General features: G+C 38.6%; 6 protein-coding genes across 9 annotated transcripts; 3 read left to right on the forward strand and 3 right to left on the reverse strand.

The window, feature by feature from the left end:
- Positions 1-51,676: 51,676 nt before the first annotated feature.
- LOC113538933 ((E2-independent) E3 ubiquitin-conjugating enzyme FATS) lies at positions 51,677-71,640 on the forward strand. The gene is made up of 7 exons (XM_026934406.3): positions 51,677-51,874; positions 54,026-54,968; positions 57,383-57,546; positions 58,722-58,890; positions 62,845-62,908; positions 63,712-63,811; positions 70,696-71,640. Exons 1-7 carry the CDS (start codon positions 51,821-51,823, stop codon positions 70,732-70,734), a joined length of 1,533 nt encoding a protein of 510 aa, XP_026790207.3. The 5' UTR covers positions 51,677-51,820; the 3' UTR covers positions 70,735-71,640.
- Positions 71,641-74,584: 2,944 nt separating this feature from the next.
- adam12b (ADAM metallopeptidase domain 12b) lies at positions 74,585-201,877 on the forward strand. Of its 2 annotated transcripts, none has more exons than XM_026934167.3 (23): positions 74,585-74,899; positions 100,311-100,417; positions 104,560-104,633; positions 135,815-135,887; positions 140,686-140,762; positions 143,666-143,852; positions 147,662-147,727; positions 148,675-148,746; positions 150,503-150,672; positions 150,867-150,951; positions 153,464-153,612; positions 178,722-178,899; positions 181,734-181,823; positions 182,721-182,916; positions 183,891-183,999; positions 185,745-185,943; positions 186,074-186,151; positions 191,120-191,228; positions 192,838-193,024; positions 194,299-194,407; positions 195,667-195,933; positions 200,267-200,433; positions 200,518-201,877. In XM_026934167.3, exons 1-23 carry the CDS (start codon positions 74,800-74,802, stop codon positions 200,555-200,557), a joined length of 2,889 nt encoding a protein of 962 aa, XP_026789968.3. In that variant the 5' UTR covers positions 74,585-74,799; the 3' UTR covers positions 200,558-201,877. The 2 variants fall into 2 exon arrangements, with proteins under 2 accessions (XP_026789968.3, XP_026789970.3); XM_026934169.3 differs by having other exon boundaries at positions 74,587-74,899; positions 192,886-193,024.
- Positions 201,878-201,973: 96 nt separating this feature from the next.
- On the reverse strand, positions 201,974-213,811 carry fank1 (fibronectin type III and ankyrin repeat domains 1). Its single transcript, XM_026933819.3, has 11 exons — positions 213,166-213,811; positions 210,558-210,738; positions 207,624-207,748; positions 207,226-207,307; positions 205,994-206,068; positions 205,761-205,826; positions 205,459-205,624; positions 204,130-204,273; positions 203,955-204,032; positions 203,755-203,799; positions 201,974-203,668 (listed from the first exon to the last, which is right to left on the reverse strand). The coding sequence occupies exons 1-11, from the start codon at positions 213,173-213,175 to the stop codon at positions 203,630-203,632; spliced, it is 1,011 nt and encodes a 336-aa protein (XP_026789620.2). The 5' UTR covers positions 213,176-213,811; the 3' UTR covers positions 201,974-203,629.
- Positions 213,812-218,706: 4,895 nt separating this feature from the next.
- On the forward strand, positions 218,707-228,469 carry dhx32b (DEAH (Asp-Glu-Ala-His) box polypeptide 32b). The gene is made up of 12 exons (XM_026934178.3): positions 218,707-218,927; positions 219,087-219,331; positions 219,866-220,059; positions 220,732-221,110; positions 221,338-221,571; positions 221,688-221,781; positions 221,857-222,006; positions 223,575-223,766; positions 224,636-224,776; positions 225,482-225,672; positions 226,544-226,734; positions 227,546-228,469. Exons 2-12 carry the CDS (start codon positions 219,104-219,106, stop codon positions 227,724-227,726), a joined length of 2,175 nt encoding a protein of 724 aa, XP_026789979.2. The 5' UTR covers positions 218,707-218,927; positions 219,087-219,103; the 3' UTR covers positions 227,727-228,469.
- Positions 228,470-238,575: 10,106 nt separating this feature from the next.
- Positions 238,576-241,788, reverse strand: klf11b (Kruppel-like factor 11b). Its single transcript, XM_026934442.3, has 4 exons — positions 241,599-241,788; positions 240,597-240,854; positions 239,334-240,183; positions 238,576-239,227 (listed from the first exon to the last, which is right to left on the reverse strand). Exons 1-4 carry the CDS (start codon positions 241,638-241,640, stop codon positions 238,950-238,952), a joined length of 1,428 nt encoding a protein of 475 aa, XP_026790243.1. The 5' UTR covers positions 241,641-241,788; the 3' UTR covers positions 238,576-238,949.
- Positions 241,789-255,710: 13,922 nt separating this feature from the next.
- grhl1 (grainyhead-like transcription factor 1) lies at positions 255,711-271,506 on the reverse strand. 3 transcript variants are annotated; one of them, XM_026934434.3, is made up of 15 exons: positions 271,337-271,506; positions 268,541-268,724; positions 267,825-267,898; positions 267,371-267,740; positions 266,779-266,861; positions 266,332-266,488; positions 266,121-266,232; positions 264,912-265,006; positions 262,453-262,699; positions 262,118-262,245; positions 260,348-260,376; positions 259,830-259,915; positions 258,863-258,948; positions 257,593-257,657; positions 255,711-257,484 (listed from the first exon to the last, which is right to left on the reverse strand). In XM_026934434.3, the coding sequence occupies exons 1-15, from the start codon at positions 271,354-271,356 to the stop codon at positions 257,370-257,372; spliced, it is 1,851 nt and encodes a 616-aa protein (XP_026790235.2). In that variant the 5' UTR covers positions 271,357-271,506; the 3' UTR covers positions 255,711-257,369. The 3 variants fall into 3 exon arrangements, with proteins under 3 accessions (XP_026790235.2, XP_026790236.2, XP_034164152.1); XM_026934435.3 differs by having other exon boundaries at positions 267,371-267,737; positions 271,337-271,505; XM_034308261.2 differs by lacking the exon at positions 271,337-271,506 and adding an exon at positions 271,232-271,316.
- Positions 271,507-288,358: the final 16,852 nt, after the last annotated feature.

Consider the following 288,358-nt stretch of genomic DNA (forward strand, 5'->3'; position numbering starts at 1 on the left):
GCAGGTTCTTGGAGTGAGGGGGGAAAAAAGCACTGCGTAGAGCACTGTTTAGAAAGAACACAGTTTTAACTGATGCCCCACACACACACACACACAAACCCCAAAACAAATATACCACTTATTCTGGAATTTAGATTGAATAATCGATCATATTAATTTGCTATTAAGGTATCCCACTATGTGATACAGAGATACAAGGAAAGCTAAAGAGTAAGACACTCTCTCCGGGTCAAGTTCATCAGCAGGAGACTCATCCATCAGAAGAAAGCCATCCACCCATTACAAACCCATTATCCATTATGAATGCTTTTCAAAAGATTATTAATAGTATGAACAGCTCAACAGACATAAATCTTCCACATTCCGCAGCCCCTGCAGCTAAACGACTACACTCCGCCTCATTTACATCCTTAGCCAAATCAAATACTCGCCCTGCAGGAGGACAGAGGGCCGCCCGGCGTCCCCTACCCAGATCGTAGGTGCGTCCCAAATCGCATACTTTTGCACTATTCTACCATTTTGTAGTATAAATAGTGTTACTAGTGTGTTCACACTGAAAATTCCAACAAGAGGAAGTGTACCTCAGGTACCCAGATGATGTGTGATATATTGAATATAAGTTATGTTCTTGGTTGTACAATTTTCCTTTAAATTCATTATAAAATTGTTTAATGTTATTTTTCTAATATTGTTAAGAACGTTTAAATGCTTATTTGGAGCATGTGAACTGTGTGCTGGGTGTTCTTTATGTGACCCGTTGATTGTATTTTCTTGTGTGATGGAAAGTGTTTAAAGTCTCTAGTGTTCATAGCCAGTCATTACTGTGAAAAAGAAATGATACACGCATTGATGATGTAGTATGCTGAACTTTTGTTATATGCATATTGCTTTTATTATTCATTAATGTTAAATACAGAGTTAAGGAAGCCATCACTGCAGCGCTCGTCTTTAATTCGTCATTAATCTTCGCTATTATACTTCTTTTCAGTACTACAGATGCACTTATTCAACCGAAAAAATGAAGTGTGGAATGTTAGACAGTTCATGCACTCATCGGTCGCAGCTTTGCTTAAGTAGCAGAAGAGGCCAGGGTCTGTTGTTTAGCTCAAATTTGCTCAGATTTTGCTCACATTACGCCTCTGATTATGTCTGATGTGACTGAGGTCATTTTGGGCGTAAAAGGTAACATTGACATAAACAATATAATGAAGAAATTCATTTTCACTGACTCTGGGTATTCTGCTAAAGTGAGCGGCGTCACATTACATGGGTCTGACGTCATTTGCCATCGATTGAGAAACGGTACTACCCATATAAAATTCATGCACTGGACGGTAGAATACATAATGCATAGGGGAAGTGCATAGTGAATAGTACATCATTTGGGACACAGCTCATGTCTAGATATCTGTGACTGACAGCAATTCATCAGTTTGGATGTGTGGATGAATGTTATATAAATATGGATTCTGACATGAGTCTTATTTTATGGTTCATGATAGAATGAGAGAATTTGTAGGGATTTGGTGATGCAGATGAGATGAGTGACTAACTAGTTCAGATCTCAGAGGTCGAGTTCTCCCAGGCACTGAGTAAAACAAATAAGAAAGAACTTTAAAAATAAGTAATCAAGTATGCAGCCTCTTTCATCCTGGTCCCTGGCCACATACTGTATACACAATGGTGGAAAATATGTAAACCGTCTCTCTCTCTCTCTCTCTCTCTCTCACACACACACACACACACACACACACTATATGGCCAAAAGTATACAGACACCTGAACACCAATCACACTCATGTATTGCTAATTTCAGATTCTTTTGCCTTCTTTTGCTGTTATAATAACCTCCACTTTTCTGGGAAGGCTTTCCACTAGATTTTGGAGCGAGGCTGTGGAGATTTGTGTTCATTCAGCAATACGAGCATTAGTGAGGTCAGGCACTGATGTTAAGTGAGGAGGCCTGGGGTGCAGTCAGCGTTCCAATTCATCCCAAAAGTGTTCAGTGGGGTTGAGGTCAGGGCTTGGGCCACTCGTGTTCTTCCACATCATCCGTAGCAAACCATGTCTTTATATCCCCCACTTAAAGGAACGCAGTGGGAGCTTGGACCATTTAGTTCCAGTGAAGGGTAATATTAAAAGATATTGTAGACAATTGTCTGCTTACAACTTTGTGGCAACAGTTTGGGGAAGATACATTTGGGTGTAATGGTTAGGTATCCATATACCTTTGGTGTATAGCATAATTTCAATTATCTGAAATGGATAGGGGCTTCTTCTGATGGGACCGAAAAAAAAAAACCCTTCATCATTTGATAACACTGCAATGGGCAGAGATGTGCAGTTAGTATCCACTTTCTTCTGTGTACAGTTGGGGTCATAAGTTTACAGTACATACGCCTTGCAGAATCAGCAAAATGTTAATAATTAAAAAAAAAATAAGAGGGATCATAAAAATTGCATTTTGTTTTGTAAGCTATTTCACATAGCAGATGTTTAGATATAGTCCACAAGACCAATAATAACTGAATTTACACGAATGAACCAAATGAAGTTCACACACGCTTGAAAAAGGTCGTTGATCATCCAGATTTCCTCCAGTATTAAGAATCAAGTGTATGTAAACTTTTGAACCAGTTCATTTGTGTAAATTCAGTTATTATTTTGTCTTGTGGACTATATGTAAACATATGTTATGTGAAATAGCTTATTCAGGGCAGTACTAAATAAAAAACAAAATGCAATTTTTATGAGCCCTCTTATTTTTTTTAATTATTAACATTTTGCAGATTCTGCAAGGCATGTGTAAACCTACGACCCCAACTGTAGCAAGCAGTGATCACATCCATCCATTTTCTGTACCACTTATCCTACACAGGGACTCGGGTCACAAGGCAGGGGACACCCTGGACAGGGTGCAGTGATCACATATAAATTCTAAAAAGAAAAAATATGTGATTACTTTGATGCTTAAAAGATAACAACTGTGCAAGAGAAACAGCTTTTCTGGTCTGTACTGCTGTATAGGCTTTGCGTTACACTGCGGTAATCTTTATATCTGTAGCTTTGCAATAAAAAAAACTCAAACACAGCTAAACTTACCTCTGTATAGCTTCAATTATTGAACAAGAAAACGGTCATAAAATGGTCTCAATCTTTTGTAAGGCCATATAACATTTCTTCTTTTGACAGAATCGTGACTTACTGTAAGGTTAAGTCCTGTCAAAAAACACAAGTAAAAAAGAAGGAATAAAAGAGGAGAGTTTATTTTAGCTGCACATTCAGTAAGTTTTAATTGGCCCCTCAAGCAGCCTAACAAACATTTATACAGATATATCACTTGATTTGGCTAGTTAGCTGTTGCATGGCAGTTTTTACCTTGAAATCACTGATTACAGGGGACACAATACTTTCATCTGAAATGTGTCTAGTGAAGGATGAAAGAGATGAGCCTTTTGTTGATCAGCTAACAGTCATGATTTTTGTCCCTTTCTTCCCATAACAACATGAGAAGAAAGAGACAAAAATCATGGCGGTTAGCTGATCAAAATAGATAGAAGCTAAAAATATAAATGTGTATTGCTATTAGATTTCCATACTACCTTGTATGAATTCTTCCCATAACAACATGGAGGAAAGAATTCATACAGGGTAGTAGGGGAATCTAATAGCAATACACATTTATATTTTTATCTTTCTTCTTTGACAACTTTTATATTTCTTTATCTGCCCGTGCATGCAGGCTAACAAACACACACTCATACACTCACACACTCACACACTCGGCCATGCAGCTCATGAATTTCTTAAGATACTGTGTTTTTTCTGAGGAGGTGGAGAAGATTGCTTGGTTGCTAGGAAACATTTTAGTGAGGAAAACCCTTGCAGACCTGACGCTTGAATCCCACGCGTCTCCAAAAGAACTCTGGGTAGACTGTAGTTATACAACTACATAAGGTACTTCACTTACTATGTCAGACTATCTCACCATCTGTGAAATGTTCATTATCTCTTACTATACATGCAGTTGTATGTTACTATAACTGAAAAGCAAATTCATGTAATTTATTAATGACTTGTAATAATAGACAACATGGTGATACAGGGCAAGGACAAAAGACACAGAGGCAGTAGAAATGGCCCTGTCTTATTAACGGTTGAGAGAGCAGGTTGTTCTTTGCATGGAATGGACTGATTTCCCAGAGGTCCTTGCGATTGACAGTATACTTCTCAGTAGCGCTTCTTGTGGATAGAGATACACGGAGCCATGTCACTGTGAAATTCCCTCTTCTACTACCTTATATACATGCACAACCTGGAGAAAATACCACTCATATTCTTCTCATGTTGTACAGATACTGGGGAGCATTAATAATCTGTTTAAATTAGCTACAGTATAGCTTTATTAAAGTATATTTTAAGCATACTTTATGCCTAGGGTAGGAACTGCCTTATCACTGAAACTGGAAAGTTTCTTTCCCATTAAACATTCAGTCACTGATTCCAATCTGCTTACATTACTTACATTATATTGTTTGGCATGTTATGTATATTAAACAACTAAATAGCTTACTGTTCAGTTGTGTTGAGTTATTCTTATTGAAGCATTTTATTTCGCAACTACTAGGAGTTCTTCAGGATATACAGTGGAACTAACTGTAGAGGAGTGAAGAATGAGGAATGTAAGTCTGGACTAAGAGTGTAACGCAATGCCACTGTAATGTTTGGGTGAGTAAAGGAGGATGCAAGAGGGAAGCTCTTCTGTGAACAGTGGGAACACTCTTTTCATAAGGATGGAAATTTCCTATGTGTTATCCAGTCCCGAGTGTCCTTGGGTGACCCATTTCCACGTTTTTCCTTTAAGGCATGATGACGTGAACCTCACCCTCTCTCTTTCGTCTGGCTTGGGCTCCAACAGATACGGACATTCCATGCTATCATAGGGCTCTGGTGCAGCAAAGGGACACGAAAGGGGAAGCCGTATGGAGTCATATTCTGGCATAGAAAGAGAGAGGGGGCTCGGCTTACTGGACTTTTGTTCTTCAGAGCTCCATGGGCTCGGAGATAACTTTTGGAGTGGCAGCTGTGGGGGTGGTGACTTTGGGAGGGGCGAGTAGTACCAGTTCATTGAACTCTACATCATGCTGCTCTCTCCCTCGCACACTGAATCGCTATGTCCTTCATTGACAAAGTCTTCTGTAATGTGCTGCTGAGTGAAACAGAAAGCAAGTGTGCAAAATCAACATGGCAGGCAGAAACAAACTAGAATAATCCATATTCATGAGTCAGAAAATTGGCACATGTCAAAACACAGACGTAGCTAGAATGACATAACCAAGAAAATATGTGGAACACAGAGAACAAGGCTTGGAAATAAAAGACATAAATGCACAATAAGATTTCACACTGAGCCAATGAAACAGCAAGGGCTAAACAGACTAACCAATCAGTAAGTAAACAGGAAAGAAGTGTACAATAAAGATCAACCCCAATGACAAGACAGGGCGGAGACAAGACACAAATCAAAACAAATGCACATGACAACGTAAACACAGAAGCACATGGAAAGCAAAGCATTAACAATGTGTAATGTGTTGAGGAGTGTGCCACGAGCAGTGAGGAGAATACCTGACAGCGACTACTGCACACAATATGGCCAAAAGTATGTGGACACCTGACTATCACACCCATATGTGCTTTTTGAACATCCCATTCTGGATTTAGTCTCACCTTTGCCATTATAATAACCTCCACTTATCTGGGAAGGCTTTCCAATATACATTTTGGAGCGTTGCTGCAGGAATTTGTGTTCATTCGGTTATATGAGCATTAGTGAGGTCAGACACTGATGTTGGGTCAACATTCCTGTTCATCCCAAAGGTGTTCATTGGGGTTGAGGTCAGGGCTCTGTGCAGACCACTCCACTCCACTCCAGTTCCAGTTCTTTCACTCCAACCCTAGCAAACCATGTCTTCAAGGACATCACTTTGTGCACAAAGGCATTATGCTGCTGGAAGAGGTTTGGAACCCTTAGTTCCAGTGAAGGGAAATTGTAATACTACAGCATACAAGACATTCTACACAACTATGTGCTTCCAACATGGTAGTAACAGTCTGAGGAAGAACCACATATGGGTGTAATAGTCAGTTGTCCACAAAATTCGGACATATAATCTATCTGTTAAATGCTCCAAATATCGGTATCTGTATCTGGGTTTGGATTTAAACTTAAAGTGGGCATGACCTAAACCAGAAGTTTTTTTTTTTCTTAAATAAGAACCCTACCACTATGCGTCCGGAAAGACTGGACAACAATTGAGAAAACTTAGAGGTAGAAATACCAGCACTGTCAGTGTGGTCTGTATTAAATTCTTAAATTCATAATTGAGCTCATAATTTTTTTTATCCTGCTCTCACAATTATTATTTTTATTTGTACCCACCTGCAGTATGTCTCACAGATTTAGTTGGTTCAATTTCCCAAAATATAAACAATTTAGTAGTTTAATTTAAACTACAATGACCCTCACCAGGCAGTAACTAAGGCTGAATGAATGCACGCTGTAAATGCATTGCACAATGTGGTCTTTGTCCTGCAGACTTCAAATCGGACTGCTTGAACACATATGCATAATAGTAAAAACCTCCCTTCATGTGGCTTTTTTGTTGCATTTTCGTGTGATCCTAGTCCCAGTGCACACCTCCATTCTCAGCCAGATGCCCCTGTGAACAAGCTTTCTAAAAAAAGAAAGGAAAAAGAATAGTGTGCCTCCTATTCATATCTGTATTTGTATCTGTTTAGAATGATCTGTTTAATCAGAATAATCCATTCGCATTTGGTTACATCCCTATTTTTGACCTGCTGATGGTTTAAGGACTTACCTGCTAAAAAAAAATACACGACAATACATTTCCATAACAAGCATATGTCACGTATTCCCCTTCTCAGTGTGCAGAGCAGCTCTCAGCATTGTTTGGCTATATGGCCATGTGCATTTTGTTTTGGTTTATATCTTGTCTCTACCCCCTGTCTTGTCATTGGTTGTCTTTCTAATGTGTCATGATTACTCTCACCTGTTTACCGTCCTTCCCTCGATTAGTCTGTGGTATTAAGCCCTTGTGTGTGTTTGTTCTGGCGTGAAGTGTCCGCTCATTATCAAGCTTTATATCCTGTGTGTTGTTATTCTGGTTTTTGGTCTAGTTGCTGGTTTTCTGTTTTTCTTTAATTCTCATGCCTTGCCTGATTTAGTCTGCTTTTACATTGCCTGACCCTTGCCTGTTTTGTGACTATGATCTTGCCTAACATTTTGGATTTGTTCACCAGCTTTTCAATAAAGCGTTTTAACCTGCGACTGCCTCCATCTCTGCCGCCTGACAGCATAATGCATTCTGATGGAATGAAAATATCCATTGCAAGTCTAGAATCATAACAGATGAGGAACACATTCCAAATCAGGAGAGCAGTTTTGCCTAATTGTAGTAATTATGCCACAACCCACGTTCTGTATACGCTAATCAGCAGACTAGGCTTTGTGAGCTGTGGTGCCGTGTGGAGTCACAAATATTTTTTTTTTTTAACATTGCCAGAGAGATAAGGACCGAGAAGGTAATGTGTGGTAAAACTTAGATTGGGTAACAGAGTTCTATTGTTTCAATGTTCCAGAGCATCTAAATAGTTTACAGCTAAATGGATCTACTATTGTTCCTATGTCACACAATAGCTCAGACAATAGACAGAATAGTTTGTTTGGACATGATGAGCATATGTATATGATGTTTATACAACCACGTATGCATCGTGTATTTATGGATATACCCTTTTTAATTGTTGTATTCAGCTTCAAAGTACAGTATTGTACAGTATTGTTACCTAGGGTTACTCCTCCTCCTCCTCTTACTACTCCTATTAACAACAACAACAACGAAAACACAATAATAATAATAATAATAATAATAATAATAATAATAATAATAATAATAAATAAAAATAGTGTGTATTCTATTACTAGAAATCTGTTGAAAGGCCAGTTCCCTTTTCAGTTATCAGTTCTTCTGTTTGTTTGTAGAAGTTACTCTACGCTTGTATTTTTGTTCAGAATATGTGCAAGGGAAAAAATTTAAAGCAATAAGATGTATTTTATGGGTGACACAGTGTTACAGTGGGTACTGTTGCCACTTCACAGCTCCAAGTTCCCCAGTTGTAGAGTTTTTGTGTATGATCTCCTGTGTCAATGTGGATTTCCTCTGGGTTGTCCCCCTCCCAAAAACATGCTACTAGGTGGACTGACTACACTAAAATTGCCCATAGGTGTGAATGAGCATGTGAATGTGTATGCATAGTGCCCTGTCATGGACTGGCATCCCATCATGACTGCAACTCTGACCAGGATAAAAAGGTTACTGAAGACGTTATGAAAAAAATAAATAAAAATAAAATAAAAACATTTTTAGCTAACTAGCTGCACCACTGCATGACCAAGTGATACCCTAGAACGAATAGGGCATAGCTCAGGCTGCCACAGCACCTTGTGGATTAGCTAATCCTGGAATAAATAGATAAAAGTAAAAAATAGATCATTCTAAACTTATATAACTTATACATGACATTATATAAATTTGCTGACTGTCTATTGTACTGCTGCAGGTTTTAGCAGAGTGGGAGTGGGTGATGTAGCGTATAATAGAGATGTAGTAATCTCTCCCCACTGACAGACTCTGCACACTTTCCTGGAGGTCCCACGAGTTCAGCCGAAGTATCTACCTATCTATATAGTACTTTTTCCTTCTCTGTCTCTTGATCTGTATCAAACACTGCTCATTTTCCTAGTGCATGTTAAAGATTTATGCACAGACAGGAAGCATCTATATAGTGTTCAGCATTCAAACAGGTCTAATGACCATTTTAAAGAGCCTACATTATGAATGACAAAACATTCCTTTGTTGTTTACATGAACAGCCATAACATATAAATAAACTGAAACACAGAACACTGGGACAGCTCAGAGCACTTTCAGCTAACGGTTCATTAGTCTAAAGTGCAATATTATGTTTTCCTGAGGAAACAGGGAGGAAATACACAGAAACTCCACTTAGACAGTACCCCCAGCTCAGGAGCGAATTGGGGACCCTGGTGCTGTGAAGTGGCAACATTATCTGCCCTACCACCTAGCTGTCTCTCATTAGATGCTTTAAACTGAGATGATTTGTAAGGATATGTGACTAAACTCAATTATAGCAACAAAGTACAATTATTCATGTATTTTCCACCCTTGTGAATGAATATTATTAAACAGTACTGTCATAATGCCATAATTTCATATTTATTTTTTTACCTTTTTACTTTATACCTGGGCGGCACATTGGCCTACATGATTGCTTTCAATGACATCATTGTAGCATTTTTACATGTTAACATGAATGTACTCATCATATTTAAAAAACTGAACATACATGTGTGATTTTTTTTATAAAATAGCATAGAAAGAGAAGAATACAATCAAAGCTTAGTCCTTGTAAAGGATGCAACAATGATACAAGTGTTGAATGAAGTTTCCAGACTAAGTCACACGATAAGAACAAGAAAACTGCAAGCCTTTAGGTTGAAAAGCCATGTGTGAACTTTTGGGTCTACACAATAGTTAAGAAGTTATACCAACACAATAATACATATTCAAGGGTGCCTAAGTTAAAAAAAATCTTATAGGTAGTTTTTATAGAACAAAATATTGCCTCCTACTCCAATGAAATTCACTGATTCATCTTCTGTTAGAACTGATAACAACAGTAAGCTATAGCTATCTCCAGAGTTATAGCATCTCTAGTGGAATAATTAGATTTGTGCATATGTCTGTAACACTGGGCACTCACACACACTGTATATGGATCCATGTGCAAGAAGTTTATTAAACACAACAAGAAAGTTCAGGGTCAAAATACATTCTGGGTCAAACACAGAAAATCTCAGAGCACGAACAATCCAAAACACCGTCCAGAAAACATGGTCAAAAGGCAAAGCAGGGTGAATACACAAAAGATCAGACGGGCTAACACATCCGGAGGTCAAGGCTAAAGCAAAGACAAGGCTAGACAAGGAATGATAAATCTATCCACAATAATATGGCTCAGATTGATGGGGTTCAGATTGAACATTAATGGGACTTTGCGTAGTGGCTAGAGCACATGTTTGAACAGGAAATGACAATGACAACAAAAAAAGACATTTAAAATTTGGGGGAGGGTGCCCTCTGTCAGCTTGGTGATGAAATGTCCATGACAGATGTTATAGAATCAGCCATGTTTGATCTGGAGGCGGAGCTTTGAAAGATTCTGGACCAGGCATGTGCTTTACCATTCTTAGGCCCAGGTCTATATGTTAATGTGAAAATAAATCTGGTAAAGAAAAGTTCCCACCTGGTTCAGCCATTTTGCTGACTTTACACACTCTGGGTTCTTGTGATCAGTGAGCATGAGGAAGGGAAAATTTGCTCCCTCCAGCCAAATTTGCCATTCCTCCAAGGCAGGATTGATGGCTAGCAGTTCCTGGTTTTCTGTGTTGTAATTTCTCTCTGCAGGGGTCAGCTTCTTAGAAAAGAAAGCACAGGGATATACATTTGCTGAGTTACCTTGCCACTAGGACAATATGGCTCCTACCCACTCTCAGAGGCATCCACCTCCAAAGTGAACTAGAGTTTTGGGTTGTGAAAAATGGACGTTTTGAGTGCATCATTGAGGCCTTGTGAGAAAACCGTTTTCAATGCTGGTTTGTTCCATCTCCTTTCTGCTGCAAGCATGCAAAATGCGAGTGCATAATCAACAGCTGATTGTCTACCTTGCTTGAGAGAAAGTAGTCTTTCCCTAATGTCCTTTCCAGAATTGGGATGATCGAAAACATTGTGAAACTCTCTTTTCAAGTCAGTGTAGGTTTGGTTTAGTGTCATGAGGTCAAAGATACCGGTGGCCCAGGGAAGCGGCCTACTGGTTAGCAGGGTGAGCACTTGGCAAATTTGATCCACATCCCTAGAAATGTGTGGTGGTGCACTAGCAAACACGGTGGGACAATGCATGAGAAAACCTTTGTATTTTCCAGGCAAGCCATCAATCTCAGGTAAAGTGAGAGGTACGCAGTATTGTGGTACTTCCCGGTTAGTAGACGTTGCCACATTACTCATGTGGGTTCCCAGGTATGGAGTTGGTGGAGCTCTCTGTTCCTCACTACAGACTCGGATGATCTTCTATCAGTCTTCCATGACCATAGACCCAGGGTGATCTTCCATCAGTTGTTGCATGGCTGTGGAGATCTGCTCCAGGTGTTGGGCATGGCTGACCTTGAGATGCTATGGCAGAGGGAACATCGCTGCTTGATCCATGGTAGCAGCGAGGCCTTCTGGAACACTGGGCACTCAGACACTTTGTCTGGATTCATGTGCAACAGGTTTATTAAACACAACAACAAGAAAGCTCAAGGTCAGAATACATTCCGGGGCAAACACAGAAAACCTCAGAATACAAATAGTCGAAAACACAGGCCAGAAAACGTGGTCAAAGGGCAAGGCAGGGTCAGTACACAACAGATCTGAATTCAGAGGGCAAGGCAAAGACAAAGACAAGACAAGGCTAGGCAAGGTCATACACGGTAAATCTATCCACAATAACACGGCTCAGAACTCACAAGACAGAAAACTCACAGAGCGAACTATAAGGCCTTGCATTGTGGCTAGAATCCATATTGCTTTCTATCTGGTTTGAACAGGAAATGAAGATGACAACATAAGAAGACATTTAAAATTCACCCTTACAGTGTGGAACATCTCGAATGTTCGAAACATGCTATGTGTGTGTGTGTGTGTGTGTGTGTGTGTGTCACAATTACTCAATATGAGGAGAAAGATTTAGGCTACATTTGCATGAGGAGAAAGAGGTTGCACCAGAAATTGTCCAAAATAATAGCTAGGTAGCTGTGTAAACAATAATTAATCTTAAGTTGTACATGTGTGTTTGTGCGAATGTTTGCCTAGGTGTGTTCTTTTTTGCTGTGCCGTGCCTGTTAATTAAGTAATGAGCAAACAATAATAACAAATATAATATCATACAAACTTCACATGTGATTAATCACATGATTCATATGTGAAAATTATAATTTTTTTTAAATTTAACAATGTTTTGTAACTCAAATGTTTTCAGATATAGTGCATGTTTTCACATTTTCTCCACCTTTTATTTTGATGTGACTTTTTTCACAACTCATTTATCTTGACGTGTGATTTTTACAAATGATTAATCTATTTTCAGGTTAGTTTCTCACATGGGTCGTGTGTTTATATTCATCACATATTGTTCATACAATATGACTGAAAATTTGTTTGAAAATAGGGGTGAATTCCCCCCTTAAAGGGTTCACATGGAGGGAGGGAGGTGTCTTGGGACCAAGGTGTCATAATTCCTGAACAATTTAGTTTGAATTTTGATGTTGACCTTAACTTCCTTAACTTCACATACTGTATATAAGGAATTGTTTGCTCTTGCTCTTGTGTCTGTTTATGATTTCTGAAAGAAGGGCACTCTATTTGTTTCATACATTTCAGCAGCTGGCTAAAGGTTGAATTAGCCAATTCGTTTTCTGCTAGGATGTAGGCTGTTTTAAGTAGAAATCATCTCCTCCTCACCCTGTAATTGTGCAATTTCAATAACATTAGCCATAGCGTTCTTTGCTGTTTCAACCTCTTGTTTTCTTTTAAGTTGTTATTCTAGCTGTGTGTGAAATGCCACTTGAGTGGCAAATTAACGTTGGCGTTTTTTAACATTGGCTGATAAATTGCAAAGTACTGTACATATTGCAAATTGAACCCATTACTCTGTTGTTTGCTGCTAGTCATGGATATATTTTTAGCCAACTAGCCTGAATCTTGTCTTTGCTCAACTTGAGAATTGGCTTGAGAATCCAAGACTCTTGTGTTTGGTCTTTCATCTTCAGGTGCTATTTTCTCTGAGTGAGAGATGCAGACTGCACGGATACTTGTTGCCAGTGAGCTTTTTCCCTTGCCATATTGATAACGATGATGTACGCAGAAAATTCAAGTAGAGATGTGAGGGGGAGGACTACACATCCTGACTGTGTAACTAGGGCATGTGGACCTATGGACCATGGAACCATTTTTTTTTTAATTTAATTATTTATTAACATTATATCTAGGCTGTAGCATATAAATCAGTGCCGGAATCTCCCACATTACACATGTTGGACTAGCAGGAATGATTAAAACTGTGTGCTGAAATTCAGGCCATGTTCATGTGAAGTGTTTACTTGCATTCTTTGGGAACTTTGCCAGCAGTATAGGCCTTTAAATACGCCTTTCGTAATCTAGCCATAAACCATATCACGTAAGCTCGACACCGGGTTAGAAGGACCCTGGTATTAGAGCACTAAAGCACACTTCTTGTTTATCTAAACTCCACTTTCTGCCTGCCTGGGATGGTCATAAACTGCCCTGAAATATACACCCTCACCATTGAAGCTTATTTGATGTTATCTGCAAGATAATTAACAACCAGTTATCCAGACCACCCTATCCTCAAGACTCCCAAGAAACTCACACAATGGGGTAGAAAGTTATCCAACATCTGGTATTATATCACCAAAGACACTTTCATTTCAAACACATCATATCAGAAAGTTGCTTACATCACTCATAACCTCCTTCTTCATGCACTGAGGTGCTGGTGTGATATTTGCATGCTTAATGGATTTGTAATCCTTGAAATGCATAGGGACCTCGCCAACCATGTCAGGCTTGGTCTTAAATGCATTGCAAAATTATGACTGGAATTTTGGAGAAATTTTCTTGGATGTACAAAATACCAGGTCACTGATGTAGACATCTTGTGAACATAAAAAAGGTTGTCTCAAGTCCTTAAGGGGGGGGGGGGGGGGGGGGGGGGGGGGGTGTGTGAATTGAATCTTCTTGGATAACCAATAAGTAAGCAGCATCAGATGAGGGGAAATAGGAAATCTGACCCACCTTAACACTCATCAGTATAAATTTCAGAAGTACACATTCGTCTATAGGTTGAGTATTAAATTTCTATCCACCTGGATCTCTGATCAGCTGATAAGTACACAGTGAGTCATAAGGCTTTCTCATGATCTTTGCTGTTTTACACTGTAAGCTGACTCAACTGAGGCTATGACTGGACCTTCCCACTGAAATCTGTCCACACAGAGTCGTAAGCCTTAATCTTTGATTCCTGGACAAGTATAGCTCTCCACTGAGGCCACGGCCAACTAAACTGATGTCACTTCACGAATTAGGACCAACCAAGGAGATGCCATTGGACCGTAACTATAACTCTTCTCTACATACCTTCTTCAGTGTTGGCATGGCAGTCTAGCTTTAATTAGTTCATTAAGAAGATCCACGCTATTGCCCACTTTACATAATAAGATCCAAACAGTTGTCCACACTCTCTGTGTGTATCTTGCATCCAGCTTCCTTCATCTAGTCATCCAGTTGTCTTATCTATCTGTTATATCCACTACATATATATGCCATATATTTTGTATTATATTGATCTACACCTTTCTTATTATTATTCATCTTTGTGTGTTTTACATGTGTGTGTTTCTCTCTCATCACAAGTAAGTTCTGCAAGCCATCAGCAGATTCACTTATTTTGATCTAAATCAAATTTTCTTCAGATACTAGGCCAGGGGTTCCTAAACATTTTGGGCAACAACCCCAAATGGACATTATGTTTTTTTTTTCAAGACTGCAAGCCTACATTTTCTACATTTTTTAATTTTTATTTTCATTCCATATTTAGAATATAGGACCTCTGTAATATTTGAACATTTTATTATGTTGGTAACACATATGTATAACGTGAAAAAAAACAAAAACAAACGAATATTCCTTGCACTGACTTACCAGTCTAGTGGTGTGGTGTGATATGGACCAACACGAAACAGCCTGGTTTATACTTCATAACTCTGTATCTTATGTACATGTGGAATATTTAAAAGTAACATCCAATAGATGGCAAATCAGAGCCAAAATTCCCAGCCTGTCGGGTTTCCAAGTCGAACTGTAAAGTCTTTTAGCAATTTTATGCACAATGATGTTAAACTCACATACAAGCTCTGTCTCTCTTTAAAACGTTCTGCTGCACATCCCACAGATGCTCGATCGGATTGAGATCTGGGGAATTTAGAGGCCAAGTAACACCTTGAACCCTTTGTCATGTTCCTCAAACCATTCCCAAACAATTTCTGCAGTGTGGCAGGGTTCTTTATCCTGCAGAAAGAGGCCACTGCTATTAGGGAATACCATTACCATGAAGGGGTGTACTTGGTCTGCAACAATATTTAGGTAGGTCGTACATGTCAAAGTGACATCCACATGAATGCCAGGACCCAAGCCCCACCTTGCAACTTACAGGAATTAAAGGATCTTCTGCTAACATCTTGGTGCCAGATATCACAGCACACCTTCAGAGGTCTTGTGGAGTCCATGCCTCATCAGGTCAGAGCTGTTTTGGTGGCACAAGAGGAACCTACACAATATTAGGTGGCTTTAATGTTATGGCTGATCAGTGTACGTAAGTAAGTCTAATATGCTTGGAATGCTTTTTATCTTGCTTATAAGATGCTTTGGATAAAAGTGCCTTCCAAAGGAGTAAAAGTAAATCTTGTGTTTTTTTTTCTACACACCAAAGTAAGACACAAATCTAAGGAGTTGGAGTGATTGTCAGTGCAATGCTATAAACTATTGCTTGCCTTATGGCTGTTTCAAAATTACAGTGCAGTGTAAATGTGAAACCATTTAAAGTTGCCTGTATTGGAAAACAAAAGTCATTTATTCTTGCTTTTATTCACCCAGCAGTTGAAAATAACCCGTTATATGAAGACTAAGTGACTGTTAACTCTTAATAAGGTCATATTAAGTGCAACTGCTATAATATATGCAACCTTTTTTGCTTTGATGATGTTTTGAACCACAGCTAGAACTCAACTCTATAAAATTCATTCAGCCCTTTCAGCCATTTGAATGTACAGAAAATATTATTACAGTAAATCACAAGCAAATAACCTTGGCAGTAAGGGGGTTGCAAATGTGTAAACAAAAGAGCAGTCTTGTTCTGGGGTAATTGAAGATTGAAAGAAAAAAAAAAAACAACAGAGGAAGGCTTCCATCTGTCATAACAAAAAGCTTCTATAACCCCTGCAAAGCTAGCCCACGTACCCATCTCTCATTTCAATGCTGAGTATAAGCTGAGATTGGTACAAAATGTTTCAGGTGGAGCAGAGAATGAAAATAGTGGGACACAGGGAACTAGACCAATTAAATAGACTAGAGTCCAGATGTGAACATGCAAATGTGGCACACAGATAATGTCTTGGCAGAGCTCACTGGATTTGCTTACCTTTGTTAGGAGTGTCAGTCAAATTCCCCCCTTCCCATTATGTCTGTGGATTTGGCAGAAAGGATGTCACTTAAGACTCACACATAAATAGATGGGAGGAGAGAGCTTTTTCATACTGTAAATAGTAAAGTGCACCACCTCACATATACGCACATGCTAGAAATTTGAATAAGCAGCAGGAGGTTTGTATTCCATGCAGCTCCTGCTTCCAAATAATATCTTCACCATATACATATTTGTGTCTGAGTCAGAGGTGAACATGTATATCTCAGATCAAGAACCTGGGAATTATGGAGACAAAACGGCACACAGTGAAGCATGCATACATTCAAGCCACAGTCTTTCCCCAGCAAATAATTAAAAATAATTAACTCGTGTACAGAGTAGTGGTTGCTCAACTACTCATTTTTTACTAGTCAACCAGTAATTCATAAAAGTAGTCAACTAGTTATATTTCCATAGTTAAAGCAAATGTTTCAGGACATCATTATTTTTAGTTTGTTTTATTTGTGCAGCAAAGAGTGCGTCAAAACACGCAGCCATACATCCAGCTGATGGAGGCTACAAATTACATTTCCCATTTTAATGCTTATTTAGGCATTCCTGTTAACAACTGAAAAATAAATAAATTGATGCAAATAATAATAAATGTGCAAAGTAATAAAACTGTGTCATATTGCACTACTTAAGGACATACCAGTTCTTAAAATGTGGATGTGCTGGCAGCTCAGCTGAAACTGTTGATTATGAAACTGTTGCTGTATTCGACTAAAGGCTGTACCTCATAATTTTTGACCTCCGATTAGGAAAACTTGGAATTCCTGCTCAGGAACTTGGGATAGTCTCCTCAACCCTGAGTTCAGCAAGTGACGTCAAATCAATATGGCTGTTCACAGCATCAGCAGTAAGCAAAGCAGTGCGTCTTACCTTTAAATGAATTCTGCTGTGTATACAAGTATTTACTTTAGATTAATCACAATATAGATGTATTAGCTGGTAAATCTATAACACTGACTATACAGTTTGCTGTTTTGAGAAGGTAAATATGCTAAAGAGAAGAACATGGATGCGCCCGTCCACTTTTTAGCTCGACCGCACAGAGGTAAAAAATGATATAATTCCGACTCCAGAGGTAAGGCAAATGCAGCATTTGAGCATGCATGCTGAAGCTCCTTATAGCTTAATGATGGATGGAGGATACGATGTCTACAGCAGTATCTCAGAGGTTTTTCCACCATGTTCTACTCCAACCTCTAGATTGGCCTCCTTGAGCTGGCATGCACCACTGATCAAAGTGTGTATTAAAGAATTAAAGCAAAAGAAAATTAAAAAAAGAACTGTTCCCCCCTGTACTCTTGTGCAGTTCACTGTAGAACTGACTTCATGTAGTCTGATATATTTTCAGGCTAACAAACTACATTTTTCTGCTTTCTTTGCTATCTGCTTCAGTGTTTTTCCACCTCCCTGACTCATTGACATCCTCACAGCAGCAACTAGTGAAGCATTATTCAACTAGTTTATGCATGGACAGAACTAAGTGAGAGATAAAGAGAGATCACCAATGCTGTTGTTCAATGAGGACTATCCATAATGCAAAATGCAATCCAGGGTCATGTATACGAGTGTGTGTATGCCCATTGTCAGCTCACATTTTTTATTTACTGCTGAAGCGATGCTCACTCTTCACGCACAGTGGCCTGAGAGTGTGTTTGAAAAATGCTGGTTGCAAAATTGCACCGTGAATCTCCCAGAGCCCACGAGTCGCCTTGAACAAGACATCAGTCCATGTGTGCACATCAGTAAAGGAATCCACACACGATTTATGATCCACTTTATAGCTTTGTCCAAACACATACCTTCCACCGCAGGCTTGTCTCACAAAGATCCCCAAATGGACAGTAAGTAAGTACATACAGATACACTCTGACCTTGGGGGAATAATTCATGAGTGAGTAACATGGATGTCATAAACAACTTGTATCATTAAGATGTGTCCGGGATGCACTGAATTTGAGTCTTAGTCATCCATCTTTCATTTACCATTAACATGTGCCTCTTGCAATCATTTGATAAGACTGATAGAACTTTGAATCACGCATGAGAGGCACCCAACAAGCCAGAGAAATTATGTAAATTGCCTAAAATCCCCATATCAAATCTTGGTGAACTGTTCCTTACATGAATTTGACACGCTATCCTGATTTCTTTATATATGTGAAGCGCCTCACAGACCAGGCTTGTAACTCACTCACTCACTCACTCACTCAATCATGTTTATCAGGCTGAAGATTCTCCAGGGGGAGCTCTTACTCAAGCTGCTTTTGTGCACAATGGGATGTAACTGAATACTTATGAATGCATTATGCAGAGTGAAGAGATAATATACAGATACAAATACTAATAAGTAAATTTGTAAGACAATATCACTAGCAGGTACAAACAAAATAATAACTGTGAGCACGCACATCTGTGTTCGAGACCAATCAATTATAAACTTGAGTGATGTAGCTGAGGTTGAGGAACTGTCAGAGCCAGAAGTCACACACCCTGCTGACAGTGCCGGCATTTCGACCTGTGTTATTCCGTCAGTGTTTTGCAGTGTTTCAGGGGCATTGTGGTGGGGTTCATAGTTAATTAAAGGGAGCAAAACCAGTTGTGCTCTCTGGGTGGGTAGGATGGTGTACTCACTCTATCCCCTTTAACTAGCCAATCCTGGGAGTTTGTGAGCTCATGTATGTGGAAGAGAGTACATAGCGCGTAGCGAAAGGGTTGGCTGGCTTTACATGTTATGGAGGAAGCATGTGTTAGCCTCCACCCTCCACAGTTGGTAGCCATTGAATGATAGGTGAGAGCTGGCTGGTGGGTCGGAACTGGCAAGTGACCAAACTGCCTTCCGATTAAGGCAACACCTACTTCAGGTTTAAATCTGACTACAGATACAGATATGGATATTTGGAGCATTAAACACATCCATATCACTGCGTTATGCTCCTAGTGTGCATCGTTCTAGAAAGGGAGGAAACTGGCATGAATCTGCAGCAGAATCTGACTAATGTTTCCTGTCACATGTAGGGATCTGTAGAGAATGCAGCGTTTGTTCAGTGCTGCTGCTGTCACAGAGCTTCCAATCACCAGAATTTTCTCTCAAGGTTACTAAGTTGGATTGTATTCTGCTTTGCTTGTGAGATGCTTTGGGTAAGTGTCAAAGGAGTAGATGTCTTAGGAGCAAAATCTTAGGAGCATTGTCAGGGCAATTCTATGAAATATCACTTGCCTTATGGCTATTTCAAAATTACAGTGAGGCTTAAATGGGAAACCACTTGAAGTCGCCTGGATTTGAAAACAACCATTTATTCTTGCTTGTATTCATTGTGCAGTTGAAAATATCCCCTCATAGGAAGACTAAGTGACTGCAAACTTCCAATACAGGAAGTGCAAATGCTATTTATTTTGCTATGATGATGTTTTGAACCACAGCATGTGATGGAACTCGGGGATGTCCTATAAAATTCATTCAGCCCTTTCAGCCATTTGAATGTACAGAAAATATTGTGGTAGTAAATCACAAGCGAGTAACCTTGGCAGAAAGGGAGTTGCAAATGAGTAAACAGAAGAGCAGGGTTCACCCTCAAGTTTTTCTGTTTTCTAAGTGCTTACCTAGGCAGCACAAAGTGGCAAACCTATAGGCATGCCTCGTGCCAACCAAGCATGTTATGCAATAATCCAAGTGTGTCGAGCAGAAAGGCAAGTTGGTGGCAGTGTGGCACAGCGGGGAGTGTTGCCGCTTCACAGCGCCAGACTCCACAGTTTGATCCTGAGCTTAGGTTACTGTCTATGTGGGTTTTCTGTGCATGTTCTCTGTGTGGGTTCCTCTGGGTTTTCTGGTTTACTGCCAAAAACATGCCAGCAGTTGGATTAGCCATATTAAATTGCCCCTAGGTATGAATGTGTGTGTGTGTGTGTGTGTGTGTGTGTGTGTACATGGTCCCCTGCAATAGACTGGTGTCCTATTCAGGGTGTATTCCCATCTCGCGGAATCAGCTCCAGATCCACATCGACCCTGATCAGGATAAAGCCATTACTTAAGAGGTATTCTGTTAATTCCATTTCAATATAAACAATGATATCATTTAGCATATTTGCAAAAATATTGCTATATTTAGTGAATGAGTTTGGCATATGCTATATTATTTTTACCTTGGACTGTTTACTCTTTTTAGTCTCCTGAATTACTCCTGTTTGCTATTTAGTGCAAGATGACTCACTTTCATTTGTTGAACAATGCTGAAATGATCTTTTTAATATGACACTTCATGTGCTTAGGTCAATTCAATAATCATGAAAAATTGTGATCAAAGCCACACCTAGTGTAGAGCTATAGAGAAAAGGGACTTAAAAAAAAAAAGTCAGTTTGTCATATGCTGTATTGTTTTTACCTTGGACTGTTTACTCCTTTTACTCTCTTGAATTACTCGTGTTGCCAGAGTTACTTAATCAAGGGCACTGGAAAGATTATTAAGCTTACGATTTTGTGAGTTTTAGCTTGGACTCTGTAATTTTCAAATAAGCTGAAATGCACATGAATCCAAACAGCCACTGAGTCTTGTTTAACATGCCTTATTTAGGCTTCTGCTGAATGGCCATTAGAAGCAGTTGTTCTATAAACGGTGTAATCTCGCCTTAACAGAATCTGTTACAGAGGTTATTGGGGCAGCAAAATCAGCCTAAAATAAGCAAGGTGACCTGCTGTCATGAACAGCGTGAGAAACCACTTGACCTCCAGGGGAACAGGCACTGCTCTCACATCCATCATGCTCCATCTGTCTTTCTCTCTTTGTCTGTCTATCTTTCCTTTGCTTCATCATCTAATGCTGTTTGCACTGTGACACACCTCATCACACCTCAACCTGTAACCCCATATTAAATGAATAATTAAGGGAAACACTTGGGTGCACCTTGAAAATTATTCGGTAAAAATAGCCTTCTAATTAATATACATCTTCACACCTAAAATGAACTCCAGTGTTCAACTCCGGTTTGCTGTTTAGTGCAAGGTGACTTTTATTTGCTTAAATTTGTTGAGCAATGATCTTTTCAGGATGAAACTTCATGTGCTTAGGTCAGTTTAATGATCATGAAAAACTGTGATCAAAGTCACACATAGTGTAGAGCTATAGGGAAAAGGAACTTTTTAAAATAAGAATAAAAGGTTTGTGTCACATTCCCTCTAACTCTTATTTGAGAATATTCTCCTGCTATCAGGAGCACCTTTGAGCGTGTGAAGGAATATTGGTAATACCTGAGAAGAAGATACAGTTAAAAATCCACAACTCTGTTGAGAATTAATATCTTCAAAGGATTTGTCACTTCAAAATAAATAAATAAATAAAACAGAGGGACAAAGGTCAGGAGGAATTGCTCATAGAAAGTATTTATTGAAACATTTATCGATTCTGATCAATTTTCGAATAAATATATGTACACAATCAATTTTTAGATATTGATATCACAGAACACACAACACATCAGTCCTCGAGGTGGATGGGCTACAATAGCAGAAGACCACATCAGGTTCCACTCCTATCAGCCAATAACAAGAATCTGAGGCTGTCATGGGCACAGTCTCACCCAAACTGGACAGCTGAAGACTCAAAAAAGAACGGGTAATTTTTTTTTCCTAAACTTCAGCTGTCCAGTTTGGATGAGTCTGTGCCCATGATAGCCTCAGTTTCCTGTTCTTGGCTGTTGTAGCCTGTCCACTTCAAGGTTCGATGTTTTGTGCATGCTGAGATGCTTTTCTGCTCACCATGATTATTTGAGTTAGTATATTCTTACTGGCAGCTCGAACCAATCTGGCCATTTTCCTCTGACCTCTCTTATCAACAAGGCATTTCCACCCACAGAACTGTCGCTCACTCAATGTTTTTTGTTTTTTGCGCCATTCTGTGTAAACTCTAGAGAATGTTGTGTGTGAAATTCCCAGGAGATCAGCAGTTTCTGAACTACTCAAACCAGCCCATCTGGTACAACCATGCCATGATCAAAGTCACAGAGATCACACTTTTTCCCCATTCTGATGTTTGATGTGAACATTAACTGAAGTGCTGTATCTGCATGATTTTTTTACATTGCGCTGCTGCTACGTGATTAGATTGGCTGATTAGATAACTGCATGAATGTGCAGGTGTACAGGTGCACCAAAAGTGGATGGTGAGTGTATATTTCATCTAATTTAAGTTTTAGTACTAAAATTATACTGTTGAAAATGCAAGTATGCTCTATGCTGTGTAATGCAAAGGAGACCCCAATGCAAAAAAAATCCCAAACGTTATAGAGAAATATACAGTAATCATGCTACTTTCTAGAAGCCCGCACAGCTATAAGTATGCAATCCCTTACCTCATGCTGTGTATTGGGCTTGGGCACTTCACCGGCTGCTAGCTAGCTTGATTTAATAACAGTGCTATAAAAACTGAAGTGGAAGAGGTTTATAATCATGAAGGGGGGAGGGCAAAGCACAATAAGGTGCTCATCTGGAATGGACGAAAGGGTGATTGGACAATTCAGAGGTAAATCAATCCTCATCATTGGGCAGTGCCGGGTTCCTGGTAGTGCCAGTGCTAGTTCATTAGTGCCTGACAAAAGCAAATGAATATAAATGGTGTTAGCCTAGCAGGGCTTCACCTCGCTATGTACGCATTCATGCCACAAGCATTGACCTTCAGCCAGCAACACTACACAAAAGAAACAGAAACCAATGAACTGTGGATGAATGATCAGGTAAACTAGTAGTTCTTAAATGTACATTATGATATCCGAATCTTGTTTTCGTTTAGTATACTGTACGTAGGTGTTATATAGTTACGTAATACATCATAATTTACCTTATTATCATTAAATTCTTTTCTAGCCCATTGTGGTGTGTTTGGTTCTTGACGATATTCTGTGAAAGATAAATGGATTTCTAATGTGCTGACTGCAGCTGGCCATAAAAACATGAAATGTAGTAGAGAACCATCTTGGATAAAAACGATAAAAAATGACTACAGGAGAAAAAACAACACATAAGTACAGGAATGAGAGGCTCCCCACTGTCTCACAGAAGTAAATCCAGCTGTGCAGCTCAGGGCTTTGATTGGCTTCACCCTCAGTGGTCACGCATATCAATATACAATTGTGCATACATAGAGATTATGTAACCTTGGGTTCATGTAGAGCTGTACAGCCAGTCATTCAGCTGTTTCCAAACATCCATTAGTCAGTCTACATTTTGGTATATTTTTTTTATATAGACACTTATGCTGGCCACTTTATTAGGAACACCTGTACACCTGCTGATTCATGCAGTTATTCAATCAGTCAGTCGTATGGCTGCAGTGTGACACATAAAATCATGTACAGATCAAGAGCTTCAGTTAATGTTCTCATCGAAAAGAATGGGGGGAAAATGTGATCTTAGTGACTAGTGGTGCCATACAGGCTAATGTGAGTATTTCAGAAACTATTCTTGGGGTTTTAACCTGCAAAAGTCTATAAACTTTACAGAAATGTTCAGGAAAAACAAAAAAGCGTCCAGTGAGTGACAGTTCTGTAGGTAGAAACTCCTTGTTGATGAGCGAGGACAGAGGAGAATGGCCAGACTGGTTCAAGTGAAGTGAAGTGACTTGTGGCCAAGTATGGTGACCCATACTCGGAATTTGTGCTCTGCATTTACCCCATCCAAGTGCACACACACAGTAGTGAACACACACCCGGAGCAGTGGGCAGCCTTTTTTGATGCGGCACCCGGGGAGCAGTTGGGGGTTCAGTGCCTTGCTCAAGGGTCTCACCTCAGTTGTGGTATTTAGGGTGGAGGAGAGTGCTGGTCATTCACTCCCCCCAGCTACAAGCCCTGCCGGACCCGAGACTCGAACCCACGACCTTCAGGTTCACCTTCGGGTTGCAAGTCAGACTCTCTATCCATTAGTCAAATAACAACTCTTTACAACTGTGGTAAGCAGAAAAGCATCTCACAATGCACGACACATTGCATCTTGAGGGGGATGGCTTACAGCAGCAGAAGACTACATCAGATTCCATTCCTGTCAGAACAGGAGAACAGGGGTCTGAGCCTACAGTGAACAGTTGAAGATGCATTGCCTGGGCTGATTAATCTCTTGTGTCAACAGTTCAGGTTGATGGTGGTAGTGTAATGCTGTGGGGAATGTTTTCTTGGCACATACTGTGCCCCTTAATAGCAATCAGGCATTTTTTTGGAATGCCAGATCTTATCAGTATAGCCAAAAATTACTCATTTTATAATGACTACTTCCAGAATGATAAAGCACCATGTCCAAAAGCACAAGTCATCTCTAACTGGCTCTGTGAATGTGACAGTGATTTCAGTGTACTGTAGTGGTCTCCCCAGTCATCAAATCTGAATCCAATAGAGCATCTTTGGGATGTGATGTGGTAGAATGAGAGTCTTTTTTTTTTCTTTTTTAATTCATCACACATGTGGTTAGAGAATTATTTCACACACTTTTGTGGCCAAACATGCATCAGAGATAGAGTCTACATGTCTGTTAACAGCCATCAATAGAACCTGTTTTTTACTGACTGGTTTGAATCACCTGATAGAGAACAAGAAAGATCAAAAAGATGCCAGACCTGTGAATTTTACCTAACTTCATTTTTGCTCTAAGATCAATCAATCTTTCAAAGCCTACTTTAATGAGATAATACTTTGATACAAAGTTAGAAAAGATGTTAAGTTGCCATGAGTGGCCATAGCAGTATCAGTTAAGACAACAGAACAATAGATCTGTATGAATTAAGAGTCAGAATAATGGTTTTATGTAAATCCAAATGATCCGTGGGAGTTCCGTGATATTGAAACCACGTCTGCACACTTCACATTGACAAAAGATCTTCCATACAAAAAAAAATCTCTAACTGGTAAACACATTTATCATGCGACAAAAGCATTCTGATTTCCTCTAACACTTGTCATGGATGAAAATCTCTCAGCTCTCACTATTTCTCCATTTTTCTTCTCTCTCTCTCTCTCTCTCTCTCTCTCTCTCTCAGTTGTTCTGTCGAGGAACCTGGCAACCCACAGAAAAAAAGTATAACTGTGCTTTTGCAGAATAAAGTGGACATTTTTAGATTAAGGTCATGAGTCATAAAGCATAAATCATACAACTTCTGGCTGAAATAGTCTAAATTCCCAAGTTAATTACAGCACTCAAGGCAGGTGTGTGTGTGCATGCATGTGGGTGCGTGTGTGCCTGTGTGTCACAAGTCTTGTGTCTGTTGAGGTAATTACCCATGGACTTTTAATGAAGTCATATGGGAATTGCCTAACGTAACCTTCCTAAACTCAGGCTAATCAGCTCGCAGGGTTTACTGCACAATTCGGCGACTGCCACCGCACAGCCTGAACCAAAAAGGTGCATATGCAAATGGACGTATTGAATGCATGCAAATGACAGTACACTTACTGTGCAGACTGCACTGATTATGTCACTGTGCTGATATCCGGAATGATAATGCATCCAAATGAACTTGAAGAAAATGACTCGTACTTGCTCTAGGGGAAATAATGTATTTTAGAATAAGACAGATGCTAATCTGGAGTCGCAGGTCCAAAAAAAAAAAGCTGCAAAGGTGGATATCCTTTGCTCTACTTTTTCTAAATTCAAATATCAGGAAATAGTGTTCTGCTTCAGTGCACCTTGATACCCATTCTACAAGTTTCTGAAACTGTACCAAGAGCATCATTCTTCTAAGATATTCCCTCAGTTGGTGTTTTGATGATGTGGTGGAAAGCGCTATCTAACATGTTGGTCCAAAATTTCCCTTAGACGATCAGTTGGGTTGAGATCTGTTGACTGTGAAGGCCACGGCATATAATTTACATTATTTTCATCTTCATTCGAACATTCAGGGATCCCTCATGCCCAGTGAATGGGGACGATGAGACCACTCCCATCAGTATAAAAATGTTTCATCATAGGATAAAGCTGATCAGTAAAAATAAATAAATAAATAAATAAAACTTTGTGTTGATTTGCAGTGACTTTTGTCTCTAAGAGGACCAGTGAATGCATACTATGCCATACCTCATATCACCAGTATTTCCTTTGTTTTTTCACCTTTTTGTGTATTATAATTTAAATACTTATTTCTGTTTTTAAAAAAAATCAATGCAAACAAAGACACCAATTATTAAAACAGAAAGGAATAAATACACACGTGGAACATAGTCCACATATGTGGAAACCCCTAGCAGTGAGAGGAAACATTGGACTAGAAACTATAAAAAGCAAACTGCCTGCTCACTGCACACAAAGCATGTCTGTGTTGCTATGTTCTAAATCAGCACTATTATTTAACAACAAGCACAACTAAAACTATAAAGAAAGTTCTTAACTGAAATAAAACGAAACACTAAAATTCAAACGTGGCCAAATAGAAACTTGAAATAGTGGTCAAGAAACTAACTGAATTAAAATAAAAAGCAGATATGAGCTAATTACTCTTCTGTGCAACATTCCCACGATTTGAGTAGTAATGTAGCCTGGTATCTATTATCTATTCATTTCCTTCTACAGATAATGAATAGATTGTTTAAAAAGGTATGTTTATATTGTATGTACATTATGTCCCACACTACATGCTATGTTACACACAATAATAATACAGTATATTCCAATCCACATACTTCTACTTTACAATATTTTCCCTTTTCACACTTTTCAGGTGCCCTGACTGTTATAATTGTTATAATTTAGTTTTTAAGGTAGGCATGCCACTTCAGCAGTTACTTCAGTTTTAAAGTGTCCAGTATTTACGGTACCATTGTGGTGACATGCATTAGTTTGCCACTATCATGAGACTGAAAATCTCATTCCTAACAGTAATTAGCATTAATGTAGCAACAGTGACCAGACAAACAAAAGCTACTTATAATAGAATTTCGAGCTTTTAGCATTAAACATGGCTATGTACTGGCTTTTTGGAAAGAATGTACTTTAAGGTACAGTACTATGCAAAAGTCTTAGGCACCCTATTTTTTTTTGTACAAACTTTGTTATGCATTTTTACTTTATGACTTCTACATTATTGATTCAGTACAAAAACTTTTTAGATTTCCAAACATTAGTTTTCCAGCAAAAAAATTAAATGTTACAGAAAAATGTTTGTATGTCAGTAAAGAAAGCAGCATATTACATAAGAGACACTTTTCAGACAAAAAAAAAAAAACATAATGAAGGCTGCTGGGTTTTGCTGCAGAAATAAGAAGCAAGTGTGACGGTCAAAGTCTCCAGAAGAACTGTGGCTGCTTCTGCAAGATGCTCAGTAAAACTTACAGCTCATTTCCTTATAAAACTGCACAAACTGTACCTGAGACTAGTATTTTTTTTTTAAGGCGAAGGATCGTCACACCAAATATTGACTTTTTGTTGTGACTGTGACTGTTTACTGCTCTTTACAGTATTTTTTTAATGTAGAAACATTTAATTTCATTATTTTTGAAGGCATCTTTACTCTACAGCATTTCTTTGCATGTGCCTAAGACTTTTACACAGTACTGTATGGACTAAGAATGGATCGACTAAGATTAGGAAGATAATAAAAAGAAAAGCTTCAGCTTAGGGAACACTACAACACAGAACCACGCTAAGTGAAAAAAAAACTAGACTGTAAAAACAGAGGTTACAGTGCCATTTTAGGAGAAACGCAAATATTATGTAAAATGAACATGTCTGCTGTATTAATGTGAATTAATTTCTATTTGGAAGGGAGAAGATTTGCAGATATACACTATATTGCCAAAAGTTTTGGGACACCCCTCCAAATCATTGAATTCAGGTGTTTCAATCACTTCCATGGCCACAGGTGTATAAAATCAAGCACCTAGGAATGCAAACTGCTTCTACAAACATTTGTGAAAGAATCGGTTGCTCTCAGGAGCTCAGTGAATTCAAGCATGGTACCGTAATAGGTTGCTACCTGTGCAATAAGTCCATTCGTGAAATTTCCTCACTACAAAGTGGAAGCAATTGGGAACAACAGCAACTCAGCTACGAAGTGGTAGGCCATGTAAAATCACAGAGCAGGGTCAGCGCATGCTGAGGCGCACAGTGCGCAGAAGTCGCCATCTTTCTGCAGAGTCAATAGCTACACACCTCCAAACTTCGTGTGGCCTTCAGATTAGCTCAAGAACAGTGTGTAGAGAGCTTCATGGAATGGGTTTCCATGGCCGAGCAGGTGCATCCAAGCCTTACATCACCAAGTGCAATGCAAAGCGCCGGCTGCAGTGGTGTAAAGCACGCCGCCACTGGACTCTAGAGCAGTGGAGACGTGTTCTCTGGAGTGACGAATCACGCTTCTCTGTCTGGCAATCCGATGGACGAGTCTGGGTTTGGCGGTTGCCAGGAGAACGGTACTGGCCTGACTGCATTGTGCCAAGTGTAAAGTTTGGTGGAGGGGGGATTATGGTGTGGGGTTGTTTTTCAGGGGTTGGACTTGGCCCCTTAGTTCCAGTGAAAGGAACTCTTAATGCTTCAGCATACCAAGACATTTTGGACAATTTTCCAAACTTTGTGGGAACAGTTTGGGGATGGCCCCTTCCTGTTCCAACATGACTGCGCACCAGTGCACAAAGCAAGGTCCATAAAGACATGGAGCAAGTTTGGTGTGGAGGAACTTGACTGGCCTGCACAGAGTCCTGACCTGAACCCGATAGAACACCTTTGGGATGAATTAGAGCGGCGACTGAGAGCCAGGCCTTCTCGTCCAACATCAGTGCCTGACCTCACAAATGCGCTTCTAGAAGAATGGTCAAAAATTCCCATAAACACACTCCTAAACCTTGTGGAAAGCCTTCCCAGAAGAGTTGAAGCTGTTATAGCTGCAAAGGGTGGGACAACTCCATATTAAACCCTACGGATTAAGAATGGGATGTCATTAAAATTCATGTGCATGTAAAGGCAGACGTCCCAAAACTTTTGGCAATATAGTGTATGTCTTTTAAGTAATGTTGCTGCAGGACATCTGTAGTAATTATAATTTGCACGGGATATGCGATCTCCGTATAAATCACAGAGATGGGAGTGTCATTGCAATGTGCATTTGGTTATCACACTACATTCCATGCATCCCACATACACTGCATTTTTGTACAAACTGTTTTGACCTCTATTATAAGTGCTTGCTGTAGGGCTTGTGGCCGTGCAAGATGGATTTGTTTAGTTGGTCACATGACCATAACATGTACAGTGGGGTCCAAAAGATTGAGACCACACTGAGAATCTGGGATTTTTTTTAATTTAAAATTGGAAATAAACTGAAGGTTTTAGAATTTTTGAAATATTTAAAACAAAGGAAGTAAATGTTCATTATGTTGAATATTTAATTTAATTTAGATCTGCACTATTTCTAGGTCCCTAGTTAAATGTAAGCAAATTTGTGATAATGACCATGTTAACTGCTTTGTACAAAAGGTCAACTTTTCTTCATGCATAATCTCTTCTACTGAACCATGTATTCAGACGACACTCTGATGGATATGATCTAAAATGAATCATAAGGTTTTACACAAACTTGTGGAGTCCGATGCCAGCTCGAGTGCACACCATTATTAAAAAGGGGACGTACCAAATACTAAGATACTTTGAAATTCATGTAAATATTTTAAAGTTTCTACTTTTCCCTCAAGTTGTGGTCAATAATATAATTTGAAATAAAAATTGTTGTATTAAATTAGAAAAAAAATGCAAAATAGAAGCATATTTATTAGTGGGCTCAGGCTTTTGGACCCCACTCTATGTAGGCTATACCTATGCTGTGCAAAGTACACACTGTATTCTACAGTACTATATTTTATTTCAAATTCCATATGCCTTCTACTTCTGCTGAGTTCAGTGGTAAGGGCTGTATCCCAAATAGCCACAAGGTATTATTTATGGTTTGAGGAGTACTATTTGGTGTGATGGAATGCCATTTTGAAATTGCTTTTGAATCTGGCTGGAGTGAGGGCAGAATGAGAGAATTAGCAGTGAAAGAAGTGTAAGATTCTTGTGCTTTGATTCCGCAGTGTCACCTTTGTTGAGTTGGAGGTGTACTGAGAGGTGACAAGCATAAGAAACTGTTTCAGTGCCACACTTCAAACAGACTTTGATGTTGAACCATGGTCGCAAAACCAGACCCTCCTATCGTCACTGACACGTCCTGCCTTCTCTGAGGAGTCAAACACACCAAGTGCTCCAGGCCATGTTTCATAGCAGAAGATTGAAATGTGAAAATGAAGAAAATGAAATGGAAAAATAAGGACCAGAGCTGGCTAAATGATCTCTAGGTTTCAATTAATTATATCATTCCAGCTAGTTGCTGTAAGTAATAGGTTTGTCATTGAAAAGTGATTCATATTCATAGCTTAATTAATGATTCATAATGATGAATTCAGTGTGTCAGAATGGAATATCCTTCTAATATTACTTGAAGCACCACCCAAATAATTGTAAAATCTTTTGGCCCGATTGATGATAATGAGACAATCTCCGCAATTTAACCTGTTACATTCCTGTGCTGTTCATCCTGTTCTGTCTGTGCTATGTAGCCTAATCATGTTTGTAATTTTGGCTTCAGTTCTGGAGACTGGAGTCAACAGGCCCTGGCATTGGCAACATTTTTTCTTGTTGATAAACTGAAGGCAGGGAGCCAATCTAATTAGTTTTGTGCAGACCAGGCATGCAGCCAGCAAGAGAGACTGGAGAAACCAATCTTCAAGCAAGCCCACGATAAATATGCCATTTTCCTTTCCAGTAGTATTAAAGGAAGGTAGGCGAATGCATTTAAACATTTTATTTGCAATCTACACCACAGAGAGATACAGAGAATCGTCACGAAACATGCTAATGCCAACCCAGTCATGAGGCTGTTACAGTTTTAGGCTGTATATGAAATGTCTGAGAATCTTGAAATCACGATTATGCAAAATGAATCATCTGCAAAGCCGTGGAGAAGCGTGCCAGTTTCGTCGACGTCTCGATCTGATTGATGTCTGAACACAGAGCATTTCAAAAAGCACTTTTTTAGATTTATTTATTTATTTACAGAACTGCTTTCTGTTACAGCTTCCTGGCTGCCTGATTGCATAGTTAATGTGCAAAGAAATTAGCAACTAGTTTAAATTTTTATTAACTTATTTTTTATTTTATGGTGATGCTGTGCTGAATCACTGGAAAGAGAGGCTCTCAATAATTTATTTATACATTCATTTGCTTATTTATTTACTTTTTTTTGGTTAGTTTGATCATAGCCTTGTCCATTTGCACTAAATTTGTTCTTCTACCACATGAAGAAGATTACTCAGGCCCAAACATGATTACTGTAAGGCCTGGTTGCAGACCTTTGCATGCACATGGAGAAGCAGTGGCAACGTGAGCAGCATTGTTCACACACTCACCTGCATACTTTATGTACATCTGGGGTATGTTGCTCCCTCTCCACCAGGTTTAAAAGTTGAACTGTAAAATGTTTAGTGATCTCAAACTTTCGGCTGTCATCATTATTGTTGTCATGATCTGTGTCTCAAATTGAAAACTCTGATCTTACATTAAAAAGTATTTACAAATCTAGAAAAAAAACAACAGAATACTGGCACACAAAACAGACCTTTCAGTAGGTTTGAAGGCTAAGTTAGAGGTTTTTAAAATTCAAACACTAAATCTAATAGGAAAAGTGTTTAGCATTAGTAATAACAATCTAGAATTGTACATAAGGATGCGATTTGGGACACAGTGCTAGTTTGTTTAGTCAGTTGTTGGATACAGAGTCACATGGTACTACAGTGCCCCCACTATTTACATTGGTGTTTACATTTACATTTACATTTACATTTATGGCATTTGGCAGACGCCCTTATCCAGAGCGACTTACAATTATCTCATTTATACAACTGAGCAGTTGAGGGTTAAGGGCCTTGCTCAAGGGCCCAGCAGTGGCTGCTTAGCAGTGCTGGGATTTGAACTCTCAACCTTCCGATCAGAAGTCCAACGTCTTAACCACTGAGCTACCACTTCCCACTTGGTGTTGTACTATGTGGACGTGTGACTGTAATTTCTGAGGATGTGCGCAAGCAACGCTCTGCAAATATGTGCAGGATATGTGTGGCAGCCATCTTGCGTATGCAAACACATAGTTAAAATCTAGCATAGTCCAGACTTTACAGCTGCCAATAGATGAACAGCATTAAACCTGGTGGTATTACTCATACAGTATCTACATTGCCAACCATAACTTGGAGTATAGTATAGAGGTGTAACGCAACGCCACTATCCGTGTCTGTATCTGTTTAGTGCCCCAGATATCTGTATCTGAACCTGTACTTCTCGCTTGCATGACTTTTTTGTTGCGTCCCATGGGATCGAGTCCTGGGATCGAGTTGATGCACCTGTCAGTGGAAAAAAAAGAAATACTGTGAATAGTGGATCTGTATTTGTATCTGAACACATTATCTCTTCATTCTGAATAATGTATTCATATTGAGTTATTTCCATAGTGTACTGATAAATTATGAAAGATACATATATATTCAAAGGTGATGTGCAAAACTGTTATTGTCTCACCAGTAAGCCATGATATCCAAGTCTTAACATTTTCATTCATTCATTCATTCATTCATTCACTCATTCATTCATTCATTCATTCATTTTTATTAAAGGGAGATTAATGGCCCCAACAAAACCCTCATCCTCGAAGGAGCAGAAGTGAATCCTACATAAGGACAATACACACATAACTTTCTATCTCTTTCTCACTGCCTTTGTCTACATCTCTTCCAAGCACCATTTGGGTTGACACTAAAGAATATCAATATCAAACACAGAGAGAACACAAAATGACATTTTGTATTTTTCATTGTGTTTTTGTTCTGCTGGTTTTGTGTAAATGTATCGCTCACTTTGATGAGAGTTGATTCAAGCAATACATATGGTGTGGGTTCAGAAGGTAAAACGGTTTATTGCACAGATAGAAACTGAGAGAGCAACAACATGTTGGGCCAGCACACCGTCAAAGTTCATTACTGTGAAGCAAATTGATTTGTCCTGTCAGAGCTATATATACTTTTGCCCTTAGCTTCACCAAACCTAATTCTGCCCTGCTATTTCCATCATCAAGCCCTTATGCGCCTGTCTGCCTTCCTTGTGGTTGATAATAGAATATATAGAATGTATGGCAGCATGGCTAATCCCTCCATCAATCAACCTGTCATCATTTCGCACATTCAGGCACAGGAGAAAAAATGCTCTCTGGATGAAATTTGGGGAATCCATGATTCAGGTAAAAATGCAGCCTTTTCACACACATATGTTCACACATACAGTGACTCACAGCGACAAAGCAACCGGAGACCATTCGTTTTCAATGAAAACTGGTGACTTCCGGCGACGCGGACGACGCAGACCATTGATGACTAGATGTGGGCGTGTCCAGCGCTGCGACAAAGTTGAAAAAAGTTTAACTTTATGCAAATTTGGAGTCACTTGGTGCAGCGACTACCAATGGGAGTGAATACAGTAGAGTGCACAGTAGACCATGTTCGTGAGCCATTCTGCCTTCGAGTCAGAATTGTTTTGTGGACCCAGACAGTCCGGAGTTTGCACTTTCACTGCAGATAGATGGCCGCAATGGCACAGAGCACACACTGCTTCTCCTTCATCTCATATGATATGATGCATATATACACTGTATACACTGGTGAATTTTATATGCAAACACTCTCCCTCCAGAATGTTTAATTTTAGTGGGCAAGAAAACTGGTTTGTTGTCAAAAGTGGAATGCCAGTTGCGCCACCCACTGACTATGGCAACCAGCAGTAGGCACACCTACTGACAACTTCATAGTACAGCAACTGTCGACTTACAGCAATAAAATTGCTGCATGTGTAAACGTAGCTTGAGGAATGTGTATCTATGAGTCTTGGTATGTTATCTCTGTTGACAAATGGGACACCTCAGATACCCAACCTCACACTTGGGGGAAATAGCAGAAACTGTTATTGTTTCACCATTGACTTCTTCTATTTTATATTATTTTATGTAATTATTTAGTATTATTTAGATCAGTGTAGGTTTTGAATGAAAGTCCAAGTAATTTAAATGTAAGGTTTTGTATACAGTACTAATAATAAGGTGTAATGTCAGAGTACATTTGGTACCTTTCTGTAATTTTATTTTTATGTGTATGTTGCTCCCCATTATAGAAAACTAAAAGAAATATTTAAACCCATGCCTGATCAGAATCTGCTGAGGAGTTTATTGGGTTTGTAAAACATCTAAGAATGAGATCTGAGACCTTTTTTTTTTTCCCCCACATTTTCTCCCACTTTGGTCATTTGCCAATTCCCACCTACAGGTTAGCTCTCCCATATCACATATCACTACCAACTGGGGCTGTGAAATGCTAACCCCTGCTTTCTCTGAGACACATGAAGCCAGCTGACCTCAGCATCTTTTCAAACTGCTGCTCATGCTAAGTCACAGGGCAGCATAACACACTAGGACGAAAGTACTATCTGCCCTCTTCCACATATACCAGCTCACAGATGCCTGTGACTGCCTAGTGCCACTATGATTGACAGGGGAGAAAGAATATACCAACCCTCCCACACAGAGAACATAGCCAGATTTGCTGTCTCGGATTCCCAGCTATGGGATTCGTATTTGCCATCTCCTGATGATAAAGTCAGAGTAGACAATGCACTAGTGTCCAGAAATAACAAGAGATTGGAGCAAAAATACCCCATAAATTTGAAATGAAATGGCAACTATTAAGGGTTCCCCTAGAGGGGCACCCTCTATATTTTCTAAGACTGTAGCATCAGACACTATGACTGTAATCATTGTCACTGGGCTTTCTATTTACTCCTCCGCCCTCAGTCAGGATGTTGCTCTTTCTGGGCAATGCCCACCTCGGGACTTCGGGCAGCTCGTTGATGTTTTGCCCAGAGGTCCAGGACCGCTTTATGACTCTTTTGTGCATGCCAGGAGCCACGCTATAAGGGGGATTGCTGTCAAAAAATTACCCCTGTCTTTGCTTGGCGGATTCCCCAGCACAACACTTGCAGCTCATGCTTTGTTTTGTTTCCCCCTCTATTTGTTTTCTTTTTTACATTGTCTTGTGTTTTTGTATATTGTTTCTTGTCTTCACCCCTGCCTTGTGATTGGTGTAGATCCCAATTTTACTTACTTATTCTCTGTATTGCTCTTGATTAGTTTATCTGTCTATACCCTCCTGCATCTCATACCGAAGTCTCTACATTATAAATAGGCTTTTCGTAGCCATGGTTTTTCATGTTTCTTGGTTCCTTTGTTCCTTATTTCCTTTGTTCTTTGGTTTCTCTTCCTGGTTCTGACCCACACCCATATTTACATTGATGATTATGGATTATTCTCATGTGATGCTGCCCCCGCTATGAACTATGACAATTGTTGGATTATGCTTAATAAACACCATGCTGATTTCACACATTACAATTGCCTTTCATTCTGCTGTGTGTGTGACCTTCCCAGAGATCACTCACACATACACACATACACACACACATAGGCACACACAAGCTCTCTCTCTCTCTCTCTCACACACACACACACACACACACAAAATAGAGCAGGGTCATTTGGTCTGCCCAAAAGCGCTACTCCCTGTTCACATTGAAATTGTTATCCTGGGTGATTTTCCCCAGAAGGGGAATGTGCAACCAGGTATTGTTTTATCTCATCCTGTTATACATGATGAGATAAAACAAGCTATACAGGTGTGGTCCTTATTCAGCTATTCTGGTCGCATAGGAACTTCAAAGTATGCTCATGGGTACAATACAAACGTTAGCAGAGACTTTCATCTACTCCCACACCATTGCATGGTGGATATATTATTTCCATCTGTCTCCGAAGCCATTCCACCTGCATCCTATGCTTGCTTCCTCTCCATTCACTCCACTGGTCTTGTAATTTTCTCTACCTTCGACTTATTTTTGTTTAACAGATTTCTTTTCTGTCTACAAAGTCATTCTTTCTAGGAAACAGTAAAGTGAATTGAATGCCCAGAGAGAGTATAATGTTCTGTTAGACATTTGGTTTAAATGAACCTCTGACCAACAAACATAAAGGCTATTCCTTGCATGTTTAAAATAAACCACTATGCTAGTAAAGTAACTTTTCCATACAATACCTAGAAGCTTCTAAGACTGGTCACAATTTTGTGAATAGCTGCATATAACAGATCGAGATAGCTATATAAAGCTCGGCTTGTATTAATGAACGAATGCTGAGAGGGAGAATACCTTTCTAACAATTTAAGTTCACCTTTACATTAGTCTTATAAATTGGATTCATTCATTCATTCATATTCAGTATCCGCTTTGTCCTGGTCAGGGTCATGGTGGATCCAGGCTCCAGGCTCACTTGGCATGAGGTTGAAGAATTCACCCTGGATGGGACACTAGTCTATCAGGGGCACCATGCATGCACACACATTCACACACATTTACACACTCATTCATAGCTAAGGGAAATTCAGCATTTCCAGTTCACCTATTGCCATGTTTTTGGGAGGTGAGAAGAAATTGGAGAACTCGTAGGAAACCTACTTGGACACAGGGATAACATGCAAAACTGCACACACAGTACCCCAAGCTCAGGATCAAAACAAGGACCCTGAAAATAAACAAAAAACTCACATCCATCACAAGCAGTTCTCCATCACAGCATCAGAGGGCAACCTACCATGTGTTCTAGAGACTTTTCTTTGTTCAATCCATTTCCGGTTTAGAGAGTATTTAAACCACAGGGACACCTAGATATAATGCAAAGCCTTGGCAAAAGTTTACTCTTGTGTAAAACCTGACCTTTTTGTTCCTGACAGCCATTGTCCATGTATGACCTTACATCTTTTTTTTTTTTTTTCGAAATTCTCTCATTTTGGCTTACCCTTGCATTGTTCGGATTATTGATATTCTATGCACTAATCTTTGCCTATTACCTTGACCTGGTTACCTTTATACCCTTTGGATATTGTGATTTACTGCCTACAGTGGCTTAGTGGTGAGCATGTTGCCTTGCATCTCCAGGGTTGGGGGTTTGAATCCTGTCTCCACCCTGCATGCACGGAGTTTGTATGTTCTCCCCATGCTTTGGGGTTTTCTCCAGGTACTCTGGTTTCCTTCCCCATTCCAAAGACATGCATTGTAGGCTGACTGGCATTTCCAAATTGTCTGTAGTGTGTGAATGGGTGTGTGATTGTGCCCTGCAATGGGTTGGCAGCACATCCAGGGTGTCCCCCACCTTGTGCCCTGAGTTCCCTGGGATAGGCTCCAGGCTCCCCGCAACCATGTATAGGATAAGCTGCACAGAAAATTGATGGATGGATTTGCTGCCTTACTCATGCATGACCTGGAACTGCTCTATGATTAAGTGTATTGAAATCTGTGTGTCTGCAATAATTCTATGCATGGATCCTCACTATTGCCCTGAGTCCCCTCATTACACAATTTTTTTTTTCTTGACACTATTGAGCTTGTTTATAATTGTTGTGTTGTTAGTCAAGAAGTGTCACCATAATTTCATTTACCCTGGCTTGATTGTGCAGTGATAGCCTGTATCATTGTAATGAGAACAATCTACTCTACTTCCTATAATCTACTCTACTACTCTACAATCTACTAACTTACTTCCAATGTAATAAGGACCTGAATCGGACACTGAGACTTTGGTTACAGGTCACTCATGTACTATCACTACACATTGTTTATTATTATTAGGAATTAGCTGTTATCAAAAATTGACTGCATCTATTGACATTGTAGCATGAATTGTTTTGTGCCCTTGATAGGTTACTTCATGCTACATTGTAAAAATACCCTAATTCAATTATTCAGTAATTTAATAATTTAAATATTCAATAGAATATTCAATATTCATTCATCTAATGTGACATTTTTTGTAGCTAGAGCTTATAGAGAAGGCTACTACTTATATAATAAAAATGCCAACAAAACTGAAATACAGCTTTAATGATACTTTTTCTATTTACCTAAGAAAAGACCACAGTTACCTAACACACAGAAAGGTGTTGGTGTTTCTCGGTAATGGACAAATTTTGTAAGGGAATTATTGTCTCAAACAAGCTACAAAGCTGTCCAATTATTTTCTAAATTAATTAAAAAAAGAAGAGGTTCAGCTTTCAGTTATAGCATTCAGTCCCATCCTGTTAGGTTAGGTAAAGTTAGCAGCTAAGCTAGGCAGTTAGAAGGACATGCTAGTCATGGTATCAGAAATTTACAGTTTAAGTAATGCAGAATTTTGTTTTTGGTGTGTTTCTGTGGGACACTTTGAACTGTGTTCATTATCTTTGGCATCACAAGACAAAATTAATTAAAAGAAGCTTTGCCTACGAGCTGAGAGTATTGTGAAACAGAATCTTAATGTAAAGCAGGAGGCTAAGAGTGAATTAATGGCAAAATGTTTTTGGTCAGGAGTCACACATAAAAACTGCTTTGTCAAGCAGGAATGAAACTATTAGAGAAGTTTATCTATGTAATTTGTCTAATGGCCAGATGGAGGACCGGATGTTTGGGGGGCTGCCTGATCATAAATCTGGGGAACATCTGTTACGACCTCTGGGTGATGGGGAAAGGAAAGGAGGGAAAATACAAAAAGAGACAGGTGGAAAGAGTTTTTCCATTAGAAGTTCTGCCATGCAGATGCCAATAATTATAGGCAAGGGAACATTTAGGAGCTGTCAAAAACTCTGACAAAGACAGATAAAACAGAAAGCATAGGAAATGAACAGAAATAGGTCAGAACCAAGGCTGCAAGGTTGGATTAACTGTTTACAGACCATTTGTGATATAAAACAACTCCAATTCACTACAAACAAATCTGACCTGAAATGTTCGAAATGAATTATAAACCACTGAAAAAAATTGTGAAATTATCAGTAACCAGAAAAGAGAAGCCCCTACAAACTGCATGACCAACTTTTTTGACAACTAGACAATTGTGTCATTGTGGACACTTCAGCTGTATGTACCCGGCCTTCTGGCAGGGCACGAACATCATCACCAAGTGAACTGGCCAAATTGACTACAAAGTTGGACAGCGAGAGCATTACAGAGGTAAGACATATCACATTACCCCCTGTAGCATTAACATCCATGCCACCACCAGTCTCCACACCAGTTTCTTCCCTGAGGGAGTCAGGGAGTGGGTACCGCAGTGGGCAGGTGAGGTGCAACTGGTCATTTACATCAGTGAGAATGATCAACAGAGCAAAAATATGCAGTTGTCTAGAAGGAGGACCTGGCGAGTAATGGCTTACCTGTTTGACTGAGCTGCAGAGGCTTCTCTAGAGATACCAACAGATCACCAACAAATCAGGGCCATGGACAGCAGCAACAACACATTTACACATTACATGTTAAGATTTGAGATGCAACAATAAAAAAAAGCTATCTTTTGCTCTATTTCCACTCTATTGCTTGGTGATGAGAAAGCAGGTCCACTGAGCACAGGCAGAATAACAGCACACTTTACTAAAACCTGCAGGCAAGATTCTACTGGAGCTATACCAAAGGAGCAATTCAATCCTCACTCCTTTTTCTGAAAATATGCAATACACTTATCCCTCCTTCCTCAGCCATCATTACCTGAGTGTGTTTATGCTTGCCTTGTACCACATCACAGTACCATAGCTTATGCTTTTGGTTAATGATCATGGATTTGCCTGCACAAACCTTCTCTGCCATTTTTCTGATCCCTGCTATGGGCACGATTTAAAAATTAAAAAAAAAAAAGCTCTGCACAATGTAGACATACTATGTGATTATAGTTAGATAATGATTGCAGACTGCTGATAATGATTGCTGATGTTAATGGAAGTATTACTTCAATAACAAATAGCATTGAGTCCACTAATTATCCAAAAATTACAGCAGTGTACACACACACACACACACACACACAAAGAGACAATTATTCCTCCGAGTGATTTAATTTGATTAAATTTACCGCATGGCTTATTTCTGACTTTTTTCTACCTTTACAATGAGATTTTAGAAGTCCTCTAGTGACCCCTGGTTTCATGAAATTTATTAGAAGTATATATTTGTACTTCATCAAAGCTGTGTTTAGTAATGAAAAAAGTCACTGGGTATATAAAGCTCTGCAGGAGAATATGTAACTCTTCATGGATTAGGACACAAAACAGTCATACTGGTGTTGAATTTCATGTAATGTATTAAGTTTCAATATGAACAAAGTTTCGCTCTGTGCAATCCCTGTGTTTTTAATGAGGCACTATTCATGTAACTAAAACCACCGATAATGCTTCAGATTAAGATTAGTCATGGCTGGTCGTGATCGTAGGCAGGAGGGCTAAAATCAAATATGAAGGAAACTATTAAGGCTGAGCAAAGCATAACAACAAGAGGTTTCATTGATGTCATGATAAGAATGATATGGGGCAAAGTATTACATACATACAACCTTAAAATCAGAAAGGCCTTTGTGAGCTGTAATTTTTTTTCAAGTGTTTTAAGTCTGTAGTGCTGGGTACTGGTTTCTTGCTGAATTTCCTCAGAAAAAAACTAAACATGGTAAACGAAAAGCTGTAACCTTTTCCTTTGACCCCCAGTGTCTTATTTAATTGTGGTACTGTTGCTCTTGGTTTTACAAAATCCAAAAGAATTCACTGTAGAATGTTTATTAACAGCAAATAATCTTAAATGGATGCCATAAGTGAAACCTTATACTGATGTCTTAGCGCTGCTAGCCCATTTATACGAGCTACCTCTGAGTAAGATGCACTAAACTAATGTTATTTACTATATTACTTCATGTGAACAAACCATAAACTATTCAATTCAATTTTATTTGTATAGCACTTTTAACAACAGAGGTTGTCACAAAGCAGCTTTACAGAAATAAATACATTCACATAAGTTGTAAATGTATGAATTTATCCCTAATGAGCAAGCCAGAGGTGATGGTGGCAAGGAAAAACTCTTTTGAGATGATATGAGGAAGAAACCTTGAAAGGAACCAGACTCAAAAGGGAACCCATCCTCATCTGGGTGACAATGGATAGTGCAATTATAAATAAATCCCTTCTATAACTGTGTACTACATGGTCAAATAGTGCAATTGCGTAACCAGGAAATTCATTACAGTTTTCACATGAAGTCTGTTTTGTTGAGCTTATCCATTGTTCATTGATGGAGACTTGAGTGCAAACCTGTTCATGGCAATTGCAGTCCTAAAGCTATCATAGCAATTGTAGTCCTAAGCCATAATAGCATAACTGTTCAAATGAATTGTGGACCAAAGCCATCTTCATGGTTTTTAAGTGGTACCATCCTCAGTAATCTCATGATCTATCCTCAGCAGCAGCAAGTGATTTCCAATTGATGAGAACTCCAACCAGAAGTAGGGCATCAGGATTGATCACGCAGGTCCTGAGAGCAGAAGGGGTCAGGATCATTGGTATCTTAGGAGTAGCATGTGTAGCTTGACAGAGAGAAAGAGGGAGAGAGAGGGAGAGATTATTAGGTATGCTTATTGACCTGTCATGGTTAAAGACAATGTACTTTGCATGCAGAGTGCAATCAGGGACTCCGGCAATACTAGCTATGACAGCATAACTAAAAGGGAAAGCCAGAAGGTAAAACAGCATGAGGGTGCCCTAGGACATAAAGTCGCCAGTCACTCCACCGTCAACAAATCTGAGTGAACGCATGAGAGTAGGGGGCGACAGCATCCAAACATCCCAGTTCATCACAACAATCTATGCCCGTGAACCCTCCAGATCTGCTCCTTTATCTAAGAAAAAACTATTTACAAAAGGCTTGACTAAACAAATATATTTTCAGCCTAGACTTAAACATTGAGACTGTGTCTGAGTCCCAAACACTAATTGGAAGGTTGTTCCGTAACTGTGGAGCTTTGTAAGAGAAAGCTCTGCCCCCTGCTGTAGCTTTCACTATTTGAGGTACCAACAAATAGCCTGCACCTTTTGATTGAAGTAGGTGTGGCAGATCATAAAAGTTCAAAAGTTCACTCAGGTACTGCAGCGCAAGACCATTCAGTACTATATAATTCAAAAGTAGTGTTTTATAATAGATGTGAAATTTGATTGTGAGCCAATGCAGTGTGGATAAGATAGGGGTGCTGTGGTCATATCTTCTGGTTCTAGTAAGGACGCTTACAGCTGCAGCTGGCTATCCTAGTAATATTATCTACATGAGCTTCAAATGAAAGACTGGAGTCAATAATCACACCAAGGTCTTTTATTGCTGCATGTGATGAAACAGAAAGACCATCCAGGGTTACTACGTAATCAGAAAGCTTATTTCTAGCTTCATGTGGTCCTAGTACAAATACTTCTGTCTTGTCAGAATTAAGTAAAAGGAAGTTAATAAGCATCCAGTGTCTAATGTCCTTTACACATTCCTCAACTTTATTAAGCTGGTGTCCGTCATCTGGCTTTGCTGAAACATACAATTGTGTGTCATCAGCATAACAGTGGAAGCTAACCCCATGTTTATGAATAATTTTGCATAGAGGTAGCATATATAAAGAAAAGAGCAGTGGGCCTAAAACAGAATCTTGCGGAACACCAAACTTTACCTTAGTATGCGTAGAGAAGTCAACAAACTGATCACTCAAATAAGAAACTGAGCCAGGATAGACCCTAAGATTACCTGCTATGTCTGCTGCCCTGAGTCCCGTATACCCTGGTATACACCTAACTAGTGCTGCTGGTGCCCCTAAAGGCCTAGCTAATTTCATGTGCCTTAAGATAGAGTCTCCAATAACCAGAGCTCTTTCAGGTTTCTCAGTGGGTGCTTCACTGAGGAGAGCAAACCTGTTAGACAGGCGAAGCGGAGAAGAGTGGTGCTCCCGTGGGCGAGCCTTAGCATTAGCTTTGGCTTTGTGATTATGCCCTCAAGTCGTCCCCCATTTGCCCCGCTGTGAGGGCTTTAATGCCAGAGTTGTGGGATTGCTATCTCCAACTAAAGCATCCAGATTTTCCCCTACAGAAACTACGCCGCTCTTGCTCTCACTAACCCTCTCTAGAGTCTGGATGCACACCTCTAATGCTGCAATCTTCTTCATCAGAGATCTAACTAATATACTTATACCACAAATAAAGCTATTACTAACAATGGAAGAAGAATGGCTAAAGATCCTGCACTTGTAACACAGAACAAGCTGAATGTTTGCCATGTTGAGTGTTTAACGTACCTTAGTCAAGGATTAGTTGAGATTATGGCCTCTGCTCACTGTCTTTAGACAAAAAAACAAAAGTGTGCTTTGAAAAAATAAAAATATGGCAGAAGGGAAAGTGAAAAATACAACAGATGAAAATGATAGCACAAAATTATTGATGAAAAAGAAGGAAACGGTATAATTTAAACACCGACACAGGCAAGAAACCCCGGCAGAAACTCCCTACTACTTAGGGAAAGCAACAGTCCCTAAGTAAAACACAAACTTGCTTATTACCAATTATTAAGTCAATTAACTCAGAAACTAGACCTTTAAATCATAGATTCCCTCATTTCTTTCATTCATCTATCATTATTGTAACTGGTTATCCTGGTTGTGGTTGTGGTGGATCCAGAGCCTATGCCCGGAAACACTTAGCATGAGCCTACATATGAAAGGCTAAATCATATCAATAATTAGATTAGATTAGATTAGATGAGATTAGATTAGATTCAACTTTATTGTCATTGTTCAAAGTACATATACAAAGCCAATGAAATGCAGTACACTTATAAGTAACATAACACGTTTGTTTATGCATTTATTTTTAGCCTTAGATTAAGTTTCTATATTGCAAAAATAACATCCTAGCAAGTGAAAATATCCTAAATATTGATATATTTATCTAGTACTTCCTATTATAAGATTACAGTAAATCAAAAAACCTATTTCTAGAATTTTTTTTAAAATGATGTACTAATTTCAAGCTATTAATTGGCAGATAATTTTTCTAATTTTAAGCATTTATTTCTAGAAAGAAGCACAATTATCTGCCAATAAAATAAGATAATTGAAACCTTGAAATGACTAAAAGCCTCTAAAAACAAGCTAATCTTATAGTTCATATATAGTAATCTCATAATACGAAAGATAAATCTGCTCATATTTGAGATATTTTCACTTATATCTTATATCATTTTTTGCAGTGTATGACCAGTTAAGATAGAAAAGATAACCTGTTAGAATGAGCACATTAATATAAACTTGAAATTTGAATTATGGCAGGATATCTATATGCTCTATACGCAGTTAACGAAAATTAATCAACACCTTCTGGCGAATCAGATGATTGTGGTGTGGTATAAATATGATTAACACAACAGACAAACTCCCTGATAGCTTTGAAGATCAGTGATTACTTGAAAATGTTCAGTAACTGTCAGCCAGTGAACATAATAATAATCTAATTACTTCTTCTTAATATTATTTTTATTATTAGTATATGCTTTTTACAGAACACACATAGAATGCTCAGATCAGCACCCAACCCAACATTAGTGCCTGAGGCCACATCTCAAAACCTGTTATAATAGTTTAATATATTTTACAAGTTACTTTGATTTACTTATAAGAAAAAAAAAAGTCATGAACAAAAGGAGAGAGTATGAGGATATGAGGAGGAGAAGTTGTTCCTTTTGGCTCCCTTTATCTAAAAATGCTTTATCCTTTATTCTTTTTTGTACGTGTGTGCATTTACATAATATAAAGCTACAGTATAATACTCCACACTAATGCTTTGTGTCAGAGCAGTAGCTTTCTGATGAGAATCCGCTTCTCCTGTATTTTTTCATCTTCACATTAAATTTTCACCTATAAAGAAGATGTCATGCTATATTCAGCTCCTGAGCCAACAGCAGAATGACATAAGGAGGTGCAGCACATAAAACAAGCTGTGTATTTGGTTTTAGGTTTAGGCTGTTTTATAGAGAGATTTCCGCTTTAGGAAAAATTGATTCCAGGATACATTGGTACAGTGAATCTGGGAAGTTTTACAGTTCTGTGAACAAAAGGATGGAGGGAATCAAAGATTAACTCAATATCTGGACAAACAGTTTACTAGCAAACGCTCCTAACCCTATAGACATGAGTTATGCATGCAAGTTTATCTCAAATAAATATATGCCCAAAAAGATATGATGTGGTGCGTGAGTGAGTGCACAGAGACCTTTTGCTTCTGTGGAAGGAAAGGAGATTAAAATTATATTACTACCGCTTGATTGAGCATGAATGATTTAAAGAAATGCATTACAGGATCTGGTTTGGAGACAGAATGAGATACTGATTTATAGTCTAGTAAGAACTGGAACAGTCTACCAATATGAAGTCAATCTGCACTATAACTGTACACTAGGAGCAGGTCGTTTTGTCTTTTGTTTCTCTTTTTCCATTTATTTTACTCAATTACATTAAATGAGTCTTCATTAAATTGCATTTGGACGCAAGTAGTTTTAGCACAGGAATTGAGTTTGGAAATCATCATTACCTGAGTCAGCGTTTATCTCAGGGCAACCATCTTTTACAAGGGCAAAGCACAGGAAAACTTTATGGACTAAAATAACTGTAGCATTTCTCACCAACATTGCATAATAATGCATAAAGTCTAAGCTATTTTTACACATCTCATGCAAATCTGGAACTTGTCCAACATGACATCAGAGACTTGAGAAAACAAACTGAAATAAATCTATGGGCCTATGGGCCAGGGTGTATGGTATAGCCTACACTCATGAATAAATTGAAGCCGTTGTTTGTCAGGAGCACTGAAACCTGACCCGTGTTCACCTGAGCCTTTACCTGAGGCTGATCTGTTATGTGGAAGAGGAGTAGTGAGTGCTGCTTCAACTTCCACAGACACAAAAACTTTACAGGAGGAGAATGATGGCAAAGAAACACCTTGGGATACTCAAGACCAGCTGGTGGATATTTTAGCCTAGAAACCAAAGAAGAAGGACATGAGGACCAGAGGAATCAAACTTGAAGGGCTAGAAGCAGGTTTCTTGGGGTGCTGCATTGCTCATTTATGAGAATTCTTTTATACTCCAACAGAATTAAAAATGAAAGGAATCAACAGAGCAGAGGTTCTGACTTAATAACTCCTTAGTGTAAGGGTCCATGTGGGAGTCCGTTCTCCTGCTTCGAATTTATAAGCCAAGATCCAACTTTCAGCCTGACCCAAGTCACCCTGACTTGAACCTGAACTGAGGCTCTGAGACAAAGCTGAAGGATTTAGATAGGACCTGAAAGGGAGGTGAGAACACCAGCACTGAGTAGACAGATAAATCCCAAGACTGCGTCCAAATTAAGGGCAGTTCCATCAGGGAGAGTGACACACTGTTCAAACTGCACACATTGGGGAACTGCCATTTACAAACAGTACTGTAGAGCTGTATCTGCCCGGGAATGAGCAAACATTTACTCAGACAGGTAAGATGTTTTTAATAGACAGGCTAAAATATACATGAAGACATCTCACGCAGATTTGATCACCGTATTATTTGAAAGTCTGTATGTATAAAGTGTAAATATGTATGTATAGTGTGTGACATCTGCGAAACAAGTTTGTCACAGATTGCAATTTTTTTATTCGTTAACGGATATCACGTCATGTGTTTTATCCCTTTATAGTTATATTTAATGTTGTGTTATGTCTGTGAGACAAGTTAGTTCCTCTTAGCACTCTACGTTATAGCAGCTATAAGCAGTCGTTCCCCTTACCAAGTTGTTAATTACCAAATTAATGAGACACATTGTCATGTCATGTTACTGAGAAACCAGAAAATTGAACTCCTGCTTGGTTCTATCCAGCAGACTGCGCCAGGTACAAAGCATATTATGTACAGTATGTGTGCTTGGAGAAGCTTTTAATCCAATATTCACGACTTTTTCAGAAGCATTACATAAACAGTATTCCCCTCAGCTTCTGAGGGATTATGAGGCTGTGAGATGTAGTGCATTGCCGCTGGCACAATGCTGCTCTGTATGTTATTTTTTGACCCCCTACGGCAGTGTGTGTTTGTCACACTCCCTCTGGGAAGATACCCCTTTTGGTTACATCTCCATTACATACAGTCAGCTTGATTAGAACATATAATAAGATTCATTCTAATTTTGTTCATGAGGCAATTAGTGTATAGTGTATACACTAATATATATATACATATATATATATATATATATATATATATATATATATATATATATATTTTTTTTTTTTTTTTAACAGTTTGTCACAAGAGTACTGACAGTCTGACAAGAGTACTGACATAAAACTAACTTGTACCACACAGTGTGTAAGGTTTAAACGTCTTTAAATATTTTATCGTAAACCTCACATGGACTATGTCATTCTTTTCCACAACAAAGACACAGCAGGTTCATTGTAGGTCTGAGACAAATTACAGCAATAACATACATACATATATACACTCACTACCACTTTATTATTAGAAACAGTGGTACAGCTGCACATTCATGCAGTTATCAGGTCATTCAATGATGGCCAGATGGGCTGGTTTGAGTATTTCAGCAAGCTGATCTCCTGGGATTTGATTGTTCGGTGTAAACTCTAGAGACAGCTGTGTGTGAAATTCCCAGGAGATCAGTAGTTTATAAATTACTCAAACCAGTCCATCTGATACCAACATGACTGGCAGCAGGTGAAGACTGGATAAAGACCAGGCAAAGATTTTCCAACATTTTGTCTATTGTCTATTTTCAGTGAGGCCGTGCACACTGTAGCGTCAGATTCCTGTTCTTGGACGACAGGAGTAGAACCTGATGTGCTCTTCAGCTGCTGTAACTCACCCACCTCAAGGCATGTTGCACATTCTGAGATGCTTTTCTACTCACCACGGTTATAAAGAGTGCTTATTTGAGTTTCTGTAGACTTCTAGTCAGCTCAAATCAATCTGGCCCTTCTTCTCTGACCTCTTTCATCAACAACGTGTTTCCTCCCTCTGAACTATGGCTCACTACAAGCTTTTCACACTATTCTGAGTAAAGTCCATAGACTGAAAATCCCAGGAGATCTCCAGTTTCTGAAATACTCAAACTCACCATGCCAAGTCACAAAGGTCACATTTTTCCCATTCTCATGTTTAATGTAAACATAAATTGAAGCTCTTGACCTGTAGCTGCATGATTTTTTTTATTACTGCATGATTGGCTGGCTGGATAATTGCATAAATGAGCAGAGGTACAGCTGATCATATTAAAGTCACTTTAATTTAATAATACCATCAGCAGCATTAATTCTGTTATACTTCAGAATATTTTGCCAAAGATTCTTTAGAGTATCTGATTGTCCGTTTTCACAGAGTGAACGTTCTGTTTATGTGGGAAGTGTTGGTTTAGTGGTTAAGGCACTCTACTGACCAGAAGGTTGTAAGTTCAGAGCACTACCGAGATGCTGCTGTTGGTTCCTTGATCAAGGCCTTTAACGTTACACTGGCCTGTTGCATCCTGTCTTAATTCTGAGTTGCTATGGATGAAAAAAGATTGAGCAAATGAAATATACAAGTGTTTTTACACATGTGTTTTTATTCCACACTCCCTTCTGTGTGTCCTGCTGATGTGTATATTTATAAAAGGGTTGATCTCCTCACTAGCTGCTCTGGCCATGTGGCATGATCTTTTCCCAAGCATTACAAACACTGGAACATAGGCAGCTATCCAGAGACTGTATGCTGCTTTACACTGAAATGGCTAGAAGTGAAATATTGGAAGAGAAATAGTTAAATCTTACTAAGCTTATACTGCAGCTCCATTTTTATGGCTTTATTTCACTTAATTGATCCCACATGGCTAATGCAGCATAGGATAGATATAAAGCTGATAATGGGTAATAAAGACGTAAAGGCATGCATATTAATTTTCAAGGTAATTCTTCTTATGAAACTAATGACAATTCAAAGTTAAAAGTATCCTTGATAGGTGACAGTTTCATCCAGTTACTGCTCTTTTGTGAGGCACGAACTCTTGACAGTGGATCATAAACGGCGCTATATTTCTTTGACCGTTTCTCTGATAGTGGCTGGACTTCAGAACCTTAGCAGTCACATTACGTAGTGCTGTAGGCCTACATCTTTACCATATGAATCAGAAGGTCAGGGCAATAATGCGGACTGTTCAATCTCTTCTGATCAGCAATCTGGCATCGCAGAGGCACAGACCATATATTATCACTTTACACTTATGAGAAAGAGACAGGCACAGAGAAATACGCAGAAAGAGAGAGATCTGCTATTTGACCAATTCCCTTCACTGGTTAAACACAGATAAAGCAGAACCAGTAAAAAAAAAAACAAAAAACAAAAAAAACAATGGCACAGAATCCCTAATTTTCTCTTTCAGTGGAATTGTTTACGGTTGCCTGCTCCACTCTCCCACAGGGTATTTTGGTGCTCCAGTGAAAGCTAAAGTGAAAATGATGAGTTGTTTCACTGGGGATTTTGGGTGGGGGGAATTAATGCGTTTGGAGCGTGTACAAAGCTTGCCTTGGCATGGGTATTTGTTTAAAGTGCATGGGTGGTTGCAGTGCAAATAATTTGTCATTAAACGGATGTCCATTTAAGAGCCAGCCTCTCAGGATATGGATTTAATGCCTGTTTAAGCCATTTGTTGGGCATGACAGAAGAGGACCAGTCTGATGAAATTATAGTGTGAGGGCATTCAGTGAGATTTATTTTTTTGGTCCATTAGCAGTTAATATTAAATGTTGCTCCATCTCTAAGTTCAGATTGATTTATGGCAGCCAAAGGTTACTAACAATATGATATTGTGTGTTAATGAATATATTTAGACAGATGTATAATAATTCCTATACCCTGATATATGAGACATAAGGAAAAGAAGAAACCACATAGTAGATTTCTAATGGTTATGGTACCAACTGGACATCTTCATTTAAACTGGTGAGTGGTGATAATAGCAGCCCTATTATCATCACTTGCCAGTTTAAATTAAAATGTCCAGTTGGTACCATAACCATGCTGATTCAGCAGCTAATGGTGCTGCCTCACAGCTCTAGTATCCACGGTTCCATCCTGAGCTGTCTGTGAGTTTCTGAGCATGTTCTTCCTATGTCCAAATGGGTTTCTTCCTGATTATTCCGGGTTCCTCCACAGATCCAAGATTTAAATGTAAATTATGTTTTTTTATTATTATTATTATTTAAGATAGCACACAACAGGTGAATATGGTATTTTTTGAAACAATAGATATCACAATCAAATCTCACCAGTTAATAATATTATGAAAAGGATGTTGTTGTTGTTGCTGTTGCTTTGTTCTGTCACTTTTTCAAATATATACATTTATTAATGTAAATTAGGCTTAGAGGTCTAGATAAATATGTGTAAATTAGCATACATAATAAAACCAAAAGTCTAGTCTTTGGATGGTGTTAGAATTTTTTAAAATATTTATTTCACTGTGAAGATGATCAGAAATCAGAAAGATTTTTACAGAAGTGGTTGTTGGAATATCAGTTCTTTATTTTAACCAAGAAAGCACCATGGGCTGTAATAAAAATACAAATTTTCAGTATAAAATCTAATGTAAATGCAACAATTCAACATCCCACAACAGTCACAATATTTTGGGAAATTCCTCTGTAATATCTAAATAGGGATATGAATCTCATGAATGCAGGCCATCTCAAAATGTAGATTTTTAGTTCTGAATATAGAACTGATTTTGAGGAAAACAATTTTAAAAATAAAGTGTTTCAAAAGTTGCTAAGTTGATGATAATGGACCAAAACAGTGAAATTTTCTGTTGTGTTTTGATAGTCTTAAAGAAGCCGTGCTATAGACACAATTTATTGTTTTGGTTGATGTGGTCCACTTTTAGTGTCTTTTCCTAAGTTAGCCTTTAATAATGAGTATTTAAACAATACTCTGTCTAAATCAGTACCAGCTGAGGCTGTAAAGAGTGCTATTAACTTGTCAGTAAATTGAAACATTTACCATCTGGCAAATGTACTTGTTAATAATTGATATGAGACAGATGAAAGCTGCTCCTGTTACAATACACGCCTCTTCAGGTGGAGACAGCAGAGGTGGAGTCCTGTTCTGACACACTGTGTAGTACAGAATTATTTATTTATTTATTTTATTTTTTTTTTTTTTTTTGGAAGGAGCTGTAGGAAGTCAAATAAAGCCTGCATACTCCATCTAAGCCCACACAAAATAAGCGGTGATATGGTGAATGTCATTTGATTTATCCGGGTGGATGTTGAAACGGTGCTTTTTTTCTTGTTTATTTATCAACAGATGGAAAAGTGATAGAGGTTTATTGAAACTTAATGGGACTCCGGAATTGGAGATTAACAAGCCAGTCCTCACCAGACATAAATGAGGTACGTTTCTGACATCCTGTCAAGTAGAGTGGTTTCACAGTAGGCCTTTTTTGGTCTTTGGTTTGTGAGAATTGTCACAATCATATAGTGTGTAAAGATTTGTAAGTGTGTAAATGGTGCTCGCAAACAGTGTATTTTCTGACATTTTAAAATGGACATCTTGGGTCAGTTGTCTGAAATAAAATAGTATTCATCCCTTGACAATGTGTTTGTGTTAATAAAAGGAATTTTCAAATACAAACTTGAGATTATTCATTTTCTAATTCCCCGAGTGCTGAAAAATCCAACTGGGTCTGAACAGCTACCATCTGACAAAACACAGGCCGGGCCGGTTGACCGTCTTTCCCAGCCAGTAATTTGTTTTCCAGTGTCTATATATTCCTTGAACAAATTGACCAATAATGTTTGAGATTTTCTAATTGATTTACTGTTGTGCTATTTTCTTAAAATAGCTTGTATGTGTTGTAGGGTTAGTAGTAGAAACTCAGAAACTGTTTCCTTTCTACCAGTACTTACCAGCTGGTAGAGATGGTAGAAGCAACTACATGTGACCATGGATTTTATGGGGCAGGGCAACATTAAAACCAATATTAATAACAACATAGTTTCAAACAAGATCAAATCAAGAGGCTATCCCACTTGATTTATGCTATTGGCTACTATCGTCTGAATTACTATTGTCTGAATTTTCAGACCCGGTAATAGGGTAATAGTCGATGACATAAAGTCTTCCAGCGTACAGTCAAGAGATCGTTTTGAGCAGTGTTAGATGTATATTTTTTCACCTATATTTAATGCAGATGAACAGCAGCCGTGTTCCCCACGTGCAAGACGAAAACAGAAGTGTGAATATCATTAAACAGGCTTCAGCAGATTTTCCAGTGCAACTATGTACATCTCAAAATCAACATATATGTAAAAGTAGCCTAAAAAATTCAGGATTGGAAAAGAGATACACATTTTTCATCTGTTTGTCCCAAAGTGTAGGAATCAAGGTCACCATGGTGACCATCAGACATTATCACCACCCACTTCAGACATTATCTGCTAGATTATCCGCTGTTCCTTCTCCATATGCTATATATCTTATGGTAGAAGTGGTTCTGTACATCATAGATGCACTGTCTGCCCATTATTAGAGTTCATTCTGATTACTTGCTATAAAACAAGATCTTGGCAACCGCAGAGCATTTTTAAACTAGCCTGAACTGTGCCCCACCTACGGAGGGGTGCCACTGTCTACCAGTTTGACAGTGTCTTTGCATGTGTTTTAGCAGCTGGTAGCTGTTTTTCAGCAGGACCACCGTCTCAGTTAAGTCAAGAGCCAAAACACTGTCACCTTCACAGCGAAAAAACAAAAAAAAAATTTGCTCATTAAAATGGTGAAAGATCTTGTGATCTTGGCAGCATCTTATGCCAGACTGGAAATATAAATTCTGTCTGTCATTGTTTTAGACTTTGACAAAGTGAGCCTGTCTGTGAGAATGCCACAAGTTTGTTCCCACAGTGAACAGCCCATATGCAGGCTGTTGTTTTCTGCAAATCAGCAACTCTGTTAAGACAATAAAAGCCAGATGCAGGCTGGGTAGATTAATAATGCTCAGCAGATAACAGTGAAATGTCCTTGTGACAGCATAGCTGACTTTCTGATGTTCTTTGAGAACATGCATTTTGAATATTTAGGATTCACTATATTTTTGTTGCCAGCTTCAGTTATATGTCTAACAGTTATATCTTTGTAGTCTGATTTAGTTTTATGTTTGAGTTAATGTTTCTCCTACAACTGAAGAGATGGTTAGTTAACAGACCAAGAAAGGAGGTCAGTTTTTTTTTTTTTTTTTCTCGCACTTGTCCCTTTTAAGAATTTTCCAAAGGTTTTATAATAACCCTCTGTAGGTGATTCCACTGCTGTTGACTGTTCCTAGCCCTAGATTTTTTATTCTTCAAATTTTAAACGTTAGTAAAACATTCAGAGCACCTTCAGAGATGGCCCATGTCCTCTCCAAAGAAAGAACATTATTTGGTTTAAGACTTCCATTTAGATGTGTTATTTGTAGTTGGTCATGGTGTATTTTGATAGTATGGATGAAGTACTGTTACTGTTTATTTGATGCATTGAGACACTAACATTGAAACTCCAACACTTTACAGGCAGAGAATAAGGAGTCCTGCCCACTCCTTCAAACAAATGCGCTCACAACATTGAGGAGTTTCAGGAGCGAAAAGAAGGAGAGAGAGCAGGACATCAAGCAGTGGAGGAGGACCACAGCCTCTCTCTGTAGTGCAACTGGTGGCAACAAACCTCAGAAAACTGAAAGCAAGCCTATCTCATCTCCCGATGGTCCCTCTGTGAGCTGGACTCTAATTGACCCTCAGACTCACTGTTGCAGCCCCACATCTGGATTTATATCCATCACCATCTCCACTCGGAAAATTTCAAGCCCCCTGAAACAGCCAGGCCAGATCCCATCATCCTCTAGAGTTAGCTCAACGGTGAAAAATGATAAAGCATGCAGTAATTCCCCAGTGCCATTCAGCTGCAAAGCAACCATGGTGAAGGTGACTGAGCACAGAGAAAGATATGAGGCAGACCAGAAGAACACTTATTCTCTCTCCGTCTCAAAACGACCCACCTTTTCCTCCTCTGTCCACCTGGAAATTCTCTCCTGCCAGTCCCCCAGTTCTATATTTTACCTATACAAATTGCTGTCTGTTCCTCTGTTTGGTCCACAAGACAACAGGCCTTCTGTACACAGGTCAGCTCTTTTTTTATCCATTAGAAAACTACATTTGTTCTCCAGCTTGGAGAGACCACAAGAAGCAACAAGACATCTGCTCAAGCCCTGTGAACAAAATATTATAGACTGTAATGGAACAGTAGAAAAGACCCATTGCTTTGGCATGGCCATTGTCAAATCCAGGACTTCCAGGGGTGACACCAGCTCTGATACAATGGTGCAGCTAGCCAATTTATCACCATTGCCATTCAAAGCAAGGTACCACTCATCCTCAGAGGCGGTCAGAGTGAATGAAAAGGCTAATGATGTCTCAGGGACTGTGCGGAGCAATCAAAGGGAGTACGTTGAAGGCCCAGGTAGGAATCTCAGCTGCCTTTCTTGTAGCAGTCACTGCAAATGGGGTCAAGCAGAGCCTCTCTCTCACTCATGCACTTCCTTTCCCTCCATTTCCATACCATCAGTGATGATAATGAGGCATTGGTCAGTCCGAACACGCCACACAATATCTTAGCCAGTGTAGTTCCACTTTAAACCCTGCCTGCCTGGTCACCTTGTGATTTGTGCCTCATGCATATTTAATGGGACGGCCTAAGCAACCTAAGCACTCTCTTCAGATAGCTGTATGTGTGTATGCGTGTGTATATGATGAAAGTGTAGTTGCCTGTATAGGTCTCAAGAGGAATACACTTATTTCTTATTTATTTTCTTTATTTCCCAGCTATCATTCTGCATTTGAAGAAGGTTTAGATTTTGTCCTGTGCTTTGGTAGAGGATTGGAATCAATCCAATCAGCATTGCAGAGGAACAGATAGTTATCCAGTTTAAAGAGAAACCCAAGGGGACTAGGACAGACAATAAAAGTAGAAGAGAGTTAAGCTGGCTTTGATGGTTTTAAAGGTTTTTAAGGTTGGTTAGGGTGAGGCTGTACACGAGGGATGATCCTGAGTTGGATGACAAAAGGATTATAGGGAATGAGATAAAGGTTTAAGAATTTTAACATGCTGAATTAGTACCTGTGCAAATTGGAATTTCTGAATTGCGTTTTATAGTAGAGGAGACCTGGTGCAATTGTAACATTTTTGATTTGTGTTAAATTACTCATCAGTGATTTATATTAACATACTTCTCACATAATATCATGCACACATTTGCTTCTTTGCTTATCAAGTGTAAGTTTTCCCATAAATTCCGTGAATTCTGTAAGTTTTCACTGAAACCAAAATGAGTTCCTTGTTACAACTATAATGGAAAAGTTGCACAATTATAACATCACGTGGGTCAGTTATGACATAATTATAAACCATCAAACATTTAATACTCCTTTGAGTATAAAAAGTAAGTAAAAAAAATCATTGGATGTCCATTACACACATGCAGAGAAGTTTACACAGAACAAGTGACCATTTAAAGATGTATTGCAACTGACTGATCGTGCAGAGTTGATAAAGACATTATTCATTTTTATTTTGTTTTTATTCCATTTATTTATTTAGCAGAACCATAATTCTATGATTAGATAATTTTATGAAAAAAAGGCTAATATCTTTATGAGCTCTACATGAAGTGCTGTTTATCCTATGCAGAAATTGGCGTGTGCATCTTTTCTGTCTCAGCGCTGCCACCTTTTGTTCCTCCTAACAGTCTGAGCCTGCTGAAGCCAGATTCTGTGCAATTATAACAGTTGTTACAACAGTACCACAGGACACCTATGCTTTTATACTTTCTAGCAAAGAAAAGCAGCATTCACAAACTCAGCATGAAAATAATGGTAAGTTAGTGTAGATTTACACTAAGTGTACACAACTAAATAGATTTCAGTTTCTGAACAACGAGGGGAAAATAATATAGGAGAAATGCTACCTGTTTTTAGTGAGAAATCAGTCTCACTTTTAAATAGGGGAGTGGTCAATTAAGAGATTAAAAAGTGACAGAGAGAGAGAGAGAGAGAGAGAGAGAGAGAGGGAGAAAAAAATATATATATCAAAAGAAACAGAGGAGGAGAAATGGTAATTGAGAGGGAAAGAATAAAAAATATGAGGGTTTGTTGATGATATTCAACCATAATGCATGATCTTCTCATTTTCTAAACCTTCAGCTTCTCCCAGCAGCAGGTTTTGGTCTCTTATCCTGGCTCCCATCCACATTCTCTGGCTAAATAAATGCTCCCATCTTGAGTAGAGAATAATTGGCCTCTCTGCAGCGCATTGATCTTTTGCATGCAGTCTGCAGGGCATGTGACAATCTGAGTGCATGACTGCGCTCTGGAGGGCAAACACCAGCAATCACTGCAGGCAGGGCACAGCAAAGGACACATCTCCTCACGTTCTCTTTTATCGATGAACTTTGAATGTATATCTCTCTCTCTCTCTTACCCTCCTCTCTCATTCAATCATTGTCTTCCTCTGTCTCTGACATCGTCTGCTTCATATAGTGACTCATTCAGCAGAATATCTTAACCCTAGCTTTATCAGCTTCACTTCTGAACCTGCTATAAATAAAAGACTGAGCAGTTATCAGAAATACCTGTACTGGAGTCAGCGTGAAATGCCTTAGCCGGGAGAAAAAGATGCAAAATGGCTTAGAAAGCTGCTCTCTTTCCAACTGTTCATTGTTACTGCTGCAAACATGCTATCAACTCAAAATAGCAAATAATAGCCTATAAAATCTACTGGTAAAGGTTTCATACAAGGCTGTATTATTGTAACAATAGTAGAATCATAACGTTATATTTCTGTGTGTGTGTGTGTGTGTGTGTGTGTGTTCTCATTAGTGACGTCTGGAGTGAGGGTGAGAGCCTCTTCCCTTGGCAGAATTCCATGTTCCCACACTGAAATGGTTCCTAGTCCACAGGAGTGTGTTGTCTTTTCCCACCTGCTTAACAGCTGTTCTTGTGGATCCAACAGCACCAACCAGCTCCACCTCTTGAGCCTTAAAGTATACAGTAATATTTACTTTCGCATGCTATGATTATGGAGTGCAGTGTTATTGCTGTAGCATTATTATTGTTGTTGAGATTGCTACTTCTATTGGTATTTAGATGCATGCTGCCAATGATATAAGCTATCTAATACAAAGAAGGTTAAGTGAAATCTTTCCATTTCACAATATGCATATACTATAAAACATTTTAATATTAAATGTCTCATATTTATATATTTTATGATATAATTAATGAATAATTTGTTAATAATTACATCTATTATTATCTAATTGTAATGTAATGATTGCAGCACATTTTGTTATTGTTTTTATGACTGTCTTGCAATCCTCTGCTGTTGACACAAAATGAAATTGTGTAGCTAACCGCAGATTACTTAAGCACATCAAAATTGCAACTTTAAAAATGCAGTGACATGTTTTTGTTTTTTTCTCTCTCTATAAGCAGACAGGGTTAAATTTAGGGGGTAAGACTTATGATCAACTCTAACGATGAGCGATGCTGTGTTCTAAGGCGATCTAAATACGATTTTTTTAGGCATTTTGACAGTAATCTGGTTGAGAGTAGAGGTGTGCAGCATCTAAGTAATTCTAATAATGTCTCAAATTAAGAGCACATTCATCAACGTGAATGTGAGGTGCTGCAAGATGCATTTACACTGTACGTTCTTTCATTCTTAGTAACTTCCTATCAGGGTCCTGATAGTTTAAATTAAACTAAAGTACTAGTTTTTTTTATATATATTTTGGGAAATAGAACAACTAAATTGATTAGAAAATGTTGCAGGCATGTACAAACAATATACCTGCACTCTAGTTGAGACAAGTTATGACCTCCAGTGATGTAGCTGAGGTCGAGGAACTGTCAGAGCCAGAATTCACACACCATGCTGACAGTGTTGGCAGTTCTACCTCTGAGATGTTTTCTAGTGTAAAGTGATAGGAATCATGTTTAATTCACAAAAAATAACCCTTCCAGTTTAGGCCACGCTTACCTCTTGTTGAAGCTGAATACAGATACAGATATTTGGAGCACTAGACTAGCATCCCTACTGACATATTGTTGAGATAATATGATCAATATTTTATTGTACTTGTGTATGTGAATACTGAAAACTAAAACAATACATGTCATTTTTAATATGCATGTATGCTTTTATTTTTCTTTACAGGAGGCTTTACAACTCTTTCGGCCAGATTTTATCATCCGCTCTCAGAGACGTGTACATCAATTGGAGCAGAGGGCCAGAAAGAGGCGGAGCTTACAACCCGCAGATTCCATGATGTTGTTGCAGGCCACCAATAGGAGGCAGATCTGCACCAAGCCACACCCACTCAGTGGTATGACACTGGCTGGAAAGCTTACTGTAGCGGCTGTTAAATGGTGGATGTGTGTACTGCATACTGCACCAGTGTATACTGTTTATGCAGCATTCCTCATAGTAGTCTGCAGAATCGTATGCACTTTGTGATAACCACACTGCCAGCCAAAACTCTCTTTATTTCAGCATTTTTCTTACATGACCTAATTTTAAATACATTTTTAAACTCCAACCAAAGTATAAGTGAACCAAGAGATATTTAGCTGTTTCATGAACTGAGAAATTACTTTACTTTATTGGCACAATTTTATTCCAATTTAATCTACTTGGAAAAGGCCCAAATATTTATCACTATAATTAGGCACTTGCAGCACTCCACATATTTGTTTTAAAATTTTCCCTGGCTATGAGTCTTTTATCTATAGGCTTAACAGTTTTAGTCTCAGTGTGTGTCTGCATTTAATAAAACACTCACTTAGGGTCTCATTAAGATCTGCGAGTGAACAGTCATTAACTTCCACAAAGATTTCATTTATAAAATTAATGTACTTCTAATTGTTTATATATGAGTACACTACGCTGTATTTTTCTTCTTAGGCACATGTAACACTCTTAGCTTTCTAGTTTATGGTTTGTTAAGTAAGGAATAAAACATGACAGGTATGCTGTTATAGAAAAAAATGATTAAAGACATGTAGGTTTAATGCGAATCAGAGGTATCGCTACCACCTAAAAGTTGATTATTTTCATATAACAGCATGTTCTGAATAGTTTAATTTCTTTTATATCACAGCAAATTGCCAAGTATTATATATTTTTTGTTAAGCAACGAATGACACACCATACTTTTTTATCAGTTTATAGTTACATTTAATGTTATGGAATGTCCACAAAATAAGGGAGTTCCTGTTATCACTTATTTTACAGCAGTTATAAACAGTAGTTCCCTCACCATCCTTTTTTTCTCTCGCTTGAGTTAATAAGTCCAAAAACACAGCTTGTCATGTCACTGAGTAACCGGAAAGAGCAAACTCTTCTGTACTGAAGACCTTCCAGTGGTGGAAAATTTACTGACCTTTACAAAGCGCTGACACCTAAGACTCCTTCCATAAATGTTAAATGAACATGTCCTTACATAAACCTACTTAAAGAAAGTTCCTACCATTCCACTTTTTCCTTTGTTAAATAACAACACGTTTAAAATTTGAACTTTATTATTATTATTATTATTATTATTATTATAAGTCCGTGTGAATTATTATTATACAATAACATATTAGAATGAGCGCATATTAATTTTATTAATAAACCTGTGATTTGCCTTGCACTACTGTTGGCACTACTGTCAGAGCTACTGCTATAAAAAAAATTAATCAATACCTTCTGACCAATTAGAATTGAGAATTCAACAGCATATTATAGTGGTACAAACTATAATAAAACAAAAGAAATTCCAGAGGTCTCATTTATCAAAGTGCGCATAAAACAAGTACCAAATTTGTGTATAAGAGCCGCCGGTACACACAGGAAAATTATATGAGTATACACACAGCTGTAAGCAATGGATATTTTGATAAACTATCCGTCTGTTGCTACACAGCCCCATACGCAGTAAGCTGCGATGCGTTGTGTGTTCTGACACCTTTCTATCATAGCCAGCATTAACTTTTTTAGCGATTTGTGCTACAGTAGCTCTTCTGTGGGATCAGACCAGACAGGCTAGCCTTCGCTCCCCACGTGCATCAGTGAGCCTTGGGCGCCCATGACCCTGTCACTGGTTCACAGGTTCCTTGGGCCACTAAACACTGCATATCGGGAACACCCCACAAGACCTGCCAATTTTGGAGATGCTCTGACCCAGTCGTCTAGCGATCACAATTTGGCGCTTGTCAAAGTCGATCAGATCCTTACACGTGCCCATTTTTCCTGCTTCCAACACATCAACTTTGAGAACTGACTGTTCACTTGCTGCCTAATACATCCCACCCCTTGACAGGTGCCAATGTAATGAGATAATCAATGTTATTCACTTCACCTCTCAGTGGTTATGTTATGGTGGATCAATGTCTTTGTGCATAGTCAGACTTTTCTACCCTTAGGGGTTCTTGCATACGCATGGCCAGGAGTGAGTGGAAATATACGCACATCCTCACGCATAAGTGAAACTTGATCAATCCCACTGAATGCATAGAAACATGTGTACACACAGTTTACACTCAAAACTACGCGTACGCTTGGTTGATAAATGAGGTGCCAGGTGTTCAGAAATCTTTGAGTGACAGTGTACTATATTGTATGTGTATTACAGATAATACTATAGATTTCATATAAAGTCATTGCGTCCTGTACTTTTTGGGATGACTGCTATTAGTGTGAGACGACACTGTCTGTTGCATTATTTAGTTGCTGGTATGGAATTGAAGTAGCCTATTTGTTACTAAGGCTTTCACTGAATCACTGGTTGCAGTAGTAGTTATACGTAAGCAAATTCATCAGACTAGACAGTGCAGTGCTTGCAGTGTAGAAACACATTATTACCAGATAATTCATTACATTGCAGATATAATCATTCAGGATTAAAACTAGACAGCATGTTACCATAGTGATAGAAACATGTTAATCATGGTACATTTGTTTTAAGCATGCTTGGTTGCTATAGCAGCCATATTGCAGTAAGGCACTAGCAGCAATGCAGCTGAGGACATTAAATCAGTTCTGCAGTCACACAAATGCTGCAGTGGATCTCAGATCTCACAACAGAACAACCAGATACAGTTAATGAATGAATACTTATAACATGATCTAGTCCAGTGCATATACAGTATGTGGTATTTTATATGCTTTCTCAAACCTATTGCAATAATCTTTCCAATCACAGTGTGTGCATTTTTTAAACAGATTAATTCTATACAATTTCACAGGAAAACTTTAGGAACAAATATTCTGTGCTGCTACAGGATAAATCACCATACATTACTACTCATGCTGACTGATTTGATCACTTGATTACTTGAGGCTTTCACAAAGATTATATGTCTTCTCTAGCAAAATTAACCTGCTTTTGGGTTAAAGTGAGATGTTTTGATGTGAGCTCTTTTTCCCAGTGACTGAAAAATACTGAAATGCATGTTCAGAGCCTGTCACCAAATCAGCTAACTCATGCCCCCTGCTGGTCATCAGATGAAGCTACAGTCATTTAAAAAACCTTTTAAAAGTGGTCTTTTATACACTATGTGGCCAAAAGTTTGTGAACACCTGACAATCATACTCATATGTGGTTATTCCCCAAAATGTTGCCATAGAGTTTGACGCACACTATTGTATAGAATGTCTTTGTATGCTGTAGCGTTACAATTTCCCTTCACTGGAGCTAAGGAGGCCAAACCTGTTCCAGCATGACAATGCTCCTGTGCACAAAGTGAGCTCCAGGAAGACAAAGTTTGACAAGGTTGGAGTGGAAGACCTTGAGTGTCCTGCACAGAGCCCTGACCTCAACCCCACTGAACACCTTTTGGATGAACTGGAGCACTGGGATGAACTGGAGCCCAGGTCTCCTTGCCTGACATCAATGCCTGACCTCACTAATGCTCTTGTTGCTGAATGACCACAAATCCCCACATCCACGCTCCAAACTCTAGTGGAAAGCCTTCCCAGAAGAGTGGAGGTTATTACTACAGCAAAGGGGGAATAAATCTGGGATGGGATGTTCAAAAAGCACATATGGGTGGGATTAGTCAGGTGTCCACATACTTTTGGCCATATAGTGTAAGTGTCTTTTGCACTACATGATTATCTCCTTGATACATGCAGTGTTTTGTGAGCATTGTTAGAATTAATAATCATAAGAAAGCGCTGCGCTTTATAAAAATATGGCAGCATGGCAAATTGCTTGCAAATTATGTTATCTTAGAATATTGTGCCAAATATCATTCAAAATGACTCCCTTCTCTTTTTTTCTCATTCTGTCCTCTAGATAATCTTTTTAAACCCAAGGACAGAGTGATCTCAGGCAAGGAGATGCAGCTCCGATCTAGACGGTTAGTCCATACATACGCAAAGCTGAACATATTGTATGGCATCCATATAAGTACAGTACTGTGAAAAAGTATTTGCCCCTTCCTGATTTCTTCAATTTTTTGCATATTTGTCACACTTAATTGTTTCAGACCCTCAAACAAAATTTAATATCAGACAAAAAGTTTTTAAATGATCATTTCACTGAAAGACCAACGACCCTTTTTCCTTCAATAATTTTTGTTGTTTCCTTTTTTTGGGGGGCTATTAAAATAGAGCACATGATATTATTAGTAATTACTAGTATAAAAAACTACAGAATGGCTTTTCTCATTTTTCTCATTTTTCTCATTTTCCCGTTTTTCCTTGCCTATGGCAAATCCAGCAAAGTAGGTTCTGTATATATAATTAGTTTATAGTCTACTTTGTGATACAAAAGCAAACCATTCATATCTACCAGTTGACAGCATTTATATTGTTGTATGTTGAGTACATCTTTTATCTTGCTGTGCCTGATGTCAACATAACATACATTCTGTAACTATAGTTTAAACACAGATGCACAAAAAACATTTTGAAAAACTACTCGAAACTTCTTTTAGCATTTATATGTCTTATATGTCTGCAATTAACTGATTTCACTTTGACTGCTGTGTTTGTGAGGGAGCTAATTCAACTGAAAAAGGATGTTTTCTAGAGGAAAAGCACACGAGCATCATGTCACATGAAAGTACCATGGAGTATTACCACAGGCTCAATATCAGGAGGGAAGCAATTATTAAAAAGCTATGATCTTGTTCTCTATATTCTCTTTCTCTATTAGCAGGATTTACAACAAACTGCCTGAGGTGACCAAAAAGAAAGAAGAAGAGAGAAGAAGACTGGTGTTGCAAACCAACAGACTGAAAGCTGAAGTCTTTAAGAAGGTAGAGCAGAGTTTCCCATGAACTCCCTCAAGCATTCTGATGTATTATCATACATCGGTAATAACTTATTACACAGTGTAACAGCTTCAGGGTTAATCCTGAGCTCAGGTTACTGTCTGTGTAGAGTTTCACTTTCTCCATGTGTCCACATGGGCTTTCTTTTAGGCTTCCTCCCATGCCCCTCCAAAATACGTGCCTGCAGGATTGGCTATGCTAAATTACCCCTAAATGTGAATGAGTGTGTGTATGTGTGTGTGTGTGTGTGTGTGTGTGTGTGTGTATATGGTGCCCTGCAATAGACTGGCATCCCATACAGGCTGCATTTGCTCCTCACACCCAGTTTCCTACTCCACAACCATTGAAATCCTGACCGCTTACTAAACATGAATGAATGAATGAATGAATGAATGAATGGTGTCATGTGTATGTATATATATATATATATATATATATATATATGTTGGGATCTGAGGAACAAGCCTGTAAATATTTGTATGTACTAAATTTATTGTTCCTGTTTATTAACAGCTGGCAATATACTAGTTATATTCCTTGCTTACCAAAAAGATTAAGATGTGGTTACTTGCTGAAATCAGAGGAAAATTCAAGATTCAAGATTCAAAGAACTTTACTAATCCCAGGAGGAAATTGCTTTGCCATGTTTCAGTTGCTCTCAAGAAAGAAAGAAAGAAAGAAAGAAGAAAATAAAACAAAATAAATATATACCTATACAGTATATATATATATATATACAAAAATGAAAAAGTGAATCAATAAATTAAAAATGAATAAGTAAACATACAAATAATGGTGTAGAACTGTACCAGTGAAGATGATAGTTTAGATCAGGTGTGAAGTTAATTGAAGTGCAATGGAATGACAAATGTTCAGTATGATAAGTCCAGTGTGGTAACGGTAATTAAGTACAGAAAAGAAATCAGGCATGATATTTGTTTGTTTTTACATTTGCAATGATTCATTTAATACACACTTATCCAAAGCAACTTGGGAGGAATATGGAAGAATGTGATCCAAAATTACAGCCAACTCCAGAGGCAGCCACAAAGACGTTAACAGCAGATCCTTTAAGTCCTGTAAGTTGCGAGGTGGGGCCTCCATGGATCGGACTTGATGGCCAGCACACCCCACAGATGTCATGTTCCTCAAACCGTTCCTGAACAATTTTTACAGTGTGGCAGGGAGCATTATCCTGCTGAAAGAGACCACTGCCATTAGGGAATACCATTGCCATGAAGAGATGTACTTGGTCTGCAACAATGTTTAGGTAGGTGGTATGTGTCAAAATAGCATCCACATGAATGCCAGGACCCAAAGTTTCCCAGCAGAACATTGCCCAGAGCATCACACTGCCTCCGCCAGCTTGCGTTCTTCCCATAGTGCATGCTGGTGCCATCTCTTCCCCAGGTAAACGATCCACACGCACACAGCCTTCCACATGATGTCAAAGAAAATGTGATTCATCAGACCAGGCCACCTTCTTCCATTGCTCCGTGGTCCAGTTCTGATGCTCACCTGTCCATTGTAGGCACTTTTGGCAGTGGACAGGGGTCAGCATGGGCACTCTGACAGGTCTGTGGCTACACAGCCCCAAACGCAGCAAGCCGCGATGCACTGTGTGTTCTGACACCTTTCTGTCATAGCCAGCATTAACTTTTTCAGCAATTTGTGCTACAATAGCTCTACTGTGGGATCAGACCAGATGGACTAGCCTTCACTCCCCATGCGCATCAGTGAGCCTTGAGTGCCCATGACCCTGTCACTAGTTCGCTTTTGGGCCGCTTTTGGTAGGTACTAACCACTGCTTACCGGGAACACCCCACAAGACCAGCCGTTTTAAAGATGCTCTAACCCAGTCATCTAGCCATCACAATTTGGCCATTGTCAAAGTCTCTCTAATCCTTACGCTTGCCCATTTTTCCTGCTTCCAACACATCAACTTTGAGAACCGACTGGTCACTTGCTGCCTAATATATCTCAACCATTGATCAGTATATAATTGCATTAAATAAACATTACATACAGTGATCCACTCAAACAGTATCCACTCAAACAACTGTAGGACTTTCTACTAACAAAACCTTTTTATATAGTTGTTATATATTTTCCCAAAAACATATATGGCAATATTATCTATCTATCTATCTATCTATCTATCTAAGATATTAAGATATTAGGGATTGGCCGTAAGCAACAAGGTTAGGTTTAACAACAAGACAGGGTTTAACAAGATGATTTCAAATACACATTCAAAAAAAAAAAAAAACAGTCAAGTTTTTGAGATGGTTGTCTCAGTGTCTAAATTCCAACCCTAGTGAAAATCTGTTGACTAAAAATTGAAGTGCAAATGTAAGAATTTAAAAGAGTTTGAAATGTTCTGCATGGAGGAATGTGCAAGGTCCCTCTACAAGTGTCTCCCACCTGGTTAGACATTACAGGAAATGATTCATTGCTGAGCTCTGTTGGCAGGATTTACTCATTTTAATTGTGGGGGTGCAGATAATTTTCAAACCAGTGTTACTCAGAAAACCTTTTATGTTTGAAAAAAAAAAAGCAACAACATTGTGTTGGAATACATCATAGCTATAAATGAAAACCTTACAGCAATACCATGTGTTTAAGCTCAAAATATCACTCAATGCATAATTTTATTTTGCTCATTTTTATTAACAGTGCCAATAATTCTGGAATTGGTGGTACTATATTTGTTTAGGGAAAAAAAACAGTTACAAAAAAAAAAGTCTCAGCTAATCAGAAGCAAGCTCAGAATGGTTGTAAGAGGAAAGAGAACCATAGGTAAACACAAAAATATTCCAGGAAAAAGTTAAGGATATTTAGTGAAAATATTTCAGATTTCTAATATTCCAGTATAATGTGATAAAAAGCAATATTGCAACCTTGCCTACAGCGCCCTACTTTATTCCAAATGGGGCACAGATTGCAGTAAACTCAACTCGGCCAGGTTTTTATGTAGCCTAGAGTGTAGGAGCTGTTATTAGAGCTATAAAAATTTTCTATTGTGTAAGCTTGAGTGAACTTGGAAAAGGGCACAGCTGCTGAAACGGCTTCAAAATGTGATAAGAACAAAGGCAGGGGTAAATCACAGGGCAAAATAAAAACGTAACTGTCCAGAGAAAAGGGCATTAGAAAGTCAGTTGAAACAAGGAGATCAACTTTGAATCAACTTATATGAAATGTTGTAGAGCTGCTAATTATGATAATAGCTTAGAATCTCTCAGAGCTTAAACATTATTGAGCAAATAGCTCAGTAATTATTTATTTGATGAACCTTGAGTAGGGCAGTCTGCTTGTGATTTCAGATACTCAGAGACGTATTATGATGACACATGACTTATGTACTTATGTAGGCTGCATTTGTAACAAATCTTTGCTTTAAGAGCAAACCTGCTTGGTTGTTGTGTTGAGTGCCACCATCAACATCACTCTTAAGTGGATCTGAAGGGTGTATACACCAATCGGCCATAACATTAAAACCACTGACAGGTGAAGTGAATAACATTGATTATCTTGTTACAAAGGCACCTGTCAAGGGGTGGGATATATTAGGCAGCAAGTGAACAGTCAGTTCTTGTTGTTGATGTGTTGGAAGCAGGAAAAAATGGGCAAGCGTAAGGATCTGAGCGACTTTGACAAGGGCCAAACTGTGATGCTAGATGACTAGGTCAGAGCATCTCCAAAACGGCAGGTCTTGTGGGGTGTTCTCGGTATGCAGTTTTTAGTACCTACAAAAAGTCCAAGGTCCAAGGAAGGACAACCTGTGAACCAGTGACAGGGTCAGTTTCTTTGATGCACGTGGGGAACAAAGGCTAGCCCGTCTGGTCCGAGCCCGCAAAAGTGCTACTGTGGCACAAAAATGCTGAAAAAGTTAATGCTGGCTATGTGTCAGAACACACTGTACATCGCAACTTGCTGCGTATGGGGCTGGTTAGCCAGAGACCTGTCAGAGTGCCCATGCTGACCCCTGTCCACCACCAAAACCGCCAACAATGGGCACGTGAGCATCAGAACTTGACCATGGAGCAATGGAAGAAGGTGGACTGGTCTGATGAATCATGTTTTCTTTTATGACATGTGGACAGCTGGGTTCATTTGCATCACTTACCTGGGGAAGAGAAGGCACCAGGATGCACTATGGGAAGAAGGCGAGCCGGCAGAGGCAGTGTGATGCTCTGGGCAATGTTCTGCTGGGAACCCTTGGGTCCTGGCATTCATGTGGATGTTACTTTGAACACGTGCCACCTACATAAACACTGTTGCAGACCAAGGGCACCCCTTCATGGCTACGGTATTCCCTAATGCCAGTGGCTTCTTTCAGCAGGATAAAGCGCCCTGCCACACTGCAAAAAATTGTTCAGGAATGGTTTGAGGAACATGACAAAGTGTTCAAGGTGTTGACTTGGCCTCCTAATTCCCCAGATCTTAATCCGATCGAGCATCTGTGGGATCCGATCCATGGAGGCCCCACCTCACAACTTACAGGACTTAAAGGATCTGCTGCTAACGTCTTGGTTCCAGATACAACAGCACACCTTCACAGGTCTTGAGGAGTCCATGCCTCGATGGGTCAGAGCTGTTTTTCTGGCACAAGGGGAACCTACACAATATTAGGCAGGTAGTTTTAATTTAATGGCTGATCGGTGTATTTGTGAAAAGCTTCCCCGCAGATACAAACAGCAGGTGTTGAGCGGCGTCATGGTGTCTGATCTCAACTCTAAGCTCCTTAAGGTGTTTGATAATGTCACCAGTTTGAAGAAGGTCTGTCTTGATATCTTAAGCACATCCTTGCAACAGCACATTTTAAATTAGAATTAGATCATTCATATCACATTCGAATCATTTATGTGGGCTGTTAAACTTCTCTGACTAATGCCCTTCTCGCCTTTTAGTGGCTCTTCTAGCCTCTTCTAGGCAGAGTGGTGGTTGTGCCGTATTCTTTGCATTTGTTAATAATGGATTTAATGGTGCTCCACCTGATGTTCAAAGTTTGGGATATTTAAATTTAAAGTTATGCAAGGTGCTTTTTATACCTAAATAATACTAATAAACTTCATTTTCCTTCACCACCAGCAGAGGTCAATATTGTCCTCTATATGAATCCCTCCCATCTCAGACTTTACTGTTTAGATTAATTTGACTCCACACTATGATTTATTCATCCATTCTTTTTGTACTTCCTAATGATTGACACTTCTCTCATATTTGAGGTGGAGTGTGTGTTCCCACCGCTCTCTGTGTTGATGCTGAGTGTCAGAACAGTACCAGTGTCCCTGACACAGTCTGATGTACTTATTGACGGGCTGCTCTGTGGATATCTAAAGTGCATGGACTTTCTGATGGGAGCTCCTCTTGCGTCGTGGTGCTTTAATAGGTATCAGATCCTCAGAGAGCCGAGCTCTATCATACACAGTCAGCCTCACTGTCTTCCCTGCAACTTGCTATGAGAGCTACAACTCTTCATGACAGTGACGGCTGTGTGATCACTCAAGCAAGAGACAGGCTGAGAGTCTTCATGTCAACACCAGCCAGGAGTGTCACAAATGCCAGATCTAGCTGCGTATCAGACTTTTTAAAGTGAGAGAGCTGATCTGTGATCACTATTTAATCTTTCATATCTAAATATAGTTATAGAACTGCAGGAGGGGACCCTGGGTTCTCTATAATGAACAGCTATATTGTGATCTCGGTACTCTGATTGTTGGCTCTGATTGTGATTGTAGGGTTTTTACTTAGAATTTAATCAGTATTTCAGTAAATTCAAACACAAAACATACATCCTACATATAAAACATGACTTCCCAACTTGCAGGAGTACTAATGCTGAGACATGATGCACAGTAGAGCCCCTTTTGTACGACTGATATGTGATACATCTTGATTTTCTGCTGGTAGTACTCCCTGTATCGCATGATGTAGTGGGAGAATTAGGATTTGAAAAATCTAATTAATTTCATTGGGGACCTGAATGCATATGACAGTCTTTTTAGTCATTAAATGAGAAAAAATATCTTTTGCACAAAACATCTAGTATAAAAGATGTTTTGTGCAAAATGAGTGAGCCATAGGAAGCTAGTGGTCAAATCTAATTGGGTGATTTGCATATTAAAATGCAATTTGCATATTACAGCAAGTAGTTTAAAAATCGTATCAGGATATAGTTCAGATACATGAAATGACAGGAAATGAACATGTTCTAAAGGATCTATAGGGAGAGTTTAAAGCTTAAGTAAGATTGTACTGCAGTCAGTCAAGCATTTTTTTTATGTTGGTACATGATATTGATATTTAAAACTAGTATTCTGCTCCACCCAACAGCACATTTGTCTTCAGAGAAATCAGATAGCTGTAATCAACAGTGCAGCAGTAAATGAGACAAATGCTTTGTGCTGCAGTACATCTAAAACTCAATCACGAGTACATCCATGAACATTTCCCGAAAGCTAAGATAAAGTTTAACTGAGGAAAAAAAAAAACAATGTTTTAGTGCTCGAATCAATGAAATGAAAAAATTTTAATTCTTTTTTGGGATGTGCGATGTTCAGTTTACTGTATTATTAAACAGCAGTGCTTTGGCTGGAAGCAGAATGGGAGATAAGTGAGAACAGGATGTCCGGCCAGGAGTAAAAACGAACTCCACACTGGGGGAAAAGACGTGATAGTGCAGTGCGGTGGGTGGACTGATAGCAGGTTATCACTGCCTTTCAGGAGATAACCATTCAAGGAAAGAACCAGAGAGAATTCTGGGTAAACAGTATTTTATATTGCCAGCCAAAAGAGTAGATATCAGCTGTGAACAGGAGATTAGCTGTTGTAGATCAATAGAAATGTTTTTTTTGCTTCCTTCACAGAAACTTCTAGACCAGATCCTACAACGAAACGGTGACTGAGGAGCATCTGTGCACAAGACTTATGTCCTTCATGTCCTTCTCCTTGCCTGTGGCAAAAAACTTGAGACTCAGAAGACCTCTGGAGCCCCCAACTGAGATCAGTACAGTGGTTTTGCAACCATGACTCAAAATACAAAACACGTCTCGCCGTACTTGAGTTGAAAGCACATGTTCATGCCCTGATGCTGATGAAATGGCGATTATAAGTCACTTTGTCAGAGTAGAAGACATAGCTTCATCATAGCAGACCTTATGAAAACAGCATGACTGGCTCTCATTTGAATGGACATTATAAAGTTTTATAGAGCTGATTATACTCTTCTCCTAGAGCACTAATGAAGAGTCTGCCCAATCAAATGAAAGAAATTACATTCCTTTTTATCATTTGATGTGCTCAGAAGTATACGAGCGTATAATTTTGGATAAATGTCTAGTTAATAGAGTCTCCGGAAAAAGACATATGCACATACATAGTCTAATACATTATTCATTTAGTGATTAATCACTCCATTGTTTTAGCTGAAAGTAATACATCACTCAAATGCTTTGGGATTAGATGAGAGTTTTTAATCATTGTTCTACAGCATATCCAGTTACACTGTCATATATTGAGACTGATTTTAATGAGAAACTGATTCCTTTGATTAATACTATAGAAATTACATATGCGCATGTTTATGTATAGCAGATAGAAAATGGGTTGTCTTCCTTCTCTGCTTTTCTTTACCTAACACATTAACCACTGTAGAAATGTTCGCTTTCAGCAGGCTACCTCAGAATGTACTACCTTGACGTCTTCATACCTGCCTGTCTGTTTTCAGTGCTACTTAATCAGATTGTGGCCTCCTTTATAATTCAGATATTATTCCCCTCTTTCTCACGTGGCCTCTTCCAATCAATTGAGCTGCTAGAACTACAATAAAAATGCAATCCGATGTGTGGTAGAGCATGGAATGGAATATCTTCTGTTCTGCAACCCTGTTCTGAAAGTGTCCTTTTTTGATCCGGAACATGGAGTTTTGTGTGATAGACTATGAAAGAAGATGACTTGAGAAAACTCTTGTCACGATTGAGGGGGTGGGGTGGAGGATGGGGGTCACTAAGCAGGGAATGACAGGATAAAATCATGATAGGGAAAAATGTATGACCCTTATCTAGAACAGACAAGATCTGAGGTGAGAACATAATATTTTGTTGTTACTTAAAGCAAAGTGCTTGGAGGATAAAAAGAATTGATTATAATTTTTGGAGTATGGTATATACAAATTTTACAAATATACCTACTTGCATGTCTTGGACAGTAGAAAGAAACCAGAGAACCAAGAGGAAACCCATGTGAACACAGGGAGAAGATGCTAAACTCAGCACAGATAGAAACCTGAGCACAAGAGGCTAGCACAACTGTGCTGCTGGTTTTGTAATAATTCTCATATATAGTGTCTGTGGCATATTCAAAAGCTTAAACACTGAGGGAAAAAATAGCAATATGATTTGAAGATGACTATAAATTACTTTTCAGTTTTCAGCATGATAGTTGTATAACACTGTTGTATAATGCTGTTCCTGGAAATCTATGTTCCCAGAGAATTCAGTTCCAAGGCAAACACACCTGCTTAATACTCAGTTTAATTATAGATATGACTTGAACTGAATTCCAGGTGATCCCTGGTGAGAAAGAGTCTATATTATTCATAAAATTGCTGTCTAAACCATACTCACATTAGTAATATTATGACACACTGTGTAGAATATACTTTGTAGCTTTAGATGCAGAGTAGCACTACTCACTGATGACTTGTCCACACTAATAAGGATACATTTGAAAGTGCTTTTTCATACCAAATAAAAACATACACTATATGGCCAAAAGTATGTGGACACCTGACAATCACACCCATATGTAGGTCTTCCCCAAACTGTTGCCACAAAGTTGGCTGCATACAATTGTGTAGGATGCCTTTGTTTGCTGTAGCATTACAATTTCCTTCACTGGAACTAAGGGGCTCAAACCTGTTCCAGCATGACAATGCCCCTGTGCATAGAGCGAGCTCCATGATAACAAGGTTGAAGTGGAGGAACTTGAGTGGCCTGCACAGAGCCCTGACCTCAACCCCACTGAACACCTTTGAGATGAACTGGAATGCCGACGGCACCCCAGGCCTCCTTGTTAGTGTCTGACCTCACTAATGATCTTGTGGCTGAAAGAGCGCAAATCCCCACGGCCACGCTCCAAAATCTAGTGGAAAGCCTTCCCAGAAGAGTGGAGTTTATTATGACTGCAAAACAGGACTAAATCTATAAAGGGATGTTCAAAAAGCACATATGGGTGAGATGGTCAGTTGTCCACAAACCATTGCCCATAGAATGGAGAACTGATAAGAAACTATTTATTAATGGATGTCAGGTCACCATTATGTGTTTAGCATGTTTAAAAGACAGCAAGTGACTGACTGGTGCTGCCCAATAAAATGAAATAGTAAGTCAAACAGAAATAAAAACAAAATAAAATAAAATGAAGTAAATTGATAAATGAATGAAGCAATAATTAACAGAATTAATGAACGATTTTCCTAGCTATAATATAACGTGAAAACATTGTTTAAAAATCAAAAAACAATGCATTTACATTGGCTGAAACCCCCAAAAAGATTATGACCAAAAGTTTGTGGACACCAGACCATCAGTCAGACAAGACTATATGTGCTTTTTGAACTTTCCATTCCATATTTCCTGTTATAAGAAGCTCCATTCTTCTGGGAAGGCTTTCCATTCGATTTTGGAATTTTGATTTGGCTTTACCCATTCACCCAAAAGAGCATTACTGAGGTCAGGCTCTTATGTTGGGCGAGGAGGCATAGGGCACAGTTGGTGATCCAGTTCATCTGTGCAGGTCACTGAAGTAAGTTCTTCCACTCCAAGCTTGGTAAATGATGTCTTTATAGATCTTGCTTTGTGCACAGGTGCATTGTCAGTCTGGAACAGGTTTCAGCTCCTTAATTCCAGTGAATGGCTCTCTACAGCATACAAAGACATTCTTGACAATTGTGTGCTTCCAACTTTGTGGCAACAGTTTGGGGAAGAACCACATATGTGTGTGATGGTCAGATGGTCAGTCAGTCAGTCAAAGATTTACGGTATGTAACTGGACTGTAATTACCTTTTAGAGTTAAAAACATTAGAAGTACACTATATGTACCTTTCTAGGTAAAAGGTACATACTAAACACACAAAAGGTGTCAAGGAAAGGTACGGTTAGTACCCTTTTTTCTGAGAGTGTATCCTAAATACTGCGGACAAGGCCTGAAGTTGCAAGACTAAATTCTGGTATTAAGGCCAATGTTTTAAAGCGTTATTGTTTTTAACAGGGTGGTGCAGTGGGTAGCATTGCTGCCTCACACCTCCAGGGTTCCTGGTTCAATCCTGAGCTTGGGTTACTTTCTGCATGGAGTTTTGCATGTTCTCCCTGTAGGTTTCCTCTGGGTTCTCCGGTTTCCTCCAACCATCCAAAAACATTCCAGGAAGTGGATTGTCTGTGTGTGCATGGTGCACTGCAAAGATCTCATCCCGGGTGATTTCTGCCGCTTTGCATCCAGAACCCTGTGCAGCCCAGACTAGGATAATGTGCTTACTAAAGATGAATGAATAAATGATTTTTAAAAAACATATTAAATATAAAAACCAGCCCAGATTTTATCCACAGGTCCCAGTAGAAAAGTGGGAGGGTATTCGTTAAACCTGGCAACATGCTGTAGCTGGGAGCACAGTAAGAGTGCACGTGGGGATCCAGCTGTTTAAGCAGCGCGGGGTTTCAGCCCGTTAACCGAAGCTGCAGTCTGTCTCAGCGCTACTGTTTCTCTGTTCAGCACGCGCCAGTGGTTCACTGAGGATTTCCATACTGCAGGAGGAGGAAACTTTTTTTGGACTCAACCCGCCCCTCTGCATTTTGGGATTTGATCGTGGGCTGTTGCAGGAAGTCCCTTCACATCCTGTATCCTGCATCTGAGGGCTGGGGGTTTATTAGAGCTGCTCTCGCGCTCTCTCTCTCCATCCATCTCTCCGGTAAACATGATGCACCGGCGGCGCGCGGACAACTGCCCTGTGACAGCGGCGCTTCTGCACGCGCTCGTGCTGCTGCCCGTCACCCTGGCCGCTCACTTACCTGATGGTAAGCCTTCACATTTCTCCAGCTGTCATTGTTGTATTACTTTCTCTCTCTTTTTTTTTTTTTGGTCAAATTTTTGGCGACATTCTTTTGACAAATCTTTTTTTTTTTTGCTTTTGCACTACAGTCTGGAGAACTGAAATAAATGAAAAAAGTTGGAGAGACTTGCTCAGACTGTTTGCTGGGGGTCTGTCAGTGTGAGAGCTGCCTGTTAATGTGCTATGAGATAGATTTCTACAGATGCACGAACTATATATTTACAGATATAAGACTTATTTGCAGAAGTTTTTGTATGCATTCAGTAAAGAAAACAGTGCAACTGCAAGAGATAATAATGCAGTGTTGCAGTGTTGCTGTCAGTATAATGTGCATGTGTGTGTGTGTGTGTGTGTGTGTGTGAGAGTGAATGGGGGCATGTTTTTATATCTTGATGAAAGACAACACAAGGGTAGGAATAACTGACAGTTTTGACCTTGTGGGGACATTTGGTTGATCCCCATGAGTAAAAATAGTCATTAAAAACCCTAGATGGATAGATAGATGGATAGATAGCTAGCTAGATAGATAGATAGATAGATAGATAGATAAAGAGTCAAAGTGTTTCCTTCTACTGATTAAGGTTAGGTGTAGGTGCAGACATAGCATTCATTAGGTGCATTAATAATTGTCAGTAGAAGTTCCTTACAAGGATAGTTAGGCAAATTTTGTGTGTGTGTGTCTGTGTGTGTGTGTGTGTGTGTGTGTGTGTGTGTGGTAATCTACTAAATGTATGGATCATTGATCTGAATAATAACTTCCATCATGTATATATCTGCTTGAATGGGAATGAACAAAGCACAATGGCAGGAATGAGAGTGCAGAGACACTGTTTACACGGGTCAGCTGCACGGCTCCTCACTTATCATGAGGAAAGATAGGGTTGTGTGTGTGTGAGTGTGTTTGTGTGTGTGTGTGTGTGTTTGTCACGTATATATGTGTAGTCCCCTGAATGGCTTGCATGCCAAGACCTTTCAAGAAAATGAACAGTTAGACAGTATTTGCAATAGATCCATCTGTCATTAATCCATCTTTGACTCAGTGTGAATGTCAGTGGAAAAAAAGAGAGACCGGAGACCTGCACTCTCAGCACTAGAAGAGGTGAAGTTAATCATGTAGAACTTAGAGAAGATACACGGTGACACTCCAGATAACTTCCTGGAATGCCACACCTCTCAGGAATGTCCGTGAGGAAGGAGAGACACTCCTTGAAGTGTGGCATGTTACAGTAGGAGTCGTGCGTCTGACCTGCCTGTAGGTCACGGTGATGACGTCCTCACCCAGTGGGCCAGTTTCTGTTTAGCCAGGAGACTCCCCTGTGTCTTTCCTCCATGAAAAAATGAACAGTTGGTCTGAGGATCTGATGACTACTGTTCTGTCTAAATAGTACCACAGGGTGCATACTGGGCATAGCACCATGCTGAGTAGGTTCACCTTCAAGGAACACTCACATTTTAAGTTTCATTTTACTCTCCTATATCACTGCATATGAGTGATTCCATGTAGTTTATGTGAATCAGTGCACTGGATATTGATTCTCATACATATGACAACTTATCAGTGTTAAAAAAAAAAACAGGTCTGTGTGTGCGTGTGTGTGTTTTTTTCCCCAGAGCTTTTATTAATGATAAAGTATGCAGTAACTTTTGACAGATTTTCTAGGTCCACTATTTGAACATTATGTCCAAAGCACACTGGATTGGTAGGATTGATATGGACCACAGTACTTTATACCCGGATCATTGTTCCTGTTTGTTACTACAAAAATTGACCAATAAACATTTATTTGGTGTGCCTTTATTAAGATAGATAGATAGATAGATAGATAGATAAAATGAATATAAGGTTATATTCACCAAGTCTAAATCTCCCTTAATCTCTATCTAATGAAACAGAGGCGATGGAGAAACACCTTTGATTTATTTTTTTTTTTAATACGACAGGTACAGGTCAAAATGGAATCAGAAATGATAAAAATAATTACCCACAAGTTGTGTGGGCCGAAACGAGCAAAAAATGATGAATCAAATATTAGAGAAAACATTGGATATTGGATCCTGTAATAGGATAGATAATTTTTCCTTGGAAATTTTAAGTCAGAAGCAAATGAATTCTGAAAGAAAAAAAAAAATCACTAAAATTCTTAAACAGAATTTGCAGAATGAAAGTGACTATTGAGGGAGAATTATTTATTTGTTTGTTTGCTTGTTTGTTTGTTTCTTTGTTTGTTTGTTCAATTTTTACAGCACCATTCTAACATCCAGGATCATTTTACAACAAATTAACATTGCAGAAAATTTGATTTATTTCAAATTTTTTTGTATTCAAAACAACTATATTTAGATTGTGCAGATCCTTGGTTTAATTATCAGCACAAAATTAACTCAATATTTTAAAGAGCATTAAAGCCACAGCCTGGATCTTACAAAGCTGTCTAAAGGTTATGAGTTCTTGTGTGAGTCTTTGGTAATGGATATGAATAAATACCTGAAATACCAGGTAACATTGGTGAATGCCAGCTACTTGTATTAAATCAGAGCTGGGTGATACGATCTCTGATTATACCTCAGATTTGTATGATGATTGTATCTATAATTATATGTAGTGCATGAAAGCTTAATTTAACCCTGGCAAAATATTGGCACTGCGTTATGTTGTGGTTGTGAGAGGACTCTGTATTTTGACAAGTCAAGACTCTGCACTGCTCTGTCAGATCCCAGAGAGAGAGAGAGAGAGAGAGAGAGAGAGAGAGAGAGAGAGACTCATTATGAGTGCTAATATACTCCAGACATAGTAGGGCTGTCAGACGTTTCTCATGTAACTCATGAGTTTATCATCAATGTGTGTGTGTGTGTATTATTTAAAACTAAACAAATCAGAGACTCTCTGTTCTTCAGAAATATTAAAAACTGTAAAAGGTCTTCTTTGTTAAGAACATGAGTCAGTTGGAGGAACGTGAATGCTTATTGAAATCCAAAAGCCAAAATACAGAAATGAGTCATGTAGAAGGGTCAAACTGCCAGCAAAGAGAACAATACCAAAAAAGAGAAACAAGCAGCATTTAATTAGTGAGCAAGGCTCGCTAATACACAGCGAAATGAAGCCAAGATTAGGTCATAGGTGTATGTAATACTTATACTGATGTCTGAACAAAAGTAAAGAAAAAGGGCTAAATCCTTAAAGATAGCACAGAACATGACTCAATCAGAGCAGGAGCCACGATATGGCCAGCATGGCGATCTGCGCTGTTACCTCTGGGGCGCTGTCTATAAGGAGTATGCTGATGCTATCTGTGAAATGGAAATGGACAAGCAGATTGGTTACCTGCCTCCTTTAGAATGTTGGGAGGATGTTACTTATGTATATAAGTGTTTAGTTGAATTGTGTGTGTGTGTGTGTGTGTGTGTTCTGTCTGTATTTAACCACTTGTCATTGACACCTGATTCCCAGCAGGGAATGTTGTATAGCAACTGTCTTTTGGTCTTCATAGTCATTTATCACCCTCTGTCACCCTGAAAGCACTGCAGTGTGTGTGTGTGTGTGTGTGTGTGTGTGTGTGTGTCTTTTAATAGAAAAATGATCTTGTACTGAACTAATATATTTTGGCATGACATTAGCAACATCAGTCATTTTCTGAATTAATAGTGTATCCTGTCAGGGCTGTAAACATTTGGACACTGATATAATTATTTTATTGTTGTTGTTATTTTAGCTGTCTAACACAGTATATTTGAGTTGAATTAAATAATGAATAATGAATATGAGTTCAACATGCTTTACATCCAAATTGGGTGGTATTCCTCCTTTTTAAGGGAACAAAAGTAATTGGACAAACTGACAACCATAAATTAAATTGTCATTTTTAATACTTGGTTGGAAATCCTCTGCAGAAAATGACTGCCTGAAGTCTGGAAACCATAGACATCACCAGACGCTAGGTTTTACTCCCTGGTAATGCTCTGTCAGGCCTTTACTGCAGCTGTCTTCACTTCCTGCTTGTTCTTGAGGTGTTTTGCCTTCAGCAATGAAATGCATGCTCAGTTGGATTCAGGTCAGGTGAGTGACTTGGCCAGTGCAGAATATTCCACTTCTTTGCCCTAAAAAAGTCTTGTGTTGCTTTCAAAGTATGCTTTGGTCATTGTCCATCTGCACTCTAAAGCACCATCCAAAGGGTTTTGAAGCATTTGGCTGAATCTGAGCAGATAACATAGAATTCATCCTGCTGCTTTGGTCAGCAGTAACATCATCAATACATGCACAGGAACCAGTTCCACTGGCAGCCATACATGCCCACGCCATAAGATGAGATGGTATGCTTCAGCTCATGAGCAGTTCCTTCCCTTCTCCATAATCCTCTCTTCCCATCATTATAGTACAAGTTGATCATTGTTTCATCTGTCCATACATACAAGCTTGTTTTAGTTGTTTTTTTTAGCAAAGTCTTATCTGGGCCTGTTTTAGCTGGCCATGGAACAGCTAAGCAGCCAATTGTCCAATTACTTTTTTTTTTTTTTTTTTTAAAGTGCTGTAATTCCTGCACCATTCACCCAGTCTGGATGTAAACATCCTCAACTTAAAGCTGAAGGTCTGCATTTTGAGCTTATATTCATTATTTAATTTCACCTCTAATATATACTGTGGAAGACTGCTAAAATAACAAGAGCTTTGTCAATGTTTAAATATTTATGGACTTGACTGTATGTACATGCTGCCATGTAAAAGCTCGGACTCATGACATATTTTATTCAGCAGGGTTTGTCACGGTTTCATGGTTAGTATCAGGGAATAATCAGATGGGCTTTGCACCACTGTTTTATTTAAAAATACTGATTAAACTGTATTTCCATCTTCATGGTAATTTTTCTAATTGAAAGTTGCTTAATTAGATTTCTTTACTGGGTGATCCTCAGGTTATTCAAATTACCCCATGTGCAGTTCACACCTCTGAGGTTGCCAGATAAATAGTGCAAGCAAGGCAGGAATTTTTTTCAACTGTGTCTTGGCTGTCCTTTTAAACCAATCAATCAATCAATCAATCAATCAATCAACTGACAAATAAAAAAAGGACAATAAAAATATTTCAATATTATGAGAATTAATATCAGATTACTAGGATATCATACAAAGAAGACAAATATTAAAATAAATATATTAGTAGACTAATTTTATTTGATAATAAATGAAAGCTTTACGTGAATTTACATGAATTATATTAATTTATTATTTTATATATTTGGCAATATTATTTATTTCCTGTTTTGTTAAAGAAATATTAGATGATAAATAATATACTCTAACAGTCATTTCTCTGTCACCTTTAAATTTGATCACTGCTTTTTTTCTGGATGTAAATGAAATAACATTGTACGTCATTATGGACATCCTTCATTCTCATAGGAACACATCAAGAGACACATGAAAACACGAACACACAACATGAAAGAGTCCAGCCAGGCTATTGCGTGGTGTGTGTGTATGTGTATGTGTGTGTATGCGTCTGATGAGGAGGTGCAAATTTTGATCTTTTATACTGGAATTTTGTTCATGCTTTCCCAAGTGTGTGGAGCCTGCAGGCATCCAAATCCAGACTGTTTTAACACCTACGTTCTGTGGCAAAACAGGTGGAAATTAGTCTTTAGTCCATATTTCCTGTGCTGAATGAGTTTGTACAGGTGTGTGTGTGTGTGTGTTTGTGTGTGTGTGTGTGTGTGTGTTATGCTTCAGGGGTTTCAGGAATGATATTTTGGAAGGGTGTGGTAACATGACCCAGAGTAGAGCATTACTCCACTTGCGACCGACCTCCCTGTGCATGACTGTGTGTGTGTGTGTGTGTGTGTTAAATGGTTGCAGGAGTACTCTGCAGTTGTGTGCATTACCTCACAGTGGCTTTGCCATTCATGTCTGTCACACACTCACACACACATACACAAAAACATTTGTTTCACTTAAATATTTCACCTGTTTTATTTTAATGTGCAGTCTCATCTGTGTGCACAATCCTTTAATATGTTACGGTCAGAGCTTGTTGTGTTGATAATGTCCATGTTGGGCTGAAATAAAATGATTATGCAAGTTTAAATCACTGCTAACCAAGAGTAAACCAATGACGGCAAACTTGCTGACGGCGCATTAGCTTCCTGCTCTATTTTTCTTTTAACCATTTGGGGTCGTACAGTTTAGGATAATAACTATAACTGCTGTAATTAACATTTTTGTCCATGTCTTTGGGGAGAACCTCTGCCATTGATGCTCAGACAAGAACAACTTGCCTTCCAAGTCTTGACTGGTCAGTGTTATTCAGCTTAGAACATATTATTATTATTATTATTATTATTATTATTATTATTATTGCATTATTATTAGTGTGCTGCAGTGGGTAGTGTTACCACGTGGGTTTCCTCCGGGTTCTCTGGATTCCTCCCACTACCCAAGAACATGGGTGGATTGGCAACTGTTCACTTGCTGCCTAATATATCCCACCCCTTGACCGGTGCCTTTGTAATGAGATAATCAATGTTATTCACTTCACCTGTCAGTGGTTTTAATGTTATGACTGATCGGTGGATATACACACATACATATATATACACACACACACAGTGGGGCCCAAACGCCTGAGGCCACATTGAAAATCTGGAATTTTTTTTTTAATTTAAAATTGTACATAAACAGAACATTTTAGAATTTTGAAGTATTTAAAACAAAAAAAGAGTGAATGTTCAATATCTTTAATTTTTAATATTCAAGATTCTGCACTATTTCTAGGTCCCTATTTAAATGTAAGCAATTTGTGATATTGACCATGGTAACTGCTTTGTACAAAAGGTCAGATATTTCTCATGTCTAATCTCTTCTATTAATGGATTTGATCTAAAATGGATCATAAGGTTTTGCACAAACTTGTGGAGTCCATGCCAGCTCGAGTGCACACTGTCATTAAAGCAAAAAAAGGGGACATAATACATACTAAGATACTCTGAAATTCATATAAATATTCCAATGATTCTACTTTTCACTCAAGTTGTTGTCAATAATGTCATTTGCAATTCACAACTACTTCAAGCTATAAAATAATTTATTATTCCTAGCTACTTGATTGAAAACAGTAGCACCACCACAACCATGCTAGTGAACAATTTACCTAGTTAACTTGGGTTTTGAGGCAGTAAACTTTACAATGTCAGCAGTACGATGTCACCATTCCTTTCAATGTTTACACTTTTACATGTTGAGAAACTGATCTGGCGAGAATCTCGTATCCGTTTTCACAGCGTTAATTATTTTTTGTCCCACTGTTGTGATTGGGTTTATAGTAAAATCTACTATAAACTATATATGGTAAATTATAGTTATTATTATAGAATCTATTATAAAATCTATGTATAAACTATAGCATACGTGCTTGGTTGGATCAAGTGTCGTTGTTGTTATTGGTGCTTTATTAAGCTATATCCAAACAAATGTCTGGTGTTGGTTTTTGTCTAGCTAACTTTTTTGTGTACATTATAAGTTTATAGTTTGAGAGGATAATAAGTATACCAGAGCCTCGAAATCAAAATAACTACCTGTCAAGGAGAAAAGCAAGCAAGGCATTGGTTTTCAATCAAAGCTCTCCAGGCTCTTCATTCTCTTAATCTGTTGTGGTGTAAGACATTGTCAGGAAGTAGGACTTTAAAAACAAAGGAGAGATGCATTTAGTTCCAAAGAATAGGGCTGTCAGGATTTTGGATTTTCTTTTTAATTTCAGTAACTGCTTAGAAAATGATGCACTATGACTGTATTATTATTTTTTAGAGGGGTGTAGAATGGGTCGTCACTATAATTTCATTGCATAATGATTGAAGTGACCAGTCAAGGTGCCAACTGTTTCGTTTTTATTTTTCTATTGTATTCCATCTTATTTTATGTTCTGCCTTGTGTTACCTTGCAGGCAGTAATGGTATGACGGTGTGTGTGCCTGTGCTTTTGATTGCATGCATCAAATGTGACATGTAGTGACGTGACATTCATGTGTGTATGTAACAAGAGCGGCAGCAAAACTGTTATTCTTCATTCCAGGCATATGGTATTTTAATGCACAATAAGTTATTATTATACTGGTCAAAACTTGGTGAAAGAAGGAAAACAACACCATGTCAAAATTATTAGACTAATCCTTATGGAAGCATTACCAAGTAATTTGTTATAACTGATGGTTTCATGGCATTGCTGTCTATAATTTTCAACAGTTGATGTCTTTTATTGTATAAGCAACATTTTGCCTGTAAATTTTAGACAGTCTGACACTGTAGGTCTTTTTGTTGTGGCCAACCTGTCAGCAAGTCATGCTCTTCACTCTTGTAACAACATAATTTTTTCTGCTAATTTCAATATAATGCTGAATTTATAGTACTTACAGAATAATATTCTGTAATATGAATAACTGAATAAGAAGATGAGACCTTAAAAGGGTTAATACATATTAACACATCATAAATTACCTATAGAATGTCAATATGATGTCAATTCAGCTATCTGAATTAAGCTTACTATTTGTTTACATAATACTATATATGTAATTTGGAATTTAAAAAATATCTAGTTGTGCACATGTTATGGAAGAATATGAGTACATGTCGTTGGAGTTACGCAACTCCAAGTTATTGTTCTGGAGGTTAACATACACCTAAAACACATCTAATTAAATGAACAGAATGATGAGGATCACCTCTTTTGCTAGCTCTGTGTGATGTTGAACTTGCTACCTTTAAACCTTGTTAAATGAGTACATTAATTTGCCAAACACTAGAAAACCTGACATCAGAGTAAATATTCATTCATTCATTCATTCATTCATTCAGCTTCAGTAACTGCTTTATTCTGATCTGGTCTCTATAGATTCCAATCCCAGTAACACTGGGTGGAAGGTGGAAGAATTCATCCTGAATGTCACGTCAAACCATCTCAGGGCACCATTCACACACACACACACACACACACACACACACATTCACACACTACCAAAGTAGGGGCATTTTAGCATGGCCACTCTGCATCCATGCATGTTTTTGGACAGTAGGAGGAAACTGGAGAACCCAGTGGAAACCCACTTGGACACTGGGAGAACATGTGAAACTCACCACAGACAGTAACCCGAGCTCTGGATTGAACCAGTGATCCTGGAGCTGTGAGGTGACAGAACAAATCTGAAAAATATGTAGCGTATGTGTGCAGTGAAAAAAATGCACAAGTCTATCTAGAAGAAACTGTATGTAGTCGTGATCTCCTGGATTCCACTAATGACCTAACAACAACATAATGACTTACCGTTAAACACACTAGCACTGAGGGAATCATGAGCATTGATTTACAGGCTAAAATTTCAAGCGCTACATCACTCAGAAGGTTAGTGCATACACCGACGACAACTCAAGCAACATGATCCCTGTCTTCAACTTGCATTTATTAAGCAAGTAGCTAGTGTGAGTTGTGTTGTGGGAGCGTGTGTAAAGTTTGTCTCCCAGTTCCATCACTGTACTTTTGCAGCAAGAGCAAACAAAGATAACATACGCTTGTTCTGTACTGTCAGACAAGATAAAACTGCGAGCAGAGTAGAGTAAAACCTGCATCTCTAACTGAACTGACACCTAGCTCCGTGTGTTTATTTTTGTCATAGTATTGATTGTAATTCCAATTTATTCCAGTCATGTCTGCTATCAAAGCTCTAGTGGAGCTGCCTGTGTAGTCCTCTTGTGTTTTTTTGTTGGCGTTGTTGGTTTTTTTAATCCATAATGGAGAAGAGTGTTCATTCTTACTGTACATTTTCTGTCTAAAACCCCAAACTGGCCAATCTTTGAAGCTTGCTGGTTAACAAGCCACCCAAAATTGTTATCATCAAGCAAGTTTAAGTAAAAATTGCTAAAGGTCCCTTTTTAAAAATCTAGTGAATCACCATCAAACTCATTCAAACATACAAGTGACTTGCTAAATCCTATTCTTTGTATTCTATCTATTCTTTGTACCGCTTATCCTACACAGCGTCATGGAGAGCCTGGAGCCTATTCCAGGGGACTCTGGGTACAAGGCAGGGGACACCCTGGATGGGGGGCAACCCATCGCAGGGCGCAGTCACACACCACACACACTATGGACAATTTGAAAATGCCAGTCAGCCTACAACGTATGTCTTTGGACTGGGGAGGAAACCGGGGTACCCAGAGGAAACCCCTGAAACATGGGGAGAACATGCAAACTCTGTGCACACAAGGCAGAGGTGGGATTAGAACCCCCAACCCCTAGTAACTAAATTATTGAAGTAAATCATTAACTATTTTGAAGCCAGCACTAGCATTATTTTCTCTGTGCTTGCTTTGCAGATATGTAGTTGATTTGCTGATGTGCTTTGCTCTGGGATTAGAAATTGATACACCAGGGTACCTGGATTAGAGCATGGGGACACAGCTTGAAGAGGGCTTTTACTCACAGAGTCTCTGTTCTAAACCTTTATATAGAGTGGTCTATTTTAACTACTTAAGTGTTCAATTATTATTTATTTTTTGTAAGAGCACCCATTTAAATCGTAACAGCAGTCTTTACTACTTGTACCAATATTATAAATGCACAGACAAACAGATAAAAAAACACCACAAAAAGAGTTTCAACAAAATCCTAGCTACACATCAGTTGTTTGTGTTTGAATCAATGAGCATATGAAAGCTTCTATCTGTTATGTTATGTGTGGAAAGCAGGATCGATTAACACCAGGAGTCCATTCAGAATGATAGAGAGATATTACACAGAAAATCGAAAGCCATAAGCAACAGCTTAAACACAGGCACTGATGTCACCATCCCAGACCAATATCACAAATGCCACAAAATGAAATTGATTGTGTTTTTGATCCAGAAAAAAAAATCTCAAAGAGTAACGCGATCCCAATAAAATTTATACCACAGTGCTGTTGAAACCTCAAACCTGATGATTAAATAATATACTTATACTTAATATCGGCACAGCTGTGATTCGGCGTAGACACGAAGGCGAAGGCTGAGTGCTGTAGCTATTCACAGCCGTTCCGATATTCAGTACGACAGCACAATTGGGAGTGTGATACTGTTTTTATACAGCCGTTCTATAAACAAGAAATTAATATCAAGTAAGTGACATTTTGGACACAATATGGCCAAATGTTTGGTTTATTTTTGCTCTGCTAGCGGAAATAGATCCCAAAGAAGCCACACTCACTTTATAGCACGTCGGCTAACTCGCTAGCTAGCTCACATGGATTTGTTGAAGGAGCTTCCGGTAAAATTAGCTTCCCTTCTTCCTTTTCATCTTCATCTGATGAGCTTTCATATTTTAAGTCAAAACTTATATTCATGAAAAATGTATCATTTGCCATGTCCGCTGATGATGTCACTAACTCTATTGTAGCAACTGTTTCGAACTAGGAAGTGGAATTTTATGTGCTGAACACAGACGACTGGAGTGATACACACCGTGAAACATCCCAGTGCGGTTATACTAAATATAGGCACTCATGGAATGCCACCTGACCAATCAAATTAGTAGACTGGAACTAACTGTTGTATAATTTTTTTATAACAACCGTTCTGGCAATAATGGCGGTTGTAATTCAAATCACAGGTTTATATCGATGCGCTGTTTTAATACGTTATCATTTCTATAGCAACAGCTAATTCAGAGACTTGCATGGCGGACTCTACATAATCTAAGGCTAATAATAAATGGATTAACAAAATGTGTTGTTTAATATATTGTTAAAGAAAAACGTATAATTGTTGATATGGTGAAGCTTTCTGTAAGCAGACATTGATTTAACAGTTGTGGACGGCATCTCCAGTGTCAGTGCTTTGTAACAGAGAGTACACTTTCCACCATAGAAAAAAAACCTTAGGACAGAGGAGTTTGGGCTTTCATATAATGAAAAGCTGTATTTTTTTCTTATTAACTTCAAGAGAGAGAGAAAAAAGTCTTTTGCTGTTTATACCTTCACATATGTGATAACAGGAACTATCTTGTCTTGTTCGTTCCACAACATTAAATGTAACCATAAATGGCTAAAAGGCATTACATGGTGTTCATAACAGCATATTTGGAAGTGTTTTATTCCTTACATAAAAAGGGGTTACAAGCCTTTTGCAAGGAAAGAAACTACCCAAAGGATGCGTTAAATTTTCATTCACTTCATTAATTTAAATATGTGACAATAAACTTCTGGTCTTTTCGTTTGCCTGAATGCAGTGGCCAAAGTTCAGTTATAATACAAATGCAGAAGATAGATAGATAGATAGATAGATAGATATATTATTTACCTTGAGTAAACAGAACACAAAAATTGTACTTTATGATTTTGTCAGTTACACAACTTAAACTGTCACAGCTGTTACAGCTACTACATATTTTGAAACCCAGAGACGGAGAAATGGTGTCAGAGCAGAACCACAGGCTGAACCAGAACAGGATCTTTAAATTAAAAAGCAAAATCATTACAAATCAGTTGGATTCCTCAACCAATTTGTTCCTCAATATCTATTCATTTTTCCAAAACAGCGTCGTAAAACTTCCACACTCATGCAGTGGGAGAGATCAAGCACTAGAGAAGAAAAACAGGTTTGGTTTTCCACATCTGTCTCTCGGGTTCACCACATCTGTCTAGTCCATGGAAAGCATGACACTCTGAAAATCACATGCGTACAGACTTACAGACGTTAATCATCAGATGCATACTACATTGTCATAAACAGTACGCAACAGCACATAACGGTTCTTTAGAGAAACAAACACGAGAGATGTATAATGCATAAAACATAGACAACCAAACACAAAGCCCATGTATGATGACACTTGCCTGGGTCCTTATTTTCTTTTCTTTGTTGTCTACTTGAAAGAACCATCTTTAATATTTAAAATAAAAGAAGCAATGGTGCTATGCCCTAAACAAAGAAGATAACTGAGAATAAAATAAAATACAGTCGCTCTATAGCAGAGACAGTTTTTGGGGTTTCAACCCAATCTAAATATTTATTGAGAGTTCCACCACAGGTGGTTAACATAACACACATAAAACACAGTTGATTATATACGTGTCAGAAAACACTGTAACTGAGCTATAATGACATTCATAAAAAGTCATCACTAGGATTAACGAATGTCAAATGAACAGTCCCTTCATTGTTCAATCACATTGTATGGGCTGCCAGCTGCTACAATGAGATTAACATGATTAACTATCAGGATCTTGCAGTTTTCATTTCCCTCTGAAAGCTACTATCCAACTAGCTTCACTCTGAGCTCAGGGACACCAAAATGACCAGTAATGAAATACTGGAAATTTAATGCAGGAGAAGAAAATGAGAGACAGATCTGCTTTTACAAAACAAACTATCATAACTAGCATAGTAATATAATCATTTTCAGTAGAACTGTCAATAAGGTAAGTTATGGCGATGTGTTAATATGGCAAGATCATGTTGATGGCAGATCAAGCCTTAAATGATTATACAGCAAACCGGTGTTATCATGGCTCCTACTACTGTCTGGCTTCCAGCCTAAACACATGAGCATGTTGCATTTAACGATATAACTGAATAGATAGTGCAGTGATTTTATTTAGTGTATTTATTCATTCCCCATGTTGGGGGTTCGATTCCCACCTCCACTCTGTGTGCATGGAGATTGCATGATCTCCCCATGCTTCAGGGGTTTCCTCCCCCAGTCCAAAGACATGCGTTGTAGGTTGATTAGCATCTCTAAATTGTCTGTAGTGTGTGAATGGGTGTGTGAGTGTGAGAGTGTGTGTGATCGTGCCCTGCGATGGGTTGGCACGCCGTCCAGGGTGTCCCCAGCATTGTGCCTCGAGTTCTCTGGGATAGGCTTCAGGATCCCTGTGACCCTGTGCAGGATAAGTGGTACAGAGAATAGATGGATGGATGGATGTTTTCCCCATTATATTTACTCCTTCCCCCACTCTGGCTACACCACTGCTCTATAGGTTAAAGTATTTAGTATGTCAGCTAGCACAAAATGCATCTCCACCCTAAAAACCTCTTGATCTGATCTTCTGCAGTGCTCTGAGCTTAGTCTTATGCCCAAAGCATCCCAAATTCCAACCATTGCAAATAAGAGGAAGGCTAATTCATTTAGTAATGAATAATGTTTTTTTGTTTGTTTGTTTGCCTGCTTGCTTGTTTCTGGAATTCTCTATTTTTCACATTTTGTTATAATAGCATGAAAAATATTAACTTTCATGAAGTGTACTTTATACTGTAGCATAGCACAATGCACAGCTATTCATGTGCTGGCTACTTACTGACACACTCCATCTCTGTCTGCCTCACACACACACTCCATCTCTCTTCTTTAAGCACACACACACACACCTATTAACCATTTGTCCTGTAGAGAAAGAAAGTGACTTAAGTGCTGAGTGGTCACTTCTTAAAGTGCTATGGGATAGCAAATGTGTTCCAGTCCTACTTTAAAAACCTGAACTCTCCGAAGAGCAGCAGTGTAAAAAAAATAAATAAATAAAATAAATAATAATAATAGTAATAAAATGACTGCAATGACAGAATGACTTAAAGGTTGAAAGTAATAATGCCACTCAAATTGCACACTGTGGATTGAGTGTAACTTCATTATAGTACAGCAGAGCGAAAACACACACGCACATTTGAAAACATCCAAAAAAGATAATGTTAGCTAATATGCTGCATTCGACTAAATCTTGTAACTCAGAATTTTTGACTTCCCACTATGAAAAAAAAAAAAAAAGATGACGTCCCCTCAATTCCGAATTCCAAATCGGAATGTCAGGAAGGTCTCCTCAGCCCCAAGTTCGGCATGTGACATCACGTCAGCAACGCCGCTCACACGGTCAATAGTAAATAAAGGATCACTTCACTACTTTAAATGAGCATATAGTAGTATTTACATTAGATCAGTCAACATAGACACATTAGTTAAATCTATAACACTGGCCATACAGTTCGCTGTTTTGAGAAAACAAATACATCATAAACTCATGATCACTAGTTAGCTGTTAGCTGGTTAGCTTGTTGCTAACAAAACACACTTTCTTGGATGCATACATGTTTTTTCCCACTTTGTAGCTCGAGCTTGCCAAGCTTGAAAATTTTTGTAAAATTCCCACTTCCGAGTTGAAAGCACCATTAGATTGAAAGGAAAGTGAATGCTGCAGAGACAAACACTGAAAAATACAAACACAGAGCCAGAATATCAGTAAAAAGAAACACATATATATTCATTAAATTTTCTCAAGGAGCATGGTAGGGCCGCACAATATATCAAGATATATTGCAAATGTGTATATCGTGATATGCATATCACAAACTGAATGTATTTTAATACTTCAAAAAGTTACGAAAAATCTAAGTTTCAGGGCGACGCAGATAGCAGAGAACGCTTCCTTTTCCTCAAAAGAACATGAAGCATGTATATTGGTTATGTCATTTTCAGTTTTTGAATATATAAATATAATTTAAATTGTTTTTTTTACACTTATAGCATTACCAAACTGCATATCGCATTATTTAACAAGTTAACGCATATCACACTTTTCTTCCATATCCTGCAAAACAATTTGTTTTTAGATTCTGTATTTTGAACAGATATCTGCACAGACACATTATTTTAAAGCATATCACGTACTCTTTGCAATATCCGACAATAATATCCTGCAGTGTGGCAGTGTAAAAAATGTGCTGATATTAAATGAAGTATTTTCTGTGTTTGACTGAAATATTTGATGGCCCTCCTGGATATGGTGCTGTTATAAAGGTTGTAGGCTGTCGTAATCTGGAAAAAAAACAAACATATATATACAAACATATACTGTATGTGTGTGTGTGTGTGTGTGTGTGTGTTATAACTCCATTCACAGATAGAAGGAGTGTTCTACTATTAACAGAAGTGTCTGTATACAAAATGCATTACTACACACCAACATCCTATATACATCCCACAGCCAACAAATGAACGTAAGTGGTGACTCAAATGTAAACTTTTTGTTTAAAGTATCTATTTGTGTCGAATAAGAACAAGGATATGTAGCAAAGCATAAGGGCCTGCTGTCTTAAATATTACTAATAACCTATGGGAAAATGTTCTGGGTGGTTTACACAGTAATTCCCAAATGCTCCAGAAGAACAGATGAGAGCAATCATGCATATCCCATTTCCAAGAAATCTGAAGAAATGTCTTTTTATAGATGAAAGATTTTCACACAGTGAAGTCATTTACACCAAGTTGCACACACACACGTACAGTATAAACACATATACATGTGTACAGAGATGCACACCTATATAAAACACTGCCTGTAAGATGATAGTTAAAATTATCATTATGCTAGTGTAATGGACAGTAAGGTGCTTTTCTGTAGCCTTACATAGTTACTTTGCAGACTAATGTATTCTCATTAAATGAGTCTAGCAGCCTTTAATAGCTCACTTAAAGCGCCCCTGAAATCAACATTGCTGTTTCTCTGTCCTTTAGTGTTATGGACAATAATATGATAGTTTATTTGAAAAGAAGTTTTGGAGATAATCTATATTATACTGTATATTACTTTCATACTGCATCACTTCTGAGAAAATAATCAAACATTTTTGATGATGATTTTTAACTTGTCACAATTTGCAATTAAATTCTCTCTAGAACCATATATAGTATGCCCCGCCCCCGGAGATGGGTCTTGCTCTACAGTAGTAGCTTGTTAGCCATGCTAGCAGTAAACTTCAGTGCACTTATGGCTGTGCATCTTCCCGTGCACTATTAGCTTTTCAACTTTTCATGGTGACTTTAAAACTATTGTTTACTGTATAACTCATCGTATGATCTACCAATCAAGCTATACATTGAGTGTATGTCTGTCAGGGGTGGACAAATGATAAATTCATTAGCTAGGCAAGTAAAAGGTTCATTGTGCTGCCCAGCCCCATGTTTTATTGCCTAGAAGCCTAAGTGACAAGGCTAAAAAGTGTTAGCTAACATAATGTAATAAAGTGTGGCCAGCTGGCTAGCTAGTTAAGTGCATTAATACAAACTCAGAAAAACACATGCATATGTGATTATTGTACTCTTCGAAAAGCACATCGTGTTTCAGCCCTTGGCAAATGTTTAGGCTATCAGGTTTGGTGCTCTGTCCTTGTATTGCAAGTAGAAATTTTCTTTATTTTCTCTCTTTTCTTTTGTAACCACAAGCTGACTGGCTGGAGAGCTATGTGACAGCTTTGTACTGCTCTTTGTTTTGCTCATGCCATCATGTTCCTGATTCAGCAAAGATCTGACATGGGCCTGTCATCCGTGCACGCTAATTATTCCACCTAGTAAAAATCCTTTTACCATCAGCCAGATCAGGTCTCAGCTGATGTGTGTAGTGCAGCAGGCAGTGAGATTCAGAAGCGCATGCTGTAGTTACAGCACTGAGGTGTATTTTTTTGTCTGGTTGTTGAATCTACAGTACCTGTCTGCCAAACAACTATGAATAAAAAACTAATAGCCCAAACGTGAAATCTTCTTGTCTTGGGAACCCTTGGGTTACTGATTTGTCAGTTACTGGGTTTACTGATCTGATTTGCTGGTTAATCACTACATACCTTTAACTATACATGGACGATACATTGACTAATAAGAGACTCCAGGCATCATTTACCAAGATAAAGTTTAAGAAAAAGTTGTTTCTCAGATGTTAATACACTTTGTTCTCTTGGACCAACACACTGCACTTAGTCATTAGGAACAACAATGTTGAAACTACATTGATCTTCTGTGATTACACAACTTACTGAAGTACATGTTATAATGGGGTTTTTAAAACACACACACACACACACACGCATACACACACACCAATTTCACTCCAGCACTGATATTCTGGATGACTTTCAAGTTTTTCTTCTCACACCTGCCACATACTTACACGACTCTCCACAGTGCCAGTGCTTATATCCTTCCACCATTAAACCGTTTTGCCACAAATCTGGGTTTGGGTGCTTTAACCCTTAATGGTCTGTGATTGATACAGTGCCATGAAAGTTCATAGATATTGTTTAATAATTTAGGAGTTATTTGGTGTAGAGTAGGGCTGTAGTGAAGACCGCAGTCATCAAGCCCAAAATAAGTCCAAGGCCAGGATTAGCCAAGATGGAGTCAAGACCGAGTCTTCAGGAGACCAGTTCAAGATTGATTTCCAATGAAAGCAAGACCGAAAACCATCAAATACTTTTCAAGGTCAAGCCTTTACTTCATCTAGTTGGCTTCATTTGTGCATTGCGCCAATCATTAGACTATGGTTTCTAGAAGAAGGAATTGCTTCTTGTCAAACTTTGTGCATGCAGAAAGGAAATACAACACCTACATTAATTTCACAACCTCTTGGTCAAGACCAAGACCATATTTACAGAAACCAACGCTGAAGCTTGAGGCAAGTCCACGTACAAATGCCAAAATTCTAAGTCAATACAGAGACTGGACTCGAGACCTGCAGCCTTAGCACAGAGAGACATACTTTAAATTACATCTTGTCAAAGACATCCATGGCTTAATGGAAAAAATATGATTGCACAACACCTCATCACAGTTTAGCAGTAAAAAAATATTTATTTATTTATTTATTTATTTAATTTTTTGGGTTATAAACCAGCACTCATCAAAAGTGGGTTTTTTTCACTGTGTGATTTAAAAGGTACACAGCTTTCAAACAAGTCCTTTTGACCAATCATATCTTTTGTTGTTCCTTAATGATAGAAGTGTTCATCACAACACATAACCATAGCGTCTCACTCTTCCTGTCAAGTACAAAAAGCCTTTGGGGACAGAGACAGTTGCCAAAGAGTGGACTCTTTTTCCTTAATGTGTACATGTGTGTCGAAATAAAGAAATAAATAAGGTGAGAGCAGCAAAGATCTAGCATTTCTCTTGCATTCGTCTCACAGTCAAGCTGCATGTATTATTTCCAGTTAATAAACATGCATATACTCTCACTCGCACCAGTTTGTCAGATGATGGTGTAGAAATTTCAGTTCTATCTTGAAGGATTTTATTCTTCGGACATATTTGTCATCCACAAAATATTGTAAAATTTAAAAATTTTAATTTAAATTTATAAAATCTCTAAACCAGAATTTACTAGTCTTAAGGGAAACATGACAAAGAGATAAACAAAGAGACAAAATGAGGGTGGATAACCAAACCTCAAAACACACAGGAAGTAGGGTAATTTCTTTGTTTGTGTGTGTGTGTGTGTGTGTGTGTGTGTGTGTGTGTGTGTGTGTGTAGCCAAAAAAGTTTCCTTTGGGTTACTGATTTTAAAGTTAATGCTAGATTTAGCTGCAGGTATATGATTATTATTAGATTATTATTAGATTATTAGATGCATTAATATTATTAATTTTAAATATCAATAACAATATTATTAATTTTGTTATTAATGTTGGGTAAGTGAGTAGCACTGTTGCCTCACACCTCCGGGGATGGGGGTTTGAATCCTGCATGTGTGTGTGCAATACATATATATATATATATATATATATATATATATATATATATATATATATATGCAGTGTGTGTATGTGCGTGGTGAGAGAGAATTTTATTTTTAAACAGGTAGATGAACTGTAAAGGATAGAAGTAAACAGTAACAGTGAACAGCAGAGATACTCCACACAAGCCACAGCCCTCTTTTTAGCCTTCATTCGTCTTTCCTCCAGGGAATCTACATATCCTGCAGCAGTCTGCCATATGATACCCTGACTGGCCTTTTTTTCGCCCTCAGAGCCCCTCGTTATGTCTCTGTAGGGCGCAGTTTCCCACTTCCTGCCTCTGGGAGCAGAGCGATGGGGAATAGGAAGCGGCTTAACAGAATCTGGCAGTGGAGGTTAGAGTGGGCTCAGGATTCAGGGAGTGTGCTCAGCTCGAGAAATTCTGACGTGCTGAATGCGCTGAGGTGCTGAGTGTGTGGGAGCTTAAAATAGCATGAGCAGTTTTTTCCACTCATGTTCCATGCCCTTGTATTCATGAGTGCTGCCTCTCAGGGTCTTGTCTAATCTTAGACTCTATGTACATTAGTGGTTGTGTGTGAGTGAAAATGTATGTGTGAAATTGGGCTCATAATTGAAAATTCATAATAATTCACACATACAATAAAAGTTCGAAATGGTTCATTCATATAAAATCTAGAGAAATTACTTTAAATTACTTCTTTGCACATTTTTAATTTTAATCCAACACAATTGTGTGACCATGTTCTCATTAGGAATGTGCCTTCTGTCTAATTTTAATATTTGAGTTAATGGATTGGATGAATGGATATTCAAGTGTACATGTGTAAGAGTGAAAAAACACTCAAAAAATTACTGAATATAATATAAAAGTTTAATGAATATCCACTCAATATTTCACTGGTTAGCTCTGCTATAGCAGCATGTGCTATGATGTCAATTAAAATTCAAACTGTGAAAGTTCTGAGTGCTGCAGAGTTAAAAAATCTCATTGAATTCATTAGAAATTTAAGTCATCACAGTGGCAGTGCGTGTTTACATTAATCTGACGGTCAGTACAGATTAATGCACATTATATGAACCAGTGAGTAAAAACACTTCCATGAATCTTCCATGTGACAGTGGCATATGGTGTAAAATGAAAAGCGCCAGGGAACAGTTGCAACGTGCTGCAAGCGCTTCTGGTGTACAATGGGCTTAATCTGCAAACCTGATAGCCCGAGCTACCTGATTTGTGTCCACTGTAGTGTAAGCCTTTTAATGGAGAGCTCTAATGGAGTACTGAGCATTATCAGAAACGTATTATCCTTGTTTTGTCCCTCAGCTGCATATCTGGCTGCCCACTCCTGCCTACATGAGTGTAAAAATAAAAGAAAAAGATTTTTTTTTTAACATCCTGATGCTGCTCTCTGCATCCAGATATTGCCAGACATGGCTTTTCTTTTTCAACACCATATTTCTCACTGGTTTCTTTTTGATGTGCAATGAATACACTATAATGGTTTCAATATTCAAATACTGGTGCTTAAAACAGGTAACCATGCCTAGTTTGTGAGCTCCAACATACACTATATGCCTACATACACTATATGTTTGTAGACCCCTGACCATCACACCCACATGTACTTTTTGAAGATCTCTTTCCAGATTTAGTCCCCCTTTGCTGTTATAATAACTTCCTCTCATCTGGGAAGGCTTTCCCCTTGATTTTGGAGCGTGGATGTGGGGAATTGTGCTCGTTCAGCCACGGGAGCATTACTGAGGTCAGGAACTGATGTTGGGTGAGAAGACCTGGCACATAGTCAACGTTCCAGTTCACCCCAAATTGGATCCCAAATTGGAAGGCAGGTGTTTAGTAGGTTTGAGTTCAGGGCTCTGTGCAGGCCACTTGAGTTCTTACACACCAACCTTGGCAAACTATGTCTTCCTGGACCTTGCTTTGTGCATAGGGTCATGCTAGAACAAATTTGGGCCTCTTAGTTCCAGTGAAGGGAAACTATAATGCTACAGTATACAGAGACATTCTATACAATTGTGTGCGTTCAACTTTGTGACAATAGTTTGGGCAAGAACCACATATGGGTGTAATGTGGGGACGTCAACAAACTTTTGGCCATATAGTGTATTTGAACAAGACATGATGTGTCATATATTGTCTATACAATACATCTACCTTGTTGCTATACTTGGCCATTATTTTCAGGTAAACCTACAGTAAAGGTTGATGTAGCAGGTACACAATTACTGACTGTAGCCTGTTGGTTTCCATGTACACCACTTGTACACCACTGACCACTGTTTTTTGGGTAGGGGACCATCCTCAGTATAAAGATGCCAGTTGTTTGAATACTGAAATCACTAACTGGTTATTGGTTATGCATCACTTCCACATGAAGTCAGTGAAAAAATATAAAAAAAGAAAAATTGCATGAGGCAATATAATGATGCAGAGAGCAGTGCCATGCAGTTTTGGTGTGAAAGCTAGAGGTGTGCGTTTTGCATCTTGGGAGTGGGTGGATTTTACTCTGGGAAGTTGTGGCTCAGTGGCTGAGGCTTTGCGCTATTGATCAGAAGGCTGTTTCCTTAACCCTCAACTGCTCTGATGTATCCTGTCTTATTTGTATGTCGCTTTGTCAGCGTCAGCCAAATGAGCAAAATATAAACTCCGCCATCAGATTTTAAACTTGCAGGACAAAGCAGAAATTATACATTTCTACCATCATTCAGTAAAACTCAAGTAAAAGTCTTATACTACAATGGACACATATCAGGTAGCTCAGGTTTGCAGATTAAACCCGTTTTACACCAGAAGTGATGCACGAATGGCACGACTCATCTGCTCTGCTTTTCATTTTACACCAGGCTCTCATGTGAAGCATTTATTTCTGTTTTTTTAATTCCTGGTTTAGTAAATATAATGAGAAAATATCTGTATTAAACATCAGATTATTATAACATGCAATGCTGCTGGAGGTTCATAAATCCAGTGAGATTTTCACTCCTGAATCAACCAACACCTGTTTCATATTTCTGTTCATGATTTCTCTATATTACATCTGTCCAAAAATCACTATCACGAGCACTGCTACTGACAGAAACAATGTTTAACTTCAGTGGGAAAATGATACTTTATTGCACCATATTAATGCACCTTATTATTATTAAGCATTTTAATTTTTTCTCTTCATTTTTAGTAGTTAACTGAATAAAGAGTTCATTAACGCTTACAGATGTTCAGCTATTAAAATTAGCCAGAAGGACCTCACTACTACTTCTATTCAAACCCTACATCCCTTCTACTTCTATTCAAACCCTACATCCCTACTACTTCTATTCAATCCCTATCTCCCTACTACTTCTATTCAAACCCTACATCCCTTCTACTTCTTTTCAAACCCTGCATCTCTACTACTTCTATTCAATCCCTACATCCCTACTACTTCTATTCAATCCCTACATCCCTACTACTTCTATTCAAACCCTACATCCCTACTACTTCTATTCAAACCCTACATCCCTACTACTTCTATTCAATCCCTACATCCCTTCTACTTCTTTTCAAACCCTGCATCTCTACTACTTCTATTCAATCCCTACATCCCTACTACTTCTATTCAATCCCTATCTCCCTACTACTTCTATTCAAACCCTACATCCCTTCTACTTCTTTTCAAACCCTGCATCTCTACTACTTCTATTCAATCCCTACATCCCTACTACTTCTATTCAATCCCTACATCCCTACTACTTCTATTCAAACCCTACATCCCTACTACTTCTATTCAATCCCTACATCCCTACTACTTCTATTCAATCCCTGCATCCCTACTACTTCTATTCAATCCCTACATCCCTACTACTTCTATTCAATCCCTGCATCCCTACTACTTCTATTCAATCCCTGCATCCCTACTACTTCTATTCAATCCCTACATCCCTACTACTTCTATTCAATCCCTACATCCCTACTACTTCTATTCAATCCCTGCATCCCTACTACTTCTATTCAATCCCTACATCCCTACTACTTCTATTCAATCCCTACATCCCTTCTACTTCTATTCAATCCCTACATCCCTACTACTTCTATTCAATCCCTACATCCCTACTACTTCTATTCAATCCCTGCATCCCTACTACTTCTATTCAATCCCTGCATCCCTACTACTTCTATTCAATCCCTACATCCCTACTACTTCTTTTCAAACCCTGCATCCCTACTACTTCTATTCAATCCCTACATCCCTACTACTTCTATTCAATCCCTACATCCCTTCTACTTCTTTTCAAACCCTGCATCTCTACTATTTCTATTCAAACCCTACATCCCTTCTACTTCTTTTCAAACCCTGCATCTCTACTACTTCTATTCAATCCCTACATCCCTACTACTTCTATTCGATCCTTACCTCCCTACTACTTCTATTCATTTCCTACATCCCTACTACTTCTATTCAATCCTTACATCCCTACTACTTCTATTCGATCCCTGCATCCCTACTACTTCAGAAACATCTGTTTCTATCATTAGAGTAAACTAACATTTGGAAAGGAAAGCAGGAACCTAATTTCTGCTCATCATTTACAGAAAACATAATAGATTTTAGTTTGAAAAGGCTGTTTTCATCAACCTTGTTTAGTTTTAGTACTGGACAGTTGCAGTGGCAGTTGCCTTTTATTAGATTATTGCATCATGAATGGTAAGGTAAATCAAAATCCATATTCCAGTTATACATTTCTGCCATGTTCTCCTTCTTTAGCCTTATTTTATGTATCTGATTTGATAACATGTCCTCTGGGAATTCTAGTCAACAGCAGCCAGGTCTTGGCGTAAGGAAAGGAAAGAGTTCTCTTTGCATAACAATGCGAAAAACATATCAAATAACTGGACAAAACTGAATGTCCAGATGTTGTTATTATTATTATTATTATTATTATTATTATTATTATTATTATTATTATCATTATTATTATTATGTTCTTTGGACTTTAAGCAGAGCAACTAGGGATTTGAAAAAAGGGTAGAGGAAAAAAACGTAGAGTTGTAGGAAATAATTGTGCACATATGTTTTTGTGTTTGTGTGTCAGAGAGAAAGATGCTTGCAGTGCTCTGAGGAGCTGAAAATAATGCACTCGGTTGCCTTGCTTGCTTTCTGAGTCTCAGAGCTGTTGCACTATTATGCTGTAGCTTGTGCCTCTTTCATTCATAATGGATGTTGTAATGGATGGTTTTGGTGTTTGGAGCAGCCTATTGGGACTTAATGCACTACCCAAAGAAGCGAGAGGAAAATCTTGATTAGGCTGAAGTAACAAGGTACTAGTATAGCAAAAAAAAAAAAAAAAAAAAAAAAACAGTCCAAGTTTGCAGTAATATTTCCATATGAAAATTTACACAATCTGCTGATTGTGAGAATTTTATGTGGAAAGCTGGCAGTGAATAAAAATATACTTAAAAAAAACTATAGTTCTCTTTTTTCCTTAATCCAATTACACAAATCGCTTGCTATTTGTCAGAGCAGAGGTGCAGTGAATCAAAAACTAGGAAGGTAGGCATGTGTGGAAAAAGTATGCTTGTGCATCTATATGCGCCTATCCTTTTTTGTTTCACATTCATCAATTTTTAATGTAATTTTGCTTTGAGGTTGAGGGCGTTTGCATTTTCTGCAGTAGGGGATGTGGGGGTGATCCTTCTCACTGTGTACCAGTATGCTGATATTAATTTATTTCAGCCTCAGTGATTTGATTTATGTTAGCAGAGTGTTTTGACTGGCATCCAGTCCATTTTTGAAGCCTTTTATATGTCAATTTATTCTCCTGCAAACCTCCTAGGTGCATTTCTTCTGTACTTTTCACAGGGAGGCTTTTGAAAAGTGCGGTCATGAAGCTGGAACAGTATGAGACTACGGTACCACTGCTGCTGGATGGAAAAAAGCAACACTCAATCAGCTGGCTTGACTCTAGGGTAAGACCAATATAAGACCAGCTAGTGCCAGTAATTATATGGTATGACATATCAATAATGCAAAACTAAAGCCATCTGAAACCGTAGAACAGCACAATTGTTATAGTGGCTATGTATGTGTGTGTGATTATTGCTTTTAATTTCTGAACAAATAGAATGAATGATTCTCATACGGAACATGTATGTTTTTCATTAATAAAGGCATCAGTACACACATTGCTGATACTGGTCAGAAAGTTACCATCTGATGTAACACAAGCTGCGTTTACATGGACACTAATAATCCGATCATAATGGGACTAGAAGAACAATCAGATTTAAAAAGTCACATGTAAACACGTCAATGGGAATGAATTGGCCAAAACCGATTAAAATTTCTTTCGGATCTTAAGGGGTAGTTTAAACCTTTTCGAATCCGATGGAGAGGACATGTAAACACTTCATCGGGTTGAAAATGAAACCAGATACTTCTGCGCATGTGCAGTGACGTACAAATCACGTAACGACGTATGACGCACGGCTGACTGACAGCTGCTTTATCGGCCCTCTCAACATGCCCTTACAGAACATGTAAACGAATTTCTTGACCGTACTCTTATGGATGATCGCCAAATTGATTGGAGATCACACGGTATTCTGCACAGCTGCTGTGTTTATACAGTACAATTGCCACTTGCATTGTCAGCGGTATTGGGGCTCTGACCGTCGCCTCACCAGGTGCCATGTTCCCCTCCACCATTGAGCATAGTGTCATAAATGACTGTCATGTCATCCTAAAATTCTCTTTCCACTCCTCGTCTGTGAAGTGGTGCAAAACGACGTTGTCCCACCAGTCCTTGCTTCGGACCCTCATCCACAGACTCCTTGTTCTGGGCTCGGGAAGGGGCGTTTTAATTGCTTGATAAATACACGCAGTACTGCACAAAGCTGAAATAGGCAAATGTTAAGTCTGCTTTTTAAAACGAAAAAAAGAAGCAATGGCAAGAGAGCGGCTGCTAGTATCTGCATGTTGGAACGGCGGGAAACGTATATTCGTGCACTGTGCGCATGTCAGAAGATCAAATCCGATTCTGTCATGTAAGCGCGCATATCAATCCGATTAATTTATTCAGCGTTCTTGTAAACACTGCGATCGGATTAATCAATCTGATTTATTTCATTCCGATTGAAACAAAAAGTGTCCATGTAAACGTGACTACTGTTGTCATCACTTCTGTTTTATACAGCCCTGTACTTATTCTCTTGTACAGTATAGTTCTCGCTCTACAATAAATCTGTATATGTCATTTTCCTGCACATATTATCAGTGTGTGGAGTGTGTGGCACAGAACTCCTAACGCCAGTTCCAAGCACATTTCTGAAATGATTTTTAGTCACATGTACCATGCCACAGATTCAATGCTACACTTCAATTTTAATCAATGTTTCAACTCACACAAACTCAGTGAGGCACATAATTTGCACATAGCAGCACAACTTCAGTTCTGCAGTCACTGTGTTTTTTTTTTTTCATTTCCATGTGTAAGTAAAGCGTACACTACACTGACATCCATAAAGAAAAAATAACATACTGTCTATTATGCAATGGCACTGTCTATATCTGTATAGCTTTAGTGCTCCAAATATCCATGTCTGTATCTGTATTTGGATTTCAACCCAAAGTGGGTGTGGCCTAAATCAGAAGGTTTGTTTGTTTGTTTGTGTGTTTGTTTGTTTGTTTGTTTGTTTTCACCACTATGCCCCTGGAAACACTGGAAGAAATACCCTCAGAAGTAGAAATGTCAACATGGGGTATAGATTTTGGCTCTGATAGTTCCTCAACCTCAGCTACATCACTCAAGTTCATAACTGGTCTCATCTCAATGCGTGATCTAAGATGTGCATGGGACTGTTTTTTACACCTCGCTCCTGCAGTTAATTTTACCTGCTCACAATATTTTCTAATGGATTTAGTTGGTTGTATTTCCCGATATATAAACTAGTAGTCTTATTTAAATCACAACACTGACCAGGCAGTTACTAAGGATGAACAAATGAACATTGTATGTTCACGTTAATCAACATGGTTATTGTTTGTCCCTCAAGTGTTATACTATCTGTCTGGTTGCTAACACATGCATGAAAATACAAAACCTCCACAAGACTTTTTTTGAATCCTGCAGGATCCCAGTCGCAATGTACTTCTTTAGTCTCAACCAGAAGCGTTCTTTTAAAATGAGTAGTACGCCTCCTATTTGGATCTGTATTTACATCTATTTATAGCACAGTATCTGTTTGTGTTCCGTTACCTTTTTACTATCTTTACACTGTGAACCTTATTTAAAATAATCTGTAACAGTGAGTGAGTGAGTCTATTTTAAGAAGGCTGTGTTATTGACCCTGTTGCATGCATGGTAATTATTTTTTGGGCTGCTGTGCCGAGACATTGTGGAGAGAAGGAGGTCATTTATGCTATGTAATGCAGATGTGACAATGTGTCACCTTTCTAGTTTCGAATTCAAACGTGTCCCATAATAAGCTGATATGAAACAGGAAGCAGGAATTCTTACATACAGATCATAATGCTTTTAAAGCCGTACATATAGACTTTACACTTTCATTTGCTTACCTTAAAAATGATGATTCAAAGAGAAGCAATTATAAATCAATATAAATAGACACTTAATTGATTATACTTGAGAAATAATGGTAGGACCATGGACCATGAGGCATAGCCAGGACGGTGGCTTTTAAATTTAGTTAGAGTGGTGGAAATCACAACACACCATTACCATAGTTTTTGTATTTATTATTGCTTTATCAATTCCCTTATAGTTATCAATTCCCTTGCATAGATTAAAGTCTTAACTCAAAAACTGGATAAGTCTATAAATAATGTCACATTGGACCTAATGTGTTTTGTCAGTTGAATGTTCAGGAATTGAAAGCTCTGTGGCTTGAATAAATAGACAAAATATCATACACGGGAACACATTTTAAATACTTTTAAATAATGTTCATGAAATAAATCTGTACTGAGGGGGTCCATGGAATTTATTTTACAGTTAAACAGGTCCCTGGCTGTTTAAACCCCTGCTGTATTTTCTATTATCTGCTTCTCATAACTCACTACAAAGAAAAGTGGAGTTGGTTGTGAAAGGGAAAGAGATAAATCTCTATTAATTACTGTAATTTGCTGGAACTGTTCCTTATTATAGGGTCCATTTGTGTTCTTTTAACATTTAGCCTTGTATTAACTCAGGAAAAGCTCTATTGTGTGGAGTACAGTGTAAAAATTGTAAACACTTCCTTACCAGTCACGTTGTAAGATTTCAGAAGTTAATATTAGTCCTCGGCAACAGCATAATTCCCTTATGTTATTTGTCTCTTCAAAGAGTTATTACATTGCTTCAGAAATTCAATTACTTAACACATTCAGATATTAATGAGCTAATAATATTATCCTGCAATAACCAGAGCAAACATTAGTAATAGCAATAAACTAAGCATATGTTACTTGTGCAAAAAAAGGAGGTAATATAATAATTACAGTAATATTCCCTTGATGCTGATATTTAGCTGGATTTTAAAGGTCGGCTACCCAAAATCTTTATAAGTCTACACCAACCCACACACAGCTAGGCCGAATCCCAAATGGTTTCCTATTCACTATATATGGGAACTACATAGGATGTAATGAGCCGAAGTACATTATTTGGCAAATTTGAGATTTGTACAATAAGAAATTGCCTTAGAAATAAACTGCTTTAAATGTTTTTTTATTTACTTAGAAAACTGAAAAATTTTAATAATGTTAAAATAAAATGTCATAAATGACACCCATTTTCGTACATCCAGGGGTCACTTGATGTAGACAAAGGCAAAAAGTTTGAAGCAGCATTTGACAGACTTATATTGGGCTACTAAAAGTGAAATGTGGGATCTTAAAGTACATCAATACTAAAGCGTTTAGCATTGACATGCCCTTGTGGAAAATGTCAGTTGAAACACTTCCTTTGGCTCCATAGGGCTTCATACTAATATCTGCCATCTTCAGATTTATTCATGTTGAGGAACTTTTAAAGTAGATTTGGATTTAAAGTATAGAGGACTTGTGGAGAAAAGGAATATGAGGTCATGTATTTTTGTTTGTCTCTTCTCAGAGTCCTCCAGCTTTACTGCAGATATTGATAGAGGCAGAAGGCCAGCAGTTGATCCTCTCACTGAAGAAGAATGAGTAAGTGCAATCCAACAGCATATACCCTTACAATATATGAAATATGAGAGAAAGCTTACATACAGAAGCAGCGAATATAACACATAAGCCGAGATGTTCCGCCACAGAACATTTACAGCTCAGACATTTCTGATAGTTTCATTTGTTCTGAGCTACTAGTCTAAACCGTGTGAAATGAGTGATGTATGCAGCTGTAGACTCCGTGTGTGTGTGTGTGTGTGTGTGTGTCTGGGTATGCGTGTGTATGTCTCTCAACACTTAGAAGCAATAAATTGCAGCGTGCTGCCACTTTTCACAAGCAGCGACACAATTAAACAATCACTCAGAGACACAAAAAACATCTGTGAAAAGACACTTAGCTATTAATCAAGAACAAATAACCTTAATACAGCTATCTGTGACATAATTTAAAAACAAACAAAAGAATTTTTAGCTTTAGTTAATGTATATCTCTTTCAGAAAGGAAACCAAAACATCCAAGGACACTAACTGACAAGTGAAGCATTTTTGGCTCCACAAATAAACCATTCTTTGTCTTGAGCTCAGGGAGTTCATCCCTGTGGTCTTTATCCAGGGCCTGCTGGTATAAATGAGCTAGCAAGGCTAAGTCTGTTTGACTTTGAAGGAAAATAAAAATAAAGCTCAATTTTTGCATCCACATCGTCTTATTTGCTGTTAACAAATGGCTTAACATAGATTATATTTGACTTTCATGGAAGCTTGAACAGAAGCACCAACAATGGCTGTAAGTAAACATACACAGAATGGCAGATGATTTCTTTCTAGCCCACACTGTAGATTCAGGCAGTCTGTTAGTATGTTTCAAGGTATAACATCTGGTGAAGAGCCCTTTAGATTTCCCCTTAGATGTTCACTGAACTAATTTTTAAAAGCCTGTGTCGCTGTCCAAACCATAACAAGTCATCAGCAGTGATTGAGAAGACGCACGTGAAATACAATAGCAGTAATAAACACAAATGAATTGGTTTACTGTCCCAATCACTGATTTTTCAAAATGCACTTGGAGAAACTAGAAGTAAATGGACTAAGCTACTATAGTCCAGTAAATTACCCGAAAAAAGGCAACACGGACTTACTATTATTCACAACGTGGAGTTACTGATAAGTAGTAGAATTTTTAGCTCTCCCATTCAGTATCAGGTCCAGTGTGTGCACTTTTTTTTTGTTTGTTTGTTGTTTGGTTTTTTTTTGCTCATATATATCACTCAGTGTAAGACTGATGTTTTTCATCCTGTCATTTTAATCCTAATCATTCAGATGATCGAAACGGAGATAGCAACAGACACAAAATGGGGTTATCGCTTCATACACTAAAATTCCAGACCCAAAACAAACCATTCAGTCGGAAAAAACTACATAATAATTAGAATTTTGAAATGGAAGATTTCAGAATACGGTTACTTTATAATGTTTTTGGAAGCTTTTTTGTATAATACTTGCTTTAAAAAATCAATAGGCTGATAAAAATCTAAAAAATAATACATCATTGTAGGTTAATAATGTATGCACAGACATTCCCCAGTGTGTGTGTGTGTGTGTGTGTGTGCGTGTGTGTGTGTGTGTGGATACTCACAGTTTTGCATACTCTAAAATTATTTTTGTTGCTATAGTTAAATTGGACGTGACATGACATTTTGTGCAGATGTTGCAACTCTGCCTGTTGCCGTTAAACTCAATATTATTAATTATGACTAATTACTGAATAAAATGATTGATGCAGCGAATAAAGGGATGGTGACTCACTGTATCTGAATGATGGTGACTGTATCTGAACGAAGGGTGAGCGGATGGAAATCTTACAGAATGGCACGTTCCTCCAAGAGCTGCGCTTCTCACTCAGAGGAAAACTTGCTGCATGAAAATCATGTGTATGTTGTACTTTGATAAATAATTGACATTTATCTATTTTCACGATCATATACCAATTTGGGATTGAAATTATGCAACACAAGTAAATATAAATGAAATGCAAGACCTGGTGTGTTATATCACCTGCTCTAAAGAAAATAAATAAAAAATTGTTCAGCGCTCCAGTGAAAACTGGTTTTGCAGAAATGGATTTTGTTATATAATTTTATATTTAGAAGAACCACAGGGGGGGTCTAAGATGGTTGCCACAGTGAACTTGTAGCCTCTCGGACCTCCCCAGACCCACTCCTGAGGAACAATAACACTGAGGAACTGTGTGACTTAGGTGTTTCACATGTGCCTTTTCCTTATGAGTCTTTTTAATGGAATTTCTTACTAAAGTGCTAATGAATTCTCAAATCTGATTGGCCAGAAGGAGTTAAATTAAATTTCAATAACAGCAGCTCTGATGGTATAGCGGTCTCCAGGAAAATTTCAGGATTATATTATTGTGCTCATTCTAATATGCTCTTGTTTCTATAGTAACAACTTACACAGGGACTTGTATGGTGGAGGTGCCACATAATCGGATTACAAAAGTGTGTACATGTTGATATGGTGAAGTTTGTGTGAGGAGAAAGAGAGGAGTGTCAGAGTTTTGTAACAGTCAGAGGTAAAGCTATAACTAAGTTTTCAAACATGGGAAAGTTTCTCAGAAACATGAAACTGCGTTTTTGTCTTATCACCGTCAAAACAGAAAAAACAAGAGGCTGTTGAGGGAGTGAATGTTTGTAGCTGTTATAACCTACACTATATATGGCCAAAAGTTTCTGGACACCTGACCATCACACCCATATGAGGGCTTCAAGCTGTTGCCACAAAGTTGGAAGCACACAATTGTTTATAATGTCTTTGTATGCTGTAGCATGACAATTTCCCTTCACTGGTACTAAAGGGCCCAAACATGTTCCAGTAATAATGCCTCTATGCACAAAAGGAAGTCCATGAAGACATGGATTGCTAAGGTTGGAGTGGAAGAACTCGAGTGGCCCACACAGAGCCCTAACCTCAACCCCACTGAACACCTTTGGGATGAATTGGAACGCCGACTGAACCCCAGGCCTCCTCACTTAACATCAGAGCCTGACCTCACTAATGCTCTTGTGGCTGAATTGTGGCCTTCCCAGAAGAGCAGCAAATGGGGGACCAACTCTTGAATGCGATGTTCTACAAGCAAATATGGGTGTGATGGTCAGGTGTCCACATACATTTGGCCATATGATGTAAGTGATAACAGGTACTGTCTGGTTTCCTGGACATTCCACAACATTGAGTGTAAATATAAATGGATAAAACATATTCTGGTTTTCTTTATTAAAACATTATTGTAGCATTGGCAGTGGTATAAGTAGAACAAAACACTTCTGGTTGTCCTGTTATTGGAGAATAATAAACTTTGAGGTTGACCATTTTCTTATAACAGACTGGTATATGTTACTCAATTTAAAAAAGTTCCTTTTTTAAAAGTGTTCTTTCAATTGACAGATACTTCATACGGCAACACCACTAAATTAGTATATGACGTAAATGAGACTACACTTAAATACCTGTAGGCTTAAGTGGACATTAGGAATTATGTTCCTTTGACACACTGATAAGAATTGATGGCTGAACTCCTTGCAGTAATTGCTATGGTATAGACTATATTACCAACAGAAATAGAAGCTGAATAGATTGCATTTTAACTCATCTTTTAAATGCTTATGAAGTGCCTGGGACACATAATTGATGCTAGAATGACAGCTGTGACATTTCAGTTAGGGTCTTTCTCAAACTCTGTATCTGTTCTGTGAATAAATTCTACCTGTCAAACTTATCCTGTCATGCATCCTCTACTGATAAAGGAAGATGTACTGAGTTATTGTCAATACAACAGATGTCAGTGCTATTAAGGAAGAGACAGAGTTAGTGCCGTACAAATTCTTCCTCTCATTCAGCCAAACAGGAAGGAACACAACAGAGGGATACAGAAAACGTCAGTGCTGCAGTAACTCAAAACATCTCCACAGCAGCCGAGGCTGTGTGTTCGTGATTGGGAAGGTGTTCGTGTTTGTTCTTGCCAGAATAACATCATGATCTAATAGTACTAGATCTGTTACTCTGTTTAACCTTAAGACATGCACACACACACACACACACACACACACGCACGCACACACACACCCTTTCTACACCACACAATAAAATAGACAGGTACAGTGTGAAAGGAATGAAAGAAATGACTAGGTTGGATAAAGATAGAAAGGCTGATAAAGAAAAGACAAGCTAAAGATAGAAAGGCTGATAAAGAAAAGACAAGCTAAAGATAGAAAGGCTGATGACCATTTTGTCCTCTCCTCACTTTTAGATAGCAGCAGGTTCACTAGACATGTGCGCTGACAAACTGGCGAATCTCTCAAAGTGTCCAGGAAAAAAATAAAACTGATTTTTATTTTTTTTAAGTAAGTACAAAACCATTGCCAACAGTTCTGTGTTGGAGTTGCCTTCACTCTAACCAGCAGATCTGCTTGTTTCCTTAAATTGCACAGGACTGTTAGTAACAATAGTTCACAGTAAGGAAAAACTTCCTGAGATGGCACAAGGAAGAAACCTTGAAAGAAACCAGACGCAAAAGGAAACCCATCCTTTTCTGGGTGACACCAGATAGTGGGATTATAAATCAAACTGTGTCCAAGACGTTCTGTTAATACTCTTCTACAACTGTATCCACAAAGCCACCAGCATTGTAGATGACCATATGCACCCCTCACACAAACTCTTCACCCTCCTGCTGTCTGGCAAATGTTACCAAAGCATTCAGGATCTCACGGCCAGACTGTGTAACAGTTTCTTCCCCCAAGCCATCAGACTCCTTAATACTCAGAGACTAGACTGACACCAACCCACACACATACACACACACACACACACACACTCAACAACACCACGCCACTTTGCAATTTTTGCACATTTCTTTCTTAAATTGCTGCTAAAACAAAACACTGTACACAAAATACTGTATTGACCACCTGCACTCTTGCTGCTAACACTGCATTCATCATAATAATAGTATGTTATGTTTACATTTACAGCATTTAGTATTATATTGTTATATTATTTTGCACAACCTGATACATGTGGCACTCTGTCCACTTTATCCACACTAGAACTGTGTACTAGTCGGCGCTGCACTGTCCTTTACTATGCCTATTGTTCTGTTTTAGGAAATTTGTACTTGACTTGCTCTGTTTGCACGTTTGCAGACGTGCACTTTACGTAGTCCTGTGTAGGTCTGTGTAGTATTCGTTAGTTCTGTGTAGTCTCATGTAGTTGTTTTATGTAGCACCATAGTCCTGGAGGAACATTGTTTCATTTCACTGTGTACTGTACCAGCTATATATGCTTGAAATGACAATAAAAGCCACTTGACTTGACTTGATACTATAAAGTCAAACAGTCCTGAGTGCATTGAAAAGTTGTTCAGTTGAGAATATTGTGAATAGGAGTTCTGGCTTGAACATAGGACAGTCGTTATGATAACAGGAGCAGTTCTATCCAGGTGAATTTATCCACTGGAGAAAGAGTGAGATTTGGGTATTAACTGTTTAGAGGACCCAAAAACTCTTTGTTAGAACATTCATAGCAGCAGAAGGTGAGTCACAAGGGCAGAAAGTTCCAAGCAGGAGTAGAGCATCAGGATGAATCAGGCAGATCTGAAGGTAGAGGAGAGAGGAGTCACAGCAGGGGAAGTGTGTCAGGATCAGGTGCTGGCAACACATCAGGCGGCAGGAACACACATACAGCTCGACAGATACAGAACAGATTATTCGTTATGCTCTTAAGGGTGTACACGATGATGAGACTGCAAGCAGAGACTCTGACAGGGCTAAACATTCCAGTTCACAATAATAGTCTAATTGTTGTATTCAGTAAAGTTCTTTACATTGGTATAGTTTTATTTCCTTATGGGCTGGACAAATTCTTTGTATCTAGTTTTATGTGCTGTCAGATTTATATTGTGGCTTTTTTCTTGAAATTGTTATTATGGTTTTTGGTTATTGTGTTATTAGATGAAATTTAGGGAAAGGTCTGTTTAAAAATCTGCTTTACAAACATCAAGACTTTTAATTATAGCCATGTCAGTATGTATAAAGTATGCATAAAAGGACAACAAAGAAAAAAGGAAGCATGAAAGAAAGGGTTATTATGGGTTAATGATAAAGTCTGTAGTTTCACACTGAACATTTCCAAGTGTGCATGAACTTTCCCTCGTTTGAAAATTACTCTTGCACAGGGGCGTCAGGTAATTTGTTCATCCTGGAACGGAAATTAATAACAGATTCCAGCATTAATGTGTAATCAGGAGTTCTACAGAGTGCAAAACTTCAATAGGATGGTGAAATAGGAGAAAGTAATAGCGTGTTTCAATCAGTATGAGATGTCCTTGACAACGTTGTTAAAAATAACCTTTTACATGGCCAAAATTTTAAAAAACATTCCTTTGACTCCTTTTTTTAAAATCATAATCATGTCTGGCCCGAGACTAATTCTTTGGATTTTTTTTTTTACTTTTAAAGCATTGTATTTTATTTTATTTATTTATTTTTTATTTTTCTCTCAGTGCCTCTTCCCTGTACACCTCTCGCAATCTCCTTGTAAATCTCTTAGGCTGAGACTTCTGGCATATCTCACCTGCTATTTTTGGTGCCTGACATTACCATAGAGAGTATTGCCTCTAAAGCAATTCGCTCCTATCCACCAAGCCTAACATCAAATACGATGTCAACCTGAGCTCTGCTGCTTTTAACCTCTCAAATGGGTTACCTGTCAAGAGTGGGTGTCTACATAGGAACCAGTGATGCGGCTACACAAACATCAATGATTTCTATCTAATTGCACATGTCTGTCTATGATGAACACATTAAGTTCAGTAATTGGCTGGAAACTGGGCTGAGAGACATATAGGTAGAGAATGCATTAAACTAATCAATTTTCCCTTCTTCATGCTGAAGAGTACTGTTTGTTATGAGATATAGAAATATCATATTGATAGGCTTGGCGTGAACTGGGTGCTAAAATGACAAGTACGGAGTGTTGCGACGGAAGGAAATGGAGCATATCTATGTGTACAATAAATTATGTATGGTAAAATAATGAAGCATGATGTTCAAATGAATCCATGCATCCATTTTATCTCTGTCTTTTATCTCTGAAACCCAAAACATATTTTCCATTTTGCCAGAATAGCGTCAGATATTCATCACTTCTCATACATGTTTATGCTCCACGAAACATGCGGTAGGTTCGGGGCATTTTGTGCGCACTGCAGTTTGTCAAATTTATCATCTCTAGATTTCCTTCTGTGCTACTCAGTCTGTACATCACAGTCTGCTAAAAAGAGATCTGGAAGTTTGTGTTGCAGGATATAAACTGCAGTCAGACTGTCAGGATGGTGGAGAGTGCAGAGCTTGTACTTGAGGCTGTTGTCTCCTCCAGTAGAAAATCGAAGTGCCCCCCTTCCTGCTGTTAGCAGTCGGAAACTATCGTTCAGTCCATTTGTTTTTCGTATTTTGTCCACATGCTGAGTTCTAACAATTCTGTGCATTGAAAAAATGTACAACTCTCCAGGCTGAAGCAGTAGTTCCTTAGGAGAGTTCCATTGTATTATTATATTATATTATATTATATTATATTATATTATATTATATTATATTATATTATATTATATTATATTATATTATATTATATTATATTATATTATATTATATTACATGACATCATATCATATAGATATGAAACTGATCCGATGCTCAGGATCAGCATTGGACCAATACCAGAAAAAAAGGTGGATCAGATATTGGTGAAAAAAGAATGATTTCAATCCAATCCTTTAAAAAATGGAATTCCAAAAAAGATTGGAATTGGATTGAAGTTTTATGTTTACATATAAAGAGACTTGATTTTTTTTATATTTATAATATAAATACATATAGTATTTGTTATTATAATTTAATATGTAAGTGATTTTTACAATATCAGATGGGTACTGATGTCAGATGATACTCAAGTTTTCAGTATTGGTATCAGAAAAGAAAAAGTGGCATTGTGCTTTTCTATTCTACCACAGCACTGCTGAATTCTGATTAGTCAGAAGGTGTTGATTAATTTTCTATATGCAGCTTTACAGTATATCAGTGCACTCATTCTAATACATTATTGTTGACTAGTAACAACTTATTCACAGGGACTTGTATTGCGGACAGTCCACTTAATCTATAAACAGATTATAAAATGTGCTCTTACTCAACAAATAAAAATGCATAATCATTGATATGGTGGATTTTGGAGAGGTTAATTTAACCTTTATGGAAGGAATCTCAGGGGTACATGCTTTGTAGCAGTCAATAAGATTTCCGCCAGGACATGACAGGCTATTTTTTCTTACATTATTAACTTCAAGATAGAGAAGAAAGAGGTGAGTGAGGGAACGCCTGTTTATAGCTGCCCTAACATAAGTAGTAATACATGGAACTTGTTTTGCGGGAGATCCGTAATATTAAATGTAACTACGATAAAAAGTCGAAAAGTATAACATTCTGTTCTTTAAATAGTACATATTGTAATCACTGGCAAATAGCTGTAGTATAAGACGAATAAAACACTTTGCAGTTATAGAAAAATAATAGAGTTCAGAGTAGATACAGTAGCTCTGCTTTGAGTCAGGCCGCATCACACGACCCCATTATTTTCCTATAACAGCACCTCATTGTGTTTTATACCTTATATATTAAATTATAATATACTATATTAGATTAGATTACCTAATTACATGCATTTATTTGGATTTTCAGAAGTCTTGCAATTGACGTAGGATACAGTCCAAGCATATATAATTAAACAGTTTATGGTTAAGCATCTGTTCATCATCACGGTCTCCCCTGTTAAAACTTTGTAAAACATGGCAGGCTTCCCCATTTGTAGCCACATACACTACTAGGCGCATGTAAAGAAAATCTGTATAGCAAAGACGGTTAGAAAATAATGAAATGAAAGAATTCTGAATATTAATGTTACAAACATTAGACAATATACAGTAATAGAGCAGTAAACAGCAAAATGACTAAATCATGTAAATAAAATAATTAAATCAAAATAATAAATCAGTAAGTCAAATAAATCAAAATCACTAAATCAGTATTTGGAATGAGCACAATTTGACTTTAAAACGGTATCAATTCTCACACAGTTTTAAGAGGGGTTGTTCAAGACGCCTGGGAGAACACCGCTCTTCTGCAGAGTTTGGCTCTCGCTTTAAACTGTCTCAGCAAGTCCCAGGTGGCCTCAATAATGTTTTTATACTTTCTTTAACAACATATAAAAAATTCTCTCTAAGACGTAATGTTTTGGGAACATAATAACTGGAAATCAAAAATGTGCTTCTTTTCTACAAACACAGTGATGCCGGAGACATACAAGCACATAAATAAAATATGAGACAAACAAAGTTATGGTGCCTAGGATTTATGCACAGTCTGTATACAATTCATTTTGCTTCTACAATGAATTTAGTAGTGAACAATACTGAGAAAAATTGAGATCAGCCTTTGTCCAGGAACACCAAAGTTAATAGGTTAGTGTACCAAAAACTGTCAGAAAGTCACAGTTTATTGGCAAAGCTCATGAAGGGTCTTTTTGTTCAAAACCCTTAGAGAGTAATGTAGTTGTGGCTAAAACATATACCATTAGGGACTTTAAGAATGCAGGATTTGGGTTTAGAATGTCATTTTTTGTGCTGGTTCATGGCCCTGTTTGGCTGGAGGAAGCTGGTAATAGAGTGATGCATTGTATCTGCAACAACTTCATGAACCTGAAGTATTTATCTCCACAATGCAACCCCCAAAACTTCACGTTGCTTCAGCGCACACTGGGTAAATCACTGTTATTGGCACTATTCCTTTAGTGATTATTTCTCCCAAATGGCCCATTCATAGACTGACTGTAAGTCTGTCTGTTCTACAATTCAATATTGACCTCATTTCCTTGTTCACTGGCAGCTCTAGAACTGTTAATAAGGTGACACTGTCATAAAAAGAGCAAGATCTGTCCCTTAGAGAGAATAAAGACTGCTATGTTTTATGATATGCACATCGTTTTAACTTTAAATTGCTTGCTGCATAATAACTTTAATGCTTGTGCGCTTCTGGGACCAGCGTAAAGTTTGCAGTGTGTGTTGGACTAAATCATGTGCAATGAATTAGTTATAAAGTACGTGGATGGTAGATGGGCAATCCATGCGACTTGTAAAAATGATGTGTATATATATCTGAATGACTAATAAACCCTTCACTATGAATAAAATGAGGGTATAGAGCTTAATTCTTCTTAAAAGCATGATATCATAGCTCTGGATAACATAAATTTAATTTCATGTGGGGCTCTAACTCCAAATCCTGTTTAATTCCTTTACTCTGTGTTTATATGCCTGTGAATGTATGTCTTAAATCTTCTAAATTGCATCTCTTAGGCCAATTTTATGCATGTTGATGCTCTCGCTCTTTGTTTATTTAACTGAAATATTTGCCCAAGTCAATCAACTTTAACAAAATTAGCTAAGATTGAGATCTACACTATCATCTGACATTCATAGGACTTGAATTGATGTCTAAGGCACTTAAAATAAGGTACAGTAGCGGGCTGCATCCGCACATAAGTAAATATGCCTCGCCTTAGCCTGTGCCAAAATTGGTGCTGCAGATTTGCTTGGGCAAATTGTCAAAAGAAAGTTTTTATAAACCAAAAAGCAAAATTAGATAAATGCTTTTGGAGTTATCATGTTGTAGTTTTTCCTCAGTCAGCTGAGACGTTAAATTGTCGCTCTCACAGTCTCACTTCCTGTTCCCAGCATAGGCTTTAACCCCAGTGACCTCATCACTGAAGGTCAACAGCCAAACCAGGAAGTGAGTACCCTCTGTATCAGGCAAACGTGATAATGGCAAAAACATAGGAAGTACACAGTGAAGGATGAGGGGATTTTGAGAGAGCGAGAGAGAGAGAAAGGACAAACACTTAATGGAGAAGTGGGTCCAAGCGGAAATTTTTTAGAGGAAGTGACAACACAATAAGTGTGAAGTTTGATGTTGTGTGTCCACAGAAAGAATAGAGTTTAGGTGCGTTGGACATACTTGTCCAAAATGTACTCAAGTGTGATAAACTCATTAGTGTCATAACACTAAAGTAAAAGTAATCTGCTGTCTTTGTGTTTTTTCTGTCTTTCTTGCTCTTTCTCTATTTTCTCCTCTAATTGTCCAACAGAGAGCTGACGTTACACTCTGTTAGTTCAGACATCTGGTAAAGCTAATAGAAAATACATTGAAATTGACTATGTGGGCTCTTGTGGCGTTACTCACAGATGCTGAAGTAACCACACACAATATCATGTTTATATTGTATGCAATAATCAGTACACAACTGACAAAGGAGTCAGTTGTTTTGGGGAATAACACTTCGATCAAATGCTTTTATTTTGTCTTGTTTTTGTGTTTTGTCTTTTTTTTCCAGACTTCCTCAGACCTCTCAAAACAAAGTCTAAGTTTTAAACAAGGCTCAAAAGTCTCAGCAGTTTGCTGTGGCCACCTGTCTTCTGACTCTGTGTACGTCCTAGTCTATACTAATCACTCACATATCCACAGTAGGGGAATATGTCAGAACAGAGAGGGAGAGAGAGAGAGAGAGAGAGAGAGAGAGAGAGAGATCAGACCTGTGCAATGAGCTGAGGAGTGATGGATGAGGCTCCATTAGATTAGCTGAGAATTATTAGCGTGGAAAAAGACAGAAAAAGAGAAAGCAGCTAATGATGTGAAACTGACTGATGGAGGTATTTCCTATTCTTTAATACAGGAACCAATAATCACAACAAGTTTTAGAAACATATAAGAGAACATGAGGATGCTCTCGGCCATTGTATTCTCATGACGGTGAAATAGAATTTATCTTTGAGGCTACACTGTAAGATTGTAATTCCCTCTGTGACCCTTATGTACTTTCCCCAAACTACCTAAACTGAATATCCTAGGGTCACGATCACAGCATAAGAGAACTTTTACCTGTTAAACTCTTAATTAGCTAACTAGCTAACTTTTGCAAATGTTCACAATACTTGCCACTGAAGATGTATGTAGTTAAGTGTATTCTGGCAGCCATAGTATAAATGAAAATGAAGCTTCTTAATGAAAGTCAGATACAATAACACTGATGCTGTTAGTCCCCTACTCAGCTCTGAAAATCAGATTATGCGGTGCGACAAGATACGAAACACTAAGCTATTTGCCCTAATGTCAGTATTGGCATTAGCAGTCTCACGCCCCCTGCTGTCTGTACTGCATAAAGCTGAAATATTAGCCTGGTGACTCAATCAGTGTCAAATGCCTATAGATAATATAGGTATCTACAGTATATATACAGGTTATAATATAAGTATCTCGCGATGCTTGAAATATTCACTATCCTTTTACTTATAGGTAAGATAAATTAAATTCTTCTTAAGTTCTAATCTAACTAACTAAACTGCTCATATGTCAACAGCAACATCTCCTACTTGTCAAGCTTTTCAGAATTATGGATTTGTACAGCTTTTTTTGACCCAGTTTTAGGACAGCTGATCAGTTTCCTTGTTAGCTGGGGAGATGTTCTGCTTCACAGAGGGGCACATTTCACTCGGTATTGTGCCGTAGGTACTAGTTGTCAAAAAGTGTACAGTGACTTCTTTTGTAATAAAACATAATGGGCCAGATGAAGAGACGTTATGCATTGAAAAAGCAGTGAATGGCTATGACTTAATGACAGTATATGATGTTACTGTAGCCAGAAAACCAGATACAAATTGTTCTGTAAACAAGTCTTAAAATATTTTAAAATAATTCTTCTACCTGTTTTCCTAAGGATGTAATTTAATACTTGTACCCCAATTGCTTTGCATATCCAATGCTATACTTTTGCCAATGTGTAGCAGAGCCACAATTTTCTCCTCACCCCAAATGTATTTGATCAACCAAGATATGTATGGTGTCTGAAATTTTAACTGTGCAGACTGCATATCTAAAGCATCACTCACTTAAAGTAATCTCAAATAGACTTGCCCATGGGGTTTCTGACACTATGACATACTGGTGTCTAAAATATGAAAAAAGTATACTAAATGGCCAAAAGTATGTGGACTCCTGACCATCACCCCTTTGTGCTTTTTGAAATTCCATTGCAGATTTAGTCCTCCCTTTGCTGTTATAATAACCTCCACTCTTCTGGGAACACTTTCCACTAGATTTTGGAGCGTGGCTGTGGGGATTTGCTCATTCAACCACGAGCGCATTAGTGAGGTCAGGCAATGATATTGGGAGGAGGCCTGGAGTGCAGTCTGTGTTCCAGTTCATCCCAAAGGTGTTCAGTGGAGTTGAGGTCAGGGCTCTGTGTAGACCACTCGAGTTCTTCCTCTCCAACATTGGCAAACTATGTCTTCCTGGAGCTCGCTTTGTGCACGGGGGCATTGTGATGCTGGAACAGGTTTGGGCACCATAGTTCCAGTGAAGGGAAATTCTAATGCTGCAGCATACAAAGACATTGTCCACAATTGTGTGCTTCCAACTTTGTGGCAACAGTTTGGGGAAGAACCACATATGGGTGTGATGGTCACATGTCCATACTCTTGGCCATATAGTGTATGTCACATAGCTTGAACAGCAGTAGCAGCCATCTTTAAAGCCAAATCACTTTGTTTCAGCAAATAGTCTGGTATCAGTGCACACAATTAATTCTGCTATTTATTGAAATGTTACAAATGTTTAAATTGTATTAATTAGCCAAACAATGTCTTTTGAGGCAAGTGGCAAATGGCAATTACAGCTAAATAAGGTTACATACTGTATATATCTTTAGGAAGTTTGCATTACTTTCATTACTGGAATAATCACCCTCCAGCAAGTTTTATTTACTTGCTAACAACATTAGTCTGGTAGAGGCAATGCAAAAGGTTTCTTGGCTGATTGATTTTTTTTGGGGTAAACTGTATTTTTTTTTAACGTTTCATCTTTAGTCAAACTGCAGAGGTATTCAAACCCTGGGACTCACCCTTCATCCTGTAGGGTGAGATGGAAAATTGCCAAAAAAAATTTTAAAAACTGTATTAGACATGCCAGCCTTTATGCATTTTTTGATGGAGCACCACATTTTAACAGTGGAGTATGCTGGAACGTACTCCATTATATGCCAAAAGAGCTGTCTTTTTTCAAAATAAAAATTGCAGATGAGCCATTCGACATTTGTGCAGATGTTTTGAACGTTTTTTTTTTTTTTGGAGCTCTCTGGAAGCCCCGCCCCCTTCCCCCATGTCACACTTTAATGTTTTGGGCCATGCTTACGGTGTTGAAATATGCACTCATGCAATGCCCTTACTTTCTGTCAAGGTAATTGGAAATGTTTTGAGTTGGAAAATTGTCAAAAATTGCAATTCTTGACCAAGGCCAAAAATTTTGACCAAAAAAAAGAATAAATACGTCTACAACGCAGTGTTAAATCTAACACTTCACAGATAATGTTAATGGTAATGATAACTGGACAGAGATTAAAACCACTGTATGTTTGCTTTGCTCTCCTGCGCCGATCAGTGTGTAGACATTTTCAAATAGTTTGATAAGCGAATCAGTAATGTGGGATTAGGCAGGGCATGTCAGGTGTATGGTTTTAAAAGACTCTTTTTCATGTGGTTCTATTTTATTTTATTTTAAGTCAGTTAATTAGAGACTACAAACACACTAGGCAAATGGAATGACTTCGCCAGTTTTTTTATATGTATACGCTGCAGTTTAAGTAGCCTATTGACAATTACACTTTATTAAACTGCATCCAGACAAACTGAGCTTTACTAAACTGCATCCAAACAAGCCAAGCCAGATGGCAGAAGGCACAGAAGCAAGTCCACTCATGATGGAGGGAGAATGTGGGGGAAAAAAGAGGACATTCTTCAGAGAATGGACAGAAGTCTATTTTTTCCTGGTCAGGATGATGACATCTGTATTGTGATGAAATGTAGCTATGACATATTGGCAATACCAAGTACACTGGACTGCTTCTGCTGCTGACTACCATGTAACTACAATGCAGTGCATATACTGTATGTATACAGTATGTATGTACATATTAGGGGTGTAACACAATGCCATTTTTTATCTGTTTCTGTATTTAGATTATTCAGATTCATTCAGAGTATTCAGATTCAAATCCAGAAGTGATTTGTTTTAAATAAATCTGAACCCTACCAATATGCCCATGGAAACACTAGACAACATTGTCAACACTGCCATGCCAGCACTGTCAGCATTCTGAATTCTGGCTCTCACAGTTCCTGAACTTGGTCTTTGTTTGTCCCACAGGCTTCATATCTAACCATCTGCTCACGCCCAAATGAAAGTTAAAACAAGTAGTGCACCTCCTACTCATATCATTCTGAATCTGTGTTTGTGAAAATGCATTTATATTCAGTTTTATGTGTGTATATATATATATATATATATATATATATATATATATATATATATATATATATATATATATATGTACACACATGCCTTGCAGAATCTGCAAAATGTTAATAATTAAAAAAAAATAAGAGGGATCATAAAAATATTATTCTGTCTTCTGGAAAACATGTAGATATCCGAAGGGCAGTACTAAAAATAAGAAAAAGAATAAGAAAAGAATAACAATTTGAACCAATCATCCTGTTCAAAAGTTTACATCCCGCTGGCTCTTAATGTAGTGTGTTGCCTTCTTGAGCATCAATGAATGTTTGCACCTTTTGTAATAGCTGTGTCTGAGTCCCTCAGTTGTTCTCAGTGTGAAAAGATAGAGCTCAACATCATATAGCCACTGTTGGAAAGGGGTCAATTATGCAGAAGATGCTGGAAAAAGCAAAGAAAGTGCAGGACCTGGAGGATTTTTCTGAAGAAGAGTAGGCAGTTTAACTGCTCAGGACAAACAAAAGACTCATGAACAACTAACACAAAACATAAAAACGGTCGCTGATCATCCAACACACAGTATTAAGAATCAAGTGTATGTAAACTTTTGAACTGGTTCATTTGTATAAATTCAGTTATTATTGTGTCTTGTGGACTATATGTAAACATCTGTGATGTGAAATAGCTTATTCAGGGCAGAACTAATAAAAAACAAAATGCAATTTTTATGATCCTTCTTATTGTTTTTAATTATTAACATTTTGCAGATTCTGCAAGGCATATGTAAACTTATGACCCCAACTGTATGTGTGTGTGTGTTTATGTGGGTGTACAGCTAATAGTTGAGTGAGTACAGATATGTGTCAGCATACACAGTCTTACATTTGCTCCATTATGAAGTTATTTCATCTCAGAGATTAAGTGTGGTCATAGAAAAGGAGAAAGGAGGACACATAGAGTAAAAACATATTCAAGCAAACCCACAGTGGGATGATTGAGTTTGAGCAACCTGAAGGATAGACTTGATGAATAGATGTTTACTTGAGTGTATGCTGTGAAAGAAGCTGAGTCAGTCTATTTTTTCTAAGATCTAGGGTCCTGAGCACTGTTTGTTATGTATTTATTTATTTATTTATATCCATTTTTATTACTAATGTACCCATGTTGCTTTATATTTTCCAATTATGGCAGTGTGTTTGTGTGTGTGCAGAGAATTGGCACAATAAAATACCGGGCTGTTTGAGGAGCCATTTTCAGTACTTCTTATATATTAACAAATACGGTAGGGATTAAGCAGAGAGCTGAAAATTAAAGCTATTTAACAGTGTTTGCCTTCTGTTGCTACACACCATTAGCTTGCTTAATTGTGCAACCTGGCACTTTGTTCCAAAATGTAATTATTGTTGTCATCATTTGACTTTCTTTGGGTAAAAAGTGGCAGCAGTATAGTGTAGTCTGAAGTAGTGCTTATACAGTAATTAACTGAACATACACCATGGACACAAACATATACAGTCAACTCCATAATTACAGGCACTGTTCAAAAGAATGAGCAAAAATGATTATATAAAATAAGCATTAGACACAATGTTTCAAATTTTCCACTCGAGCAATTGGAGAAATTACATACCTTTCCTTAAATAAAGTCATTCTCAGAACATTTTAATGACAGAGATTCAGAGTTGCATGGTTTAGTGTGTTCTTGGGGTTGTCAGATTTCAAAACCCAGATTTTAAATGCACCCCATAATCACAAGGGTTGCACAAAACAAGCCCTTCCGGAGAGAAAACCCACAAAATGCAGCACCTGAACTTAACCAAAGGGTCACTGAAAGGGTCACTTCAGTTCTAATTGTGCATTGTGTGCATGTTGCATGAAAAAAGTGGACTGCATACAAGGAAAAGCACCTGATACCCACTGATCCATAGTGGTGGATTTTTTGATGCTTTGGAGCTTGTAAAGCTAAATATCAAGATATTTAAGCCAAAAACCTGATTGATGCTGACATTTTATAGTTGCAGTATAAAAAGAGTCACATTTGATTGCGTTAAATCAGAACAGACAATGAAAAGGACTAGAAAAAGAGTGATGAGGAAAAAAGAATAGGAAGAGGTGAATTAGTTGGAAGAAGAAGAGGGCAAGAGCAGATGAGAGGAAGAGTGGAAAGGGGAGAATGAGGAAGACAGAGACGACAGTAAGAGTGGAGAGGAAGAAAAATAGGAGGAAGAGAGGAACAGTACAAAGAAAAGGACTTCAAATAAGATTTCAAATAAGGTCCATTGTAACTGATCATGTCCACAAACATGGCGTGGCAACAGTTTGGAGAAGGCCCACATGTGGGTGTGAAGGTCACGTATCCACAAACCTTTGGCCATATAATGTATATGAGAGCAACGCTTCTATAGACCAAGTAGGAAGTTTATGGAGACATTAAGGCAAATACACGTTAGACTCACCGGACTCACTGTGTTTTTTTCCCCAGATATATTTGATAAAACATATTGTGATGAAATTCTTTGGGCTAACAGAAAAGTACAGCTGGATGAATGAACTCAAGGCTAAACTAAACTTACATTGCTGCCTGAAAAGTATGCTTTATCTTTCATGTACTTATGTCATTTTAGCAAAATGCCTTATTTAGAGCCTTATTTAAATCAAAAGATGACTGAACTATAGTTTGAGATCAATATGTTTTTTTTTTCTTTTTCTAAAAAATAATAGCTGGGAAGAAGCCCATTCATTTTTCAGTCTTTCATTTTGCAGTGTGATTGCACAGTTCTACACAATTAAGAGTGTGTTTTGATAGCTGTGTTAATTGTTTTGAGAGCATTGACTTTAGTTTGGAGAAATGTGCCATTGACTGCATAATTGTCAGGGTGCAGATTATTTTTGAAGCCAGTATTTTACAGAAAAACTGCACTGCTTTAGAAAACTTCTGTTTGAAGAATGTAGTGGTAAATTAAAATTGAATTAACATTGAAGGGGGCCAATAATTCTGGAGTTGATCATAGATAACAACAGATACAAGGCATGTAGTAGTTCTGACAGTATACAGTGTCACAGAGAGTAAGTGCCAGATAAAAAGCTACAAAAATAAATATTAAAAATGACTGTAAATATATGAATTAATCAATAAAACATACAAAACGTTAAGAAAGAGTTAGATAACATGAATAATCCTTAAACACACAGTGGCACTGCATTTCATAAGCTGTGTATAATTCACACCAAAACATAATAATCATAGCTGAATTGAGATCTATTATACTCAGGTAAGAAACTGTAACTTCAAACTCGGTCAGAAAGATTAGTCTAGCTAGCACATAGCGTATAATTAATATTTACCTTGCTAGGTACAGTATATCTCTATTGATGTTACATTCATGCTGTGATTTTTTTCCTGAAATATAACCCCGAAAGATTTTTTTTTATTAGTATGACTCTCACATATGCAGCGTTTAGCCTGTTTGAATTGAACCCTGGTGCGATTTGCTCCTGGGTGCGGTTCCGTGCTCTCCATGCTGGTGTGATTTCTGTGATTTCGATACGCACTTGGCAAAGGTTTGTTTACTTTCTCAGTCACTATATTTCTGACTAATGAATGAAAGAGTTTTTGTATACTGTATATGTTTTTTGGGTTCATTTAATTGTGTGAAAATAAAGCAAACCAAAGAGCAAATGAACGAAAAGCATGGACTTGGTGTGAAAGCAACATCAAAGTTTATTTTGCATCATTTTCTAGCAAGTCTAATTATGGGGCAAATTTCTTGGCTATCACCAAATTTTTCTCATTTCTGTGGTGGGAAAAGAGTGTTTTTCTGTGGAGCTTTGATATTATAATGGTGTTTTGACCTTTTTTTCTGCTTGGCAACAGCTAAACCCAGCTTAAAGTCTTTTTTTTTTTAAAGGTAGACACACTCTTAGTGGTAATTGATTGTACAGCCCATCTGACTCGCATCTGTAGAGCACCTTGAGGTTTTGTTTTTGACTTGCTTTTGTGCATTTTTAAGCAGGTTATACACAAATCCTAGTGGGTTTTTAGCAGGTTTATTTTAGCTGTGTATATCAGGATATTACATAAACGTAGACTACACTTCTGTCGGGTTGGCTCAGTCTTAGCTTGTTTTTTTTTTTTGTTTTTTTTGTCTTTCGTTAAATTAAGTGTGGGTGAGTGTGGGTAAGTGGAGATTGTGCTCATAATGTGGGAAAGGTCAACACTCTGAGTTGCCTTTGAAAATTACGTGAGGATTGGATATGTCGTTATACACAGAGTGCACTATATTCAGACAGTGGAAACGTAGGAAAATATTTGCTCATGTCTGAGGATTTCACCCCACCATCCGTCAGCAGTGTATGGATAGCGAAGGCAGAACTGGGTGATGCTGTATTCAAATCAGCTGGAATTACAGCAGTGTGTGGAAATAGAATTAAGATTTTGGAGCAAGCAATAAATGTAATATATGTGTGTGTATGTTCAGTGGTAGAGCATATGTAAATCACAGAGAGAGGGAGAAAGCTGAAACTAATGAGATTAATGTGTGTGTGTGTGTGTGTGTGTGTGTGTGAGGGAGAGAGAGAGAGAGAGAGAGACAAGAGTTTCTGAGGGATGTTGTATAAATAACTTAATATCTAGTCATGATGGGTTGTGTGTGTGTGTGTGTGTGTGTGTGTGTGTGTGTGTGTGTGTGTAAGTGATTAAAAAAAACATTCATCAAGGTCTTGGTAAATATGTTTCCATTCTCAGTCACTGTAATGGTAGAGTGTAGCTTTGCAAAATATCACTTCATGATCATATTCTGGACCCCCTTCTCTCTCTCTCTCTCTCTCTCTCTCTCTCTCTCTCTCTCTCTCTCTCTGTGTCTGTATACATTTATCTTGACTCATATCCAAGCTGTACTTCCAGCTACTCCTGACACAGCTGACATTTTTCCAGTGTGTGTTCAGTTAGCAGTCTTGCATGTGTAGCCCAGAAGAAACCAGGTATGTGAGGATTCAGTGCAGCACATATCTCACAGAGTAGGCAGAGGTTTAACTCTGGAGGACATTTTAAGCTCAAACCCACCTCCCACTAACTCATTACATTTCATAGATACAACACTAGTGCTAAACATACATACTTTATGTGGAAATTGTGTATTAAGACAGATCCTGAGCAGGGGCCTGTTACTGTTCCATTAATGGCAAACCTTTAAAATATTTGTGCTGTATCCTACCTCAGTTTGAGCAATATCTCGTTTTGATGACATTTTACACTCACTACCTGAAGAAAGAGTTTTCTCATGTAAAAAATATAAAAGCTTTCTGATATTTTTGGCTGATATAAATATAAAATACTCTAATTGTAGTCTTGCAATCCCTCTTATTTATGTGGTCCTTTGATCATATACCATAACCTTCTACATAAAGAAACCATCCTAACAAAATACAGAGAAAGCAGAAAAGATTTACAGATGTCAATGCTCTTTTTACTCTGATCATGGCAGCATTGTTCACTTTGAGTTGTTATATTTACGGCATAATGTCACATCTACAGTTGGGGTCATAAGTTTCCATACGCCTTGCAGAATCTGCAAAATATTAATAATTTTTTTTTTTTATGAGAAATCATTAAAATTGCGTTTTGTTTTTTATTTATTACTGCCCCTGAATGAGCGATTTCACATAACAGATGTTTACATATAGTCCACAACACAAAATAATAACTGAATTTACACAAATGAACCAGGTCAAAAGTTTACGTACACTTGATTCTTAATACTGTTTGTTGTTACCTGGATGATCAATGACTGTTTTTATGTTTTGTGTTAGTTGTTCATGAGTTGCTTGTTTGTCCTGAGCAGTTAAACTGATCCCCCTTATTAGTATTATTATATATTTTTTTAATTATTAGCATTTTGCAGAACTTAAGCCTGGTCCAAGTGTTAATTTTTAGTAGTTCGTAAGCTCAATGCAATGGCCATTTACATTCAAACTAGACTGTGATAGACCTTATGTTCTGCTGGTGCAACTGACTGCAGGTGAGTAGATGTAGTAGGACAGTATATTTCTCTGCTGTGTTGCTTTAACATCGAAAGAGAAGCTTCAAAAGGGCAAAATGTCACTCTAACATCTTGTGTACAGAATTAGACAAACAGTGTAATGTTTCAATTTCAGCTGTCATGAACATCGCTGTGTGTGTGTGTGTGTGTGTGTGAGAGAGAGAGAGAGAGAGAGAGACTTCAAGGACAAATTCATCCTGGACCTGACCTCCAAATCAAAGTAAAATAAATGGAAGAATGAACACTTAACTTTTTTTCCTGCCAAATTCCCTGCTGCTTATTAAAGTGATGTCTGTGAAAAAACATGTGCAGAGATCTTGAACAAAATGAACCATTTCAACCCTTCCGAACGTTATCCAAACATTTTTATCATCTTTGCACTTTTGCTGCAGGCTTGTCCTCAGAGACAGAATAAGTCTAGACTAAGAAAGAATTTTCAGTATTGTCAGTGTGTGTTCCAGACATCTCCTGATAACCACCCATGAAGTCTGTGATTTAATTATGTAAGAGGATCAATTTTTACCACTTAGACACCAACCAAACGTAAACCCTTTGACTCTTTTAGTTTTTGTTGGTTTGAAAATGATTTGTACCCGCATGGTGAGACTCCCTCCTAATGCAAACACAGTGCCAGAATGTATTTTCCTGATTTCAAGTGAAGGCATGTGTCCAATTTCTTCCAGGACATTTGTGTGGATATGCAATGTTTATTTCATTATACTTAAAATATATAGGCCATTGCGCTCAAGTACAAAATATAACTGGAAGAATGAATGAATCTGTACAAAAAATCAGACCAATACCAAGAGCTAGGCTTGGGAATGTCATGTCGTGATGTAGAGTCTTATGGGTGAGCCACCAATTTAGCGAGATCATTCAGTTAGCCATCGTAGGTAGTCAATGGGTTTTCATACAAACTGAGTGTTCGGACTGTTTGAGTAATTATGTTGGGATTCTATTCTTCTATTCTTCTATTGTGTTGGAAACAAATTTCAAAGGTACCATATTTCCAGTCTTCTGTTGGATATTACGGAAATACCAGGTTTTATACAGGATGTGATGACAAGGATATATAAAATGTACTTACCAAACCAAATACAAAAGCATTTTGATAGTTATTGTATTGTAGCTATTGGAGAATTGCTTTAATGAATGCATTATGTGAATGCCAAGGCAAAAAGATTTCTCCCCCTCATGGCATTAGCATCTCTAATTTTGTTCCACCCACAAAATTTGCAATCCCATAATGCAGTGTGATGTGACATCAATTCCCAAGGCCTACACACTGCTCTGTGATCATATAACTTATTTTTGCACTTGCGTTGTGATAACAGAAATAGAGGCTTCTGTGTATTACAACTCAAGACTTTCGCTCAGTCCTAGTGAAAGCATTAATCTGTTTAATCTTACCCTTTACACACACACACACACACACACAGTAAGTTTATGTGGTCATAATTATTCTTCACACTCCAGAGCTGTTTGAGCAGAGACCATCTGTCTATTCCCGCTGGCTTTATCACGCTCTGATTCATGAGCACTGTATTGTCCGTGAATCGATATACTATGATTTTATCAACTCGCCCAGCACATCAAATATGTAAAACTTAAGCTGTCAGCAAAAAACACTGATCCAAAAAGAGCTATGGCAATATTTATGCCATTTTCTAAAGCCTTACATGTTTTACACTTCATGTTGAAGAGCTTGGTTTTTCTTGATATGATATCCAGCAGATTACAGTTGCACCAATCAGGTTTAAATTTCTATCATACCATATTCTATAATATTGTAATTTTAATATTGCATAAACATATATAATAAAAATAAATAAATAAAAAAAAACACTGTTTCAAAAAAGTTTTATATTAAAAAGTTTTTTAAAAAAATACTCATTTATTATTATATTTTTTTATTATATAATCACGCCAAAGGATATGACACTTAATATAAATAAAAAAAAAATATATATATATATATATATATATATATATATATATATATATATATATATATATATATATACATACACTATATTACCAAAAGTATTCGGTCACCCATCCAAATGATCAGAATCAGGTGTCCTAATCACTTGGCCTGGCCACAGGTGTATAAAATCAAGCACTTAGGCATGCAGACTGTTTTTACAAACATTTGTGAAAGAATGGGCCGCTCTCAGGAGCTCAGTGAATTCCAGCGTGGAACTGTCATAGGATGCCACCTGTGCAACAAATCCAGTCGTGAAATTTCCTCGCTCCTAAATATTCCACAGTCAACTGTCAGCTTTATCATAACAAAATGGAAGAGTTTGGGAACAACAGCAACTCAGCCACGATGTGGTAGGCCACGTAAACTGACGGAGAGGGGTCAGCGGATGCTGAAGCGCATAGTGCAAAGAGGTCGTCGACTTTCTTCACAGTCAATTGCTACAGAGCTCCAAACTTCATGTGACCTTCAGATTAGCCCAAGTACAGTACGCAGAGAGCTTCGTGGAATGGGTTTCCATGGCCGAGCAGCTGCATCCAAGCCACACATCACCAAGTGCAATGCAAAGAGTCGGATGCAGTGGTGTAAAGCACACCGCCACTGGACTCTAGAGCAGTGGAGACACGTTCTCTGGAGTGATGAATCATGCTTTTCCATCTGGCAATCTGATGGACGAGTCTGGGTTTGGAGGTTGCCAGGAGAACGGTACATTTCGGACTGCATTGTGCCGAGTGTGAAATTTGGTGGAGGAGGAATTATGGTGTGGGGTTGTTTTTCAGGAGTTGGGCTTGGCCCCTTAGTTCCAGTGAAAGGAACTTTGAATGCTTCAGGATACCAAAACATTTTGGACAATTCCATGCTCCCAACCTTGTGGGAACAGTTTGGAGCGGGCCCCTTCCTCTTCCTACATGACTGTGCACCAGTGCACAAAGCAAGGTCCATAAAGACATGGATGACAGAGTCTGGTGTGGATGAACTTGACTGGCCTGCACAGAGTCCTGACCTGAACCCGATAGAACACCTTTGGGATGAATTAGAGCGGAGACTGAGAGCCAGGCCTTCTCGACCAACATCAGTGTGTGACCTCACCAATGTGCTTTTGGAAGAATGGTCAAAAATTCCTATAAACACACTCCTCAACCTTGTGGACAGCCTTCCCAGAAGAGTTGAAGCTGTAATAGCTGCAAAAGGTGGACCGACATCATATTGAACACTATGGGTTAGGAATGGGATGGCACTTAAGTTCATATGTGAGTCAAGGCAGGTGACCGAATACTTTTGGTAATATAGTGTATGTGTGTGTGTTTTCAAACATTTCTGCATTTCTGTGACTTTACAATATTTAAACATCACCTCTTCTTAAAGCAAATCCTACCATAGTTGGGTTTTGTTTTTCTGTAATTTTTTTTCCTGCATTCCCACCTCACTCTGCGTTCGTGTTGAGAGGAGTCACAGCAGTTTGGGATTTCAGATTTGGGAGCCGTGTCACAGCAGCTGCTCTGAGAGCACATCAGAGCCTTTCAGGAAGTGCTTTTGAAGAGGCCCCAAAACAACACGCTGCTCCTCCTTCACCGGCCCCATCTAATGGAGGAGAACGGGAATCGGACCACTTGAGATGTCATTACAGAAGCCTAATGAAATGAAACTGAAGATCACTATTCCTACCCTGTGAATGATCATGGAAGGAGGAGTTCACGTAAACAAGGGAAATGAGCTGGTGTAGTCGTCCAAGGCCTAGATCAAAATGTGGCTTTGCTGTAAGAATATTTACATGACTTAGTTTGTTTAAGGAATCGTTTTATGTCTTTGAACTTAATTACGGCTTGCTTGGAGTGAAATTATAGAATGCGTCGAGCTATGTTTCTCCAGTGTCTGTCATTATAGAAATACATCTCTACTGTTAGGACATGATGAATACCTCAGTACAAAAACAAAAAGTCTGATGTTTTGTATTTTAATGTTAACATGTATCTTGAAATGAGAACCAAATGACATTTCAGAGGTGGACAAATCATAAATCCATTAACTTGCTCACCAGGCAAGTAAAAACTCCTTGTCCTTGTCCATGTCCTTGCCAGTGACTAAAATATGTAGTCTAAAAAGTCATAGCTAACGTTATGTAATAACCTATAGAGACATACTTCGCCAGTTAAATGCATTAATACAGACAAAGGGAAATGAATGAGTAAGTGATCATGTAGCACATTGTGGCCTTGACACAAAGTCATTGGCCAAAGATTTGGCAATTAGCTTTGGTGTTCTCATCTCACGTTGCACTAGAGTCTGGCAAGTGTATCCATATGTTTAACCATGAGGTGACTGTATGCTTTGCTAGGAGAAGTGTTATATGACAGCTTTGAGGTAGACTTTATTTTGGTTAAACTTGGTTTCGTCAGTGTTTACACATACCTGTTCTTTGGGGGATGGATAGACTAGTTGAATAATACATTCACTAGACAGCACTGTTGTAGACTGGTCGGGAGGTGGAAAATAACAGCCAAGAAGATGGTAAAGAAAGGAGCTAAAAGTACCTTAATCGTTTGTCTGAAAATATTTCAGATCAGATGAAGTAAATTCTACAGTCAACTGAACCAGAATCCACTGGAAAAGTTTTTTTTTATTATTTGTTATTGATTTAATGGACTGTTAACACTTTGCTATCACTTTGCATTAATTGGAGAGGTGTGCACGAGACTGCGTCAGGCCGGAGCGGATCATGGTGGAAAAACCTCCCTGATGCTGCTGTAGACATTAAGCTATAAGGACTTTCTGTGCCATGTTGCGCTCTCAGTTAGTCACTGATTTCCACTGAGCCACCAGTTCATTCAAGTGCATTTTAAGAAATGGTGCACTTAAATAGTGTTACATTGTTATTTCACACATTTATTGCACTCATTTATTTACTTTCATTGGGCCTCATTCACAAAACTTAGTAAATTTGTAAATTGTAAACTCCACAAAGATTCCACCTGTAAAATACAATATCTATCTATCTATCTATATATCTATCTATCTATATATATATATATATATATATATATATATATATATATATATATATATATATATTTATATATAAAGGTAAGTTAGGTAGATATTCATTACATTTTCATTAACTTTGTGTAATTGAAATAGCTACATAAGATACACAAACTACATAAGCTATTCATCTCAAATCTAATCTCGTCTCAAATTATATAATTTTAAGCCAATCTATTCGAGGTTTACATTAGTTTTCTTATGCGTAAATTTCCACACACTCTCAGGAGCTACGATATCTGCGAACAGTTTACGAATAAATCTATTTGTATCCAGCTTGACAAATGGCCCATTGTTTGGAGTGTAGCCTAAAAAAGCATTGAAACTGGAAATGCCATTTGTATGGCTGTTAACTGACGTTCTTTGCTGATGTCTTGAAACATTTTTTGCTTTGATTATGGAAAAGTTAACTAGTAAAAATTAGTAGCAACCCCTAACGTGATTCAGATTCTGAGAAGATCACCTGTTATCTGTGCATGCTAATTAACCCACATAGTAAAAATAGTCAGTCAGATGCATAAGCCAATGTGTATAGGGCAGCAGGTGGAGAGATTTGGAACGAGTAGCACTCGCTATAATTGCAGCATGGACATGCTTCACAGCACTGTGAAGAGTGTTACGTTTAAACATAGCTACAAACCAAATGAAAACATTTATTTTACAAAGGAATAGGAATTCTTTAAGGAATAGGGTTCTGATGGTTGAACCAAGTTGTCTGCCAGACAACTACAAAAAAAAAAAAAAAAAACCCAAACATGAAATCTGCTTGTCCCAGGTGCCCGAGCTACTCAGTTGTCCATGTCTGTAGTTACATCACTGATACACCAAGAAAGTGTATCTGAAGAAAAACAAAAACTGTGCAGTTTTGCAAACTGCTTGTGTCTGCAGCTAAAACAACAATTTGAAATTCAGGATGCTACTCTTTATGGCGCACACTGTATATAGGCCAAGATCTACAAAGTTTCAATTATTTATGTTTATATAGGACACTTTCGCTGCAGTATTATTTGTACAGAATGACAAGAATTGGGACATAGTGTGTTTCCTGAGCACAGGAATAAACAAGCAGCATGTAACTCAAAGAAAGATTAGCACAAGTATATTTACACACACATACACGCACCAACACAGACACACACACACCCCATGCATATTTGCCTTACTATCCATATGAAGACCTTCCGTTGACATAATTATTAATGCAGCTAAATAATGTTATGCCTACAGCTAAATCTAAGCCAAACCTTAACCTCAAACTGTGTTAGGTTAGGTTAGGTTCAACTTTACGGTCATTCTCAGAGTACGAGTACAGAGACAACGAAATGCAGTTAGCATCCAACCAGTAGTGCAAATAGCAAATAAAATAAAGAGGTAACAAGGTTATGGTGCAATAAGTTAACAATGTACAGTGGTAAACAGTATGATGCATACCAGTAATGTAAATGGCAATTAAGTTAAATGGAATAAATAAGAATTATGGTGCAGTTAGTTGAGATAAACAGTATACTGGTAGTGGTAAGGAGCATGATGCATGCAATATGATGCAGTGGATACACAGACTGGATAAAACATGCAGATGTGCAAATAGCAATAATGTGCAAATGACAGTCTGAATATAAGTAATAGTAATAATAATAATAATAATGACAGATAGTGCAGTACTCTGTGTGTGTGTGTGTGTGTGTGTGTGTATGTGTGTGTACGCGTGCATGTGCGCGAGCATCAGAGGTAGCAGCAGCTCACTTAGCGCTGGAGAATATGTATAAGTGTTTTATATTTGGTAATGCTGATGAATATGATGAAATTATAATGTAATCACCTCAGCAGTATTAGCAGGGGGCCCTACTGGGATTGTCTGTGTGTGTGTGTGGTTGTGTGTGTCTTGCTCTACTTTCATTTTGCTGCAAAACAGTTTAGTTACTTGATAATGCAATCCAGAGCTGAACTCAAGGCAGAGGTGCAACAACACCAGCAGTGAGTATGGAGCACTACAGCACTGCTCAACATTTTTGATTTCTATTTGTTTTTTAATTAACTTAATGTAATGTAATTAAAAATATGGATTACTTCATTAATTTTAGTGATACAATGACACAGTTAGATGCTTTGGTACGATCTTTTCAGTGATACCAGTGTTCCAGTGTTTTTGGTTGTAAACACTAGATGTTAGTGTGATTTGCCTTCTACTTGTGTTTTTTCCTCCATTTTTAAGTGAAATTTATCATTTTTGACCTAAATACTGCGGCCATCAGGATCATATGGTTTAATACCATTAGAAAAGAATGCAACCTGTATAGAAACAGTGAAAGGAAAACAAAATGCCATTACTAACCATTACAAAAACACTAGGAATCATTAGAAACAAATGTACAAATAATTTCCAAAGGATAGTATTTGATCACATGAAATCTGCAGTTCACTGACATAATTAAGCTGTCTTGTTTTGTTAGACACATAATTAGAGAAATTTTGACATAAAAGTAGTGTTTAATATGTTATTTGCCATGTTTCGTATGATGTAGTGCAGTATTGCATTGCTCAGAATCAGCCCTGTAAAATAGCTGTAATTTTTACAGCAAATATTATAATAAGATTATATCACATTATGAATTTGTAAAGTGGGGAATTTTAGTCATTTCCACCAAAACAGCATAGCAATTCCTGAAGAATCGTGGGACTGATTCTCAACTGTTTTTGCCTCACTGTTTAGATGCCAAGCCATAGTTTTAGACTTTTATAAGTTTAAGTGGTAAAATCTAAATAAAATATGTTACAGTAAAATTAGAGTTAGATGTGAGGTGTAGCTAATTTTCACACTAAGTTAGCTGAGCTGTTGAAGAAAGCAGCACAGAGATGTGCTTCTTAAAGCCTTTAGACAATTCAGAACTCTTTTAGATCAATGTACTCTGGTCAGATGAAACAAAAATCAAACTCTTAGGCAATAATTCAACTCATCATGTTTGGAGAAAGAAGGGTTGCACATATGATCCCAAGAACATCATACCCACAGTGACGTATGGAGGTGGGACTATCGTGATATAGGGCTGATTTTCAGCAAACGGTATTGGACAAAGGCACATGGATGGAGCGTTGTATCGGGTATTACAGCAGAATTTAATCTTAGCAGCCAAGAAATTGAATCTGGGGAGAAGATGAACATTTCAGTAAGACAACAACCCCAAACATACAGCCTAAATAACTCGAGAAGACCATGCATGGCCAATGTCCTGTTTTGAATCCCACTGATAATTTATGGAGGATTTTGAAATTTTGAGTCCATTACAGAGACCCTTTTAACCTTGGAAAGATGAAGATGAATTTCCAAGAGGACTGGACCAAAATTGAACCACTATGCTGCAAAAAGCTAATTACTTCTTACCTTAAACTAAAACTTATCTCGAACTGTAAAGTTTTGCAGCAAAATACTAATGCTGGTAATTTGTGGTGTCCAAATACGTTTTTTCTTATCAGTTTTGTTTTTTAAACATAAACTTTGTTAATGCTTTGTTTAAATTTTTTAATATTTATAATACAAAATCAAAAGACAAAAGTGTGTAAATTTGAAGTGGATATAGGCAGTGGAAGTATATTAAATAACAAAAACTAAAGTGTCTGAGTACTTATTTCCCATCACTGTATGTCATGAATCTAGATAAAATTGCCCATAGTGCCCTTCTTACCTGTTCACAAGCTTTTTGGTGGATGACCTAGGTAGAGTCACGATTGTGCCATATTTTTTTTTCCGTTTTTTTAATAATAAATCCATTATTGTGCCCGAGGGGATTGGGATTTTGTTTATCACCAAACTCTGGTTGAGATGTTTCCTGAAGTTTGTCCCAGATTTGTTTTGATAGCTCCTTGATCTTCAGGATGTTTATTTAATTATGTCCTCTAACAAACTCTGGGGTCTTCCAGAAACAGGTGCAGTCATGTTAAGATCGCGTGACATTTTAATTGCACACAGATGGACTACATTCAACTAATTATGTGACTTCTGATGGGAACTGGTTGCACCAGAACTAATTTAGGGGTTTTACAGCAACAGGGGTAAATATTTTTGCAATCACATCTTTTACATTTTTTTTTATTGGTAAATCATTTTCCAAACTATATTGATCCACCCCCACTTTATTATTATGGGGTACTTTGTGTAGCTTCATAAAATATAATCTATCAATTAAGTCTATTCCAGTTCCAGGTTGTATCACTACAAAATGTGGAAAAGTTCAAGGGCATGAATATTTACACAAAGACACTGTATAACTGTAAAATTATATACATGCACATTTTTTTTCTGTTTTCACAGAGCATTTCATGATAGCAGTCATCAAAGCGAGCTCTGTTTTAGGCCAAAAAATATGTTTTTAAAAGTGCATGAGGTAAAAATGGTCTTTTTTTTCCTTCAAAATTAAGTAGGTGGGTCAGACATTTGAATAATTTTTTCAAGTCCTTGAGTCCACCAACCTTACACTATATACTATAAAGTGATTAATGGGAGGCTCATCCAAACATAAACAAGCATTCTGGACCGAAATCCAGTTTTCCAGATGGGTTTTCTCAGCCATATAATGCTTTTGTCATAAACCATTATTTTTTTTAATCATGTTCTATATATTATGCAGGTTAATTGTACAAGCAAGAAATAAAAAATAAAATCTACTATTGCGCCTTTAATGTTTGTGTGCTCTTTGTGCTCTTTTGCAGAGGCCTTTTCAGCAGCAATTACAGTGAAACACACTACAGAGAGGATGGACAAGCACTCACTCGTAACTCTATGGTAAGGGTCTTCACAGTCATAACTGCTATTACAAGTGAATGTATATATAGTGCTTATGTGGAAGATGAAATATTTATGTAGTGTATATTAGTGTATAATATTTCTCATGTATGCTTTCTGTGTGAGAAAGCATCATGCACACCATGTAAAGGCAATTCCTGTGTAGAAATACAGGAACATGATGGCATACAAGTATTCTTAAAACTTACAGAGAGGAAGACTAATCAGTTCTTTAGGAAATTAGTTTTTAGGGTTTTAAATTTTGTAGACTGGTAATGCTTGAGCAAAGAATTTAATATCATTCTATGATTGTACAAAAACAACAGTTAATAAAGAGGGGTGAGATGATTGACAGTTCCATTTAGGAAAGCTCCAAAAGCTATTTGACCATCAATTCTTCTTCTCTTCTTGTTAAAATAGTCTCAGCTCATAGGACGTAATGGAAATGAAAAAAAACTCTGCTTGCCAATCACTGTCCTGAATCGGTGGCGTAGTGCTCTCTGATAGACGCTCGTTCTCCGAAGACATGGCTCCTGTGCTGACACATTTGTCAGGCCTCGTTTAGGTCAGCTGGATCTTACAGAGTTACATAATTAAAATGGCACATGAAGCAACAGTTGGCAAGCTTGACAACAAGTTGTCTTCTTCCTTCCTCTGTCAAATGCACCATCTGCATTTTCTCATCAAAAACAGAATATGCATGGCCTTTTGTCCACAAAGCACTGACAGCAGGGCTTTTGGTGAGTTATAATTCAAATGCCAGTTTGGTAAATAGCAACACAATATGAGGACAGAGACAAAAAAGCACAAGCTCACAAATAAGAATATTTCTTCAGCTCCATGTTCTGTAAAGACATTGATGAACTAAAGTTGCATTGCTTTTTTTTTTTTTTAATTCAGACCCTAAGTTGTATAAGTACAGTCAGCATAAGACTAAGTAAGCTAAAACTCTAAAGATGGATTTCTGAGTCAGATGTGACATTTATTTTAAGTACGAGTTACACGAGGAAGTTTCATTTTTTATATTCTGTGTTTCCGATTCAAGTGTTAAGTGCATTTTTTATCCTAAGTACTAATTAGGTTAGTGGTTTTGAAAGCTTTTTGTGTGTTTCGCAATCATTGTACCTTGGCTGAACATTTGTTGCAAGTTGCAATTCTGTTGTCCGGTCCAGAAAACATGCCAAATTTCTTCACATGACCTCAGAGCAAAAATGTAAAGATATTGGTTGTATTATTAGCTGTAATTGCAGTATCACACAGTAGTAATAGTAATTAAAATTCTCTATTTACTGATGAATTATGTATTGATGGTCTGTATGTCCTGCAGAACTATGTGTATCCGTCACTATGGCATAATGCTCAGAATGCCCAGTCTTTCTGAAAATAAGAACACCATGAAAGAAAGATGAATGGGTTATTAATACATGCCACAGACTTTGCCTTGTGGTACTAGTGCATTATTTTAGGACGCCATTAGTTGAGTCACCCGCAGATATTTCCAGTCCTGGACATGAGTGACATCAGTAGCTGTGTGTGTGTGTGTGTGTGTGGGTCTGGGTCTGTGCCAGGTATAATTGAGTGATTTTGTTTTCTCTGTAAAACAGTGCAGCAGACACTCTTCTTGCTGGTTAAGTCGGTCTTCAGGAAGCTGCCGCATTAAATCCCGCAGTACTTCAGACGCCATGCAGGCCATTCATTAACCACACTGACCAGCTGGCTGAGCATAATAAGCATTATTCTGTCATATTACTAAACCTTGAGCTTCTGACAGTCTGATAAAATACATGGTGAGCTTTCAGTCAAATTCAAACATTAAAATAATGAAAATTCAAGTAATCATTTGTACCCAAAATCTAAACAGATACATACACTGTAAAAATTTACTGTAGATTTTACAGTAATTTACTGGCAACCTGGGTTGCCAGTAACGTAGTATGATACAAATGTATTTGTATTGCTACTGTAAAAATATTTACACTTAAGTACTGTAATATTGTACATAGTAGATAATGACATATAACCGAGTACACAACTGAGCTGAAGAGTCTTGCTCAAGGACACAATCAAGGCAGTTTGGCGGTGCTGGGATTTGAACAAACAACCTTCTTATCTGTGATTTGAAACCTACAACATATGTTAAATATTGAAAAAAATGTTGTTGTTTTTTTTATTTCTGCCTTTAGGCGCTATGTGATTACTGCACGCTCTCTCAGACCTCATGCAGTGCTGCATGTGAATTCCTGTCATTTTTTTCACCATCCTCATATACAGTAGACTAATTACATAATGACATTGTATTCTGAAATGTTAAACTTGTTAAAGAAGTGGACTACATCTGTCTAAAAGGCAAGTGACAAGATGGTAATAAAGGCGTAAAACTATTTTAGAGTGAATTCCAGTTTGTTTAGTACAGATGCTGTATTTATATGCTTATCAGGCTACTACACTATATGGCCAAAAGTTTGTGGACACCTGACCATTACACTCGTATGTGCTTTGGCCCATCTTTCTTGTTATAATAACCTCCACTCTTCTGGAAAGGCTTTCTGCTAGATTTTGGAGCATGGCTGTGGGGATTTGTACTCATTCAGCCACAAGAGCATTAGTGAGGTCACTTAACTGATGTTAAGTGAGGAGGCCTGGGATGCTCCAATTCATCCCAAAGCTGTTCAGTTGGGTTGAGGTCAGGGCTCTGTACAGGCCACTCAGCAAACCTTCATGTCTTCATGGGCCTCGCTTTGTGCACAGAGGCATTGTCATGCTGGAACAAGTTTGAGCCACTTAGTGCCAGTGAAGGGAAATTTTAATACAGCATTCAAAGACATTCTATACAATTCTGTGCTTCCAACTGTGTGGCTCCAGTTTGGAGAAGAACCACATGGTTGTGATGGTCAGGTTTCCACAAACTTTAGGCCATATAGTGTACCTTTAATGCTCTTTTTTACTATCTGTTCATTTCCACAAATGTAGATTGCTAGCTAACGTTAATGCAAATAATTGATAATGTTAGCTATGTGGAATGGTGGGTTGAGGGACTTGGATGTCCTTGGATGTTTGGTGTTAGTGACCTGCTGCAATGCTATAGCATTATAAAAGTTTTAAACAGTCACAATGCAACATGTAAAGATCACGAAAGCTCAAAAACAAATTAGTGTGGCCGACACGACACTATTAGTCAGTCAGGCAAGGGTTATTGAAGGTGAAGTCAGAACCAAATCTGTGTAACCGTCATTGTAACATCCAGCAGCAGCAATGAGCATATTCATTGTGTGAACAGAGATTCTGAAAAGCTTTGGGCCAGACACTTTGGATTGTTTTAAACTAAACAATCGCAACACAAAGGGGAGGAGTCTTGGACATTTTGCTGCTGCACCACTGCTTTTGTCTGCTCACATGATTATAAAAAAAAAGTAACAAAATTAGAGAACGACTGAACATTTTAGGAGGCTGACATGAATAATAGGGTCTTTATAATAAGCTATGATACATACGCAGGAAAAGTTATCAGTATTCAGACTTTGGTACACCTATGCTTAATTTCACTGGACCTAATTTCTCTGAGCAGCACATTAATAAACACACCCGCTCGTGGGTCATGCCTCCAAGGTCGCCATATTTTTAGAGTTTTAGAAGAATTAGAGTTTAAAAAAAAAGCTAATAGTAAACTAATAGAGTGAGAGAAATGGTCCTAGTCCTAGATAAATCTTCAGAAAAATGTCTTAATTTAAATAAAATGCTTGCTCAGACTTTTCCAGTTTTTCACATGCTAAACAGGAAGTGCTCACCACTGAGATTTAGTGGCAACAGCACCACATGCCTGAAGCTTGAGGAGGCTGAAACACACTGTGGCTGCTGTGCATCCTAAATGTAGATGATCCATGCAATTATTTATTTCATAAAGTCATATTTGTATATTTAATATTGCTGTCAAATGGTATTCCATAGATGTATGTGTATTTACATTGCTTAGGATGTTAATTGAGTTAAATAATGTGGTTACAACAAAATATTAGACAGTGGCACGTGACTTATTCTGGACTTAAACTAGATATGGCTATAGACATGGCTCTATTTTAGACAAAGAGGTCTGAATACTGATGTGTGCAATTGTGGTATTAACTCCTTATTAGATGTGCTTAACTCAACTTAATGATAGATAAAACAAATAATAGTGGCTAGAAATTTTAAAGAAAAATGTAAACAACAACTAAACAGAAATGTCTTATTATTTACTTGTCAGTGAAAAAATTCTTTGCTAACGTTAAGTATGCAGTACATTGGGCTCTTTGGTAGCACCAAAAAAAGATTTAGCAATTTGGTTCGATCCATTCAGTAGCTTGGACATGACACACTTCACTGCTTACATCTCTTGCTTTCACATGTGTTAGCCACACATGATAAGCATTCAGCTATAGCTGCTAGCTTGAAAAGATATGGTAGCAGCCAGGCTTCAGGCAGTCAGAGATGTGCACTGGCCTTTTCTCTCCCACATCACTGAGTCGTAGCGAGATTAGAGTAGCAAGATCTAGTAACATTAATCAGCGGTGACAAAATTACTTGAGAAATTTGCTTGATTTACAATACTTTAACATGTTTCATGGACCAACATTTTGCCCCACTTCATTTCCAGCACAGTGTTTTTATTTATAGGAATGTCTGAGGTTACATGAGATGCAGTCATTTCCTGGCTGAATTGGTGAATATTTCTCAGCACTTTGCTAAGGGTTATTTGACTTGGACTTGTAATGATTGAATTTGTTTGTGTGTGTGTGTGTGTGTGCGTGTGTTTTTTTCCCAGGTGAACTGCTATTACCACGGCGAAGTTGAAGGACACACCAATTCGGACGTCAGCCTCAGCACTTGCTCTGGTCTCAGGTATGAAAGACCTCATTCACCATGTCACAGAGTGCTAATTTTCAGCTATTTCGAACCAAAGGTCTTTACAACAGTTTAAAGGAATAAATACAAATGTGTATGCTTCTGTGAGAAAAGCAACCTTTTGAACCTTCAGTTGTTAAACCTTTTTTTATGTTTATTGGCTCACGTTTTGTCTTCCATGGTCATTTTGTCTCTCACCCGGAAAGGTGAATTTTGCGACCATAAACCTGACAGAATGAATTAAACCATCGATAAAGTCAGCAGCATCATCCTCTGCTTAATCACTCGTGCTGGAAGTACACATTGTGATGAGAAGTATTTAACATGTCATGAAAACTTTCGACGATGCAGTAAAGTGTAATTACCAAGGAACATTTGGTTGTTGTAAATTTGCCATAAAAGGCTGACCGGGTGAAAAAGTAAACATTAAATGCGTCAGGAGTTATTTAGTGACAAAGTCCGCTCTCCAAGGACTTTTCTCAGTTATTACACAAAGCTTTTTAATGAAAGCTCACCGTGTCCAAAACCGCTTGGGTCTGAAATCTTCAGGAAGACAGATGTGAAGGCCACACTTAATACACTGTGTGCTGATGAGGTTTAAGGCTGGCAGAAGGCTTGTGGTTCTGGATTTTAGTGGTTGCAGTCGTTTTCGGTGGTGTGAAGGCCAACAATGAAACTTTAACCTTTAAAGACAGTACTTAATAATATTGAAACAGCATGTTAAAACAGCATGTTAAAACCCTGCTAAAACCCAGAAAATTGACTGCTTAGGTCAGTAAATGTATGGAAAGCACGTTTTCCCGAGTTTAAAGATTATAGGCCAAGATAAAAATTAAGGCCTTGTGAAAACTGTTTGATTTGATGAATGATCCAGATTCTGTTCCGAAGTGCACCCAATGTTCCCGGAGATTGGCTCTCCTGTGACCCTGAACAGGAGAAAGCAGTTACTGAAGATGAAGGAATGAATGTATTAGAGAACAATCTTGTTGAAATAGTATTTTATTGAGCTGCACAACACATCCTGTGGGGTTTTAGCCAGATTCCCCTTGCTCACTTCTCCATTCATTTATATTATGTATCATACCACAAGCTTGTTAAATTCTTGAATGTAATTGCTCAGAAGATGTTGATTAATTTTCTGTACCAGCAGCTCTGACAGTTGTCCTGGATGTTATTCAAATCACAGGTTTATATTAATGCACTTTTTCTAATATGTTATTGCTTCTGTAGTACTCATTCACAAGTATTTGTATGGCAGCTATGCTACATAATCCAAGTCTAATAATGGACAGATGACTGTTTATAGTCGCTATAAGATACAGTAAGTGATAACAGGAACTTCCATAACCTTAAATGTAACGATAAATGGTTAAAAAGCACAACTTGTCTTTCATTAATAAACTAAAAACTGTAATCATTGGCAGATTGCTGTGGTATAAGAGGAATAAAACACTTTAGGATGTGCTGTTATAGGAAAATAATCAAGGCCAGAGTGGTGCGACGTGGCCCGAAACAAAGTGCCCTCCCTTGTCATGTTTTATTCCTTACACAATTAAGCCCACACTTTAAAAAGAGAGAGAGAGAGAGAGAGAGAGAGAGAGAGAGAGAGAGAGAGAGAGAGAGAAGAGGTTAAGTGTAAGAACTTGAAGTGTTCTTTGATTTTTTTTCTTTCCTCTGGGGGAACACTTAAAGATTCTTGGTAGAACCTTACCACTGAGGGTCTTCCCATTTAGGAAGCTAAGGATCCTTCACAAACCCAACAGGAGAGCCAGATTCTTGCCTACTGGAAGATGTCTACTGCATGTAGATACATTATGTACATAAATCTTTACATCCATAACTCTTTAGTGTGTGGAAAGCACATCTATATGCTATATGCACATCTAGCAACTTTCTAAAAAATGTGTTCACATACATAGCAGAACTTTGTAATTATGAACATTTCAGCCTTGTGTTTCTTCACACTAAATGAATTCAGCATATATTACATCGATCACTTATGCATAGCCTTTTTAACATTCCTTTCTGTTGGCCACATTTTATTAGTTTGCTGATTCATGGATATTGAAATGGATTTGTCTGTGACTTTATTAGAAATGCTTACTCAAACGTTGTGGAACTCTAAATGTTTGCCCTGTTTAAGCTTCCCAGATGAGTAATGGGGTGTGGGGACACTGGGAGCGACACCAATGTGAAACTCACCACAATTCTTTCCACATCCACCCACATGTTCCAACCGAAAAGAAAAAGATTAATTGTTAGATGGTACGTTTTCTGGTTAGCAAATATATTTGGTGTGCGTCCATGCTGGAAATGTCTGCTTTCAAATTTCCACATGAAATATTATCCATATATTTGTATGGATAGTATTTGAACTGAGTTGATGAGTGATCTCATTTTGTACTTCTGTCATGTCAACCATCTTTGCAGAATGTGCATGGGCAGACTCATTAATCCCAGTTAAAGGTGATATAAAGTTACAGTTTAATAAGTAGCTGAAATCTCTTAAAACACTTAATGTTATGTCATATATTTTTTAAGCAAGTTTATGGCTTGTAAATGTGCAGTCCGATTTAAACGTCCCAGGAGGAGAATTCCAATCACAAATAAAAATGATATATATATAAGTGGCAAAAACAGCAGTAATGTTAAATGTCAGAAACCCTCAGATTCCATCATCCTCAGTACTCTTTCATTGGCACATACGGCACAGACCCAAGCTGCAATATTAAAAAAATGTTACGTTCCACTTGTGGGTTCTCTGTGGTCCCTGCGAGATCCTAGTTTGTACCAAAATATCCATTTAAGTGTGATTACAACATAATGTCAGCATTATCTGTTATAAACTGTTATATTAGCCTTTATTTCTTAATATTGTTTAATGTATGCTCGATCCACAGGGGGTTCATCTTACTTACAAATGAGATGTTCATGGTGGAGCCTGCTTTTGAGCCAGAAAATGGTACACATGTGGTTTACAGAGGAGAACATTTACGCTTCCCTTCTGGAACCTGTGGTCATGGGCACAACATGTCCACCATCAACCAAGGGAATGTCCGGGAACTGTTACAATCCTTCAACTCCAGGGTCAGAAAATCTAAGTTTTCTCTCTTTTTCTTCATTTGTTCCATGTATAATGTAACTTCTCTTCAGATCTTTCACCAGTAATTATTAATTATGAAAAGATGTACATTCGAAGTGCTTGTCAATAACTGTAAATGTGAATATCAGCACAGTCTGTGATAACCTACGGGACTCGCGCCTACGGCCGAATCACAGTAGTGCTGATATTTGGTACAACAGCACTCTTGTTTGGGCGATATTGCTTGATTAAAATAAATGCAAATGAAATCAATGTATAGTAGTTGCTTTTAGCCAATCAGTGTGTTGGTGTCTTTCAGCAGAGTTGGAATAAAATCGTTAAACGAAGTTTTCTCATTTTTGCTTTTAGGGTAACCAGACCTCATAATGTTAGAACTTTATTGTGGCTAAGATACATGCAAAAGAGAAACCTGTAGGTTCCAGAACTACTATATATGGTAGAAAATGTCCAAATTTACCCATATTTATGATATTTATGGGTTTTCCCAGGCCACCACACACATCTGGTCTATGTATTAATGCAGTTGATTATAGGAACCCTCTAAAACATTAACATTTAACGCAAGATCCTACCTCACCAGGATTTATCCCTCTGAAGAGGCTCAGGAGAAGCAGTGATCAATTATGCTGTTATATCACAGAAATTATATTCTCAGTAATAACATAAGGGGTCAATTGTGAAAGAGTTTTCACTTGGTAGGGAGCAGGGCTGTTTCATATAGAAGCCATAACTATGCTAATGTTACCCTGTGCCACCTTAAAATGATAGCATGATGAGGCATGATAGCAGTCTATAGTAGAGTTCATGGCTGTGGCTGGTGGATGAGTTTTTTTTTTTTTTTGAGAAATACTGCCCCAATAGGAAGATGTGTGTGTTATTTTCTGTTTTTCTATTCTCTGTATAATAACATATAAATATGGAAATAAGTACAATGCCAGTACTGGAACTGTGGTAATGGTAGTACATTACAAGATATTTTAAAGGGACATTCTGGCCAAAATAAAAAATGTAACCATCGATACATCTGTACACATGTCTACGCACATCTTATAGTGATGCCGCAGTGGGCTCTGTATTTCGAGATTTCCCGGTTTGAATGCAAGGGCAACCCCCTTCAGATTCTGTATCTTTGAAGTGGAAGCAAAACTTTAAAGACTGCAGTGGTTAGGGGTGGATATTTGGGTAGGAAGGGGAATGGGGTGAGAAGGGGGAATGGGGTGCAGTGCGTTCTAACTAATGATATATTCATGGAAGCCAGATAGCTAGCTAATAATTAAATTATTGCAATGGAGCAAATGGATTACTTGAAGTGACAGAAATGACACAATGTATGAGGATTTTTTAAATTACTGTTACACAGTGACGTCCAACCATACATGTTCGAGGCAGAGTATACAGAAGAAGATCTGTGCCAATGAGAAGAGCAAAAGGAGGCAAGAAGAGAGCAGTTGCAAGTCTTTCAAACAAATAGCTACAAGTAGCTACCCTAATGTTAGCTAGCAATGTTATGTTATTATCTACCTTTGTGTTTGCTACCTTAGTAGCCATCTTTCTAGTAGTTACATGGGTGAGGACAAGCAATTGCTAGCGGACGTTAACTAGATGTCTTAACTGAGTTCAGCTCCTTTTGTCAGATTGAATGGGCATGGAACTTCCTCTGGTCTCTGTTTTGTACCCAATACAGACAGAATTGACATTTTCTTTGGCATTTTCTTCGGTGGAAGAACCAGCTTTCAAATCTCTTTCAGTTTAACCCTCCAGTTTGAAGTGCTGGCTGCGCATTTGTAAATATTCATAATTTTTTTCGGTGGTGTATAGACCCCCTTGTTGTTTGTAAAGAAAAAGAAAGGCATGCAAAAAGACCTGAGTAGCCTAGCAACCTGACACTCCTTGGCTATAATCTGACTGAAGAACCTTTCAAGAATTTTATTTAGGAATCAGATTGACATTAGGTAAAATGTTATTCACTTATTATACTATTATTATATTATTATACTAATACTTTCAGATCATTATAGCTTTATGCTCTGTAAGTGGTTAAATGATGCTAAGCAGTGGCTTAGCCTGCAATGGTCAGACATATATACAGTACATATCTCACAGAAACTCTGAGTGTTTATACTACAGACAAACTTAAGGCAAGGAGCAAGTCAGTCTCAGGAAGCTCACAACTTTAAGGGTAATGTTTTCTGATTACAACATCGAGGATGTTGTTACATTGTTAGCCGAGGTGAGCAACGTTATTTGGCTAAACATGTGATATCTAGTATTAGCTGTTTTTTGTGTAGATTTTAGGCGAGGTACGCAGGTTTGTTAAAGCGGATTGTTAGTTAATCAGCTGTGATGAAATGGACACTGCAGAGACAGGGCTCCTCAGACCAGAATGATCGCTCCTACTTGCCTGTAACCACAACCATCTAATGCTGACTTGGAAAGGCGTCTGATTGGATAGTATGCACAATGCAATATTTTAGAAAACTAATTCTAGCTTGCTGTTGAAAATCACTCGCACTCTGTTTGCAACTGGGAGGCACGTCAGCGTGACATGGCAGAGTGAGACGTCAGAGTGACGTGTCTCACTCAGAGGTCCAGATTGGTCGATCACAACAGGGGGTCCCAATGGTTGAAGTATGTAATTGTGCATTGCATGCTGGGTATTGTAATATCTCTACACTGAAGGGTGAAAACAGGAAAATGATACAAAATTATGAATTCTCTTATAATTCTGGCACTAAACTATACAATACCGTGCAACAGAATACTACATACCATGATAAATAATATATTTAATTAAATTAGTTGTATGTCCAGAATGCTCCTTTAACATTCCAAACACATTCACTTGTTACAGTCTTAACACATGTTTTGATGCTGCATGTTATAGCATGTTCTTTATAACAGTGCATCCTGATGCTGAGAACTTATGGTCTGGTGTTGAGAAGCAATAGTGTTTTATGTTTTACAGCCCTGCTTAAATCTACGGCAGTACATTGAACAGTAAAGCAAATAATTCACAGCCTGTTTTGTTGCATTATTTATATGTATTGTGTATACTTTATGTGTAAAGTGCTGTATGTCTTAATTTAGCTTGCATGCAGGGGTGGACAGATCAGTAGCGCAGGCCTCCCAGGACAAATGGATTTCAAGTCCGGGCTATTCATTTTTTTTATTCGTAGTTTCCCGGTGCACAAGTAGGTTCAACAACTAGAGAAAGAAAATAAACGTCTCATTGACTTTTGCCAAACAAGCATTTTTTTGTTTGTTATATAGCTATATTTACACATAATGCTCTTTACAGTTGTTTTTCGCACCTCGATACTGTAACTACTGTATAGCGCCACAGCCTGCTGCACAACACACATCTGTCAAGATAATCTGGTTGATGGTAGGCAAATTAATTAGCATGCAGGGATCACCGTCTTTTCAGAATTGGGAACATGCAGGTGTGTGGAAACAAATAAGTTCAGAGTAACATCATGGTTAAATATATTGGGACAAATCATAAATGCTAGCCAGACTCAATTATCTTTTATGTGCAACCCCAGGCAATGAAAAAATTGAACTGGGCAAGTACTTGCCTAGTGGACTAGCTAATACATCTCCTATAAGCTATAACATTTCATATGTTCTGAGGAGAAAGATGTGTTAAGAAGATTTTTCTTTAAGTGCGAATTAAATCTGTGCTTGTATGTACTGTATATAGTGAATATAATATATATATTTTTGAAACATGATGTGTACAAAGAATGATGTGTTTTCCTAACTGTCTGTTTTCACGTTTTCTCTCTTACAGCATAAAAGAGATGCACAGAAGACCACCAAATATGTGGAGCTCATTATTGTGGCGGACAACAGGGAGGTACGTTTTGCCAGGTTAGCTGTAATGCCCTTAGGACAACAGATGCCGCTCATCCGTTGCCAGGGTCTATGAGCCCATAACCCGCCTAGGGTTAAGGGATAGGCCATGGATTTACAGGCCATAACACAGAACATAGTGAAGGTCTAGTTGTTGTTTTGGCTTACTCCAAAATCAGGTCAGAGTGGGGGTTTACATAGGAAGTGGAACACCATTTCCTACGGGCCAGACAGGAAACAGGAAGTAGATTGCTGGTCAAAAATGGCCATCAGCTGTAAAGGAAATGATTACTACAGCAGCTGCTGCTTTAGTGTTTGTAAGTGTATGTTTGTTTGTGTGTGTCTGTGTTTATGTGTGTGTTTGTGTGTGTGTGTGTGTGTGTGTGTGTGAGAGAGAGAGAGAAATTAAAGTGTTCTTGCTTTCAACTTTAACAAATGTTCCTAATTTTCAGCATTTACTTTGACACTAACTGAACAACAATTCCTTTGCTTGTTAAAAAGTTTTGATGACTTTCCTACTGAGCAACTGAAATGATGTGTTTATTTGTGTGCATTATTATTTAAATGATGATAAATTGTGCCATTTTGTTTTATTTCCTCCTCCCACTATTTCTCATGACAGTATTCATCTCAGATCTTCTTGTTACACGTGCACACACACGCTTGTTAGATTCACTTGTTAGTAAAGTTGTGTGTCACCTGAGGAAAAATATAAATTTAGACAAATGAAATTGAGTAACAAGATTTTTCCCCTTTTTCTCTTTTTCTTGCATATGATTTTATGAAAAAATGAACTAATGAGCTAATATAGTTATAATTTTTAAATGTTTCTCTTGAACCATTCATTCAGTTAACCTGAAAAGCAAAAACATGGAGTTCTGAGGTTTTCTCATGACTTCAGTGTTGATGCTTCTGTCCAAGTTTTGATGCATCCTTCTCTCTTTTCTCCAGTATCATAAACATGGAAAAGATGTAGAGAAGGTGAAGCAGAGGATGGCTGAGATCGCTAATTATGTGGACAAGGTATGTTTGCACATTGCTGGAAACAAATAGCTGACTTGCAGATATACACTACGTGGCCTAACATATGTGGACACCTGACCATCACACGCATTTGTGGGTCTTAACCAAACTGTTGCCACAAAATTGTAATCACGCAATTGTCTAGAACCTCTTTATATGCTATAGCTTTAAGATTTCCCTCCACTGGAACTAAGGGGCCTGAACTTGCTCCAGCATCACAATGCCCCTGTGCACAAATCGAGCTCCATGAAGACATGGTTTGCGAAGGTTGGTGTGGAAGAACTCGAGTGGCCTGCACAGAGCCCTGACCTCAACCCCACTGAACACCTTTGGGTTGAATTGGAATGCGACTGCAACCTAGATCCCTAGATCTAAACATCAGTGCCTGACCTCACTAACGCTTTTGTGGATGAATGAGCTCGAATCCCCAGAGCCACACACCAGAATCTAGTGGAAAGCCTTCCCAGAAGAGTGGAGGTTATTATAACAGCAACTCAGTGTTAATGCTCATGGTATTGGAATGGGCACATATGGATGTGATAGACCGGTGTCCACATACTTTTGACCATATAGTGTAGATGGGAGTCTGTTTCTGAAATGATCTGTCAAAAGGCAAGTTGGTAGAAAGCAGTATTTTCAGATTGTACCGAACTGCTTGCTATAGTGTGTAGATGGATGTGCTTGTGTATTCAGAGATAAGTGTGTGTAGTGAGGATTTAAAAGTGCAGTCATTTTTCAAATTTCTCACTACTACAAATAACCTGGGAAGTTGTTTAATCCAGGGCCTTTGCACAAGTGTATTACGTATCTGAGAAAACTCGTTTGTAAAACTGTGCTATGGGCTATAATGCATGTTTGTGTTTACATGGGCCTCTTTTAATAGACCCTCCCCAAACCCATTCACTCCATCCCCATCTCAGTTTGTTTGGAAAGAAAAAAACATGGTTGAAACTGGTAAGCACTCAGTGTAGCCAGATAATTGTCCTGTGAGCAAAAAAAAAAACATGCTGCGCTTCGAACAAACTTAAGGACACGAAACACAGTAAAACTAGATTAAACTCCCGTGCGGCTAATGCTAACAATGCTAACACCAGAGTTTAAAAGCTCATGAGAGCTCATTACACAGATAAACAGGACAGCAACGATACTCTTGACCATTCTCATAAATCATTATGAGCTGAATTTCATGTGTTTATAGTGTTATAACTTGGCTTTTAAGCAGCTGAATGGCCTAACATGCAGCTAACAATGCTAACACTGGAGTGAAAAAGAAAGCTCATGAGAACTCATTACCAAAGAAAAACCGGACAGTGAAGGCACTCTTGACTGTCCTTATAAATCAGTATTAAGCAAATTTCATGTGTTTATAGTGTTATAACTTGTCTGTCAAGCTGCTGAATAACTCTGCTAACTGTAGTTGAACTTGAGCCACTGTACTGTAGGTTCTGGAGGCGGAGCTTTGTGTACAAGGGTGAGAATGAGGGTTGGGCTTGAAGAGTAAGCTTCACTTACTTACTACACTTACAGACCTAATCTTGACTATTTATGACTAAATGTGCTTATTGCAGTTTACATCAGTATTCAGATCTTAGACATAAATAGGGACTTAAGTGCTACTTAGAGAGTTGTGTGAGAGTTGTGCACGAAGGTGAGAATGACACATAGGTAATTTATGTTATCTGAATGGGGAGACCAGAAAATCAACTTTTGAACATGGCAAAATGTACATAAGTTTGTGTGTGTGTGTTTGTTTCAGTTTTACAGGGTTCTAAATATCAGGGTAGCTCTGGTGGGGCTGGAGGTTTGGAGTGACTCTGACAAATGTTCAGTGACACAGGACCCGTTTACCACACTGCACGAGTTTCTAGACTGGAGAAAACTCAAACTGCTACCTCTCAGACCTCATGACAATGCTCAGCTTATCAGGTACACTCACACCAAACACATCTGTCCCACCTTTATGTCAGTACCTCACAAAGAGTTTCATACTCATCATGACACACACATGTGCCTCATACATACATACTGTACCTAATTATTTATAAACCCTTGACTCCATATAAAATCCTAACAGAATGCAGTCGTATAATGATGGATGGTTTTTTGCGTTTGTGTTTCAGCGGTGTGTATTTCCAGGGTACCACTATTGGCATGGCCCCCATCATGAGCATGTGCACTGCAGAGCAGTCTGGAGGAATCGTCATGGTGAATAATTCTGGCACATCTCTGCTATAAAACACATTACATAAGTTAATTTTGAAATATTTCTGATGCTGATGCTAATCTAATCATAGGTGGATATTACTAGTGCAGTTACAATGATGGCATTTAATACGAGAAAAAAAATCAACACATGTTGGACACAAGTCCCAGAATGCAGTGCAGGTATACAGTGCAGTTGTGCTGTGTTACAGCAGAGACTTGGCTCAGTTTGTTAGTGATCTACGAGATGACAAGTGTAATGGTGTTGATGAAGGTATTAAAATGAATGCTGAAGCATTGGAAGCTGTTCTGATTGAGCAGCGAGTACAGATGAAGATATGAGAGAGCTGGACAGACTAAAGGACTAAAGCACTGCTGCATCAATGTCTTAAGGTAGAGATGAAGTAAAGTCTTCTATCAGCAGGCAGCCAGATGGCATTCTGGGTAATGTAGGAAACCGTGAACCAATGTGACAATAGAACAACATGTCAAGGAAAGAAGTTTAAACATTACAGTGTAGGTGGAGATTCTGTGCGTCTTTACCCCGCCTCCATGTGTCTGTAAATGTTATGAATTGCTAGAATCATCTGCCTTTTAGATATAACTAACATAAATCTATCACAACACATGACAAATCTAGTTTGGATCGTTTTTAAGTGTTATTAAGAAAAATATATTTAATGTCAGATTTACCGAAACAATTATTCATTAAAATTATAGCTAATACCAACATTGCCCAAGCATACTACATGTGTATACAATGGAAACTTAGAGTGAGATGTGTCACATTCTTAAAGAGTAACTAGGTTTTGCATATTAAAATGATGTTCTGCTCACACATTCCTAAAAGATTTTTCTGCTTGTGCATAAAATCCGACTGGTGTATTATTTCAAGGACATGCTATTGAAACTCTTAAACTAAATCCTGCATTTTCCTTCCTGATTATTGCTACAGTTCCTTGGTGTTGAAGCTGTTTTACTACCAGGCCTTGACTGTTCACTTAATTTACAAAAGCTGTCATTCATTTATCTCAGTTTATCTCAGCGGGTTAGGAATGCGATTGAAGTTGATTCTCTGCAGGACACACTCAGTTTAATGCACACGGACAAAAAAAACTATCTTATTGAAATCTAACACAAAAAAAAGTTCTTCAGAACACATTTTCTCCTTCTTTAATGGTTTATTCATGACTTCCCATAAAAGCCCCACATTTTGGAACACTTGTTCTTTTTGTGTAACTTTTTTTTCCCCCTCATATGATTGGCTCTATTATGCTGCCTTGGGCTGTAGTGACTTGTGCTAGGTGAACCACATGTGATTTTGAGTTGTAATGAATCTAATTAAGTGGAACGCTGTAGGAGCTCTCCAAGGTCCTTTAGCAGGACCTACATTCTCTTCAACCCTCAGCAGTCGCTTGTCAATCCGAAAAATCACCTGCGGTTGCAAACGGCAGCTAAATACCACACATTTACATTTTTATTAACCTAGATAAATCACTCGCACTCCAGGAATATGTCCCATTTCGGGTGGGGCAAAAGTTCCTGTCTTTTAAATTCACTGGAGTCTCTTTGGGGAGAAGTGATTAGGAGTTTGTGATAATTAAAAAACTGCAGCTGTCTGCTGTGATAAATGGTGCTTATTAATTGACTTGGTGGTGTCAGCAGATCAGCCACTTGTGAAGAGAAAGAGAGATTGAGAGATTTTTTTTCTTTGGTTGGTTTGAGGTTTTCCATAGATGTGTTCCTTCCATCGCCAGGCTCTGTTTTTAATAGGCTGTTTGAATTTCACAGTTGAAACGCTCTCTCAAAGGAGAGCTGTGTGTCAGCTAACAGGTCTTGTCTTTATATGAAATAAGAGACAGAAGGATCTTGCAGGGGCATTCTCACTGGATGTTTGGGTCTCTTAGTTCCAGTGAAGGGAAATCATAGTTCTATTGAATACAAGGACATTCTAGACAACTGTGTGCCTCCAGCTTTATGGCAAAAGTTTGGGGAAGACCCACATACTGCATGGGTGTGATGGTCAGGTGTCCACAAACATTTGGCCATATAGTGTAATTCTGATCTTAGATTAAGATTCCTGTACCTACATGTTTTTTTTTAGAAATAATAAAAACAATATGACAAGTGCAAGTAAGAGGAAAAGTGGATGTGGAAGTATTCAGCTCAGGTTCAGTTTTTTTTTTGTTTTTTCTTTTAGCTAGGTAGGTTCTACAGTTCAGTAATAATGTATGACTGCTCTGATCAGCCATGCACATAAAGGGAAGTGAATCAGAAAGAAAAAGGAAAGAAAATAAGAATGAAGGCATTTGTCCCATTGGTGCTTTTTATTAATACTTAGATTTTAAAAAAATATAATTCATCTTATACATTCAATTATTCAGACAATACCTGTACACCTTAAGTATGTTTAATTCCTAAAACTAAAATACCTCACAAACAGCTAAATATTTTATTGGGTGCATATAATCCCTTCAGTGCAGTTATGTTGTTTCATGTTTTTCACTCCATCCAGGACCACTCGGACAATCCACTAGGAGCGGCTGTGACTTTAGCTCATGAATTAGGCCACAACTTTGGAATGAACCATGACACTCCAGAGCGGGGGTGTGGCTGTGGGATGACAGTGGAACGTGGAGGCTGTATCATGACACCATCCACAGGGTGAGTTGCCTAAATACAAATATGCATAAATGTCACTAGATTTTAATTTCTACGTCATTTTCAGGTCAACATTTATTAATATATGAATATAATAGTATAGTTGTGACTGCCTAAATAAGCTCCCAGAAGCAGAAGCTGCTTGTTTGGAACTGTTTGGTTTTTTAATGTTCTTTTTTTAATGTACTGTCCATATGTAATGTAGTAACCTATGGAGAGCAAATTAGCTAGTTAAGTACAGTAATGTAGGCTAAAGGAAACAAATATGTATATGATCATTATTCTCTTTTAGCAAAGTTTCTAATGTAACACGTTTCTGAATTCTTGTTGTTGTTGTTGTTATATTATGGCTTTGTACTGGACTTTATTTTGCTCAGTTTCTTCGGTGTTTCCACATACCGTGCATTCCCGATTCTGAAAAGATTGTCTGTCATTGTTATACCATCAACTAATTCGTGCTACATGTGTAGTTCAGGAGGCAGTGGAATTCAAAATGAGTAATGCTTTTGCCCGGTCTACCGATTTATCTGATTTACTGATTTAATTTTGAAATTCTATCCTCATTTTTCTATATTTCTACGAATCTTACATTTAATCCAGTATGTCTTCTACAATGCTAACCCATGGTTAATAACCCTAATAGTGAGATGTATATATACACACACACACACACACACACATACACACAGTGTGCTCCTGCATCTATGTATGTCTAAATCTCATCAGTCTTCATAGAAAACTTGGTGTGGAAAAGCTCACATGCTCAAAAACAGGGTGGAAACTCAGAAAAAAAATCTGTTTTCTTCACGGCATCTGGAATGTGGTGATAACACAGTTGCCAGGAGTGACGGTTAATGTGACTAGAGTCTGGCATGAGTAAACATCAGGTTGATAAGGTGAGGGCACCTCATAATGGGAGAGTTCTCTCCTCAGACTGATGCCAATTTGCTCTTATCAGATGATGAGTACGAAACTCATCTACCTGTCATTTGGGGAATGATTTTTGCTGACTTTGGGAGAAGAAAGAAGTGTGTTTTATCCACAGAGCTTAAAGATACTAGATGACATTGGCATGCTTAAAGCACACTGAATAATCCCACATCTGAGCCACAGAGGATCGTGGGATCTTGGGTCTTGGACTGAGCTGTCGAAACAATGGATCTCATCATAGATGAGTATAGACCGATCCTTGATGCACAGATACAGTCACAAATGTCACACAAGTAGTTTTCAGTTACATAGGTCTTCCGTATGCCCGTCTTACATTGCACATATTTGTCTTGAAGGGTACGCACGTTTAGACTCAAATGTATGCACGCAATCTTTGCACATTGCACGCAATGAAAATCTGTTGGCCGCAAGCTTCTCGAGGTCCTTTGGAGCCATGCCACATGCCTTCATATTTGCCTTCAGCATATCTTGGTAAGACTTGCATTGGCCACTGAGAGATTAAGCACTGTGTTCCAGCTGACTATAGAAACACATCTTAGGTATGCGGTTATCATTCATCCAAAGTACATATATGGTGTTTAATTAATGTCAAAACCCACATCATATATTTAGCTAGCTAGTTATATTATAGTGCATACAGTAAACGAAATCAATACCTTCAAAAAATATTAAAATGAGATCTCTGAAAGATGTTAACTTTGTGTAAGACTTACTTGCTCCGACATGATGGCCCTATGAAAATTGTTCGCTCTAGCAACTGGACTGGCTGGACTGGAGTGTGGAACAAGAGGTTATGTGTGTCAATGTGTCAAACCAAACAGCCAATCAAAGGTCATAGTCAGTATTCGAAGTGACCAGTCAAAGGCGCGGAGACATCAGCCCCTGTCCCCCGCCTCCAAAGTGTCAAAAGTCAACTTGACGAGCGAGCGAGCGTTAAGCAGTTGCGAGGGCATAGAGAGGGTTGAGCGAGCGCTCGTCACAGCTATGTGCTCATGAGAAGAAAATGCTGAAAAGTAATGGAGCAAGGACACAGCCTTGCTTTGTGCCGTTTGAGATGTCGAACACTTCTGACATCTCACCTTCATCAATGGTCTGGCCCTTCATTCCTTTATGAAAGAACTGGATTATCTTGGTAAACTTGTCTGGGCATCCTATCCTCTGCAGAATCAGCCAGAGTCCTTGTCTGTTTTGGAATCAAATGCTTTGGTGAGGTCTATAAACACCATGCAGAGATCACAATGCTGTTCACGGCATTTTTCCTGAATCTGCCTTGCAGTAAAGATCATATCCATTGTACCACGACCAGCTTGGAAGCCGCATTGACTCTCTGGTATGATGTCATTGCAATACACATGGGAGCTGAGTCGGTTCAGCAAGATGTGTGCAAGCACTTTGCCTGGGATTGCAAGTAGAGAGATCCCACGGTGGTTATCACAGCAAGTTTCTTCATCCCAGATCTTCATGAACAGCTCAACCAGACACATTTGTAAATGGGAGCCACCATGCTTGAGAACCTCAGCAGGAATTCTTTCTATTTCTGGAGCCTTCTTAGTGGCCATTTGGTTAATGGCACATAGTACGTCTATTGCTGTGGGCACATCATTCAGATACTCAGCAATTGGCCACTGAGGTATCTCCAACAGGACCTAGTCATCAAACTCGGACTGCTGGTTCAGGACTGCTTGGAACTGATCCGTTAACAGAACACCATCCATGGACCTGAAAGGTGCCGCACTGCCCTCACAAGGTCCATATACACATTTCAGGCCTTCGTAGAAAGCCTTCATGTCATGCCGACCTGCAGCTGATTGAGGTTCTGCAGCCTTAGATAGCCACCAGTCATCTTTCATCTTGCACAGCTTCACTTGTGCATCTTGCTTCACTCATATGTAGGCTGACTTCTTAGCCAAGTCAGTCTTGTTGTTGATCCATGCCAGGTGAGTGGAGTGCATCGTGTCCAACAGCGCACATGCTACGATGTCTTGATGATCAAACCAATCTTTGTGTTTCATGGTGCAGTAGCCCAGTGATTCGGATGCTGCCTTTTATGTGGCATCCTTTATGCAGGTCCACCTTGTTTCCTCACTCAGTGGTGGTTAACTCCTCTGTGGGTACTAGACTCTCCCCTAGCGCTTCCTGCAGATGTTGTCTGCCCTCCTCTGTGCAGAACTTGGATACATCCAACTTCCTTCGTCTTACTGCATGGTGATGTCGAGGCCGACACAAGTCTAGCACCATCATGCTGCGCAATAAATGATGGTCAGACCGGCAGCTGGTGCCAGGCATAGCTCGCGTGATATGTACCTCTCTTACATCCCTTTGTCTTGTGATGATGTAATCGAGCATATGCCAGTGTTTGGATTGCGGGTGCTGCCACGTGCTTTTGTAATTGTTGGCTAGCTGGAAGTACATGTTGGTGATTGCAAGTTCATGCTGGGAGCAGCTCTGTAGCAGCAGCACGCCATTTGAGTTCTCATTCCCAACAGAGTGTTTCCAAGAGCCTTCCGCCATAAGCTGGAGTCATGCCTACACGAGCATTGAAGTCTCCAAGCCGAAAGACCAGATGCTTATAAGGCACAGAATGTATGGCTGTATGTAGACTGTCATAAAAGGCTTCTTTGTCATCATTTGATGCAGTCAATGTGGGTGCGTAGGCATAATAAATACTGCGGTTTGACCGTGCTTCAGCTTCAGTTGTACGGTCATCAATCGTGGCGAGATCCCTCATGGTCGCACCTCCAATTGTGGCAGTAATGCAACCTTTTCTATCCCCTTCTTCATTTGAGAACACCTCAGCAGTTTTCGCTGGAGCCCATGTTAGCTGACCATTCGGAGTTCCTGCTAGGCCTACCCACCTCACATAGTGCCCTTAGTGATAGTTCGATGCGAGCATCTTCATCACTGATGGAATAGCCCTAGCAGGCAGTCCCCTACTAGCTCATTTCATGCCCCTCACCGCTTAGAGGTGTGGGTCGGACTTTGATGGGGAGATCATGGGATATCCAGTACATAAAGGGATCATAAGTGTACTAAGTCTGAAACACTGTTACACTGAACGTTAAGGCACATAAGAGTTATAAGACACTTAGAAGAGTTATTTTCTCCAGGGTGCTATTGTCTTATCTCATTTTCTTGTCACTGAAACTATTGTTTCTATGCCAAAATGAGGAATGTGACTATTATAAGAGGACGTACATTAATTACTACTATACCTTGTTAAATATTTGACAACATTTTATCTGTATTAACCTCTTCATCTGTCCAACTAGAGCAGACTTCCACATCCTGAAGTACTACCATATGCACATTTTAATGTTTTTGCTACTCTATCCCCCCCAGTTCATCCTAGTTTAAGCTTGGTAATGAGCTTATGAGTTGTATACATACCAAAATACGTAGGCGGTGGTACTCCTGGACTTCTTCAGGATTGAAAAATACTTACCTAGAACACCCAGTTCCCAAAAATATAGTCACTAACTAGTGCAACACATCTTGCAATTCGCTAGTAATGTTAACAGCTATTAGGCAACCACATGGGACAAAATAAGACTTCTATCTATTCATTCATTTTTAGTAACCACTTTATCACAGTGGATCCCAGGAACACTGGGAATAAGGGTGGAGAATTCACAGCAGTCTATAACAGGGCATCATGCTCACTCTCATTCACACCTATGTGTAGTCAGTCTGTCTACAAACATATTTTTTGGACAGTGGGAGGAAACCAGAGAACCCAGAAGAACCCATGTGGACATGAGAAGAACATGCACAGAAATGGGTCAAACATGAGGACCCTTGAGCTGTTAGGCAGCAATGTTACTAACTGCACCACTGTGCCAAACTCTAGTTTTCCTAAGCACAAATCACCCAAAATGAGTTGCAACAATTTTTATTTAAAAAACACACATAATGCTTTATAAAGTTATAACTGGCTCAAAGGACTTTTCCCAAGTTAGTACTGGCACTGAGAGTAAATTATGCATTTTTCTAAAATCAAAATCAAACCCTATGCATTCTTTAGTTCGTGAAGTATGACAGCAAAACAAAATACTAAGACAACTACATACCATTTTACAAGGAATACTCTAATGCAGGATGAATTTAAATTGACATCCATCCTTTGTGCAACATAAGCCAGTGACATCTGAGAGTGTTGGTTTTTCATGGCTGGACTCATTCTCACCAAATGTGCGCTCATCTTCACTCTAATGCACACTGATATGCATTTCACTGCAGAAGTACAGAATAATAGGTGATACAAGTGGTTGTTGTTCAGAACTCATTAATTAAGTGATAGTACAAATGTTATTAGCATAATTATTAAAGACTACAGAAGCCTGTGTTGTACAAACAATTGTCACAGTTGTAGCCTGGAAAAATTGGGCACATTCTGTGAAACAGTTATTGCTATCATTTTAACATCATCAACTCTGGAAAGACCAAGCTGGTGCCTTATAATTCGTCTTAAGTCTGGGTGTTAGTCTAAGAGGAGTGAGAGTAGCAGTCACTCTTTAACTCTCAGCTGTGACCAATTCACAAGCTCACGGCTGCACTTTCCTTATCTCTCACTGTGGTGTTTGTGTTGGACCTGCGACTCACTGCTGGAGTGCAGCCACAACAAAGAGAGCAAGCCCATTCTCCTATTATACACTCATAGAACAACATGGCAGAAGGCCAAAAGGAAAGCAGGCACTCTAGGGGCCTTCAGTGAATGTAAAATAGAAGGTGAATGTGAAGTCCCTCATGCAGGGGAGTCAATGAAGTTTGCCTTTTTACCTTCTAAACAGGATAAAAAAAGGGGGCGTGCTATCATACTTTTGCCTCGTTGCATTTTCCATGCAGCTTTTATAGCTTTGAAACCCTTCAACCCTGGAATGCATAAATGCTTTGCTACACTTCATCACTTTGCTTGAAAGAGAGGGGTGTATTTTATAAAAGCAGGCGTCAGTGCACAGGTCTGTCACCTCATCACCTCCCAAAATACTCACATGCAGGGATACAGTAACTCAAAGGGTGAAAAGTAGCCTGGTGAGTGGTGAGATGCAGTGACATTTGCAGATGCAGGGTTTTCGAATAAGATTACATTCATACAGCTTGTTACTGAGTTCATACAGGTTGGTGTTTGTATATTGATTGTAGGTATTTATTCCATGGCTAATTCATTAAAGTTGTTTGCACCACAATGTTGTTGAATTCTCAGTTCTGATTGGCTAGAAGTTGTTATTTTTTTTTTGAAAAATAAAAACAAAGCTCTGACATTCATTAGTGCTGGCCGAAAAGTAAATCACAGGTACAGTCTTAGAAAAAGAGGTTCTTCAAGGGTTCTTTATGAGATAACTAAGGGATCTTAGCTTATAAATAAAAATGGGTTTTCTCAGAGGGACAGCCAAAGAACCCTTAAGGTTCTAAATTTTCTATCAAGGTATATATTAATGTGTAATTGATCTAATACTTTTATTGTTTAAATAGTAAAAAAAAAATTTCCAGGGATAGATGACAGATATATAATTTAAACCTAGCAATAAACTGATTTGAAACTTTATTGTTATTTAACAAGAACAAAAAACTTATGTAACAGTTGTGAAAGGTCCAGTCTTCATGCTTTGTAACAATCAGAGGTAAAGTTTTCATTCCCCAGGGAAGTCTTCAGGATAGATGGGTTTGAGCTTTGTGGTTTATCAGTAACCTGACAAGCTGTGTCTTATTAACTACAAGAGATAGAAGAAAAAAAGAGGCTGGTGAGGGGATGTCTATTTATAGATATAATGTAAGTGATAACAGAAACTAACTTGGTTTGCTTACATTCTACAACAAAATGTAACTAAGTAAATGTAACTATAACCTGATGAAATGAACAGTATGTCATTATATCATAAATAGACATTTGTTGGCTTTGGCATGTTGTGGTATAAGTGGAATAAATCACTTTGGGACTTCGGGTTGGGAATAGCTGCATGAGCCCATTGTTTATTATTTTCCTATGACAGCATGCCCTATTGTGTTTTATTCCTTACATAGAAACAAGTGCAAGCACTTCCAAGCATGAAAATATAAACTATAAACATCCTATTCCATGTCTGAATTAGTAACCATATATGCACATAATAGCATCATACAGATAACACAGAGGACATTTTAATCACAAATCATTGTTATTAATTTGTTACACTTACATGTGCACACTCACTAACCAGACATGAGTTTAATTGTATGGAAAGATGAAAATATAGAGTCGTTTTGTGAAATTGGTCTTTTCCTCACTACAGTAATACACAACCTCTCTAATCTAACAAACACATGTGCTATTTTCCAAAACACAGTAGCCCATGTGTTTGTTAGATTAGAGAGGTTGTGTATTACTGTAGTCAGGAAAATACCGCCCTATTTTTCTCCACTTCCCAAAAGAGGGACACAGACTTCCTTAGTGTATTCAACCATAAAAGCAACAACACATGCACATGCAAAGACATACATGTATGTATACACACTAGGGATTGAACCAAATAGGAACATATAATTTGGATTGAAAAATGAACGTGTTCTATACAACAAAAAATGTAGATACAAATAGGAAAAACAGGAGAAAATACAAATAGGACTTTTTTTTAACGGATATTTTGTTGCCAGCGCACTTCAGACTAGATGTGTGCTTTGGGACTGGGATCCCAAAAAAGTTATGCAAGGATTTTACTTTAATGTGCAGTTTGAAAGGTTTAAAGCTAAATTTCTCACCAAAACTACAACTCAAATAACACACAAAGACAGAAACTTGTCCAAAATGCTTGGGTATAGTCATATTTTTCTTTTTTTTTTCAGTCTTTCTATGAGAAACAATTTAACAGTCGTGCGCACACATTTCTGATTTGCAGTATCTGCAATACACAGACATCTGCAACAGGCAACCTTTTTTGCAGTTCAAAGTTCATCAAGTTCATTAATATGATACTAACATGAATTTTTTTTTCATCAGTGCTTTGCTCCAGTAGCCCAACCTTAACACTGCCTTACTGAGCTTCAAAATAAATCCATATTTCTACCATATGTCTGTACAAATAAACAAAAATATGCTTTAATTTATTGAGGTGTCGCTTGATATAGCTCATGAAGACCACATGCTTTGCACAGGGCATATATCTGCTGGGTTCTCTAAAAAAATGATAATTTAATTAATTTTTTCATTCATTTCGTTCATTGCACATGTTTTTCGTTGTTCTTAAATGATCGTTCTCCAACGTTATTAAAAGAAAATTGTCTTGGAAAATCATATCATCATAATCAATGCTGCTTAAAGGACCCCATTTTGACTCACAGCAGCACTGTGTTCCAGATTCGTAGTGGATTCTGATATTGTGTCCAGTGAACTTTTGTGATCTTTCTGCAATGTAACAAACCCCAAAACTAAAGAAAATCTGATCAAGTATTATTAGAAGGCTGTTGTTGTTGTTGTTTTGAAACATAGTTAGCTTGCTTACACGGTTACGTTAGATATAAATCTATTTATAGAAATCTGACAATTAGATAGAAATCTATTTCATTTCTTTCCAGAAAGTTCCAGAAAGTTGTATAATTTGTGAATGAAAGATGACTTCTTTTTCCAATCCTGTTTTTCAGTCTTTTCCAGTAGGGTTAGGCCACATAGACCACACCTACTTCCCACATTAAAACAGATATGTATACCCACATACATACACAAATTATATCTGCCCTAATAAACATTTGTATATATATATATATATATATATATATATATATATATATATATATATATATATATATATATATATATATGTACATACAGTCAGGTCCGGAAGTATTTGGACAAATTTTGTGATTTTGCCTTTATACACCACCACAATGGATTTGAAATAAAACAATCAAGATGTGATCGAAGTGTAGACTTTCAGCTTTATTTTAAGAGGTTCCACAAAAATATGGCATTTACCATTTAGGAATTACAGCCATTTTAAGCAAAGTACTTCCTTTTTCAGGGGCTCAAAGGTATTTGGACAATTGACTGACAAGAAGTTAATTGACCAGGTGCGGTCCATTCCCTCGTTACTTCAAGACAAATGAAGCAGATAAAAGGTCTGGAGTTGATATCAGGTATTGAGTTGGCATTTGGCAGCTGTTCGACTGGAGCTACCAATATGAAGTCCAAGAAGAGCTCAATGCAAGTGAAGGAGGCCATCATTCGGCTGAAAAAACAACATAAATCTATAATAGATAGCAAAAACCTTAGGTGTGGCCAAATCAACAGTTGGGTACATTCTTAAAAAGAAAGAAAGCACTGGTGAACTCAACAACATGAAAAGGCCTGGAAAAACACGGAAGACCACTAAAGTGGTGGATCGCAGAATCCTTTCTTTGGTGAAGAAAAAACCCTTCACAACATAAGTCAAGAATACTCTGGAGAAGGTAGGCATATCATTGTCAGAATCTACAGTCAAGAGACGCCTTCATGAATGTAAATACAGAGGGTTTACAACAAGGTGTAAACCACTGGTAACATTCAAGAACAGGAAAGCCAGATTAGACTTTGCCATAAAACATCTAAAAAAGCCTCCCGTGTTCTGGAATAAGATTCTTTGGACTGATGAAACCAAGATTAACTTGCACCAGAGTGATGGGAAGAGAAAAGTATGGCGAAAGAAAAGAACAGCTCATGATCCAAAGTATACCACATCATGTGTCAAACATGGTGGAGGCAGTGTTATGGCATGGGCATGTATGGCTACCAATGGAACGGGCTCACTGGTGTTTACTGATGATGTGACTGCTGAAAGAAGTAGCAAGATGAATTTTGAAGTGTATAGGTATAGTGTACTCTCTGCTCACATTCAGCCAAATGCTACAAAACTGATAGGATGCCGCTTCACAGTGCAGGTGGATAATGACCCTAAACATACTGCGAAAGCAACTCCAGACTTTTTGAAGGCAAAGAAATGGAATATTATTCAATGGCCAAGTCAGTCACCTGATCTCAACCCAATAGAGCATGCTTTTCACTTACTGAAGACAAGACTGAAGGCAGAAAGACCCACAAACAAGCAGCAACAGAAGGTGGCTGTAGTGAAGGCCTGGCAAAGCATCTCCAGGGAGGAAATTTGAAACTCTGAGGTAACTCAGAATTTGAGTTTTGAGAACATGGGCTCCAGACTTCAGGCAGTCATTGACTGCAAAGGATTTTCATCCAAGTATTAAAATTATGGTTAAATTTACAATTATGTTACTTTGTCCAAATACCTTTGAGCCCCTGAAATGGAGGTACTTTGTTGAAAATGGCTGTAATTCCTAAATGGTAAATGCCATACCAAATAAAGCTGAAAGTCTACACTTCGATCACATCTTGATTGTTTTATTTCAAATCCATTGTGGTGGTGTATAAAGGCAAAATCACAAAAACTCCGCTTTTGTCCAAATACTTCCGGAACTGACTATATATTATATTATATATATATATATATATATATATATATATATATATATATATATATATATATATATATATATATATATATATATAAAATCTACACACATAAACACATATAACCAGTCAGACACACACACATACTTCTTTCTTCAGCTGCCTGCGTGCATCCAGGTGATCACACCACTCAAACTGACAGACAGATACATGGCCAGTAATGGAGCTTATTGCATAATGGTGAGAGAAAGACAGGTATGGACCCAGATGGCAGGAATGACAAAAAGATGGGAAGCTACAGAAGCAGACCCACACAAAAAGAGAGATGAATGAATAGGTTAGACAAACAGATAGTGAAGCAGACAGATAAAAAAATAGAGAAAGATGCATGAGTGGATAGACAGATGGGTACAGTGGTATGGGCAGGGAGTAAAAACAGGAGAGACGATTGTAAGAAAGTGAAGACAGGCTTTCATTATGTGATGAGTGCTGACAATACCTGCACAGTTTCCAGATCTATGAGCAGAGAGAGGGTGATGTACAGAAGTTAGAGGAACAGGTAAATCTTCTGAACAGAATAATTCCACTGCTATTCAGTGACCATTAGTCTCGTTAGACCATTAGATTACAGTGACACATTGTTTTGAGATGATTCTTTGTTCAAATGGATATAAGGGCTTTGCTTCTCCTCTTCACAAGAGCCACTAGACCGTTAGCTGCAAAGCATCAGTGATCTATCCATCAGTGACTATTTTGCACTGGGCATTGAGGCTGTTAACCAAACACACCAATGGTGTGCAAGGCTGAAACATTCAGGTGCTGCATCTTGCAGCTTGCCCCTCAGGAAGAGATTTTTTTTATTCAATCATTTAAAACACTGTGTTGTATTTTGTAGACAGTGTATAATAGCTGATTTTTAAATTTGACAAGACCAACAATCAACCAGACTACGCAACACCGAGGCTGTAATCTTTGGAGTCTTATTTGCCCCCATTATCATTCTCTAAACTTTCCTTTCAACTGTTCTAGGCTTCTGAAAGCTTTTCTTTATTGTGACCCTGACTCTGCTTAATGGCATTTTCACTGCTAATATATTTTTATATACATTACAGCATATGAGTTATGCACATCACAACTATTTTCTGCTGAAAGCTTTTTGGTTTTTCCCAATACGACGGAGAAGAAATTGATTTTAAATATGTGCAACCCAGTGACTGTATATATGGGTGGAAATAGTAACAGGGATGGAGAAGTGAAGCCAAATTGTCTCTGAGGCCCTCTAGTGGCTGGTTACATAAAAAAAAAAAAAATTAACCCCGCCCATTTTCATGTAAGTGAATTGGAAACAAGACAAACATACATTTTAAGTTACATCTGCACAAATTATTTTTTGAAATTGTTATAAGTTCAGTTAACCTTGATATATCCCCCAATATTTTTGCTTATGATAAATGTACTTTATAGGAGTTATTTGATGATAATTAAAAGGGTGTGGTTGATGAAGTGACATAACACGAAAGTCAAGCCTCATGAACGCACGCACTTTCCAACACACACACCCAAAGCTCTTGACAGTTCTGTAGCTAAGCCATGTCTTGTTCTGCTGTAAACTTCTAACAGACCCTCAGTGGGGAGTTCTTTGACCTTTTTTCTGGTATGTTGTTCATTTTGATGTCTAAGCTAGCTCATTGTACTATTATAACTAGAAAACCAATATGAGTGAGCGAAGTGATGGCATAAACCAAGACAGCTAACACTAGCTAAATTTCATAATAATTTACCATTAACTGTATGACCTTAACAAACACTCAAAGTAGCTAGGTAAGTTTAACCAGTCACTACTTTTTAAACACATCGACAGATGGGTAATTTCTGCAGGTGTCAGAGCTAGATGTTGTGTAAATGTTGTGTAAATGTGTGTAAATGTTGTCTGCTGTTTACCACTATATTTTCAGGTGGTACCTTACATTATTTAATTATACTTACATTGCTGTGATGATGGATAAGCCATTGTCAGCTAGCTAGAAAATGGTAGATCAGTAAGTCATGGCTCAAAGCTCTAAAATCTTTTCCTGACAACAATAATCAGTATACTTGTGCGAATTATAAGACTACAATTTAAACATATTAATTAATAATGCCGCACTTACCACTTAGAGCTAGTGGTCAATGCGCCATTTTAAATTGCTCTTCAGGTAACAGCTCTCAACATGCATGCTCCCAGGACGAAGGGGGCAGTTTCCACGACCAACATGGCCGAGTGAGAAGCGGACACACTGTCTAACCGGCTGCATCTATTTTGCATGCTCTAGCTCCAAGGTTTCTACTGTGCAGACTCTAGCTCCAATTTTGACCTACTGCGCAAACTCAGTCAAGATGGTGACTTTCAATTCCACCAAATTTAAGCTTCTGCACAGTACGATGTGCAGTCAATGGAGCCATGTTGACCACTCATCAGTGGAACCTCATATTTATAGTACAGTGGAACAGCACAAGGTTGAAAGCTTGTGTTACTATGAGTTACTATACTGAGAGCAGTTTATTAATTTATGTATAGCATTTTGGGGTGCCAGTCATTTTGCAAAACATGTTCTTGAGAGCAAATACTATTTCTTAAAAAAAAATATTTATGGAAATTATTTTTGCTAAAAGAAAGAAAGAAAGAAAGAAAGAATGGGTGTAATGCCTATTTTCCCATCAGGAAAAGTGGAAGTAAAATGAATGAATGAATGAATGAATGAATGGAATGTTTATTTTATACATTTTGCCTGTTTTTTTCAATGACGCCAATAATAATGTTGTATAAATGCTGTATGAATGCTCAGCTGCTGTGCTTATACAAACCACAGGCTAGTAAAGAATAAAGTGAACTTTCTAGTAGCCAGGTTGCAATCTGTTTGAGGACTATCTGAAGACTAACAGAGTAGAACTCAACACACTGCATGTCTTGTGATTTGTTAGCATCTTGGGTTCAAACTGCGAAAGTGGTCACAAATGTATTTTTTGGGCATGTGTGTACTGCGTTGTGAATTTGGATCTGTAGTTGTATACACAGTTGCTTTTTACGGTTCTGCTGGGTATTGTTAAAACAGTTTGGCTGTTTAAAGGCTCACTGTGGGTCTTTTGGTTTATTGCAGATGAAAACTTGTGAAAGGTGATGATTGCCAAAGGTTGGACTTGTTTATTGTGATCCATTAGTGATTCCACCAGATAGCCACCTGGTTCAAACTGAATAATCCGATCTGATCTGGCCTCAACTTCCTAACAAGCTGGGAAATGTGAAGAAAAGAATTTCACTCTGCTGTAATGTATATGTGATAAATAAAGGTTTCTTCTTCTTCTACTTCTTCTTCCTCTTCTTCATATAACACCAGTCATTCTACACTTACAGGTAGAAATACAGTTTAGATTATAAGCCTCTCTGAACACTGTCTTTAGTCACTCTCACTCTGAACGAGACAAGCAAATGTGCCTGCAGAATGAAGCATGTCAGATGGCATTTGTGGAGAGAGCACATCTGATGCTATCACAGAATGCATATCGCTTTGGCCTTTTATTGCTATGCCTGCATGCCTAATCACAAACGACTATATTATCGCCTCAGCAATGCCTAGCACAATGGCATCCTGATTCCAGATTGGTACACGCTACTAAACATCACTGCTTCCACAGTTCACACATCACACTGTTATCAGAACAGTGCTAATAAGGTCACTTGGTATAGAGCGCCGAAAAGGCCCTGGTGTAAAATGGGCTATCTAATATCAAGCTTTGCATTACTTTGTCTTTCAGTGTTAATAGAGGTGATAAACAAGTATTGGTGTGTGGTGTTCTTTGTCAAATAGGAAGAGAGTCAATGTACGTGTGAATGTACATGTGGATGTCGTGGATGTGGAGAGTGTGAATGCCTGAGTGGGTTTTGATATCAGACGTGATGATGGCCTGTGCTGGAACACTGAAGTTCCCAAAGGGAAGGTTGATTAACATTGTTGGAGTTCTGGCCTGGTCAAGAGGGCTTTAAGCTAACATCATCCAGTGGAACTCCCAACCTCTTCCAGGAACATTCAGGCAACACATGAGCTCAGCTGAAATAATAATCAGCAGTGTGTCTTTGTGTGTGTGTGTGTGTGTGTGTGTGTGTGTGAGTGAAACAGAGACAGGCAGGGAGAGAGCACGTACAGTACATTTTCCTTCAAATGACCTAGGGAGTCAAGCTGACCTGCTGTCTAGGTGAATTGTAAAGAATCTTTTCAGGATTTGAGCTGCAAAGCTATTTTTTTATATATTTATTTTTCCACAAGGAATACTTTTCTATCTCTCTCTCTCTCTCTCTCTCTCTCTCTCTCTCTCTCTCTCTCACTCTCTCTCTCTCTTTTTATAATTTGTTTTTCATGATCAGTCCTCCTGTCAGTTTTACTTACTTGCTTGGAAAGAGCTGGCTTTGCTTTAGATCTGATCTCACTTCTTCCCACTAAAAAAAACATGCTTTAAGATGTCAAAAGCACTGCAGGTGCACTGGCGCCTGAACAGAGGTCGGCTCAGCATGATGTTTGGAGTGATTGGTTCTCTGAAAACACTGATCTTCAGAGAACTTCTGATGTTTCAGGACACATTTAAAAAAAAAAACAAAAAAAAAAAACCACACAAAACAACCATTTTACTCTTTAATGCACATGTGTCAAACTCAAGGCCCATGGACCAAACACAGCCCGCTACCTCGTTTCATTCGAGTGTGAACTTGCAAATATAATATTGTAACAGCCTGTTGGAGTTACTACTCAATATTTTTAAACTATCTAGAATTCACAGCAGACCATAGCATAGCAACTGCCAGTGTCCAGCACACATGAGCTCACATCTCACAGGGTTAAACTGCTGGTTAAATCTAAAGAGCTGCTGTGTTTGATGCAAGTCAGACCCATGGCTAAGAAACAATTCAGAAACATCTGGTTTTGGCCTTTAGTGTAACTCAATGACTCCAAACCTCAAAATGTAACACCCAATGAAGAGAATAGTTGATCAAGCATGAAGACAAGAGAGATAAGCCCATGTGAGGTTTTCCTAAATGTCTTTCTTAATGTTATATAGCCTAGTTTTGATATTTAGAAAACAGATATAAATTACTAAAAAGCTTTAATAAATGTTATGACCTAGGCCTAATAATGTACAGTTGAATAGTTCCTGTCAGCCTTTCTTTTTCCTAAAATTGTCCTATTCTACTTTCAGAATCTAGGATGTTGGCGTTAATCGATAGAACAGATATGATTGAAGTGAAGTGAAGTGACTTTTGGCCAAGTGTGATGACTCATACTCGCTCTATGCTCTGCATTTAACCCATCCAAGTGCACACACACACACAGTAGTGAACACACACACACCCGGAGCAGTGGGCAGCCTTTTTTTTTGCTGCGGCGCCCGGGGAGCAGTTGGGGGTTCGGTGCCTTGCTCAAGGGTCTCACCTCAGTCGTGGTATTGAGGGTGGGAGAGAGCTCTGGTCATTCACTCTCCCCACCTACAATCCCTGCCGGACCTGAGACTCGAACCCACAACCTTCAGGTTCACCTTCGGGTTGCAAAGCCAACTCTCTATCCATTAGGCCACGACTGACTGATTGATGACAGAATATGACAGAAATGAACAGCCTTACATTACAGCCCTTCGATGACTCACAAAAATACTGATGTGGCCTGGGCAGAATTTGGGTTTGCCACCCATGTTTTAATTTGATGAGTACATGAAGCAGATGTGAAAATCTCCCCTAATTAGAAAGTTCAGTTAATTTGTAGTGGACCTCTTCTCGCACCACAGGAAGACTCAGATAAGGAACAACACCACCACGGCTGCCTTCATATGTTTTACTGCAACTACAACGTACAGTTATATGAGAGGAATAATTCAATTCAGATTCAGTTCTTCACAGTATTCTCTCATTCAGATGTTTCTTCCAACTCAGAAGCATTAGCGTCAAGGGACATACCAAAGAGCAGACAAGAGGAGGAAACGTTCACGCCATCATTTATCACTGAGCTTTTTTCTCCAACTTGTTCTTAATCGCAATTCATGTCAGTGAAATTACACGTCTTTCCATAGCAAATATAAATGGAAGTAACAGTTCCCTTTTAACAACCAGTACTTTCACAGTTGCAACCCACCCACTTAAGGTGGTATATTCCAAGACATGGGCTTGGTTCGGTGAAATGCACCATAATTTCCACATTCACCACAAATTAAATACAGCCAGTTCCAGAATTATTTGCACCCTTTATGAAAGTAACCAAATTGACTATAATATGTGCAATTATGAAACTGTAATGTTTGGTTTCTTCTTGGCTTCCCTCACCATCCTCATTACTGTGCAGAGGAGCAGTATGCTAGCACATCCTATTCTTAGCAAATTTTTAACTGTTTTATGTTTTCTGTTTTATGGCCATGAGATTTTGAGTGCTTATATATTTTTATATCACTTACTGAAGTTATTCAAGTCATCATCCAACTGTGGATTTTGTGTTGAAACCACAACGCAACAGGTGACAAATCCACATGCTGATGGACGAGAACGTGCTTTTACATACATTACAGCCTCATTTGGTCAATAGTGACATTTGTCCAGCATTTGATCAAAGGCAATAGCATTTCAGATAAATTAAAAAAATTTTAAGAAGAAATTTTGTTTGTTTATTTACCTTTCTGGTGACAAATGGGGTATATTTTGAAGGGAAAATTTTTTTTTTTTGTTAGAGAAAAAATAAGCAGTTTCTTTGATTGAGTGGAAAATTTGATGTGTATATTTTAACATTCCTTTGCCGTTTTTCTTGAAGAGTGCCAATAATTCTGGAGTCGGCTGTATAATATTGATGCCTTTGAAAGTCAGACATTTGATTTCAAGCTGTATTTGCTATAAGCAGATGTCTTTTCATCCTTTTCTTTGTCCTTGGAAAACAAGCAAAAAATATGAGCCACACAAATTTGAGCTTTCTGGTGGTTTGAGAATAACATTACTGGGCCTAAGGTTTACTGTGAGGATTTAGTGGACCAAACATGGAAGTGAAGTGTGATTCTGGGCTGAAGGATTTGCTGGGCACTGAGATAGTTGTGTGAAGTGATTCCAGAGGGGAGGTTTAAGGGGTTGCACAGATTGTGGCTAGGAACAGAGGGATCAGTTTGGTTTGGCAGCAGAGAAGAGAGCAAGGCGAGCAGAGAATCCGAGAGGGTCTGAGTGGACACGCACACTTGACTCGTGTGTATTGTGTGTGTGGTGTGTGTTTCCATGCTTGTGTGCATGGTTGGCTTTCCTTATCTGCATACTTCCTGCAGCACCACTGGAGAGAGCACTGGCAGGGAAATGTCACTCACACACACTTTACAGCTCAGTTTTCTGAATGCTGTCTTATTCTAGCTCCCTGTCTTGCTGTTCCAGGCTATGTGAACCAGTCTGACCTGCCACCAGGCCTTCCAGGTTTGCTCCATGCCAAGTGCTGCAAGCTCCTGTTACCCCTGAACTAAGCTTTGGTGCCAAATACTTAACATGCCAAAAGCCCTTTTTGCTCTTGCTATTAATATTCCACCCCTCCCAGCCCAAACTGGGTCCAGCTTCTTGGGCTTTATGTCATTATTCACACAGGGCCTAATTCAGAGTTGACAACTTAAGTATTCAAAGTGTATCCAAAGTTGGTCGTATCAGTATTTATGTTGGGAAAGTTCTCAGTATTCAGAGCTGGCTTATGCAGGTGCTTAAGTTGTAAGGTGTGTAGTTCACATCTCTGATTATACCATATTTTTCTTGAGTAGAGTTCAATAATATCTAGACCACCAGCTTTATACATAAACTCTTACCTTTAAGCCTGAAAAAACAAGCAGATAACCTTTTTCTTTACTAGGGCCTTTCACACCGCGGGAACCTTTTCATAGTACCTGAACTAATTGTGGAACTACCCACTTTTTGGTGTTTTCGCACCTCCGGAACTGGGTGTGATTTTAGTACCGGACTGCCTTTTTCGAGAACCAAATTAGCTCCTACTCCAGAGCCGGGTCTTAACCAGCACAACTGGTACTATCCGTGACGTAAGTAGACGTTGATTGGCCAAACGCGTACGAAAACGCCCTCATCCGCATTGATTTAATACGCCGTGTAAACATACTGTAGTGTCAACTTATTTCGCAAGTATGGAGAACAGCGATAGATGGACGGACGCTGAAGTGCAACACAGCTCCGATCACAGCGTCCTCCATCCTCCAGTTGTTTATGTTGCTCTTCTTTGTTTCCGTTGTTAAACGCCGCGCACAAATGACGTCGCTGTCGACCGGCTTACGTCACTTCCTAGTGTCCACTGTCGGTGCGAATGCAACCCTTTAAACGGTACTGGGAAATAGTTCATGCAAAATCGCCCAGTACTTTAGTACTGTATATTTAGTTCTGGAACTAAAGCGGTGCGAAAGGCCCTACTGTCAACTGCAAAAAAACATAACATAAAAGCAAGAGACAATTTAAAAATAAACAAATAGAAGACTAATGCAGTAATATACAAATGAGAAGATGGCAATCATATCAATCATTTGTATTGATACATGAATAGCACTAGTTGTAATTATTACATTAATCACTACAAATTTGGCAACATGACTTTCACCAACACAACTCAGCAGCTTATAACAGATCCTATTATATGCATTTTGTTTTTGTGTATTGTGCAACAGCAGTTACTCTTTGTGCACGACTTCATGAAGCCAAGAGATACTAAATCGAAGTTAAGAAATTAGAACTTGTGTGCAGGATGTATGCTATTTTATCATGCTTTTAATTTAGATTTGTCAGCTGAATAAAATAATGACTATGATTTTTTTGTTAATTTTTTAATGTGCACTTCTGTAAAGAAAACCTGCCCACACTTGGAAGGATAAGCTGACTGAGAACTCATCTGCTATGCCTCAATGCCTCTGACTAACATGCTGTTTCCTCCAATGTCCTCTGTGTGAAAAAAAAATCCATTAAAAAAATTATCCACGAATTTTAATTGGACAACACTATTAACTGACAGTGACATAATTATGTGTTTGATATTGGCCTCAAATGGCATTCCATAGTTTACTAAGTGTATTTACAGCGTGAAACATAAATTTCAGCATGACATGTTATGGTTACATCACACTGTCAGACAGTGGCGCTGGACTTAATACTGCTCCTTGCTTAAGCTGATAACATGCAAGAAAAATAGGCTTAAGTACAAGATCAGAATTGCTCGTACCTGAGACATGCCTCTGTTTTAGGCAAACAGACAAAATCCACCTCACAAACACAACTCCCACACAACTGAATACCAATGTGCATGATTTTGGTATTAACTCCTCTGCACACACTCAACTCATACAGCCCTATGTATGTTTGGCTTCTGATTACCAAATGTAATGGCCATTAGTGCTTCAGTACTGATTTCTCACATCTACATTTCTCACTTCTCCAATATGTCGTTGGCATTCCATCCTTAGTAAAAAAAAACCTATATATATATATATATATATATATATATATATAGTAGTCTGACTGCAACATTGGAAGGGCATTCCCATCTTCCTGATATTTCAACATCATTTTTTTTCAGAGATGAGGTTATAGTGGGGGGTTAAGCAGACAGAAATGGACTTGGTGTGAAGGTAATGAGGGACAAGATGCAATGAAATTGCATGCCATGGAAATTCCACTTTCTCAGTAAGACCGTTTCTCATGGTTTTGCTAAGTCATACAGGTCAGGTTGTTAATAACATTCTTTATCGTGAAAGGAAGATGAAATTTTGTGAAATTGTTTTTGGCCTTGGGAATCAGACAATGAATATATCCAGGTTTATAGATTTGTGACTATTCAAACAATCATTTGTGCCCTTAAATGATTCTTAAAATGAAAATAGCACTGGATATGAGATGAGAATAAACCCGGGATGGGGTGCCAGTTCATTGCAGGGCACCATGTACAGTGCACACACACACACACACACACACTCATACACTCATTCATACCCAGGAGCAAGTTAGAGAAGCCTATTGGCATGTTTTGGCATGAGAGGATATCGGAGAACCATCATGAACAAAGAGAGAACATGTGAAACATGTGAGAGAATATATTAATATGATAAAAATCAAAGGAAATATCCAGTTTGACTAAGAAAAATTTAAAAAACTTTTTTATAGCACCTTGAAGGCTCTTTAAAGAAACTATTATATGTACAATTGTTGTAATGAACCGCAAAACGGTTCTTCAATTATTAGACGCCAACCTATTTTTTTGTATTACTGTATATACCAATGGTATTCAAAGTGCAGTCTGGCTCTCAGGGATCCATGAAGCATCGCCGGGGGTCCATGATTTTTTTTTTTATTACCGTCACTGTTATTGAAGTTATTATACATCATTATTGTTGAGGTTTTTTTTTAGTTAATTACCTTTTCGACAGGTCACTTAAACTGAATGTGTTTAACCCGAACCTCAAAACCCAAAACCAAGTAGCCTTATACATAATGCCATCTTGCATCTAATGTGTTCTGTAATTAAATAATGAGCCTAATACATGAATAATTGGATTGTATACATAAAAAAAATACTGTAAATCTGTAGTGAGGGGGTCTGTCAAATGCGTTTTACAGGTAAAGAAGTCCCTGACTGCAAAAAGAGAAACCTGCTTTTATAGACCCTTTTTTTTCGGGTTGTGTAGCTTTTATAATACAATATAATATAATACAAGATTTAAAAAAGATTTGGGGTTTCATGGTTATTAGTATTACATAGTTGCCCTTGTTAATACTAAAATACTTTAATTTCTCAAGTCATGTGCTATTCATTATACACTATATGGCCAAGAGTTTGTGGACACCTGACCATCTCACCCATATGTGCTCTTTGAACATCCCATATACAGTGCTGTGCAAAAGTCTTAGGCACCCTATTTTTTTAGTACAAACTTTGTTATAGATTTTTATTTTATGACTTATACATTACTGATGCAGTACAAAAACATTTTAGATTTCCAAACATTAGTTTTCCAGCACAAAATTAAATGTTACAGAAAAATGTTTGTATGTCAGTAAAGAAAGCAGCAGATTACATAAGAGGCACTTTTCAGACAAAAAAACATAATGAAGGCTGCTGGGTTTTGCTGCAAAAATAAGCAAGTGTGACAGTCAAAGTCTCCAGAAGAACTGTGGCTGCTTCTGCAAGATGCTCAGTAACACTTACAGCTCATTTCCTTATAAAACTGCACAAACTGTACCTGAGACTACTATTTTTTTAAAGCGAAGGATCGTCACACCAAATATTGACTTTGTTTCATTTTATTACTGTTTACTGCTCTTTATAGTATTTTATTTATGTAGAAACATTAAATTTAATTATTTTTGAAGGCATCTTTGCTCTACAGCATTTCTTTGCATGTGCCTAAGACTTTTGCACAGTACTGAGTATAACCTTTATATAATCATTATAATAACCTCCACTCTTCTGGGAAGGCTATCCGCTAGATTTTGGAGCATGGCAGTGGGGATTTGTGCTCATTCATCCACAAGGGCATTAGTGATGTCAGGCACAGTTGTAAGTTTTATTATGTATGCAAAACCAACATCTTGCCATGTGTCATTTAGCTATGCACACTCTATCGATAATTACAGAATGGTTTTTGTGTATTTTGTTAAGCTAAAGCATATTGCAGTGGAGGCAGGCCTGTGAACTTCAACCCCACACCCCCAAGGGAGCACAGCTGTTCATAGCCAACATTTCCTCCTCCTAGTTCCTCCCTCCATTCCTCACTCCTTCTTTCCTCTCTATTATTCGCTATGTTTGTTGTGCTTTGCTAGAACTGGTGACAGTCATTCCTGACTCAGGGAGGTTTGATTCCCAGCAGTGTCATCCTGCATCCTTTCCAGAGAAGTGTTAAAACCTCTGACTGAACTTCCTCTCGTAAGAGATGAGACCTTTTCAGCTGAACAGAAGGGCAGGGATGAGTGGGCAGGAAAAGGGCAGGGTTAAAAGGGTAAGGTTATGTAGGACTGCTTCAGAGTCCAGTGTAAGGGCAAAGTGAAATGGTAGTGACGTTAGCTTCAGTGTTGCTACTTGCCCTCAGTCTATCAGTTTCCTGATATCTATAAACTTGCAGTCCATTGTTCTGTGGTTGTATTTTGTTCTCTAATCAAATAGCTCAGGCAGTTTGCACAAACTGTTCCTCAGTGCATCCTAAGGGGCTGCAGCCAAAAATCTTCTGTGTAGAAATTATGCATCGCATAGACCACTCGACTCGTACACTCACTAGTCATGGCTGTGGGGTGCTGTTATATAGCCGGCACAGTAGAAAAAACAGTGAGGCAGATGGCAAAGAAAGCAGAAAAGTAAATGTACTTTGCTACTATGAATTCTAGCATCAAATGCCCACTGCTGCATTGGGAAGAGCCTTTTTTAATTTCTTTTGCCTTAATGGACCATCAACACTTCGATATCACTTTGCATGAAGTGGAGAAGTGTGTTTTTAATCCCAGTTCTTTTTGTTGTCCTTTAAAGCTAAATAATCTTTCAATAAAATCCATACACTGTGCCATAGTGAACTTCATTGTGACCAGCACTGTGTGAAAGAGTACTGTTGGAGCCGCGGGTTGCACATCGCTAATCACTCCCATTCAGCTAGAGTCAGATGGGCGACGGTGATCAGCTCCTAGCTGCTGATCCAGTCTCATTTTCAGCTGAGTTGAGCATGGCAGAAACAACTCCCAGTCACTGCTGTAGACACTGCATCCTCCAGCCATCATGTATTAAGCTATATTGGTACATTGGTACATCCTTAGATAGTGTAATATGACACACAGAGTTATTATTTTGCACCTTTATTGCACTGATTTATTTATTTTTGCTGAGAAAAGTGTAGCCTAAAAACATTGAAGCTAGAAATTTCATTTGTGGCCTGTGTGTGGCTGTTAGTGGAGTGCGGTTCACACATTCTTTGCTTCACAAATAAAACAGTCTAAAAATAGACTAGATTAGTTGACTCCTTTTTTGCAATACTGGTAGTAAAAATTAGCAGCCGTGCAGCCCCTAGAAAGAGAAATATGTGGTGTATTTAATCCAAATAAAAGATGAAATACGGTAATTACACTTTTTTTAGTTATAGCTAATGTTCACTGTCTAATGCTCTGGAGGTTTTATGTCCTTTCTAGATTTTAATTTTGTTTTTTTGGCTTTTAAATCCTGTGGTCAGACATAGCCATTAGACACACGTACATTTAAATACCATCATTTGGCTTATAATATCTTGTATGTTTCACCATGTTATCATTTGATTAAAGAAACAACATAAAAGACATATCTGGTCAGGGTTATTGTGACCTTACACATACTGTCTCTGTGGCAGTTCTTTGATGATGATGATGATGATGATGATGATGATGATGAAAAATCTTTGGCTTCCCAAATGCTCAACCCGATGAAATCTCCATTTTGATCAAGTCAAGCTGTGAAAAGAGCAAGTGTAACTTACCTGCATGTTGCCTTGATGATTAACCTTTCTGTTGATCTATATTTCTCTCTCTCTCTCTCTCTCTCTCTCTCTCTCTCACACACACACACACACACACTTTCAAAGTGCATGGGATAATGATCTGATGATTTAATTTTCACATTCTAATGACTAATGCCTAATGACTAATACAATCAAGAGGAAATTTCACAGTTATTCATTGTGTATTATTATATTATAGCATTTACCCAGACATGATGAAGATTTTAAAATAAACAGCATGTAGTAAATACCCAGTGGGTTGGTGCTAAGGCCCATTACCTTCATGAAAATCAAAATTAAAATTTTCCCTCCCCTGCATTCAAGCAGAGAGCTACCAACTCAAGGCCATGTGTTTGCAGCTTAATGTTCGTGAGCGTGCTCTGGTGCTTGGCGTGTTCATTGCTAGTATTAGTGTCTTAGTGTGTCTCACCAATGTAACCTCTTAAAGACCCATTTTTATTCAGATCAGCCTCAAAAAGAGAAGTAAACTTGAAACAAATGAGCTCATCTTGTTCTGCTCTCAGATCTGTCTGTCCACTGTGGCTTCATTCCAGCTTGTCATGAGTGACAGCTCTTTGACTGAGAGAGATTAAATAATGCTAAGGCTGCCTGCTTTGGTTGTTAAAGTGCTATGGTCAAGCTGGATTCAGAAAATGGTTTTGTGGATAATCATGCTCCTAGTGGCAGATCATAACAAATTTAATGAGCATTTCCTCCATGACCTTTTACCATTTAGACTTAAGCTGGCTGAGTTTATCATTTGCAATTTGCTGCATGAATGTCAAAGAGTAAGAACGTAATTATACTGATCCATGTTTTGCTAGGATTTTTTTTTAAAAATATGCCAAAGACAACGCTGTGTTAAATTTTGAAATTTGGCCAGGGATCATGTCTTAGAAGCAGCTGATAATACCTTAAGGCTGCGTTACTGGCACATGTGAATCTAGTGTTCCTATGAATCATTGTTCTGCAGAACACAGCACACCCAAACAGATTTAGACTCAGATTTGGATTCTGGGCAAAAAGCTCTCAGCCTTTTACCAGCCAGATTTCACTGTGCAAGGAAAAGAGGTCACGTTGTAAGCACATAAGAGACCTGCTCCCTGTGCCTCACTCTGTATGCTGCTTATTCACACCATATGCACTTGGCTAGAAGGACAAAAATGAATAGACTTGTGTAGATATCTCTCATGCTCATCTCTCTCCTTCTCAGGTACCCGTTCCCCACTGTATTCAGCACATGCAGCAAGAAGGATCTTGCAGCCAGTCTGGACAAGGGAGTGGGTATGTGTCTTTACAACATTCCAGAGGTCAAAGTGCTATATGGGGGACAGAAATGTGGCAACGGCTATGTGGAGGAGGGAGAGGAGTGTGACTGCGGAGAACCAGAGGTACGACTTATGCAACTTATCAATTATTCAACTAACTCTTATACTGGTTGCTGAGTGAGTCACTCAGTCAGGTGAAATTGTTGTTCAGCCCTAAAAGTATTCAATATAAAGAGATGATAAGATATTAAAATTTACACTGCAGTACTGAATTCTCAATTTTCAATAGTCAGAAGGGTTGTATTTCAAATCACAGGTTTATATTAACACACACGTTATTGTTTCTATAGTAATAAGTGTATGGCAGATGCTCCACAATAATCTAAGGCTAAGGCTCATTTTTTAAGAATGTTGTTATTTAACAAAGAAAGGTCCCTGGAGGACTAGTGGTTAGGCCACGGCACGGGTTCGATTCCTGGCCAGGGACCCAACCTCAGCTACTGGGGGTTCATAAGACAGTGTACTCCCAGTGCCAGCCCTAAGCCAGGATAAAACTGAGTAGGATTGGATCAGGAAGGGCATCTGGTGTAAAAACTATGCCAAGTCAAATATGTGGACTAATGATCCAAAGAACAACAAATAATCATTGATATGGTGAAGCTTTCTTTAAGGAGTCTCTAGTGTCAGACCTTTGTAATAGTTAGTATTAAGTTCTTCACCAATGAAGAGTCTTCAGGAAGAGAAAAGAAAGAAAAAAGTGATAGAGAAAGATCACTTATAGAGAAAGAAAAATGTGAGACTATAAGAGGAATGGAAGTGAACAGAAACAGGAACTAGCTTGTTTCTAGGATGTTCCACAGCCTTAAATGCAACTATTAATAGATAAAAATGTGACTTTCTTTTCTGTGAAAATTTCTGTGGTAAAAGAGGAATAAAACAAATCAGGATGTCTTCGTGGTGGTAAATAATATTAATAATAATAATAATAATTAATAATAATATTAATTCCACTTCACATCACGCTAACCAGTCTTTGATTGTTTTCCTCTAACAGCACAGCCTTGTTATGTTTTATTACTTATGGCCAGTGATACTACCTTCAGTGAATAACTGAATAAATTAATACAGTGCAAAAATCTGATCGGACCAATCATTATGTACGACAGTAACTTTGTCAAGATGATTAAACCAGTTGTTCACATGAATTGTTACTTTTTGCTCAGTTCCTTCATGTGATCTGTTCTGGGCCTTTAAAAAAGCCTGGCTGGTCTCGACAGTTCATCAGGTTGCCATTTAGAAGATTGTTGGGTTTGGTCAGATTGATGGATTTGATTTAGGGCAAGGACCAAGATTCATCATACTCATCATGTGTTGTTTATATTATGCACCAAAACCTGACAAGGCATTTAATAACACTTTCACACATCTGGAAGGATGCAGAGAATACAAGCCAAAGGAAGGATGAATCCCCAATAAAGGGACTTTATTGGATGGCCAGATGAGGGCCCTCCACCCGTTTTTCTCTCTTCCCACAGTCTGTCCTCATGCATGCACAACAGGCTGATGTCAGACTGCAGGGGAGAAGCCAGGTTTGTAAAGAGATCCTAATCTCAGCCAAAAATGTTCAAGCCTCACCCAGCCCATTCTGTCAACACAAGGCCAACATATCGGGGCCTTGTTAAAGGAAAAAAAGAGTGAAGTAGAGGAAGTAAGAGAGAGACAGAAAGAAGAAAACCCTTGGCATGATTGCAAAATGAACTCAATGTCCTAAATGAGTTCTTCTAGGGAACAGACACCTGGTGTGCATCCAGTCAGTGTTTTTCTGTTAAAGCACTTCTTTTTCTCAGGGTTGTTTCTTGAACTCTTTCTTTCTGACCTCTCTCTCTCTCTTCTTATGGTTGAAAGACGTCTCGCCTTTCCTTCAATTGTGAAGAGCTGATGAAAACCGGATCTTTTCTGGCAACACACACGCACACATCCTGGTTACACATTTCATTTGTTTCAGCATTTTTCTCTCTGATGGGTATTTAAACAATCCCTACCTCACACACACACACACACACACACACACACACACACACACACACAGACAAAAACACTGTACAATGTAGTTGAGGGTCCTCCTACAGTATGTGTTAATCTAAAGCATGTGTGTTAACACACACCAACAGAAAGCTTGTTTTTTTCTGGCAAAGCTCTTTTTTCTCTCTTAAAGTTCCTATAGTGTTGAATATAAGACTATACATATGTACAAGACCATATACACAGTGCTTTGCATAAATATTCACCCCCTATCCCTATCCCTATTGCTTGTCTGACTAATGCCTTCCTTCTTCCATGGGATGTTCAAAGTTTGGAATTTTTTTTTTTAAGCCAAGCCCTGGTTTATACTTTTCCAGAACTTTGTCTTGTTTTGATAGCTCCTTGGGTGCTTCATGAAACTGGTTGTATAGGCATGTTCTCTCATAAACTCTGGAGTCTTCCAGGGACAGGTGTGTTTAGATTGAGATCATGTGACATTTAATTGTCGACTCCATTCAACTAATTATGTGACTTCTGATGGGAACTGGATGCATCACAGCAAGGGAAGGATGGGGGGAGGAGGTATTTTTCAAGGTTTTTATTTCTGAATAATTTTGCAAACTATATTGTTATTTTCAGCTACTTTATTATTTTGGCCACGTCATGACATATAATCCAGTGGAGTCCATTTCAGTGGCAAGTTGTAACACTACAAAAAGTGGAAAAGTTTAAGGGGGTGAATACTTATGCAAGACACTATGTATATATGTTTTCTGCATCCCCGGAGTCACAAATCTCTTTTGGCAGCACAGCTAATTTGTTTGCCATTTTATAACAAAAAGGCTGTTAACATGCCTAACATTTATTTGCTTTTGTGTGTGTGTTTGTGTGTGTGTGTGTGTGTGTGTGTGTGTGCGTGTGTGTGCACATTTCAGGAGTGTGTAAATCCATGCTGCAACGCAACTACCTGCACTCTCAAAGAAGATGCTGTATGCGCCCATGGACAGTGCTGTGAGGACTGCAAGGTACTCGTTTGATCTGTGCCTGTCTCTCTTTTGACTCACTCCCTACTCCTCTGCCTCTCCTCCTCCATACTCATTCTCAGAGGAAAAAAGGGAAAGCGTGGAAAACGCATTCTCTTTGCCCCATTAGTGAGCGCAACATGAACTGTCATTTATACTCCAAAAGCGCACGCCGAATTTCCTCCAAGGGCTTCAGACATATAAATCAGTCAACATAGTTCACTGACTGAACGAGGACAGAAATACTGAGCCGGCTTACAATCCGCAGTGCTTTCTGGCTGGCAAGGTCACACATATCTTTTGGCTCATAGCTTGGCTGACACAATTTGGCACGCGTTGTGTTGACTTAAGCGCTCATGAAAAAAAAAACATCTTGGAAATGAAGTCCAACACTGTTACAAAGTCCCTAGTGTTTTTATCATTATATTTGTAGTTGAGGAAACACCGTGCACCTCTTTGGGTTGTGCCACTGGTGCCACTATTGTTATTTCAGCAATGGGTGACACTTCCTCTTGGTCCTTGTGGTGTTTTGTGTTGTAGTGTGTGTTGGTGGTGCGTGATTGATTTTGATTTAATTATATCTGTGTATTAAAATATGTTGAAGTCCACAGTCAGATGAAATTCTTGAAAGTCAGATGATCTCCTCTTATATTATGTGTGTGTATGTTATTGTATGAATCCATCATGTTGTGCATCAGTGAACTGGTCAAGTTATTCTTATAGCTATTCTTTATTCTGTAATAATATGATACCAATTTAGTACCTAGCTGAAAGAACCATTTGTTTTAATACTGCTTCAGTATTAAATGAATTGTATGATATTATTGGCAACAGTCATTATGTTGGACTTGAAAAACTTGGTATGTGTATGTTTCTGTGTGTGTATGTGTGTGTTTGAAGTTGAAGCCTGCTGGAACACCATGCAGAGAGTCGAGTAACTCATGTGACCTGCCTGAGTTCTGCACTGGTTCGAGTCCTCACTGCCCGGCCAATGTTTACCTGCACGATGGGCATGCGTGCCACGCTGTTGACGGCTACTGTTACAATGGCATCTGCCAAACCCACGAACAGCAGTGCATCACACTCTGGGGTCCAGGTTAGTTTCTGAGCAGAGTTTGTATCTGAATGAGAAGAAAAACCTATATGTTATTCCTGAAATTTGCTGTAGTCCCTGTTAAAGCTCATTCTGCACTACAGTTGTGCATAAGTGCAGTCCTAGCTTATACTGCTGATATTAGAACCACCTTCAGTTTGGGTCCAAATGACCCATTTAACCCCTGAAACTCCATCAGCCAGTCTTGGGAGGTCGTGGTGGCATGGAAAACCCTTCACATAAAATCTTGATTTCATTCATTTCATTGCAGACAAACTGAATTGATTGGTCTTATGTTCATTTTACTATGGCACATAACTATCCAACAACTTGATAAAAGCATGACATTTATTCATGGTGTGAGAAAAGCTACTTAGCTTGCAAGATTTTAGCCATCTTTAGGCACGCAGACTGACGTCCACCACATTTCCTTACCAATTTCCTTTCACATTTCTCCATACCAATTTAATGTGGTCTGTGATCTTTGCAGGACGATAGCCTAGGCAAGATTAAAAAGTAAATAAAACCATTTCCATGTTGTTTTGTTAAAATATATTTATGCTTTCTTAATGTTGAGGTGCCATTGTATGTTATAGACGTACACACAAATAATTATAATTAAAAAAAGCACATTTGGATGCTTGTGTCAGGCATGCAGTGGAAGAGTGTTGTCATCTTGCAGATGGGTTTGTACTGTAAAATGCAGTCATTATGCAATAGCCAAATTGATAATAATACAAATTGATGTAATGTTGCTCATATAACATCCACATCATGCAGTGTTGTTTATTCCACATGGCTACTAATGTGACACAGGCCACAGTTTGAGACATGTTTAAACAGTATTCCCTGCTGTCTGTTTTGTAATCAGAAATGGACTCAAACAGGATGTGTTTTTAGTGCCACTCTGAATTAAGGACCAGAGTTGACTGTGTATTTCTCTCTCTTTCTCTCTCTCTCTCTCTCTCTCTCTCTAGGGGCCAAACCTGCCCCTGGTATCTGCTTTGAAAGAGTGAACTCAGCTGGAGATCCTTATGGCAACTGTGGCAAAGATTCCAAAGGCTCCTTCGCCAAATGTGAAGCACGGTATACCTTGTTCACAACACACCACACAGCCAGGAAAAGGGTGACGGCTTCATGGCATGGCTCCCATGCATAAAATAATGTAGTATATTATTATAGAAGAAACAATTGACCTGATCTGGTGAACTCAACCTGGTTTTATACTGCAGTCACACCCAGAAATGGGTAACACTTTACAATAAGAGTACATGAATAATCATGCACTAATGGTTCTATCCCAAATTGTTACCACAAAGTTGGAAGCACACAGTTGTATAGAATGTCTTTGTATGCTGTAGCGTTACATTTTCCCTTGACTGGAACTAAGTAGGCCCAACATGTTCCAGCATGACAATTCCCTTGTGCACAAAGCGAGGTCCAAGAAGACATGGTTTCAAGACAAGGTTGGTGTGGAAGAACTCGAGTGACCTGCACAGAGCCCTGACCTCAACCCCACTGATCACCTTTGGGATGAACTGGAACGCCAACTGCACACCAAGCCTCCTCAAACATTACATTTTACATTTACATTTATGGCATTTGGCAGACGCCCTTATCCAGAGCGACTTACAATAGTGCTTTGAAGTCTATCAAAAATACATTCTGATATTGGCTCGGTAGGTCACAAACTAGGAATACCATCACTCTGTTGGGGAGGTTTTTTTTTTTTTTTTTTTTTTTGTGAAAGTGCTAATTTAAGTATTTTATGAAGAGGTAAGTCTTTAGCCGTCGTTTGAAGACTGCCAGTGACTCAGCTGTTCGGACATCTAGGGGAAGTTCATTCCACCACCTTGGTGCCAGAACAGAGAAGAGTCTCGATGCATGCCTTCCTTGTACCCTGAGAGATGGAGGGACCAGTCGAGCAGTGCTAGAGGATCGGAGGGAGCGTGGTGGCGCTCGAGGTGTGATAAGTGCTTTGAGATAAGTGGGTGCTGGTCCGTTTTTGGCTTTGTAGGCGAGCATCAGTGTTTTAAATCTGATGCGGGCAGCTACAGGAAGCCAGTGGAGGGAGCGCAGCAATGGGGTGGTGTGGGAAAATTTAGGAAGGTTGATCAGTGCCTCATCAGTGCCTGGCATCACTAATGCTCTTGTGGTTGTGGTTGAGCAAATCCCCACAGTCACACTCCAAAATCTAGCGGAAAGCCTTCCCAGAAGAGTGGAGGTTACTATAACAGCAAAGGAGCGACTAAATCTGGAATGGGATGTGCAACAAGTACATATGGGTGTGATGGTCAGGTGTCCACAAACTTTTGACCATATAGTGTATGTTCTGTGATACACATGTTACTAGACAAGACTTCAGAAATGAGTGTGACTAAGCCTTCCCCTGGAATATTCCTGAACCATTAGGAGTTATTCTCTAGGTTGAATGTTGAACGTCTATGTTGAAAGTCTGTTGAATTCAAGTGGACGCTGGAGTCGTGTGCTTTAAAGGAGAGAATTTGCAGTGGATGTCTATTAATATATTAATGTTCTCTTTCTAGTAACTCATGTAACCATCCTGCCAAAATATGGTAACAGACATTGGAGAGCATCTTGTAACTGATATAATATCTATAATTTCTTGGCCTGTGAGATTGTGAGATAAAGTTGTTTATAAAAGACCTCTTTCTTTCTTTCTCTCCCAATGAACATTTAACACACAGAGGTATATATAGAGAGAGAGATGCTGAGTAAAAGAAACAAAAGCCTAAGCACTGACTCACTCACTCACTGTTTGTTCTCTTGTTCTCATCAATTGACCTATATGTGTGTGTGTTTTGCTACAGGGATGCTAAATGTGGTAAAATCCAGTGCCAGGGTGGTGCCAGTCGACCTGTAATTGGAACCAATGCTGTTTCCATAGAGACCAATATCCCCCTGCATGAAGGGGGGCGGATCCTGTGTCGGGGGACGCATGTATACCTCGGGGACGACATGCCTGACCCAGGACTGGTGCTGACTGGCACCAAGTGTGCTGAGGGCATGGTAAGGCTCTGTAGAGGTTCGGGAAATGTTTCAGTCACAAGCAGAGTCAACATTTAATCACAGAGTTGATGTTTGAAACGAACATGTACTCAATGTCTCGTTCTCTGTGGATTTTTCCTCTCCATTACAGATGTGTTTGAACAGACAGTGTCAGAATGTCAGTGTGTTTGGAGTGCACGAGTGTTCAGGGAAGTGCCATGGCAGAGGGGTAGGTAACACTAGCACACATGGATAATCCAGAATGTTCCTTATATAACCTGCTTATAATTCTGAAAAGCTAAATGGCCTTTCTACCTTTGGATTATGTTTGAGTACAGATGTTTGCATACCCCTTGGTTTCTGGGTTTAAAAAAAAAAAAACAGAAAAGTGTATATCTATTTTACCGTTTACAACAAAAACTATGTTCCTTTAATAGTGTTTTTCTGCTGCAAACCTTTTACAACATGGCTTACTTATCTTAAAGGTTTATATCCCCATAGATATGGTCTAGTTGATTTACGTATTTGTCTCATTATGGGGTCTAAGATTTAAAAGTGAAATGTTTACTCTTATTTAAGAAATGAAAAGATAAAACAGATTCAACGCTTAAGCAGACTGCTGTGAGCAGTCAAGATAGTGGGATAAGGAAAACCGTTATTCTAAGACCTAAAAAATAAAAAGTACTGAACGATTCAACGTTTTGAATATTGAAATAATCAACAGTGCAAACCGTAAATATGAGATGGAAGACACATAAACACAATGTGGTTAAGATGTTGGACTTCTGATGGGAAGGTCGTGAGGTCAAATCCCAGCACTGCCAAGCTGCCACTGCTGGGCCCTTGAGCAAGACCCTTAACCCTCAACTGCTCAGTTATATAAAAGAGATAACTGTAAGTCACTCTGGATAAGAGCATCTGCCAAATGCTGTAAATGTAATATCTTAACCTCCACTCGCCCAGTTTGGTTATTAGTGGTAATGAAGGAAGATCTGTAAAACTCACATTAAATATCATCATTTTTGAAATAAGAATATGCAAACTTTCGACTCATCCCTATGTTTCAAAACATGAATCTTTCATAAAAGATATCACAGAGCTTTTGACTGCTTAAGTCTGACACATAACAGCAGGTTTGACAATAGTGCTGCAAGGTTTATAATAAAGCGCTTGTTCTTTATATTGTTCTTTATATTATTTATATTGCTGCACTATTACAGTCTTGTTTCTATAGTAACAACTTATGCAGGGACTTATATGGCAGATGCTCCACATAACATAGTTTAAAAAACGTGCATGGGATCTTGAGTGGCGCAACAGAAGAGCATTCCCCCAATCGTCCAGAGATCGTGAGTATGAATGTAGATGATGCTGCAGCCATGTGGTTTCCGTGGCACGTGGTTCAAGAGAGCAAAATTGACCGTGCTCTCTGGCTGAGAGGGATGATATACTCTCTCTCCCTCCTCTGTCAATCACAGCAACACTAGCCAATCGTGGGCGTCTGTAAGCTCATGCATGTGGAAGGGGGCGGATAGCGCTCCATGGTGTACCATGACCAACAGTTTGAAAAGATATGGTTGGCTGGCTTTACATGTCTCAGAGGAAGCACGTGTTAGCCTTCACCTTCACCAGATGGTAGCCATGGTATGATAGAGGAGAGCTGGCTAGTGGGTGGGAATTGGCAGGTGATCAAATTGGGTAACTCCAGTGTACTTCCGTAATAAATATGGATGAGCCAAAAACCCTAGGCTGCTATTTCAATAAAATAAAATGCTGATGAACTCTTTTTAACTACTACACACATATTTAGCTATGGACACCCCACTGGAAGCCCCACTCATGAAATCAGTTTGCCAGCTAGGAACAAGTTCTACTGTAAAAGGAAATCTACTATTAGTTCCCTTTAAAGCATGGCACTTTAATCTGCACAGTGAAACTTATCATCATTCTGCTCACTGCAGTAAACTGTTCTGCAACGTACAATCAATAACAGATCAGAGCTTCACCTAATATTATTGCTTCCCAGTTAGAACCACATGCTCCAGTGGCTTCCGGCAGCTGCTGTGTTAACGTTAAATCGGTCTTCATTCCCCCCACTACAGTTAAAGCACTCGTATTTAATAGCTTTATTTATGTTCTACTTAAAGCACCATTCATCATCATTTGGCTCAGATGTGCACCGTGTTTGCCAGCAAAGCACTGAAATGTGAATACTATACATCCTGGCCAAGATCCACCCCTGCACTGTCATCCACATCCCACGTTCCCCCTGGGGGGGTTTATTTACATACTGTTTTACTTCTTATTCCACTCTCAAAAGCCGGCACATGCTCAGTGTCAATTTCTTAGAAATTCTGTGTTTTCTGTCCATAACCTGAGACAGATAAGACACTTGCCAGGATCTTATAGCAACTTTTTGTTGTTTCTGTGTGTTGTGTTTGAACAAAAGGAGTATTGTTGACTGAGTAAATTAGCGTTTATGATTAGTGATGCATGATGGGATGCAGTGTAGCAGCTGAAACAAACTGAAAGCTGATCTTGACGTGTTGCGCTCCCTGATCATGCTGCTGGTGTGGACCAGTGGACACCAGGACATAATGATGGTAGAGTGTCTTTGTGTTTGTGTTTTTTTATCCCTGAATCCTCAGTCAGGCTCACTGCTCCTAGCTAATGAGTAGTGCTTTTCCTCAGATATACAAAAGTGTGTGTGTGTGTGTGTGGGTGTTAAACGTATTAGTGAGTGTCTAGTTCCCTTAACTCTCTATAATTCCTTTCTAGGCCCTGACACACATGTACACACACGTTTGGGGTTTTTTCCTGACTTTTCTGATATTTCAGGGTTATACATATGTAGTATTTAGTAAATTAATTAATGTATATATTGAATATATGTAACCAGCTATATGGAATAAGAATTTTTTAGAGTTTCTACACCTAATCCTAAAACTAAACCCTAACCCTCACCTCAGCAACCACGAAGAAATTTGAGTCTTTATTTGTCACATATAAAGAGCGATACAGTGTATGGTTCTTGCCATGAAATTCTTAACTGCACATTCCAGAGCTGTGAAAAGATCGCAAAGAGCAAAAGACACACAAGGCATGTAAGACATGTACTCCACCTAAGATATAAAGTGACAATAAAGTGCAGAGAAAATAACATGAATGTTATTAGCATGTACATGAATGTCCTAATTTGGTGTGTGCTGCTGGAATGAGTGATATGATGGAACAGTCCAGGTCCTTATAGATGCAGATGGATGTGTGAGTGTGTGTCCATAAAATGGAGATAAAAGAAATTATAGCTGATCTGAGGTCCCATTCAGAGCCCTAATCTCGTTTGGAATGTAGCTCCCCCTGGTTTTACTCTTTCAGTTTTGAAAAAAGAAGCACATCGCTTTTATAAAAACGCTTTAATTTGTAAGGGCTGTCTTGCTGGTCCTGACAAAGTAAGTTATCCCAGTTTTTTTTCTGTTTTTCCTGCATAATCAGGACATATTGGTCCTGACAGCTAACACACACAGCCACAGACACACACACCCACACACAGCTGAGAACCATTACCTCCTGAAACCTCCAGGATCCTCACTGAAGCCTGAGGTGAAGAGTGACCTGTCCTCTGTATGTTTTAAACATCACTGGCCACTCCTAAGCCTCTCAGCATGACCAAGGAAACGCATGAAGTTCTGAAAACACACATCAAATACATTGGAATACGCTGATCTGCACTTTCATGTCGATGCAGATGTTCATCAGTCCTTAGTGTGGTTCTTCATGGACAGCATGGAAAAATAACACCACTGTGTTTATGCTTTACAGATAGAATGTGATCACATCACAGTTCAGTCTGTCCAATGAACATTAGACTTAACAGCGAATTTGAAAATAGCAGCAAGTTGGTGAAGTATAACAGCCTATAGAGGATTAATCTGTTCGGGCTCTGTCTGTGTGATGTTAAAGGAAATGTCCACCCTCAAACACAATAAATATGTTTATATTGAAATATTTGTTTAGCAAATCATATGCTATTCTTTGGTGGTTGGTGTATTTTTTTAATTACTCCTGTTAGAAATAAGCACAGGAGGACAATTCTAGCACAGCTACAGTGGCATTTAATAGAAGAAAAAATTTCAATCTTGCTCATAAGGAATAATGTCAGGTTTCACTGTACGCTCCTAAAAGCAAAATAGCAAGATCTTCTTTTCTCACTCACCATTTTCCAATATCTGATTCAATGTCAGACAAGGATGCACAAATCAGCGTTCAGGACTCCTTTAAACTGCTAAAATAATAATAATAATGTTCTTCTTCCTCTTTCAGGTGTTCCCATTAGGGGTCAACACAGTGGATCATTGGTCCGCATATTTGATTTGGTACAGTTTTTAATGCCGGGTGCCCTTCCTGACGCAACCCTCCCCAATTTTATCCACTTGTAGTGCACTGTCGGGTGAGAGCACTGAGGTCCAACCACTAGTCCTCCAGGGACCCAATAATAATAATAATAATAATAATAATAATAATAATAATAATAATAATAAAGAACAAAACAAACTTTCAATTTGAAAATGTTGAGTAAACGTTTAGTTTTTTAGCTTTTAGTATATCAGAGATAGTATCCCTCTTATACCACAGCAGTTTGTCAGTGCTCATTAGGACAGAGGAGTTTGAGCTCTTCTTGTGCTTTCTCAGTAACATGCAAGGTTTTTTGTCTCAGTAACTTGAAGAGACAGAAGACATGGAAGCTGATGATGGAATGTCTGTATATAACAACTACAGTGTAATCGATAACAGGCAACATTTACAACGAGCTTACACTCGAGACTCCTTCCATAAAGGTTAAATAAACATATACCATAAAACCTCATATCAACAATTATATGCATTTCTTTGTTAAACAACAACATGTTTCATTTTTAATCTGTTTATTAGGCTATTATGCATAGCCTATGTGGAGCATCTGCCATAAAGTTTCTGTGAATGAGCTGTTACTATAGGAACAATAATGTATTAGAAAGAGCTCATTAATATAAACGCAGTCAATAAAAATGATTTGACTATTCAGGTGTGACATCATAGCACACACCACATGTATGCTGCTTAAAATTCCAGCATCCCGATGTTGATAGTTATAAAAATCGATTGCTAGTTGTCCAGGGTGGATTTTCTCCTTTAACCTCAGTCTGCTTTGTGTCTGCAGGTCTGTAATAATAAGAAAAACTGCCACTGTGAAGCTCATTGGGCACCACCATTCTGCGAGAGCGCAGGGTTTGGTGGCAGCGTGGACAGTGGACCAATGAGATTGGCAGGTACAGTAGTGAACAGTTATTATACGCATAATATACGCAATATGCAACATGTAACTAGCAATGCACTGATCGTCTTTTTTTTTTCATTTTCAAACCCAATAATAGAGTTAAAACCTAACACTGATCTGATTCTTAGTAATCAAAGGCAACTGTCTGCAAGCTTCTGCTGTTAAACGTTATGTGAAACATCAGATGAGTGATGGTGGAGTGCTGAAAAGTTGCGTTTTATATTCAGTGAGAGAACTGTGTCATGTCAGTTGACACCACACACTTTCATGGCATGAAATAACTCAGTGCATTGGATCACAAAAATAAATCAAATACAGATCCAGCATTTTCAAGTCTCCGTATCAGATTCATGCCTCCCTATATGTAACTGTAGAAATTCTAAGTAAGCATTTAATTCTCATGTTTATTCATCAAACCTGATGAATATTTTACCAGAAATGTAAAAAACCAGTGCAGTAAAAAGTCCTGCATGTGTACATAAAATGAGACTCACTGATGACCCATGATGTGTGTATAGACTGTATGGACATGCTTTTGCTCTCTCCGCATGTAATGTTTTTGTATCTGCAAAACTAAAAATAAAAGAAAGTCAAGAAACACTGAGGACTGCTTAGGCAATTAACTGTGACTTGAAAATCAGTCCTACACTGACCCGACCATTTTAAATCATCAGTATATTAATAATATTCATTTGCGCCAGTAATGATTAATAATAGGGCATGATGTGAGAAATAGGCCTGTTCTTTTCACTGTGCTTTCTTTGATTGATGAGTGACTATTTTTAACAAGGAACATGTAAGACTTTTATGTTTGGTGCTTTGGCCAAAGTGGAGCTGTAGCCATATTTCCATTTAACTTGGCAGCTTTTACAAAGCAAATGCAATTCCTGCATAAACTAATGCTCAGGCATGGTCAGTGAATAAGTTCTTCTTTTATCAAACCTAATTTAATGTAATGTGTGATTGGCACAGATTAGAATTACAACACACATAAGAATTAGAGGAATATTCCAGTGTTTTTCAAACCTGGGCCGATTACCACTGACAGACATTCTGGCGCATTTCTCTGTACTGGGAAAAGAACTGAAAATCCGTTTATGTGAAACTTATAATGGAATTTTAAGAACAATTGTTGGGGCAGTCAATAACCTTCTTTTCTTTTCTCAGTACAGAGAAATGTGTCAAAATTTCTGGCAGTGGTAATCACCCCTAGGCTACAGATACTTGAAATAAAGATAGACAAAAACACCAGTAAAACACACCACTAATTCCCTTGAATCTCATACCTGCATTATTGTGTGCAAAAGGCTCCAATTCTTACATCTTTCATATTTTATTCACATACAAGGGGCTTGAGTCTGAGCCCTGCCCTTAAGTTATGGCAAAACCCCTCAAAAAAGGCAGGTCTGTTGCAGATCCAGTGCAGAATTGTCACTGACTTTCTTGCACTGATGTACAAAGCCAGCCTTTGAATTAAGGTATTTAAATCACTGAGATGCTTGATGTCCAAAAAAGACAATGAGTGACTGTAGTCGAGTTTTGAACCACCTTTGACTGGTTGCTATCTGTGTGTTTCCCCTCTGTGCTGTGCTGTACCTTAGATGTCAGTGTGTGTGTATTAATGTGTGTATTGTCCTATGTGATGTCAGCTGATAGTCGGGCCATCACCACAGGCGTGCTGGTCACAGTGTTCTGCCTGTTTGCTGCTGGCTTGCTCATCTGCTTGAAGAGGAAGACTCTGCTCCAGATGCTCTTTACTAATAAGAAGAGCACGATTCAGAAGCTCAGGTATGGCCAGAAACACAGCAAGAGGTGTATTGTGTCATTCTGCAGAAACTGAGAGTATGCTACAGTGCCTTCCATAATTATTCACAGCCCACATTTTATAATGTTACAACCTGGATCTGAAATGGAATTCGGATGTCAAGAAGCTATCCCCTCACTGAAACATGGTGGTGGTAGTATCACGTTGTGGGGATACTTTTAATCAGTGGGGACTGGGAAATCCGGTCAGGGTTGAGGGCCGAGATAGATAGAGCCAAATAGAAGGAAATTCTAGAAGAACCTGTCCCAGTCTGCAGGAGACTTGAGACTGGGGAGGAGGTTCACCTTCCAACAGGACAACGACCCTATGCATATAGTCCTGGGCAAAAAAAAAATGGGCCAAGCCCAAATTGGCAAAATATGAAGCTTTTAATGGTCTTAACAACAAATCATTGGTCATGAAATTTGCAAGAATTAAACAAATAGATAAAGTTACTTAGTATGGAATAGATTTTCCCTTTGATTTCTTTAAATGTTGATGGGCTGCATAAGACGATGCAGATATCCAAATAATGACTAACTTTTAAGAGAAAAAAAACATCCCAGGAGATATTTTTGGCAAATTTTGTACACCCAGACATGTGTTAGTTTGAATCTGACATTAAACGTTTTAAACATTATCATGATTTTACCTTTGCGTACAAGAAGACTATATAATTGAATTTCCCTGTTTCTAGCTTTTCCCCAAACAAACAGTTCACTGCAGCAAAAGTAAACGAGCAAATGCTGGCACAGGAGGTCTCAGGAGTGCATTTGTTTCATTCTTGCTAATTTTCTGATCAATGATTTATTATTAAGGCCATTAAAAGCTTAATGCAATATTTGCCATTTTGGGCTTGGCCCATTTTTTTGCCCAAGAGTGTACTGTCAAAGCTACACTGGAGTGGATTAAAACCAAGAGTCTGCTAGAATAGCCAAGTCAAAGCCACATTAATCCAATTGAGAAACTGTGGCAGGACTTGAAAATTGCTGTTCACCAGCGGTTTCCATCCGATCTGACAGAGCCTGAGCAATTTCGCCAAGAAGAATGGGTAAAAATATCAAAATCCAGATGTGCTAAGTTGACAGATCCCAGAAGACTTGCAGCTGCAATTGCCGTATTGATATACTGTATAAATCAATTGGTAAAATTCCTAAGTCCATTCCAGTTTCAGGTTATAACACTACAAAAAATGTGGGGGAAAAAAGATCAAGGTGGTTACTCTTACAGTTTCTGTCCTTTTTCTGTTCGTCTGTAGATCAGTGGGATGGAGGAGAACGGCCAGTCCATCACACTCACAGCCTGTGTACAGAGACTCTCCCCAACACAAATCCCCATCCAGAACTGCTAACTGTAGGTTAGATAAGGTACGTAGGATTAATTCTGTACACGCATCCGTACACACTCGTACACTGATGCACACAAAGACCAGTTTGATCTCTCTGTATCGCCAGTGTTTTTTGTGGCTTGATGAAATTAATGTGCCCATCCAACCTAATTCAGATGAAGCTTACTGTCATAAACAAGATGCTATGAAGGTGAATCATTGATTTATTCTCTAGGTCTTTTCCAAGAAAATGTCTTTAACCTCTACAAAATGCACATCTTAATGAAGTAGCACCTCTAGTTCAATTCACTGTCCATGAGACAGAAATATCATAAAAGAACAGCTTATTTTTATGACCATACCTTGCTTAAATATGGGGTTTTCTCTGTATGTGTGAATTGATATGCTTTAAGGAAAACTGTTGGAGAAATGTATACTCTAGAACGGATTTTTTCAACTGGTGGAACTTGGTCCATTTGCTGACGCAGTAATGTATTTCAGGAGACAAACTGAGTACTTCAGTAGAGCTGATCAACATATGGAGAAAAAAAAAACTGGCTGTAGTTCAGTGACTCTAATTTTCTAAAAATGAACCACTGAGGCTTCTGTAGCAGATCTCTTTTGCTAATGCAATCACATGCATTTATGTCAATTATTTAGCTGAAGGCATCTCATTGGACCAGAGACTAGTTACAGAGACTAGTTACAGGGCTAGAGACATTAGAACAGAAAGGAGAGACTTGTCAGACTTTCATAGACTTTTATAAAGTCAGTGACTAAAACAGAATGTTGAAAGACAAATGGACAGAGTAGAATGTGTTTATTCTCCTTGTGTATCATTTATTCAGTCAGTGCCTCTAGTCAAAAGTGTTAAAGTGAAGCGCCACTACAAAACAAAACATAACAACCTTAAATTGCCTTATTCATAGCCATAAATTCATCACTGATTGTTAAGGTAACGAGGTGATTATGTTTTTTTCTGTATAGATCATCAGTATGTGTTTGATTAAATAGAACTGTGCTACAATATGAGCTTCATTCATGTGTGCAAGGCTGACAGAGAGACAGAGAAAGTGTGTGTAGACTCATTCATACACAAAGCAGCAGTACTGCATGCACATGGAAGAGGCAAATGCAAAGGTTAAGCATCAGAAAGCAAAGTTCAAATGAACTATACAGAGACATGACTGTACATGGCAAAACTGTAAAACTCGTGAAGTAAAGCATTCTCTCTCCCTCCCCTCTCTCTCTCTCTCTCTCTCTCTCTCTCTCTCTCATGGCCTCATTCTCTGTCTTTAGCCCTGTCATCTCAGTGCCGAGCCTCTTCTGCCTCCTACTACATTCCACCCTCACAGTCTGAGACGGTTTCCTCACTGCCCTGCTCAGTGCCAACCCCTCCACATCAGCCACCCCATTCCCATCACGCTGGGTCTGGGTGTGGCTCCTGCTCTACAGACTCCGCCCCCCATTCCTCCCCACAGGCCTCTGCCCAGACTCACTCAGTCTCCCGTGAGAGCATCTCCTTTCTTTACTCTCCCACGACAGCCAGTCTTCATGGCCAATCAGGTGAGTTCTCACGTGCATTGAAGCATGAATCTTCCATATTTATATGAAGCACTGTAAACGCTGTACACAAAACTGGCTCAAGGTGGATGTACAATAGCGGTTAAAGTTGCGATTCTGTCGCCTGTCGTGCATAGGGACCTTAAAATGCTAAATAAATAATTATCTCAGCACAAGGTTCATTTGAATTTTTGAAAGGAACTCACTCCATTGAAAAAATGTTGCTGCACACAATGGTCTAATGTCTCCAACAATGATTGTTTATCCCTGTACAACTTTATGGTTTTTTTTGTATTCAACATTTAAAACACTAAAAAAAAAGTCTACTTGTGTACAGTTCTCTCGTAATCTAACCATAGCAGTAGCAGTAGCTTCAGTAGTTTATGGTCAGACATAATGTACATAAAATTATTATTTATGTCACTACCAAAATTTAAAAGAGCAACACTGCAAATATTCAAAGGCCAGTGGCTAGCAAACAGCCAAAATACCATTATTCAATTTAGCATAGGTCTAGCTAACTAGCTGCCTTTATGTAGGTTATAGCCATACTAAAAACGTTTCTTAATTAGTCAATGAGATGTGGCAGTTGCAGAAATTTTCATCTCTGTATTTGTGCCTTTTTCAGCCTGCTGCTTTTTCATGAATTGAAAATCACCTCTGCTACATCCTGAGTACATCCTCCTTAAAGCAGACAGACAGCCTTACAGTACAGTAAAGCTAGTCCTAGGATGTTTGGGGCTGACTGTGGCATAGCTCTGCCTGAGTGTAGGTCTCTAATTGACATGCATGCTGTGTTATGAGGCATGTATTCCACAGCCACAAATGCATAACCAGTCTCCAAGTCTCCAAGGGGAAGAATGCAAATGTAATGCGTGGGCGCTATAGACAAGAGGGCGAAAGTTCTGAGTGGCTTTATTAGGGCTAAAGAAAAAAAAAAACAGATCAAAACAGGAGGAACTGGTTAAAGGCATAGACAAGACAATCCTTGGCAACAGACAGGCAAGAGAACAAACCTGGAAAACATTAGAATTATGAACACAGAGATGAGAAATATGGCTATGGCTCTATAAAAGAATTTTGGCAATATTTGGCAAACTTCTCCTCACATACCGACAGCTGTTGATGTAGAAAGCCAATCTCAAACCAAAATGTGAGCAGATGGTGAAATAAGAATGATATTTAGGGGATAATAGTGCATAATAATGAGCTTCCATGAGCTTGTGTTTGTGAAGTTACATGGCATGTGTCAGATGATGGTGAACACATAAAGTGGGAAATTAAGAATTTGGCGTTTTTATTCTTTTTTTAACGTCCTAAATTGCACACAAATGGTCATAGCCTTGATCTCACATGTAAGAACAACCATGTGAAGAACAAATCTCTGAGTCTGAAGTGGCTTTACCCACTAGCTGTGCTGCTGCAGTGCTCGTTTCTCTCCTACTGATTCTCTAAGCACGCTCTTATTAAGACTTAAATCAGCATGAGCAGTTCAGAGAGCAACGCCATGACAGAAGAGCTAAAGTGACTCTCTTACATGCTCAGTATGTGTGGGAAGCAGAGACCAGCACTGTCCAAAGGGCATTCATACTAACTCAAACGATCCTGCTGAGGCAGTAACCACCACCCACCCCATGGGGCCTCCGCTTTTTTAAGTAAAAATCAAACAAACAGCATGAGCTGTAGAGGTACTATGTTGACAGCCAGGCTGAGGTTTAATAAATTTCTGGATTTAATATTGTGCCAAAGACTTCAGAGACTGTGCAGAGATTGTTTTGTAGTTATATCAGCGAGGGCTTCCCAGCAGGTTCCCAGAAACAGCAATGAGTTGAGGATTTGTTGCAGAATTGACTTGTAAGTACTGGTCAGTGTGTGACTGTGTTAGTATTGAATATCCCACCTTGCCTTAAAGTACTTTATTAAAAGACATCTCGAGGGATATAAAGAAAGCATCTTCCCCCAAGTGTGTGCGACTCTGCTTTTCTGTACTGAAACAACAGTCATAATAATATGCTCTCAGGTTTATCCAAAAAAAATATATATATAGACAATGCAAAATTCTGCTCTATGTGCTTTTCCTACTAATGTCCTATCTATACTTGTTCATCGGTTATTTTAATAAACAATATTATTCTCCCAAATAGGAGAATAATATTACTAACAAACTTTTTTTTTTTTTAAGAGTATGCCCTGGAACTTTTCAGCAAAGTTACTGGGCCAGTGACGATCTTATTAGTAGTGATGATCGCATGGTTAGCATGAGTACTAAACCACTTGTGTAAGCAATGAAGCGGGCACATCGGTTAACTTGGTACCCTTGAGTGCCTGTGCTGGTTGACCGAGTCACTATTTACTGTGAGAGTCCCAAAATGGGATCATTTCTTTAGGCGCTGCTGCAAATTGGTCTCACAGCTCAACACACACGACTAAGTGCTCCCATAATGCTATGGTGACCTTGCAATCTCTGGGGAAGAGACCTGCTCAGGCAAGGTTAACAGTAATCACTTTCACACACTGGAGAGGCTCAGTGGCTCAGAAAAAGACCTAGGGCGCTATTTTCATGATCATAACGCAAGCGCTAAATAAGGCATACGATCACGGCACTGGTGTGTAAAAGATATATTCTTTGTATTTTTGTGATAAAATGGGTTGGCGTAGAAGGAGTATGCGTGCTGATGTCAAATCCAATCAGATCGGCTTATCAGAGTGTTCAGTGCATTGACATTTTCTTTATAAGACAAACAGACTGACAGATATAAGTGAAGTAGAGATTTTCTGTACTGAAACAATAGTCATAATAGTGAAATAGATTTCACTTCTAGTTTTTTTTTTTTTTTTTTTTTTTTTTTTAGTGGTGGAAACAGCTGGCTTTAATAAATACACTTATTGTGTATTACACAATTGTGATCTTATTTGTTATGTATAAAATAATTTTAGTTAGTTGTATTTAGTTATACACTCCTGGGCAAAAAAAGAAGGGGGGGGGCGAGCCCAAAATGGCAAATATTGAGCTTCTAATGGTCCTAACAACAAATCATTGATCAGAAAATTAGCAAGAATTAAACAAATGCACTCCTGGCACCTCCTGTGCCACCATTTACTCATTTACTTTTGCTGCAGTGAACTGTTTGTTTGGGGAAAAGCTACAGTAGAAACAGGGAAATTCACTTACATAGTCTTCTTGCACACAAAAGTAAAATCATGATAATGATTATATGTTTGATGTAAAATTCAAACTCACACATGTCTGACTGGGTGTACAAAATATTTCCAAAAAAAGACCTTTGGGATGTTTTTTCTTAAAAGATTAGTCATTATTAGGTTATGTGCCACAACTGATGCAGTCCATCAAGAGCCACAAGGCTTAAACATCTAATGAAATCACAGGGGAGAGCTCTCCCATACTAAGCTACTTAATTCTTTCTAATTTCCTGACCAATGATTTGTTGTTAAGACCATTAAAAGCTTAATATTTTGCCATTTTGGGCTTGGCCCATTTTCTTTTTTTGCCCAGACGTGTAGTTGGGTGGAGTAGCTTTTATACTGAAGTGGGGTTTCATAAATAGTGAACATCCACAAAACTAGGTTGCAAAATAAAATTTAAAAAATAATAATAAAAAAAAATATTTTAAATGGAACAAGGCAGGAAAATACAGTTTTGAGATTGGTTTGTGCTAAGATGGACTTTCAGCCAGCAGCAACAGAAATGCAATGTTAGACAAACGTAAGTTTGAAAATACCAGTGCAACAACAGATTTTGAAAATTGCACCTGTAGTGCATCAGGCACAGGCGCTTTTATCTCTGACCGTGAAAATAGCAACTCAGCAGGAACAGGAAACAATGATTGGTTTGTGTCCAACCAAAATACAGTAGCAATACATTAGTGAGTCCACAAAAACAGACCCCATAGTTTCTAATGTATAACAAATCCATATATTTGCTCCAATATTCTGTGAATGTTTTAAGAAATTATAGAGCTAATTAGATTAAAAAAAAAAAAGACAGTCTTTCTGTCATTCCTACACAAAGCAGCATGAATGAGTCTTTCCAAGTCATCATGCGATTACCGCACCTGCCATTACCTCACCCTTGGAATAAATTAGCTGCATTATTATTTAAAATCAGTCCCTAGAAGTGCTGGTCAGGAAACAAACACAGCAGTTGCAACTTGATTACAGTACACACTGCGAGGTGTCAGGGCTCCTGTAATAGACAGCAACATACCACCATCTAGTGGTTATGTACGCCTCTTTTTTTTTCTTTTCAAATGTAGTGTATAAGCTTTAACCACACTCCAGATCATAACAGGTCATTATTATTTTGTGTTGTAAACAGGACCATGAGAAGCCCAGTCCTCCCCAAAAGCCACTGCCTGCAGACCCCCCAGTTAGAGGTTACAGACTGGCACGGAGCACATCAGCAGTTGGAGTGCACACATCAAGCACTGGTGCTCCAATCCCAACTGCACCACGGCCTCCACCTACTATACCACAGCCAGCAAGGTCAGTAAAATGTTGTCTACATGTTTCTAAATCCTTCAGAATATATACCTAAAATTAACAAACGACTTTTGGGTGATACTTTAGGCCAACACCAAGGCTACCACCGTCTCTATATAAGCGCTGATACAAGCTCCTGATAAAATCAAGGACGAATTCCACCAGCGAATGGACACTGTTATTTGCACTATGAAAACTCTAGTGGACCCACTGCACACCCCTGTGGAACTCCTTAGAGCATCTCTGAGAAAAGAAGGGAACTGTGCTAACTTCTTGGTGCTGTGCCTCACACAAGGTGCTCAGCGTCCTCACTCAGGTACTGTAGAAACGAGATGTATATTTATTGTCAGAAGAACACAATGCACTGTGGTCAACACTTTTTCTATGGTGGTTATTATTGTGACCTTTTTACGACCATGTTTGTGCTTGTCTTTTTGTTAACACTACGGACACTTATTGATTTCGAATCAAGAGATTGTTTGCTTTTATTCAAGTTAGTCTGTACTAGGGCAAAAACCTGTGATGATCCTGTAAATAAAATATGAATGGGTGTTGTAAAAGTACTAGACTTACATACGCTTTGTATGGCATAGGAACTGGAGTGTGAACACAATATACTTGCAAGTTGAAGGTGCTTCGTCCAGCAGAGATTTCAAACATAAAACATATTTCTCTCGAGGCATATTTTAGTGAAAACATAATTGCAAGTAAAAACTGGACTGACATTATAGTCAGTGTATCAACAAACCTGCGGTATACTTAAATACCTGGTTGATACAGATCCACTGAGGAGGAATTATAACTAAAAACCTACAGAAAGAAAAAAAAGAGGTTGTGTTATCATGCTCAGATTTGTTTTCAGCTGTGAAGCTGGCTAATGCAGACTGGATGCTGGATCATACTTCTGTTGATGTCCCACCAAACCATTATTTAACTGTAAGTGAGTCAACAAGTACAAATTTTTTTCCCTGTCCTATTTAATTAAATTATAGTGATTCGAGAAAAACTGGCATCTGTCACAGCTACTGTCTTTTAAAGCAACAGGATTTGTTTTAATTACAAGCTGGTTTACATTTACCATTCACCGTGATATTTCATAAATCTTGCTGGCATCTTTAGTACTGTTAACTTCACTGTTTGTATCTATGATAGACTCAGTGCTGTATTGAAATGCATATCGTTTTGTCACATTTCCAAAAAAAAAACAATTTGTGTGTGTGTTTTCTGTGTAACAGTCCATGGTACGTTTCTGTCAGCTTGTAGATCGCATAAAAGAAGCCATGTCTTTGCTGTCGAGATATTTCTGTTTCACTCATGTCATTGTTTAATACATCACAAGCAAATCAGTGTTGAAGATGTGAAATTACAAGTGAACTTGAATTGTAACTGTGTCTGGGGTTATTCAAAGATTGAAAAGTAAAAAAAATAAAAAGTACTTTCCATCACCGTTTGGTGTTCTGTGTAAACTGTGGTTTAATGAATCAACCATGGAAATCTCATCCCAAATGAAACCAAAGGAATTATTTTTATCAACAACATTTCTAATTGTCTTCATCCTACTGTATGTAAGGAATAAACAATGATGGGAAGTCCTGTTTTTACGAAAGTTATCAATGACAGAGGGTTATATTTTCCTATAACGGCACACAAATGGAGTGTGTTGTTCCTCTTATACCACAGCAATTTGCCTTTCTTTCTTTATTTATAAGAACAACACATTATTATTTTTTTGTTTATACTTACATTTAATGTTGTGGATGTCCATAAAGTTGTGGATGTTCCTGTTCTCACTTACTTTATAGCCTTTTTATTTCTCCAAAAAAAAAAAAAAAAAAAAATGAAGAAACCACAAAGCCTTACTTCCAAATACTTTCAGTGTTTACACGCCTTGGCGAAAAAAATGGGCCAAGCCCAAAATGACAAAATATTAAGCTTTTAATGGTCTTAACAACAAATAATTGGTCAGGAAATTAGCAAGAATTAAACAAATAGATAAAGGAGCTTAGTATGGGAGCTTTTCCCTTTGATTTCGTTAAATGTTTAAGCCTTGTGGCCCTTTGACGGGGCTGCATCAGGTGTGGCAAATAACATAATGACTAATCTTAGTGACTAATCTTTCAAGAAAAAAAAAAACATCCCAGAAGATATTTTTGGAAAATTTAGTACACCCAAATATGTGTTAGTTTGAATTTTAGTTTAAAATGTTTTAATCCTTGTCATGATTTTACCTTTGCGTACAAGAAGACACAAACACAAACTGCAGCAAAAGTAAATGGTGGCTTTAAATGGAGGTCTCAGGAGTGCATTTGTTTAATTCTTGCTCATTTTCCAACCAACGAATTGTTGTTAAGACCATTAAAAGCTCAATATTTCTATTTTGGGCTTGGCCCATTTTATTTGTGTGTGTACAGTTTTTCTTCTCTCTAGTGCTGACACTGGAGACTCCTTACAAAAATACAAAAATAAACAGAATCTGAAACAGAAAGCATCCATATAAACCATTTATGTGGAGCATCTGCTATACAAGTCCTAGTGTAAGTTACTGTAGGAATAGATTAGAACTGCATTAATACAAGATTAGAAGTGCATTAATATAAACCTCTAAACTGTCTTACATCTGGCACTATTGTCAGAGCTGCTGTTATAGAAAATTAATCAACACTTTCAACCCAATCATCAACACTGGTTTAAGTAGACATAAAACATAAGAGTGTATCCACAAATATTCTTAGTGTTAGTGTTTTTGTTTTCTTTTATATAGAGGCGGCAAAATGGTTCATCGGATATCAGAGAAAAAAAGGAATGATTATGATCTGATCCTGTAACAAACGGAAAAGATTGGAATTGGGTTTTGGGGGAAAACACCTTTCTGGAGCTGTAAATGTTTACATACAAAACGAACGATTTTTTGTTAGGATTGATTTTTATTCTATTTATACTTTATTAATTTGCAATGTAAGTGATTTTGTGTGAAAGCTGTGGTTTTGTGTGTCATGTTTTTTTTTTTTTAGCTATGTATTTTTCCTGTATTTTTTAAGTGCTTCAGTTGAAAAATAATTTTATAGTTTAGTAGTTAATGAAAACAATACTGGATGAGTATCAGTATCAGCTGACACTCAAGGTATTCAGAATCAGAATCAGAAAAAAAGTGGCATCGTGACATCTCTAGTTTTATACTGTTCTCTTTTTGATGCCAAATCTAAAGAATCTTCCTTCCCTCCAACAAGTTGATGATGTTCTAGAAAAGAAATGTTGAGAAATTTCTTCTTAACAAAATGCAAAAATGGGGAAAAAAATACAAACATTTTTGGTAAATTAAATCACCTGCTTTCCAAAGGCTTTGGCCATTTCTGCTGCACCTGATCCAAACTGGAATGAGATAAAAACACAATCTTAACACACTACAAAAGAATAAAAGAAGCGTTTTGTTGATATTATAAAAGTTTATTTATTATTTGTCAAATTTTTCCTACATAATTTAATCAAATGCATATTGTAAAAGACACTGCGGTTCATTTTTTTACCTCATTTTTCACATCCCGGTCAGCGCCGCTATCCAGCAGGAGCTTCACCAGCTGCTCATGATTGTTTAGCACAGCTACCTGTTAGAGAGAACACAGAGCCTGTTTCTTTTTTTTTCACCTTATGTGGTGTATCCTGAGAGCCACTGCTTTTTTGCACATAGTCATTCCACAGTACCATAAGTGGCGTCTTCCCGTCCTTGTCTCGGACGTTGACGTCAGCTCCGGCCCGGATAAGAAGTGAGGCCACGGCGGAGTTTCCGCTCACTGCTGCCACTCTCATGAGAGGAGTCCACTGAGACACGGTGTCCCGCACATCCAGCTGACACAGTGCATACACAACACATATGAAAATGTGTACTGTATATACACACAGCGAGCACACGGACAATCACCTGACATAGAAAGATTTCTGTAGCATGTAAACCAAAGAGCATGACAACCTGTAGAATTACTACAGTACAAAAATGGTACAATACATACCAAATAGAAAAGGCTATTTTTTTTATTAAGTGTAATGAATTGAGGCTTAGTAATCAAGACTATATTATTTGAAATTTTAGCAAACATATTTTAGAGAAATTGAAATGTATCGACTGCATCTTTTCAAACTGCTGCTCATGCAACGTCAGGGGGCAGCATAACACACTCGGAGGAAAGCACTATCTACCCACTTCCACATGCATGAGCTCACAGACACCCACAGTGACTCGGCTAGTATCACTGTGTTTGATACGGGAGAGAGAGTATGCCTGAGAGTACGGCCAGTTTTGCTCTCTTGGGCTCCTGACCATGGATGGTTGTGGCATCATCAGGATTCGCACTCACGATCTCTGTATGATAGGGCAAACTAGTTATACATACGTACTACCATAACACATTTTGAGACTTATTTTCTCAATTTTTATTATGAGCTTATTTCACTACTTGTAAGTAAATAATAACTTGTGTGGTTTGTATTAATGAATAAAGCTGCAAACATAATAATAGATAAAATTGGAGTGATGACATTTTATGGCATTTTGTCACTTCAGCATGCAAGTGCAGGTATGTCAATGATTTTTTTTATTAATCGTAGCAAACAGGACAAAAACGTAATCCAAAAACATAGTCAAACAACAGACATGGGTCAGGCGATGAGCAAACAACATTAACAATGGCAGACAAGAGCAAAAACATGAATACCAAATCAAACCAGAAGGAGCATCACAATAACAAAAGGCTGATAACGACTGGCACAAAAGGACACAGAGTGTATACTTCATAATGAGTGTGAAATGAGTCTATTTATACTGTGAGGTTGCTGTGAAGGTAACTGAGTCCAGGTGTGTGTAATCAGTAATCTGGTAACGTGAGAGAGTCTGGGTGTTGTAAAAATTAACCACAAATGCACCACAAAAAGTGACAACTTTAAATCCTGTACATTGTAAGTTGCCTATAAAATAGTGTTTAACTACCACAAACTTGGACTAAATGGACATACAAATGGAAATCGATTGATACTGACCTCACAGCCATCCTGAATCATGTAGGCTAGGACAGGAAGATGGCCCCCGTCTGCAGCCCAGTGGAGAGGAGTGCAGCCGCCCATGTCCCGAGACTGCCATGTAGCCCCAAAGTTGCGCAGGTGCTTCACAATATCCAAATGCCCAGCAAAACAGGCCAGCATCAGACTGTCAGCAACACACAATGAAACTTCAGAAATATTTATAAAATACCTCATGTAGATGTTCCTGAAAATTCAAAGACTATTATAGCAGTTGCTATTCGATCAGACGGTCTCCAATCAAGCAGCAAATCCAAACTCACGAGTCTTTACCACTGCCATTCTTCATGTGAATATCAGCACCGTGTTCTACCAGTTTATAGACCATCCTACAAACATAATAATCACACAAGTGATAAGTGATGCACTCAGTGTCTTTCAGCGCATTTGCTCCTAATGCAGAACAACTTGACAAGTGGTTGATATGTCAAGTATGCATGTTGGCAAGACGTTTGCAAGACGTTTACACTAATTTCTCAGGGAAAAACATGTCTACCTGCTAAAACCTTTCTGTGCAGCCACCATGAGTGGTGTGAGTCCCAGCTTGTCACAAACATTCACGTTCACCATCCTGATGAAGGTAAGGCATAAGAGAAGATTAGTGCTTGTGTAAAATACTATTAAAAATATTAGTATTTCATAGGGAAGGTAATCTATTAGCACCTTACAATCAAATTCAACACTGATACAGGGTGCAACAATTTGTGATTATAAAATGAATCCTAATACATTTTAATTCATTTTTTAATTCTATAATCTACATTATGGTTTTTCTCAGTATGACCACTATAATGATTTTCAAAACATGCATACTTAGTGTTCCTTTTTATTAATGTTCATTCATTAATTTATGCATTCATCTTCAGTAAGTGCTTTTTCCTGGTCAGAGTATATCCCTGGAACATTGGGTGTGAGGCAGGAATACACCCAGGGTGGAATGTCAGTCCATGGCAGGCACATGGACATTCAGCCACAAGAGCATTAGTGAGGTCAGGCACGATGTCAAGTGAGGAGTCCTGGCACATAGCGTTCCAATTCATCCCGGGGTTGAGGTCAGGGCTCTTTGCAGGCCACTCGAGTTCTTCCACACCAACCTTGGCAAACCATGTCATTATGGACCTCACTCTGTTCACAGGGCCATTGTTATGCTGGAACATGTTTGAGTCCCATGGTTCCAGTGAAGTGGAAATGCTACAGCATACTAAGTCATTCTAGACAATCGATTGCTTACAACATTGTGGCAACAGTTTGGGGAAGACCCTCATATGGGTGTGATGTCAGGTGTCCACACACCTTTGGCCATATTTACCTATTTAGTATTTTCCATCAGAAATGTTTGATACATTTATAATGTTTGGTGCATAAATTATTCCATTCTTTTTGAAAAGATAACTGCATTGCATCTAAGAATCAATTTCTTTTCCCATTCCTTCGAAAGTTGTGTTCCAGATCCCATTTGAACAGTACAGTAGGTTATAGCCTATAGCTCTACAGACTGCTTCAACACAGCATGGGACAAATTTAAATCTATATCCGGATTTCTGTAAAGCTGCTTTAAGCACTATATAAATAAAATTTGACTGAATTGAATTTACACTTTATGGTACGATTCATAGATATAATGTGTTATGAATATGAATGATATAAATAATTCCTAAATGCTGGATCTTGCTGTGATATGTACTTCTCATAACAGGCCATTGGATTAAGATGGTGTTACTCACTCACCCAGACTGCAACACTCTACTCAGCTCCTCTTCATCATTCCGGTTTACAGCTTGGTGCAGATGTTTGCCATTCAGCGGCTCCCCTGAAACAAAGGAAGTACATAATAATGATGGATATATTGATGGATTTGTTTTGCCTTGCAATTCACATTAAGGCCACTACAGTAGCTCAGAACTAGTACAATATCAGTACTAGTGAACATCCCAACCACAAGCAATTTGTGGCACCTTTTCACTCTTTTTATTACAATATACTAGTTACAAGTACTATTTTTACATCAACTACCAACAGTGCTTCTGCTTGCTAAACACAGTTTCATCCTCCAATTACAATCCGACTTCATCTGTAACAGCCCTGGAAACAGAATCGTAGTGTTAAACTGAATAGAGCAGACTCACTAGAGGTGGAGGCTGAGACAGGCGGGGTGAGACAGAACTCCCCGTTTGCTCTGCTGATCCTCAGTCTGAACCGATACGATGTACACGGCTCTAATTCCTCCACAATATGATGAGTGCTGTATCCTCTGGAGCAACATACCAAACAATCAGAATTAAATTGTTTGCAAATAAAAACAAACCAAGGAAAAATATAGGGAACTGCTACTCATACTGAATTATTGCACAGGCTAATGTGAGAGAATCCTGCACCCGAAACAATCCGGTTGTCTGTGAATTATTGCTGCTGTTGTTGTTATTGGTGTGTTGCTTTACTCTTCAGTTCTCTCCATGAATGGGTGTCCTACATTTACATTTATACAACAGTTACTTCCAGTCCACTAATTTGATTGGACAAGCAGCGTTCCAAGAGTGCTGACATTCAGCATAACAGCACTGGTACATCTCACTGGTTGTAACACTCCGTTTGTCTGTTTGCTATATAAACTTCCAATTCTAGCAATAGTTCTTTACACTGGAACTGTTAGTACACTTACTACGGCTTGTCATTCGGTTTGTGCGTTGGCCTGCTGTGGCTTCTTTGCGAATTATTTTTGCTGACAGAGCAAAAAAACTCTAAATATATGTGGCCATATTATGTCTGAAATATCAGATACTCAATATTAATTTCTGTTTATTGAACTTGTATAAAAGTAATATCACACTCGCAATTGTGCTGCTGTACTGACTATCACTACGGCTGTGAATACCTGCGATTACCTCCGGCCAAATCACAGCTGTGCTCATATTCAGTATAACAGCACTCTTGCTCATGCGATATTGCTTAATTATAGCATTTGCCAGATTCTCTTATTCTTATACTCAGATTCTCCACTGTCTTCAAACATATCCATATGGTACGAATAAGTCAAGGTCTAAGAATACCATTACCCTTTAGTACAATGAACTAGTACAACAAATAAAGACAGAGTACGAGCTCAGCTTTTGTTTTTTTATTGCCAGATTAAATGCCTAGTAAAGACATACGCCTTAAGCTGTGGGTGCCAGGACACAGAAGAGTCTTGATGCATTTAAAACCAGAGGTCAGAACAAGCTGCATGTATAAACGGGTGAATACTTGGCTGTATAATGTAGTCATATGCCAAACAAGAAAGCTAACCGTCTAACTTTCTAACTCGCCCAGCCATATACGTACAGTGTCTGCTCACAACTTCACCTTCCTTCTTAGCACTGAACCATGCTGAGTATGGTTTAGACAGCGTCTGACTGCTCCAGCTTCACTATACACAATACAGATGCAATTCACATTATAAGAGCAAATAATTTCCCCAATCATTGTAAGCATTCAGACTATGATAAGCTTTAGCTGTCTCTCTGGTCTCTCTCTGGTTACATTTACATTTATGGGATTTGGCAGACTTACAGAAGCACTTTGTAGTCTCTATCAAAATCACATCCTCATGCTAGTTCACTAAGTCAGGGAGTAAGAGTACCATCAGTTTAAAAACCCTGTTGGGGAGATTGAAAAGCACAAGCCAGTGATTTTTTTTAAATAGTAAAGTGTTAATTTAAGTGCTTGGTGAAGAGGTAGGTCTTTATTCTTCGTTTAAAGACAGCCAGTGACTCAGCTGTTCAATTTTAGCATATGTATTTTTATATATGTATTTCAATTTTAGTATCAGACAGCCAGGGGAAGTTGTTTTTAACCATCTGGGAGCCAGGACAGAGAAGAGCCTTGATGCATGTCTTCCTTGTACTCTGAAAGATGGTGGATCTAACAGTAGTGCTAGAGGTGGAGGAAGTGTGGTGCAGACTGGAGTCTGATAAGTGCTTTAAGGTAGGTGGGCGCTGGTCCGCTGCTCTGTATCATCAAGGTAATGATATGCATACGGGTCACTTCAGGTAAAAGTTTTTAAAGGTTTTCTCAAATTCTTGTTCAAAGGAACAGGTAACGACAATCGATCATCCATCCATCCATTTTCTGTATTGCTTATCCTACACAGGGTTGCAGGGAGCCTGGAGATTATCTCAGGTTACTCGGGGCACAAGGCGGGGGATACCCCGGACAGGGTGCCAACCCATCGCAGGGCACAATCGCACACACACTACAGACAATTTAGAGATGCCAATCAGCCTACAACGCATGTCGTTGGACTGGGGGAGGAAACCAGAGTACCTAGAGGAAACCCCCGAAGCATGGGGAGAACACGCAAACTGGCGGAGGTGGAAATTGAACCTTCAACCCCAGAGGTGTGAGGAAACCATGCTAACCACCTAGCCAGCATGCCCCCCCGACAATCAATCATTTATTGTATCATTAATTTTTGTATACAGTATGTCTTGTTTGTTCACTTTTCAGGAGACTCAAGAAGTTTTTGTTTTGATAGATTTAAATTTAGAGAAGGTTGTTTTTTCAGCCGAATGATGGCCTCGTTCACTTGCACTGAGATCTCCTTGGACTTCATATTGGTAGCTCCAGTCGAACAGCTGCCAAATGCCAACTCAATACCTGATATCAACTCCAGACCTTTTATCTGCTTCATTTGTCTTGAAGTAACAAGGGAATGGACCGCACATGGTCAGTTAACTTCTTGTCAGTCAATTGTCCAAATACCTTTGAGCCCCTGAAAATGGAGGTACTTTGTTGAAAATGGCTACAATTCCTAAATGGTAAATGCCATATTTTTGTGGAACCTCTTAAAATAAAAAAAACTTTTTTTTTTTAATTTTATTTTTTATTATACACTTCCATCTCATTTTGACTGTTTTATTTCAAATCCATTGTGGTGGTGTATTACTTCCGGACCTGACTGTACGTGCAGTAACTTGTTGCTTACCTCATTGAAACAGTCTATGCAAAAACACATCAGTGTAATAGGTGTATATAAATTGTCTTTTTAAATATAAAATTTAGTGCATGTAACAGAACACACTCACATATATATGGTGTCATATGTGTGTGTTTTGGGATCCATCTGTTCCACAGCAAAGCGAGTCCACTTTTCAGTAGGGCCGCTGCGGTCATCCTGCGCCGTTCTCCAGCTTAGCTCAATACTGTGATGACTGACCTTCTCAACCACGAGTACTTCAGGAGACACGCAGTCTCCACTGACTGAAGCTGCATCAAAACACAGTGAGATTATCAGTGGAAAACTTGTACCCTTCACAAACCCAAAGCCAGGTCCAGACTTACATTCCTCACTCTCTGAACTACATGGGAGCCCTTAACGATTCTTTGCAGAACCCTTCTCCCAGAACCCAGTCTCCTTGTTCAAAAAGGCTCCAACTCAAGCCTTTAGTACACTAGGAACCCTTGCAAAGTACCCTTAAGCAACCCCTTTTTGTATGTTTGTAGTTTCTTCCTATTTGTATCATAGCAGTTACTGAATAATATGCTTGTAGAGGAATAAATAAACAATAGTCTGAGAGTTTAAGGGGTTAATAACACTCCCACCCCTTAATAGGCTCTGCTTCTCCAAGCTGAAAATGTATTTGCAAAAAGGCACTTGCTCTATAACAGCAAAAAAAAAAAAAAAAAAATGAAATACAAAATCATACATACCTTTAATATGGCAATTTAATTCATATTCCACTGATTCTCACAGGATTAATGTACCAGATAATAAATTATACTTTGTAAAATATATTTTGATAGTTTCTGGTTTGCAATGCCAAATGAGGGACGAGGTGTGTTGGAGAGAGAGAGAGAGAGAGAGAGAGAGAGAGAGAGAGAGACAGAGAGAGAGAGTACATAACTTACATGGCTGTAGAGAAGACAGGACAGGAACAGAAAGTGACTTTCTAAGACACTGACTTGAGTCAATGTTCATCCCTGACTCCAAAATCACGATCAGTAGAATGACCCTTTCCTGAATGTTTTCCCGAGGGAGCAGGGATAGCTCTGGTCATGAGGAAGGGGTGGGGAACAGCATGGCACAAAGTATAGAGGGAGTAGAGGGAGGGTGTTCAATGCCCTATCCTATCATTAATATTACTATGATTACCAATTAATGATGGTTACTTAATTTATACCATGCCCCAGTAACTGTATATAATGAGACCTTCATCTCACTTTATTACTCCATTCTTTTCTGGCATGTTGTGTGTGTGTGTGTGTGTGTGTGCACTGCAAAAACTGACATCTTACTAAGTGAAAATATCTTGAATATAGTCAAATTTATGTAGTATTTCCTATCATTTCCTATTCAAATTAGTTAAATTTGACAATATTCCAGATGTTTTCAGTTGTTAAGATGTCCATTTTTGCTGTGTGTGTGTGTTTATTTTTATGATGTTTATTTTTACATTTTATTTTCTATAATGACCATTATAGGCTTAACTCTGTAAGTGTTGTTTGAACTAAGAGTTCTGGCTTTGTGTAAAACAAATCCCTGAAAAAAACAGTGCCTGTGTTTGTTGAAGTTGCATATTGAATTCGTATTTCCATTTTGAAAGTAGCTGTAATTGAGAAATAATTCACTTCACGTCACTTCCCTTTTTATCCATACTTGGTTTGAGTCTATGCCCAGGCAGGGTCTCAATCCACACAATTGTATAGAATGTCTGTGCTTGCTGTAGCTTTATGATTTCCCTTCACTAGAACTAAGAGGCCCAAACCTGTTCCAGCACGACAATGCCCCTGTGCACAAAGCGAGCTCCATGAAGACATGGTGTGTTAAGCTTGGTGTGCAAGACCTCGAGTGGCCTGCACAGAGCCCCAACCTCAACCCCACTGAACACCTTTGGGATGAACTGGAACACCGACTGCACCCCAGGCCTCCTCACTTAACATCAGAGCCTGACCTCACTAATGCTCTTGTGGCTGAATGAGCTCAAACCTCCACAGCTGGAATGGGATGTTCAGAAAGCACATATGGGTGGGATTGTCAGGTGTCCACAAACTTTTGGCCATATAGTGTGTGTGTGTGTGTGTGTGTGTGTGTGTGTGTGTGTATAAATATATAATTAAATGTTTGTGTTTGTTTATATATTTATTGATTTTTTTTTTTAATCTAAGTTTTTTTTTTATTTGTTGAATGTATGTACAGTTGTTTATTTATTTATTTCTGTAGTTATTTTCTAATTTGTTCCCAAAGTCTGTATCGCTTTGGCAATAAAAATGTTAATATTTGTCATGCCAGTAAAGCAACCTTTTGACTTTGACCTTTTGGGGGGAGGTGCGAGAAAGAGAGAACTGCACTTTATCTACTTGATCTAATGGGAAACATTTAGAAAGAGCCTGGACTGGATATTTTAAGGCCTAAACCGAGCTTCATGGTCCAGAAGCAGACACCTGTTAACCCTAACAGAGAGCCGCAGTGGATGATGGGATTTCATTTCACTACATAGCTAGTTAGGCAGCAATTTTAAATATATTAGCTATAAGTTATGAGCTATAATAGCTTATGTAATATATTTAAAATTGGCTAACTAACTAGCTCATTTGCTGACATTAACCTTCTTATTTAGGTAGCTCTTAGACTCCGTTATCTAATAACATATTACCTGATTTCTGTGAAATAAAGAAATAAAAAATAAGCTTTACCTGGGTTCATCGATGATTCTTTACAGTGTTGATGCGTTATGAAAGCAGATGTTTTCCTCAGTAACAGCTGGTTAAACTGAGTCAACAGCTGGTAAACTTTAGCGTACAGATGTTACCTACAACCGTGCAGTTACTCCCACAGAGCTGCTGGTTGTTGAGTGTACAGTTGCTATGGGAACAGCGCGTGAGTCTGGTTCTCAGCGCGTGAGTGTTTACTTACTGAGCTTTTTTTTTTCCAGATCACCATTTTAGACAAATTACATATCGTTCTCTAGGTTAGCTTTAATAAAGTAGATTTTTGTTCGATTATTCGGGTTTTACAGTTGCTAACCAGCATTTATTTAAGAGCTTCACACTCTTCACGCAGCGTAACAGCGCACTACGTGGAGCAAACTGTAACTACATTAGCCATTACTGCTACGTGCACGAGCGCTGGTGCGCGCGCTTCCGGGTTGGTTTCCGGTGCCAGTCGATTTCCACCTGGGTTAAAATGGTTCATTTCTCGAGGGGTCAAGGTTCCAGTATTTTGTTTTTGTTTTTTTTTTTCTTTTCTTTTCTTTTTCAAAGATATTACAATTATTCACACATACAGCGACTCGCAGTGACAAAGAAACCATTCATTTACACTGAGAGCTGGTGACTTCCGGCGACATGAGCGACAGCAGCCATTGGGTAATTAGATGTGGTAATTAGATTATGCAAATTTGGAGCGTCTTGGTGCAGCGACTACCAATGGGAGTGAAGACAGGAGAGCGCACGTGATCCGTGGCTTTAACGCACTAAGGCCATAAGCTAAGCTAATTGGCACTTTCGCTGCAGGTAGATGGCCGCAATGGCACAGAGCACACAGAGTTTATCCTTCATGTCGTATGATATGATGCATATATGCACTGGAGAATTTTATATACAAACGCTCTCCCTCCAGAATGTTATATTTTAGCAGCAAGAAAACTGGTTTGTTGTCAAAAGTGGAATGCTAGTTGCGCCACCCACTGATACATGTTACTATGGCAACCAGGAGTAGGACCACCTACTGGCATCTTCACAGTACAGCAACTGGTGACTTACAGGGATTAAAATGACTGTATGTGTGATCATACCTTTATAGTTATTACCCAGTTTGACCGGTCACTTGAACTGAATGGGTTTCTCCAGAGCCGGATTAGGTGGGGCTGAAGCCCTATGGCCTGAGTATGAAGGGGGCCCCTGATTGGCTGTCGTTTGTGTCAGCTGCATGATTGACAAGTAAGAAGTAGCGTAGTTATAGAGCAAGAAAGCTCAAATACAACCAAAGATCAACCCGAGCAAACACTGAGGACCCGATGTGGGCACCTACATTTGGGCACTGGGGATTAGAACATTGGCAAAACACTGGCCCCACAGCATTGGCTCAGTGTGGAAAACCCACACTGGTCCCACATGGGATTTGTGAGAGCATACCAAGGTCTGAAGGTCTGGGCTGCCCACAGAAAACCTGTGTCGAGCCAAAGTGGGATTTGTATGGTCTGGCCCAGGCCCACACTGCCAACAACTTGCCTGTAAAGGGCCAGTGTGGGCGTGTTTGCTGGGGAGTAGTGTCTACATACCCATATTGATCTGCTTTCTACGCATAACAAGATTTTTGAATAATTTCCGGCAATCTGCAAAATATTTTTCCAAATTTAGATATAGCCCTACCTCATATTGCCTCTTACCAATGGGTCAATTTTTAAAATATTGCTTGTGGTCAGCTATTGGACAGGAGACACTTAGCCACGTACCTGACACGCATGTCCCTGAAATGTGTCATGATTAGAGATTATCAAAGATTTCGCCTCTCATAAGGTCAAGAAGAAGCATCTAATGGTAAAGATGATCTAAAACATGTCAAACTCAAGCCCCCTTACCAAACGTGGCCCGCTACCTCATTTCATTTAGACCACAGCCCACACAAACATATATATATATATATATATATATATATGTGTGTGTGTGTGTGTGTGTGTGTGTGTATATGTATGTATATATGTATATACTACACTACTGCTCTATTTAGCAAATAAACAGCAAATAAATGCTAAAGTATTTTCAAATTTGTGGCTTCATGGTTTCATGGCAAACTGTTATGAGTGGAACTCACGCTGATGTCTAAGAGCAACAGTGTGAATGCAACAAGTGAATTCATCAAGTTAATTCTTTGGGTTTCTCCCCTCCTTATGCTGTCTTTTTTTTCTCAAATTACAAAACAGTGGAGCTTCTACATGCATGACATAACTAAAAGTTTCTTGAATTGCTTATCTTCTGTCTCTAGCATCCGTATACAATGCTGCATTAAAATGCAGATTACTGCCCCTATCATTTCAATTCAGAATGTCAATGCATCACATTTCACAATATTTACAGTATTCACCATATTTCACAATATTTGCAGTGGAAAAGTCTTAGGCACATACAAAGAAATGCTATAAAACAAAGATGCCTTCAGAAATAACGAACATAATGTTTCTACATTTTAAAAATAATATAAAGAGCAGTAAATAGTAATAAACTAAACAAAGGCAACAAACAAACCCAAAGGCTCTGAAGCTGTCAGTGTCCATCATAACCTGTAGGGGACAGCAAGGAAAGCAAAGGATGAGCATTACACACACACACACACTAACGTGGCACACTAAAATGTAAAGCAGGACAGTGCTCCTAAACATACCATACATACCTTTGTATACATTCAAAGTTGTAACAAACTGGCTTAAAGACAACAACGTGTAAGTACTGGAATGGCCATCACAAAGCGCTGACCGGAATCCCAAAGAAAATTCGTGAACTGAAGTGAAAAAGTGTGTCTGAGCAAGGAGGTCCTCAAACCTGACTGATTTACACCAGTTCTGTCAGGAGGAATGAGCAAAAATTATAGTAAAGTATGAGAACCTTGTAGGGATTAGTAGTTGTAAATGACCTTTGCACTGATGATGGTTCTGAATGGGACAAAGTCCTTATATAGCCGTTTGTCATCCCAGCTGTAGTAAGGGTCCCTCACGAACAGTTTGACTCTTACATTTTTCAACTTTCAGCCACATTCCCTAAAAGACTAAAAGTCAGTATTTTCATACGTAGACTCAGAAACACTCACAACATGTCCATTGGGAGCTTCTTGGTCCTAGCAGGCAGCTGCTATTGGACTATACCTGCTCCTTGAGCTACCTCTTCGACCTACTTCTTGAACTCCTCTACCTCCTGAACCTGCTTCTTGAGCTCCTCTACCTCCTCAACCTGCTCCTTGAGCTCCTCTACCTCTTCAACCTGTTCCTTGAGGTCCTTGCACTCTTCTACCTCCTAAACCTGCTCCTTGAGCTCCTCTACCTCTTCAACCTGCTCCTTGAACTTCTCTACCTCCTCAACCTGCTCCTTGAGCTCCTCTACCTCTTCAACCTGCTCCTTGAGCTCCTCTTTCTCCTCAACCTGCTCCTTGTGATCTTCTACCTCCTCAGCCTGCTCATTGTGATCTTCTACCTCCTCAACCTGCTCCTTGAGCTCCTCCTTCTCCTCAACCAGCTCCTTGAGGTCCTAAATTCTCCTCAACCAGCTCATTGCACTCTTCTACCTCCTAAACCTGCTCCTTGAACTTCTCTACCTCCTCAACCTGCTCCTTGAGCTCCTCTACCTCCTAAACCTGCTCCTTGAGCTCCTCTACCTCTTCAACCTGCTCCTTGAGCTCCTCTTTCTCCTCAACCTGCTCCCTAAACTCCTCTACCTCTTCAACCTGCTCCTTGAACTTCTCTACCTCCTAAACCTGCTCCTTGAGCTCCTCTACCTCCTAAACCTGCTCCTTGAGCTCCTCTACCTCTTCAACCTGCTCCTTGAGCTCCTCTTTCTCCTCAACCTGCTCCTTGTGATCTTCTACCTCCTCAGTCTGCTCATTGTGATCTTCTCTACCTCCTCAACCTGCTCCTTGTGATCTTCTACCTCCTCAACCTGCTCCTTGAGCTCCTCTTTCTCCTCAACCAGCTCCTTGAGGTCCTAAATTCTCCTCAACCAGCTCATTGCACTCTTCTACCTCCTAAACCTGCTCCTTGAGCTCCTTTACCTCTTCAACCTGCTCCTTGATCTTCTGCCTCCTCAGCCTGCTCATTGAGCTCCTCTACCTCCCCAACCTGCTTCTTGAACTTTTCTACCTCCTCAAACTGCTCCTTGAGCTCCTCTACCTCCCTAACCTGCTCCCTGAACTCCTCTACCTCCTCAACCTGCTCCTTGAGCTCCTCTACCTCCTCAACCTTGGAATTTTAAGACAGAGAAAAGTGCATAGAAGTGTTACAACATTAAACAATGCACAAAAGAGTCAAGTCACTGAACTAATAATAGAAAACTGAGGTATATTTTATTCTCGTTTACCGTGTGAGCGCATCAGCAGCAGGAGCCTGAGGAACGGTTATATTGTCAGCCTGAACAGCTTCATACTGAGAGAGAAAAGGAGAAAGAGGAGAAATAATTGTCTTATGCAATAAATTTCTTTTATTATTTCATTACAGTAATTTATGGAGTCCTGTTTTTAACCTATGGAGTCCTGTTTTAAAACTGACCTAGTGTGTGTATAAAAGCATGAGCACTAGTCTTAAAGGAGGTGGTGTCAGGGGAGACGTGGCTCTTTGGCTCTTCCTCCAAAAAGAACTCACTGGTGGTGACATCTCTATCATTTTCATTAGGGTCTTGATAACAAAACAGAGAGGAGATAAAGAGGCATTTGAGGAGTACCATTAAAAGATAAACCATGGAAGTCTAGGGGTGTGAAATATCTGAACTTAATATGTGAAGACATGATTATGGGGACATTAAACAATTTTACACTAGTGCTTTTTTTTTCTTTTTTTTTTTAAATTAAAATAACATTAGTTATTTTATTTACCTAACCACTTTCCTTCTCCTTCTGCCGAGCTACACTCCTGAGCTGCCGGTGATCCAGACCTCCCCCCCTTCACTCTGGACCTGTCCACCGGCAATGCTTCATACTGCCACGAAAACGCTTCAGCTGTTTTCCATGGACTACACCAACACACATTGTGCTCACACACACGCACACTACAGTGTAAACCCATATGAGGATGGGTTCTCTGTTGAGCCTGGTTCCTCTCAAGGTTTCTTCCTATCACCATCTCAGGGAGTTTTTCCTTGCCACCGTCGCCCTGCTTGCTCATCAGAGATGGCACACACACACACTTCACTTTACTTTTGTTTGTGTAAAGCTGCTTTGAGACAATGACCTTTGTAAAAAGCGCTATACAAATAAAAATGAATTGAATTGAATTGAATTAGTTTGATCAGAAATACAATCTAGACACTGTGTTGTAAATGACTACTATAGCTGGATTTTTAATGGAATATATGTGTGTGTGTGTGTGTGTGTGTGTGGTAAGATTATGTTATAGATGTAGGCTACACGTTTATATTTATCCACACACACACACACACACACACATATAGATAGAGAGAGTGAGAGAGAGAGAGAGAGAGAGAGAGACTAAAGTCTATATTGAGATTAGTGTTTTAATAGTTATGTAATTTTGGCCATGCCCAGCTGCGTGTTTGCGTGCTTGTGTAGAAATAGGTGTGTGTGTGTGTGTGTGTGCTGCGGGGAGAGTTTTGAAAAAGTGAACTTCGTTAATGAAGACAGTAAGGACATAACTCTCTTCCTGGCGCCGCCATACTGCTGTGCAGAGGATGGAGAGGTCACGTGACCCAGTCTGAGCGCCTCACTGAGTCTCCGCTTCACTCTGTGGACATCTGTTGAGGTGACGAGCTTCTCGGCTCGCGCGAGATTTGGCGGGCTATAGAAATGTATAATGATAATGATTATTTATAGTTATCCTTGTAAATCATGGTTAGGTTATAGTTGGTAATTACTGACTTAGTGCTGACCTTCTTTCGCCTGTTTTACCCGGCGCGTGAAGAAATTAAGGCGCGAGATATGGAGAAGACTGCAGACATGGCAGCTGGACATCAGGACCTGGGCTGTGATGATATTCTCGAGTTCAACCAGTTTGATGGTCTTCCCTTTTCCTCACGCTATTACACACTGCTAGAGGAGAGAAAAGCTCTGCCAGTGTGGGAAGCCAAGTGTGAGTTCATGGACTACATCACCAACAACCAGCTTGTTATTATCAGTGGCACAGTGAAAACTGGACAAAGCACTCAGGTAAGTGTTGCTTCCTTTAATTTGTTTATATATATATATATATATATATATATATATATATATATATATATATATATATATGGGTGTGTGTTTGTGTGTATAAATTAAAATTAACCAGTAGCATATATATATATAAATATATATATATATATATATATATATATGTGTGTGTGTGTGTGTGTGTATGTGTGTGTGTAAATTAAAATTAACCTGTAGCATATATATATGTGTGTGTGGTTGTGTGTATGTATAAATATAAACCTATAGCCTACATCTATAACATAATCTTAAGCATTTAGTCTTCAGCATTTTCTGACAATTAATGAACTGATATCTCAGAGATCAGGGCCACACAGAACTGTTGGTACTCTCAGAAATCATTTTACTGAAATCTGTTAACACTAAAATGCACCACGTGATTCCTAGTCAGTAAATCAGACTAAGCAGTTCATGTGAACTAAAGACTGTTTGCCACTAAGCTGAGACTGTGACTGAGATGTGATTGTGAGATGTGATGTGATCTCCCCTTTGCAGATCCCGCAGTGGTGTGCAGAGTTCTGCTTGTCTGTGCAGTACCGCCACGGCACGGTGGTGTGCACTCAGATCCACCGGCAGAGCACAGTGGATCTCGCCCTGCGTGTGGCTGATGAAATGGACGTGAACATTGGCCATGAAGTAGGATACAACATCCCTTTCCAGAACTGCTGCTCCGCTGATACTGTTCTTAGGTACTTTAAATTGTTTTACTATATGCATTTTCTTTGCTTTTGGCCTAAACACACTTTTGCTCACTCAACACGGTCACTTTTCTGACGGACAATACACTTCCCCCTGCACTTATTCAGGACCATCCCCTTCCCCCCTACACACGTCCTTTCATAGACGTCTGCCTTGCTAAGAAAAGAGAACAAAAGGCCCACGGGCTTGATTCTGGGGTCCCCATCTACAGCTGCCATGCCCCCACACAATCCATATGCTCCTGAGGTGCCTTCAGAGTGGCCATTAGTCAGTCTCGCAAACAAAGACTATGATTAGAATAGCTGAGAGGAGCAGACTTAATGAAAACACTGACCTCAGTAATTACCTGAGTAAATTATCATCAGACAATTCCCTGTCTGTCTTCATTAGGCTCATTTTAATGTCAAATGCTTGGAGGGTCAGAAACTTTGCATTTGTTACTTTGTCTGACTTTAATTTTTGCTTTGTAATTTGAGGTCAGTGCTATTGTGTTTAAGCTCCTTTTGAAAATATGTTCAATTGTAATAAATTTTGAGTATTGAAATCATGAAAAGAAGACATATTAACTTGTACAACAGTGTGGATACACACCAATATATCGTTTGCTATCATAACACCAATATCAACATTGTATGTTAATATTGGTAATGAACTCTTTTCAGGTACTGCACTGATGACATGCTGCTTTGGGAGATGATGTCAGACCCTCTGTTGGAGCAGTACGGTGTGTTGTTGATCGATCAGGCTCGGGAGCGCACGGTCAGCACAGACCTCCTACTCGGCCTGCTCAAAGATGTGCTGCTGGCGCGGCCTGAGCTGCGTCTGGTCATCCTCACTGCACCTCACTCCTCCGACAAGCTGCTGCGCCACTACGGAAACGTGCCCTTGATCCAGCTTGAAGCAGAACGACCCTCTGAAATGGTGTATGGCACCGGGAGGGGAGGTGTGAAAGACTATTTGTATGCCTCTCTTCAACTTGCTATGGAGATCCATCAGTCTCAAGAGCATGGAGATATTGTAGTGTTTCTGGCTACTGAACAAGTAAGATGATGCTGGCAAATTTATTTAGTACTGATGAGAGTTTGTGAGTTTATAATGAACAAAAATGAGAAGTAGTGGAGCAGAATGTTTGTTTTACAAGTTTTTTCTTTAGGTTTCTGAGCACCTGTGCAAATTGACTTGTTGTGCCTTGAGTGCAAGTGGTCAGATTTTCATTTTCAATGCTCACTGTCTCCTCACCCCATCATACCTCCTTCTTTTTCTCGAAGGAGGTTGAATGTGCTCATGCCATCTTGCGGAGGGAAGGGGCCGGTGTAGCTCCATCGCTAGGTGAGCTCATGCCCGTGTCCGTCTGTCCAGAGCAGGAGGACAGTCTGCCTGTGCTTACAGAAGGGGAGGGCAGGTGCAGGAGAGTCTTCCTCACTTGTGGTCCCACTGAAGACTTATTCTGGGCCACACATAGCATTCGCTTCATCATTGATGCTGGAGTACAAAAAAGATATGTACGTAGTAATCTCACAGTTAAATTATTACCTCTTAGTAGCGAAGATTGTATATTGATTTGATTGATATTTGATTGATTCTTGATGTGTTAAGATAAAGACATTATATTTCACAGGTGTACAACCCTCGAATCAGAGCCAGCTCTATTGTTATTCAACCAATCAGCAAAAGCCAAGCCGAATGCCGAAAACAGCTGATTGGTCCAACAGGTAAGTGAATTAAACAAGTTTGTGAACGTCAGCTTAGCACTTATTCTTGTGTAATATGAACTGTGTTGCTTTTAGGGAAGTGTTTTTGTTTGTACCTGGAGAACACGTCCCTTCCCGTTGAGAACGTGCCTCACATCATGGAGTCTGACATCACTTCCACGGTGCTTTTCCTTAAGAGGATGGAAATCGCAGGGTTGGGTCACTGTGATTTCATCGATAGGCCAGGTGAGACACACTCTCAGCCACACACAGTCATAATCACACTACACCTGCAAGCAGGAAAGCCCATGACGCATCCATACATCAAGTAAATTCTTTCTACAGAGGTTCCAACATCTAGAGTTTAGCTGTAGCATTTACGATTTTTGACCCTTTGCTATGGTGATGCAAGAGACATCTGAAAACTTCATTTTTCTGCTTTCTCAGCTCAGCAGAAAAGCCAGTTTACTGAAGCAGATAGGATGTGGGTTGTGCAAAACGCATTTCTAAGTGAATTTTTTCTAGGTGAACTTTGACCTGTGAATTCACGAACCTCAAGCCAATAGAAAACCAAGAAGGGAAGACAGTGGTCTCTTTGGTTGATAAAAAAAGGAGTAGCAGCTAACTATTAAGTAGCAGTTACACCAACATACCGTCGATGAGTATCTTGACAAGATTACGTGATCAGTTAGTCTACTATCAAAAACATCTCTCTGGATCTAAGTTGGAGAAATAGGATAACTGGATGAAAAAAGGTGGAAAGTGCTTTTTTATTTTTTATAAAAATGGTCATTTTGCATTGCTGCATCAACAGACAGGCTGTTCATTTAATATTTTTTTTTCAGTATTTTTTTTGTTTTTTAATATATTGAGTATGTTTTATTCCTATTTGGGCAGACATGTTGTTTGTATTTATGAATATCTACAAATGTCTACAAATAAGACAGTATAGTAACAGTAAATATATTTCACTTCTTAATATTTCACCTTATGTATTCACTTCTTTATATTTCAATTATATAACACTTCTATAAAGCAAACTTATACCCTCAGTTGGTTATAAATCTTAACATTTCTGCAGTATCAGTTCTACCAATACATGTTTTATTGATTATGTTAGCATAGAGCTGTCCCGTCCACTGATGTACGCTAAGGTTCTTGTTTTTTCTCTCAGCCTGGAGGGATTTTCTTGTTGCCACCTTTGTGTTTTTCAGAAAAATACTCTCACCCCGACATTTATTAGTGCAGAGTATACTGAATTAGGACATATGCTGTTTACTCACTGAAAACAAGCTGCTTTTGTCCAAAAGAATTCAACAAGAATAAGCTGATTCCTTCCCTCAGCATGTGCTAGCTTGGGTCAGCCAGGTTTCTCTTGGCCCACAGATCAGGCACAGATGGCAATGGCCGCATTACTGGGTGGCTAGCTGAACTAAGAGCACTCTCACTGGCCTCTTTGTTCCAGAGATGACCTGCTTCGGATGCATGGAGCTCTAGGAACATCCACAAGCACATCATTAGCAGAAAGAGAGACAGGAGAAATTCTGTTGGAAAAGTATGCAGTAATGATGGACTGGAAAAATAGGAGTTGTTTTAGTTAAACCTGACACATTGTATGAAAGCTGCAGTCATTGTGATGTATCTAATGTGAAGTCTCATTCATTCTCATTCTCATACACAGTGCAAAAGATTTGCTCATTGAGTACTTTTCCATAAAGAAGTAGCTCCACTGTGTGATTTGGCGGGATTTGGCAGGATTATAGAATACCACTTCAAATCTAATTTCTTATAGAACATTTTTGATCAACTTTTAGATCCTGAGGGCCTCATGCAGGCTTTAGAAGAGCTGGACTACTTAGCGGCTCTGGATAACGACGGTAATCTGTCGGAGATTGGAATAATAATGTCTGAATTTCCTCTGGAGCCCCAGATGGCTAAGACTCTTCTGGCGTCCTGTGAATTTGACTGTGTGAGTGAGGTGCTCACCATCGCTGCCATGCTAACAGGTAATTTCATCTTAATTAATATAGTGAGGCACGTTTCCTGTGTCTTTGTTTTCCACAAAAGGCTGCCCTGACCTCACCCAGTACTTATTGCTACTAGCTGTTTTATCATCATTAATGTCAGTGTATTACATTAGACAAAATACCTTTGTATTTTTGTGAAGCATTTATCACAGTTGGGCTGTTAAGACTGGAATGTAGCATAAATCAGATGCTAATTTGCCATATCTCATCAGTCCTTTATCTCTGTAATGAACATGGCATGGGAGATTCTATGCGCAGAAGCTTTATTATTAATAAAAATCCAAAACACAGTCCAAAATGAGCATCGGAATGGGGCACAGAAAATCAAGAACAGTCCATACAACATGCAAATCCAAAGAGTAGTCGTAGAACAAGACAAAGGTTAACAACACGAAAATAACAGTTACTGGATATCAGGTTTGCAGACGTTGGCAAGACTTCGCAATGGCTGAGAGTTTGATCTAGCTTTATATAGTCTATAAAGAGCTAGTGGAGCATGATGAAGAAGAAGTGGTTAGTAGTCAGGGGAGGGAGACATCATCTGGGTGCTGGGTGTGCCAATCTGATATGAATTTTAAAATAACAAAAAAAAATTAATTGTAATTAACAAGGATAACAAATATTTCTAAGCTACACATTTTGCTAAGTAAGGAATGAAACATGACCTGTCAAATGTGTGCTGTTATAGCAAAATAATCAATGACTAATCACTGCTTCCAACTCAGATGGGTTACATAGTGCTAATACTGGAGATGCGTTGACGCACAGATGATTGTTGTGATAATGATTAATAAGTGATAGTGTGCATTTTTCATGTTACTGTGAGTTTCTCTGTGTGCCTGTCTCAGCTCCAAGCTGTTTCCTGGTCCCACCTGTGGAGTTCAAACTGCAGGCCTTAAAGTGCCATCAGCGTTTCCATCACTCTGAAGGAGACCACTTCACCCTCGTCAATGTGTACAATGCCTACAAACACAGCCAGCACAGCTCATGTAAGTCATGGATCAAAACATCAATGCAGATGTGGAATATTTATAAACTCTTCAAACCTTCACACCAAATCAGGTAGTAGAGATACAAATAGCATGGTGTTCATGACATGATCTTGACATAGCTAATATTTCAATCACAAAATTTGGAGGAAAAAAAACGCACAAAAATAGGTCTGGACACGCTGACATACTTTATATAAGGAATAATACACTCCAGACTGTGTTGTTATACATGCACATTACCACTACAAAGTGGATTATTTTCATAACACAGCACTGTCTGGAGTGTGTTATTTCAATTATACCACAGTTCCTGAGTAAAAGAGTAAAGTTAGTTCCTGTTATCACTTAGAGCTATGCGTTGCTTCTTCACCAGCATCTCCTCTCTCTCCCTCTCTCTCTCTCTCTCGTGCACGCGTGCTGTCTCTCTGTCATTTTACAGAGACACCAGAAAGTGTAAACTCCTCTGTCCTGAACACTTTCCCATGCTGAGAAACTTTGCAATGCACCATGACTGTTACAAAGCGCTGACACTCGAGACTCCTCATAAATATTAAATAAGTGTCTCCCAATAAAAAAAACATCACATCAATGATTATACCTTTTTTCTTCATTAAACATGTAAGCAAATACAGAGCACTATCCTTATGATTCACCGCTGAGTCATTTTGGCGTTATCTCTAACCTGTGTGATCTGTCCCTCAGACTGCAGCATCGAGCGCTGGTGTGACGAGCATTTCCTGAGTTTAAGTGCCCTTCAGATGGCCGATGCAGTTCGAGCAGAGCTCACTGAGATCCTGAAGCGGTTAGAGCTGCCAGTGTCCTGTCCAGCCTTTGGCTCCAAGACGAACACTCTGAACATCAAACTGGCTCTGCTGGCTGGCTTCTTCATGCAGGTACAGCCTTCAGGATCAGCCTGGCTCTGATTAGATTTAACCTTTCCTGCTGTTTCAGGATATAACAGGGCCTTTTAACCGAACATCCTGACAATTTTTTAATGCTAATGTGCAGAAAGATAATAGGTTCACATCAGCTGACATATAGCTACTAGGAATTTTCTAGCTCATGAAGAAAGTGGTATAGAATGTTAATCAAGTGTGATGTGAGATTCTGGAGAATAAGACAAGGCTATAATTAATAACAAGCACGGTGAAGTTCAAAATATGATCAATTCCAAAAGTACTTAGACATTATTTCAATTATTTATAGTATTTCAATTTTTATAGATGTATTTATTCTTTTTTTTTATTTAAAATGCTTACTTTAAAAATATTGAGGTATTTTAACTTGGATTTTATTATTATTATTATTATTATTATTATTATTATTATTATTATAATACACTATTAATAGAATACGTTTAGTCACACAAATATTACTCAGAAAATGTAAACAAATGAATCTGCTTTTTATTTAATTCATTTCAGCTGCAATAATTCTTGTTTTCATTTAGTTGTGTTTTTATCATAGTACATTTTTTTAATTTTAAGTTTATGAAAATATTTTTGTAGTTGTGTTTTTTCTACAAATTAACCAGAAATAAAAAGATTAAATTTAACCAAGTCACATTCTTACCTTTGATGCTGAGCTTTTCTTTCCAAATAATCCAGTAACTTTTTTTTTAATCCCAGACTAATGTATGAAAATTTATATTAGCAAATCAGTATTTGATTTTGTTTGCCAGTATGACTTTCTGGTCAAAAGGTTCTCACCCGCAGCTGAATGCTTATGTTTTGCACTTTCCCTCTGTACTGTCTGCTATCTCAGGTGGCCAGGGACATCGATGGGACAGGGAATTACTTCATACTTACCCACAAGCACGTTGCTCAGATCCATCCTCTCTCTGTCTATGGAAGTGAGTCGCCCAAGCAGAACCTTCCTGAGTGGGTTTTATATCATGAGCACACACTGTCTGAGAATAACTGCATCAGAACCGTCACCCAGATCTCAGCACATGAGTAAGTGCAGCTTCTGAAGCTTTATTCCTGCTGGCATTTAATGGAGCAGCTAGTAGTAATGTAATCAATACATTACTCATATATTAATTGCTATTGTGTTTGCTATTGTGTCTGTATTTTTATAAACTCTTGGTGATTTTCAAAACCTATAGCACATTTACTTGCTTCATCCTCAGCGAATTCTTGCAACAGTCAGATTTGTTCCTTATGCCCACTTTTTCACAGATGTTATAGCTTTGTGACTGACAGCTGAATTAATATTTAATTTCTTAGGCACGTATTGCATTCTCTGCATTAGAGAACCTAACTCGATGTGTTATTTGAGAATTCCTGCCATCTGTAGCCAGAAATATTGCAGTGGGTTTAAGAAAAGTACTCCACTGCAACTGCAATGAAAGAAAAGAGGCGTAGTGTAGTGGAAGTCACCCTGTTTACACAGAAGATGCGTAGTGCGGGAAAAGTATATTTAGGGAAGATAGACTTAAAGATTCTGCATGCTCAGAATGCGTTAAAGGAGTCTAAAATAAAACCTGGTTTAGAAAGAGTAAAATTGGAGTTTTGTACTTATTCTTTTTGCCTTTTGAAACCTTTTGAAACATTTCCTTACAATAATACTGAAATAGTGAATTAAATGATTTTATAAAATCTAGAGAAAATTGTGTTGAATTAATGAAGAAACAACAGTTTTCCGGTAGTTACATCATTAGGCAATAGTAGTATGTTCATAATCTCATTAATATTTTAGATTTTTGGGAGTTTATTTATTTATTTATTTATTTATTTATACATTTCTGTGTTGTCTCATGACCAGGTTCATCCAGATGACTCCTCAGTATTTCTTCTACAACCTGCCCTCTAGTGAGAGTAAAGACATACTGCAGTATGTTATAAAGCAGGGCTCAGCAGCACCGGGCAAGGGCAAGACTAAAGCGCAGACCCTCAACAACAGCGCCAGTGAAGAGCAGTCCTACGAGCGCTGTGTCATACAGTGAGCAGATATACCATATATCACACCATAGCCTCAAAAACAGGGTAAAAAAATGAACAGGGTTTAATCATCTGCATAGAGATGCAGAACAGTATACGGCTGTACTGAAGGTGGTTTGAAGCTATAATATACAGTATGGACCTCTAGAAACAGCATCTGGGTTAAATGTAATGCTGTGGGACTAAGAAGTAAGTATAAGAGACATGTATTTGAATACTGCTGTGCAGTAACTGCAGCAGTTAAGCTGTATGTGAAACTAGAGACTGGACTGAGTTGTCCCTCAGAAACTGTAGCTACTAGTTAGCCTTTGTGTACTCTTTTTGAATAAAAATACAATATTTCTGTTAACAGTATTAGATGCAGGGTTTCTTGTCAACGACACTAAAAATGTAGATTTAATTAATATGTGTGTCATATGTTCTGTCAGCCAATGTGTTTATATATTTATCTGCTCTGCTAATACATGTTTGTTTAATTGCACTATAATAATAATAAAAAAAAAAAACAGTTTATACCACAGTGCTTTTGAGTTCCCAATTTATGATCAGAATGTGTTGATTAATTTTTTATAACTGCAGCTTTGACATTAGTGCCAGCTATTATTCAATAACAGATTTATATTAATGTGCTTGTTCTAATGTGTTACTGTTTATAGAGTAACAGTTTACATTTGCATTTTTGTAAGGAGTCTCCAGTGTCAGTGTTTTGTAACAATCAGATGTAAAGCTGTAACTGTAAAGTATCCACCAGGGGAATGTCTTTCGGACATGACAAGCATTTCTTATACAGTTGAGGTCAAAAGTTTACATCCCCCTTTCAGAATCTGCAAAATGTTAATTATTTTGCCAAAATAAGAGGGATCATACAAAATATGTTATTGTTTATTTAGTGCTGACCTGAATAAGATATTTCACATAAAAAATGTTTACATATAGTCCACAAGAGAAAATAATAGCTGAATTTATAAAAATGACCCCATTCAAAAGTTTACATACCCTTGATTCTTAATACTGTGTTGTTACCTGAATGATCCACAGCTGTGTTTTTTTGTTTAGTGATAGTTGTTCATGAGTCCCTTGTTTGTCCTGAACAGTTAAACTGCCTGCCGTTCTTCAGAAAAATCCAACAATGACTGTGTGATTTTGAGATCCATCTTTTCACACTGAGGACAACTGAGGGACTCATATGCAACTATTACAGAGGGTTCAAATGCACACTGATGCTCCAGAAGGAAAAAACATGCATTAAGAGCTTGGGGGGGTGAAAACTTTTTGAATTTGAAGATCAGGGTAAATTTAACTTATTTTGTTTTCTGGGAAACATGTAACTATCTTCTGTAGCCTCTGAAGGGCAGTACTAAATGAAAAAATACAATATTTAGGCAAAATAAGAAAAATGTACACATCTCCATTCTGTTCAAAAGTTTTCACCCCCCGGCTCTTAATGCATGTATATGTAAACATCTTTTATGTGAAATATCTTATTCAGGTCAGCAGTAAATAAACAATAACATGCATTTTGTATGATCCCTCTTATTTTGGTAAAATAATTAACATTTTGCAGATTCTGAAAAGGGGATGTAAACTTTTGACCTCAACTATATCATTGACTTCGGAAGAGAAAATGGAGAGAAGCTGGTGAGGGAAGAACTGTTTATAACTATTTAAACAATATCACGCAGGCAAGAGTGCTGTTATACTGAATACACAAACATTTGGCTATACTGAGTATCGGCATGGCTGTGGTTGGCTACGGCACTGGGCCTGTGGCCTCGTACTTATGCAGTATAACCCCACGATTAATATGCGAGTGTGATATTGTATTTATACCACAGTTTTATAAACAAGACATTAATATTGAGTAAGTGACATTTCGGACACATATGGCCAAATGTTTGGTTTATTTTTGCTCTGCTAGCAGAAATAGATCCCGAAGAAGCCACACTCACTTTATAGCACGTCGGCTAGCTCGCTAGCTGGCTCATGTTGATTTGTACATTCCCGTTAAAGGAGCTTCCTGTGAAATTGGTGTCCCTTCATCTTTTTCATCTTCATCTGACGAGCTTTCATAGTTTAACTCAAAATTTATATTCATGAAAACTGTACCATTTGCCATGTCCGCTGATGATGTCACTAACTCTATTGTAGCAACTGTTTCGAACTAGGAAGTAGAATTTTATGTGCTGAACGCAGACGACTGGAGTGATACACGCCGTGAAACATCCCAGTGAGGTTATACTAAATATACGCACTCTTGGAACACTGCTTGACCAATCACATTAGTGGACCGGCGCTAACTGTTGTATAACATAAATGATAACAGGAACATGAGACCAGGGTCCCTGGTTTGATCCTGAGCTCAAGTTATTGTCTGTGCTGAGTTTCACATGGTTCCTCTGTGTTTGCATGGGTTTCCTCATGGTACTGTGGTTTCCTCCCATTGTTCTGTAATGGCTTGGGACTGCGATTGCTGTAGTGGCTTTGGGGCTGCGGTTGCCACGAGCACCTTCGTACTCAGGACTCCATCAGTGGACAGTGGATAGATTTTAACCAACCGGACTTCTTGCAAAAACTGTGATGAATTTACTGGTTGCACAATTGCACTATTTGTCCATATAGTACACAATAATAGAAGGGATTTATTTATAATCGCACTATCCGTTGCACCCAGATGAGGATGGGTTCACTTTTGAGCCTGGTTCCTCTCAAGGTTTCTTCCTCATATCATCTCAGGGAGTTTTTCCTTGCCACCGTTGCCTCTGGCTTGCTCATTAGGGATAAATTCACCGGGATAAATTCACATATTTACAATATATCCTTTTTTTGTGAATCCATTTATTTCTGTAAAGCTGCTTTGTGACAATGTCCATTGTTATAACCGCTATACAAATAAAGTTGAATTGAATTGAGTCTAGAAACGTGCAGATAGGCAGACTGGCTATGCTGAAATTGCTCATATGTGTGAATGAGTATGGGAATGTGTGTGCATGATGCCCTGTGATGGACTGCTGTTCTATCCGGGGTGAATTCTCACACCTTGTGCCCAGGGTTTCATTAGGACTCTGACCTGGATAAAGTGGTTGCTGGAGATGAATGAATGAATAACCAGAACTAACTTGTTCCACAACATTAAGTGTAACTATAAACAGATAAAAAGCATGATGTGTCAGTGGTTCATTAAAAATATTGTGGTATAAGAGGTATAATATCAACAACGGGAAAGTGTAATGTTGATTATTTTCCAATAACAGCGCATCCTGATATGTTTTATTTCTTTTATACTAGAGCAGTATTAGAATGCTAGTCTACAAATGTTTATAATGTTTACATTCATTTTATAGATTGTACTCATCCAAGAGGTCTAAACTCACCTCACAGAAAGTGCTTCTAACACGAAGCACAAGGTTTTGAGTCTTTGGTACAGTGGAAGTGGTTTGGTTCTGTGAGTAGTTAGAAATAATAAATAAATAAATAAATAAATTTTTGAAAAGGGCTCATGGCTTCAATAAATAAATATGATGGTACGCATTTGCTTATGTGCTTAATATTTGAATAGCAGGATTTTTTTTCCCCCTAACGGCATGATTTTTAAGTCCCTGACTGCAGAAAGTTTGTTCCATGCAAACAGATGCTAGGGAGTTATCTGTTGGAGCCACGACACATTTTCACAGAACATAACAGGATTTTGAGCTTACTGCAGTGTTTTCCTTCTTTCTCCATTGCACTTTAGAGTTGCGTGTGTGCATGTGTGTGTGCGTGTGTGTGTGTGGGGTCTGGTGTTGTGTAACTATAATGTTGTGCACAGCTGCTCTCACACACACACACACACACACACACACACATACACACAGATCCTATTCACAAGCACGCATCCAGATGGCTGAGAGGGGAAGGCTAGAGAAGAAAAGCCACTTCTGAGTGTAAATCGTGCACATTTTCTTGGACGTGTGATATCTGAGTATCTGAACAACTTCGGTTTACGTTTGAATTCAGCTTTGTGACAGTTCTGTTGAATCCTGGACGTGTTTTTGTATTCGTTCTGGGTTTGCATGGAACAGTTAAAGTGTAACTCTCTGTGCGGGTGGCCAAGCTAAAAAATGACAGCAGTGCTCTGCTCTGTAGTCTAACGTCTAACGCGGCCATGGGGATCTCTGGGAGCAGAGGGAAAAAAGTGGCACCTGCGTCTATGACCGAGGGAGACCCAAGCGCTCAAATACTCGAGTGTCAAACCTCCAGCGTTAGTGTTTCTCAGAAAAACATTCAGAAAGATCGTCTCAGCAACAGGCGAGTCGCGCAGTTTTCAGCAGATGACAGAAACCTGGGGGAGGAAGTGGACCGAATTCTCAAGGCGTGTGAAAACACAGAGGACACGAAGAGAGGTTTTTGGGAAAGTCCATTGTACGTGTGTGAAAATTACGCCTTCTGTTACAACCAAAGAGATCAACGTCACACAGACGCTGAGAGCACACACACTGCTGATATTCTACTCTCTGATCTACTCACGCCTGGTGGATTTGAAGACAGAAAGGATATCTGTACCTTCAGTAAACTAAACAAGCCCCAGAAGCAGGTGATTAAGTCGTAAACATCTGGTTTTTATGACTTAAGTACTCACTTTTCAGTGAAATTAACTCCCAGCATGGGATTTGTGAGACAATCAGTGTCACATTATATTAAATTTTCAAAATGTTAATGGAAAAAAGAATCCTAATTTCCTTAAGTTCCCCAAAAGGTATTGTATATGTGCAAATTTCAAGGATAAGAATTTTTACATACACACTCAGAGTACTACTAAAGGGTACTGAACTGTACCTATCCTTGTCACTGGAGTGATACACTTATCTTTTGTACCTTTAATATGTGTCTTTCACCTGGAAGTGTAGATATAGTGTTCCTTAAGGTACATATTTGGATTGTAAGTACTGTTTAGAGTAATAATTTAAAGCACAATTCTAGGTAAGATATATATATATATATATATATATATATATATATATATATATATATATATATATATATATATATATATATATCCACTGTAAGTTAATATTACTATCAACAGAATTTGAAATACTTGTCTTCTGCAAATGCACATGTGCTACATCTGCAGTGGATGGAGATTAGGTTTGAACAATGCTGGAGTAATATTCCTTTAACCCTTTTAATCCCGTTCCATTCTGCCGGTGGAATGGAAATTGACTTATCTGACATTTTCAATCAGTATAAACAAATGAATTATCATTGCAAGTCTGTTATAAGATTAGTCAGGACACTGTTGGGTTTCTGTGTGTAGAGTATCATGACTCTGTTTAGCTGCTGGTGAGCAGGATGATGGGAAAGGGGAGGGGTGTGAGCCCCCTGCTGGGCAAACAATTCACGCCTCTCCACAATAACACTGGTACAGATAAAACGGACAACATAACTAAAGCTTTTTGATAGTAAAATACTGTTTACAACTTTCACAGTAGAATTATAACATTTAAACCTAGTAGGCTAGGTAAAAAAAAAACATAACTATGCAAAACTGCAAATTCTTACATCCTGAGTGTCTACTTTCATATGAGCCATTAACCATTACTGTGGAGTGTGACATCAAAAATAATTCAATGCTGATATTAAAATAATAGCTAATGTTGAATGTTATAAGAAACGTTTGTATAAATTTTTATGTTTGTCTCCATAGACTGCAGTGACAGCAGATCCAGTGTGCACAAAGACAACACAGTAAGTAACTTACACTCCCATCAATTATTGATCTGTCACACACACATTGCTTCACACACGTTGCTTCTGACAATAGCCTGATCTTTAGATAATGATGCCTCAGGTCTGACATGGCCAAACCACCATGCTCGATTTGCCTGATACTCAGTACAGTCTTTTAGAAAAGACTTTAAAGGTTTTAAACATAATGGATGCTCAGGATCTGAGGGCTCTAGTTGGAGAATCCTGGTTCTGATGGACCTGAACAACTCAGGTTGTTTTTATTAACAGCTATTATAGCAGCCAAACTGGGCTCCATTCCAGCACTCCATGAATTTCGGATCTTTAATAATGACTACTTAGGTAAAATATGCCATACTTTACATCCTGTCTACTTTCACATATTCATAAAGTCCACTAAAAGTGCATCTGTTTCTTCCATTACAGTATTCCTGGCATTTGTGATGACATTTCGCTGGCTTTGCCTGTGTCGTATGATGCTTCAGAAGAAGACTTGATGAGTGCAATAGAGAGAGAATTTGGATAGCATAATTATGAGGCAGTTTATCTTGGATGCAAACTGTAAATACTTGCTTTACAAAAACCAGACCGTATCTTAATGAAAAATACAGATGCCTATTTTTATATAAATCTTGCTCTCTATAAATCCAGCCTTTGAATGTGTCGTTCTATTTGCCAAAAATACCTGTATTGTACTGTATTGTACTGTATTGTATTGTATTGTATTGTATTGCATTGTACTTATGTTCCAAAGTAATAAACCAGATTAAATCTTTTTGATTTGCATTACACACAGAAGAAAGGATTCAGTATTTTCATGGTCATGAAATAATTTCAGGGAAAAAATTTGCATGTCAGGAATGTATGTTGAAGTTTCATTTCCTGGCCGCAGTTTCTGTGGTGCTCTCCACCACTCAGTAGTGGAATGCACATTAACACAGTTTGGGATGTAGTTCCTACATGAAGGCTCTTTTTCTCCATCTCTTCTGCATACTGGCCTGTGCTAACAGAATTATAATTGTCTTCACTTCATGCTAAAAGAATGGAATCACACACTGATTAATTGATTAAAAACCTATGGATGTGGCTATGGGTAGGAATAAATCATCCAGGTGAATCTTAATAGTGGAGCTTCAGTTCGGAATTACGCTCACTGTTTCTTTCTTCCTTCTTTCTTTCCTTCGTTCCTTATTTCAGTCCTCAAACATATACTGCAGGTTTAAGAACTGAAATCATTCTTACATTTGTTCTGATAATAGACCTGTTTACACAGCATGAGAACTAGTGCTGAAGCTATTTGGTATCACGAGATTACAATGTTTTGAATCGATTTCAGTGGAAGTCAGGTAAATCAGACCATCAGGTAAAAAAATTAGTTTTTAATCATTAGTAATTGCTAAAAATAATTAAACACTGTTTACACAATAGCATTTGACATATAGGAAGTTGCTGGCCAAGTCAGTGTGGTATGATATCACATGATATGGTTGATATATTACTAAAAATGATTGTCTATGTTTTATTATAATAATTAGATTTTATGGTGCCTATAATAAAAATGCTGAAACGTCCAAAAAAAAAAAAACATTTTTAAATTGAGAGGAATTTTAGCCATTTTATTTCAGCTTTTTTTGGGTCCCCTTAATGATTGCTTTTAAACAGCTATTTTGACTGATCAGTTTATTATTGTAAAACTTAATATTTATATCCACGTCAAATTAACATTACATAAACACATAAAAGCACCAGTTTACTCACCCACATACTCACACACACATGCACTCAGGTCAGGACTGTAGATTAAGAATGCAACATTCACTGTAGCTTTCTTTCTTCATTAATTGATTTGATCTTCTCATTAGGACATTTCCAGTTAAAACTGAAGAATATGTATTTTGCTGTTTTGTTCAGAAGGATTTTGCTGCTCAATTAGCTGGTTGAAGAGAATTTATGTATGTAGGTATGTATTTTTATTTAATATTTTTCACACATTATATTATATTATATTATAGTATATTATATTACATTATATCCATCCATTCATCTATCCATTCTCTGTACTATTTATCTCACGCAGGGTCGCAGGGTAGCCTGGAGCCTGTACCATGGGACTCGGGGCACAAGACAGGGGACACCCTGGATGGGGTGCCAACCCATCGCAGGGCACAATCACACACCCATTCACACACTACAGACAATTTAGAGATGCCAGTCAGCCTTCAACGCATGTCTTTGGACTGGGGGAGGAAACCAGAGTACCCAGAGGAAACCCCTGAAGCACAGGAAGAACATACAAACTCCACAAACTGGGATTCGAACCCCCAACCCCCCTGAGGTGGGATGCAAACGTATTAAGCCACTGTGCACCCTCTATTCTATTCTATCCTATTCTATTCTATTCTTAGATTTTTGACTATACAGGACACAATTTTTCTACAATACTTACATCCTGTGAGTAGTAATTTGTAATGCTGTAACTGGCTATAAGACAGTAAGATCAGTACAGAGCACTGAAGGGTTTTGTCCACAGTGTGTCGCTGTTCCTGGACTGCTGACCGTTACACTCGTAAACACGGTGAGTAAGACGGGAGGGCGGGATGTCGCTTCTGAAATCTGATTGGTCGCGCCTCTCAGCGCTACAGTCACCCACGCCATTCAATTGGTCCATAAATAACGTCGTTACTGGGTGTGTAGGGGATTTGCTTGTTTTCATTTACCAAACATAAGCAAGAAAAGTCTTTTCAGCCTCAAAATCTGACCTCTGAGGAAGTGTAATGTCTAACATAATGCCTATAGAAATCACACTGACTATTTTTGGTTGTTGTTTTTTTTTTTCTTAATGTAAGACACTACATGCCAATAGGGTTTATTTATTTAATTAATTGTTTAATTAATTAATAATTATTTTATTAACTATTTTTTTAGTTAAAACAACAGATATCACAATACATCTTACCACCAAATGATTACTCTTACAAGTAAACATTTCAAGTAAACAAGTAAACATTTTCTTTAACATGTATTATTTATGCAAATGAGGCTTTGTCTAATTAAATATGCATACATTTGCATACTAATCAAACCAAAAACTAGTCTTTAGATGTTGTTAGAATTAAAATGTTTATTTTACTGTGAAGACTCTCTCAAGAGAAAGACTTTTACAGAAATGTTAGCTCGAAAATCATTCCTTTATCATGCAAGAAATACCATGCATCGTTATGAAAATAATTTTATGCCATTTTTAAATATAAAATCTGAAGATATACACTGATCAGCCATAACATTAAAACCATCTGCCTAATATTGTGTAGTTGCCCCTTGTGCCTCAAAAACAGCTTTGCTCCAGAGGATGCTCAATGGGATTGAAATCTGGGGAATTTGGAGGAAAAGACAACACCTTGAACTCTTTGCCATGTTCCTCAAACCATTCCTGAACAATTTTTGCACTGTGGTAGGGCGTATTATCTTGCTGAAAGAGGCCACTGGCATTAGGGAATACCGTAGCCATGAAGGGGTGTACTTGGTTTGCAACAATGTTTAGGTAGGTGGTACGTGTCAAAGTAACATCCACATGAATGCCAGGACCCAAGGTTTCCCAGCAGAACATTGCTCAGATCATCACACTGCCTCTGCTGGCTTGCTTTTTTCCCATAGTGCATCCTGGTGCTGTCTCTTCCCCAGGTAAGTGATGCACAAGCACCTGGCCGTCCACATGATGTAAAAGACAGTGTGATTCATCAGACCAGACCACCTTCTTCCATTGCTCCATGGTCCAGTTCTGATGCTCACGTGCCCACTGTAGGCGCTTTCGGCGGTGGACAGGGGTCAGCATGGACACTTTAACCAGTCTGGTTAAAGTCTTTAACCAGCCTCATACACAGCAAGCTGCAATGCACTGTGTGTTCTGACACCTTTATATCATAGCCAGCATGAACTTTTTCAGCAATTTGTGCTACAGTAGCTCTTCTGTGTGATCAGACCAGATGTGCCAGCCTTTACACATCAATGAACCTTGGGCGCCATGAACCTGTCACTGGGTCACCAGCTGTACTTCCTTGCACCAGTTTTGGTAGGTACTAACCACTGCAAGACCCGCCGTTTTGGAGATGCACTGACCCAGTCGTCTAGCCATCACAAATTGGCCCTTGTCCAAGTCGTTCATATCTTTACAATCGCCCATTTTTCCTGCTTCCAACACATCAAGTTCAAGAACTGATTGTTCACTTGCTGCCTAATATATCCCAGGTGCCTTGACAGGTCCCTTTGTAACATTGAATAATTAATGTTATTCACTTCACCTGTCGGTGGTTTTAATGTTTTGGCTGATCGGTATATACTCAACAATACTCATCATTTACCTCTGTAATATCTTTCTAATTAGGGATAGGAATGAATATGTAGAATTGCATGAATGCAGCTCATCTACAGATTTTTGGTTCTGAATATAGAAAAAAATTATTTTGAGAAAATACAATATGGTTTACTGTGTTCGCACTTTAAGTGTGGTTTATAAGTTTTAATTGACATATATAAACATGAGACATAAATTGACGTATAGACATATAACATTTTTTGTTGGTATTTTTATTACTACTGTTTGAGAGAAAAAATCTGAAAAATGACATGACCAAAACTGTCATTTCTACCTGCAGTGTCTTGTTTTAACCATCCAATAAGTAATGTGGTGTGTGAAATCATGTTTTTTTAACCACTGTATAACAAAAATATAAATTGTAGACTCTAGGCTATTTTGTAGGATTGTAAATCCAAATACAATTTCAGTGTGATGTGACGTATTTTGTCTCTCCTGCCAGCTGTGAGCAAAGTGTTTAATGTGTATTTGTACTGAATGTATTGAATGTGATACAACAGGTCTTCAGTCCCAGACTTCACAAAGCACACAGGAAACGCTCCAGATCAGTGTCAGCAAAACTGAACAGGAAAAAACATGGCTGTAGAAAAGGGTGGGTGTCTCAGATTAACTACTCAACACCACATCATCGCTGTGAACGTCTTTTTTAAGCCGATACTTCCTGTTTGAATGAGAACTGTATTTTTCACTTTGTTTAGGTGTCAGTTTCATTTGACTGCCAGCGCAAGACCCAGAAATAAATAACCACGAAAACAGAATACTGATTTATCACTGTTTACTGAAAATGGGTATTAAATAAAAGAAAATGATTTCATTAGAGCAGTTCAGATAATTATCCATAAGTAGATCCTTGAGGCAGTAAGGAATAGGCCATTTATTTCCAACAGAATGCAATTGTAATTATACATACACATATAATTAAGACAAACATAGTACGAAGACTTTGGCAAAAAATAGAGTGCATGAATGATTATAACAAGTGAGTAAACAAAACATTGCGTTCATTGCAAAGTGTACAAAATGAGCAGAATGGAAAACAAGAGAGAGTCCAGTGCATGTCCACGAGAATTAGCAGCCTTATCGTTCCAATAAAGAGTCTCTGTATGACTGAAGTAGTTTGCTCCAGTCAGATTCAGTTTGAGGCCGGTAACAGCATGCTGATTGGCAGAGCCTTGGCTGTTGTTATCTTGTTGAGATTTCGAACCTCTGTTTGCCAGGAGGGGATCTTCTTGGTGGTCATGTGACGGCGAGCATGCTTAGTAAGGTGGTCACTGCGCATGAAGCGTCTGTCGCAAACAGGACAGACGAACTTTTTCTCGCCGGTGTGTGTTCGCCGGTGACGGGAGAGCTCATCAGAGCGTGCAAATTTTTTGTCACAGCCCTCCCAGTTACAGCTGAATGGCTTCTCGCCTGCAGGAACAGACAAAAACACGGTTAGAGAAATGCTACACACTTTCCAACTCCCATATAAACAAAAGGATACTTAAGTATTCCTGCAAACCTGATTCTTCATTACCTGTGTGAGTTCTAAGGTGTGCCTTGAGGTGAGAGCTCTTGAAATAGGTCTTCCTGCAGCCAGGGAAGCTGCAGACATAGTTGCGCCTACGGGAGAACTCTGACTGCGTGGTGCCACTCTGCCCTGAGGGTAGGTAGATAGGTGCTGGTGCCAGAGGCAGCAGTTTGGTGTTGCCGACGGTCACAACCGCCTGCTGTGGGCACTGGGGTGTCTGACCCACTGATGCCCGAGGCATCACCAGCATCACAGTACCTTGTGGAACTGAAGAACCAACAAAAATTGGCTGTGGCAGGATAGACTTTGGAGCTGGACTCTGAATAAACGCTGCTGAAATAAGTCCTGGTTGTGCCACTGGGAACATCTGGCATATGATGGGTGGACTGGCTGTGGAAAGTGGCGAATTGGAAGAAGATTTGGAAGGGATCTTGTCACTGGTGGATTGGTTGCTGCTGTTCGGACATGTTTCTGATGCAGTGCTGGATGTGTGGGACTGGCAGGGTGAAGAGGCTGGTAAGGGAACCTCTGGCTGTGCTGGCTGTTTTGGCGGCTGAATGTGTGTCGGGGCTGATTGTTGACGTTGGACAGCGTGTGGAATGTTCTGGTAGACTGAACTGTCAGCTGTGTGTCGGATGACGCTGGTAGCCATGGCTCTGCAGGGCTGGGAGGAAGAATTCTCAGTTGTGGGAAGCCACCTGGGAGGTGACGTCTCAGCACAGGAGGTCACAGCAGGTTGCTGGAGTCTGGGACTGAGGACGCTGGTGCAAGGATTTTTCAGAGGGCAGGGTGAGGTGGGCACTGGGATGTGGGCCGTGGTCTCAGCAAAACTGGGGCTGTGAGGTGGCGTCATACACTGAAGAAAGGGGAAGATGCAAAATATTAACTAGACGTAGCCACAAGGTCTTCAGTATGAACAGACGTGAAACACCGGCACACTGCTATTTAACAAAACAATCTATGTTTTTAGTGGCCATGTTTTATCTTGCATGGGTTAAGTAATTAATTGCACATCGACACTCAGGCTGAAGTTCATCCGGCAGAGGAGGCTTATCTATACAATGCCACATGTCTGGGCTGTCATAAAGTCATCTTACTGAGTACAAGCAAACTACTCAATCCTCTGAAGATCCCTACCCCACACATCGCAAGGCCACGTGTTATTCTTTCACCTCCAGTGGGGAAGTTTCAAGTTTAAACAAAGCTCATAAATGCTTAGAATGTATTATGCTTTATTTAAGATTGCCTTTGTCTGTTCAGCTTCCTTACCAACGATGAGAGCGAAACAAAGTCTCCAGGGGTCTCTGGGGATTCGGGATGCAGGAGGGAGTCGCAGGAGTCAGAGGCCGGGGTCAGAGGACGAGGTTTCAGGCTGCCGGGTCTTTGGGAGGACTGAAACCAGGAGCTCATGCAGACGAGCGCTTCGGCCGCCTCCAGATCGTTGGACTCTGGCACGCTGCATAACGACTGCTCACTGTCGTGCCTCCTCCTTTCCATATACGGTCTGTGAATGTCCATCTGAGCTCCCTGAGAAGAACAAGAATACCTAATATAAGCTTAAATGGGACTTTCCGGATGCTCATGTGAGAAAACACAGCTAAAAAAAAAAGCCCTTTGTGCTTCAGGAAGCCAACTATTCCCGATGCGTAAAACAGTTATGATTCACACCATGCCCCTCCCGATCTCTCTCTCACTCACACACACACTCACACACACAAAACACAAAACACTACAGACAAATAACTGAAGTTGTTTACAGTCATGCTGGATGGACAACGCTACAATTATCAGAGATTTCAGCTCATTCTAAGACTTCAGCTTAGTCTTGACATTAAATTGTTTTCTACTACAGTTGTGTAAAACCACTTTTAGGATCCATCTACCACCTTCCTCTTTGTCTCTCTGGTGGAAACCTTAAAGGTTCTATGAAGAACCATATAACAGTGGGTTCCTCTAAGTAGAACCTATTTAGAAAGCTAGAACCATCTAAAGAACCACTGAGGAACCTACTTTTTGGAAGTGTGTAGCCTCAAATTCATACACTTTAAAATGTAAAAATAAAAGTCACTAAATAAAATGTAGCCAGTTGTAAAAAAAATAAATAAATAAATACAGTAAAGTAACATTAGGATTTAGTTTAGAAGTGTGTTATGATGTTTATAATAAATATAATAGAAATGCAGGCTCTTTGTGTGAATCAACAATAACCATCCGGACAGGTACAAACAGAACATGAGTAATAGGTAAATACGTGTGTATGTTTGTTCTTACCTGAGATAATGCGTCCATATTCGGAAATAGTCGCGTTGACATGTCTTCAAAATGTATATATATATATTTATTTTTAAAAAAAAAAAACACTTCACAGAACAAAGGAGTCCGTGCTACTAACGCCCGTGTAGTGACGACTGAGACCGGAATTCAATTCGCTTTTACCACTCAGCTCTCGCCTCAGCTGAGTAAAACAAGTCATGAGGGGGAAAAAAATAGAAAAACAAAATTCACAACAGACTGGCGGGTGGCAACATGCTACCAATGAAAAACGAGCATGTGTGGCCGCTCGACCAATAGCGTGCGAAAGGACGCGTGATCAGCGCATGTCAGCGACGCGATTGGCGGAAGTGGGGTGCGCGGCTGTGGGTGGGCGTGTTGTGGGAGTCAGCGGTGTCAGAGCAAACCCAGTGAACCGCGTGCCGGGAAACTGGGCGAAAGGTCATAGCAGCCTTGACTAAAGCGTTATAGTGAGTAATAACGCTAGGTTTGGTTGGTTGGGTCAGCTGTAGCAGGAAAAGCACGGCACGTACGTGGTGTCTGTTTTGATTTTTCTCTTCAGAACACCTCTGGGAGCAAACTGAAGCTCTATAAGGAGTGAAGAAATGAGCAGAAATGCTTAGGTTTGCTGACAGGTTCACTGCTGGGACAGCACTGAGACTAATACTCCTCTATGCTTCTTATTAAGAGCTATGCAGGGGTCCTGAGGTATTAAATATTAGTAGAAAGATAGAACACAGTAGCATGACGAGATCATGCTCCATGCTTGTTCATGACATAGAGATGATATCACTCATTCATCGTCACTATCCACTTTATAGTGGTCAGGGACCAGATGGATCTGGAGCCTATTCAAGGAACACTGGGCACAAGGCAGGAGAAGTCACCCCGAATGGGACGCCAGTCCACGCACACACACATTCGGATTTAGGGGCAAGTTAAGAATACCATGTGGACTCAGAGAGAACATGTGAAACTCCACACAGACAGTAAACCAAGCTCAGAATTGACACCATGGAGCCAGGGGCTGTGAGGCACCAATGCTACCAGTGTGCCACTCTAGAGATGATATAATGCATTAGCAATCTGTACAGCACAGGAATGAGGATCACGGTTCCATAAGCAAATTATTAAACATGCCGTAAAACAACCCTCAGTTGCAGGTTACTCATGAACAAACCACATCTTAACATGCTCATGTAAGCAAGTTTGGAGACATTTATTGGCAAGTTGGGCTCCCTTTGGCCCATACCTAGATCTCGACCCATTGACTTTTCTCCCACACAAACATTTACATGACCACAATGAATCAAGAAATCCAGTGTTGAGCTGGCATGACTCTTTTATCTATGCATTTAGGGCTTCTTTAATTGGTTTGCAATCTCAGTTTAGGACAGTAAATATGACAAAGCTTAGAGAAATTACACCGACTGCCTGGCAGCAATACATTTTAAGGCCCTAAGTTGAGGAGCATATTCTTCATTTAGTAATGAAGTACCTAATGAGGTAAACAAAAAAAAAAAGAAGAAGAAGAAGCTACATTTGTTATAATTTAAAATGATCACATGATTACAGTAATTATTGCATTGCAATTAATGTGCTCTCTGCAAGTTTTATTAATTGTGTTGATTCTGTTGTTTAAAGCGTTGCCACTCAGAATGGATGATATTGACACATAACACTCCAGCGTCAGTATAAAGTCGTAGTAATGAAGTAAGGCATAAAAAAATGACAGGAGGTGCCATCATAGAAAAAGAGTTAACGATGGGGTGGTGCACTGCGGTCGTTACCATCCTGGAGTTGTTCACTTTCTGAAGGATTTTTATTCCACTTGTACTTCTTGAATTACACCATAGCAGTTTGACAACAAATGAAATGAATTTATTATTTGTTAAAGAACGACACATTCTTCTTTTTATCTCATACTCACATTTAAACTTGTGAAACTTCCATGAAGCAAGTTAGTTCCCATCACCGCTGTTATAACAGCTATAAATAGTTCCCTTTCCATCTTCTCTATTTCCTCTCTCTCTCTTTTTAAGGACATAAGATGAAAAAACCTTTCAGTTCATCACATTGCTAATCAGAATCCAATCAGAAACTGCATAAGTTAATTTTTTCTTTATGGTATATACTGCTTTAAAAGACCTGATGTGGTTTAAATAGATAGATAGATAGATAGATAGATAAAATGAATATAAGGTTATATTCACCAAGTGTAAATCTCCTAAGTGTAAATCTCTATCCAATGAAACAGAGGCAATGGAGAAACACCTTTGATTTTTTTTTTTCTTAACTTTTTTTTTTTAATACGACAGGTACAGGCCAAAATGGAATCAGAAATGATAAAAAATAATTACCCACAAGTTGTGATCCAGCAAAAAATGATGGATCAAATATTAGAGAAAACATTGGATATTGGATCCTATAACAAAGGGCAAAGAATGGAACTGGAATTGACTGTTTTTGTCTTTTGTTAAGATTCATTTTATTATATTTATATTTTATACTTCATTATATATATTATATTTACAATGTAAGTGATTCTTGTTTGAAAGTGTTTAACTGTAAAGTGCCTGAGTTGAAAAAAACATTTTAAACTGTAGTAATAAATATATATATATATATATATATATATATATATATATATATATATATATATATATATATATATATATACATACACTCAAGATTTCCGTATCCACATCAGTATCTCTACATTTAACACTTGAGAATAGTTTTACATAAACAAAGAGCTTTTTTCCCATATAAGGTTTGTAGCAGTACTTTTAGGCTGCTTGTAACATACACTTTATGGGGATGCTCCATCGTAGATGTTTAATCTATCTGACCCTGACCCTAACCTCAGTATAAAACCTAACCCTATTCTTAACCAAAAGCACTACTGCAATTTATAGGGTTAGGGTTAGAGTTAAAAATCTGAATAGTAGTAAAGTTACAGGCTTAGTTGCCAGACTCTGTTGTGATTAGCAGTTATTTCATCAACCAGGTATGTAAGAGCAAGTAAAACTATGCAAGGCATGGGTCCTCAGGAATGGCACATGATCTACTGGTACTTTCCAAATAAAAGACACACAGAGGTTCCACTTTGGAGAAATTAATGAGTTATGGACCTATTAGCAGGGGAAAGAGTTGGACTTCCTATAAAGCTTGCATTTGACCAATCAGAAACGTTCAATACAGCAAGCTGAACACCAGTAGTCCCTCGTGAACAGAAAAGTGCCTATCCTGGAGCTGGAACACAGAACTAGTGCAGAGGAAAAACTAAGGCAGAGGAAACTAAAATCAGACCTGGCTCCTCTGGTGGCTAATGTTCCTGGGTTCCTGACAAAGTTCCTGGGTTTCTGAAAAAGTGAAAAGAAAGCTAAATTGTGATGTTAGCTCTCACTACAATATACACTATATGGCTAAAAGTTTATAGACAACTGACAATCACATCCAAATGTGCGCTTTTCCTAAACTGTTGTCACAAAGTTGGAAGCACATAATTGTATAGGATGTCTTTGTATGCTTTAGCATTGCATTTTCCCTTCCTTCACTGGAACTAAGAGACCCAAACATGTTCCAGCATGACAATGCCCCTGTGCACAAAGTGAGCTCCATGTAGATATGATATACCAAGTTTGGTTTGGAAAAACTCAAGTGGCCTGTGCAAAGCCCTGACCTCAACTCCACTGAACACCTTTGTGTTGAATGGATTGCTGACGGCACCCCAGACCTCCTCACCTGACATCAGTACCCAAGCTCACTAATGCTCCTGTGGCTGAATGAGCACAAATCCCCACAGTCACTTTTTAAAGAAAAAGTGGAAAGCCTTCCCAGAAGAGTGGTGGTTATTATAACAGCAAAAGAGGGAATTAAATCTGGAATGAGATGTGATGTCAAGTGTCCACAAACTTTTGGACATATAGTGTATGTTGTAAGAAAAAAAAAGGACTAAACGACACACATTTATGCTTTGTCCGGGGGTTCCTTTGCTTTGTGCTGATTTGGTCTAGGTGTACTCTGACCTGTGAATTCACAAACCTCAGTTTTTTGAACCACAGGAGTGTGTGGCCATGGTCTCTGGTCAAAAACATGCAGGGTAAAATATGCTGTTTATCTTTTGTGGTGTTTATTATTTATGCTGTTAGGACAGAGCCATCTCATCCACCAATAGACACTAGAATTTTTGTGGGGAAAAAAACTGGTTTTGCTCTCTGACTGCTGGGATTTTGTTGTTAGCAATGACCAAATTATGGATAGTGTTGCATCAACTACTAGTCCTCTGTGCCATGTAATTAAGATAGTCTACGGTAACTTGGAAAAAAACAAACAAAAAATTTCCCCAATCATCCTGTTTTTGGACTTCTACTTCCTGGATGTGCCTGAGTCAGCCCTCTGAGGAGGTGTGGAGGTCGAAAGGAGGACAAGCCTCTTCCTGAGTCACGTAACCACACCGATGCAAAACAGGCACATTGCCAAAGCAAAGGAATGTCGGGGAAAATATATGAGATGCGTGTGATGTGTGGGCACTGGTGGTGATATAAGTGGGACAAGAGGGGCATGGAAACTAGAGGAGAGGTTATGTAGCTCACATCTCCTCCCCTACCAAGTAGTGCACTTCTGTTCTATGGAGCTGTAGAGGGGACAGTGGAAATGTGAGCAGCACTATTCCTGGTAGGGTTAAGTATAGACTAGCATACTGCTTGTGGCTCAGTGGCAGCTAAACTCAGTGGAAAGTGTCAATTGGAGCTAGTCGCAGCAGTCCTGATGACACGTTGATATACCGATACTCCCACACTCGAGCTTTCTCTTGTGGGTGTGTATATGGGTGAAAGGGCGAGGTGATTTGTTTTGTTGAAGGCTGAACATCAGCAGGTCTGGCCCTACTGTGTGAGGTGCACGTAGGCACACGCTGAAAACTGCATTGTTTAAAACTATATAAATACATTACAGATCTCTGTATGAGTTGCCTTGAGTTGCACTTATTGATTTGTTGGTGTTTATGACTCCAACTTCCAAATGAATTATGCACAGAAATGTGCTAATCATTTGCCCTAAACCTTTTGAACAACTCAATAGTCAGGCTTTAAGGTGATGCACTGTTTACATGTAGTAGCCTTATTAGTGAGGGAGATTCAACACTCTGCTATATTTAGATTTCAATACGTATGAGTTTGTGTTGCACAGATGCAGGTAAATCTGAAAAAAAAAAAATCTCTGAGTACGTATATGGAAAAATCATGTGGATTTCACGTGTTTTTCCACTTGATAACTAAAAAACTGTGACTCATGGTATGTGACATCATGTCAAGTGTGTAAAAAAAACATGATTGTGAAATTCATGTGATTTTTCTGTACACTCAGCAAGTTGTTTTTTTCTCTGTGGGTTATAAAGCTAGCAGTGGTCTTGTACTTAGTTTTATGTACTTATTGCACATGAGACCCTATTTTTTTTCACTCAGCCTTGACTACAGCGATTGTGAGTCATAAAAATCACCTGCTGTTTTTATGAGGGCGTATAATAATGCCATTATCTCTGTTAGCTACTATTTACATCAGGCCATTAACAGACCACTTTTGTCAAATGCCTCTGATATCGTCAAATGTATCTGTATATAAGAACGAAATTCTTGTTCTTATAATGTTTTAATATGTTTAAGTCTGCCATTTCAAGAACACATGTTCAAGGCCTTACAGTTTTCTCAGGAACAGCGATGCATATGGATATTAATAATTGGAATTCCAGCTTTTTTTCATTGAGTCATTTGCCTCAGAATGCAGAATGCAATTTATAATATTGCATGAATGATATTTATAACAGTCGGTGATATTGCTCTTCTTTGCCTAAATATGACTGAAATAAAATCTTACTCCATCTTTTATTTAACAAAATAATGTTACTCTGAACTGAATGTTTATAAAACCCATTTAAATTTAAATAAATAAATGTCCATACAGTAAGCATCTACACATTGATATCATTGTGTATGTGCCATTTTCTTTTTTTTTTCTGATAAGTACCTCCCTTATCACACCAGACTACATACAGAAGATTTTCAGCAAGCATTCATGTCATGTCATGTCATGCACCATTCATGCTAACGAACGAATGTTGAAATGAGGTTTCCATGGAAGAGTTTTGATGAAATTACACTGCAAGAGTACTGGCATCACCGACATCTTAAAAACAAAACAAAACAAAACAAAAACCAGTCATATTTGCAAGTCAGCTCTCAATGTTCACCTATGATGACACATCACTAATGGGCATGTCACGGCAAGTTACGCAAACTCCAATCATCATCTGTTTATAGAACTGCAGTTCTTGTCACTGAACACATCCAGAAAGAGAGTTAGAATTGTCTGTTAAGTGTAAAATATTTGCTACACATTCAGATTTTAAAATTATACAGTGCACATGACTGAAATAAACATGCATGTTTATGAACATCTATCATTTCAAATGTTTTTAAGGTTGCTTTCAGTTTACAACTTAATGGTCTCTTAGGCTCCTTTAATAATACGCTATTTTATTTATAACACGTATTTATTAAACAAACACTACTGAGTATAATAGTGCTTATAAAAGCGAAGAACTAATCAGCATGATGCAGGCCATAACATGGCCTGAACAGGCCTGTCTGACTCACTGCCTGATCCCCTTTGTTGAAACGCGCATGTGCCGAAGTCGCTCAGGACATCTAAACACAAATAGCAGGACACACCTAAAACACAGACAAGCAGTCCTTCCATAAACTGAGAGAAGTAGCGTATCAAAGACAAATTCACTTGTGTGCTACAATTATTCGTGCCTCTTGTGTTAGGAGTTCGTAGTTAGTTAATAGTTCTTATTGCAGTCTTGCAGAAAATAGGAAATGAATATAATTTGCCATCTTGAATATCGGCACGCTGCGGTCCAGCAAAAACTTGGAAAGAATGTGGGCAAGATGGGCAAGAATGATTGTTATACACCACACATTACACACTATAATATTCCAGTTTGTTATTTCAAATCAACACCTTTAAATACTATTTACAATAACTGCAAACTTCCATTCTTAAAAAATTCCATTTTTCTATTTATGGTTCTCAGTGTGCAGTTATTGTTGAGTTTGACCAAATATGAGGTTGCCTGCTTTACAGAAGATATACAGATCTCTCCAACCTTGTTAGACAGGTAGCCAGTTAGTGCTGTTAATTTCCTCAGGATAGGATTCACCAAATATTAATTGCAGGGGTGATGATATTTTTGAAAACTAGTATTTAAAAAAACCTACTTAACATTTTCTTTATACAAATATATACAGCATCCCCCTATATCTAAGCTCAAAATATCACTCATTACATGTTACTCATTTTATATATTCATCTACCCTCATCGACCACTTTACTGTACGCTTGCTTATTCATGCAATTATCCAGTCAGCCAATCATGTGGCAGAAGCACAATGCATAAAATCATGCAGAAACATGCAAAGAGCTTCAGTTCAAATGTGATTTCAGAGACTATGAGAGTGCCATCTTTGTTAGTGCCAGATGGACTGGTTTGAGTATTTCAGAAATGGCTGATCTTCTGGGATTTTCATACTTTTGGGTTCAAGACCACCTTAACCGAGACTGAGTCAAGACTGAGACCATAGCCAATGGAGTCTGAGTATGAGAGCGGGGCAAGACCAAGATAAGATCAACACCACACATGGCGGAGTCCGTGTCAAGATCGAAGTCAGAAGCTCAGATGTGGTAGTATCTTTCTAACCTAACGTGAAATTTCTCATGAATTAACTACAATAACCTATCTACTTTGCTCCCATTGTAATTTTGTACAAATAAGTACACAAGACTTACATAGGACATTAGGCTCATACAACTTTCTGCAACCAAATATAGCTGTGTTATTATATGTTCTAGTGCTATATTATTTTGAACATAAGATGAAGTATCTTGAAACATAGTCACTTGAAATGTATAGGCACTATATAACTCCACATGCAGAGACAGACATTTGCATTTTGTACTGTAACAGAAGCATTACAACAGGAGTAAGTACTTGTTCATGGAAATGATGTTATGGTCTTGGGTGGTGTTGAAAAAAATAATTTGTCTTTGTAAGCCGAGACTGAGACAAGACCGAGTAAACTTTCACCTGAGTTTATGACAAGGCAGAGACAAGCATTGATTTGAGGTCTCAAGACTCAAGGTCTCAAGATCAAGACCGGTCTTGAGTACCACAACATTTTTTATTGTTATATTTTCACACACAACAGTCTCTATAGTGTACACAGAATGGTGTGAAGAAAAAAAAACATCCAGTGAAGTGCCTTGTTGAAGAGAAAGGTCAAAGTTGAATGGCCAGACTGCGTCAAGCTGACAGGAAGGCTACAGTAACTCAAATAACCACTCTTTACAACCATGGTGAGCAGAAAAGCATTACAGAACACACATCAACCCTTGAGGCAGGTGAGCTACAACAGCAGAAGACTTCTGTCAGTCAACAACCGGAATCTGAGGCTACAGTGGGCACAGGCTCACCAAAACAGGTGAAGATTGAAAAAGAGCAGGCAGTGGAGATACTGGTCATTAATAAGTAGCAGTAACAGTGGCTATGTGCTGTCTCTTTTTGTGCAGCAAAAATTTCTGGTGATTCATCATGAGAGAAAATGCCTGTACCTTTTTTTGGTGGGTAGGGGGTCGGTCTGATTCACAGCTCTAGATTTAAGTAAAAAGTTGACCAAATATGGCAGAAAATCTTTGACTTTCATTCCAGAATCAATCATGGATTTGTGTGTTTTCAGATAGAATATACACTATATGGCTGAAAGTTTGCTGACACCTGACCATAACATTCATACAGCATGTGCTTGTTGAACATCCCATTCCAGATTTAGTCCCAATTTGCTGTCATCCTCCACTCCTCTGGGAACGCTTTCCACTACATTTTGGAGCGTGGCTGTGGAAATTTGTGCTCATTCGGAAACAAGAGCTTTAGTGAGGTCAGGCACTGATGTCAGGCAAGGAGGCCTGGAGGGTATTTGGTATTCCAATTCATCCCAAAGATGTTCAGTGGGGTTGAAGTCAGGGCTCTGTACAGGCCACTCGAGTTCTTCCACTCCAACCTTGGCAAACCATGTCTTCAGGTGATAATGACAATGTGCACAGGGGCATTGTCTTGCTGGAACAGGTTTGCGCCCCTTAGTTCCAGTGAAGGGAAATTGTAATGCTGCAGCATACAAAGACATTGGGGCCTTTCGCACCGCTTTAGTTCCAGAACTAAGTTTACAGTACTAAAGTACTGGGTGATTTTGCGTGAACTATTTCCCAGTACCGTTTAAAGGGTTGCATTCACACCGACAGTGGACACTAGGAAGTGACGAAAGCCGGTCGACAGCGACGTCATTTGTGCGCGGCGTTCAACAACGGAAACAAAGAAGAACAACGTAAACAACTGGAGGATGGAGGACGCTGTGATCGGAGCTGTGTTGCACTTCAGCGTCCGTCCTTCTATCGCTGTTCTCCATACTTGCAAAATAAGTTGACACTACAGTATGTTTACACGGCGTATTAAATCATGGCGAGTGAGGGCGTTTTCGTACGCGTTTAGCCAATCAACGTCTACTTACGTCACGGATAGTACCAGTTGTGCTGGTTAGACCCTGCTCCGGAGTAGGAGCTAATTTGGTTCTCGAAAAAGGCAGTCTAGTACTAAAATCACACCCAGTTCCGGAGGTGCGTAGTGGGTAGTTCCACAATTAGTTCAGGTACTATGAAAAGGTTCCCGCGGTGCAAAAGGCCCTTTTCTATACAATTGTGTGCTTCCAAATTTGTGGCAACAGTTTGGGAGGAACCACGTATGGGTGTGATGGTCAGGTGTCCGCAAACTTTTGTCCATATAGTGTATTTACGAATCATGTGTGAATTATGTAGGAAGAGAGTCAATCAGAGATGAGTCTGAGCAGGGCCTGTGTGTTACAGTGCCTTGCATAAATATACATGCCCCGTGAACCTTTCCACATTTTGTAGTATGGAATTGAAATTTACTTCATTGGGATTTTTACCATTTGATTTACACAATATACTGAACATTTGAAGTTGGAATTTTTGTTAATGTGAAACAAATTATAATAAAAAAAAAAACAGACCTTTTTTTGGTTGCATGAATATTCAACCAACCCCCCTCCTCCGTGGGACAATACTTGGTAGAACCACCTTTGCCTGCAATTACAGCTGCAAGCCTTCTGGGATATGTTTCTGTCACATTTTCACATCTGGATCCTGATATTTTTGTCCATTCATCTTGGCAAAATTGCTCAAGCTCTGTCAGATTGGATGGAGGCCAGTGATGAACAGCAATTTTCAAGTCTTGCGACAGATTCTCAGCTGAGGTCTTTTTGAGATTGGGCTCTGGGCTTTGACTGGGACATTCTAACACATTCGGGTTGTTGGTTTTGAACCAATCCACTGTTACTTAGGGAGTAACCAAATCACGACTGATAGTTTTACAGAACTTTGTCCTGGACTTGTTTTCATACAGCAGCTCCTTAGTCTGCATGATGCTGTTTGTTTAGGTATGTTCTCTAACAAACTCTGGGGCCTTCCAAGTACAGGTGTAATTTTTAGGGGTGTAAACCTCTGACTTCCATATGAGCTGATACAGTTTTGTTTATTAAGGCAACTATTTGATATTTGACAATAGCCCTGAATCTGCTACCATATATTATGGTTTTGATTCCTAAAGCAATAATCTGATATTTGTCAGTACCACTGAATCTGCTACGATATGATATGAAGCAACTCGATTTAGTATCGTCTGATCGATATATCACCAACTTTGCTCAGTATCTGGAGTAAGCCTACAGTTAATATGTAAAACAGAGAAGAACTATTTTGAGTATAAGAGTAGTGGGCAAATTCCCAGTTAGCCTATTTTATTTCTGTTAGCGTCAATCCAAATTGTCTGATCGTTACACCCCTAGTATTTAGAACACACAGTCACAACTTTTACATATTTTACTGGTAAGTAATATTATCTTTTAACTAAATATTTCCCGCTTCAATGTTAAGGGCTATTTTGTCTAGATGCATGACATAATAATAGTAATTAATTCCATTTCAATTCCAGGTTGTAATGCTACAAAATGTGTTTGACAAAAATATAGCATTAACCGTTTAGGAATTACAGCCATTTTATACAGAGTCCCTCCATTTTCACAGGCTCAAAAGTAACTGGACAGTTGACTGACAAGCAGTTTCATGGCCAGGTGAGGCCTGTTTCCTCCTTATTTCATGACAAATTAAAGGTCTAATGACAGACTTCATGACAGATAAAAGGTCTGGAGTTGATTCCAAGTGTTGAATTTGCATTTGGTAGCTGTTCATGGGAACTCTCACTATGCAGTCCATAGCTGAGTCCGAGCTAGTCCGAGCTCAGCAACACCAAAAGGCCTGGAAGACCACGGAAGACAACTAAAGTGGATGATCGCAGAATTCTTTCTTCGGTGAAGAAAAACCCTTTCGCAACATCGAGCCAAGTCAAGAACACACTGGAGGAGGTAGGTGTATCATTGTCAAAGTCTACAATCAAGAGATGCCTTCATGAATGTAAATACAGATGGTTTACCTCAAGCTGCAAACCACTGGTAATGCTCAAGAACAGAAAGCCTAGATTAGACTTTCTAGACAAAAAAAGCTCTAAAAATGCCTAACCACTTCTGATGCAAGATTAACTTGTGAAGAGAACGATAAGGAGAAGGAATATCCAAAGCATACCACATCATCTGTCAAACGTGGAGACAGTGTTATGGCATGAGCATGTATGGCTGCCAATGGAACCGGGTCAGTGGTGATTATTGATGATGTGACTGCTGATAGAAGTAGCAGGATGAATACTGAAGTGTATAGAGCTCTACTTTCTGCTCAGATTCAGTCAAATGCTGCAAAACTGATAGGAAAGTGCTTCACAGTACAGATGGATAATGACCTAAAACATACCACAAAAGCAACCCATGAGCTTGGAAATGGAATGTTCTTAAATGTCCGAGTCAGTCACCTGACCTCAACCCAACTGATCATGTTTTTCTCTTACTGAAGGCAAAACTGAAGGCAGAAAGACCAACAAACAAGCAGCAACAGAAGGTGGCTGCACTAAAGGCCTGGCAAAGCATCTCAAGGGAGGAAAATCAGCATTTGGTGATGTCCATGGGTTCCAGATTTCAAGCAGTCATCGACTGCAAAGGTTTTGCAGTATTAAAAATAATCCTAATATCTACAATTATGTTACTTTGTCCAATTACTTTTGAGCCTGTGAAAATGGAGGGACTATGTAAAAATGGCTGTAATTCCTAAACAGCAATATTTTTGCAATATATTTGCAATTGTTAAACCCCTTGAATTAAAGCTGAAAGTCTACACTTCAATCACATCTTGATTGCTTCATTTCAAATCCATTGTGGTGGTGTACAGAAGTCACTGTCCAAATACTTATGGACCTAGCTGTATATTCTAAGTGCTTACTGTTAGTGGTGGAGAATGTGAGGCACAAGAGACATACCAATAATTTAGGCCACTAGTTTAAAAGGAAGAGATCAAGGTTCATTCTGTGCTCTTGAATTCTCCTGAACTCCTCTCGTTCAGTTTTACAGTGATGGCTAATGGCTGCATTGAGTGGCTGTTGAAGCAGGTAAGTCTACAAATCAAGTCAGTTAGATTAGTGCTGCTAGGCCAGGTAGGTTTATATGTAATGCTTTTAGAATTGCTGATCAAGGCTTTTTTTTTTTTTGGTCATTGTATTCTTTTTTTTTTGAAGAAAACTGTGATGAGAATTTCTAATTCACACACAAACACACACACACACACACAGCACACACCATATAACTGAAGTGTTACACTTCACACGTAACTGCAGTGTTAGTTATCTGTCACCTTTCTGACAGGGAGAAAAGTCATTATAGCAAATATCCTCCCGTTCAGCCCATTATCCCATCAGAAAAAAAAAGTTGTGGTAAACAATTTTTTTTGTTTTATAGATGTTTAACAAGTTTAATTTTAATGCATGGACAGGAAATGGGTGTGTACAAGGAAAGGCTTAGAGCAACTGTGTCCTCAAATGCCCTTCTTTCTTCACACCCCTTCACAATCACATGCTTCACAATGTACTTATAAGTGACTTAAAAGTACTACACCTATCAAGAAGTAACACAGAGTACATGGAAAAAAACCCAGCAGCCATGTTATAGTATCATAGCTACTGAGCACTTTCACATTCCTATTATTCCTGCTATTAAATGTTAAATGTAACTGGTATCTTTTATTTGCCCTTGCTGAGATTTCAATGATATGCTAAACCAGGAGACAAGAAGGTACAAGATGTACTGTACAAGACTGTACAGAAATAAATGGACAGTGAAACAGTATCGAAAAAGGGCGAGAGGAAGAAGGGAGGTAGTAAACAAAAAGCAGATGGCTAACCACAGAGAGCCGTGGCGTCCAGGCGTTGGCTGCCTGGTTAAAGTCTAACCAGATCTCTCCTCCTCTTATCTGCAGCCCACTGCTCCTAGTGCATTTGTAAACATAAGAAATTCCCCTCCTACACACACCTCATCTCATTATACAGTCAAGGTTAAGTCTACATGCGTGTTTGAGCCCTCCTGTTGCATTACTATGCACTGCTGTCTATTGTTTAGGTTTTAATAATATGGTATAAGAAGTTAGACTCTGCTTGGATGTGGTAGCCTTGTACAGCATGTCTCAAAGCTCTTTGCCTTGTCCTAGAAGTGCTTATTATTATTTTAACAATTCTCATTAAATGTCTAAAATTAATGCAGTCCAAGACAGAAATGTAAATGTGCAAGCCTTAAACATGCTGTTCTCTCTGTTTTTAAACTGTGTGAGAAGTTGTCTATAGCTGGAGTGTATTAAAATCACATGTACATTATAAAGCTCAGTGTAGCGTTGTGGAACACAGGGGTATTTGAGGACACGGATACTCCGAGTCACTCCATTTCCACGCCCACTTCCTGTCCTCCAGACAGATGGGCCATTGGATCACAGACCTTGTTGCCAAGACGACTGCTTTGGCTGTAGCCAATAGAAAACCACGCGACACATGGCCAATCACAACAGCCAAGCCAAGCTGGCTTTTATTGCGACTAAAAGAAAATGTGTGCACATAATAACAGCTAAAGCCATACAGCAAAGAATATTTGAGCCTTTTCTATTCTGATAAACATTGCCAGATGACCTTAACATCAAATCTAAGATGTAGCTGTAAGGATCAAGAGGCAAATAGCGCTGTAGGAGCTGATAGAATTACAAATCTACCCTGTGCATAAATACATCATAGTTTTATAGTATTGATTCCATATAAAAAGCATTTAACATGTAACAGTATATAACAGCAATGCACATTTTGTTTGCACAACAACATAAAAAATACCCCACCCAAATATAACAATAAATATATAGATAAGTACTTTGATACAAAAATCATCAGATAAGTGAGTTAGAAAACTGTTTAAAAAAAATAAAAAAAAAAACCCTGATGCTATACAGTCTGTAGTTTAAAAAAAGACTCTAAATAGGATGACTGATAAAGACAATAATCAACAAAATTGAAGAGAACACAATGATCCATGGAGACGGAATAAACTATGGATGGTCTAAACATAATACTATTGACTTGGCATTCTGTATCCAGAAACCCTTGCATGTCTTGTCTTGCATGGTAGTTCTGGTTCTGTATGAGAAATTTATCAAGCTCTGTTGGAATATTTTACTCCTGTGGCTGTGTTTTAGAAATTTTTGATCAGGGAAAACACTTCAGATCAGAATCATAAATATTAATAGTGTCTGAATAGTGTCTTACAGAACAAATTATTTACTCATGATTCATCTCCTCTGGTTTTGCTTGTTAACCGGCACCAGAGGCAAAAATCTGCATGGAATCTACATGGAATTCACGTTGCTCTGTTTGTTTTTCCATCAGGGACATTAAGTCACATAACTTTTTCCTTGTTTATATCTAGAACAAGAACTTTCCCCTGTGACATGCAAAAATTACAGAATTCACTTTAAGGACATATTACCTGTTTTTGGATGAAATTGTAATTTGTCCCCACACATTTGTATATAGAAACATAATATGCATTTATACAAACATACATACACAAGCAACACTGGTGACACAGTACCTCATAGAGCTGCTCAGCATGGGGTTATGCTGTACACACTAAATACTGCTCAGTGTTTATGTATAAATACAGAAACCAGTGAGAATGCCCTAAAATCCCTCTAACAGCAACAATACCCCATTTACTGAATGCATTCTGCTCTTGCCTTTAAATATCAGGATCTCTCCAGTGCTGTTGGTTTTAAAGCTCTATAACACCGATTAAATATTAAGAGGGAATCTGACTTTTGAGCAACTCAGCTCTTTCTCAGATTCTCAGACTATTTAAAACCACAGATATTTGCTTTTTTTTACATTCCAAAAATAGAACATATGGCTCAAAACTTCAGGATTTATATATCAAGGCATACACATTTTTCCCCTCCATTCTCATTTCACACATTGCATAGTTTGGCATACTCTTCACATGTCATAATAGATGCACACACAAAACAGGATTTGAGGAGATTAGGGGAGAAAATCTTAGTCTTAGCTACATGTAGGAAACCACAGATAAGAAGTGCATGGAAGGCCTGAGGTACCTCCAAGGCCATGGACATAGACATAGAGGCATGTAAACAGTCCACATTGGGGGAGGAGGCCATTCAAATCTCAGTGAGAGTGAGCTTCACTATTCCACCCATCTCCTCCATCTGGATCTGAAAGGTGTCCTCATTGGAGTAATGCTTGATAATATTATCGTCCATGTTGACCAGGATCCTGTTGAAATGACACAATTTGTTTTTTTTAGCAACTTAAAGATGATGCAATGCTCAGATGGTCATGGGTTACATGGCTTACCCTTACCCAAGTGCAAAAAAAGCTTACCCTTTTTTGCACTTCTTGTAGACCTTCCCCAGTTTCTCAAGCGGAACCTCATACTTTTCTGAAATCTGAAAGAGAGGAAACAAGGTTGAATTATTTTTCACAAATATTACCACAATAAGTAATCCATATAAGGTATTGTTGTTCCTTATGAAGGAATAGCTGAAAACATTTGGGTGAATTATGTGACCCCTCTGCAGTGATTTAATGGAACATTTGTAAGCGGAAGCAAATGGGTTTGTTGCCAAGTCGTATCATAGGTCGACTTATTTTAAAGGAGGCTTAGTGTAGCGAATTCACCACCCCTCCCTCCCTGACCACCACCCACCTGTCATTCTACTCTCCATATTCCCATAGCCCATACCAGTGTAATGTGCGTCATCATTCACATACACACACGAGCACACACACACACACACACACACACACACACACACTGTACATATATATATATATATATATACACACACAAACAAATGGAAGCATGCTGCTCCTCACAGTTCTAGCCTGTCTGCATGCTTTGCTGGCAAGCCCTTGTCTGTGATACCTACAGCCATCTATGTACCCTGTAACCTAGATTCCTTCTCTTAACAGCAGTAAACATCATACACACATTCCCTATCCACTGGACTTTACATAAGCCATGCCAGGCCCCTTTTAGTATACATTTGGCCTGTTGTTGAGTCAGGACATTGTGGTTTGGGGAGCTGTATGGGAGCTGTAAGCTAGCACATATCTTTTGATTGTTAGATCCTGATATCTGGGGCATATGAGGGTAGTGACACGCTTAGATCTCACCACTGGGCCCAACAAGTTGATTAGTGAGGCATCAATGAATTCATGTTGGTTATACGCACCTTGAGCCTGCCTGGGCTCTTGGAAACTGATTAGGAGATGACTCTAATGTATTGTGGTCTATACTGTGGCTTCAGATGGATTATATAATAACTGGGAAGGAGGAATGAAAAAGTAGTCCATGCATGCAATTGTCTATTCTATCATTCATGTGGATTCATCTAATGGATGGGGGAGGCACTGTTATTTGAGTCAGACAGTGACTGAAACAAAAAAACCTTCAGTCACCACTTTTTCATGGTATGATAAATTGTTAGCCATGTTTTGACACTACGATTCCCCTATTTTTGCTTTCCAAGGCATTCACTGTACTTGGTTTTCTGGAACATGTGTATTAGGTGCACAGAGAAGGCAAAAATGTGTCTGTCTGGGCGGCACAGTGACAAGTTCAGGAAGCACTAAACTACAAAGAACTCACCGCTTCCACTAGTCCTTTCAGTGTGGGAGTCTTCAGCATGAGGGCATCGAAGACCTCCTCACTTTCTTTCCGCACATACAGCAAAACTGGAAGAGCCAGAGAAATGTGGTCAATTGTGGTCTCACATACATATACAGATATACACGCACACAATTTCTCAGGGCTTCTCGAAACTGAGATCAGAGCTGCAAAGGAAGAAAAACAACAAACCCATTTACCAGCAATAAAAAGTCAACATCATCTGTTTTGCTATGGCCAAAGCTTCATGTGGCCTGGGGAAAGTATTTGATCTGCTCTCTGTGTCCTTGGCTCTAGTGACCTCACATACTGTTCCCTTTAGTTAGGGATGCTGCCCAAACCACAAGACCCACACCAACTTCGTAGAGTCTGTAGGAGGAGTGGGCAGAGTTCTGGAGTGGCAGGTATATTTGAGTGAGCGGAGTATGGAGTATGAGTATGGAGCACAGTGGAGAGTATTAGAGCATGGAATTACACAATACAGTGTTGATTTTGGCACAAAGCCAGTTCAAACACACATATTCACCTGCACACCATGCCACAGCAACATAAATGCTAACTGACCCTTCCAGTGTAAGTCACAGGTTGTAGGAAACATACAGTTATGTGTTTGCTAAAGTGTACTTAACATCCCACCACTGTTCTGCACTGAGTGCAAAGGAAAAAAGAAAAAAAAACCTACGCACTCCCCATAAAAATACACAAGGGAACAAGAGGTAAGTGTGTGATTGGAGGAAAAGACAGGGGTGGTTTTAGGTAATGAAGCACCTTGAAGCAACGTTCCACTGAGACTGTACCATGGTGACAAAAGCAGTCTGTTACCAAACAAACACACTCCTTTCTGTCGCTACACTCCTCTCTCATGCACACAAATGCAAACAAGAGTTGGTACAGAAAATTGGTGCACAAATATAAAACGTAGACAACATAGCACGATAACATTGCACACCTCTCTTTGGTTCATCCACCCTGGCCAACTTATTAGGAGGAGATCCAAACTCGTCTTCTGAGTAGGGTAATCTTTTCATTCCTGAGCTGAAAAGGAATGAGAGACACGATGAGTAAATGTGTGCTGTTCTTAGAAAAGTGCATTAGCCATTGACCCAAAATAATCCCAAAATGTGTTCCTGACTTTCCTGGTATTTACTGGACTTGGCTAAACTTTGACTTTTGCCCTATAGTACACAATAAACAGCACACAGGACCAGTGAGAGAGAGACAAAGTTGCATCATTCATTCATTCATCTTCAGTAACCACTTTATCCTGGCCAGGGTCATGGAGGAACACTGGGTGTGAGGTGGAGACATATCCCAAGTTAGATGTTAATCCATCGCAGTGCACCATGCACACACTTATTCAAACACTCACACTTCACACCTAGGGGAATTTAGCATAGCTAATCCACCTACTGGAATGTTTTTGGGAGATAGGAGGAAAAATTAGCAATATATCAAATGCAAACCTACCCATCTTCTGCATCCTCAGGAGAGAATGGCTGAAAGAAGAGTAGAAAAAACAACAAAGGAAATATTTAATTACTCACACTGTTCACAGCAAACGCCTGTTAACAGACATTACATAAAATGATATCTATTGCTGAGTAGAGTCTATGATCGTGCATTTCTTCATGGATGTATTATTTTTTTACATTTGTTCTACTAAGTACACACTACTGATACTTCAAGGTGTATCCTAAGGACAAAACTTTTAAGAATATGTTTAAGTCAATGAACAACATGTATGCAGCTTGTACAACATGTGAACATGCATGTAGCTTGCCATTTATTAAATAATGGTATTATTTTTATTGCATATTTCCAGAAAATGTATGACTTTCACACAACTTACACACACACTCTCTTCTGAGGCCATGTTCACACTACTACATGCCCCCACATATTCATTCTTAATGGAAAATTGCATGAGTCGTATGAAAGAGAGCTTGACCTGTGCTGTGATTTCCATAGTGCGTTACTAATAAACTGAAGTTGGCTCCTTATTTAGATGTTATTTAACATATATGACACTGTCATTTAGATTATTAGGTTATTTAAGATACATAAATCTTTTTTTTTTACTTCACTGTTATTTATGCATAAAATACCCTAGAGGCTGACGTGGAGTTTGTTAATTTAATATAAAATGGCTTGTGAGCTGTTTCACTATTATTTCACTAACATAATTTACGCTGCAGAATTTCAGGGCATGTGAAAATATATGGTCCCCTTCCTCATCCTTGGTGTGTATGCTTTATTAGCTTCTATGTGACTGAACCCAAAATAGGTTATGTGGGTTGGCACTGGAGCTGTACCACCACTGTGTGCTAAAACAAACGTTTTCTGTGTAATTCAGGACAGTAAACAGTCAGAAGGTTTATTTTTGGATTTATACTGCTCTAGGGGTCAGCATTAGACATGCTGGTGTTCAGCCAGTAAAGAGGTCAAAGGTCTTTTTCAGGGACCCTTCTCACCTGTGATCCAATAGAAAGCTATAAACATGATCTCAGCAACAGAGGTTAATACAAATTACATCTAAGTTATGGAGTATGTCTCAGGTTTCAAACAAGACCACTTCTCTATCATCTCCTGTTAACATTAGAGTATTTGAGAGATTTCTTATTGTCCCACAAAAAAATTTTGTTTTTAGTTTCCACGTCTATCAGAGTCCAACTTGATAACAGCCAAAACTGTGCCATAAAGAGCTTGGTTCATTGAGAGAACATGCCGTGTTCACGTGAAAGCCAAGTACAGCTCTGAGGTCATGCTGACCTGACTCTTGGTTTATTATCTCTTAGGACAGGTTGCGGGAAAATGTACTGTTAGTATGCAAAACACTTCAACCACCGTTTTTTTTTTTTTTTTTTTTTTTTTTTTTAACAGTACAGAGAAAGAGAAAATGTGGTCATGGAATGAGTTATATTCTCATATATGTCTGCCTTCACTGAAATTGAGCAGTTCTATTACAGTGCAAACTGTATTTGTACAGCTTGTTCAGTCATGTTCTGGGATTGTTTGCTACTACATGTGGGGGAAAAAAGCTTACACGAAAAGCTTTCAAGAAGTCTCGTCCATAAACCTCAATGTTTCATTCAGTATTGTATAGCTCAGACGATGATGCTTTGTGTTTGACTAAGATTTTATGTACTGCTCTCATGACCATATATTTTTATGTGGTGATAGTGAACAGATTTGAGGAACACTACTTTTGGGAGGAAGATTAAAGAGCAAGGTACTCACATGGCGCTGGAAATTTGCAAAGTGAATGTCTGGGATGAAGAGGACGGGCTGAGTTTCCAGGTCTGCCATCATCTTAAACACAGTGATATCACCACGCTTGTGCATCAGAGGCATTTTGGCATCCACAACTAGAAAACAATCACATACATATACACACATCAGAGTGTTTTTCTTTTGTTAACAAGGCAAAAAAAAAAATCACAAAATCATTGTCCTTTATAACTAACCATCTACCTGCCCCTACTAGTTTTTTTGTGCATTATATTATCTGGTAATTATTATTGATTTTCTCATTAGAAAACATGGCATCATGAAGTAATGCAGGCCACACTCACAGGGAGCCAAGTTGGGGTTCACTTCAGCACATTTGCCCTTCCTGCGTGACTGCTTGCGCTCCTCATCGCGGATTTTCCTCTCTGCACCTTTGTCACAGAACACTTTGATCTGGCAGTAGGCACGGTGAATAGGCTTGTTGCTGCGGTTGTTGTAGCTGTACGTGTCAATCTGCAGGTTCAGCGGGAGACCCTTCACACCCTTCTGAGAGGAAAAGTCTGTGCTCAGGCAGTTGACTGAGATGAAGATCTAAAGAATGTGGAGAAGGAAAGAGCCATGAAAAAAAGACTTCTCCAGCTGATGGTATACAGTACATTAGGACTGTGGTGATCATCAAGCTTTTGGGGTCATATTGGGTATATCGTTTATGCTGGTCTATTCAGAGCACACTTCTAAACCCCCCAAATGTAATGCAACATATCATTTATTCAGTCATTAATTTTTAATTATATTATCTTTTATTTTAAATGTAATATACAAGATGCTACAATGACTTGCTATAATTACTTATAGCTATTTCATAAGTGACACAGATTACAGGTGCAGAAGCAATAAGTTGATGTATGTCTCCCCCTTTGGGCTCAGATGCAATAACACTTCATTCCTTACAGCTAAATATAAGTTTAGAGTACAATATATTTACAGTAGCAAACAGTTCTATCTTAAGTGCCTTCCTCAGACAGAAATACATCACAATATTAATGGAAAAATATTACTTATTTATCTAATATTCCTTTCTAATTTGACAAATAATACAACTATACAATTATTAATTATATAAAGTATCAAAATAGGAAGAAATAACTTATGAATGCAGAATTATAATACAGAATATAAAAGACTAAGCAAGATAAAATATAAATTCTCAGTAGGTGCCTTGAAATCAGCGCGTTATTTTATTACATGCTGTTTCACATATGTCCACTAGGGGGCACAACAGGCTTGAATATGTGTATTCTTTCTCCATCATCAAGTCTATTTCATAATTGTTCTTTGTCTTTACACGTTTTCTGTACTTCTTATGATTTCAATAACAAACAAAAAAGAACTGCAGAGTGAATATCTCCACCTCTCATTCCATCTTTCTCTCTTCTGTTTGTACACACACACACACATACACACACATAAACACAGATACACACAGCAAACAGAGAGCACTCCAGAGCACACGGATGAGTATCCTATGACATGCATACCTTGTGATCTACATCCTGGTTTTCAGCACAACACACAGCACAGAAAACTGCATTTTAGGTTTGACTCATTAACACATCAGCATGCATTAATCTACAACGTAGCTGACGGTAGATTTTCAGACTATAAAGGAAACTCGGCCACTGACCAAAAAGAAGTTGAACTGGTCAGTGGAGGTGGATTCAAAAAGTCAAGTTGCCACTTGATGAGTGACAGGTTGTACCAGACTTGTCTCGATATACTCGTTGAACTGGATTCCATAAACTGTCAGTGCTAGGTTTTAGGTCTTGGCTCCTCTACTCTCCTTTACATTTCCTCATTCCTCTTTGGGCAGAGCTGAGTCTCACCCAAACGTCTCGTCTCCTCTGAACGCATCACCTTAGCATACAATAGGGCTGACAGTTGAAATGGGCTGAGAACTAAGTCTTAATAACTAACATGTTAACACACCCATGTACACGCACACATCTTTACGCTGTTACACAATAAGTATTTACCTTTGTCTGACCCAACAGGATTTATATATATATATATGTATTTTTCATTTTTCATTATTCTTTTATTATAAGAAACAAGGTACAGCATTAGTCAAAATGAGAATATACGTAAAAGCAAAACAAAATGTAAGCCATGGAAACTCCCTGATTAGCACTTCCTTGCTCATATTCACTCCTAATTACACCTTTCAAACCAGAAGAAACAAGGCACTTGGTTTGTTTTGAGTGAATGACAGCCATTGTTTGAGTAATCACAATGTGCCCAACATTGCACTGTCTATTTCGAGTATAAATCTCTTCCACAGACCAGATTTTTTAAAGGTCAGGTTTATTTTAAGAGGCAAGGAAGGTCTGTTAAACACACTAATATGGCAACAAAATGGTTCAATAAAGGCTAAATATTTTATTGCACTGTAAACTTTTGACAATCTATTAGTCTGTAACCTGAACTAACAAACTAATGTCTAATCTGCCTACAGATCTCAAACTGATGTGACGCCACATAACAAAAGTACAGAACGCGCACAGGAACAAGCACATGCCTTCTTGCTCTATTCTTATTACTAACTCTTGATTTAAACCATTTTTTAAAGTAAATATCACATAATTAAGGCCTTCCTATTGAAATAATAATGGAGAGATTCTTAAGCATTTTAAGGAATTCAAATGCTCAATGACAGCTCATGACTCTTAAGTGAAACTTGATTTTGTTACATATTGGACTTTCAACTGAAGCTGAAAGAGTAATGACAATGTTTTCCAAAGCCTACCTTTGCCTCCTCATTGATGTCCCATGTGAAGGAGATAGCATTGTAGGAGATCTCCTCGATGTTGCTGATGGTATTAAAGCTTTCTTTGTAGTCAGCTGTGGACAGAAGAAAATGCTGAGGTTAGCACTACAGGACCAGGGGAAGAGAGGAAAGGTTGAGGTTGTGGAAGAAAAGACAAAACAGACATGAAAAGGTGCTGAGGGTTTATACAATGAAGAAGAAAAGAAGAAAAACAGCCACCACTGGTTTTGTGAGCTATTAACATGGGGCAGGTAAAACAGGACCAGCTCCCTATGTTTCATGTGTTCTTGATTCTTTTTCTGTGGACTGCAGAATTTCACTGACCAGCAATAAGACCACCAAAAACCTGTCAACTCTGAGACAGCCCATCACTGCAGCTAGCTTTTGACATGTGATTATTAAATGCCACTTATATCTATCTACTTTACCATTAGATACCATGACATTGCTATTGCTATTAAATATACAAAATATTAAAACTGTCCAATCAAATTTAACATCCACTGGTGGTAGGAAGCTAGTTTTGTTTGGATATCAACAGACTCAGGATTAAGAGACTGTACTGTCATCTTTGTTGTGTGTTGAATTGAGTTACCAGACTAAGTTCAAACTCTCCTTTTCCAGGTCGATTCAGACCGCTTACTATGTTGCATTGTTTACTTGCAGCCCCCATTCATCTGAGAACGGTTTGTAGATGGTAAACAAACAGGACCATTAAGCTCTTTCTACCTCCACCCCCTTTCTCTCCCACCCACTTCCACTGTAATATGGCTCTCATCTTTGATCTATAGAGCATTCTCTGAGGCTATTAGGCAGAATCACCTAAAAGCCTTAGTTAGTATTTGGCCAAGTGAACTTTGAATGTTTAATTATGTTATTACACTATAGTGACCTCATGCATAACTTATAGTCTTATAAGAACTTATAAGAAATTTGTGTTATGTGTTTTGAAAAACTGGCAATACTCTTTTTAGTATATATATATTGTGAAAAAGGGAATTTTATATTGAAACAGGCACAGTAAGTGTGTTTCTTGGCCCACCCTATTGAAAACCTATTTCTTTTTATCTTGTCCTGAATAGAAAATGGTGGGCTAAACTGGTGTCTGACATAGTCTACAGTTGCATTCTTTTTTCCAGCACAGGTGACTGGGCCTGAGTCATGAAGAAAACATCCCAAACTCCTCACCAATGTCGATGCATCTCTGTTTGGCCGTGTGCTGTCTGGAGTGCCAATACTTCCAATGCTTGAGCTGGTCATCCCTGCATTTCTCTTCACCGAAAACTACCATCACAACACTCTGTAAAAACAATGTATGGTGAAAGTTACATATGCTCACTACACATGTCTAAGTTACCATACAAATACACACACACACACACACATACACTCCACATACCCTGACTTTGCAGATTGGGTGGTGAAGGACTTTGCTGTTGTCTGTTTCCTTTAGAGTGATAGGGTAGAACTGGCCCTTATTGAGGTATGTCATTGTGCCGTCACCTGACTTCTGCCGGAGGGACTTTGAAGCTTCCAGTGTGTACTCAAAATTATTACTGGTAAACAAAGACAAAAACCATAGCGCATATGAAATTCTGCTACAGTGAAATTCCACTTGTAATCAATTACACCCAGAACAATTTTCATTCTGTTTACTGAGATATGAAAATGAATGTATATTCATTTTTGCTGAAGGTTTATAGTCACAAGAGGACTATTCTAGTCATTTGCTTGTATGCTTCAATCATAACTGCATAATTTGGGAGACATCTTAACATAGTTGTCTGACATAATCTGTTTACTCCCAAGGGGGCTTCTCAGGAGTGAGGCAGTGTGTATGGCTTACCCTGACACGGTGTCGAAGGCGGGATAGTCCTCTTGTGCAATGGAGGCCATCCGTAACTGGAGATCCCCTGGGAACGAGAACACCTGTGGAGCACAAAAGAGTGTCCGAGAGGGCCCGGCTTCAGCGCAAACAGCCACGCCGTGGCCTTGCTTGCATCCAGCCAAAGCAAGCAACCACAGGGCAAACAAAAAGAGAGCTTCCCCCTATGCTATCTGTGTGTGCAGGGTTTTGTTGGGCATTCTAAAATAATCCCCCGCCCGTCCATACCCTAGGTTTTAATACAGACTAGGAGAGAGGTAAAAAGAGAGAGAGAGAGAAAGAGAGTCAGAGAGAGAAGGCCCTGGCTTTTGTGCAGCAGGAAAACACAGCACTTTATTGTGCCAGCGAGACAATGGCATAATGACATGCTAGCCGCTCTTCTGGCTATGTTCAAATAACATTACAAGCAGTACACCGCCAGACTCTAGAGTTTGCTGTAAAGGTGATATTATGTGAGGATTGGGGTAGGGGGCTTAGTGTGAGAACAGAAGATGAAGGTAGTGAGGGAAGGAAACAATAAGTGGCTGAACGAATAATAGGAACATCAACCTACCTCCTGACCCCCATCCTTGAAGGTCTCAGGGAAGGTAGAATCTGGTGTACGGGGCTGTGTGTTGGGGCTGAACTGACTGTGGGCGAGCTGACGCTCGAATGCAACTGCATGACCCTCAGGCTCTGAGCAGTGCGGGTTGGGCACGGTGACGGAGAAAGCATGCGATGGCTCCTCAGTCTTTACAGGGTAATTGGGCATAGCAGCGATGGACACAGTGACTGTGGTGTCGGGTGAGGGGAACAGCGCTCTCTTGTCCTGCACCAGCTGGTTCCCAGGGAGCACGATGTTCAGTGGGACTCCCTTCAGAACCTGAATCCTGCTCTCCGCCGATGTCATTGAGGCCTCTGGGAGAGGAGCCATGAGGTTCCTGCTGAAGAGGAACGCAGACGTCACGCAACAGCAAAGATAACAAAAGGGTCGTCCATAACCACTGCTTTGAACAAGAACACGTCACCTTTTGTTGGGATCCACATCAGAGCCTAGGATGTCGGTCTTTGGCTGGGATATTGTCCTCTTTTCCCGTGGCACCTGGAGAAGGCAAACACAGCCTCTGTCAACCTGAACTACACACAGCTTTATCTTTATAGATGACCTGTTATTTAATCCAGTGGACATACAGTACATTCAGTGCCTTAGCTTCTGTATTAGCAAGCTGCATTTAAAATATCAGTATGGAATGTCAGATTAAATTTCACAGTTCTAATCAGTCTTATTAATGTTCAATTCTATAAACAAACTTACAAATAAACTAATAAATACATATGTACATATGTACGTATACATATATATATATATATATATATATATATATATAAAACTTGGCTTTACATTTTCATCTCAGTATTTCAGGATATTGCAGATATCTATAGTTGTCTGTTGCAGTTGAAATTACTGAATAAACATTTCTCCATGTTTCTCCAAGTTTTTCAGATCTCAGTATCTGCCCAACCTCTGACCTGACATATCCCAATTTTCAACACCAGGCGCTGTCTGGATCTGTTACTTGCCAATATATTAAAAGTATCTAGTTTCATTCCACAATGAATACTGTCCAGGGATTACGTTTTGCCATTTGAGTGCTGATGAATTCCTTTACATAGCTAAGAAGAAGCTGATAATACAATCAATGACCCCTAAGTGTGTTGATACATATGAGCCCAGGCCTCCTACCTTGTAATAGTCATAAAGGAGGCCTAGAGCAGCAGCACTGTCCTCATCTCCATTAATGCTCATCATGGCCTTGGTGGCAGCTGTAAGAGGGTTCTCCAGGAAGGACTTCCATGCTTCATCTTCACTGGTGAAGCCACGACGGCTGTAGGCTGGATCATTCTGTAGCACCAGCACTGCTCGCTTACTGTGAGAGATACAGAGATGGATGAGAGAGAGAAACAGCACTACTAGTCATCTGTAAAGGTATGTACAAAAAGAAACACTTGTGTAGAAATGGGCTAAAGAGAAACCAGTCAGAAACCTCAGGTGACTGGACTTCAAAAATAAACAAAAGCCTTGTTTAACTGAAGAAGTTATACTGGCTAGGTTGTGCAATGGTGAAATGACAGTGACAAATGAAGGTACATCTTTTACATAAAGCAGTCAAAGGTTTTCTTTATGATGGTGAGCTAAGGTAAACCCATCTGAAAGCGGAATAAATCTCAGTCACTTCCTGCCTGACAAGATGCTCTACTGGCTCTTCCAGTAAGACCGACAAAGATCGCAGTTCCTCATTGGGTGGCTGTCAAGAATCTTGACAGAATGATCTTCCTTGACATTACAGAGCCTTTTACCATCACCCAGTGTATTGTTTTATTGAGAACAAAAACTCTGAGTTCTTCTTACTCTCGAACATCCTTCTACTACATTTGTAGCTATCACTTTCCAGGAGACATTTTCTGCAGTCGACTGACTTATTGTTTATGAAGTGTATTACTTAACTAGAACGAGACAGTGTGTGCCTTTAACTGGGTGTAGTTATTTCTACATGGTGAAGAAAGGAGATTACAAATGACACTTTCAAACAGACAGTCCACAAACTACAGCTTTATTTCTTGGAAAGATAAAGATCTTTTCAGTTCAATGCACACCAAAATAGTTTTAGTAAGTTTAATAGTTTAGTAATAATCACTCAAATTTAGAAAGCAGTATATGACTGTATGCTGTTGAAAGACTTCAGTGATGCCATTCTGAAGTGACAAGGTTTTGATTCACAAAGCCAATATTATAATGCATAGCCATGGAAACACCGACGCGTCCTTATAGGATAATTGTTGACGCAGCGGGGATTAGCAGTAATCTGATAACTAATTGTGCCATTCTTTAACCCCCTCCTGCTCCAGCTCCGTTTGATTTTAACACTGCAACCTGATAGATCCGTTATCCCGGGACAATAAAAACCTGAGTGGGAACGCAATCCCGCTACTAAAAACAAGAGGGCTGATCATGCGCGAAATGGGTAATGATAGACTTTACACCGTATCCTGACTATATCCCGGTGGAGTAAGAAAGAAGAAAAAAGTTTCTGCTGGGATTCCAAGGCAACGTCCTCAACCACTTTCATGACATTTCAGAATAGTACGCAAACAAATGGGATGTAGGTCTGTTACTGCCAGCGTAAACTACTATTTTGCCAGCAACTATTAAGTTGACTTAATCGTGGTAGGAGACAGTTCATGCAAGAGGTCACTCATTTAAATCATACACAAGTCTACAAGGGCTTGGAACCAGAAGGAGGCAAATTTCACAGAAAGTGCTAAACAAACTTTGGCATGACATTGTTGGGTCTGGCAGGTTTAACGATTTATTTAAAACTGGTTTAACATTCTTGTTTTGTTAGTATGTATACTGAATCTCATTAACACCTTTATTTAAGACCTGTAGCTGTTTTCCACCAAATGTCACATGCCCTCAGATCTAACCTGCTCTGTGGAAATGTTTTTGCGTGGCTGGTTTTGTAGGCCTACAGAGCTGCAAACTCCAACAAGCAAACGTCTTTCTGACGATCTGCTCTTCAGTTTTGTTTAGAAGTTTTTCGAAGTTTTTAACAATTTACAATGGGCTTAAACACAATTTGTTGCTGGGGGGAAAAAAAAACAGCCAACGCCTAAAAAGGTGTACGATTTCACTAGAGTCAACAGACTCTCTGTCGTTGAACTCAAAAATAATAATAAAAAATAAATAAAACAAAACAAAAAACACTAATGAACCCACATAAGGTTAAAAAAAAACAAGCAGCCGTTGGTAATTACATTCAAATTACATTTCAAGGAGTTAAACGCCATTAAATGTCATGAGGCGATAAATTCCTGTCAGTCTGTCACAACTTGTTAAGGATTACACCGAGAAAAAAGTAGCTTCAAACCTGTATCAGGGTGCTTTAAAATAGTATTAATAGTAATAGTAATAGTAACAACAACTGAAAACTGAAAAAAATTATATTGTAGTCAGCTAACTAGTTCCCTTTAGTTTTCTAAGGCTAAAAACTAGTCAGTTAGCACAAACACAGGTTATGTTAAGTGAGGAAAGCGAGGACGGTAAGAAGGGAACGCGCACGGAGAGCTCGCGCGGCAGGTGCAGTACACCTGTGTGTGTGTGTGTGTGTGTGAGCAGCGCGGGTCTGAACACGACAGGTGGAACAGAGCCGAAACTCCGCGCGCGCTGCTCAGTCCCACATATACAGCTCGCGCTCTTCTCACCACAGCTCTCGACGTTTAATAGGCCTAAAATAACGACCACAAACCCTTCAAGAACTGACTTTTCAGTAAATAAAAATAGGCCTACGTCTATTGAAAGTAAAGGAAAACGTTCCTAAAAACAATTCTGTGTAAATAAATAAATAACTAAAATAAAATACATAAAAAATTCTACATTTCAGTCCGGACGAAGCGGTTCTCCTGACAGCTGCTCCAAATGAGTAGCGTCCTGTAACGGACCTCAGCTATTCACTGCACACACACACACACACACACTTACTTGTCATGCTCCTGTGACATCTCGTTTTGGTCGGACTGGACTTTCTAGTTGGTACTGTATATCCGACCCGTCTTCTTCCAGCAGAGGAACGAGAGAATGAGGGTTACGGTTGCGGCTGTCGGCGAGAGAACGGGTTTTGTTAGCTTTTCTTGCTTTTTGGGATATACTCAAAATTTAGGGCCGGTTTTACCTGTGACAGGGCATCGGATTGGGTTACACCTGAGGGGCGGGGCCTAATATGCAACTACACTTAGGACCAACTTCTAATTGGTCCATCAGCGCAGTAAACAGAAAGGACCAATCAGCGAGCAGGTGGAATTAGCGGGACCTGGTTGTGCGTGTGATTCTCTGATCATCTGCGAGGGGCTATAATGATATATTTAAAATGTAGACATACTCATCTAAATGATAATCTGCTATAATAAACACAACTGCTACATTATTTGGATGCATGATTTGTTATACATATTATTTTAACAATTGACTCTTATTGAAATACTTGTTATTGCAGTCTAATCTCAGGTGCCCCAATATGACTACAGAAACTATACCAAAAATCAGTTCATTCTAGTTTAAGACAGATATGTCTTGTTCCTGACTTCTCAATGAGATCTACAAAAACTACTAAAATGTATTTTTGTCGTTCAACGCAGTGGTACACTCTAAAGGCAGGGGTTCTCTAACTTTCTGTAACCAGGGACCTGTTTAACTGCAAAATTCATTTCACGGACCCCTCAGGACACATTTAGCCTCTCATGAACATAATTTAAATGTGTAGTATTAATAAAAATGTTTTCTATTCTATTCTATTTATTAGAGCCATAGCGCTTTCTATTCCTGAACTTTCCACAGGCAGAACTCATTAGCTCCAAGGTGACATTATTTACAGGCTGCAGGTTTTGGAATTATTAAGGTTTTGATTAAATCTGTTCAGTTCAAAGGGCCAGTCAAAAAGGCTAATAATAATTCAAACTCAATAAGAATAGTAATAATTTTGATAATCGTAGGTGTATCTAAATTTAAAATCACAGGTCCCTGGCTATGCTTCGCAGACCCCGGGGGTCCCAGACCCCAATTTAAGAAGTACTTCTGTAGAGGAGTCTACATCTTTTGTATCTAAAGTATATACTGTATTTTTACATGGCAATGTGTTGTGTGCTTTTAAAAATTATTTAAAGTAAATAGCTGCACCTTAAGGACCACTGATGTACCTATAATTAACTTTTAGTGTAATCATTTAAAGGTACACTTCATGCACCTGAAGTGGTTAAAGACCACCCCCAGTGGGAAGGAAAGGTACAGTTTAGTAACCTTTGTCATTTTTTTGGAGCGTGTACTAATTACCAAATGTAAAAACAGTTAAAATTAAGTTTACTCTCACTTCTTGTTGTTTCAAAAAATCATTGATCTGTAATTATTTATGATTTACAGTGACAATTCAGAAACTATTTCCTGCCTAAAGCCCACATGCAGGATTTTCATCTCTCTGCATTTGCACCACATCAGCACTGCATTTTTTTAATGGGGAGTCACTTTCTGTTGAAACCACACTCTAAAGAGAAGCTATTATCCATTGAGAAAAGGGAGGGGAGACGATTCTTAATGATACTCAGTGGTGTGAAGGGGGTTTCTCAGTGTACTAGGATCAAATGTAATCCCAGTAGGCTTAATCCACAATCTACTTCTAAAATGATCAAAGTGTGAGAGGTCGAGGATCGCATTTTAGAGTGCAAAAATATAATAATCAGACATTATGATTTTAAACTGTGAAACCATGGCCTTAGTGTTATAAGGATTGACCCCTCATTCTTTCTTATGATCATGAACTATGTGAAAATAAAAATACTGTTGCCTTACATTAATTCTTCCTGTGTTCCTGTGGGTCGTGCAAAGTAGTTTTATCCTAAAAAAATACTATTAAGATGGAGAAGTGAGTTTGTATTCATTAAGGTACTAAAGAGTCATTTTAATATAATTGATTAAATATGTCTTCACATTCTTGCTCATATTCTTGTTCCCATTTTTGTATGTCTAGTGTTGATTCCACATCATAATCAAAATAACATCTGACAGATTAATTGTGTGATGAATGACATTAAATGATTTTCTTGTATGTGAACTATATGTGAAGCTGAACATGCCAAACCGTATTCAATTAAAAATTAAAGCAACATTCAGACATACATCAAAAGACAAATGTCTTCACTATAAATATATGCAATTTGTTACTTTCCACATCTGTGTACAGTTTACAAATAGTTTGAATCCTGGCAAGTAGTGTGCCTAGCATATACAAAAGCCAAGATTCCTGATAGATATGACAATAAAATCTCACAATAAAAATAATGTAATTTAGCAAAGCAACATAAAAACATTTCTAAAACTGGAAAAGTGATGGAATGTAATTTCTTAGATTTCTCTCCTTGAAGGAATTTATGCCCCTACATATGGACAATTAAAAATAATGTTAATGTTTTTGCTCTAAAATATTATTCTAATTTTGTCTTACTATTTACATGTATGGTTTGCAGCAGCATGGGAAATAAACTGAGTAAACATTCAATACTATTTTTATCCTAAACATGCATTTGCAAGCCACTACTGAAAAGCAGAAAGTGGTTAATGCAATTGCTATCAAGTTGCACCTCAGGGATTCATTTGCATATGCTTTGCCTTGAAAAATACTAAAAGTTCAGAGCGGGCAGATGTGTGAATTCTTGACAGTTAACAACATGTAGGACATTTAGGCCTTCACAACATTCAGGGCAATAAGCAAATTCTGCTGTACTAAAAGTGCTGAAGTTAGTTAAATATTTTTCAGCTTAACTGTATGTTGTAATAGCCTAACCATGGAGACTCCTTGCTTTAACAGTGTGCATGAGAAGTACCTCATACAACATAGGGTTAGAGATTAAAACTCTATAATGACACACATATTGAGAAAAAATACACAGAACATGCCCTTGGACAAGGATTTAGAGATGGTATCACAGATACAAACCACCCCCACCCCCACCCCACCCCACACACCCACACACCCACACACACAATACACACCCACACACACACACACACATACACACACACAGCTCATCAGAGGGACACTTGCTTGAGCTAGTTCAGTGTTTATATTTGCACTCAAGTTGTTGGATGAGTTCTGGCTACAGAAAAATCATAAGATGTGATGACATCATTTCTTCCCCCTCAGGGAAGAACAAGCAGTGCGTTTCCAGCGTTTTCGCAATGAAAATGACTCTGCGACTTCCATACGTCTGATACTGTAAGTCTGATATTCACCAGCGCCTGCCAGTATAAACCGGTACGAACATGGACACAGTACAGTAACACAATGATTCTCTAAAGGATCTAGTATAAGACAGTGACTGGATGAAGTATTTGTACTTCTCACTGCTTGATGAACCCCCACCATGTATTTCTTAACACAGACAAAATGGCAGCTAGATCTAAGTTTTATTATATGCCAGCCCTTATGAAAAACACACAGAACAATGTATATAAAAACTTTGTCAGCTATTATTCACTTGTTTTTAGAAACATAAACCAACCCACACCCATGAAGTACACCCTGCACAATTATGCTGTTATATACAAAAACACACTTCCATGTGCAGAAACACGCACATGCACACACACACACACACACACACCCTTTATAATGCCTGAGGCGCATTGATGGTTAATCCCAATCAAGTAAAATCACACCATTCAAGACCAAGAATGCATATCCCAAACACACTCAAACAGACTTAATTTTTACGCTGACTGTCCTGCAGTGTCACATATCATATATTACATATCTATAATTTTAGTTAATTAGCACGTTTGCCTCGCACACCCGGGGTTGGGGGTCCGATTCCCACCTCCGCCCTGTGTGCTTGGAGTTTGCATGTTCTCCCTGTGCTTCGGGGGTTTCCTCCGGGGATTGGTTTCCTCCCCCAGTCCAAAGACATGCGTTGTAGGCTGATTGGCATCTCTAAATTGTCTGTAGTGTGTGAATGAGTGAGTGAGTGTGTGTGTGTGTGCACAATTGTGCCCTGCATTGGGGTGTCCCCTGCCTTGAGCCCCGAGTCCCCTGGGATAGGCTCCAGGCTCCCCACGACCCTGTGTAGGATAAGCAGTACAGAAAATGGATGGATGGACCATGCTTGCATTTAGTCTTTGCAAGTATTGTAGTAGCACACTCAAAACATTATGTTTTAGTCTAAAACAAAAGTATTAAAATTATGAAATGTCCAAAATAAGATAATCCAATCAGGATTTTTTGTGGTGCCCAGATAGATGCAGCTAAACCAGCTAGGATTTCAGGAGCCTTCATACGTCATATTAATCACTAACATTGTTAGGAAATAACAGTGGAATCAACCAATGTTTTAATCCAATGGATGGGTTCATTTATTTCGAAAGGGCTCACTCCAGGCTTTCTGGAAGGTTAAGATACAGTACATCACTGACTGCAAACACAAGCACAGCCTAAACATTAGCTAACCTTGATTTACACTGTCACACATTTTATTTATAGCCAATTCCCAAATATGTTTGGGAGCATGAGCTATGAAAGACAGAAAGCAAGCCATTCATGTTACTATATGTCCATTAAATCTATTAAGTGAAGTGACTTGTGGCCAAGTATGGTGACCCATACTAGGAATTTGTGCTCTGCATTTAACCCATCCAAGTGCGCGCGCGCACGCACACACACACACACACACACACACACACACACACACACACACACACACAGACAGGGCAGCCTTTTTCGCTGCGGCGCCCAGGGAGCAGTTGGGGGTTCGGTGCCTTGCTCAAGGGTCTCACCTCAGTCGTGGTATTGAGGGTGGGAGAGAGCGCTGGTCATTCACTCCCCCCACCTACAATCCCTGCCGGACCTGAGACTCGAACCCACAACCTTCAGGTTCACCTTCGGGTTGCAAGTCCGACTCTCTATCCATTAAAGGTGCAATAGTCAATATTTTTTATTTATTACTACTACATATAATGTGGAAAAATATGTAGAAATAATATTAAAAAAAAGAGTTTTAGCCAGTTTAGTCTCAGAACAAGTGGCTTTATAGCTGAAAAAAAAAACAGTCTGGAAATGTGTCGTCTGGCACGAATGTATGTTTGTCATTTATCCAATCTATATTTGGATTTTCATTTTATAGTCACACCTCCAATGCCCCTTCACATCCTCTTAAATCATTATGAGGACAATTTTTGCATGTTTATGTGTCACGAGTTGTAATTTGGCTTTCAAACAGTTGACTGCAAGTGCACTTGAAAGTGATGTCATGTCCTTGCTAATGCTTACTTTAGCATGCTAAATCTAGTTTTGGTGGCGGAGCTTTATGTACATGGGTGGGAATGGGGATGGGCTCAATAAGTAAAAAATAATTCAAATCTTATTCAACTCCACCCATTTAAACATTGAGACCCTTTTTTAAAAAATTTATATATATATCTTACCTATACCTTACCTTTAATGTGCCTGCATAAGAGGAAAACATTACCAGTATTCTTAGTGGTTGGTCACTTATTGTGGTTTTAACTAACCTGATTTAACACATGCAAATTACGTGGTTTGTCACCCTGTGATGTATACAACGAAGGGAAATAAGTATTCAGACACTGTTGTTTTTATTATTTAATATACTTCCAGTCCATATATCCACTTCAGATTTACACATACAAAGTCTTTTGACTTTGTACTTATAAATATAAATGTAAAAAAGTATGTATTCATAAGCACAAACAAAGATATATTTAAAAAGCAAATCTGACAGGTAAAAAAGTATTCACATGCTTTATTAAAACTATATATACACTATATATCCAAAGGTTTGTGGACACCTGACTGTAACACTTACCTGTGCTATTTGAACATCATATTCCAGATTTAGTCCTCCCTTTGCTGTTATAATAGCCTCCACTCTTCTGGGAAGGCTTTTCATTAGCTTTTGGAGTGTGGCTTTGGGGATTTGTGCTCATTCAGCCACAAGAGCATTAGCGAGGTCAGGCACTGATGTTGGGTGAGGCGGCCTGGGGCACAGTCCATGTTCCAATTTATCCCAGAGGTGTTCAGTGGGGTTGAGGTCAGGGCTTGGTGCACAGTCGTGTGCTTCTACCTTTGTGGCAGCAGTTGGGTCTGATGGTCAGGTTACATAAAAATAAATAAATAAATAAAGTTCTAGATAACCAAGCTGCATAAAAATGTTCTCATGCGAATTGTACCTGGTGTCGTTATAAAAGACATCGCCACTGGCTGGGAAGATTTCAGACAACAAGTAGCAGTCATGGTGAAGGTGAAGGAGCTTACTGAAGTTCTCAGGGACATCTTTTTTAAACAACACTTCAATGGAAAACGCTACAGAACCACGACATCCTTAAACATCCTTAAACATCCTTAAACATCCTTGCCAGTACAATTGGTGATAATTGGTAGTAATATGCTGATGGAAAGTTCATGGACCCACAACTAATCCTCTCTGGACATGTGAGTCACACAAGATGTCATAATAAGCAACCAGACTAAAAGTTCAATGAAAGCAGGTATTGAGACAGCTCGTTATTATTTAAGCCACTATATGATGAAGTTAATCAAAGTTTTTGTGGCAAACAGAACTGTGGATATGATATGATATGATATGATATGGTCAAGTTTGAAATGTCAACAAATTCATTAGTTTGAAAGAAATATACTTATTTCCATTAGACAACACACAGGATGTTAAGAACAGTTTTGGGTGGTAAGTAATTGGAAGAACAGTCAGTAAGTGTGAAATTATATCCATCTGTTTCCTACAGGACTTTCCGAATGATTTCTTGGCAGTTAACAGTTCTCCTAGGATGTGAGATTCCTATCTGTTTGTTCTGTCTATTTACTCAATAGTGAAGAAAGTCTCTCTCTCTCTCTCTCTCTCTCTCTCTCTCTCTCTCTTTCTCTCTCTCTATAGTTATGGGTAGCTGCCCACTCAACACCAGGATGTCAGGGAAATAAGATGCAAATGTGGACTTCTTTCAAGGCTTGTCTGGGCTTATTGTGTCTGTCCTCGAGGGTGGGCCTCACCTTCGCTTTAAGCCCAGTGTATATCAACAGGCTTCAGCCACCAGTCTCTCTCCAGCACTAGCTCATTAACCAGACCGCATCCTATTTGCTCTATGTAATGGTGGGTGGCTCCTGCACGCTATTTGACCAGTTATGCCCTCAAGACAAAAAGCCAATATATGGGCTAAACACAGAAACACAACTGAGTACTGATAACTCAGTGCAAATGTCAATAGTGTAACCGTTTTCCCCTTTGTTGTGTATGCGCTATGTTTTACTCTGTGTGTGTGTGTGTGTGTGTGTGTATAATCCATCCTATAGGCTAGCCCCAGAAATAGTCCAGATGAAGAGCATTGTTTTTGGAGAAGCTTTCCTGGGAAGATGTTATCACTTCATGCAGCATGCTTACACTGCAAACAGTGCGACAGACCCGTATGCTCACATGCCCTCTCCTCCTCCTGCCTTTAACCATATGCTCAACTCTGCACCAAGGCGTTCTGGGATTCTGAGAGCCATGACACATGGTTTGTTGTGAATTAACACACAGCTTGAGAATGATATAGGCATCGGAAAGGAGAGGACAAAGATAGGGGGGGAAGGAAAGGGATACATAGCCATTGAGAAGGAGAGAGAGACAGATAGGCAGGGAAAATATTGTGGAAGAAGAAGGAGGTACATTGGGGACAGGTAGAAAGGAAAGAGTGGGAGAGAAAGAGAGAAAGCGTATAGACAGCCTGTTTAACAGTCATAATGATAACGAGGATGAATATGCTACGAGTCTACATGATGTTCTGTGTGAGGTGACAGCAGCTCTTGCCAATTGAAACTGGCAAATATTGACACTATTAATTCAGATCATTGGCTCCACTTTTGCTTTTTTTTTTTTTTTTTTTTTTTTCTACAAGCTGTTGAGAAATCCAGAGCCAATTTTTTTCTGCCAAAACCTCACAGGTTGAAACATGTTTTTAGCACAAAGTAATACACTCTCAAGCTTAGGTGTTAAAACAGGCCACTGGGTCATTTGATAAGCTGTCAGGATCAAAAATCTGTTAAAAAAAAAAGCAACAAAAAAAAAAAAACATTGCATCACGTCTCTAGTTTCATCATTAAATTCCACAATAAATGAGCTCTGTTTTTGTGAGAACATAGTTCTTTTGGTCTGTGTCCAGTCTTATCACCTGATCAAAAGTAAAGGGTTCTTAGAGACAAGCCACATCCACCAATATAAATTGAGCAGCATGTTCAGTATTATGGCTTTGCATGCACATGAAGTAATACTACACAAGCTGAAAACTGCTACAGGCCCATATTTCCATGCACAAATGCTGAACGGCAAAAAACACAGTATATCCAAATGAGCTAACCCGCTTATCTCTGTCTTTTTTTGGTTCTCTCTCTCTCTCTCTCTCACACACACACACCTACACACACTCACACATGCTTTGCTAGACCAACAGATTCCCAAAGCATTTCTCTATACGCCTTCCATTACCTAAAGATATTTTTAGAAAAAAAAAAACACGTGGTCTGCATCAAATAACCAACAAATATTTGATGCAATTGACTGAAGTGCTAAAGCAACAACAGTACAGAAGAAGAGCACTGGAATGAGAGCTAAGCAACTCCTTCGACCAGTTACGGAAATGTTTGTGCATTTTAAAATGTGTCACACTGCTGCTTGATGTTAGTTTGCAAGCAGATGCTACACGAAGCCAGCTTCTGGAATGCTGAGGAACAGAGCACACAACATTCCTCAAACATCCCCTGCTATGAGTTTTTCCCATAGACCAACAACATGACATGCGTAGAACAAAAAGTAGAAGACTCTAAGATGATGAGCTTCATATACAGTTGGCCTCTGTAGCTGCACATTTCGGTGAACTGAACAGTTTTTCATAGATGTGTTTATCAAGAGGAGTGAATTTAAGCTATTTTACAGCACTGCGTTAACAAAGCAGCTTAGAATTTTGGTTTAAAAACATGCTGCATGATTGCAAATTTGAGAAATGTAGTTTATATACAGCATATTACACTGCAAGCAAAAACATCTTGTCATATAGTCATGTTTATCTAACATTTTCTATCATAAAATTAAAATTAACCAAATATGTTAATTAAACTCATTTATAGACATATTTTTGAACATTTACTACTAAGAAGCAAAATTATTTGCCAGTATAATAAGAAATGACTAAAAGGATCTAAAACAGGCTGAACGATCTTACATTTGATTCATAAGAAGCTCATAACAAAAAATATTAGATGCATTTGTCCATATTCAAGATATTTTCACTTGCTGCGATTCTCATTTTTGTAGTGTATACATGCAGAATGAGGGCGTGCATCATGTGATCCCTGGAAGAAGATGCACCTGTATGTCTTCCTGTAAAAGCTTCACATTTTCCTGTGTAAGCTTGAAGCATAGGTGTGCACACATACATCCATGTGCAAATATGTACACACAAACACACACACACACACACACACACGCACATGCACAACAGCCATTAGAGCTATTTGGGTGTAAATTTTCCTCACAGGACAACAGGTCAACTGTAAACTGTTTTGCTTTCTGTCTCACTCCCAACAAGTGACACATGACGCTGAAAGATTTGCGACTTGATATCAAAATGCCAGAAAGAAGTACAAGAGCAAGTCATCACATGCTTAGGACACACCTCAGCACTTTTCTGTGAAAATCTCAACGACCAAACTGAAGCAACTGAAACCTGACAAAACCTTAACCAGGCTGAATAAAGGGACTGGCAGACTGAGATTGGGGCCTGAAGAACAAGAACAAGCTGTAGCCTTGTGCACTGGAGGGAACGTGTTCCTCTGCCTAGCCCGGTTAAGCCTCTTTTACAGCCCAATCAAGTTCTCAGCCACCAGTGATTTATAAAACACACACAGTTTTCACAAAGGGAAGATAATGTATCAAGTGGCTATACTGGTTTGAGGCCCTAAACAGCACGCTTGCTGCGTATGGCACTGTGCACCCATGTCCTCATTCTGACCCGCTAATGATCATTATTTATATAGATGCTTGTATTGTTCTATTCAAAGCCTTGATCAGTTTGGTTATGGATGGATGTCACAAAATTTTTATTGCATGCCATCATGTTAACAATCACATAAGTGTCTGCTCTCTGTTTGTCCAACAGTATAATTTTTGGACAATGACATTCCCTTAATTGTTTCCTCTGAACAAAAATCAAAATCACTAGATACAGGGAAAAAGTAGTTAATGGACACCATTAGGCTAATTCCCATTATGAAGTAAGTTGCATGGTTATATAAGAAGCTAATTTGTTTTCAGCTGTGGTCCTGGACTCCAAAGACAAAATGATTAAAACAGCAGTTGGGGGTGCATGCAAATCCCCAGAGCAGTTAGAACTTTATTTGAATTAAATTTATATACATAACACTAGGGTGGATAGAACGGATTCAAACATCCACATTATTTGAATATCATGATAAAATAACCTAGGCAAATATATACAATAAATATGGGTGTCTTGCTTACATGCCTGTTTTTCAAAATTCATAGAACTGTTCATAGTAAGCAATGAAAATTCTGTGCCAAGCTCAGTTCACCAAAATGTGACACTTCTTAAGAAATCTGTGCAAGAAGTTGGTTGTGGGGTGTGTTTGCATGTGTGTGTGTGTGTGTGTGTGTGTGTGTGTGAGAGAGAGAGTGCGTGCGTGTGTGTGTGAAACACATACTCAGTTTCGCACATGCAATGCAGCCTCTCCATTTCTATTTTTAATACAAGCACAATAAAGAGTGACATTAAGAACCTCGCAGGCTACAAAACGACCTCTTGACCCACAGAGAAAGAAGAGATACGAGAAATATAGGCAACCAAACATAACACAAAGCCAACATGACAATCGAACACAGGTATGAAGTCAGGGTGAAAAGCGCAAGACAGCCAGAGAACAAGTGAAGGAGGGAGAAGAAGAAACCCAGCATGTTATGTGCCGGATCATGACAGGTAGGAACATGCAGGAAGCAGTTTCAGTTGTACTCAAGCCAAAGATTTTACAGTGAGCTGATCATCTCGGAGAGACACAATAGCCATTAACAGCTACACACACACACACACACACACACACACACACACACACACACGCCTATCTCTAGCTCACCTTCGAGGCCTGCACCTCCCATGTGGGTGTAACAGTGCAGAAGAAAGATGGGCTTTTCGAAGAAAACAAGCTTTTGCATAGAACCCTTATAAATACTTTCTAACTGCCCCTCACTGAGAACTCAGGTAGGAGGTGACAGGACGATTCTTGGCTTCTTGTGACATTTGAAAGGTCAGGTGTTAATTACCCTGGAGTCCTGCAGCATGTTACAGTTACAGACATGTATAGACTCCACATACAACAATGCTTATGCTTGCAAGTCCATAACAATTCCCACTCAGATTGTATGAAATATTAAGTTTCATCTTAAGGCCACGAGGTTACAAACATAATGAAAGCATTAGGGACTGGGTGAGCGTTCATTAATTTTCTTTTTATACACAAATCCCACAGAAGAAAACTGCTGCTTCACTAATATGTGCAGCATGAAGAGGCGGGAAGTAACATTATTTTATAACACTATTACTTTGCTACTGTACTTCAGTCTTATTTAAAGTATCTGTACTTTATTTCAGTTCTTCTTTCACCTAATACTTTTTTTTTTACTTACTACATTTCAAAAGACAAATCCTCTATTTTCTGCTCACTGCATTCCCAAACATCACTAGATTTCTCTATAATCCCATATTTGTAAAGTCATAAAGTGACTTTTAAGCATCAAGGAGCTTCGACTACATCTAAATCCCTAACAAATCAAAATTCCGAGACCTAACAATGAGATGAGACTTAAAACCTATCACTGTAATCTGTTGTGTACACTTTGTAGTTAGCAAGGAGGTTTGTACTGTAACAGCTAGTTGTTAGAGACTCAACTAGTTTGTCTAGCTGACATTTGAGATATTAAGAATCTTAGGAAGCGGATTTTTTTTTTTAATTTAGCCTTAGATAATGTTTCCCCCAGGCCTTGGTTACTTGGTGGAGCACTAATTTACCGTCTGTAACTAAAGATTTGAGGCAGATGTCTTTTTCTTCTTGTGCATTTAGTTTCATATTTAAGTAAATTTAAGACCTTACACTTCTGTACTTTACATAGAACTTTGCATAGTAATTCAATACTTTCACCACCTAAGAGTCCAGACAGTTTTTTTAGGGGGGTGACATGAGTCATGACAGCTAATCTACCTGTGACCAACTCAGCAAAAGGATTTTATCTACCTTCTCTCGTTAGAACACACCTACAGAAAAGATGTAGATATTTGGCTATTCACAATAGTTTAGTACAGCACATTTGTAAAGATGTGTATTTTGCACTAACTAACAACACGTCATACATTCATACATACAAATCATATATTTCTTTTTTAAAAATTTTTTTTAAAAAAAAGAAAAGAAAAGAAAAAAAAAAACGCCATTTCCTGTTCAGTACAGCTAACCTGCTGTCACTGACTTTACTATGCAGCAGCTACTTCATCTCATCTTCATCTCATCACATTTCCCAGATAAAAAGCCAAACAAACATAAACATTTGTCCGTGCGCTTGTATCGGTTAATTTAAAATAAGTGCTATAATTGAATTTTTGTTTCAATGTTGAGAAGAAAGGTAACTTAATAATAAAAAAAAAATAGCAGGGTTTCTATTGTAGTTGTTTTTTTAAATGAAAGCATAAAAAGCAAGTTTCAGTTGAACCTGATCCAGCTCTTTTCACCTGAGGCGAAGAACACAGAAGTGACATGTTAGGAGCTCGGCAGACATTAATGAACATGTTATGATTCACCAGCATAAGGGCTCTTAGATTTATGCCACTTAAACAAAGTGATCAGACGTAAAAATTTACCTGAAAAGTAAATGAACAGGTTCATTTTTCTAGTTTCAGAATATAGATTTGTAGTAATTGTGGTCATTTATTGTAATCAAATGGCTCAGATTCCTGTGTTATAATAGTTTCTTAATCTTACACAATGTTTGATATTATGTTTAAACGTGGTTTTATATGTATAATGTAAATGTTGTCCTAAATTTCATCACAGTTAAATTCATAATTCTGATTATTTAGAAGCTGCTGATTAATTTTCTATAGTGGTTATGTTATTGTTTCTATAGTAACAGAAAACACAGGGAATTATATAAAAGGATTAAAGTGCGTAATTCTGATGTGGTGAAGTTTGCAGTGAGGGGATGTTAATTTAACACTTTTGGAAGGAGTCTCCAGTGTCACAGCTTTGTAAACCTGGTCAAGCTGTAACATAATTGGAAAGTCTTCAGGACAGAAGGCTTTGTGAATAACTTCAGGAGAAAGAAAAACAGAGAGACTGGTGAAGAAATGAGCTTTTATCTAACATAAGATATAACAGGAACTAACTTTTTGCATAACTATATATAAGTAAAATATATATAATTAAAAATGGTAGTCATGGGAAAATTGGTGTGGTATAATAGGAATAATACACTGTGGGATGTGCTGTTTTTGGAAAACTATTAACTTCAGGGTGGAAACAGTATCGTAATCATAAATAATTTTCTCTTACTGTGCATCTTGTCATGCTTTATTCCTTAATGAATTACATAAATATAGAGAACATATGACCACTAAGAGCAAATTTATAGTCCTCATAATGCAACTCACACAGGCTGGGAATAATTTTACATAGTGTTACAGTCTAATGTAAAATGACTACTCTATGACTATTCAAGCACTGGACAACTTAAAGCTAAGTCTGTGTATAAATATTGTTATGGTGAGGGATCTACATGTAAATGACACTTTTGACATTTGCAATAATAATATGTAATTACAAAGCTGTGGCAAAGCAATTGCTAAAAGTCCACTTTAACTAAATTATATTTATTTATATTTATAATTTGATTCCAGTTGTGTATCATTGAACTGATATGGACAAATCCATGGATCTAAATCAAAAATGAAAATCAGATAACCCGCTGGACGTGTTATGGGCGACTGGAAAAGGACAGGATTGTCACTGAAGCAGCCACAGGAGTCTATTATCACTGAGAAAGAACTAGTCTGACTCGTCATATACAGCCCTTACACTACTCGTACGACAAAGCCCTGCCCAAGATCATATCAGAAGAGCACAAAAGACATTTTTTTCAGTTGTGGTCCTGGTAGAAAGGCAGGAGAAATACAGTGAATATACGAATGATTTGAATACGCTACAGGCTTGTGCTCCTCTCTGTGGAAACCTGCATCAACCTCCTGCTGATATACTGCTGATGACTGAGATGTCACACAATAATAATTTTTTTTTTACACATGTCATATCTATAAGGAACAGCTTTTGATTGGGAAGAGAATGTTAATAATGTTAATAATGTCTGTGGTTACAGTAGCATACAGTACATTCTGATTAAACTTTTACTTTTTGTCTTGATAATTGCTTTATGATGCTTAGTTTATTTTCATTGCATCCTTTTTCTGACTATCATGAGAATAGAAGCAAAGTGCGTGTAAACTTATGCAGATATACACAGTCAACTCCAGAATTATTGGCACCCTCTTTGAGGATGAACAAGAATAATTGTCTAAACTATACATAAAGGTTACGATTTTACACTTTTTGCAGGAGAAACTACTCACTTTTTCTCTAATTAACATACATTTCATAAGAACCATTTTAGGTTTTTATTTTGTTTATTGTTCTCTCTGTAGGAGGCTTCATCAAGTATTCATTTTAAAATGAATAAATGAGGGACTGTCTACAAACAATTGTGTAGAATATTGTGTTAAACTCAAACTGCAATGTCCCTCTATATTTATTTAGTTAATATGTTATTCTAGGCTATATTATATGAATATATTGTTCAGTGTCAAATCAAACAAATTGCATAGTTGTCTGTACTGAAGTAAAGGGACAATTCTTACAACCCAGCGACAGTAATAAAAGTAAGAGTTGATGTTTGCTGTCAAGTTTAAATGGTGTTTTATATGCAGAATGATAATTTCATTTCAAGTTAACTTAAGATAATTGTAAAATTCTGCCATGCATCAGACTAGATTCTTCATATCCTTATCAGCTTATGTTTATATTTTTCTTAAAGAGGCAAAAAACAAACAAACAAAAAAAAAGAGTTTCACCAGAAACAATGTTGTTATTGCAATTGCAATTCCCCAAGCAGGCAGCAGAGGGCTCTGATGATGAACAGATAGTACAGACAGTGGATGTAGTACAAGTTAAGCATAGTGCAGAGAAACAGATTTCTGACAAATGTCCCTCAGCTGTGCAAGCAAAGGCTTCTTAGGCTGTAGGTGAAATCAGTGGATGTTGGGAATGGCTGTAATTCAATGGGGTTCCAGAGTTTTGAGAGCATAGATGAGCTCTTTCTCCTTACATTTCCTCACTTCATTAACAATAACTAGCAATGCAAACAGAGATGTTATCAATGTTATGTCCATCGCTGTCGAAGTGTTTCGCCACTGGTAAAGAGAAATCCTTCATTCTGATGGTGCAAAGGTGCTTGACAAAATGCTCGACCAGTCTCCTCTGGGTTTCTCAATGTACAACTAATTACGGCTCTTAAAGGAGATACAGTGGGCTCCAAAAGTCTGTGACCACATTGAAAATCTGGGAATTTATTTATTTATTTTCATTTAAAATTGGAAATAAAGAGATTTTAGAATTTTTAAAGAGTACAAAAGTAAATGTTACACACACAAACTTACACACTTACTTACACACTTACTTACTTACACAATTACACACTTACACACCCCTCTCTTGAATATTTAATATTCAAGATTCTGCACTATTTCTAGGTCCCAACTGCTTTGTACATAAGGGCAGATTTTCCTCATGCCTGATCTCTTCTACTGAAGAATGTGTTCAGACGACACTCTGATAGATTTGATCTAAAATGGATCATAGGGTTTTGCACAAACTTGTGGAGTCCATGCCAGCTCGAGTGCACACTGTTAGTAAAGCAAAAAAGGGACATAAGAAACTCTGAAATTCATATAAACATTTCAACGATTCTACTTTTCACCGAAGTTGTTGCCAGTAATATCATTTGTAATGAAAATTGGAAAATTAGGAAATTTATTTAAAATTAAATTAGCAAAGAATGCAAAATAGAAGCATTTTCATTAGTGCTCTCAGACTTTGGACCTCACTGTATAATAAACTGATCCTTTAGTGCCTGTGATTTTAGTGGCTGTATTAATACATTTGCACTAGAACAGTTGCATGCAGATGTACTGGAGTTACACGTAGACTGATCATTTAATTCACTTCTGAAAAATAGGTCATGGATGTTTTATCCTGGCTGTAGAAGATGAGTAAAGGTTCCTTGAAAAGAAAAGCAGTCTCCAGATCATCTATGGAGACTAGGTCATAGATTTTTTATGACTTTCTTAGGGAATCCACAGTTATAAAAGATATAATCACATGTTTCCTCACTTGTTTGGAGGAAACCTTCATTCTCACTTCACATGTGTTTAAGTTGCGTAAGCTGAGAAGAAGAGATGGAGTATTTTGAAGGGCTTGATATGGGAAGAGTTGTACTCCAAGTAGTAATGAGCATCTGTATGTTTATAATGGATGGTGTTTTTTTTTTTTTTTAACGAAACCCTTCTTTGGAACAAAAACGTCCTGTTGTTCAAGGAGATAAAACCTTTGGGAAGTGATTATAATCTCTGTCACAAGCTAGATTGAGTAATAAAAGTGTATACCACTTTTACTGGTAATAAGACCAATAAAGACTTATTATTGTTAACTAAATCATTGTATTGTTAGAATTTCACAAAATACACGAATTAATACACAAAATCATTGATCAATAACCAAAACAAAAAATAATTTGCTGTTTTTTTTTTTTTTTACTTTATTCATAAAAATGTAGTTATAAATGTAGTTCATAA

This window comes from Pangasianodon hypophthalmus, chromosome 10, assembly GCF_027358585.1.
Source record: "Pangasianodon hypophthalmus isolate fPanHyp1 chromosome 10, fPanHyp1.pri, whole genome shotgun sequence".
NCBI lineage: Eukaryota > Metazoa > Chordata > Actinopteri > Siluriformes > Pangasiidae > Pangasianodon > Pangasianodon hypophthalmus.

Coding starts and splice junctions, on each gene's coding strand:
- LOC113538933 (XM_026934406.3), top strand. CDS start 51,821: ATGGGACTCCGGAATTGGAGATTAACAAGCCAGTCCTCACCAGACATA. Junction 57,547..58,721: donor TCCACCTCTTGAGCCTTAAA/GTATACAGTAAT, acceptor TTTTCTTTACAG/GAGGCTTTACAACTCTTTCG. Junction 58,891..62,844: donor CAAGCCACACCCACTCAGTG/GTATGACACTGG, acceptor TCTGTCCTCTAG/ATAATCTTTTTAAACCCAAG.
- adam12b (XM_026934167.3), top strand. CDS start 74,800: ATGATGCACCGGCGGCGCGCGGACAACTGCCCTGTGACAGCGGCGCTT. Junction 104,634..135,814: donor CTCTCACTGAAGAAGAATGA/GTAAGTGCAATC, acceptor GCTCTTTTGCAG/AGGCCTTTTCAGCAGCAATT. Junction 184,000..185,744: donor TTCGCCAAATGTGAAGCACG/GTATACCTTGTT, acceptor GTTTTGCTACAG/GGATGCTAAATGTGGTAAAA.
- fank1 (XM_026933819.3), bottom strand. Junction 207,308..207,623: donor TGTCTCAGCCTCCACCTCTA/GTGAGTCTGCTC, acceptor CCTTTGTTTCAG/GGGAGCCGCTGAATGGCAAA. Junction 204,274..205,458: donor TGATTCAGGATGGCTGTGAG/GTCAGTATCAAT, acceptor GCACTGTGTCAG/CTGGATGTGCGGGACACCGT.
- dhx32b (XM_026934178.3), top strand. CDS start 219,104: ATGGAGAAGACTGCAGACATGGCAGCTGGACATCAGGACCTGGGCTGT. Junction 221,111..221,337: donor TGTTTCTGGCTACTGAACAA/GTAAGATGATGC, acceptor TTTTTCTCGAAG/GAGGTTGAATGTGCTCATGC. Junction 222,007..223,574: donor TGATTTCATCGATAGGCCAG/GTGAGACACACT, acceptor ATCAACTTTTAG/ATCCTGAGGGCCTCATGCAG.
- klf11b (XM_026934442.3), bottom strand. CDS start 241,640: ATGTCAACGCGACTATTTCCGAATATGGACGCATTATCTCAG. Junction 240,184..240,596: donor TTGTTTCGCTCTCATCGTTG/GTAAGGAAGCTG, acceptor CCCTTTCTTCAG/TGTATGACGCCACCTCACAG. Junction 239,228..239,333: donor ACACCTTAGAACTCACACAG/GTAATGAAGAAT, acceptor CTGTTCCTGCAG/GCGAGAAGCCATTCAGCTGT.
- grhl1 (XM_026934434.3), bottom strand. CDS start 271,356: ATGTCACAGGAGCATGACAA. Junction 268,725..271,336: donor ATGTCACAGGAGCATGACAA/GTAAGTGTGTGT, acceptor TATCTCTCACAG/TAAGCGAGCAGTGCTGGTGC. Junction 266,862..267,370: donor TCAAGGATGGGGGTCAGGAG/GTAGGTTGATGT, acceptor TGTGCTCCACAG/GTGTTCTCGTTCCCAGGGGA.